The 271,454-nt window shown below is 39.8% G+C and overlaps 1 protein-coding gene across 12 annotated transcripts; it reads right to left on the reverse strand.

Moving 5' to 3' along the window:
• Nucleotides 1-16,615: 16,615 nt before the first annotated feature.
• Nucleotides 16,616-212,898, reverse strand: LOC109252181 (protocadherin alpha-C2). Of its 12 annotated transcripts, XM_019424423.2 has the most exons (5): nt 142,844-145,447; nt 51,804-51,862; nt 48,937-49,025; nt 18,465-18,566; nt 16,616-18,025 (listed from the first exon to the last, which is right to left on the reverse strand). In XM_019424423.2, the coding sequence occupies exons 1-5, from the start codon at nt 145,427-145,429 to the stop codon at nt 17,955-17,957; spliced, it is 2,907 nt and encodes a 968-aa protein (XP_019279968.2). In that variant the 5' UTR covers nt 145,430-145,447; the 3' UTR covers nt 16,616-17,954. The 12 variants fall into 12 exon arrangements, with proteins under 12 accessions (XP_019279968.2, XP_053763386.1, XP_019279976.2 ...); XM_053907411.1 differs by lacking the exon at nt 142,844-145,447 and adding an exon at nt 210,258-212,898 and having other exon boundaries at nt 16,616-18,566; XM_019424431.2 differs by lacking the exon at nt 142,844-145,447 and adding an exon at nt 203,221-205,749 and having other exon boundaries at nt 16,616-18,566.
• Nucleotides 212,899-271,454: the final 58,556 nt, after the last annotated feature.

The raw sequence follows: 271,454 nt of genomic DNA on the forward strand, positions 1-271,454 counted from the left end.
TAGGAGGACTAATGGACTAGGAAAACACAGTATGATCACGAGGCAGCATTAAGGGCCATTTGAAATTTGTAATTACAAATAGAAAGTGAGAACAGCAAGAAATATTGTGATATTTTCTCCACTGTTTTTTTTTTAGATTTTATTTTATTTATTTATTTAATGTTTATTTTACAGAGAGAGTGTGTGTGCATGCGAGCAGAGTAGAGGCAGAGAGAGAGGGAGACAGAGGATCCAAAGCTGGCTGAGTGCTGACAGCAAAGAGCCCAACCTGGGGCTCGAATTCACAAACCATGAGATCATGACCTGAGCCAAAGTTGGATGCTTAACCAACTGAGCCACCCAGGTGATCCTAAAGATTTTATTTTTAAGTAATCTCTGCACCCAATATGGGGCTCAAACTCACAATTCCAAGATCAAGAGTCAAATGCTCCACTGACTGAGCCAGCCAGGCAGCCCTCTCCTATCACTTTAACCAATGTGTATACAGGGCTGGTATTGGCAAAGTTTGGATTTATGAATAGTAGGATTTTTAGAAGCATGTATATATATTAAAGTGTGAGAAGGTCAGGGAGTTAAGGGTGTATGAAATGGAATGATTGTAATGACTGGCCGTGGGATTTTAGCTGGATAAGGTGAAGTAAGGACATGGAGGTGGTAGTACTAATGGATTTTATGTATTGGAATGGTGAAGTGATTTTTGAAGTTAGGCTCTTAGAGGGTGTAAGCTGGAAAAACTGGACAGGGTAGCCAGACAGTTGGATGCTCAAAATGGCTAAGAGAGAAATTGCAGGCATGATAACATGAAATCTATATCTGACTTGGGATGGGAGTAAGTGGCTGAGTTGGGTAGAGTACTGGCTAACTACAGGAGAGAAGGTCAAGGAACGGAGAGGCTGCTGAAGATACACCTATCTGGATATTGATGTTACCAAGAATTATGGCTGGAATAACACTGGACAGCATGGTGAAGAATCAGCAGTTAAAATGTTCAAGGAATGAGGATGAGTGACATGGGGTCAGCGGATGGCCGGCATGAGGCGAGGTAGTAGGTGGAAGAATTCCATGACATGAAATTCCAAGCTGAATGTTGTTAAGCAAAAGGGAGGTGGAGTGATGTGAAAGTGGCACCAAGGAGCAGGAAGAGAATTTCTTCTTTCTAGGCCCAGTAGTATTAGGGGTAAAGAGAAAGCATAGCTACCTTTTGAGAAAAATAAAGATAAGTCACGACTTCAGGGAGAGCCAGTTTTTAGTCAGAAGGTGAATTTTCAGAAAAAAAGGCTGAGGATATAGGGAAGTTTGCTGACTGACCAGAGGGCACAGTGAAAGGAAAGAAAAGAAATCCACAAAACAACATGTAAGTTACTCTCTGGGGGAAAAAGAGTTGATGGGGGAGTTGGAACATTTGGAAACTGACATCAACTGTGAAGTTAATCTGATGGTAGCAATAGGAGATACTGTTGGTAAGGCCATGACACAGGGGTGAGTTATGGTGCGGGGCGGGGGCTGGGGTTATCTGGTCAGAACATTCAGACTTCTTGGGCTCTCACTTCACTAAAACTGGCATCTTCCCTTCAGCCCAAGGCTACACAGAGACCCCCTCTGGCCCCTGCCAATGCAGGTTTGGAGGCCAGAGACATGGGGCAGTTGCCATCTAACGTGAGAGTTTCCTTCCACTGCCTTAGATATTACCCACAGCAGGAGGAATCACAAGGTGCTGGCTTTCCACGCATTTTGAAGACAAACCCACTCCTGAAGCCCATGCTTCTCTAAAGATGAGAACATTGGGGCAACAGTTGTGCCAATGCTGCCAGCACTTCTCATCTGGGGCAATGGCCTGTGACAACCAGAAGGCAACAAGAATGTCTTAAAAGTAGCACGGAGCAGAAGAATACTCATGTTTTTGCTATGGCTGGGAAGGGTATTCTGAAATATGGAAGTTCAGTTAGAACCTCCCAGAGGAATTTTTTTTTTTTTTTTTTTTTTTTTTTTTTTTTTAGTTTAAAAGTTGGCTACTTTCTATCACCAAAATCTGAAACACAATGGCCTAATCAGTAACTGTGGACATCTTGAAACATCCTAATATTTAAAAGGAAATTAAAAGTAAGTCTTGCTTGCTATCAATGCTAAAAATCACAAATAGACACACACATTCTGAGTCACTGTAATAATTCTCTAGTCTCAGTTCACAGAATCTCTGCAGATTCAATCTGGCATCAAATAACAGCCCATTCTTCTCTGCCACCATGGCCACTGGGAGCTGATGAGGACAAAGATACAGTACCTTAGCTACAGAGAAGAAGAAAGAAGTGCTTTCAGGTGACATTTGGTTTGGGGAAAAGGCTAGAAATGTAAAAGTCTGTTTTTCTGAGCAACCCTGAGCAATACTGGAAAATTTCACCATGTTATCTTCTCTTACACCAATTCAAGTAGGAGTTAGGGTACCTTAGTTTACCTCTGCTTCTGTCCCTGATACTTGCAAGTCACCAAGTGACTCTCTTACAGCTTCTCCATGTATGCAAGTGAAAAATGAAACTGCCCAAAAGTGTCAAAGGGGATCTCGGAGCCACCGCTGACTTGAGACCAGGGTGTTTCTACCTCCAAGTTGGAAAGAACGTTCACATCTTCATTTCCAGGCCTTAGCTAATAAGTGAGACACAAAAAGTGCTCCTCTCCGAAGAGACCTCACTTATGCCAGAGAGAACAGCCAGAGGCAGATGCCAAATTTAAGGTGGGAGCCTATAAGTAACAGCTTCAAAGTGAATCAGGTTCTTAGAAGGACACAGTGCACCAAGAGGGATGGACAACTTTTTCTAAGTTGCATGCTAATGTGGCAATGAGGATTTAGCTCACCTGATACCATTTCACCTAAAGTCAATTCTCCTGATGCCAATTGACCTAATTAATTTGGCTAAAATTAGCATTTTCTAGAGCAGTGGTTCTTAATCTTGGATATGAAGTAGGTAATTCTGGCCTGGGGAATTTTTTAAAAAGTAATGTCCAGTCTATAACCCCAGAAATTCTGATTCCTTTTGGTTGAACCCAGGCATTATCACATACACAAGTAACAGATAAAACAAATAATAATATTTTAGTACAAATATGTCCCAAATATTATACGGGACATATTGCATGATACATGCTTATTCTAAGAAATTATTCATTATTTATGTAAAATTTAAATTTAATTGGCTATTCTATATTTTTACTTGCTAAATCTGGCAACTTACCTGTAACTCTAGTTTTAGCCAGGATTGGCTCTATTTATGTAGATCAGATTGGACTGGGTTTATTGAATGTTTTCTGATTATATTTGCATCTTTTTAAAAGCATATTTTCCCCATTTCTAGGCAGTTCAAGGATTCATTTTTTACCTGTTTCTAAAGAACTATTAAATATCTATTATTTTCATATTCTATTGTATTTCATATAATATATTTATAATATATTAGGCTTCATTTGATTCATCCAATTTAACCCTTTTGAGAGTATCTACTTCCTTTTTAATATTCCCTATTGTTTTGTATTCCTTTGTGCATTTACTAGAATTTCCACTGGGGGAAAGTGGAGAGATAAATAAAACAGAATTGGCAAGATGATGGTAATTGTTCAAAGCTGGATGATGAGCACACAAGGGTTCACTGTACAATTCATTCTAATTTCTGTAATTGAAACTTTTTAAAAAAGATTTTGTTTTATTTTCTTATGTAATCTCTACCCCTAATGTGGGGCTCGAACTCATGACCCCAAGATCAAAAGTCACATGTTCCACTGACTGAGCCAGCCAGGTGCCCATATGTAATTGAAGCTTTTGAAACAGTTTTTAAATAAATTTTTAAAAACCACAGTTAATAGATGAAATAGACACTTCAGACAGGGTTTCAGACAGGGTTCAGTATTCCAAATAGCAAAGTAATACTAATTCATGATATATCAATAACCCAAAAAAACAAAAGAGAGAAAGAAAGAAAGAAGTCTCTCTCTTTCACACTTGTCTGCAGCAAAGTTCTTCTTATAGACAACCCACCGATGTCAAATCCTTGTGTCTCTTTCCAGGAGGATCTTCTATACATATGCCAGTATATATACACATATATTTTACAAAATGCTAATTTAATCTATCTATTGGTCTTAGTTTTTATTTTTAAAAATTTTAAATTTATTTTGAGACAGAGTTATAGGATTAATTAAATGAGAAATTAAAACTTAGAATTTTTAACAAATGTTTATTTATTCTGAGGGAGAGAACAGGGGAGGGGCAGAGAGAGAGAGAGAGAGAGAGGAGAGAGAGAGAGAGAGAGAGAGAGAGAGAAAGAGAGAGAGAGAGAATCCTAAGCAGGCTCTACACTGCCAGCACAGAGCCCAAAGCGGGGCCTGAAAACCCACAAACCGTGAGATCATGACTGGAGCCTAAATCAAGAGTCAAATGCTTAACCAACTAAGCCACCCAGGCATGCCATTGCTCTTAGTTTTAAAAATCTTTCCATATAAAGCTATCTTATTATTTACCACCTGCTATTTCATTGTATGAATCATACTGGCATTTACTTAAGCAATGTCCTATTTTGGGATTCAGTGAGTTGGTTTTTTTTTAAATTCCTGGTTATTATACAATGTTGCGATGCATATTCTTTTACAGCCATCACTTCACACATGCTCAACTATTAGTGTATTTCTTTAAAATAAATTCTTTTGGGGCGCCTGGGTGGCTCAGTCGGTTAAGCGTCCGACTTCGGCTCAGGTCACGATCTCGCGGTCCCCGGGTTCGAGCCCCGCATCGGGCTCTGGGCTGATGGCTCGGAGCCTGGAGCCTGCTTCCGATTCTGTGTTTCCCTCTCTCTCTGCCCCTCCCCCGTTCATGCTGTGTCTCTCTCTGTCTCAAAAATAAATAAACGTTAAAAAAAATAAATAAATAAAAAATAAATTCTTTTTAAAATTTTTAAAAATTTATTTTGAGAGAGAGAGCGCATACACACACACACACACACACACACACACACACACACACACGAGAGCAGGGGAGGGGAAGAGAGCGAGAGAGACAGAATTCCAAGCAGGATCCACTGACAGTGCAAGATCTCACGAACCATGAGATCGTGACCTGAGTGGAAACCAAGAATTGAACACTTAACCAACTAAGCCACCCAGGTGTCCCTAAAACAAATTTCTAAACTGGAATTGTTAAGTCAGTATTTTTAAAAATTATAGCAAAAATTGTCACATTACTCTTACCAATTTATATCCCATTAGCAATACGTCTGAGCTCAAATTACTCTCAAAAGCAAAGACTGAGACAATAGTTTCTGCACAGGTAATTAGTTTGGGAGATGATCCAAAGGACCAGGAAAAGTGAGAGAGAGAAAAGCCAATCCAGGATGCGTTATTGAGATAGCCACTGTGAGCAACTGAGGTTTCAGCCAGCCAGAACATTAAACAAGGGTGTAGGATGCCTCTTGTACTTGTTCACCCAAGGATCAACTGAGATAAACGTTTGTTTCTCATCACTCATTGGTTGAAGGTTGACCCAGAAGTGTTAAGTCCCATACTTCTGGGTAAACCTGTATCTTTAAGGACCAGAGTCCCTTAATAAGACATCAGAAAAGCCTTAGGAAAGAAAGCAAAAGACTTAAATGCATGCTTGAGGCAGGACCCTGTCCTCAGAAATGAGTCTAAGGTCACAGAAGATTTTGTTTATGGCAGCAACAGGCAGCATCAGGGGTTTAGAGCACATGAGGGAAGGTACAAGTAAGTATGTGAAAGACCACAAATGAGAACACCTGGTGAATTGCACCCTTGCTAGCACACTGTGGCATTAAACTTTGTAACCATTTCCAATCAATGGATAAAAAAAGTTTATCTCAAAGGAGTTGTGTTTTGAATTTGTTTGAGCCATATGTTTGAAACACCTGCATGTATTTTCATTTCTGTGAAATGTCCCTTGTACATTTTTCTATTTGTTTTGAGGGCTTTTCTCAATTTGCAGGAGTTACTTCTATGAATAGAAATTAGCCCTTATTTGTGACATTAATATTTTGCCTTTTGATTTTGTTCATGGCAGTCTTGCAATACAATTTTTATTTTTTTTTTATTTAAAAAAAATTTTTTTTAACGTTTATTTATTTTTGAGACAGAGAGAGACAGAGCATGAACGGGGGAGGGTCAGAGAGAGGGAGACACAGAATCGGAAACAGGCTCCAGGCTCTGAGCCGTCAGCACAGAGCCCAACGCGGGGCTCGAACTCACGGACCGCGAGATCATGACCTGAGCCGAAGTCGGCTGCTCAACCGACTGAGCCACCCAGGCGCCCTGCAATACAATTTTTAAAAATTTGTTTATAAAAAATATTTCATCTTTTATCACTGTAGTATTGTCATGCTTATAAAATCTTTCCCCACTTTGAGATTATTTTTAAAAATTCATCCGTTTAGTGGATCAGTCAGTTGAGCATCCGACTTCAGCTCAGGTCATGATCTCTAGTGGTTCATGATTTCGAGCCCCAGATCAGGCCCACTGTTGTCAGCCTGTCAGCACAGAGCCCAATTTGGATCTTCTGTCTCCCTCTCTCTCTGCCCCTCCCCCACTTGCACCCTCTCCCTCTCTCTCTCAAAAAAAAAAAAAAAAAAAAAAAAAAGATAAATAAGACATTAAAAAAATTTTTTTAAGAAAAAAATTCATCCATTTATGACAGAGATTATATTCTCTTTAGACAAAGAACCCTGTGTTTTAGTTGGTCACACACATCCTTGCAACTGGTTTTGACCATATGATTTTTTTTTTTTTTTTGCCAGTGATATTTAAACGGACATGTTAGGTGGGACTTGTGGGAAACCTTTAAAAGACTTCCCTTCCTTCCCGTTCCTGAAATGGCTGGGGATCTAATAGCCATATTTAAATATGGGAGACCTTGACAATGAGTAAGTCTCATGCTGGGATCACTGAGTAGAAGATATGATCCTAGGTCCCTAATGTCATAGTAAGGCTACCCTATCAGCTGGGACTCTCTATCTCCAGACTTCTTTTTATGAGAGAGATAGAACTTCCATCATTTTTTTTCTGAAAATATATTGCAGTTTTTTAAAAAATATAACCTAAACTAATCCAAACTGCTATATCATTACTTTTAATAGTATTATTATCTTTCTCTCCCATTTCCCCTCTCTGTTGTATTATTAATGCACATTTCCAAGTCTTTCATAAATCTAAGACCCACACCTAAAGTCTCCATGTCTGCCACTTGGGGAGTTAGACTTCTATCAATGTGTGCAGAGAACCAGGACAATGACATGTGGGCTCCTTTCGAGGAGAATGGAAGACAAAATCTTACATGTTCTGGTGTGGTCTTAGGGTCGCTCTGAAGACTGAAGGGTAGAAGTCTAGAAGAAAGGCAGTTGGCCCACTGTGCTCCACTGTTTCTAAGCTCCTGATTCAGCAAACCTCTCGGGACACAGACCTAATGCATCCTCCTACTGAAACGTCAAGTCTGCATTTATTATGGTAATTATCTATTGCACAAATATATGGACTGAATATTGATTCTGAGATCACACACTGTAATCTATCTAACATACCTACTGGGCCAAATAACACCATCAATTTTTCACACTGTTTTAAAGCCAAATTTGCTGCCTGGATACTTAAAGGCATCTTGTACCCTGGTAAATATTTGACACCTGCTCTTGTGCTGATCTCAGCCTATCAATATCCACGCTTGTGGCTCGATAGGCCCATGTGGTTCTTTTGATTGCAAGACGCTCCCAGAAATACCCATAAGGAAACTCTGAGGGAAAAAGAGAAAGCTTTATAACTTACAGATCATGGAAGTTATGTGGCAGAGCTGGGGCCAACGGCAGGGTCGCGGTATACAGAGGGCAGGGGAGCATGGGCGCATGCGTAGGCCTGAGCACACGTGGGTCTGGGGTTCTGCTTTTATTGGTGGCAAGGTTCTCCTGGCCTCACTCGTAATTTAAAACATAAGAGTGAGAATTTAAAGCATAGAGAGAGGGATTCCTGGGCGGTTAGTTGGTTAAGCATGGGACTTCAGTTCAGGTCATTATCTCACAGCTCGTTGAGTTCAAATCCCGTGTAGGGCTCTGTGCAGACAGCTCAGGGACTGGAGCCTGTTTCAGATTCCGTGTCCTCCCTCTCTCTTTGCCCCTCCCCCAATCATGCTCTGTTTCCCTCTGTCTCTCAAAAGTAAACGTTAAAATAAAAAATAAAATGTGGGGAGAGAAAAAACAAGCTACCAGAAAGGCCAGGTATGGAAGTTAACAAAGACGGGGAGTGGGGGGCAGCTCTTTTTCCAGTCTCTCAGCTGGCACTGCCACTTGAAATAGCCATCTTCGAGGTGGCTGCCTGTTAAAGTGAATGCCTCAATAATCAAAACTTAAGTCAGGCAATTGCATTACAAAAAAAAAAAGCCAATTATCACTTAGCTAACACTACAATCCCGTCAGATCAATTAAATCATAATCTTCTGATAGGAAAAGTGTACAACTGTTTGGTAATCAAAGACATACAAATTAAAGTATAGTGGTTTGCTTATCTTATTTTCGAAGATGAAAATGACTAATAATATCCATTACACAAGGTGTAGAAATTCTTATAAACTGACTGTAGGAGTATACTGCATTTCCAGAGGCCAATTTTGTAATGTGTATAAAAGGTTTAATGTGCATATTGTCTTACTTAGTAATTCTACTTTTGGAACCTATCTTGCAGGAATACTGGACTAATGTGCCAAACGTGGTAAAAGAGTGTTCATTGTAGTGCTGTTTACAGTGGTAAAAATATACAAAACCTTTAATATCAATGAACAGGGACGGGTTAAGTAAATTATATAACCATGTCAGGAAATATGTGTAAATGATTTCAAAGATTTATCGGGGTGCCTGGGTGGCTCAGTCGGTTGGGCGTCCGACTTCGGCTCAGGTCATGATCTTGAGGTCCGTGAGTTCAAGCCCCGCATCGGGCTCTGTGCTGACTGCTCAGAGCCTGGAGCCTGTTTCAGATTCTGTGTCTCCCTCTCTCTCTGACCTTCCCCCATTCATGCTCTGTCTCTCTCTGTCTCAAAAAAAAAATGAATAAAAACGTTAAAAGAATTTAAAAAAAGATTTATATTTATATGGGAAAAAGCAAGTGACAGAAAATACTAGTATGATCCTTTAAAATATATGTATGTATTTACAGAAAAATGCATCTTTTCTTTCCTGATGCTCCCTTATATGCAAAGGGGACTCAGAGTCACACTCTTAGCTTTTCTACGCCCCTTGTTCACTCTGCCTCAGGGGATTGGAGTCACTTATGTGCTTGGCAATGTGGGAGAGAATAAACTATTAATTCTTGACTTGACTCTGCCCCTTTGCCTCTTGGAAATGAACTACCCACTGTGAATACTGGTTCTCTTCTGCTCCTCAGTGCTATCCTTCCTGCCTGATGCTGGGATAGAAGCCCTGACTAGTATGGGGTTCAGTTAGTCCCTAAATTTGGCACTCAAACTAATTTGCCTCCTCTAACTCATCTGTATCATTAACAAAAGTAGCACTCTGGCTTTCGTAGGCCATTCATTTGTTTATCAATTTATTCATTACTCTGGGCAAGGAAGAAGGATGCTATTTATTGGGTCCTTCAAGCACCCAGTTATGTATGCAATGAAAAAGGCATGGAAGAGTAACTTCCAAACTCTCCGTGGTACCTCTCTGTAGACACTTCACTTGCAGGGCACCTAGGTGGCTCAGCTGGTTAAGTGTCTGACTCTTGATTTCAGCTCAGGACATGATTTCTCAGTTTGGAAGACTGAGCCCTTCATCAGGCTCCACGCTGACAGCTCACAGCCTGCTTGTGATTTTCTCTCTCTCTTCCTTTCTCTCTCTGCCCCTGCCCCACTTGTGCACTCTCTGTCTCAAAGTAAATAAATAAACCCAAAAAACAAAACAAAACAAAACTTCCCTGGCTACTCTCCAAGGTCTGGGCTTCTGTATATTTTATTTTTAAGATACATATTTTTATTTTTAAGATAATGTTAATTTTTTTTTTTAATTTTTTTTTCAACGTTTTTTTTTTTATTTATTTATTTTTTTTTATTTATTTTTGGGACAGAGAGAGACAGAGCATGAACGGGGGAGGGGCAGAGAGAGAGGGAGACACAGAATCGGAAACAGGCTCCAGGCTCCGAGCCATCAGCCCAGAGCCTGACGCGGGGCTCGAACTCACGGACCGCGAGATCGTGACCTGGCTGAAGTCAGACGCTTAACCGACTGCGCCACCCAGGCGCCCCGATAATGTTAATTTTTAAGATATATTTATTTTTAAGATATATATATGTGTGTATATACACATATATATATGTAAAATTTTGTGTTATTTTTACTTTCTCTTTAAGAGAAATTAATATTGCTAGTTACATTTTGAATAAAAAGAGAAATAGCAATGACATATGACTATATAAAATAAATATGGCCTCCTTAAATTATACTACTTATGTCTATTAAGGATATCATGAAACAGGTACTATTATTCACTCCTGGTGGTCTCTGGTTTTGCAGTTCCTGGTCATAGAAGAACGACTTTTCTTTTGTCATTTACTGACTGTGACCTTGAATGAGACATTTCCTTTGCTCGGTCTTCTTATTTGTTAAACAAGTTTCCTGTAGGCCCTAACTTTCTGAGATTCTATACACTGATGTTTAGTTTACACTTGAGGAATATCAGCGGTCAGCAAGCTTTTAAATTTGTCTCTAAATGTCTGAATCTCCAAACGTCCCACTGGCCCATAGCTGATGAGACCACAGTTGGCCACCTGGCTGAAAGCAAGCCAATCAGTTTTTCTCTCCAAGAAGAATTTGTAATGGGTATTTAGAAAGAGAAGGCAGGTTTTTGTGGACCACTAGAACCAAGGATATATACATTTAGAAGCTATGGGAAAAGGAGAGAAAAGCTGGTCTGCAGAGATAGGGAAGAATGAAGCAGATGGAGAAAGATAATTAGAGAAGATGACATTTTATTTTATTTCACTTCATTTTATTTTGAGAGAGAGAGCATGTGCATGGGAGAGTGGCAGAGGCAGAGAGAGAGAGAGAGAGAGAGAGAGAGAGAGAGAGAGAGGATCTTAAGCAGTCTCCATGCTAATCTCAGAGCCGGACACTGGGCTCCATCCCACACCCTGGGATCATGACCTGAGATGAAATCAGGAGGCAGAAACTCAACCAACTGAGCCACCAGGTATCCCAAAAAAGATGACATTAAAAAAAAAAAACACAAAAACAGTTCTGGCTTTCTAACCTCTGGTCCCTTCTAGAGGCCCAGCTGCATTCCCATTCTTAGTTTCAGTGAGACAACCTGTGCCCTTATAAACTGTCCTTTCTAGCCTAATCTAGATGGGGTTCGTTTCTTGCAGTCAAAAATCTGTTCTACAGTGCACATCTCTGCCAGCAGACTGGACCTGTCCCATGGCCCCTCTGCCCTATCATTCCAAATTTATGCAAAGAAAGTTACTGAATGCTCCTACGTTTCTGATGTAAGCTCAGCCTGCAGAAAACCACCTCTCCGTCCTACAGGCATTTCCAGGCTAGACCTAGCACTGTCTGTTCGAGCTCCTGCTCCCAAACATTGCACTACCTACCTACGTTCCAGAACCAGTCCACGAGACCTCCAACTGGGCTCTAAGCTAACTGTGCCATTTTGAAAGGTGTGAAAGGAAGACTGAAGCTTCCAGACTCCCTGGCTCCCAGAAAATTGGCCGTATGCCTGAGGAAGACAAAGAGCAAAGTGATCTGGAAAGCTCCCGCAGTTGAGAAGAAATGTGTATTTCATCTGGATAATGAATGCTGTTAGCCTTAGAGAATGGAATAAACCTAAGGACTCGGGAGTGTAATTCTTTCTTGAAAGGCCAATATATATCAATAATTTAGGGAGGAAGACCTTTCAAAGCTGTGATCCAGATGATTTTGTAACTGAGAGATTAACACATGAATGGCTACCCTGATTCCGTGGCTGTCTCAGAGTCATTATTGATAAACAATTTATTTTTCTTAAAATGAAATCTGTTCCGCAGATGTCTACTTCTCAGCTAGGATATAACAACCTTGAAGAAAATCACACTGCTTTCTGTGCAATATTCAACCAGATGATATTAACATAGCATGGGCCTAAGCAAGTATTTGAACTGTCTTCCAGGATCCCTCTTTCATACGTGCACCTCAATCTGTGACTGGATGAAGAAAAGTCTTTGGGTGAAATGGAGCTCCCAAGAAATGATTTGGGGCAAGTAAATGAAAGCACATTTTCCTTACTTCTGTCTCTCTTGTGAATGTCTTTTCTGTTTTCATCATTCATCTATATAAACAGAGCCATAGTTTAGTGTTGAGTACTGAAACTGAGCATGTGTTCAGACAGAGGTCTGGGTTATTCTACTCTAGAGGGAGTCACATAAAGTTCATAAAGTCCTTCCAAATTTCCCCTTTGGGATACACTATAAAGCCCAGGTACTGAAATTATCATTGCACATGAGTGCCATTTTTTGTTTCTAGTCACAAAAATTTGGGTTAGCTTAAATGTCCATTAATAAAGGAAAAGGTGAATGTATTATGACCTTATCATCTGGCCATTATATGAAATTTGTACAGGAATTAAAAGAAGTGATTTAGAGTTAACTGGTGAAATCTCCATGTTACTGTAAGTTTAAAAAAAAGCTTCAGAGTAACGAGCATGGCTTATCTTTTTTTTAATTTGAAAAGGAAAACAATTACACTTATGCATATGATATGCATATATCACATAAGTTTAACTTTCTTTTAAGATTTTTTAAATTTGTAAGTAATCTCTATACCCAATTACAACCCCAAGATCAAGAGTCACATGCTCTGCTGACAGAGCCAGGCAGGTGCCCCCCATAAGTTTAATTTTCTACATTTTACCTAACTGGTTATGGCAATAGGGTTGCTACATACCACTCTTAGGCACAACTTCTAAGGGAGAAGAGCACCATGCTCATTGACTAAAGTCTCCTTCCTAATTATGAGTGTGTGCGTGCGTGTGTGTGTGTGGTGTGTGTTTGTGGGCATGCACACACATGCACGTGAGAAAAATGTGGAAAAACACACCTGAACGTGTTGACACTGGATACTTGTGTGAGAGAGAATTGTTAAGATTCTAATTTATAAAGAACAGGATTACTTTTATAATAAAAATCAAATGTCACATAAAATTAAATCAAGTTAGACTAGTGAAAGCTGACCTTAAAAATGGGAGCTGTTTAATTAAGTCTCCTGCCTGTTTATGCCTCAGTTGAGCTCTGCTCTAAGACCAGCTGCTGGCTCAGTGGTTGAATTGTTCATGTTCTTTGAGGATTGATGATTCCCCAGTCACAGGATAATTGCATAACCTAACAAATTGCTGGGCTTTGTGTTTTTCACTACCTAATCTCCCTTATTTCTTTATGCAGACTAGACTCCATGCTATGGAAGTAAATCGAGCAGTCTCTTTCTCACAGGAACCTAAACCTAGAGATAAACTCAGATTTTTTTTGAGGCAAAAAAACTTTTAAGATTTCATGTTTCGGCAGGCATTTCCCCATGGATCAACCCCATGGAGAAAATGGGAACCAACAAGCACTTTACCTAAGGGTTCTGACAATAGGGTTGCTACTGATCACTCTTAGGTCCAACTTCCCAGGAAGAAGAGCACATTGCTCCTTTGCTAAAGCCCCCTGCTTTATTAGAACAGAAAGGTCTCTGTGTGTGTATGTGTGTCTGCATAAAAATCAGAGAGGTATCTCAGGTTGCAAGTGTATGTCCTGCTAGTCAACAGTCAAGTGAATTCTGGGGTAAATTATGTGATCAGCTTTTTCTCCAAGAAGAGGAAACACATACAAAAGTGATGAAAGAGGGTCAAGGAGAGGCCAACTTGCCATTTATTTAGGAAAGCTCTTGGGGCTTTCAAATCCTAAGGAAGCTTATCTGTAGTTTTTTATGTGTTTGTTTTAGCATGCCTCTTGTTTTCGTGGCTCGAAAATCTGGATTTAATATTAGAATTGATTTAGTGTTTGGTCAACTACATTTGTGCTTTGAGTTCTGAATTTATAAAACATAAAATATACTAATATGACATCTTGCAACTTACTTAGAATCTGACTTTAGCCTAAAAGCCAACAGCAAAGGCTCTGAACACTCACCGGGGAACCTTATCCTTTAAAATTTGATGAATTGTAATTCTTCGAAAGCATGAATCCTGCATTCTCTCTAAAAGACCCACATCAAGAAGTCTTAAGAGAGAGAAACTTGGTTTGTTCCTGAGTTGCCCATTCGCCAAAAGAAGTTGTGGAGGTAACTCTTCTCTTTCTTAAGTTGTTGTACTTAAGCTCATGTGGAATTTATTCATTTGAACATGCAAAGTGACTTCTAAACCCTTTGATCTCTGGCTTTCAGATCATTGACGTGGAACAGCTGTAAACAGAATGGTTGCTTGACCACTTAGAAACCTCATTATTCAGGATAGAAATAAGTAAAGAGTTAGGAAACTCACTTCACCTCTTTTCCTTCAGAGGTGAGCAAAAATATGAAGGAGTAAAAATATTTTTATTGCAAAGTTTATGTTTTATAATCTGTCACTCACATTTTAATCAATAGGAAAATTGTCCTGAGTGTAACAGCTAAATTTCTGAAAAAGGGTGAGGAGATGGAAGAAAAGGATTATTAATAATAACAACTATCTAGCAGTGAGCCAGAAACTGTGCTAAAACCTTTTTGAGGTTATCTTGCTGTATCTTCCCCACAAATCTATAAGGTCTGTACTAGAATTATTCCCATTTGACAGATGATGAAACAGAGGCTGAAAAACTGAGAGACATAGTGGTTTGCCCAAGGTTCCCCAGCTAACAAGTTATAGAGCTGTACTGGCTTGCTTGCTTTTTCTTTCTTTCTTTTTCTTTCTTCTTTCTTTCTTTCCTCTACTTTTTTCTTTCTCTTTTCTTTCTTTTTCCCAACTTTTTATTTATATTCCAGTTAAGATCTAGTGTAATGTCAATTTCTCTTTCTTTCTGTAAGTAGAGTCACCATACAAGGCAAACTGGGATTTAAGCCCAGCTTAAATCTTGTATCCCAATTATTAATGGTGTTCCCTTTCGATCTCAAAAATAGATTCAACAACAAATTATACGCTCATTCTGTTTCAATATTTTTCAATCTTGGTACTATTGACATTTGGGGCTGGAAAACTCTTCGCTGCGGGGTGCTGTCTTGTGCCTTATAGGGTGCTTAGCAGCATCTGTGGCCTCTGCCCATTAGATGCCAGAAGAACTTCCACCCAAGTAGCAAAACCAAAAATGTCTCCAGATGTTGCCAAACGTCCCCTGAGAAGCAAAATTGCTCCCAGCTGAGAATAACTGCTCACCAAATTTAACTACAAAAGGAAGATCTATTTGTTACGGAATATAGACTGTGAACTGAACCTACTTCATACAGTGGCTACCATATGCCCTGCATGCATAAAATTTTATTTCCTGGGGGCATTATTTGCCCAACTGGAGAGAAGAGCAAAGGCTAAACACGTAATGAATAAGATGACTGGAAGGCTCTAGGGATAAAAAATTGGTTTGTTGCAATTCTTACTAGAGAAGACAGAAACAGTGTATTGGGAAGTGACCCCGAAGCCTCCTGACTGCCCTTTCTAGTAATACTGTAGAGTCTGAGTCTTGATTCCATCGAGCGTTTTGCCTTAGTGATAAACACAGCCAGGGAGATAGCCAGAGAGCAATACTCTAAGAGTCATAGTGCAAACTTCTTCAAAAATAACAGCTAATGATAATCAGCGTTCTATTTTCTCCTACTCTTATACTGAGAAATGACCACCATTTCTTTCATACCACCATTTTCCATTTATTAGCAATAACAGAATAAATACCAATAGCACCAATTAAAAATGAATCCACATGGCGTGTTTTATCCTTACAGCTGTAATAACTAGTAACTAACATGGACTGGAAAGCACTTCGCAAATGTAAAAAGTGCTGTACAGATACATCATAATTATCATCATTAATAAATTAGCCCGATTCTCCTAGTATTCAAAAGGCACGTAAGGTCAGATACATGGGTTTCAGTGGGGCAAAATGATCACAACCTACAATGTAGCAATGGTTCACATGTGTTGGCAACAAGTTTTACCCCATGCAATCCTGCAGAGCTGAAGTTACACACCCTTCAAAATATGGGAGAATGAAGCTAAAAGCAGACAGAACAGGCTTTTTTTTTTTTTTTAGATTTAATGTTTTTGTTTTAATAACAGACTCCTACCTTTTATGATAACGTTTAAAAGATAATGTAATTAAACTTCTAAATTGTACATTTTAACAAAATTAAAATTTCTTATTTAAGGTGACAGTAAATTTTATTCTTCGCTATGAGCTGATATTCCAGATGTCATTATAATTTCAAAGCATTCTGTGACTTCAGAGAGGTCAGATTGGTAAATTTTGTGCTTGCATACCCTCAGGGAATAACCACGGTATTCATTCCAGAATTGTTACTAGAAAAAAACAGCTCTATCTATTCCCTTGCCAGTGGGAGTCTTGGCAAGAGACAGCTCTTGGCTGACCATAAATAAAATTCCTTGAATCACCAGTGTCTTGATTTAAGAAAGAAATTTTACTGTGTCTTTCATACACAAAAGCTGATTAACAATGGTTAAAAAAACACTACTCCACTTTTTCACAGGTGTACAAAAGGAAATATAATGGAATTACATTCAACAATAAAGCTTAAAGTTCACTCTAGGTATAGTTGCATTAACATTCACATACACAAGCACAGAGTAAGTATATTTCAGGAGTCTTATAATAGCATACAGCATACATATGGGAGATTGATTTCAGGTAACATCATAGGTGTCAGCAAGATTAGCAATTCAGAGTGTTCTAAAAAAGGAAAACTAAACCAAAGAGAAGGTGTGGGCTGGCACACCAAGACAAATCACAGAATTCGAGGATTGGAAAGTCGGCTCACTGTGTGTATGAGAAAACAATTATTTTTCTTCAATTTCGGGGTCTTGATATAGTTGGCTAGAGAAGGTACTGTGTATTCAAAGTGCACGTAATTGTTTCTTAGAAAAGAGACAGAGAAAGATCCTTTTATTTAGTAATTAATACATGCAAGAGGCAGCCCCAGAGTGACCTGAAAGAGTAAAGCTGTGATTGGCAGGTGGCCGGTATAATACAGATGTTTCAGGCAATTCTCTTAAAGCACTTCTGTAGCAGCAATGATCATTTAAATGGCTGTAGACTGGATTCTCTTTTGAGGAGTTGAGGGGGGACTCGTCATATTTCTCTTTAAAGATTTATAGTCATAGATTTTCTCTTTTTTAAATAAATCTATCAAACAACAAACAGCATAAAGTGAGGTGTTGGGGTTTTCTTTCGCTTCTGCTTTTGCATATGTGTTGGAAAAGGATCTAGCCTTTTCATAAACATTGTGTGCAAAAGAATTTTTGATAAAGTGAGCACAAGGACGCACAGCAAACACATCAGATCTGCTTCTGGTGCCCTGGTTGGCCCCGTTCAACACTGAACTGTTGGCTTGTAGGTGTAATGCAGGTTTTAGGCATAATGACACCACAGCCAACAGACTTGAGGATGCCCAAAGCCTTGTCGGCAGGGGTGGTTTTGTCTGCGAGAGGGTGGCCAGTGCCTCTTGAGTTGTAAGATTTAGAAAGTCTGGTCCCTTTTAGTTCACGTTCCCCCTGGATTGGCAACTCCCACTGTTTCTTTGCCTTTGGTTCCCGGCCCTCCTTGCACCAACTAGTCTCATCTGGCCCATCCCAGCCAATGTCTGGCACTCACACGCCCACGGTAACCACACAAACCCAGTGGCCACAGACACCCAAGCTGCTCAATCTCAAAACCTTTGAGCCTGCCCTGCAAGTGTCATCAAGACAGGATCCCCGGAGCACAGGGCAGAGAGTCCAACCTCTCACTGGCGGGGCTGGGAAGCTTCTCCTTTGCGGCGGAGGAGAAAGGAAACTTGGGTCTGCTTTTTAGGTTCTGAAAACAAGCCAGAGTGGAGAGAAAGAGTTAACACCAGACTTAGTAAAGCTTTTAAGACAAAACCTCTTAAATGTGATCTACACAGACACAGGGAACTTTCTGCAGATTTCTGAGGTCTATAAGAGAGGGCTCATGGAGACGGGAGAAGGGAGTGGGGAGTTGCTACATGGGAGAGATTTGCCATTATTACAAAAACTGGCTAAGTGGCTTGTTTCCATGAGATGACCTCACTGGTCACTGTTGTCAGTCGTGCTGTTCCCTTTCTCTTTTTTTTCCTGGGTCTTGTTACCCTTCTTCTTTTTCTTCTTTTTCTTGGTCTCCTCCTTTTTGCCGAAGGTTATGAAGTCACTTTTGTCAATTTGGCTGTTAGCAGGCTCCTGCCGGATGGAGATGATTGCAGGAGATCCTGGGATAATGAATTTGTCTGGCAACTCACCGGGACCAGATTGTTTGGGGTTGCCTGGTCCGTATTTAAAGGTCCAGCTGTTGCTGTTGACACCAGCACCCACTGGAGGGGACACTTCTCCTGCCTCTGGTTCTGAAAGACAAAACATCCCAAGTCAGTAAGAGTCAGCACACGCCTTCCAGGTCATGCTAGTGGGTAGAATACAGGGGAAGCTGCACAGACAACCCTGGCTCCCCCGCCCCCCAAGAAATCAGGGCTTATTTCTTTGAGCCTGAGGGCAAGGTCAGTGTTCGGAAACAATCAGGAAGGCAGATTTTCTCACCACGGGTCTGGAGGTCTAATTTTCTAGGGACATATTTTTGGTTCTTTGTGCAGAATTTCCTAAAGAATGTGGTCGTGATTATTTTGCCTGGGAATGGGATGGAAAATGTACTGGGTTAAAGCAGAACAGGCAACAAAAGAACTAGGAATAAATTTAATCAAGGAGGTGACAGACCTGTACTCTAAACTCTAACATGTTTATGGAAAAAACTGAAGAAATGACACAAATAAATGGGAAGATATTCTGTGCTCAGGGGTTGGAAGAATTAATATTACTATAGAGTCAATGCAATCCTTACCAAATTTCCAATGGTATTTTTCACAGAAATAGAAAATCTTAAAATTTGTACAGAACCACAAAAGACCCTAAATAGCCAAAGCAATCTTTAAAAAAATTTCTTGTAATGTTTATTCATTTTTGAGGGAGAGAGAGAGAGAGAGCGAGAGCATGAGTGGGGGAAGGGCAGAGAGAGAGAGAGAGGGAGACACAGAATCCGAAGCAGGCTCCAGGCTCTGAGCTGTAAGCACAGAGCCTGACGTGGGGCATGAACCCACTAATGGTGAGATCATGACCTGAGCCGAAGTCGGACACTCAAATGACTGAGCCACCCAGGCGCCCCAACAGCCAAAGCAATCTTGAGAAGGAAGAACAAAGCTGGAGACATCATGCTTTCTGATTTCAAGCTATATTACAAAGCTATAGTCATCAAACAGTATAGTATTGGCATAAAAACAGACACTTAGATCATTGAAACAGAATAGAGGACCCTGCCGTAAACCCATGCATATATGTCAATTAATTTACCACAGAGGAGGCAAGAATATACAGTGGGGAGGGGACATTCTCTTTAGTAAATGGTTTTGGGAAAACTGGACGTCTATGTGCAAAAGAATGAAACCGGACCCCTGTCTTACACCATGCACAGAAATAAACTCCAACATGGATTAAAGACTTGAACATAAGACCTGAAAGCATAAAAGTCCTCAAAGAAATCATAGGCAGTAAGCTCCTTGAGGTGAGTCTTTGTGAATCTGACACCAAAAGCAAAAGCGATAAAAGCAAAATAAACAAACTACACTACGTCAAACTAAAAAGCTGCTGCCCAACAAACTAAACCATCAACAAGATGAAAAGGTAACCTACTGCATGGGAGAAAATACTTGTAAATCACATATCTGATAAGTGGTTAATATCCAAAATATATAAAGAATTCATTCAACTCAACAGCAAAAGAATATACCCTCTGATTTTAAAAACAGGCAGAAGATTTGAATAGGCTTTTTAAAAAAGAAGACATACAAATGGCCAAAAGGTACATGAAAAGTTGCCCAGTTATCACTAATCATCAGGGAGAGGCAAATCAAGACCACAGTGAGATACCATTTCCCACTTGTCAGAATGGCTATCGTCAAAAAGACAAGAAATAACAAGTGCTGGTGAGGACGTGGAGAACAGGCAACCTGTGAGCACTGTCGGTGGGAATGTAAACTGGTGCAGCCACTATGGAAAACAGTGTGGAGATTCCTCAAAAAATTAAAAATAGAAATACCATACAATCTAGTAATTCTGGGTATTGTACTTCTGGGTATTGATCCAAAGAAAATGAAAACACTAACTTGAAAAGATATGTGCACTCCTGTGTTCACTGTGGCGTTATTTACAATAGCCAAGATATGGAAACAACCTAGGTGTCCGTAGATGGAAGAATGGATAAAGAAAATGTGGCATGTATTGTAAAAATGAGTAAAGAAAACCTCATTTAATGGAGTCAGGATGGGCACCTGGCTGGCTTAATCCATGAGCATGTGACTCTCTCCATCTCTAGGTGGTGAGTTCAAGCTCTATGTTGCAAGTAGAGCTTACTTTAAAAAAAAAAAATAATGGAGTCAGGAAGCCTGGAAGGGGGATCTCTCACACACATACCACTCCTGGAAGCCCGCACTACCAACAAGAAGAAGGAAGGTAACTCTTATCTTGACAAAGATACTTTTCACACAGGACTTTTATCACCTGCTTGTAAGACAAAAAAAGGACAATCTTTTCCTGCCCCAGCAACAACACAATAACCACCACCTGAAGCCAAAGAGAAACCACCACAGATGTCAGACTCTTGTTCTTTTCCAAAGAATTTTGATCAAAACAACCCTCCCCAATTTCCTCCTAAAACCTAGTAAGAGGTGACCTTTCCTTAGTCTCTTAGGACTTGCCTGTGGTTTACCACCATTTGTCCAAATTGCATTCCTCTGCTATTCCCTAATAAACTCATTTTGTTGGCAAAATAACTGGCGATTTTATTTATGTTTGACAATATATATAATGGAGTATTATTCAGCCATAAGAAGAATGAAATCTTGCCGTTTGCAACAACATGGATGAAATTTCAGGGCATTATTCTAAGCAACATAAGTCAGAAAGAGAAAGACAAATAATGTATGATCTCACTTATGTGTGGAATTTAAAAAACAACAGTAACAACAAAACCAAAAACAAAAAGCCAAGCTCATAGAGACAGAGAACAAATTAGTGGTAGCCAGCGGCAGGAAGGGGACAGGTATGTGTGAAATGGGTGAAGGTGGTCAGAAGGTACAAACTTCCAGTTATAAATAAGTCACTGGGATGTTAACATACAGCATGGTGATGATTGTTTCTGGGTTTGTTTGTTTGTTTGTTTTTTAAAAAGCATCTCTTTTCTTCCTTTCTCCCTTTCTTCCTTCCTTCCTTTCTTTTTTTAAAATTCTGTGCCGACAGTGTAGAGCCTGATGCAGGGCTCAAACTCATAAACCATGAGATGATGACCTGAGCCAAAGTTGGACGCTTAACTGACTGAGCCACCCAGGCACCCCAATTATTTTCTTTTTTTAAACTTATTTATTTATTTATTTTGAGAGAGAGCATGTGCAAACAGGGGAGGCACAGAGAGAGTGGGAGAGAAAAATCCCAAGCAGGCTCCCCACTGAGAGTGCAGAGCCCAATGCAGGGCTTGAACTCACAACCCTGAAACTATGACCTGCGCTGAGATCAAGAGTCAGACTCTTAATCACCTGGGTGATGATACTGCTTACTTGAAAGCTGCCAAGAGAGATCTGTAAGTTCTCATCACACATACATACACACAAACAAAATTCTTTTGTAACTATAGTGACAGATGTCAATTAGACTTAATGTGGTGATCATTTTATAATGTATACAACTATCAAATCATTATATTGTATACCTGAAACTAATATAATGTTATATGTCTATACCTCAGTAAAAAGAAAAAAAAAATATTATTAAAGAGAATCTTTTTCATAAAAAGAAACAAAGAACCAAAAGTCCTGAGGTTGTAAGAGCTATTGTAAACAGGGCATTCCCTGGAACAATTAGTGCTGTTAATTAACTTTTTGTAGTCTTTCTACAATGAAAGAAGCCCTGGGCATTTGTTATTGTAATCACAAACTGAAATACTTGAATCTCATTTTGGGTAGACACTACTGTTTTCTCAAACCAGTTCTAAGGACCTCTGGGGTCTCCTGAGTTCTCTGTTAGAATTTTTTAAATGGAGGTCTCAATAATGATGGTAACATAAAAGGCAGCTGTAGACATAAGTAGATTCTGTGGTACCTGGACAACACCCCCGTCCCCCGACTCCCCCAAACTAAGAACCGCCAAAGGATTTCAGAACCTTTGTCTGCAATTATACTCAAAATACTTTAATTGTCTTCAGGTAATGGGTGAAAAACCTAAACCACAGGTACATGATGGAAGAAGGTGGTGGGGGGAGGCAGGGAGATAGGGGGAGGAAGAAGGAGGAGGTTGGGTGGGGGGGGAAGGAAGCAGCAGCAGCTGCAGCATAAGCAGCAGCAAATTAGTGTGTGATTACAGAAAACTTTGGCTACAAATGTATTTTGACACCTACTTTGTCCAAAACAAAAGATGAATTAGTAGAAAAAACTATTTGATCCTAACTGTATCACAATAACCTTGAGGGGTGATGGGATGAAGCAGAGAAGAGATGGAAAGATGTGTGGGTATAGAGGGATGCTACCTAGTATAGAAGAATGGAATCCTGTTGTAAATATAGTCCTGTTTGGGTAAAGCACTGGGAGCCAAACTTACTTTCCAAACCCAGCCCCCTCCCTCAGTGTGCTCAGAGTCTAGTTGAGACAGACACTCAAGCAATTATAAGGCAACTGGATAAATGTAATCACCAAGGTACACAAGAAGTGTTATGGGATTCCAGAGGAAAAAATTACTAATTATACTTGAGAAAGTCAAAGGAGATTCCAGAGGAGAGATGAAATTTGCCCTGGGTAGGGGGAAATTATGATGTATCCACAGGGGTTTTCAATGCAAGACCTCCCCAAGAATCTAGCTGGAAGACACATGATAAAGGATATGGATGACTTCTAGAAGAGTAGAGGTCAGATCTAGAGAGGAAGAGTAATAGTCTTTCTGTGTAAAGTAATCCCAGCGGCCACGACACTGAAACCATTTGACATCACAGTAGCATGCATGTATCTGACACTGCTCCTGGGCTGGAATCCTGAAAAATTCTGCAAGATAAACCATTTACATTTAATTACAGTTTCAGATTCTCTACATCTGCCATTTCCATCTCCCGACCTGTCCCTTACCTATCTTCTCTCATTTGGCATTCTTAGACACTACTTCTCTAACACTGCTCATGTCAAGCTCACTAATCACATTATTGCCAAAGCCAGTGGTCACATTTTAGTCTGCAATGTAGTGAACCTCTCAGGGGCATCTGTCCGCCGCTTTGGGAGACACTTGTTTTTATGAGTTCCTTATCAAACCATTCTCCTCTTTTGGCACTGTACCTTCTTCTTTCTCTTCACTCCTTTCGAGGTCTCAGCCATGTCCATCAGTACATGTACTGTCCAAATATGCTGATGAGATATAGATTTATATTTAGAGACTATATCCCTCTGTGCTCCAATCTCATGTCTCCAAATGCCCATCCTATATCTATTCTTGAAAGTCTCATGGGACATGTCAAGCAGAAAGAACTCTAGATTCCTCTCATCTATTCCTTTCTAAATCTCTCCAGTCTCAATAAATGGCATTCCATTCACCTTAATGCTCAAGCCAGAAACTTCCATTTTTTTTTTCCCTATTCTCCATTCTCCACTTAACGTATATCAAGATCTGTCATTCCTGCCTCCTAAATATACCTTGACTTTGTCCTTTTCTCTCCATATGAACTGTCACTACCTTTTTTTCAGGGCACCATTACCTTGAATGTGAATTATAGCAACAGGCTCTTCCTTGTCCAGCCTGCTTTGACTTTTGCTTCTCTCTAGCCCTCCACCCAGGAGCCAGAGTCATCTTTACTCCTTAAGTTTTTCTCCCTTTTTTAAAAACTGAAATATAGCATACATACAGTAAAATTCTTTAAAAATAGAAAGCAGATTACATCACTCCTCTGCTTAAAATTACTCAGAGGCTTTCTACTGCCTTAACAAAATAATAAAAATCAAACTCCCTAACATGGTATATAAGGCCCTTCAATAATCTGATATTTTTTATTCTCCAGTCTCATCTCCAAGACTCCCTCTCACCACTATCCTCTGGCCACACAGGCCTTCTTTTGGGTCCTCAGACTCCTCTTGGGATTGTTTTTGCCTCAAGGCCTGTACGCACACAGTTTCCTTTTGCCTAGAATGATCTCCCCTCCATTCTTAGCAGGACTCCTCATTCTTCAAGTCTGTGCTCAAATGTAACCCCCTCACTGAGGTGTTCTATGACCCTCCCGGCCAAGCAGCAATGTCCTTCACCTCCATCTGTCACTGTAACATCCAGAGAGGCAGAAAAGGTATCTGCTTCATTCACCACTACCTAAGCAGAGTCTAGCACAATTCCTGGCCCATAACAGGGGTTTAAATAAATACTTGCTGGGTGGGTGAATTCAAGGACTGGTAGGAGAAGCAGCAGGCCCTCCAACAGATCCAACAGCCCTCCACTGACTGCACTCACTGCTGCTTGTCCCTAAAGACAGTGAAGTGATGTGTGTAAAGTGCTAAGCCTGATCGCCAGCACAACGTAAGAGCCCAATAAATTGAACCACATATGGGCAACTATATATGGCACAGCTCTTGGGGCTAGGAAGGCAGGTTAAGAATATATTGCAAATTTAGCTCAAGTACCAGCAGGCAGTAGGGAAAAGAAGCAAGGAACTTTCATCTCTCCCCCAAATCTCTTTCCCTACAACATGCTTCCCCTGGCAGAGTGAACTTTACAGCTCTGTGGACACGGGGGCCACGGGTGCTTTTTCTCTGAGACTAAGACTAATTTCTTTAGCCATCGGAGATAAATCTGCAACTGAACTCAGCCAGAATCTGCCTGTTTACCTTTAACATACAGACCTTGTCCTTGAGAGATGGAGACAAAAGCAAGGCAGGTGTTTAAAAGCCGGGATTTGTCATCTAGGAAAACTGGGTTTCAATACCACTCTGGGGTCTCTCACATAGCCCAGGATGGAAATTTTTCCCAACCACAGCCAGGACTCTGCATGAGGCCTCAGGACTGTCATCTGGAGATGCAGAGCTCAGAGATGTCTTTATCTTGCAGAATTAAAGGACATTAAAGGCTAGGTCTGTTGGACAAGGGAGCCCCTCACAGCAGGACTGCTAAGAGTTAATGAGTTTCTTTTACATGTCACTGAGCTTCTTGGCCTTTGCGGGGAGTCTTGGTTGGTCTGACTCAGCCTTAACTCCAAGAAGCGATCAGAGATCCATTCCAGTGCATCTTCCTCATATCCAGCTTCTGCAGAGCAGAAGGAAATCTGGTTTCTAGAGTCCCTTACAGACGATTGTGACTAACCTGTTCTGGTTCATGTGTAAGCAAACATCTTTGAGGGCTCATTCAGGTGAAATAAGAGCTTCAGAATCTGACGAACAACACTTACTGACCTCCTAATCTTGAGTCCCTCTTGACCAAGAGCACTAAAGCCCCTTGGCCATATTCACCTATAAAATGCTGTGACTTTGGGGGCAGGATCAAGGAAATACTCCCCTTTAAAGAAGATGAGAAAGGAAGAGATACCAGGGCCAGTACCAGCAAATAGTCAATCCAGGGAATGTTTCCTCTTTTCCTTTTCCCCCTCCTGTGACTTCCCACAAGTCCCTCCCCTATGGTCCTAGGGAACCTAGCTCACTGGCAAGGCCAAGACTGACATGAAGTCAAGACTCCATGGGGGGGAGGGGCACCTGGGTGGCTCAGTCAATTTTACGACTCCTGATTTTGGCTCAGGTCATGATCTCACAGTTGGTGAGTTCAAGCACAGCATGGGGCTCTGCACTGACAGTGTGAAGCCTGCTTGGGATTCTCTCTGCCCATCCCCCAACCCCCAGCATCTCTCGCTCTCAAAATAAATAAAAAATAAATAAACTTTAAGACTCTATCAGAGCCTAGAAAGGGGATTTCAGGCATATACCAAGCAGGTGGGGGTCTGGATCCTTAGGCAGAGTCCTTCCCTGACATTCAGATTACAAGCCAATGGGATTTAAAAGCTTTAATAGAGGGGCACCTGGGTGGTTCAGTCGGTTAAACGTCTGACTTCAGCTCAGGTCATGATCTCACAGTTTGTGAGTTCAAGCCCCACATTGGGCTCTGTGCTGACAGCTCGGGGCCTGGAGCCTGCTTTGGATTCTGTGTCTCCCTCTCTCTCTGCCCCTCCACCACTAACGCTCTGTCTCTCTCTCAAAAATAAATAAACATTAAAAAAATAAATAAATAAAAGCTTTAATAGAATATAATCATAATTACAGTAAATGGTTTTGCCTCCTCCCCTTTTTTTGGTATTGGCTGATTTCTCCACCACAGGTAGGAATACATTTAAAAGTCAGAACAGGGGCGCCTGGGTGGCTCAGTCGGTTAAGTGGCCGACTTTGGCTCAGGTCATGATCTCACGGTCTGTGAGTTCGAGCCCCGTGTCGGGCTCTGTGCTGACAGCTCAGAGCCTGGAGCCTGTTTCAGATTCTGTGATCCTACCCCGTTCATGCTCTGTCTCTCTCTGTCTCAAAAAAAATAAATAAACGTTTAAAAAAAAATTAAAAAAAAAAGTCAGAACAACATACATATTTTTTAAAATGCATAAAGATCTCCAACTTAAAAAGCTGCCCTCTGGGGTAACTGGGTGGCTCATTTGGTTAAGCATCTGACTTCAGATTAAGTCACGATGATCACCTTCCTGTCTACACCACAGGATCTAATGGTTTGTGAGTTCAAGCCCCGAATTGGGCTTTGGGTTCTGTACTGATAGCGCAGAACCTGCTTGGGATTCTCTCTCTTTGCCCCTCCCCCACTCACACTTTTTCTCTCTCTCTCAAAATAAATAAATAAACTTAAAAAAAAAACAAAACAAAACTGCTGGCAGCTTTTTCTGCCCACAGGTCCTGTCCCCATACTTTAATAAAATCACGTTTTTGCACCAAAAACAAAAACAAAAAACAACAACAGCAACAACAAAACCCCTGCCCTCTGAAGGTAGCTAGCCACTTCATTTAATCCTATAAAGCCACCTTGGACACTTCTCTTAGGCACTGCCCAGGGTCTTTTTTGGCAACATCCAACTTTACTGTTTTATAAAGGAACTGTGGCCAGAGTTTGGCCTCGGGGACTGGGAATGAGTGGGTTTGCCAAAGCACATAGTGGGGAAGGTCCTGAACAGAGTGCAGCAAATGCCAGCCTTGTGAACTCACCCCCAACCCTATTCTGAACAGCTCTGGGCAGTCAGCTGAGGCCAGAAGAGATTTTTCTGATTTACATTAATTTTCCCCAACAGAATAACACCAAGTCATTTTGACCAAGGATAGTACTTTGAGGAAAGCTCTTGGAGGGTCACAGGCTGGAGTATGCTGGGGGGGGGGGGGGGTAGGGGGGGTCGCATTCTCTTTTCCTCTGTTCACCTTGCTTTTTGCTCTTCTGAACTTGAGAGCTTGCCCTGACCTCTATCATTCATAATACAAAGTCCTGGGCAATTTGCATAAGTACTTCTGAAACAGTTTTCTTATCCATAAAATGGAGATGATCACCTTGCTGTCTACACCACAGGATTCTGGATGTATTTAACATTTTCTGTACTCTTCCTATGTGCGTGGCACAGGGTAAGCAGACCTGTGTGCAATATAATTTCTGCTCCTCACAAGAACCAGACGAAGTAAATATTGCCAATATCCATGTCTGTTTTATAGGTATGTCTGTTTTATAAAAGAAGAGACTAAGGATCAATGATCTCCCAGTTACTTAGTGGAAGAGCCTAGGACCGGATGGAACCTAGGCAGTCTTAACTCCACCACATGCTGAGCTGTACCTGAAGGCCCTTTGAAAACCCTGAAGCATTATACAAATGTAGCGATTACTTTGGTAGATTTGTTTTGCCACCATTTGAGAGACAGAGATGCAGGCAGGAACCCCTAAGCTAGAATCAGCTGAAAGAAGAACAGAGGCTGGGGGCGGGGCACGGATGCAGCAGTGACAAGCTCAGGAAAATCACAGCCCATTCTGCAGGTTTCAGCCCTCCCCTTACCACCCCATTCATCCCTTTGTTTCCATCTTTGGGATTTAGTCCTAAGGTTAATAAAGAGCCTCCAGAAAACCCATCATTTTGATTAAAGCCCGGGCTATCTTTCCAGACAGCACTCTGGAGCCTGCCTACCGCCCACTCCGCTAGGTCAGTGCAGCCAGCAAAAGCTATTAAATGATTACAGCCATTTCCGGCCCAGCCAGACAGCTCCCCTGGATTGCTCATTCTCTGGCTGGGGCTGCCGCTGCTACTTCTGGCTGCCCAGGGAAAAGTCACAGCACAGAAGGTTCTGCAGATTCTGGGTTTGCAGGTGAACATGCAGGCGTTCTGCGCAGGGACATCCCACTTCTCCCCCTTCCTTGACTCCTCTCCCCACCGGAGCCTGCCACTATAGCCTCAAGCAGCTCCGATTTTGTTTGCACCGTCTTAAGCAACCATTTCATCTGTCTCTCGTGTGTGTGTGTGTGTGTGTGTGTGTGTGTGTGTGTGTGTGTGTGTGTGTGTTTTAGCAGAACCTAGCAGATTGTAGAATCATACACGCTCAGTCTGACCAAAAGGCAAAAACCATCCGCCATCAAACCTGCTGAAAGACCTGGCTGTAAAGCATCCCTAGCTCTACCCCACCCCCATCCTACCATCTGTGGGGCTGTGGGCTGCCCGAACAAGCTCCGCCTCCTCTCCCTCACTCAGCCTTTATGAATTGGGCAATGTTAATCGGAGTAATTACAGCCCACAAAACACAGGAGAACCGCAGTCTGCAACCCAAATCCTGTTCAGGATCAGAGAGAGGGGGAGAAAGCTCCAACTACCTGGGCTAGCATTTCCACCATTTCTCCACTACTTCCTAGGCCTTCAAAAGTCAGTGGAAAGAATTTTCCGAGGAAACAAGACAATGTAAAAATACACTGCGTGTTCTCTGTTAGGACCTGAGGCTCTATAATCAGAATAGTAGGTTTAAATATGGCTACAGCGTATATATTATGTGATGTCTAGCAAATCATTTAGTATCTCAGTTTTCATGTGTAAAGGAGATAATAGCACTTCACAGGGTTTTTGCAGGATTAAATGTAATTATCCTTATGGAATATAAAACAGTGCATGACACAAAGTAAAAACTCATTACATTTTACTTGTTAGTAAGATCAGAGGAGCAGAAGATTCAGTCACTTAGGGAATACTGATAAATTGCTTATTAAAGGTCAAGCATTTTATGAAGCATTTTGCATTTGCATTTATATGTATATACACACACACACACATATATTCCCTATAATAAGTAATAATTATAAAAAATAATTGTTATAAAAAAGGATTTCCGGGGTGCCTGGGTGGCTCAGTGGAGCGTCTAACTCTTGATCTCAGCTCAGGTCTTGATCTCAGGGTTGTGGGTTCAAGCCCCACATTGGGCCCTGTGCTGGACAGGGAGCCTACTTTGAAAAAAAAAAAAGAGTTTTCCATTCTATAGGTAAGGAACTGAAGGCTTAATTACAGCAAGGTCTTTTGCCCTGAATCACACAGGGATTTGGTAATAAAACTGAAAAATTCTTTTGGCTCGGACTCTCCAGCTCAATAATTGATTTGTTATTATTATTTTATTTCTGTGAAGCCTTGGGGATGAGGGAGGAGACAGAGTTGAGCTCACTCACAGGCCTAGCAGTCTGACCCCTAGAGTGGCAGGGAGGGGATGATGTGAGCATGAAGCCAGACGGGCTGGTCTGAATCCACTCCCCAGAGAGTGCCACTCCTGGGTGAACCGCCTGCTTGGGGGGTTGAGGGGGGCAGTGGCTGCGTGATCTGGAAGGAGATTTTGTGGCTATTTGTTGCCTCAGGCCACAGCTGGGCTAATTTTCAGTAATTTTGGAGCGGAAGAGATAAATACAGTGGCATATTTTTAAAGCCACAGCTCTTGCTTTGTGCCCAAAATAACTCTACCATTTCTAGGTTAAGAGTATAAAGACATCATGTGCTGTGAACACAGATTCAGAAACTGGAATGGCTGGTTTCAAATCTTCCAAGCTCCCCGCAGTAAGCCAAAAAAAAAAAAAAAAAAAAAATCAATAATATGTCTTTCCATGACCCCCTAACCTAGCAGGGCTCAAGCTGCATGGTTTTCTGTACCTTATTCCTGGTTGCTGGAATCCAGGGAGGGCAATTTCCCCTTAGAGCCTTCTTACAATGCACCCAGCCTCAGCCAAGCTGTTATAACCTAGGGCTAGCAGAATGCTGAAAATGAAGGTTTGGGGGACACAAACATTTGAGCTGCAATCTCAGCTTTATCACCTATTTGTTGTGTAACCTAGAGCAAGTTGCTTGGCCTCTCAGCCTGCATTCTTTCATATGTAAAACAGATAACAATATCCATCTAATGGAACTGTGAGCATTAAAAGGACATAGTGCTCGTAAATCACATAGGACAATGCCTGGCACGCAGAAACCGAAATAGAGGATTGGTATTATTACAATGTAGTGTTCCTCTGAGGAACCTGACTCCCTGCCCACCCTACCCCCCAACAATTTATTCCTGGATGCAGTACTTCCAGGAACTCTCCTTTCCAGGGGCCCTCCTCCCATCTGGCTCTGCCACTCCCAGGGATCATTAAAGAAGTCTAGCTGTGAAGTTTTCCACCCTAGGACTGGTTGCTAGGTAGGGAGCCATTCTCTAGAGCCCTCTGAAGCAGGCAGGAAGGATGCACCTTAGTCACGGTGGGACCCCACTATGGATGAAGTTGGAAAAGACTTGAGGGAGTGCCTGGGTAGGTCAGTTGGTTAAGCGTCCGACTGCAGCTCAGGTCATGATCTCATGGCAGAGGAGTTTGGGCCCCATGTCGGGCTCGGTGCTGACAGCTCAGAATCTGGAGCCTGATTCAGATTCTGTCTCCTTCTCTCTCTCTGCCCCTCCCCCACTCATGCTCTGTCTCTCTCTCTCCCTCAAAAATAAATAAACATTAAAATTTTTTTTATTATTATGTTTATTTTAAGAGAGAGACAGAGTGGGAGAGGGGCAGAGAGAGAGGGAGACAGAATCTGAAGCAGGCTCCAGGCTCTGAGCTATCAGCGCAGAGCCCAACATGGAGCTCAAACCCACGAGCATCAGATCATGACCTGAGCCAAAGTCAGATGCTCAACCGACTGAGCCACCCAGGTGCCCCTAAAAAACTTTTTTTTAAAAAGACAGGTTCAAATCGCAGCTCTGGCATTCTGCATTCTACTATTTTCTACTACACTACTTGGGTGAAGCAGACTTGTGGTTTTTTCACAGGTAACATGGATATAGTAGCCACCTCCGAGAGGCAACTAAATTTATTTATTATGTACAATAAACTAGACATTGTGCTAGGAATTAGGGACAGAGATATGAATAATATTAGGGCAGGTACCCTGCCCTCCAAGAGTTAAGGTGAAGAAAAAGACAAATAAATGAATAAATACAATACTGTTTTAAGTGAAAGGGGATTTCAACTACCTCCACTGTGACCTCAGTCTGTACTTTCTAACTGATTGAGTTCTTCTTTCCAGCATATCTTTCCCAGCAGGCAAAGCCTTCCAGGACAGGAAGTGAAACTGCCCCTCAAGCATTAACTACTACTCCCCTGACTCCAGCAAGATTCTGCATGATTGGCCCCAAGACAGTGATCGACCCAACCTTTACTGCCCAGCACTTGTACCCACCCACCTTTGCCCCACATTTTCCCTATATAAACCTGGAAGTCTTGTCAGCACTCTGGAGCAAGTCTTTGAGACACTGGTCCACTGTCTTCCTGGTGTCAACCTCACTGAACTAAATTCCTGTCTTGTTTCACCACCACTCCTCTCCCTGCTTTTGGATTCTGTCAGTGGCGACTGGCTGAACCTGGTCTGTCTGGGATGCCCCAGAGCCACGTGCTCTTGCACCTCTGTGACCCAGTTACATAAGGAATAAACAAGATAGAGAAACTATGGCATAAAGATGGCATTAAACTCTCTAGAGACAGTGTGTGCAGAGGTTAAGAGCACTAGCTCAGAAGTCAATGAGCCCTGTTTCAGATCTTGTTCCCCCCAATTAACTAGACAGATATGTGACCTTTCCTAATCCTAGGTGCCTCAGTTTCCTAAGCATTAAAATGGGGATAATAACAGGGGCGTCTGGGTAGCTCAGTCAATTAAGCGTCCCACTTTGGCTCAGGTCATGATCTCACAGTTCGTGGGTTCAGTCCAGTTCTGTGCTGACAGCTCAGAGCCTGGAGCCTGCTTCAGATTCTGTGCCTCCCTCTCTATCTGCCCCTACCCTGCTCACACTCTGTCTCTTGCTCAAAAATAAAAATAAACATTTAAAAAAGACTCTTCTCTGGGGGTGGTTATACACAGTAAGAGATAGATAATACATGTAAAGTGCTTAGAACAGTACCTGGCTTAAGTAAACAAAACATGGTTTAAGTGCTCAATACAGGTAAGCTATTACTATTATCATTCACAAATAAATTCTCTCATTATCTCTGCTCAAGGAATTCTCAAGCCTGAGGGCTAAGTCCCTTGGTGGGATGGCTAACTTAAGTGATACATAGTACTGGCTAGGGGTGGGGTCAGAGGGAAGTGTGTAACAAATGCAGTCCAACCCTAGATAAGAGCATGATGATTTGATATGTTCATACCCTATAACCCAGTAATCCCACTTCTGGAAACATAAGATACATAAGATTTATGTATAAGAATATCCATTGCGTGGTTTAAAAAACATAGATACCAACAGGAAGCTGGATAAATAAATAATAATATGGGCATACGGCACAATATGTCCTTATTAAAGAAAAATGAGGTGAGTCTATATGTACTGATTTGGAAAGATGTTTATTTAAAAAAAAAAAAGCTGTATACTAATACATATAACATCTCGTTTTGCTTTTTGAAAACCTACTTCTTTTTTATTAAGCCAAAAACATTCAGGGGTGCCTGGCTGACTCAATTGGTAGAGCATGCGACTCTTGATCTCAGAGTTGTGAGTTTGAGCCCCACGTTGGGTGTAGAGATTACTTAAAAATAAAACCTTAAAAAATTCATGTATCAATTATGTGATTAAAAGTTATTTTGGGGGTACCTGGGTGGCTCAGTCAATTGAGCATCCGACTTTTGATTTTGGCTCAGGTGGTGATCCTGGGGTGATGGGAATGAGCCCTGATTCAGGCTTGGCACTGAGCATGGAGCCTGCTTAAGATTCTCTCTCTATGTCCCTTCCCCACTCATGTGTGTATGCTCTCTCCCTCTCTCTCTCAAATAAAAAAAAAATTATTTTGAAAAATATTTGGAAGTCTAGAGTAAACTATGGACTTTGGGCAATAGTGCATGTCAATGTAGGTTCGTCGATTGTAACAAATGGATCACTCTGGTGCTGGATCTCAATAGTGGGTAAGGCTGTGCGGGTGTGGGGACAGGGCTACATAGGAAATCCTCTGTACCTTCTGCTCAGTTTTACCGTGAACCTAAAGCTGCTATAAAAAATAAAGTCTATTAACCTCAAAAAATATTTGGAAGATATACACAAAACTGTTAACAGTGGTTGCCTCACTGAAGGGGAGTGGGATTCAGGGACACTTGAATATTTTCATGCAAATGATGTTGTATTGTTTCATATCCATATCAACAATATAATTACATGTTATTTTATAATACAGTACTTTGAACTTTATATTTATAAAAAATCTGGGGGATACACACTAAACTATTGGTAGTGGTTACTTCGTGGGAGCATGACTGGAGATAGAGGTAAGGTACTAATCATTTTATTTTGCTTTTGTACAGATTTAATTTGTCATAATCTTTGGCATTTTATAGTTAAATCAGAGAGAGAGAGAGAGAGAGAGATTAAAAAGATGACTAGCCCAGCCACTACTTAATCAGCTGTAAATTCAAAAACTAGCTGAGACAAAACATCACTGTCCCAGATGGTCTGGACCCAGGACCAGCTACATGATTTGCAGGGCCCATAAAAAATTATTAAGTACTTTGAGATGGCAACAGCATAATATTAAACCAAGAGGCCCTTCTAAGTGCAAGGCCCCATGAAGCAGCCTTGTCTGGACCCAAGAGCCCAGTGCTGGGTCCCCGCTTCAGCACCACAGCTTGACAGGGACTCTTTCTAGAGTTTCCACGCTGCCTGTCCACCTGTGAGAGATAATCATTTCACCCAACAGTAAAACTGCTTCCGGGTTGGTTGGGTTTTCAAACTTTTCGTCGCTACCCTTCCCCCTCACTTTGTCGCAATCTGTGCTTCTTAAAATTTGGCAGCAATCCCAGGCTCTGTGTTGCTGTGTCACTTCTCAGCCTTGAGCAACCATTTCTAGACAAGCAGTGATCTCCCTGCACTGAGGGTATAAAATGGAGGTGCCGTCAGAACACTGCAGTAGGAGGGCAAGAGAATGAGTGTCATCGGGGGAAAACCCACTCCACCACGACTATCCCCCCACTTTGAACTTCTATGCCATTTCATTTAATTTAGCAAAACCATTTCTTTTTAATGTTTATTTATTTATTTTGAAAGAGAGAGTGAGAAAGCATGCACAGGGGAGGGGCAGAGAGAGAGAGAGAGAGAGAGAGAGAGAGAGAGAGAGAGAGAATCCTAACAAGGCTCCACGTTCAGCATGGAGCCCAACACGGGGCTCAATCCCATGACCATGAGGTCATAACATGAGCCCTGAGCTGAAATCAAGAGTCGGATGCTCAACGAACTGAGCCCCCCAGGTGTCCCTTAACAGAACCAATTTGAATCCTATTTACTGTGTGCCGGGCATTGTGCTAAGTGCCAGGAATATTAAATTGAGTAAATGATTATATTTTTGAATGCTTACCATGAGTTAAGCACTACACTAAGCATTCTGCATGTACTCTCATTTCATCCTTATAGCAGCCAACAGTCTTTCCTCTTTTGCACACTAATAAATCTGAGACACAATGACTGAGTGGTACAATAAGGGACCCAAGGCACTGTGCAATGCTATGCTGCCTCCCTTAAGAAGCAAACCAAGGCAAAATTTAAACAAACATGGCCTTCACTCTCCACATTTTCTCAGATAAGATTAGATCAAGTCCACCAGAATTAGCTAAGAACATTTCCAAGGCCAGTGCTAAGATATTACATCCTCATGGACTGGAAGAACAAATATTGTTAAAATGTCCATAATACCCAAAGTAATCTACAGATTTAATGCAATCCCTATCAAAATACCAGTAGTATTCTTCACAGAACTAGAACAAGTAATCCTAAATTTGTATGGAACCACAAAAGACCCCAAATAGTCAAAGCAATCTTGAAAAAAAAAAGAAAAAGAACAAAACTGGAGGTACCACCATCCCAGATTATAAGATATACTACACAAAGATGCAGTAATCAAAACAGTATGGTACTGACACAAAAAGAGACACACAGATCAATGGAACAAAACAGAGAGCCCAGAAATAAACCCACGATTATACGGTTAATTAATCTTTGACAAAAGAGGCAAGAATATGCATTGGGGAAAAAGACCAGCTCCTTTCCAATGATGTTGGAAAAGCCTGAAAGGAACATGCAAAAGAATGAAACTGGACCACTTTCTTACACCGCATATAAAAATAAACTCAAAATGGATTAAGAACCTAAATGGAGACCTGAAACCATAAAAATTCTAGAAGAGAGCACAGGTAGTAATTTTTCAGACATCAGCCATAGCAACATTTTTCTAGATCTGTCTCCTGAGACAAGGGGAACAAAAGCAAAAATAAACTATTGGGACTACATCAAAATAAAAAACTTCTGCACAGCAAAGGAAACAACTAACAAAACTAAAAGGCAACCTACTGTATGGAAGAAGATATTTGCAAATGACATCTGATAGAGGGTTAGTATCCAAATATATAAAGAATTTATACAACTCAACACCCCCCCAAAACAAATAATCCAATTAAAAAATGGGCAGAAGACATGAACAGACATTTCTCCAAAGAAGACATCCAGATGGCCAACAGACACATGAAAAGATGCTCACCATCACCCATCATCAGGGAAATGCAAATCAAACCATAATGAGATATCATTTCATATCTGTCAGAACGGCTAAAATCAAAAACAACAAGAAATAACAAGTGTGGACAAGGATATGAGAAAAAGGAACCCTTGTGCACTGTTGGTAGGAATGCCAACTGGTGCAGCCACCATGGAAAACAGTATGGAGGTTCCTCAAAAAATTAAAAATAGAATTACAATTTGATCCAATAATTCTACCACTGGGTATTTACCCAAATAATACAAAATACTAATTCAAAAAGACATATGTGTCCCTACGTTTACTGCAGTGTGATTTATAGTAGCCAAATTATGGAAGCAGCCCAAGTATCCAGTGATAGATGAATGGATAAAGAAAATGTAAAAAAATAAGATAAAAGAATATGTGGTATATATCTACAATGGAATATTACCCAGTCATAAAAAAGAATGACATCTTGCCACTTGCAACAACATGGATGGATCTAGAAGGCATAATGCTACATGAAATAAGACAGTCATGGGGTGCCTGGGTGGCTTAGTCGGTTAAGTGTCTGACTTCAGCTCAGGTCATGATCTCGCAGCCCGTAAGTTCGAGCCCTGCATCGGGCTCTGTGCTGACAGCTCAGAGCCTGGAGCCTGCTTCAGACTCTGGGTCTCCCTCTCTCTCTGATCCTCCCCCGTTCATGCTCTGTCTCTGTCTCAAAAATAAATACACATTAAAAAAAAGAAATAAGACAGTCAGAGAAAGAGTAATAACATGCTTCCACTCGTATGTGGAATTTAAGAAGCAAAACAAACGAAGAAAGAAAAAGAAACAAACCAAAAAACGGACTCTTAAAAATAGAGAACAAACTGATGGTTACCAGAGGGGAGGTAGGTAGGGGGATGGGATAAATAGGTGATGGGGATTAAGAGTACACTTATCATGATGCTGAATAATATATAGATTGCTGAATTATATATACACCTGAAACTAATATAACACTGTATGTTAACTATATGCAATTTTTAAAGTTTCCAATTCTTGGTTTAAGTAGAAAAAACCAGTAAAGTTGATAGATCATGAGCTTGTCTTGATATAGGATTATTTTTGAAGATTCAGCAGAGGTAAGGGGGTTCAACAGAGCCTCCTTTCTTTCTTTAAAAATTTTTTTTATTTATTCGTTTTTGAAAGACAGAGAAAGAGAAAGAGACAGTGAGAGTGGGGGAGGGGCAGAGAGAGGGAGAGAGAGGGAATTCTAAGCAAGCTCCGCACCATCATTGCAGAGCCCAAAACGGGGCTCAAACTCAGGAACGGTGAGATCATGACCTGAGCCAAAATCAACAGTCAGACACTTAGCTGACTGAGCCACCCAGGCACCCCTAGAGCCTCCTTTCTTAAAAACCAACCAACCAACAAACCAACCTGGTGGCTCACCACTGCCAACAAATGAAACTTCAAGTTCTTTAGCAGGATTTTGAAGGCTCTACAAAATCTAACTCCTGTCTTTCAGATCTCATTTCCCAACAGTTTTCTATCCCTTCCATCCATCAAGTGTACTTATTCTATTCACCAAGATTATGGACTTCTGATTTTTGGTGTTTTTTACATTGTCCAGAATTCTCTCCCAACATCCTACATACCAGCCTTCAATACCCAGTATTAAATGTCACAATCTCTGAGATGGTCCCCAATTCGATGTTCTGGGCTCCCACAACATTCAGTATTCATGGTTACTGAGTGAGGGTCTGCACCCTCTCAGGAAAGGGGGGCCAGCTCACCACATTTACATGGAGTTTGTATTGATTACAACATAGATAGACGACTCTGGATCCCACTCTGGACTGACATGCTCTGGTGGTTTGTCCCAGCTTCCTTCCCCCTCATTGGCCCTACCTGTGCATGATGCTATTATGGTCCTTATCACAGGACACTGTCATATTTCCATCTTATTTCCTTACATTTCTATCTTCCCCCACTAAATTCTGAGGACAGGACTGTGTTAATATTATTCTGGCATCACCTGGACTAGAGACTGACTTTAAGTAGGTGCTTAATGTTTGTTTAATGACTATATAAAAGGTTCCAAACAAATTCTATATTAAAGCCTACCCTTGGATAAAATACTCCAATACTTCACGTGTGTGTGTGTGTGTGTGTGTGTGTGAGAGAGAGAGAGAGAGAGAGAGAAAGAGAGAGAGAGAGAGAGAGAGAGAGAGAGAAGAGAGAGAGAGAGAGAGAGAGAGAGATTTAATGAATAAGGATTTTAATCTTTTTCTTTTTTTTAGAAGATTTTTTTAATAGTTTACTTTTTTAATTTATTTATTTTTGATAGAGAGAGAGAGTAAGCAGGGGAGGGGAAAAGAGGGAAACAAAATCCCAAGCAAGTCCCATGCTGTCAGCACAGAATCCAACGTGGGGCTCAAACTCATGAACTGTGAGATCATGACCTGAACGGAAACCAAGGGTCAGACGCTTAACCTACTGAGTCACCCAGATGCCCCGAATGAATAAGGATTTTAAATGAGAATGCTGGTGGTGGTGGTTGATGGTGGAATTCTAGGAACCTGCCTGTGAGGTGGGTTTTGTGAGGATCTTCCTAGTGCTCTTCAAATTACCCCCATTTAAAGGGTTAGAACGCAGGGTTGCAACCCTGAGTGAAAAGACAAAAGAAGCTAATTTATATCTCTAAATCCCTAGATTTAGAGACAGCTCATTCTTCCCAAAGAAATTTCCCCAAAGCAAATATTTAGAATCAATTTATACTTGGTTTAATAGGGGGAAACTGATGTGGCACTTCTGGTTGACTAAACACAACCCCGCTGACTACAGACTGCAGGGACGACAGTTGGATTAACATCTTGGTGACACAAGGAGCCTACAGGGGATGTTGGCCTCCAAGAAGGTTCTGCCATGGGTCAAATGCCTATTCACTGTCAGAGTCATGGGAGGTGATCTGGTCTCTAGTGAGAGCTGCTGAGGGTGCTGAGAGGCTCTAGACTTTGGAGGTGCCTAGCCTGTTAGGATCTCAAGGAGGTAGCTAGTATGAGAATAGGTCTGTTACGCAAAATGCTCCTAAAAAAACCCAAATCCTGCATTCTATGTATCCATAGACTTGGCCTGCAACCACTGTGACCCCTGCCCCTGCCGTAGGTAGGACGTCACATTCGGGAAAAGCAAGTGAATGCTGTCTGAAGTATCTCCTCCCCCACACTGCCCACAACCCCCAACACACACATACACACCAATCAGGCTCTACTTTCTTCTTCAAGGCAGTCCCGGATATATGTTTTAATCTGCTTTCACCTAGACACAGATTCTAGATGCATACACAGAGCAGGCAATATGCATTGTCCCTAACTCCTGACATCACCCTGGGGACAGTGACTTTTCCACTGGCTATCATGTCATTTAATTGACTCTTTCCAGATTGTGGGTGATCCAAGGAGTTCTGTCTTCTCCTGACTGCTTTCTAATTCTTGGGAAAATACTCTTAAGCCTGGGACAGAACAATATATCTTAGTCTTTAATATAACAATGTACCATCTACCTTCTGTCTCCACATTTCCACCTCTGCCCACAGAAAAGAGACACCCAGCAACCAATACTTCCATCCTCGGGGAATGGGTTAGGAAGGGGGCTCTCACCTTTGGCTCCATTTCCATACTTACTCTTCCCAGGAAAGAAAAGTTGCTTGTCTAATTGGGGAGATTATCATAAGTCATTTTTCAAAGGGATCATTGTTTTTGATTAGGTTAAATTAGCACTAACAGACACTGTTTTTTCATGATATACCTCTCCTCTAACTCTTTTTCACTCTGCTCTAGCTCTGTTTGGTAATCAAACCAGGACAGTTCCCCCTCCTCACAAAGGCAGAGGTCTGCCATTCTTGATTTTCTTCCCTTGTATGTAGGAGGTGGAGGTCCTGTCATATTCTCCAGACCATCTTTACCAATTACAAGTCTGATTCTGAACTTTGGTCCCTCAGTTGGCTCCCTGCATCTATTCTTAATTACTTAAGACTTGGAGGGAAAGGAAGGTGATTAATTAGTCTCCACCAAAGTTCTGACAGTTAATAATAGCCTTCAAAGGCGTTTAAAGTCTAGTCAACACTGACTACAACCTCTTCATGGTCCTAAGATGCACCTTATTTTACCTTTGCCTCTACTGAAGTTTACAACACACAGATGCACACAGCCAGCTCTGCAGATAATGGTCCCCCAAAGATGCTTATATCCTAATTCCTGAAACCAGTGAATATGTTATATGTTACATGACAAGAGGGACTTTGCAAATGTGATTAAACTGAGGATGCTAAGATAGCAAGATTATCCTGGATTATCCAGGTAGGCCCAATGTAATCACAAGAGTCCTTATAAGGCAAAGAGAGGGGGAGGAAAGTCAAGAGTCAGACAGAGATTTGCAGATGCTATTTTGTTGGCTTTGAAGATGAAGGTGCCAGGAGCCCAGAAATGCAGGCAGCCTCTAAAAGCTGGTAAAGGCAAGGGAAGAGATCCTCTCATAGAGCCTCCAGAAGTAGTGAAGCCCTGCTGACATCTTGATTGTAGTGCAGTGAAACCCATTTTGGACTTCTGACTTCCAGAACCATGAGATAATAAAACTGTATTGGCTTAAACCACCTAGTATGTGGTAATTTGGTACAGCAGCCTTGGGAAATGAATACAGATTTTGGTACCTAAAAGTGGGGTTCTGCTGTTACAAATAACTAAGAATCTTGAAGTGGCTTTGGGATTGGGCAATGGTCAGAGATTGGAAGAATTCTGAGAAGCCTAGCTTCCCTTGAACAGACTGCTAGCAGAAAAGTAGATACTAAGACTCTGCTAGAGAGGACTCCGAAAGAAGTGAGAAGCATGTTAGAGAAAACATATCATCATCTTAGGGAATACCTAAATTGTCATGAACAGAATGTTAGTACAAATAGGGACATTAAAAGTGTTGTTAGTGACAGTTCTAATGCGAATGAGGCACATACTATTGGAAACTGAAGGAAAGTGGATACTTGTTATATAGTAACAGGAATCAGCCTTGATTTTAACCTAGTAAAACTTGTGACCTCCATAACTGTATGATAATAAATTTGCATCGCTTTAAGCCATGAAGTTTGTGGTAACTTGTTATAATAGTAATCAGAAACTAATACAGACCCTACAGTCAGCCTAGAACTCAGACAATGAATATTCCTCTCCAAGTTACCAAACTATTCCCTTCAGCTGGCATATGGGACAAAGAATCAGTAGTGTGTTAATTAAGTGCACAGCATTCAGCAGCAGACAGACACAGGTTCAAATATTGCTTTGCCACTGTATTCATTAATGAGTCAACAAATATTAAGCCCCACTATGTGCGAGACACCTTGCTTGACTGGGATAATAGGGAGCAAAAAAACACTAGATGTATGAATGTATGGAACTCACTTAATTCCTATGAGTCTCAAGTTCATTATCTAAAACATGGGAATAACAGTTTCTCTCTTGCTTAAGTATGCAATGCATGTAAAGTACTTACCACAGTTTCACTAAATAATAACTACTATTAAGCCTTCCTTTCTCTTGTTCTAAAAGGCTATTTGTACAACAACAGGGAGCAACAGAACAGGATTTAAAGACTTTGAAACTTCAACAACAAAGACCCTCTCATCAACACACATACTTCCTTGCTAATAGGTTTCTGTATTCCATGGCTCATCATCAAACAGAACCAATCTCACAGGCTCAAAAGTGTCCACCTCAGGGCTGTTTACATACATGGTAATACTCTTTTCCCCCCAAAACTCTCTGACATGAAGCTTGGTGTGCATCTAATGTAAATCATTTATACAGACTGAGGCTTCTAGCCTTGCTACAGACCTTTGAGTCACCCTAGATGATTATGAGAACAGAGATGTGACACATGCATTTTTGGGTAAGATAGTATCTGTAGTTCAGAGTCAAAAAACATAAAAGAGAAGACTTGGGAAATGTCACCTTGCTACTCAGCTTGGCCCATGATACTGCCCAGAGCAACAACTCTGGACACTGGATTGGTCCAATGTTGGAAGGAAGCACAAACTGCCAGACTTTCTGGGACCATTAACAACAAACTTGTTTGTTCAGACTTTCTTCATTTTTAAAGTTTGTTTGTTGTTTATTACATTCACTGGCAGCTGTAATCTAGAGGCCCAGTACACTGTTTGGGACTCAGCAGTCAAGAGCCACACTCTAGTAACAATAAGCTTTTTATCATCTTTGTTTTCTTATAGATAAAAATTTGGTTCCTAAAAGTTACTTTTTGTACCCCAACTTTCTAAAGTTACACCTGTGAGAATTACTTCTACAAAGCTCTCAATATCCTATTTCCATACTGGTACAAACATCCTTTTGTTTTTTAATTTTTTTTAATGTTTATTTATTTTTTAATGAGAGAGAGACAGAGAATGAGTGGGGGAAGAGCAGAGAGAGGGAGACACAGAAGCAGGTTCCAGGCTCTAAGCTGTCAGTACAGAGCCCAACGCAGGGCTTGAACTCTCAAACTGTGAGATTGTGACCTGAGTCAAAGTCAGACACTCAACCAACTGAGCCACCCAGGTGCCCCACAAACATCTTTTTTTAAAAAGATTTATTAAGTTTTTATTTTAATTCCAGTATAGCTCACATACAGTGTTATGTGAGTTTCAAGGGTACTCCTTTTTTTCTTTATTTCTTTTGTTACTGCCATGCTCAGGACTGCCTTTTCCCATTCTTCACCTAGCCCACATCTCTGGCAGTAGACCATTCCAGGCAGGACTACTGCTGAGGAAACTCTTGGTCTCTTTGAGATGAGAGTAGAATGACATTGATCTCTGCTTCCTCTCTTTTTTTCGACTCTGGATAATAAACTCTAAGTGCAGAGGCAGAAGAGGCTCTTCTCCAGTCCATATGCTCAAGTCCAGGTCTCTTGGCAATGAACTCTCTAGTGACCCTTTCCTAGAGGCCCCAAGGCTGTAGCCAGTGCTTGACCTGAATATGTTTCTCCAGATTAGGCAATGACCTTCTCAATTCAAAGTTGACTGCCTCTGTGAAAATGAACTTTTCAAGTCCTTTCGGAATCTGGGCTGAGTTTCTCTGAAAACACTTGTCATTAAAGACCCTTCCTATTGCTGGGGACAGGCTCTCGTTTCTAGTTTACTAGAATCAGTGAGGCTTAAGGCAACGCTTGCTGGAACTGCAAAGCTTAAAGTAATTACAAGCCATTACCTCTCCTCTGCCCTCACTTCTGATTATAAGTAGGTCCTTCTTGTCCAAACACCTCTGAGGGAGGAGCTCCAAGCAATTCCAAACAATCCAAGACATCTTTCCCCCAGAATGAAGCGTAGACTCTCACCCTCCACTTCTACTTTGCCACAGAGCTCTCAGGCTACAGGTAGCTTATGACTTCCTCCTCCCCCTCCTTCCTTGGTCCTTTGAGACACTAGGGTCTTCCCAGTATAAACCTGAATTTCCCTTCTGATAAGGCACTTAAAAATGTAGCTACAAAGTATGGTGTGTAGACAAAACTAGAAGAGAAGGTAATTTGGAAACTCTCTTGTCCCATGCAAAACTCTTAAACAAAGAAGGATAAAAGTGTATTATTTTCCTAAGACGTTATTCAAAAGTTGTTGCTCATGATGAAGTTTTCAGGGGCCAGACTGTATGCTCTAGTGACATGTTAAGTGGATCAATGATAACCTAAGGAACTGTAATGAGTATCCATTTCCTGACCCTGCATTAGCTGCTTCTCTGCATCTGTGGGATTTGAAGAAAACTATAGCCTAAGGGAACAGTTCGTGCTGCTCTTCTCTCCTCGCTCTACCCTATAAAATGTATGCCCAGGAGCATACAGTGGAGTGCACACAGGATTGTATTTTCAGGAAGCACATGAACTCTGTTTCAAGGAAGAAATGTATTTATTATGTATCATGGTCCCGACTCTGACTGTATTCTGCCCGGGGTAACCAATCCTGGGGAAAAGGGTGTAGAAAAAGGGGGAGAGGTGGAGGAAACACAGAGTGGAAGGAAAGAACTATCTCAGAATCTATTTACTAAACAGAAATGTTTAATTTCAGAAAAACCAGGAAGTCTTCCATCTAGTTTTTCATTTATATGACCATTAAAAATAGAAGGGACAGAGTGTTCTTCTAAGAAGGAGATGAAGGGGAATGAATGAAGCCAGTACAGACAAGTTTCATGGCTTCTCCTAGGTAGAGGATTCTAATTCGCCTTCCCACACTATCTTGCTCCCTCCCTCCAGGCCGGGTCAGAACACACCACACAAGCTACACAGAGAACTCCAGCAGATGTGGTGACTCCAAACCCCCAGAAAGTAACAGTGCATCTCACAAGGACTCACTCACGTTCCTCAGCTAGAGACCTCTAAGCCAGGCTGGCCCTCTGGCCCTGAGACGCAGGTGAGAATGGACAATGCCGAGGAAGGAGCTGCCCCACACACAGAGACCGCCGACCTCATTTTTTTCCCTAATAAGGATCTGTACACACCTCCCAGGACTGTCATCACCATGACAACAGCAGAAGTTGAGGGTGAGCAGGTTAGTGGAACAGCATGCTTTCTAAATTCTCAAACGAGGCCTGAGGCTGTCCTCACTCATGAAGTGGAAAAATTCATGTTGGCAGTGCTCCTAAATGGATTCCAAAAAACTTAAAGATCATGCCTTCTTTCTGGGGAAGAATCAGAGATGGAGTCTGCATAAAGCCCCTTCACGCAAAGTTGATTTTGTCAGAGAGGTAGGAATCCTAAAACAAAAGCATGAATTCCCCCTCACTCCCCCAAAAACTAGGGCACATAAACTATGTCCATCTACCACAGAGTGAAGAGATACGGCAAACCAGGGCAAAAACAATCCCCCAAAGACACAAAAAAACAGGCACTTTGAGAAAAATCTCTATAATAGAGCCTTCCCACAGAGACTACTCAGAACAACTCAGACCTAAATTCTGAATGTGAAAGATAGACTCCTACCTTGAAAAAGCACTAAAATAGCTCCCATTTACTATAAACATTGTTCTCTAGGCTGTGTAATATGCGTGTATTATCTCATTTAATTCTTGTAACAACCTTATTAGGTGGACACTACTATTATCTCCATTTTACAGAGAAAGAAACTAGGAACCAGAAAAGTTAAATAGCGGACTCAGAACTGCTGAGTAACAGAGCTAGGATTCAAAGGAGGGTTACTCTGACCGAGAGCTTGAGCTCTTAGTGATGATCTCTCTGATATAGGGAAAGGCTTCCTGCTTCCTGTAAGAATCATAGGTAGATGCCTTCCTCGCATGATTTCTGAGCCTCCAAAGATATAAGACAACCTCAGGAACATGCACTCTTGATTCTAGACCAGTTCTTAAACTTTGGGGTATATCGGGAGCACATGGAGGGCTTGTTAAACACAGATTTCTGGGCTCCACTCTGAGAATTTCTGATTCGGTAGCAATTGTTAGTGTGTCTGCTCCAAGTATCGTACTTGGAGAACCACTGTCTGGTCCCTCAACACTGAGGTCCTCTAGGCCTCACTGCCTTAGTCACCTCATCTGCCTAAGTAATCTTTCACTGCTTAGTCCCAGATCCCCTGGGGTCTTCCTTGACAAACTATAGTGTTATGTTTGGCAGTGCTGTGTATTTTGGAATTCTCTGAGCTCTTCTGAAAATAGTATGTCCCTCTCCAGGAACAATTTACTCCTGCCTTAGGTAATGAAATGTAGAAAGAGGGGCCCCGGAAGGACCAGTAGGAGAGAGCAAAGCAGTCTGGTGCCCTGAAGCCAGACCAGCTGTCTCAAAGGCGCAGTCTTTTTACAACCTCTTGGGATTCCCTCTAGGAACTGATCACACAAGGGCACTCATTAAAACCTCTTGAGAACATTCACACTGAGAAAGTGAGAGTTGTAATTGTGAATGACTGGCCCTTTAATGCCCCTCCCCCCAAATACATTCCTCCCTCTGAAGAAGCTGTAACTGGATGCCAGGCTCTCCCTCCTCAGCCCATTTCTTTCTCTGCTCAGTCTCACGGGAAGCTGCTAAAGAAGAAGCCCTTAGGCCAGGTCTGCTCACACAGAGGTGAGGCTGGAGAAAGGGGCCAGTCGTCAGGATTAACCAATTTAATGCCTGACCTGTTTATCCTGCAGGGAACATCACCTGGTGATGTCCCCATTGATCCTTTCAGATCCTTATGCTAGGTTTTTGTGGACTGTGAAGATAAATGAACAGTTTAGTGACAAAGCAAAAGAATTCATCAATGGAGGAAAAACAACTTTCAGGAAGATGTGTGAATGAGGATTAGTGCACAGCAGGTCTCTCTCTCTCTCTCTCTCTCTCTCTCTCTGCCCAGCTGCAGCTATTCTCTACTAACAGTGCAGGCGTATTTTGAGTCCTAAAACTGTCAAGTGTCAAGAGGTCAGAATGGCAGGCAGAGGGGCCTCCCTTTAACTTAGTATCACTGTGAGGAGGTATGTTGACATGCAAGGGTAGGTCACCCATGGAGCACTGGGAAGATGGAAGGTCTGTACAGCTCAGTCCATGAGGACCGGGACTCGAATCAGGAGCCAGGCACAGTCCTGGACAGAAGGGATGAGACAGGAGGGGTTGGGAAACTCGGGAAGGAGAGTAATGGGACTCCTTCCCTATCTTCTGTGTGAAGAAGATGGGTTCCTAACATTCTTTTAAATCTGAAGGAGAGACCTGAAATAATCAGCAGACAGCTCCTAATGCATATTTGCCTAGGAATACACACCCACCAGCATCATCAACAAAAGGAGAATGTATTCAACCTTAGTTCCTGGCTCACTAGACCGACCTGCAAACCCTCTGTGGGAACAAGAAAAGCCCTGAAGACAGGTGAGCAGGGCAAGGTTGTGGCTGCTTTCATAGCATCATTCTTACCATTCCAGATGCTTCCTATCCTGCTATACTTGGCAGCCCAAAGCCACTTCTTCACTTCACCACTGGCATTGGGGCTGCAGATTTGTCAATGAACTATTTTATGTTCTTCTCCTTGCCATCTGGCAATATTAACTCTAATGAATTGCTTTAGCTTGTGCATTTGTTTTTTTGTTTTTTTTTTGACAAATGTGACTTTTAGTTGAATCATGCAACATTCACAAATAGCAAATGCTGGCTGATTAGAATCAATGAAAGCTCTTAGAATTGCCAGCAAAAATGGGCCCTTTGCTGCACATGTTATTCAGATAGCCTAATCATTTGAAAAGCACCTGATTATTTCTGGAAAGAATGTTTCACACACACACTTATGTCATCTGTAATGTATCTATGTATGTATTTGAATTTGGATGGATTCTTGCAAGCCAGCCACGGTATGAATATAAGTGCTAGATACACTTGGATTTGGAGCTAGACACAGGGTTTGAATCCTACCTCTGCCACTTACAAAACTGCCTGAACCTGGGTATGTTTCTTACCTCTTGGTGTCTCAAGTTTCTCACATGTAATATAGATCTAATAAATCCCTTGCAAGACTGTCATGGGGAATAAATGATATCACATATATAATGCGCTCGGCCCAGTGTCTGAGTTGATAATGGCTCAATAATTAGTAACTATTATCATCATTATGATGTTCTATTAATAGAGGATTATGATGGACACCATTTACAGTCTCTGTAATCCTTCCTTTCTGAAAACTGCCACAGGGATGGACCTCCAAAGCCATATTTTTATTATATGACATCGCTTTAGTGATTGGGCAAGAATAAGGAAACTAAGGAAATATGAGTTTAAGCAATTTGTCTATGCTCATCAGCCACTTGGCTCTTGATCCAACCTGGAAGATTCTCTTTCCTGAAAGTTTAGGTTAGGAATTAGTCCCCATTGGTCCTCTGAACTAAGACACTGTGAGATGTTCATGTCTGGAAATGTCCATGTCAAGGCAGTAAAAGTCAGTCTGCAGAGTGATACAGATCATCATATAGATGTGCAGAATGAAGCAGATCTGACTTTAACCTGAAGTCAAAGAGAGTAGTGTCTTGGTTTTCATAACTTTCCACTTCCATGAGAAACTCCATTCCATCTATCTATGTATCTGTTTATGTGTCTATGTATCTCTCTTTTGCTTACCACTTTGAATGGGTTTCCATTGTCTTCAATTGAAAGATCTTTGCTAACAGTGTCATTTCTGTGCATAAGACCACCAGATCTTCTCTGTGTAGCTCAGATAGCCTAAGTATTTGAAAGATGCTGGCTTGGGGCACCTGGGTGGCTCAGTCAGTTAAGCATCCGACTCTTGGTTTTGGCTCAGGTCTTATCTCATGGTTTCACGAGTTCAAGCCCCATGTCAGGCTCTATGCTGACAACACAGAGCCTGCTTGGGATTCTCACTGTCCCTCTCTCTCTGGCCCTCCCCCACTCGCACTGTCTCGCTCTCCCTCTCAAAATAAATAAATGAACTTAAAAAAATAAAGATGCCTGGCTATTTTACAAAAGAGCTATACACACACACACAGAGATACCCTTATATGTTTTCAGTTCTTGAAGGACATTAAGTAGAAAACTAAAATAATCATGTATGTATGTAAGGATGTCATACATATAAGGAAAAGAAGAAAGACTAAAAAGAGAAGCATTAATATTCTGGTCTTAAAAAAAACAGATCATCTGATTGCTTGCTAGAACCCACACAAGAAGAGAGAGACTTTGGGTCTTTACCTGGTGTTGCACTGGATACCGTTGGCCACTGCTGATCAGGCCCTCCTGGCCCAGCCCGTAGAATGCCAGCCTCCTCTAGGTGCACAGAGCTGAGTAAACACACAGACCCAAATCATGGTTAGACCATAAATGCCTCTCCAGATCTCCTGCCACCCTCAGAAAGTGCATACATCTCTGGAGGCAGGGCTATCGCCAACACATTCTACTCATACTTGAACTGCAGCAATTCCTGCTGAGCGGGTACTCTGCATAAATTGCAAAAACAGTTGCCTATGTGCTGCTTGCTATACTATTCAGGCAATAAACATGTTTTATCTTTAAGACAATTTTGGTCATCATCAATGCCACATGGCATTCATTAAATGTAACAGGAAGCCCATCAGAGGGCCAATGCCATTTTAACATGTAAATGCTGAAGCAGAGGAGGAGAGCTTACTACCAGAAGCCCCAGGCCTCTCTTGCTGATTGTCTTGTTTCTGGGTTCTCTATAGCAAAGACGAAAACACAAAAAATTATTTGGTGGTAACTGTAGCATCGTTCCCTTTTAGCTACCCAATTCTTTCTTGACCTTATTTTCTGTTTTACTCTTTCTGTATCTTTTACTTGCAGACAACCCATCCTAGTACATTTCCTGGGACTTGAGGAAGCCTATCATCACCACTCACAGATCCCAATTCAGAAGAGATCAATTCAGCATGAACTACTGCAGGTAGTGAGACATAAAGTGGGATACGCTTAGAGGCAAGTAGAGATAGAATATAAGCTATTCAAGGATGCAGCACTCATAAATATTAATCGATGTATGTCTAATGCCAGCACATAGAAGACCCTCATGTATTTGTTAGATGGATGAAGGAAGGAACAAACAGAGACTCTAAAAGCAAACATCATCCAAGAACATCCTCACCAGAATTAGAGGACTATTTTAAAACAGACATCGGTTCATCTTGCAAATTAAGTTACTGAGACAAAATTTATACTACTGTCCGAGGGGTTACATGAGGCAGCAGAGAAGACAATCTTGAACTATCGTGGGGGAAGCCCATCTATAAACTGAGTATCTTCTCACTCTGTGACTTTGAATAACGTATCTAATCGAAATTAACTCATTACGCTCTGCCCTACTGTTATTCTTCCCTCCATCTATATCCTAGAATACTCTCTTTTTTCCAAATAGTAATATACTTCGTGTGTTCTTGGATTCTACCAGCAACTTATATGGGTTCAATCAGACTCATTCTGAAGATGTAACTACCTGGGAACCAGCTCAGCTTAAAGCAGAATTTCCAGATACCGTTACATGATGTCTGAGGCTGGAACTGCCAGGAAGCCAAGCATATGTGTAAAAAAGAAGTATTCTTTAAGTTTACAACTCTAATACCTGCTCAGTACACTGTGGGGAATAAATTACATTTAGCTTCCATTCTGATTACATTTCTTATCCTACTTATATCTCATAATATCTTAATCGAAACCTGAATAGGAGGATACTTGGCTTTCTTTTTCCCACTTGAAAATAGAATAAGGAAGTGATAATGTTTTAGTATTTTATTTTAAGTGAATTTTTTAAGGGACATCTCATGGCTTTGGTACTTTTCAAGTAAAGTACGGATTCAACTGGGAGCGAATAAGCTGGTATTATAAACCATGCTTTCTCCTCTTACATGGTTTTGCAATGATAGCTCAGGTGCAGGCCAAAGCATAAACTGGTCACTAACAAACAGAAAGAAGCCCTCTGATACCTCATATCCTGGCATCTGCATAAGTGTTTCTGGGCTAAAATTGTGACCCTGGTTCCAAAGTGACATCTCACTATGCCAGCTATGATCTGCAGCCCTTCACTGATTGCTTCTTGTTCAGACACAGCACCCATTATAATGATTTCTGCTCAACTTGTAATGCTTGAGAATGTGTTAATTTATTTTACTTTAATGCATTTCTAAAGGGGCTTAAAACTAATTTTTCATTAACTTAACACATATTTTGTGAGCTCTCTCTTTAGAAAATCGATCCAGGTTTGGTAAAGATCTACTTAAGTGTTGCTCACATTTTAAGGAGCTTAAGTTTAGAGTTTATTCCTTCTTTAAAACTAAATCCTTTTGGTGGGTGTTGATTGTTATGGTTTCTTGGTTTCCAAAGACACTCAAACATAAAGAATCTTTTATTTGGCCCCATGGCATTAAATCAGCTCTGGGAATAATGGTAGTTAATCAATTACTGTCACAGAGACAAAGTAGAGAAAGCAAAATTATATTAATCTGAGTCTTAGAGTAATGCTATTACTCTAGATTAATTTAAAATAAGCTAGATTGGGTCTCCAGATATTCAATAAAGGCCTTTCACATGGCTCATCCTCTGAAGAGCCCATGCCATTGAGGGAAACAAAAGAGTAACAAGATGGAAAAGATAAGGAGATTCTAATATGCGTAAACATGAACAAGAATAAGAGCTGATTACTGTGGTTGATAGGATATAAGAGGTGATGTGTGATAGCAAACCAAGGCAGACAACATGTACATATATTCTAGTACAAAAGCATCAGTGTTCATTATAATTTCTAAGGGAGGGACAGAAAGCATAGGTGGAGAAGGGATGAAAGAAGTTGTCATTAATTCCTTATAGAAATTTTGATGAGAGAAAGTATACAGCAGTCTGTCTCTGTAATTTTGCAAGGGACTCTTATTGCCAGCATTTGAGAAGCATTTGGCAGTATGTTTAATGTTTCAAGGAATAGACATGGAGACAAAGTTCCCCTGTAAAAGTATCTAAAGCTTCTAAACAGCAGTTTCCAGCCCCTACACACACAATTTGACTGAGACATAAAAGTTAAAGTACTTCTCATTGAAAAAAAGGAAGGAAACACATACCTGTGCATTCCTGCTCTTAGGGAAGCAGAGTAACGCCAGTCTGGGTTGGGCTGTCGTGGCTGCAAAATCACAAAGGGAGGTTGTGTTAATAAGGCAAAACAGAGATCTCCCAGTGATTGATTAGTTGTTTCTTAAATATTTCCATGTATGTGAAAAAAAACATTGAAGGAGCCATTTTATGTGCAACTCTATGAGGATATCTGTATATACAGCGCTTCGTGAGAAAATTAGCTCATCAGGGTCCTTGCAAAGACTAAATATCATGAAAAACTAGACTTAATGATGCTGTGAGGACCAGCTGTGGCTTCGCCTTGCTCAAAACAGGTCTACGTTCCTAAAGCAGCAACAGGGGGAGGGCAGTCTATTTTGAGACAGGGAAAGCTTCCATTGTTTTTGCCCTCAAATGCCTCATTAAGGGAACATCTCCAATTTGGTGTTCAAGCTAAAACAGGGTGCACAACTACACAAGTTCTGCTGGTCTGGCCGGACTGCAGAGGACTGCAATCTGCTGCTGGCTTTGCAGACTGCAGCATGTTTGACCCAGGATGGATGTGCCCAGTCATAACGACAGTGACTGATAACTGCCTCTTCTGCTGACTGAAGAGGAATACTACAGAGAGGAAAATAAACCACTACGGGAGCTGGATCTTGTTTTGCTACATAATCCTCTTCATAAAACTGCACTCGCTCCCTGCTTTTCTGAGTGCTTTGCCTCCTCACTCAATTACTGTTCACCAAGCTCTGATTGTTTAACAGGGAGTAGCTGAAACCCAGGAAGAACCTGACTCACGCTGCACCACCTATGTATTAGAAAGATCTGTTGCCTTCTGTCTACAAACTGTCAATTCAAAGGGGAGTGGACAAAGAAGGAACATATAGGCCCCAGAAGACTGTCTGAGGAGTTATGGGCTGAAGAGAAGCCACTCAGGAATCACAGGAGACAAAATGGGGACAACTGTCACTATCTTGTATTTATTAGCAAAAAGTTTATTATAAAAAAGACCTGTGTTAGGTCTTCCTTTAAATGTATTTTCATGGCCCTGTCACTGAATACTGAGGTCTATGTGAGCAGAAAGATGAAGAGGTGGAGGCTGTATTCTGTATTTTCCTCTGGATTATAATTATCATATTTCATAGACACAAAGCCACAGTAATACCAGTAAACTACTTCAAAATGTCAATAATTCTTGTCCATATCATTTTTATAGTTTATTCAAAGGATGCAGAGTATTTCATAAAGACACTTTATCACAACACCTAGGAAAGAAGTGATCAGCATCTCAACTTTCAGACAGACTATGGGGTGGTTAGATGGTATTCAGAGAGTTAGCCAAAGTCAAGGCCCAGGAAAAGCTACAAGTCTAGAATACTTTTCCTCAAATGTCCCCACACACTAACTGCCCTCGCTCCTTTCAACTTTGCTGGCAAGATGTGAATATGCAAGCTGCTTTATCCTTGAAGCAGTTCTCAGAATACTACAGATACTCCATGTAAAGTAGCATGAAACTCTCTACAGAAGAAATGAAAGGGTTTCCCATTTTCTACTAGTTGTGTTGGAGGGAACCAAAAGAAACCATTTGCAAATCATTTTGTAAACCTGGAAATATGACTGAACTATTTGTATTAATCAAATCACCATCATCTCTTCCCTTACCATCAGCAGAACTAGTATCAACTGTGAGAACCTTTCTTCAGTAAAGACTTGGACACCTGTTAAGTAAATGTTGCCAATTTTTTTTTTTTTTTTATGATTGGATAACATTCATGGTGAAAACTGCTGCCACTTGATCTTTGGATTGAGAGCACCAACCTCATTTTGCTGAGAGGCACAATTCTAGTGGGAGTGACCACGGAACTCAGTTCACTGAGTCACTTCCTCAACGACAATTTGTCATGCTGCTATTTTCTATGATAGTCCATCAACAACAAGGTGCCTCTCAGATTCATTTGCCAGAATCATAGATATGAGATCACTTAGGGTAGTAAGATCAGGCAGGGAAAAGGTAAGGAAGAATACAGAATGTTTTAAGGATCCACACAATATTAGGCAATGAGATAAGCACTTTAAACATATTATTGCATTTATCTTAACACTTTTTTTGACCATAAATTCTATAAAAGGGGTATATCTGTTTTGTCCATAAAACATATGAATATGCTCAGATATTCATAATATATAGCTATGTCCTCCGAGCTGAGCAGTGTTCAGGTATTTGGTAGGTTTTTAAAATGTTTCTGAACAAATTTATGATCATGCAAGGATAATATTAATGTATTTAAATGTATAGAAATAAGAAATCTGAGCTTTAGAGAGATTAAATTACTTGCCTGATTTGGTGGATTTGTTGATCGTTACATTTAGGTCTCCCTAAACCAAAGTTCGTGTTTTAAATTAATTTACACAGAATGACATGTATATAGTTGACCCTTGAACCACATAGGTTTGAACTGCACAGGCCCACTTATATGTGGATTTTTTTTCAATAAATACCATACAGTACTGTAAATGTATGTTCTCTTCCTTATGATTTTCTTTTTTTAAATGTTTATTTATTTATTTTGAGAGAGAAACAGAGAGTCTGAGTGGGGAGGGGGGCAGAGAGAAAGGGAGACACAGAATCTGAAGCAGGCTCCAGGCTCTGAGCTGTCAGCACAGAGCCTGACGTGGGGTTTGAACTCATGAATCAGGAGATTATGACCTGAACTGAAGTCAGACACTTAACTGACTGAGCCATCCAGGCGCTCTATTTATGATTTTCTTGATAACATTTTCTTTCCTCTAAGGCTATTCTTATTTTATTGTAAGAATAAAGTATATAGGGTGGTTCAGTCAGTTAAGTATGGGAGTCTTGGTTTTGGCTCAGGTCATGATCTCCCAGTTTGTGAGTTTGAGCCCCACGTCAGGGCCCTGCTTGGGATTTCTCTCTCCCTCTCTCTTGCTCCTCCCCAGCTTGCTGTCTCTTTCTCTCTCTCTCTCTCTTGCAAAAAATAAAACAAAATATAATAAAAGATTTTTTTTAAAGAATACAGTATATAACACATATAACATACAAAATATGTGATAACCAACTGTTTACATTCTCAGTAAGTCTTCTGGGCAACAGCTGGCTATTAGTAGTTAAGTTTTAAGGGAGCCAAAATTATAATCAGATTTTCAAGTCTGCATGGGTCTGGCACCCCTAATCCTCGTGTTGTTCAAGGGCCAACTGTACTTTAATTTTTTCTTTTACTTCTGAGTTTCACAGATATTGATTAACTTTTAAATGATACATAATTTAAAGTGATAAATGCACATGGATTTCACCCAAACTTGGTTAAAGTTGGAAAAACTCAAGTTTAAAGGTTGACTTCTGATATCTCTGACATACTGGAAACATATAGTAAGGATCTGAACTAACTGTGATTGTTTAGTTCCCTAACACTTGGATGATACATTCCAGAACTATGCTTATTTTCTATTGGTGAAAAGCCCCAGTGTGTCTGTCGTTTCTTTTTTTTTTTTTTTTAATTTTTTAATGTTTATTTTTGAGACAGAGAGAGACAGAGCATGAACGAGGGAGGGTCAGAGAGAGAGGGAGACACAGAATCAGAAGCAGGCTCCAGGCTCTGAGCATCAGCCCAGAGCCCGACGCGGGGCTCGAACTCACAGACCACGAGATCATGACCTGAGCTGAAGTCAGACGCTTAACCGACTGAGCCACCCAGGCGCCCCATGTCTGTCGTTTCAAAGCTTAGTCCTTCAGGACACTAATGCCCACAAAATTCCAGATGTGGAAAAAATGAATTAGGTAGTCCATATGGGTGATATAGCATCAATGAAGAACAGGAACCCACTTAAGATTCTATCAAAATTGTAGCAAAGATTTAATTTATCCTGTAATGGTATTATTACCATGTTATTGTAATATTTATACCATAGAATATTTGAGCTACAGAAGGATGAATCACCTTTTCAAGGATGAAAGGAGAATCACCTTTTCAAGAAAAATTTAAAACAAACTAGGTTTAAAATACCTTGTCCCCTTCAAAAAAAAAAAAAAAAATCATTAGACCACTCCGGAAATGACACTCTGTCATGGAAATCCATGTTGAAGCTATCAGTAAATGGCCCTCTGAGACATGAAACTATAAGTAGCATCTCCTTTTCCTTTCTATTAGGACTCTATTAAGGATGTATCCATTGCAGATTTTTTTCAGTGACACTGTGTCAACACTGATATAAACTATGATAGGCAGAATTCTAAAATGCCCTCCTAAGAGCCTCACACTGTGGTGTACATGCCCTGCATAATTTCCAAGAATAAATATGATGGCTCTCACTCTGATTAGGTTATGTCGTATGACACACTTGGCTTTAAGACAAGGAAACCATGGGGTACCTGGGTGGCTCAGTCAATTAGCGTCTGACTTTGGCTCAGGTTATGATCTTGAGGTTTGTGAGTTCAAGCCCCATGTAGGGATCTGTGCTGACAGCTCAGAGCCTGGAGCCTGCTTTGGATTCTGTGTGTCCCTCTCTCTCTGCCCCTTCTCCACTCACACTGTCTCTCTCTAACAAAAATAAATAAACATTAAAAAAAAAAAAAAAAAAAAGACAAGAAAACGATCTGGGTGGGACTGACCTAATCATGTGAGCTCCTTAAATCTGGGTCTAGAGATCAGAGACATAAATTAGAAAGATTTGAAGACATAAATTGGAGACAGATTCCATGTGAGAGAAGATTCTCCCCTGTTAGCTCTAAAGATGGAGGGGATGATGGGGCAAGGGCCTGAGCACAACCCCTAGGAGCTGAAAGTGACCTCCAGCTAACAGCATGTAAGTAGTCCAGAAAGAGCTAACTTCTGGGGGCGCCTGGGTGGCTCAGTCGGTTAAGCATCCAACTTTTGGTTTCGGTTTCAGCTCAGGTCACGATCTCACGGTTGGAGAGTCTGAGCCCCATGTGGGGCTCTGCACTGATGGTGCAGACCCTGTTAGGAATTTCTCTCTCCTTTCTCTGCCCCCTCCCCAGCTTGCTCTCTCTCTCTCTTTCAAAAAATAAATAAACATTAAAATTTTTTTTTTTTAAAAAAGAACTAAATTCTGCCAACAGCCTGTATAAACTTGAAAGCATATTCTTTTCCAAAACCCACAGAAGAGAACGCAGCCCAGCTGCCATATGGATTTCAGCCTTGTGAAAACCAGAGCAGAGAACCCACTCACATCCTGCAGGACTCTGAGACAATAACTGAGAGTTATTTTTAACCAGTAATTTGTGGTAATTTCTTACAAAGCAATAGCAAATGAATATATAAACTATTGGTCATTAACGCAAAAAGAAGTATAACATTTAAAATAATCACTGTTATATATTAGTCTTCTAGTAAATCAAGTTGAAAAGATGGTAAGTATGTGAATTCTAAGGGAACTACTTTCTTCTGAAGTCATTTGCAACCCCTAATCCATGAAGCAGGAAAGTAAAATAAACACAATATTAAAATATACCGAATGGGTTTCAGTACAACAGAAAATGCTAGGTTTGCTTAATTCTGGACACACAGCCTGCCAGCACAGCAGTTACCCTCTCTCTCACAGTTTCACTTCCCTGGAGCCCAGAGTTCTGACCCTGCAAGGCCAGAAAGGAACTGATGTTGTTTATGTGCCAAGGAACTAAAGTTTCTTCACTTTTGCAATGTCAGACATTTCTTTGCAGGTCAAGTTCAAATTCCTGAAAGAAAAAAATTTTAATTTTTAGGTGAGCAGATTTAAAATGCTGCTAAGGAATCCTCTTGCCCTTTGATTTTTTGAAATCATGATTATAGATTATAATGCTAAAAAATATTATCATATGGATAAACTAAATTTACATTCATACTTAATATGCACAGAAAAATTGAGCTAGGTAAATTCCTAACAAAAGTCACATTCAAAGACACCTGTAAATCTCCATTAAATCCATCTAAACCACTGGGCTTGGTGATGGCAAGTTTTCCTCAAATATTTGAAAACTGACATCATCCTAACCTCTCATTGAGAGCAAAAATTGGTGGAAAACCAAGGCAAGTATCCAGAACCGACTCTGCTATTCTGTCAAGCAGACAGCATGCCAATAGACGATTTATAATATGCCAGGCTGTGTCCCTGCAGAGTGTTTGGAGGTAGACCAGATGCCCATGTGACAGCTCACTCCTGGGTCAGAGGAAAGGGTAGGCCAATGACATTCAAGCTACAATAAACAGATTTCTTCATCAGTCAGAATATGTGCAAGATAAAGAGACCGAGAAGAGCTCAGCCATAATTCCATCTGGCTCAGCAGATCTGCAGGAAAAGGGAGGAAGGAGGTAATCTGAAGCAATTATTATATTATCAGATGAAAGAAAATAAACTTTTTCTCAGAAGAACAGTTCTATAACCGTTATGGAAATGGCAAGACAAAACAGCCCACCCACTCAAAAGTGACCACAAGAGGATGCAACACTGGAATGGAAGTTCACAAATAGAATTTCTCTACCTTTTCTGACCACCATACTCTTTTTATAAATATAACACCATTTCACTTTGCACTAAGTGTAAATTCTGAAACAGGACACAGTCACCAGATAGAAAAGTCAGTCCTAGGGGAGATAAATTAGGAGCCACTAAAAGAAGAGTTAACTTTTTCAGATCACTGCATCTGGAATGAAGGTAAATGTGCAAACACAGTGGCAGAAATACTCAAGATTTGATGACTCCAAATTGTTTGAAAATAAATGAAAGCAAACTTATCTTACTTCTGCTAGTCTTTTGTGATTTCCACACCTTGAGCCACCTGGTCCCATGGAAGCACAGCTGGACAAGTCTGTCCAGCGCACTCAGAGTGATTCATTAGCAGTCACAGGACCACAGACGCACAAAATCTACCTTAAGATCTGGTTTCCTTTTCTTGGAGATTCTGAAAGGGGTGCCAACCACATTCAATATCGGGTTTTCAGAAATCTCCAAAGAGAAAGTCTGCCCCATTGCCAAACAGTTACTTCAAAAACTTCACTGCACAAGTGACTCATCATATAAACTCACTGGAGGGTGAAATCTGTCAAAAGATTAGAGTCTGCTATTAAATGTTGTTTAATAAGCAACAAAAGAGAAATCAGAAAAAGAACAGAGATAAAAGATCTTAACAGGCTATGCCAAAGTAAAACAGATAAACATAAAAATAAATCAGCTTGGTAGTAACATCTTTATTCATTGATCCTCCCATTTGTGACCTACTTTTACTCAAGGAATTGCTCTTTCTCTAAAAGCAGTTAATCTCTAAAAGTAAGTTAACTTACACCACTAGGTGAACCAATGCTGGCTGAAATGCCCAAGTTATCACATATGAAAAGAAGTATACACACGTTAGGATTTCTGTCTACTTGTACTATTTCAAACAACACAGTCTTTGGAATCAGACTGACCGGACTTAAAATAGACAAGCAGAATGATTGTGTCTTACTTAACCTCTCTGAGCTTATTGCCTCATATGTTAGATGCTGGTAAATGTTTCTCTCATATATGACTTACAGGGAATGAAACCACCCATATGCTGCAAAGCAGAACATTTTTATATAGCATAGTGGTCAATGAGTGCAAATTCCCTTACTCATCCTTTATAATCTTCATCTAATTTAACATAGGCACACGGCATGAAGTGCACCTCAGGACTCTTATGCCATCTGCAGTAACTGGGTAGGGAAAAGAGAAAGCCTAACATGGGAATTTAACAGGTTGATCTAGCGGTCATGACTTTCAGAGTTGACTGATTTTGTTCCCATTTTGCCATGCTGACCTGACTCTCTCTCTCCTCTTAACTGTAATAATGTCAGGAGCTATAGATCTTAGGGCTCTCTACTGGATTCCTGAAAGTGGCTGGCAGAAATTTGCTTTTATTCAAATCACGCATTCTCCTGGAAAAATCCCACAAGAGCAAGCACTTTTCTGACATAATTTTCTCCCTCAATTACAGATTTGTGTACCAAAACACGCATTAACACACAGGTCAGTGTAAGACAGAAATAGTTCATGTGTCAAACTGCCCCAAGCTCTGAGCCAGGAGAACGATGGTAGAGTGTCCTTTGGGAGCTTCCAGCTCCCAGTTGGTGGCAAGCTTGTCTGGCCTGCTCTCCCAGCCTCTTCACCACCTGCAGCTCACCCAGGCCCAAAAGGACTTCACAAGAATTTGTTAAGCAAAGGTCTACAGCATCCTTACTTAAAGCTAGGCCTTTTTACATGCTTCCAAAAGCTATGATCTAAAGAATTCTAGAAACGCCTTGATTGTGTCCCCTTGTATTTCTTAATCTGCCTTCTTCTGCCTCCTGTGGCTGCTATGTATCAACTAAAATTTATCAGGCTTTTCTGATACATCTCAAGGTACATGGGAAATTCTCTCAATCCATCTTTTTTTTTTTTTCTGTATTTAAGCATTACTCTCCTCAAGATTAGCATGAATTAGGATGTGAAACTAGGGACATTAATAAAAAGACAGCAAAATGTCAATGAAAATACATCACAAAAATATAGGAGGGACAATTATTAATGCCTTTTATAGTACCTCTAAAAGTCCTCGCTACAAAGTAGTTGTTTGGGAAGATAACAGGTCATCACTATTGATGAAACAAAAATTTGGCTTCTGAAATACAATTTTTTTTTTTAAGTAGGTTCCACGGCCAGCGTGGAGTCCAATGCAGGGCTAAGAGTTGGACATTTAACTGACTGTGCTACCAGGGGCCCCTGAAATACAACTTTAAAGTATCACAAAGCAAACCACTGTTTTCAAGCTTGCATACGGCGACACACTACACAAACACATCCGCACATTCATGCACTGTCCAATAATTTATACGCAGTCTTCATAATAATGAGCAAGCTGGCCTTATGCTTACTTAAAACCAGTGTATTTACTAACACCTGTCCTTCATGCACAGCAAGCTATCCACTTTACAAGGCTTTTCTAGCTATCGCAAACTAAATTTTAGATTCAGAAAATGAACATGTGCTTTGGAACACGTTGGAGTATTGTTGGAAGTATTGTCATTTAACTTAAAGACATAAAGGGCTTGAGAGGCTACTTCACATATCATTAAAACTTTACAAATTGCCAACAGGAAATCAGAAGATTACAGACTACATTTAATCTAATGCAGGGAAATCACCTTATGATGAACACCCGCTATGCCAGAAAGGTAACTAATGGAAAAGTCCTTTTCTCCTTCTCTTTCTCCCCAGTTCCAGCTTGTCCTGGTATTCACCACATCCCCACATCCCTAATCCACTTGTTCTAGTATCTCCTTGGCCCAACCAGACAAATTGGTCCTTGGTCTCTTTGCCCTACCATTGTTCATCTCCTCTGACAGCACCTACAGAAGAATTACCGCATCAAACTGCCAAAGAAGCAAACTTTGGCTTCAGGGTGAGATCCACAGTCTAGGGCTTTGTCACCTCTGACATGAATTTCCAGAAGGTCCTACCACATTAGTTCAGTGTAATTACTGGAAATATTAACTGGATAATTTTCAAGATATAAACAAGGACAGCATGCAGAGGTAACCACCACAACCCCTAGGGTCCCAGAGCTTTTTAAAAACCAACACTCCTGTAGCATTTCAAAAGAGAACTTTCCCTATAGATGATACAGCAGAGGCCATTTGTCCCTGAATCTCAAAATATTACCCACTATGGCATCATCTTATTCTCAAGCCTGTTCCATACTTCTGCAGAGCTGTGTTTTAGCATCAAACATTTAAGACTAATTCTTATTTCTCTAACAATGTTATGGTTAAGGCGTCCTATATCCAAAAAGAAAACAAAGTAAAGCAATTCTCTGATACTATTTTTCTAGAGGAGAAACAGAGCAGATTATAATCAAGTCACAGGTACTATGTATCCTCAGTTTACCAGATAACTCCTGTCAATGTTAGTAACTCAGTAGAGCGCACGATACTGGTCGACGGAGGGTGTGTGTGAAAATGCACAACCGTGGAAGAACCCCTTGACTGCTATCTCACCTCATTTTGAGGAATGGCATCATTTTTGAGAATGATCAGGTTCCCGGCACTCTGCCCACTTTGGCCTGTGAGGTGCCTGCTGTCACTTGCTGCCGCCTGGGCTCCCCCAGGCCCCAGTCCTGTCTGTGCCCCTGTGTTATAAAACATGAAAGTGTCACTCCCTGAGCCTGCTGTCAGGCAGGCCTTGTAGCAGTAGGTCTTGGTGAGGGAGCCGTTCCCTCGCACTTCAATGAAGTGAGGCTGCACTTTGAGGCCGTGCGGTAACCTGGCATCAATATTGTTATTGGCCTGTTTGTTTAGTTCAGCAGGGCACCGCTCCCTCACTCCACAGAAGCCCCCACAGCACGCGGTTCCATATGCAGTATAGTGGTAGCACTTGATGATGCTCAAAACAATGATTGTCAAAAGAAATATAAAAGACACTGTGCTTAATGCTATTATTAGATAAAGTGTAATTTCAGAGTATGTCCGAGGACCCTTCACGTGTCTCTGAGTATCAGGGAGGATTTTGGAAACCCTATCCACCACAGCTACTGTAATGGCCACAGAGGCTGACAGTGATGGCTCTCCATTGTCTCGGACCACCACGGTCAGGTTGAAAGTGGTTCCACTCTCATCTCCCATCTTCCTGGTAGTCCTAATTTCTCCTGTGTGTAGCTCTACTTTAAAGAGGTCCAGGTCAGAAGTCTGAGCCAGGTGGTAAAAGAGCCAAGCATTTTGCCCAGAGTCTGAGTCCATGGCTATGACTTTGGTGACCAGATAGCCAGCAGGGGCAGTTCGAGGCACCATCTCAATGGCTGCTGACGAATTAGTTGAGGTAGGGTATAGGATGTGAGGGGCATGGTCATTCATGTCCACCACATACACATTGGCGGTCACAGTGCTGCTCAGCGGTGGACTCCCCTTGTCCTGGGCCTCCACAGTCACAAAGAACTCCCGAAACTTCTCATAGTCAAAGGAGTTGACAGCATAAAGGCTGCCACTGGCACTGTTAACGGAGACATAGGAGGTGACGGGCAGCCCTTGAACCTCCTTCTCCAGGAGGGAGTAGGTCACCTCTGCATTCTCCTTTTCATCTGGGTCTGTGGCTTGCACAGTGCAGAGCAACACCCCCGGCAAATTGTTCTCCTGGATGTAGATGTTGTAGGAGTCCTTTAGGAAGCTTGGTGGGTTGTCATTGATGTCAGAGATCTCAACCTGCAGTGTCCGCTGGGATGTGAGCTGCGGCACTCCCCCATCAGTGGCTGTCACTGTGATGTTGTAGGCAGCTACCCGCTCCCTGTCCAGCGGACCATTCACCACCAGTGTGTAGGAGTTTCCAAAGCCATTCAGCCGGAAAGGCAGTGAGGCCTCCAGGCCCAGGCTCACTTTCCGGTTGGGGCCTGAGTCTTGGTCATTGACACTGAGAAGGGCCACAACAGTATTCGATGCAGCATCCTCAGGCACTGGGCTGTACAGGTCCGTGAGTACCACCTCTGGTGCATTATCATTCACATCCACGATGTCCACCAGCACCTTGCAGTGACCCACCATGGGCACTGGACCCTGATCAGTAGCCTGCACATAGATCTGGTAGGAAGAGGCCTCCTCATAATCCAGTGCTCCACTTACCCGCACTTCCCCAGTGCTGGCATCGATGCTGAAGAGCTGCCTCTCCCGGTCCGACGTGTAGCTGCTCAATGAGTACCTGAGCTCGCCATTGGAGCCCTCATCCGGGTCCGAGGCATTCAGCTTCACCACCAATGTGCCCGGAGGAGCGTCCTCCCGAAGCTGGACACGGTAAGTGTTCTGGTCGAAGGTGGGAGAATTGTCGTTAGTGTCCAGGACACGCACAGAGATCTGTGCTGTGCCCGAGCGGGCTGGGCTGCCTCCGTCCACAGCTGTGAGAACCAGGTGGTGCAAGACTGCCTGCTCGCGGTCCAGGCCCTTCCGCAGCACCAGCTCCAGCACCTTACTGTTCTCCTGCAGGGGTTTAAGGTCCAGCTCGAAGTGCTCGCTGGGGCTGAGCTCGTAAGTCTGCACCGAGTTGGCGCCCACGTCGGGGTCCTGCGCGCTCTCAATGTGAAAGCGCGCTCCAGGAGCCACCGATTCGCTTACCTGAAGCTGGTAATCCGGCCGCGGGAAGCGCGGTGAATTGTCGTTGATGTCCAGTACCTCCACCTCTACGGCACTCACCGCCACGGGGCTGTGCGCCAGCACTTCCAAGCTGAGCAGGCAGCGAGGCCGCTGCTCACACAGCGCCTCCCGGTCAATGCGCTCGTTGACGAAGAGCGCTCCACTCGTCAGGTCCAGCTCCAGGTAGCGCGGACTGGGCGCACCCAGATGGTTGATGCGCAGGCAGCCCGGCCCCAAACGCCGCAGCTCCAGCCCCAGCGCGTTAGCCACGTTGCCCACAAGCGCGCCGGGTGCCTGTTCCTCCGGCACCGAGTATCGTAGCTGGGAGGCCGCTGGGCCCGGCAGTAGCAGTAGCAGCAGGAGAGGCAGCAGCAACAGCCAGGACATGGGCGGCCGGAGTCGTAGATGCTCTGTCGCCCCAGGTCTGGTGCCCGCCAGCTCCATAGCCACCGGCCGCGGCGGAGGTAGCCGGGCAGGGCCGGAGGCAGCAGCTTTCCCAGCCGCGCTCCACGCCCGGGCCCCGCCTCCGCCTCCGCTCGTGCTGCCCTGCGCCCGCTCCCCCACCGCTCACGCGCTAGCAAACGCCGGGGGCCGCTCCTCTCGTAGGCCCTCCGGAGGGCTCCTGGCCCCGCCGCCCCCGCTGACTCCCCATATCCCAGCTCCTCCGCTCGCCTGGGAGTCGCTCCGCCTGGCTTCGCTGCAAGCCTGCCTGCTTGCCTGCCGCCGCCGCCGCCGCCGCCGCTCCAGGGGGGAGGGAAAAGGAAGCAGAACGGGAGGGGGAGGAGTGCTCAGTAAGTCCGGCTCCGATTCCGCACCGAGGTGGCAGACGGCAACCGGGAGTGATCGGTCGCCCCAGCCACTCTAGCCCCGCTCCTTCACCCTGGACACGCGGGATCCCGGCAGACCGCGGGAACACGGCCACTCCCTTTCTCCCTGCCCCCATTCCCCGGTTCAGCCAGTCTCCACGGTACCTCGGCTGTTTAACGGGTCTTGTAAGGATATTATTCTAGGACAGACAGTTGTGTCTCTAGGACCTGGGCTATCCGACTTCCCAGGAAAAGATTTCCAACCGCAATTCAGGAAAATAAACTCAGGACCTTAGCTAAGTATGGGCACCTGGGCGGCGGCCCCACAGTCAAAAGAAACGAACGCAAGGGAGGGGCTCTGGGGTTGCTGATGATGGAGATTATTTACCTGCCCCCCAAATTTTCCCTAGAATACTCCTAAATAGAACAGAAAGTGTTCAACTCCTGGGGCAAAGGGAGGGGGAGGACAAATGCTGTCCTCTTCTGCGGAGCAAGCCAAAAACATCCTGGGATCTCAATACTCAGTTCTGCTAGGAGCCAAGTAGCGCTTGCTTTTCAAGTGTGTATCTTGGCAAATAACCAATATTTGAAGTTTTAAAATTCTCTTTTAAAAATTGGCTCCACGAAGCTGCAGGCTAAGCTCTTATTTGACCTCTTTTGATCATAGTGGGGAAATATGGTAAAATTTTAAAGAAATTCTTCTCTCAAGCTTTTCCTTATTTTACTCCAAATCTTTTTTCATTTATCATCCAAGAAATTTTCTTTGTTCCTTCATGAGTGGTTTAAAATATTTCTTTAATAGATGACAATGTCTTCAAGAGCCTGCAAAACCATTACATCAAGAGCGTTACTCTTCATCTCCCCAGCCCGGCTGGAATTCGGATGCCATTAATGCTTTGCAGTGAAAAATCTGCTGTTATTAGGCAAAATGTGGGAGTCTGGCATTTGTCTTAACAACAGCCAGCAGTTTCGATGGCTGCAGCTCACCTTCCATAAATATGAGTCTCCTTTACACCTCTGGGGCTCCTTTCCCCTAAGACTCAATCTTGTATTGCTACAGAGATAACAAAAAGACAACCAATTTTCTCTCCAGTGAACAAAAAGGCAAATGGATCAGAGGAAGCATCTCCATGCTGTGTCACTGCCTCTGCTTCTCTGTTCCAGATATCCACTCTTCCCAGGCCCTCTCATCTCTTCCACAGAAATTTAAAATCCATTGTTGGGGTGCCTCGTTGGCTCAGTCGGGTAAGCATCCGAGCATTGGGCTCAGTGCTGAGCAAGGAGCCTACTTAGGATTCTCTCTCCCAGCCCTCTCTCCCCCTCCTCCATGGGTGCGCATGTGCGCGCACTCTCTCTCTCAAAATAAACATTTTAAAAAAGAATCTCAAAAAAAAAAAAAATCCATTGTCCCACATGCAAAAAACACTCACTAAAAAGTCCTTTCCCTTTCTCATCTCCTAGCACCTTGTCACTCCTAGATTTTCCTCTGTGGGTCATTTTCTAGCCCTGAGCTGGAACAATGCCAGAATGAGACCTGACAGTTGGTATTCTTCCTGCCTTGAGGGCATAGGTGAAGGGCCCAAGGCAACAATCCTGCCAGATTTCAAAGGCCTGGACTAGCACATCCCTCCCTTCCACCCACTAAGTGAACTTGCTGACAACACTCCATAACCTAACCAATTTTATTCCAGAGATGCTCCCAGACTCCTCCTATCACTGCTGCTTCTTATTTGTCCTCTTTGTTCCCTCAAGGGTGCAGAGTGGGAAGTAATTTCCATCACATTCTATTCCTGTCTCCTTTCTTAGGTCTCTCACTTCTCCCTCTCTGTCTGCTTCCTCCCCAAATGTCCCTACAATAATTCTATCTCTGTTTGCTGTGGTAATTTGATCTCAGAAAGCCTTAAACTCTCAAGTGCATGAGTTGTAGGCCTGGCCTATGTCTTCACCCATTACTTATTTCTGAAAATAAATGGCTTCTAAGTGGAGTCAAGTTATAAGTTGTCAGGAGGAGTGACCTTTTCTTCTCTCATCTCCTCCCAGGCCCTGACAGTCAATGCCACCTTTGCCCACAGCTCAGAAACCTGGCCACTGGGTATTGACCATGCATGGATCTGTGCCCCTAAAAAGATCAAAGGCACTTAAGGAAGAGATTAAAATGACAAAGTCTTGGTGAAGTTTTTAATGGAAGCCCCCAAGTGTCACATCTCTAGAGAAAAAAAAAACACAAAAAAAACGGGGCTTGCCTTTTAGCAATTTTGTCACCTTTCAGCAAGGACACCTGCCAGGTTGTCCATTTTGATGTGTCAGGATCATAAGCTTCAACTAGTATTTACTCCCTCAGTGATTGGGAAGGCAAACAGAAAACCAACACAAATCAGACACCTTTTCAAAGACATTGTACCAAAGAGATTGTACTATATATTTTTTAAAGTTTATTTATTTTGAGAGACAGTGTGCATGTGAATGGGGGAGGGGCAGAGAGAAGAGAAGAGAGAGAGAATCCCAAGCAGGTTCTACGCTGTCAGCATGGAGCCAGACACTGGGCTCTATCTCATGAACTGTGAGATCATAACCTGAGCCTAAATCAAGAGCCTGCTGGTCAACCAACTAAGCCACCCAGGCACCCCATTGACTGTACTATGATATTACAATAATTTTGTTCCACACACTATTGTACTTAGCCTCTTGCCAACCTTTTAAAAATTGGCTTTCCAACCTTTTAAAAATTGCCAACCTTCCTACTTGGTGGAATGAGATTGCTTACATTGCTGGCAAGTGTCCTGTCTAGAAATATGAATATTAATGCCTTGACCACTCCTTCTCTCACTATACACTCCTCTCCTTGGAACTTTAAGAACCCCTATTAAAAAGCAGAATAACACAATGTTTAGGAACACAGAGTTTGGAGTCATTCACACCCTTGCCAATGACTGTGTGGCCATGGACATGCACTGAAACCCAAGCTTCAGTTCACTCATTTTAATCAGGGAAGACACAATATTAAGTAAAACTCACAGGTAGTTATGATTATATGGGATGATATATATAAAGCAATTTGCATAGTGACTGACAAGTATAACTATTATTACTAAAATGCAACAATTTATTATCAAATAATACCTTAGTTGACAGTCTATATATAGCCTTTTAGGTATCAAACACAGGTGAGTATCTGAAACTATGCCAGATAGGAAGACAGTGATGAAGCTGAGTGAGCTCCAAAGTTAAGCTTTCCAATTACTTCTAGAGATTATCCTGTATTTTGAAAACAAAAACCACTCCCATTTTATATCACCAAGGAAAAGGGACTTCTGTCATGAGAATTCCTCCACGGGATTTACTTCCTCACAAGAGAGAGATTCACCTTTTTAGGATACGTGAAAATACTTTAGCAACAGGGTACGAAAGAGTTCCTAAGCATGCTGTAATCTTCAGCACCCAGTATAGTGCTTGGCACAGAGGCACTTAATTAATGTTTTTTGAACAGAACTAAATTTACAACTTGTGCAATTCTCTCAGATAGAAATAGCTTCTTCTTTTTTCTCCCCCTAAGTCTTATATACGTTCCAAAAATCCATCTTAAAACTCACCTAATCCATAAAACATTGTCTATTCTAATCACAATGGCCTTTCCCCCCCTTTCACAGTCTACCACATATTTCTGAATGCTGACATGTGTCATTCTTTAATTCATCCAAAAGCTTTAGTAGCATTTCTTTACCTGAATTAGAAGCAACCTGCAAGTAGAAGCCATGCCTTCTATTTCTGTGTATTCTTCACAGTGTGGGAGACCTTATAAACTCACAATAAATGATGATTGTGTAATTTTCTTCAGATCCTTTTTTAGCAAATTCAAGAGTTGCTACAATTCAGGCTTGTCCTCTTTGTTGTATATGAACAGGCCATTTCTAATGGAGAGAGGGCTCAAGAGTCTGAAATGACCTTACTATAGATTTCTTCCTTTAATATTTGAAATACAAGTATTTCAAACCTGGAGAACTGAATCCCTCTAATAAAGTTGCTGGACTTTAAAAAAGGCTCTGCCCAAAAGTATTATGTTATTGCTTTTTCTACTTTGTATTGTAATTATAACTTATAAAGTACAGGTATTTGCTGCTTATATAACCAACAAGAAAAGTGACATGATGAGAGAAGTGCCATAGTAGACATGGTTTTGTGTATCCCCTTGGTAGATAATAACTTTTAAATAGTATTCCTCAATTGTATCCCTTAATTGCATTTGTAAAATACATCCATCGTGAGGTCATTGGGCACAAGAGCAAAACCAATCACAACACAACTGAATTAGGCCTATTAAGAAAAATATTGGCACTCAGTGAACTCTCCTAATTCACATAAATTTTCCCTTTATTATTGCATCATTACAAATAATTTTACTTTGAAATGATTAGAACCAAACCATCTGGAGTCTTCTGGCCATAGGTCAAGGGGACATAATCCATTAGTTTGATCAGGCTTTGGGCTGGCCATGATAAGAGTATCTGCCAGGGTGTCTGGGTGGCTCAGTCTCTTCAGCGTCTGACTTCGGCTCAGGTCATGATCTCACAGTTCATGGGTTCGAGCCCTGGGTCGGGCTCTGCTGACAGCTCAGAGCCTGGAGCCTGCTTTGGATCCTGTGTCTCCCTCTCTCTCTGCTCTTCCGCCACTCACACTCTGTCTCTCTCTCAAAAACAAATAAACATTTAAAAAAAATTAAAAAAATAATATCTGCCAAATCAGGAAGGATCTAATTTTTTAAAATAATTTCTTAAGTTTATTTATTTATTTATTTATTTTGAGAGAGAGAGAGAGGGAGGAGTTGGTTAGGAGCAAAGAGAGAGGAGAGAAAATCCCAAGTAGGCTCCACACTATCAGTGCAGAGCCAAATGCAGGGCTCAATCTCACAAACCATGAGATCATGACCTGAGCCAAAATCGAGAGTTGGATGCTTAGCCCACTGAGCCACACAGGTGCCCCAGGAAGGATCTAATTTTCATTTTTAAGATGTATATTTGTGTTGTTTCACAAACTGAGCATATATATATATATATATATATATATATATATATAATTTAGAAACAGAGACCATGAACATCCCAATGTTTAGTGCAGTCCAAAGAAGTTAAACAATTTCACATTGTTATAAAGGAACAGGACTTCTGATATTTATGCATCTCCAGAAGTAAAATACTTTTCAATGTGTTTACAGCCTACTTTACAGGTATAGCAACCAGTAGATGGGGAGATAAAAAGATTTTTCATATAACATTACAGGTATTTTTTTTTTTCACATTCCCTTCCCTCCAGAGAGAATGCATTAACTTTTAGGGAAAGATCTCTATATTTTTAGTTTTGAGAAACAAATATAATACACTGTTGATTCTTAACTGAGGCATCTGAAAATTGCTTAGAATAAGCAAAGATACTCAAACTATCTTTGGATGAGTAACATTAAGGAGAGAGTAGGCCAAAGGATTTGGGCAGACAGTGTAATACTGACAGATAAAATCAAACTGTTCCAATTATTTTGGAGAAAGCCTAACAAAAATCATAGAATGTTAAAGGTTGAAAGATATTTACAAACTATCTCACCCAAATTCTTTATTTTTCATTGAAGGAAATGTGTAAGCAGAACTTAAACTTCAAGATCAGTGCCAGCAGTAAGTCAAATGTCTTTAACTAGATAAATGATCTTCCAGGGCAATGGAAGCACTTACAGATGTAACCAGGGAACCAAATTTCCTATTTTTAAAAAAGTGCCATTGAGCTTGGTATAAATTCCTTCAAACTCTAATATCAATAAAGCGATTGTTTATGAGCATTTAGAAATGAAGGCATTCATACCAGAGACTACACTGGCTTAACTAAAAACTGATAACATCAAACCAACCACATGGACTTAAAAAAAATATTTCTCATTGGCATTTTAGATATTCAGTTGCTAGAATCTTTGATAATGGAAATGCTATAGGCACATTCTATCTGAAGTTCAAGGAGACAACTAAACAAAATCTCCCACTATATCCTTGCAGACGAAATTAAGAAAGGCTGCATAATAGAATTAAGTAATTTCATAACTGTTTGAATAACAGTACCAAAGAATGTTAATTAATGTTAGTGTTATTAATGCTTCTGAAGGTTAATTCTGAGTCATACAGCAATCCCCCACTGGTCTTATCCCATTCCATATTTTATCAATGACTCAAGACAAGGAAGCATCAAGTGTCCAGGCCAATCCAGCAAGAAATTGAGCTCTCTGGAATGAGAACAACTGCTTAGGTTAAGCCATGTTTCTAATTCACTAAAATTAATACCAATATCCTATTTGAGATTCAATACACGCCAGAAATTCCTAAGTTTGTATTTAAGCTAATTTCTGCTAGCATTAAAATCTGTTCCAAGTTTCCATTCATCACTTGGGGCCTCTTATTTTAATAGAAAACCTAATCTGGCCCTGTTTCTTCTCTGTAATTCTTGGGATTTTAGCCATAGAATAAAATAAGATGGGAATCTGGCACTAAAGAACATCTTTGTTCCCAAGTGGGTTTTAGCCAAAGCATTCATTGATTTGGATATTTTTTTTTCTTTCTCAAAAATAAAAAAAATTTACATATTGTTGAGGTTCCTTGGATTTAACTGTTTTCTAAGATATGACTTAAGCTCAGTCTAAATAAAGGCCATAGTTTGCTTGCTCTTTGGACAAAACAAAACTATACCTCTCAGATACTTCTCAAAAGTATCTGTTCATATATTCAGAGTATGAAGTGATTGTTGACTTTTTGGGTCCCTCTTTCCTCCTGATGCCTTAGCACTTGAGAGTTACTATTTCTATACATATTATAGAATTTCTATACATATTATAGAATTTCTATACACATTATTCCTATACATATTATCTCATTTAATCCTCACAAGAGCACAATGAGTATTGATGAAGATAATGGCTCAGAATCTCCAGGAAACTTTTTTCCATGCCTCTGTTTCTTGAGATTCTACTATGACATCTGACCACTACACATGCATTCCTGATTAAGAATTGTATTATCTGGTCTCAAGAGCTATTAATTTCAAAGTATTTCATATGGGATCCTATTCAATTATTTCCATAACTACAAATTTCTTTTTCTTTTAGAGACTTCTATTGGATCATCTGAATTTTTTTTAATGGCTGGCCTTATTAGCAAAATTGTGATAAAAATAAATTTGTATTTCATATCCCAATCTCTTCTTTCAGTATCATCATCCCACCTACAATTTTCTTACAAATGGGGTTTTACAAATGACTTGGACTTTTCTGAATTAAATGCCATTCATGTATTCCTTGTGGTAGATTTTGTTACATAATTCCTTCAGCAGTTATGTGTACACAACACGTTATAAGGTGGATAAAATATAAATCCTCTAAATTAGCTAAGTTAGGATGTACTGTATTTCTGTGAATATTAAAAGATCCTTTAAAGCATTTTGATGAGAATTAAGGTTATCTAAAAAAAACTTTATCAAAGCTCCTTTTATTAAAGTTATTTAGAAAAGACTTCTAGATTCTTGAATTTTGTGGTAACCTCAGAATTTTTTTACTTTTAGGTAGTAGGATCTAGGATTAAATTCCACTAGCAATTACAGACCCACCGCCCACTTCAAGGTTTTTAATCACATTATATGCTGAGATCATGCACCTAGGCAGGGCCGCCTTCTAGCACTCCTGCTTGAAGTAAAACCAGACTCTGTGATTCAAGATCTAGCTCTACCGTTTACTAATTATGTGTCCTTGGAAAAGTTGTTTAATTTCCCTAAAACTCAGCTTAGTAATATATGGAAAACATAGTACTTACTACAAATGTTGATTGAGATGAAGCATGTAAAAAATCAGTATATAAATTCCTAGTGATTATTAGCAAAAAAAAAAAGAAGGGGGCAGCATAGGGATAGAAGTCTCATGAAATTATCCAAATAACCTGAGGAGAAAGGAAGGATGAGTCAAAAAAGAATTGGAAAATCCAAGCTTCTGCATTCTCTCTCTTTTTTAATATCACAAGCAAAAAGTATATACTCTACCTAACTGACAGAATTAGGTAGAGAGAAGGAAAATGTAGTACTGCTTCTATTCATACAGCACCTCCGAACTAATAGTCTCAAAAATCTTAAAATCATTTAACTTGATGCATCTACAACCTGAAGTTGGTTGATGCCAACTTCAGCTTTTCAGCACTGAATAGGAAAAAATATACACAAAACTTCCCAATCAATCAACACTTTACCTGTGACTTTTCTTTATTTAACTCTATTGGACAATTCTCTAACAAATCCTTGTTGAACCAAGGCGATAGAGTGGTAACTTCAACAAAGATATAGAACTGAGGCATAGAATGGTTCAATAATTTACTAGAAATACAGAGTTGATTTCAAGCAGATCTCAGTAAAAATCTCACTTTCTCTCTTTCCAATTCAGTGTTACATCTATTATAACAGAGTTGTCACCCTAGGATTTTCAATATCCTTTACAATTAAAATTTCATCATAGCTTCCCATGATTAGTTATCTATGGTATTCTTAAGCTGGACTAGTATTCTTTTGATCCAATTATCATAAGCTCATTTAAAATCTCAGCTGTATATGAAACATTCATTGGTTCATAAATCAATATATACATAGGATATATTGCACAGCTATTCCTCCTAGGATATGTGGATTTAGTGCTCCTTAAGCTAGCAGAAGTTGAGAAATAAAGGAGATTTTCAAATTACAAAAAGTCATTCTTTCCAAGGGTCAATAATGATATGTTAAGAAAGTAGCAACCATCCTAATAAAGTCAGGCTGTGATTTCCTGGGTACAAGGATGAATACTGCATCTCTGGATGAAAAAGCCAGTTATAATTCTGAGAACTTGGCAATTGTAGGTTTCAGACAAGCCCAGAAAATTATCATTAATCATTTCCTAATCTTACTTCCCCATGGGCCAATATATTTTGAAAAAAAATTATGAAGGGATTCAATGGTAGTAAACAGGAAATGCCAACTTGGAAATGCAGGAAATAATAAATCACATTTTTCTCCATATAAGTATTCCAAAACTCTTGTATGTTGGTCTAATTAAGCAAGATTTAAATTCAAATTCATCAAGCATTCATAATCTAGTATGTGCCAATCTCATTAAAGAAATATTTCAATATACATCAAGATTATTGAGTCAACGTTAAAAGTGTTTGGAGTAAACCCTGTAGGCAAGCAGAAACTTTGTAATTCTCCAACAAACCCTCATTCATCATTTATCTTAAAGGCAGAAAAATTTGAATGTCTAGATATAGACATTTCTTTTCTTCCCTGATTTACATAAGTTTAGCAGCTCTCAAGTTTTAGCATCCATGAGAATTTCTTTGTAAGGTGGTACCAATACAACCAGGAAAATTTTACTTGTTAAAATGTATGTGATTTTCAAGCTTACTATTACTTAAAGATAATATTCACCATACATATTTATTTTGGAACCTAACCCTTGAGAAATATGTGCATTGTATTTCCATTTATTTTTAGCTTATGTCTATTCTTTTTAAAATTTTTAAATCTCAGAATTTGTAAAGAAAAAAATGCTTTCAGTTAGGGTGTAAGAATTGTTTGTTTTGTTTTGTTTTTTAGACAGAGTTGGGAGAGAGCATGTGCAAGCAAGCTGGGGAGAGGAGCAGAGGGGGGCAGAGAGAGAGAGACAGAGAGAGAGAGAGAGAGAGAGAGAGAGAGAGAGAACCCTAAGCAGGCTCCATGCTCAGTGCAGAGCTTGACACGAAGCTTTATCTCATGACCCTGGGATCATGACCTGACCCAAAATCAAGCGTCAGATGCCCAACCCACTGGGCCACTCAGGTGCCCCAAATTAGGGTGTAAGAATTTTAATTGCAGAAGTCAGAACAAAACAAACTCACTGTATTCTTTTTTAAGTTTATTTATTTATTTTGAGAGAGACAGACTGAGACTGAGAGACGGGCAGAAAGAGAGAGAGAAGGAGAATCCATGCTGTTAGTGTAGAGCCAAATGCAGGGCTCAAACTCATGAACTGTGAGATCATGACCTAAGCCTAATTCAAGAGTCGGATGCTTAACCAACTGAGCCACCCAGGTGTCCCTTCATTTTTTTATGACTTTAAAAAATTATTTTAGAGAGAGAGTGTGTGTGCATAAGAGGGGAAGAGGGTCACAGGGGGAGAGAGAGAATCTTAAGCAGGCTCCACGCTCAGTGTGGAGCCCAACACAGGGCTCGATCCCAGAACCCTGGGATTATGACCTAAGCTAAAATCAAAAATCAGATGCTCAATGGACTGAGTCACCCAGGCACCCCACTTATTTTTATTAAAAGAAAACATGTCCACTTTCAGATGCTGGGGAACTTTTCATTCATTCAACATTTATTGAACATTAACTTTGTGACAAGGACTGAAGTAGATATTTAACCTGTGTAGCACTCTCCTGGTACCTCTCACGTATAGTTTTAATTTATATATTAAATTAGAGCTAGGTGTGTACATATCTTCCCAGTTCAACATGCTTAAGGGACAGAGTTTACTCATTCATGCTACAAATATTGATTGAATGACTATTATGTGTTAGACATTCTTCTGGATGCTGGAGGAACCATTGCAAAAGAAATAGACATGATACTGATCATGGAGTAGTGCAATAAGGGAAGAGGATGATAAACAAATAGGCAAAAAGTGAAAAAGACATAAAAGAAACAATCAAGAAATTATGATAAAGGATACCTGAAGGAAATATACTAAGATATGGATATCAGGAAAGGCCTTTCTGAGGAGGTAACATTTAAAAATTGTGACCACAGGGGCGCCTGGGTGGCTTAGTCCGTTAAGCGTCCAACTTTGGCTCAGGTCATGATCTCACAGTTTGTGAGTTCGAGCCCCGCGTCTGGCTCTGTGCTGACAGCTCAGAGCCTGGAGCCTGCTTCAGATTCTGTGTCTCCCTCTCTCTCTGCCCCTCCCCCACGCACACTCTGTCTCTGTCTCTCACTCTCAAAAATAAATAAACACTAAAAAAATTAAAAAAAAAATTGTGACCAGAAGGATGAGAAGAGGCCAGCCATGCAAAGACTAGAAGGGACAGCATTTCCTGCTGGGGGAACAGCAAGTGTGAAAACACTAGAGTAGAAAAAGTGAGTCACACCTGAAGATTATGGTTGAAGCATAGGAAGCAATGGAAGAGTGGTATAAGATGGATGGGAAACCACCAGGGTAGGATCTTATAGTCTTGTATGTTACCATAAAGGGTTTGGATTTTATTTCATTTATTCCAAGGTAGTACACTATTTTAGGTTTCAATCAGGTGCATAAGATGACCCACTGCATATATTTAAAAATATTACCATAATTGCTATATGGAGAACGATCTATAGTGAGCAGGGGTCGGGGTAAGGGTGCAGGAAAACCAGTTAGAAGGCTATTACATGCATCCAGGGGAGGTAAGATGGTGATGTAGACCAAGATAATGGCTGTCAGTTGAAGATGGACACCTGTAAACTGAGTTTCAGAGGTAGAATTTGTAGGACTGATTAATTAAAGAGAAACGACAAGCTACCCTCTAGAGAGGGAGCTGTCAAGAACTGACTCCCCAGCTTCTGGCATGAAGAACTGAGTGGACAGCGGAATCAGATTCTAAAAAGGCTTTGGGAAGAGATGGTCTGAGCAGGTCTACAAATCAAGGGTTCAATTTTAGACATGGGTGAATTGCCTGTGAGGAAGCCAAGCAGAGATGTTAGGCAATCAGATACAAGAGTTCAGAACTCAGCAGAAGGGTCTGGGCTGAAAAATTTTAAATTACTAATGAATAAATATTTTCTGAATGAATGTAGACACTGGGTAAAGTGGCAGAGTTATCCTTTACCCTTTAATAGTTGCTTTCTGGGGTGCCTGGGTGGCTCAGTCAGTTAACCGTCCAACTTTGGCTCAGGTCATGATCTCCCAGCTCATGAGTTTGAGCCCCGCATGGGACTCTGAGCTGACAGCTCAGTGCCTGGAGCCTGCTTCAGATTCTGTCTCTCCCTCTCTCTCCATCCTTCCCCTGTTTGCACTCTCTCTCTCTCTCGAAAATAAACATTTAAAAAATTTAATAGTTGCTTCCTGTACTGGCCTTACTCTTCTACTACAGCGATACTCCTCATTTCTATATATATGACCCTTCCTGAAATACTTACAAAATTGCACAGAACACCTACCCAAGGCAAAGGGTACTTGGTGTTCTACATATTCTTAGAAGTAACTAATGAAGGAAAAATCATATAGGTACCATTAACCAGTAAAAGTATAGCTTATACTGCTGTAAAAAAAAAAAAAGTTGCTATTACACACATATGTGTGTTTTGAATAAGTGAATACAATATATCCATATATTTTAGGTTTTTTACAAGACATAAATTTTGGTGATACTTCCTAGATGACTTATTTTTATTTTTTTTATTGGTCTTCTATTTGTTTAATTTAGGTTCAATAATATGTGTCCTTGTACAAAATTTAATTCATCCAGAATTGTAAAAAGCAAAAAAAAAAGGGGAAAGTCCTTTCAAATCCCTTTCTCCAATAGATTACACTTCTAACAGATAATTGTATGTCACTCCAGGATTTTACTTATACACATGTAAATATGCACATATATATTTTACCCAAATGTAACTGTATTCTATGCACTATCATGAAACTTCACTTTTTTATTTTTACTTAACATATATGATGGATATCCTTCCATGTCAGTGCCTATAATTCTGTTTCATTCTTAGTAACAGCTACATAATATGAATGGTATGGATATTTCATAATTTATTTTTACTCCATGATTGAATATTTAGGTGCACTTCTGAAAGTATGTGCATGTAAATGCCTCTGTGTTTATTCTGAGATGTGCTTAGTTGAAAGGATGCACATTTAATTTTTAGTTAGACAGGCCACACTGCCTCCCCAAATTTTTGTGCCAATTTATACTCTCAGTCAATGTAAACAAGCCAATTCATTTACTTCTGATTTGTCTCCAAAAATCTTAGTTCATAATGTAGTAAAGAAACACAGAATCATGTTCACAGCAATATTTCATTTTCCTTAATAGAAAGGTCTCATATTATAATGTATTTCATATGACTCGCATAAGTACCTAAATGCTCACTGAAAAAGTCAACTTACTTCTTTAAATTTATTTTACTTAAATGGACTGGTTTCATCACAGTATTTTATATCATCTTTACCCTATATCCAACAGGGTTAAATCTTGTTCCTTTAAGAACAGATATTTCTTGATATCTCACTCTTTAGCCAAAGATTAAGAAATTAATATATTTAATTCTTAGATAAATGTGAGATTTAGCTGAATCTAGTATAGCTATGTAAGCTCACAACAGGTCTTTCAGAGACAAATTCATAAAGCAATTCTTCGAGAGCTCTTGAGAATAAGCAAAAGTAGGCAGATTTGAGGGGAAGTAGAACGGAGTCAAAATTTGGAGAAAGGGATTAGCATGGATGGAGTGAGTTTCCTGTTTTTGTTGCTTTGGCATGAAGACAGGTCATGGTTATGGCATAGCACGAGGAAGCTAAAGCTCCAATAGATAGCCCTCAGCTTCTCATGCATGAGGAACAAGAGGAAGAAGCCAGTAGCGACTAGCAAGCAGGGTGGTGGAGGGGAAGGATATTTGAGTAAAGAAGTCCAAAAAAAGGAATCTTTAAATTCTGTACTTGAATTCTTCCCACATCTCTACAGATCCCTGAACCACATATATAGAAAGCTAAGGCTAAAGCTAAACAAATTAAACTAAAATTTGAATGATTGCCTATCATAAGCAAGAGAGAAATTATATTTTTAGTCCAACAAAGTTTATCCTCTACTAAAACTAAAACATTAACACCCTTCAGAGGAATATAACAGAATGCAGTCTCTACAAGAAAATATTTATAGTACCCAGGACACAATTCAAAATTTCTTAGCATATAAGGAAGAAGGAGGGGCACCTGGGTGGCTCAGTCAGTTAGTTGAGCATCTGACTTTGGCTCAAGTCATGATCTCAGGGTTCATGAGTTTAAACTCCATGTTGGGCTTCTGCTCTGAACACAGAGCCTGTTTTAGATGGATCCTCTGTACTCCTCTCTCTGCCCCTCCCCTACTTGCTCTTTCTCTCTCTCTAAATAAATAAACATGAAAAAAAATAAGGAATTCTCAAAATTACGCATTCTCAAGGGTAAAGATCATTTAGAGGCCAAACCTGAGATGATGCACATAATGGAGCTAGTAGACCAGGACTTTAAAGTAGCTACTATATGTAATAAGGTAAAGGAAAACATGCTGGCAATGAATGGGAAGAAAGTACATCTTAGCAGAGAAATAGAAAATATAAAAAAGAGCCAAGTGGAAAATTTACTACTAAAAATTCACTGGGTGAGCCTAATAGAAGAATGGAAATAACAAAGGTAAAACTCAGTGAACCTGAAAATAGAGCAATAGAAATGATCAAATATGAATTAAGAGAGAGAAAAAGAATTGAAATAAAATAAACAAAGTCTCAGACACCTTTGGGACAATATAGGAATAGGAAGAATGAATATTATTAAAAGAACAAACTTTAACCCAGATGATGAAACCAGACAATATCAAAAAGTCTCATATGTAGGTAGTTGGAGTCCAGAGAGGAGAGAGAGAGAAGAGAACCAAAAAATATTTGAGGAGATAAGAACGAAATTTTTTCCAAATTTGATGAAAAACATAAATTTACAGATTCAGTAAGCTCAGCCAATCTCAAACAGGATAAATATGAAAAGTACGTTAAAAGTTCAGAGTCAAACTTCTAAACCAAAGATAAGTAAAAAACCTTGAAAAATCAGTGCCCCTCACTCCCCAAAAGGAGAAACAACAACCATATTACAAAAAGGGAACAATGACTTGAATAGCTATAGACTTCTCATCAGAAATCATGGAGGTTAGGCGCTCCAGGCTGGTTCCATCAGTTAAGCCTCCAATTCTAGTTCTCTACCTGGGTCATGATCTCAAGGTTTGTGGGACCGAGCCCTACCTTGGGCTCTGCGCTATAAGCACAGAGCCTCTCTCCCCTTTCTCTCTGCCCCTCCTCTGCTCATGTGCACTTCCTCTCTTTCTCTCAAAATAAAGAAATAAGTGTAAAAAAAAAAAAAAAAAAAAAGAGGGGCTCCTGGGTGGCTCAGTCAGTCAGGTGTTTGACTTCAGCTCAGGGCATGATCTCACAGCTGGTGGGTTTGAGCCCTGCATCAGGGCTCTGTGCTGACAGCTCAGAGCCTGGAGCCTGCTTCGGATTCTGTCTCCCTCTCCCTTTGCCCCTCCCCCACTCACCCTCTGTCTCTCTGTCTCTCTCTCTCTCTCAAAAATAAACATTAAAAAAAAATCATGGAGGCTGGCTGGAAGAAAATAGAATAAAATCTTTGAAATGCTATAAGAACAAAACCAGCTCAGAATTCTATATCATTCAAAAATACATGATAAATAAGTACATTTTCAGATACAGGGAAAGGAAGAGAAATCGCTTCAAGAGATATGCATTACAAGAAGTGCTAACTGAAGTTTTTTGGGTCCAAGTGAAAAGATCCTATGGGGCCACTCAGTTCTTTAGGAAAAAATTAATAGCACTGAATATGGTAAATGTCCATATAAACAGAAATGACTTTTTCCCCCTTAGTTTCTTTAAAATATATAATGAATGTTTAATGAAAAATTATAACTTTGTCTTATGGAGTTAATATTGTATGATATTTAATACAAACAAAACCTATAACATAAGCAATAGCATAGGAAGATCTGAATGGTCTATCACGGTTGCAAAGTTTCTATATCTTATGAAATGATATACTAGTAACTGTGACTACACTGGGGAAAGTTAAGAGGTATGCTATAATTCTCACAGCAACCACTAAAAAATGAAAGTAGATACAGATCTAAAAATGAAAGGATATTCTAAAGAATATTCAAGGATTCAAAAGGCAACAGATAAGGGGGAACAGAGCAATAAATAAGAGGGGACAAATAAAAGACAAATGATATGTTAGAGAACACAAATTCAAACATATCAATAATTACACTAATGTTATTGGACTAACCCCTTCAATTAAAAGACAGAGATGAGCAAAATGGATAAAGGAACAAGATCCAAAAATAGTCTTTCTACAAGGGCATACTTTAGCTATTTAATTTTTTTAAAATGTTTTAAGTTTTTATTTAAATTCTAATTAGTTAACATCCAGTATAATATTAGTTTCAGGAGTAGAATTTAGTGATTCATCACCTATATAGAACACCCAGTGCTCATCACAAGTGCCTCCTTAATACCCATCACCCATTTAGCCCATCTCCCCACCCTCAAGCAACCCTCAGTTTGTTCTTTATAGTTAAGAGTCTGTTTGCCTCTCTCTCCCTTTTTTCCCTGTGTTCATCTATGTTTTGTTTCTTAAATTCCACATATGAGTGAAATCATATGGTATTTGTCTTTCTCTGACTTATTTTGCTTAGCATAATACACGCTAACTTCATCCACATTGCTGCAAATGGCAAGATTTCATTCTTTTCTATGGTTGAGTAATATTCCATTGTGTATATATACCACATCTTTTTCATCCATTCATCAGTTAATGGACATTTGGGCTCTTTCCATAATTTGGCTCTTGTTTATGATGCTGCTATAAACATTGGGGTGCATGTGCCCCTTTGATTCAGTAGTTTTGTATTCTTTGGGTGAATACCTAGTGCAACTGCTGGGTCATAGGGTAGTTCTATTATTACTTATTTATTTGTTTTTAATGTTTATTTATTTTTGAGAGAGCAAGTGTGCACGCAAGCGGAAGAGGGGCAGAGAGAGAGAGGGAGACCGAGGATTCAAAGCAGGCTCCGCACTGACAGCAGAGAGCCCAAAGTGGGGCTCGAACCCACGAACTGTGAGATCATGACCTGAGCTGAAGTCAGATGCTTAACCAACTGAGCAACTCAGGCACACCCTCCCTTTTTTATGTTTATTGGTTATTTTTATTTTTAACCTTTTGAGGAACCTTCATACTGTTTTCCAGAGTGGCTGTACAGTTTCCGTGCCCACCAACAGTGTAAGAGGGTTCCCCTTTCTCTGCATTGTCACCAACATCTGTTGTTTCCTGTGTTGTTTAGTTTAGCCATTCTAACAGGTGTGAGGTGGTATCTCATTATAGTTTTGATTTGTTCCCTGTTGATGAGTGATGTTGAGCATATTTTCATGTATCTGTTAGCTAGTTAAGATTTTATTATTTTTAAGTAATCTCTACACCCAACATGAGGCTAGAATTTACAACATGGAGATCAGGAGTCACACACCCCACCGACTGAGCCAACCAGGCACTCTGACAAAGGCACACTTTAAATTTAAAGAAACAGAAAGTAAATGGGCAAAAAGGGATATTCCATGCAAACACTAAATATGAGACTGGAAAGGCCACTTTAGTATCAGATAAAATATGCTTCAAAGAAGAAAAAAAGAATATTATCAGCAAGAGAGAGATATTTCATAATGGTAAAGGGATCAATAAATCAAGAAGTTTTTAATGATTATCAATGTGTATATATACATATGCCTTATAAAGAGCCTCAAAAATGCATGAAGCAAAAATGGGTCACAATTAAAGGGAGAAAAATAATAATAAATATTTTAACACTGCTCCCTGAGCCACTGATAGAACTAGGGGGAAAAAAAACATTAAAGACAATCTGAATAATGATTTTTTATGTTTATAAATCATTACACTTGAAAACGGTAGAATATACATTTTTTTTTCTTTTTTTAATGTTTATTCATTTTTGAGAGAGTGTGAGTGGAGGAGGAGCAGAGAGAGAGGAAGACAGAGGCTCCATGCTGTCAGTGCACAGCCCAATTTGGGGCTTGAACCCAAGAACTGTGAGATCATGACCTGGGCTGAAGTCGGACACTCAACTGACTGAGCCAGCCAGATGCCCATACGTACATTTTTTTCAAGTGCACTTGGTACATCCACCAACACAGACTGAATGCTGGGCCACAAAATAAGCCTCAATCAATTTTAAAAGACTGAAATCATGCAGAGTAACTTCTCTGACCACAACAGAATTAAATAGAAATCAAAACCACTAGGACATCTAGAAAAATGAAAATATTTATAAGTTTGAACACATTCCTGAGTAATCAAGGGTGAAAAAATAAATCATAAAAGAAATTAGGACACATTTTCATATGAATAAAATAAAACTACAACATATCAAAATTATTTGTTTAATGCAGATAAACAGTTCTTACAGGGAAATTTATACCTTTAATTTTTTATATTAGGGAAAAAAATCTAAAATCAGTTATATACACAGAGAAAAGTAAATACAAAGTCCTAGAAGAAAGCAAATAACAAAGATAAAAGCATAAATCAAGAAAAAAAGAAAAACAATAGAGAATATATCAACAAAGCCAAAAACTAGCTCTTTGAAAAGATGAACAAAATTAATAAGTTCTTAGCTAGACTAATCAAGAAAAGAAGAAACAAAACACAAATCACCAATATCAGGAATGAAAGAATTGCTATCACTACAGATTAAACACACATTGAAAGATGAGAGAATATTAACTTTGTGCCAACAAATGTGAAAAATTAAATAAAATGGGTATTTCATTTCAAATGATTTTTATTCTCTGAAAAATACAACTTAACAAGATTAACAAAAGATGAAACACAAAAAGGTAGTGTTTCCTTTTTAAAAATATTTTTAAGTTTATTTATTTTGAGAGAGAGAATTTCATGCACATGAATGACAGAGGGGCAGAGAGAGACAGGGAGAGAGGGAATCACAAGCAGGCTCTTCACTGTCAGCACAGAATCCGACACAGGCCTGGAACTCACGAACCGAGCAGTGAGATTGTGATCTGAGCAGAAATAGAGTCCCACGCTTAACCAACTGAGCCACACAGGAGTCCCAAGTGTTTCCATTTTTAACTGAAAAATCTATTAAAGAAACAGAATTCATTCTCAAACTTCCCAAAAAGAAAACTCCAACTACAAGAGGCTTCATTCAAAGAAGAAATTATTACAGTATTACACACCTTTCAGAAAACAGAAGGAATGAACACCTCCTAAGTCATCTTACTGGGTCAGATAATACCAAAACTTGACAAAGACAAGAAAGAAAGAAAGAAAGAAAGAAAGAAAGAAAGAAAGAAAGAAAGAAAGAAAGAAAGAAAGAAAGAAAGAGAAAGAAAGAAAGGGAGGGAAGGATGGAAAAGAAAAAAAGATGAGAAAATTACATACAAATATCTTGCATGAACACAGATGTAAAAATATTACATTAGATGTAAAACATTAACAAGTTGAATCCAGCAACATATAAAAAGATAATAATCATATCTAAGTGGTATTTACTCAAGAAATAGAATGTTGTTCCAACATTCAAAAATCATTCAATGTAGGGGTGTCTCGGTGGCTCGGTTGGTTAATCGTCCAACTTCGGCTCATGGTCTCACAGCTGGTGGGTTCAAGCCCGCATCAGGCTCTGTGCTGACAGCTCAGAGCCTGGAGCCTGCTTTGGATTCTGTGTCTCCCTCTCTCTTGGCCCCTTCCCCGTTTGTGATCTCTCTTTCTCTCTGTCTCAAAAATAAATAAACATTAAAAAAAAAAACCAGGGGCACCTGGCTGTCTCAGTCTGTTAAGTGTCCAACTTTGGCTCAGGTCATGATCTCACAGCTTGTGGGTTCGAGCCCTGCATAGGGTTCTGTGCTGACAGCTCAGAGCCTGGAGCCTCCAGTTTCTGTGTCTCCCTCTCTCTCTGCCCCTCTCCTGCTTGTGCTCTGTCTCTCCAAAATAAGTAAACTTAAAAAAAAATTTTAAATAAATACATAATCAATCAAGGTAATTCACCAACTAGTAGGATAAAGAGAAAACCTTATATTCAACAGATAAAAAAAAAAGAATTTGACAAAATTCAACAACTACTCATGATAAAATTCTGAGCAAACCAGGAATAGAAAGGAACTTCCTCAATTAGATAAAGCATTTATGAAAAATCTTTGGCTACCATAATACTTGCATGAAATATTGAACACTTGCCCCCTACAATTGGAAATAAAGCAAGGATGCCTGCTCTCAACATTTCTATTCAATATTGTGCTATAAGTCTTTGCCATTGTGATAAAGCAAGAAAAAATATTAAATGTAAGTTTGGAAGAAAGAGATTGACTCTTTTTTCAGATCATATGACTGTTTACATGGAAAATCCCAAGAAATCTTCCAAACTTTAAAACTACAATAAAAAGATAATCTATTATTGGTGAAAGGATAGATATACAGATCAAAGGAATGAAATGGAGTTCCAGATGAGGTGCATTGATTTTATCTTACTTTTTTACAAAGGAGCCAAGATAATTCAATGAAAAAAGTAGGTCTTTTCAACAAATGGTATATTGGATATTCGAATAGAGAAAAATAAACCTAGATACTTACCTTATACCATTCACAAAAAAACTAACTTGAGTGGATCACAGAACTAAATTTAAAAGCTAAAACTATAAAACTTTAAGAAGAAAACGTGAGAGAAAATTCTATAACCTGGGTAAGCAAAGCTTCTCAAACATAATACAAAAGACATAAAACAAAAAAATAATTTACCCTCATCAAAATTTAAAACTTTGTTCTTCAAAAGGCACTGTTAAAAGGAATGGGTGAGCCACAGAACAGAAGAAAATGTCTGCTATAGATACATCTGATATAGGACTTGTACATAGATTTTTACAACACGATGATAATGAGACATCCAAACCAATTAAAAAGTGCAAACAATTTGAACACACTCCATAAGTGATAACATACAAATAGAAGCACATTAAAAAAACACTCAACGTGATTAGTCTTCAGGGAAATGCAAATTGAACCCACAATGAGATAATGGTTCACCCCCATTAGAATGGATAATATTAAAGACTGACAATATTAAATGTTTGTGAGGCTATGAAACAACTGAAACTCCCATACACTGCTAGTGAACATGTAAAATGGTGCAAATACTTTGCTAAACAGTTTGTCAGTTCCTTAAAACATACATCCACTACAGAACCCAATCAATGTACTCACAAGTAGTACGGAAATAAAAGAGAAACAACATATATTCATACAAGGACTTGCACACAAACATACACAGAACTCTTATTCACAGTAGCCAAAAATTGGAAACAGCTCAAAGATCCATCAACAGGTAAGTGGATAATAATGTGATATACCCATACAATGGAAAATACTACTCAACAATGGAAAGGAATGAACTACTGAATATACACAACAACATAAATCAATCTCAAACTCATTATGCTGAGTGAAAGAAGGCTGATACAAAAAGCCCACATTGAACAATTCCATACAATTCCAAATAGAATTAATCTATAGTGAGAGAAAGGAGATCAGTTGTTCTTTGGGGCCTGGGACAGAGGGAGGGGAATGAATGCAAAGGGACAAAAGGAATCTTTTGAGGGTGATGGAAATATTCTGGATCTTCCTGGTGATTTCAAGACTGTATACAATCATCAAAATTCACTGAATCATATACTCTAAATGGATGCAGTCTATATTAGTTAACTATACTTTAATAAAATTGATAAAAATAAAGCCAGATACATTATGTTTATCACTATAAAATTTTAAGGTGTTTAGATCAATGTGGATAATGGTCTTTTGTTTTTTATCCTGATTAAATTATCTTGAGGTACTTGATAAAAACCTTAAACGACAATGGGGGAAATGGAAATTATTCCATTTCCTTAACTGCATATAGTTGCTTATCTAAATTTAGATTACTTAATACCTTGGGGGATTCTGGGGATTTACAGTTTCTGTGTAAAATTTTCGTATTATTTTAGATGTAAAACAAACTCTACTGACATTATAAACAGAAAACAAAATCTTCCAATACAAAAATTGATTTAAGTTTCTTGTCTTGGTTTTCTAAAACCCCCCAAGTTTCATGATCTCACGATTCAGTTCATGAGATTGAGCCCCGTGTCCGGTTCTGTGCTGCCAGCACAGAGCCTGCTTGGGATTCTCTCTCTCTCTCTCTCTCTCTCTCTCTCTCTCTGCCCCCTCCCTCTCTCTCTCTTTCTCTCTCAAAATATAAACAAATATTAAATAAATAAATAAACAAATAATGAAAAAATACCCCCCCCCCAGTAAACTTTTGAATAGGAGACTATTCAGTCATTATATAGACAAAAAGGAGAAAAAAGTTCAAAGTAAATTTGATCAAACACTCTAGGGAACACTTACAGTAGGACATTTCAAGAGAACAATAGATAAAATATTGATTAATTTATAAATGCATTATAGAATGAAAATGGATAGCATACTTCAGAGAAGAGGCAAAACTGAATCAGGCAGATGGCAGTTGAAATATATCTAAACTATAGATTAAATTTTCATTATTTATCCCTTTGCTCACCTAAATAGAATACAGAATATCATAACTACAAATATGAACATAAACTACTTCCAACTCATCATTTATTACACACACAGTAAATCTTCTTGATTGGTGGTAAAAATGAGTACGAATAAACTATTTGTGAACCCAAGAGTCATAGATTTTGAAGCACACAATGTAAGAGGCAAAGGATAATGCTTATGCTCTCAAAATTAAAAGGTCCTTTGGGGGTACATGTGTGGCTCAGCAGGTTAAGCATCTGACTCTTGATCTCAGCTCAGGTCTTGAACTCGGAGTCATGAGTTCAAGCCCTGCATTGTAGAAATAAATAAATAAATAAAAATAAAAGTTCCTTTCCACAGAGCCACAAGGAGCATGGTGACAATTCAAACCTATTTAATTTTTAGTTGAATAAAAGTTGAGAGGCATCAGAGATCACTAACTGTGATTCACAATGCACCGAAATGCAGACAGCATGGCTAAGATCTTCCCAATACTTTAATCTTTGGTGGTAGAGAATAGGTGTTTGGGAGATGCATTTCATCTTAAACACCTTAATTACTAACTATCTTACTCAGGCTGCCGTTAACCTTAGGAAGGTATCCTTTAGGGCTTCGATGGAGATGTAGAATATGTCCTTCTTTTTAAGAGAAGAAGCCAAATGTAAAATCTTTTTCTCTATTATATGACATTTTCCAAATCAAAAGAGTAGGAATGAAAATACTAGGTCTGTTATTAACCTGCTGGGTGTCTATGTTATTTGTAGGTACTAAGTTGGGGACTTGAGACAATAAGGCTCAGTTGACAACTTGCAATTCGTTATTGGATCGGATGGACTATTTTAAATACTTTCCAAAATAGACCCAACTATGGCTAGAAATAGGAACCCAAGAGAATTATGTCTCAGATAATAATTCATGACCTACAACAATTACAGGAAATCCAGCAGAGAAGTTAAGACAATATTCTTGGGTGCCTGGGTTGCTCAGTCGGTTAAGCGCCAGACTCTAGATTTCTACTCAGGACATGATCTCACAGCTGGTGGGATCAAGCCTGGAGTAAGGCTCAGTGCTGACATCTTGGAACCTGCTTGGGATTCTCTCTCTCCCCCTCTCTCTCTGCCCCACCTCTTCTCTTTGTGCACACACACACACACACACACACACTCTCTCTTTCCTCTCTCTCTCCTCTCTCTCTCTCAAAATAAATAAATAAACATTTTTTAAAGTTTATTTCTTTTCAGGGAAAGAGAGCTCGAGCACAGGAGCTGGGGAGGGGCAGAGAGAGAGGGGAGAGAATCTCAAGCAGGCTCTGCAATGTCAGTGCAGAGCCCAACTCAGGGCTCAAACTCAGGAGATCATGGCCTGAGCCAAAATCAAGAGTGGAGTGCTTAACCAACTAAGCCACCCAGGAGCCCCTAAAAAGACAACATTTTTTTTTTTTAATTTTTTTTTTCAACGTTTTTTTTTTTTATTTATTTTTGGGACAGAGAGAGACAGAGCATGAACGGGGGAGGGGCAGAGAGAGAGGGAGACACAGAATCGGAAACAGGCTCCAGGCTCTGAGCCATCAGCCCAGAGCCTGACGCGGGGCTCGAACTCATAGACCGCGAGATCGTGACCTGGCTGAAGTCGGACGCTTAACCGACTGCGCCACCCAGGCGCCCCTACAACATTTTTAATCACAATCATCAATGGAAAGAATAAGACAATATTAGAAGCTGAGAGCACAAACGGATGTTTCTGGAGTGGAAACTATACAGAGTTTAGGAACTATACAGTGGAGTAGATGATTAAAAGAAATAGAGATAGTTCTAACATCTCACTTCACAACTATGAGGAAATAGGAAAATTAAGAGGAAATAAGCTACAGAGCTTCAACATACTTGTAAAAACCAAAAGGATTTTTAGGAGAAAACCCCAACATTTTCCCCTGGTAAACACTCAAGTTGCTCAGGTGTTCTAAGGCAAGATAACCTAATAATTATTATTAAAACGTGTAGGATGCAATTTATTATTATTTTAACTTCCTGACCCTCTTCTCATTATATAATGTCCCTATTTATATCTATTAGGTTTCTTGTCTTAAGGTCTACTATAAGTGATATTTGTATAGCAAATACTGTATACAGTTTCTTTTTGATAAGTATTTGGGTAGTATATTCTTTCCATCCTTTTACTTTCAACCTTTTTAAAAAATTTTTAAATGTTTATTATTTATTTTTGAGAGAGAGACAGAGAGAGACAGAGTGCAAGCAGGGGAGGTGCAGAGAGAGAGGGTGACACAGAATCTGAAGCAGGCTCCAGGCTCTGAGCTGTCAGCACAGGGCCCAACGTGGGGCTCGAACCCATAAACTGTGAGATCATGACCTAAGCCAAAGTCAGACACTTACCCAACTGAGCCACCCAGGCGCCCCTCAACCTTTCTTTATCCTTTTAATAAAGGTATGTCTCCGATAAATGACATATGGTTGTTTAATTTCTAACCAGTCTGACCATCTTCATTAATTGGAATGTTTAGCCTGTTTACATTTAATGTAACTACTGATATGCTTCAATTTACATCTGTCATTTTACCACTTTTTTTTTTAATGCCATCTGTTCTTATTTGTCTTTTTCCCCCTTTCTGGCCTTTTCATAGATTAATTAAGTATATTTTTATCCTATTATGACCCCATTAATAACTTACTGGTCTCATATTCTTTTAATATTTTAAATGGATTAACCTAGAAGATATAAATGCATCCTTGACTTCTGGAATGATATAATGGCCTTAGATTCTTTTAATTCTATTAAATTTCAATTCTATTAAATCCACTAATTCTATTTACCTTTCTCTAGATACAAGAACACATTATTGTTCTCATATACTTGAATTCGTTTTATATTTTAAATCCTACTATGCATTAGTTTTGTTATATTCAGTAAATATTTACCTCCATTGCTTCCTTCTTTGTTCCCTCCCTCCCTTCATTCCCTTCCTTCCTATATTTCTCATGCTTCTACTTAGAAATATTTTATGTATACCTAAAGAAATTACTATTTACCTCAGTGAAGATCTGCTTGGGATATATTTCCTCAGTTTGGGTTCATTTGAAAATATTTTCATTTACTTTCCTTTTTGAAGAATATTTTTTGCTGAGCATAAAATTCTAAGTTTGCAGATGTTTTCTTTAAGCCCTTTAAAGATGTCATTTCATTGTCTTCTGGCTTCCAATTTTTTTTTTTTTTTGAGAGTTCAGTTGTCAGTCTTGCTATTGCTCATTTAAAGGTAATAAGTCTTAAAAATATAAAATAAAATAAAGGTAATAAGTCTTAGCGTACCTGGGTGGCTCATTCAGTTAAGTGTCCAACTTCAGCTCAGGTCATGATCTCTCAGATCATAGGTTTGAGCCCAGCATTGGGCTCTGTGCTGACATCTCAGAGCCAGGAGTTGGCTTTGGATTCTGTGTCTCCCTCTCTCTCTGCCCCTCCCCTGCTCACATTCTCTCTCTCTCTCTCTCAAAAATAAATAGACATTAAAAAAATAAAAAATAAAGGTAATAAGTCTTTTATTTTCTGGCTGTCAAAAAAAGATTATTAAAAATACTAATAAAATCAATACAGCTATGGCATACTTTATTTCAAAAAAAAGAAAGCAAAAATACAAAATGAGAAATGTAAAAAAAAAAAAACCATTATGGTTCCTACTACATTGAAATAATGAGAAATATAATGAATAACTTTAAGCCTATATATTACATTATAAATGCACAAATTTATTGAAAAAAACAATTTGCAAAACTATACAACTAGAAGTTTAAAATTTGTATAGTTTTAAACCTACTGCAGATACTGAATTTGTAATTAAAAACATTTTCATGAAAATAACTCTAATAAGGCTTAATTCTGAATTCTCCCAAATATTTATGGGAGAAAAAAATGATTTAAACAAACTTTCCAAAGAATTGAAAAAGAGGTAGGGGCGCCTGGGTGGCGCAGTCGGTTAAGCGTCCGACTTCAGCCAGGTCACGATCTCGCGGTCCGTGAGTTCGAGCCCCGCGTCGGGCTCTGGGCTGATGGCTCGGAGCCTGGAGCCTGTTTCCGATTCTGTGTCTCCCTCTCTCTCTGCCCCTCCCCCGTTCATGCTCTGTCTCTCTCTGTCCCAAAAATAAATAAAAAACGTTGAAAAAAAAAATTAAAAAGAAAAAGAGGTAAAACTTCTCCACTTACTATAAGAGGCCAGCATAGCCTTGATACCAAACCCTGACAAAAAGATTAGAAGAATGGAAAATTACAAACCAATTTCTATCATAAACACAGATTTTTAAACTTCTAAGCAAAATACTGGGAAACGAAATCCAGTGATATAAAGAAGGATAATATATCACAACCAACCAGGGTTTATTCCAAGAATGTAATATTGGTTTATCATTAATAAATCAACCAATATAATTCATGATTTGAATAAAATAAAAGGATATCATATCACTTAAACAGAAAAATATATGATAAATTTAATACCCATTCATAATTTTTTAAAAAATCCCTTAGTTAAATTAGAAAGGGAAGGAAGCTTCCTTAACCTGACAAAAGACCTCTGGAACAAAATGTATCTCATATTAAATATAAAAAACTTTCTCTCTGAGACAGGATTAAGACAAGACTATTATCACTTCAATTCAGCAATGCCACCAAACCATAAAACAAGGAAACAATATGATTAGAAAGTTAAAACATAAATAAATAAAACTAAGAGTATTGGAAATGGCAAACAGTGTCTATAGAAAATATAAAATAATATAAAAATGTGACATTTCAAAATAAAATTTAGCAAGGACCCTGGATATAAACATAATACAAAAATTAGTTTTATATCTATATACCTACAACAAAAACAATTATAAAATGAAATTTTTTAAATGCCATTTAAAACTGTATCAAAATATCAAATATTTAATGAAGTTGTACAAAAATATCTCTAAAAAAAAATCTCTATATACACACATAAACACGTATAAACAGTGAGAGAAAAAAATAAATAGAAAGATATATCATGTTAGTAGACCAGATGTTTATGTACATATTATCATTGTGTTAATAAATCCCTTATTTTTTACACAGTAAATAAAAATCCAAGTAAAAGTTTGTCAAAATGGGAATATGCCTTATAGTTTCTACAGATTCAATGTAACACCAATTAAAATATGAGCAGAGTTTTCTGGGGTAGAAATTAACACGATGATTCACAATTTACATAGAAATGCAAAGGGCCGAAAATAACTAAATTAATCAGGAGGCAAAAGAAAAAGCTAGAAAAACTTACACTATTGTATACCAGTGCGTATCAACACAGAATGGTATCGGCACAAGAATATAGGACTACACCACTAAAACAGAATGAAAGTCTAGAAATAGGTACAACTATACAGTCATTTGGTTTATGACAAAGGCGGCACTACAGAATAGCAAGAAAAGTATGGTCTTTTTATTAAGTGGTGCTGTGTATGTAGAAAATTCAGCTGGATTTTTACATGGAAAAAAATTAATCTCAGCTCCAACATTACACCATACACAAAAATACAACTTCAGACGGATTAAGATTCTAATGTGCATGTTAAAACAAGAAAGCTGCTGGAACTATGGCAACCACTAATCGAATATGGCTATTTAAACTGAAGCTCAAATTAAATTTAGTAACATTAAAAATTCAGTCCCACAGTTTCACTAGCCACATTTCAAGTGCTCAGTAGTCATATGTCCTATATATGCAGATATAGAAAATTTCCAACATACAGAGAGTCCCATTGGACAGCAATGTTCTAGAAGATAATATAGGAACATATCTTCATGACTTTGAAGTAGGCTACATTTTCATTAAAAGGGTAGAATGAGTACCAAGTAGAAAAGAAAATGCATTAGATTTCGTTAGATCTCATTAAAATTAGGAGTTCCTGTTAATCAAAAGACATCATTAAGAAACATAGAGTAGCTCTATATACTCCTATGGAGTGATCGCAAGTTTATATATCTATCTGTATCTATATATAGATGTATATCTATCTATATTTATAGATATTTATAGATAGATATACATCTATATACATGTTTATTTTTGAGAGAGAAAGAAGGAGTGGGGAAGGGGCAGAGACAGAGGGAGAGACAGAATCCCAAGCAGTTTCTGCTCTGCACTATCATCTCGGAGCATCATGCAGGCTCAAAACCACAAGATCATGACATGAACAGAAGTCAAACACTTAACCGACTGAGCCACCCAGGCGCCCCACAAGTATATGTTTTTCAGTGAAAAAACCAAAGTGGAGAAGAGTATGTTTTCGTATGTTATAATTTATCCTAAAAAGATATACACACATATACATTTGCTTATATTTTTATATATATATTTAAAAAATATATACGTTTATATGTATAAATACATATAAATGTGTCTATATATATAATATATATACACTTATATATGCATTTAAAAAGGAATAATAAAAGGATAAATCATAAAATTTGATTACCTATAAGAAGAAAGACTTGGGGCACCTGGGTGGCTCAGTCGGTTGAGCGTCCGACTTCAGCTCAGGTCATGATCTCATGGCTTGTGGGTTCGAGCCCCGCGTTGGGCTCTGTGCTGACATCTCTGGGCCTGGAACCTGCTTCGGATTCTGTCTCCTTCTCTCTCTGCCTCTCCCCCACTTGTGCTCTGTCTCTCTCTGTCTCTCAAAAATAAATAAACGTAAAAATGATTTTTTTTTTTTTTTAAAAAGAAGAAAGACTAGAGTGGAGCAACAGGCATAGTAAATACTAGACTCCTCTAAATATACTTTCTTTTATGAATTTGTTTTAGAACCATTGTAACATTTCACATAACTATAAAAGAAAATTAAATTTTAAAAAACAAGCCTGAGTTTTTAAAAGTTTTTTTTTTTTAATTCTAGTTAGTTAACATACAGTGTAATATTACTTTCAGGCCTAAATTTGAAAGTAACTCAAAACAAATGAACCTAACTCTGTATGTGTTTGGCAGCTTACCTACACAGAGATGAACTACTCCAAGATATTTTAAATGTTTATTTATTTTGAGAGAGAAAATGCATGCGAGGGAGGGGCAGAAAGAGAGAGAGAGAGAGAAAATCTCAGAGAGAGAGCGAATCTCATGCTGTCAGCACAGAGCCAGACTCGGAACTTGATCTCACAAATGGTGAGATCATGACCTGAGCTGAAATAAAGAGCTGGATGTTTAACCAAATGAGCCACTCAGGCACCTGCTAAGATACTTTTTTTTTTTTTAAGTTTATTTTTTATTTATTTTTGAGAGAGAGAGAGAGTAAGAGGGAGAGGGAACGCATGGGAGAGGGAGACAGAATCCCAAGCATGTTCTGCACTGTCAACACAGAGCACAATGTGGGGCTCAATCCTATGACCCTGGGATCATGACCTGAGCCAAAACCAAGAGTCCCACGCCCGACAAACTGAGCCACCCAAGTGCCCCCCATCCCAAAACTTTAAAACACAATAATTTATATGTGCCTAGTGGGATATACCCTCCAAGTGAAAATGATGACAAAAATATTAAACTGATACTGTAATCATATTGTTGGTTTAGTGCTGGTATTGTTTTCTAAGTCTGTTTTTTGAGTAGTGTGGGGTAACAAATGAGTAATTATGTTGATATAAATGAAAACTGGGATTTTTATTGTGGAAGAAAGGAGACACAAGTGTAAAATTGATGGAAGTAAGTAAAAGCCTTAGAGTGATGAATTTGAATTAGACAGATTAGTATAAACTTGTGATGCCTTGGGGCACCTGGGTGGCTCAGACGGTTAAGCGTCCAGCTTCGGCTCTGGTCATGATCTCCCAGTTTGTGGGTTTGTGAGTTCGAGCCCCGCGTCAGGCTCTGTGCTGACAGCTCGGAGCCTGGAGCCTGCTTCAGATTCTGTGTGTGTCTCTCTCTCTGACCCTCCCCCATTCATGCTCTGTCTCTCTCTGTCTCAAAAATAAATAAAATATTTTTTAAAAAATTAAAAAAAAAACTTGTTATGCCTTTTATATTTTAAAAAAAATGGACATCCCTTAGCTCAGTAACTAAAAGTACCTAAAACACTGACTCAACACTGTAGCAATAAGCACACCTGTTGTCAAGATTCTATCTCTAAATATCACCACACACAAAAAATACTGAAGGATCCTTGACAAATGCTTAATTCCAGGTCTGAGACAAGAAGTTTACAAGATGAACCTGGATATCTGTAATACCAAACAGCAGACATTCTCTTCAAAATGAATGAATAAGCCATCCAGTTTTCCCAACAGCATTTGTTGAAGAGACTTGTCTTTTTCCCATTGTATATTCCTGCCTCCTTTGTCACAGATTAATTTATCATATAAGCATGGGCTTATTTCTGAGCTCTCCATTCTGTTCCATTAATCTGTGTGTCTATTTTTGTGGCAGTACTACATACTGTTTTGATTGCTACAGCTTTGTAGTATATCTTGCAATCCGGGATTGGGACACTAGCAGCTTTGTTCTTCTTTCTTGATGAGTCTGGCTAAAGGTTTATCAATTTTGTCTATCTTTTCAAAGGACCAGCTCCTGGTTTCATTGATTTTTTTTTTCTACAATAAAGATTGAAACTGAACCACTTTCTTAACCATACACAAAAATAAACTCAAAATGAATTAAAGACCTAAATGTGAGACCTGAAAGCATAAAATTCCTATAAGAAAACATAGGCAGTAATCGCTTTGACATCAGCTCTACATTTTTTTAGATGTATCGCCTCAGGCAAGGAAAAAAAAGCAAAAAGAAACTACTGGGACTATACCAAAACAAAAAGCTTTTGCACAGCAAAGGAAACCATCAATAAAATGACAAGGCAACCTACTAAACGGGAGAAGACAGCTGCAAATGACATAGTCAATAAGGGGTTAATATCCAAAATACATAAACAACTCATACAACTCAACACCCCACAATAATAATTTGATTTAAAATGGGCAGAGGTGGAGTGCCTGGCTGGCTCAGTCAAGGGAGCATACAATTCTTGATCTTGGGGTTGTGAGTTCAAGTCCCACGTTGGGTGTAAAAATAAATAAACTTAAAATAAAAATAAAGTAAATAAATAAACCTACATAAGTAAATAAATAAACAAATAAATAAAAATGGGCAGAGGACCTTAATAGACATTTTCCCAAAGACATACAAATGACCAACAGACACATGAAAAAGATGTTCAACATCACTGATCATCAGGGAAATTACAAATCAAAATTACAATGAGATATCACCTTATACCTGTCAGAATAGATAGAATTACAAGACAAGAAATAACAAGTGTTAGTAAGGATGTGGAGAGAAAAGAATCCATGTACACTGCTACTGGGAATGAAAATAGGTGCAGCCACTATGGAAAACAGTATGGAAGGTTCTCAAAAAATTAAAAATATAAATATCATATGGGGCACCTAGGTGGCTCAGTCAGTTAAGCTTCGACTTCTGCTCGGGTCATAATCTTGCATCCGGCTCTGTGCTAACAGCTCAGAGCCTGGAGCTTGCTTTAGATTGTGTGTCTCCATCTCTCTCTGCCCCTCCCACTCATGTGCTCTCTCTCTCTCTCTCTCAAAAATAAATAAACATTAAAAATTTTATAAATAAATAAATAAATAAATAAATAAATAAATAAATAAATATTGTACGATCCAGTAATTCTACTGCTGGGAACTTACCCCAAGAAAATGAAAGCACTGCGGCACTTGGGCTCATCAGTTAAGCATCTGGCTCTTGATTTAGGCTAAGGTGATAGTCGTGATATTAAGCCCTGTGTTGGGCTCCATGCTGATAGTGTGGAGCCTTCTTGATATTGTCTCTCTCCCTCTCTCTTTGCCCTTCCCCTGCTTGCATGCACGTGCTCTCTCTCAAAATAAATAAACTTAAAAAAAAAAAAGAAAATGAAAACACTAATTCAAAAAGATATATGCAACCCTATGTTTATTGCAGCATTATTTACAATTCTTTACAATAGCCAGGATGGATATGGAAGCAACCCAAATAACCATATATAGATAAACAGATAAAGATGTCATATATACTCAGCCATAAAAAAGAATGACATCTTGCCATTTGCAACAGCATGGATGGACCTGGAGGTATAATGCTAAGTGAAATAAGTAAGAGAAAGACAAATAACATATGATTTCACTCATATGTGGAATTTAAGAAACAAAAGAGATGAACAAAGGGAAAAAGAGACAAACAAAAAACCAGACTCTTAAAGAAAACAAACTGGTGGTTTCCAGAGGGGAAGTGGATGGAGAGATGGGTGAAATAGATAATGAGGATTAAGAGGTGTATATTTCCAGTAAGAAAATAAATAAGTCATGGAGATGAAAAGTATAGCATAGGGAATATAGTCATTAAGATGGTAGCAACATTGGTGACAGATGGGGACTACACTTACCATGATGAGCACTGAGTAATATATAGAATTGTGGACTCATTATGTTATATACCTGAAATTAACATAATACTGTATGTTAATTGTACTTCTATAAAAAAATGTTTTTAAAGATCATAAGAGGACATTATAAACAACTTCATACCAAAATTTGAAAGCTTAGATGACATTAACATATTTTTGGAAAAGACAGTTCATAAAAAAAAAGCAAGAAGAGTAAAAATATAAATAATTCTATTACTAATGGAAAAATTTAATTTCATGACTTAAAACTTCCCCACAAAGAAAACTAAGGCACGGAGAATATCGCTAGTGAATTCTACTAAATATTTAAGAAAGAAATATCACCGATCTTAATAAACATGTTCAGAGAATATAAAAGAGGAGAGAGAAAAAATACTTTGAACCTGTTTAATTGGGCCAGCATAACCTTGACATCAAATCCTTATAAGAAAGGAAAATGACAAGCCTATCTTGAGTGGTAAGTATAGATGCAAAACCCCATTATGAAGATGTCTTAACTGGTTGTTTTTATTTTGTATGAACATCATTTTGAGACTAAACAAAACAGCTGTAATCTTTGCTTAAAGATTCTAAAGAATAAGCATAATGTGCATGAATTCAGAGAATACATTTCTGAGGGTGTGCCATTACACTTCTGCTATGAAAACAGTATATATGTAGATGGCAACCAGATGGTTCTAGAACAGCCAAGATTTGGGGATGTGACAGAAAAGTTTTTTTCTCTTTCTCTGAAGCACAGGAGAGAGAATATGTGATTGCATATTCATTCCCAGATTGAAAGACAAGTTCCAGATGAATATATAATGACCTTCTGTGTTTATAGCTTGAGAAGGAAATTGTTATCCTAATTCTCTTCTTTTTCATAAACGCAGAATAAAAGAGACATGTACCTTATTTATATCCTAAACCATTCTCATCTTGTCAGTTAAAATTGGGAAAAAAGTAAGTAACTACTTTTATGATTTAGTTGTTGTTTTTAAGAATAATCTTTACCAATAAACTCCATACTTCCCTTAATACTTCAGTCAGAACCCTAGGCTGTGATCCACATTCACTTGACATTCTTCCAAATGTTAATTATTTCTGATATTCCTATTATCCCCATTTGATAAATGTAAAAGTCTCTTTAAGACTTAATCCATCTTCACTCCAACCCAGCAAAATATATTTAGTCTCTGGAATATAATTGTTTCCCTCTAACTGTAAATATTTAAGGCAACACACATTAATAGATCTTAACATTATCAACCATGTTAAAATTTCCCCATTGATACATTTCCCAGGCATTGCTTTTTCCTACTGTTTCCTCAAGTTATTAAGCTCTTTTCCTTCCCTTTTACTAGTTTGAGGTTTCTCTATTATACAATAAATTCTATTGTACTGTCTACATAGTTTTTTTTAATCCAAATGTATTTCATATGCTCTGCAAGCTTCCTTAGTTACAGCACTCTAAAGATTTTCTAAGTCAATTATCAGTTTAAAAGTCAAAATAGATATGAGGAAATATCTAATCAACCTATGGGAAAGTCTGCTAATGGCATATATTTTAATAAATAAAAACACCTAGAATGTCAAAAACATTCTACCACTCTGTAAACAAATGACACTGCACAGGAGAAATATTGTATACCCTACATATATATCCTGGCAAAGGACAAACTGCTTCAGTTACAGAAGAACAATACACTAACATAACACTGATACGTTCACTATAATTTTCATGTGGAATATTTAATAAAGTCAGTTGTTCACTGTTGTAAATTTTTTGCTACATTAATATTTATTATCTAAAAATTTTGCCAATACAATGAATTTTAAATGATAGGCAGAAATGTACATCTCTGAGGTAACATGTTGGATACCAACCTAAAAAAAATTAAAGGGCCCATCACAAATCTTACAAAAAACTAACATGAGACACATGTTGTCTACTTGTTGCATAGTACATCAATTTTGTTTATATCTATAAAGTACTATTAATACGAGAAATAAAGATAAAAATGTTTTCCTGAATTTCCTAAACTGACAGATTTTAGTATTGTAAAATATGTTAATACACACTGTAAACTAAAACAAGACAGAAGGACTCAGTATTTAGAGAGTATAATGCTAAGCTAAATAAGTCAGTAAAGATAGATACGAAATAATTTCACGCACATGTGGAATTTAAGAAACAAAACAAATGAGCAAAGGAAAAACACAGAGACAGAGAGGGAGAGAGAAACCAAGAAACAGACTTTCAACTATAGAGCACAAACTGATGATTACCAGAGGGAGGTGCGTGGGGGGATGGTCAAATAGGTGATGGGGATTAAGGAGTGCACTTGTCATCATGAGTAATGGATGATGTATGGAATTGTTAAATCATTATATTGTACACTTGAAACTAATATAACACTGTGTTAACTACACTGGAATTAAAATAAAAACTTAAGTAAAAAAGAAGGGCTTAGTATTTGAAAAAAATATAAATATATATACATCGAGATTCCTTTTTTTTTTTTAACGTTTATTTATTTTTGAGACAGAGAGAGACAGAGCATGAATGGGGGAGGGGCAGAGAGAGAGGGAGACACAGAATCGGTAGCAGGCTCCAGGCTCTGAGCCATCAGCCCAGAGCCCGACGCGGGGCTCGAACTCATGGACCGCGAGATCGTGACCTGAGCTGAAGTCGGACACTTAACTGACTGAGCCACCCAGGCGCCCCAAGATTCCTTTTTTTAATAAAAAAAATTTTTTTAACATTTATTCATTTTTGAGAAACAGAGTGTGAACACGAGAGGGGCAGAGAGAGAGGGAGACACAGAATTCAAAGCAGGCTCCAGGCTCTGAGCTGTCAGCACAGAACCCGAAGCGGGGCTCCAACCCACAAACCATGAGATCATGACCTGAGCTGAAGTTAGACGCAACTGATTGAAACACCCAAGCGCCCCTAAACGAGATTCTTTATGACTCAGGCACACAGTTAAAATTATTATGAAATTGTACTCTTTTCAAAGGATTTTTGTTTTATAAAATCAAGCAGTAAATATTTTATTTCTAGAATTCTGTAGTTGGTATTACGGCATTCAGTGAACACTATGACAAGGATTCTGTTCTAAAGAATCAAGATTGGATCAATATGCAATTGGATAGGAAGAAGTCAATAATAAAATGCCTGGATGAATTACAAATACTCCAGCTTTCTAGAAGTTATTTTATTCATGTTCTTATACATCATACTTTCTTTATATATAAGGAAGTATCTAGTACACAAAAATTATTAGCAGGCAATGGACAACCTATAACTTGAAATATCAACATTGATGGAAAAAGATTGTGCAGGTACACAAATGGGATGGCACAGTATTCCTGCATGTATGAACAGTCTATCTTTGTTACTGTCACTCATATAAGTTTAAAAATTCAGTGGCAAGGGATATTTTCCTCTGTTACTAGCTATATTTCTCCTTTTAAATAATTTTCCAACTTCCAGATCCATTTCTTTCAAGTCTGCTCAAAATGTGTTTCTCAAGCAATACCTGACTGCCAAACTTTCAGATTCCCAAACTTCAGTATTCTCATCTCTATTTGTTATAGAAAGCAGTGAAATAAAATAAATGATGCATTTTCTTGATAGGAAGAGAGTTTATACATTGTTTTGATACCTGAAATATTAACATTACAATGCACCAATTTTCTGTCTTAAAATTAACTACATTTTAATTTGTATTTGCTGCAACTTTCACAGTATAAACATGTGTGTCCCTACTAATCACTTTGTCATCTATAGGAACTGTGATCATATTTAGTGTCAGACACAGTATTGAGGTTTTTCTAGGACCAGAAAATCCCACTGTTAATGTTGTTTCACTACTATATATGAGAAAGAAAATAATCATTGAAATAATATATTTGAAAGAGATCTTTAAACTGCTAAATATATATACACATAAAATGGAAAAGTAAGTTAAATCTTTGTTCTCGATGTTGAACTCTTCCATCTACATTAACACCCAATTCATCCATTCACAACTGTATTTATTCTTTCATTCAGCAAGCACTTACTAATCATATCTTATATACTGGATTCTATTATGCCATGTGAAACATAAAATATGCAAAATTATAATGCATATAAATCTATTTTATTTTCAGTTAACATCATCATTTGAAGGAGAATAACTAACTTATAACTTACTTTTCCCCTATTACCTAGAATCATAAAACAAGGAATCTTCCATTCCCTTCCCTAATTTCTGCATACCTCCTTCCCTTTTATCAATGATCTCTATGAAAAATCAGAAAGTAATACTGTAAAATTGCTGAAGACTGTCCTCACTCTATTTGATAAGTTTTTGAAATGCAAAGGGCCACTATGGATAAATTTAAGTATTTGAATAATTTAACTTTTATTAGATGCATTACTTTCAAATATAGCATTTACTTATTTTAAAGTATATTGGCTTCTAAAATAATAAGAAAATTAAATCCAAGTTGAATGGACTTTGAATGGCAAGTGCACCTTGAACACACAAATGTTTCTGACACAACAATTACTCCTCTTTCAAACAATAAGTAATAAATGGAATTGTTGAATCACTATATTGTACATCTGAAATGAATATGACACTGTATATTAATTACACTGGAATTCAAATTTTAAAAACAATTACTACTCTTTCTTCTTTGTGAAATATATCAAAACGTAAAATAGGGGCGCCTGGGTGGCTCAGTCGGTTAAGCGTCCGACTTCGGCTCAGGTCATGATCTCACGGTCAGTGAGTTCAAGCCCCGCGTTGGGCTCTGTGCTGACAGCTCAGAGCCTGTAGCCCGCTTCAGATTCTGTGTCTCCCTCTCTGACCCTCCCCCGTTCATGCTCTGTCTCTCTCTGTCTCAAAAGTAAATAAACATTAAAAAAAAAATTAAAAAAAAATAAATAAAATAAAATGTAAAATAAAAGGTTGTCAAGTCCTATACCCAATGGTTTTATTTTCTATCAGTACAAACAGGTATTCTGAGACATGCTTATAATTTCCATATACTTAGAAACACTGTGTGGAGCTATCATTAGCTATGTTTCAGAGTGCCATTCTCAAAAAAGACTACTATGCAAAAATGGCATTTATTTAAAAAGTATGACCTAGAAAATATGTTGCCATTTTATTAAATGGTGTATCATTCAGGATCTAATTCAAATGCCATCTCTACCACAATTCCTCTTCTGATTTCCTCCTCCTCCCTTCCCAGATGTTCTCTCACAGTCTCTCTCTCCCTTTGAACATCCATTGCAATTTATTTTTACATTTTTTAGGTTATCATTGTCAAATCATGTATTGTAATGGTTTGGGCAAATGCCTCATCTTCCATGATACTATGCTTATGTAATGTAAAGACTCTTGCATATTTTTCATTCCCATTTTTGGTATCAGAATGCCTTACCCATATCTGGGACACCTGGGTGGCTCAGTCCATTAAGGGTCTGACTCTTGATCTTGGCTCAAGTCACGATCTCATGGTTTGTGAGACTGAGCCTCACGTCAGGCTCTCTGCAGACAGTACCAAGCTTGCTTGGGATTCTCTCTCTCCCTCTGCCTCTCTCTCTCAAAATAAATAAATAAACTTTTTTAAAAAATGCCTTACACATCTGTTGCTCAAAATGTTTTTTTTTGAATGAAGGGGTTTATGCTTTAAATAATTCCTTGAATAAATTCATAAAAGGAATTAAAGACATCCCCAGTCATTTATTTCCTGTACCAGAAACTTTGGTGCCTTATTTCTAATTTTAGTCCTGTATACTAGATTACTTTTATTGTTCTTTAATAGGCTTAAATTTCTTACCCTTGTTTCTCAGAAATAAACTATAAACTCCTTGAGGCCAAGGACAGTCTTTTAATACTTTTATACTCCCAGAATTCTTAGCATGGGGGTGCTAAGCAGGAGTGTTCAATTCAATGGATTAAATGTTGCTAAAGGCTCATCTAAGAAGCATTTCAGAACATAGCTAACAGCCATCTCCTGGGCAAGGGAATCAAATCCCTCAAGATTTGCTTACCATGGCATTGACATTTACGTGATCCCCTTTCCTATTCCGAATGTGAATGCAGGATATTGGCAAATTCAGTCCTATCCCAGTAGCCAGATTTCTCAGGTCAGCAGCACTGTATTCCCCACGCAACAGCAAACTGTTATTATCAGAACCAAGTCCTAGAGAGGCCTGATAGAGATAGGTCTGAGAAAGTCTCTCAACTGTAGTGACATCTATCGTGGCTGATGTCATACAAGGATTTGAAGCCATCTTCCTCCCTTGCCTCAGCTCTTCTGAAGAGCGACAGCAGCTTTGAGAACAACAAGCTGGGCTCTGGTTCACCTTGATGCACACAAAGAAAAGTAAGCACCCCAGAAATAAAAAGGAAATAGAGGCCAGGGCAATTACTAAATACAGGTTCTGGGTGGAAAGGTGGCCTCCTCTTTCCCAGGTATCTTCAAAGTCTGGAAGGACCTGAGGGGCAAAGTTGCTCAACAGTATACCTAATGTGACAGAAGAGGAAAGTGAGGGGTCTCCATGGTCTCGAACCACTACCACCACCCTCTGTTTAACTGCATCAGTGGGAAGAATGAAGCGGGCAGTACGAAGTTCTCCCATATTGGCTGAAATTCTGAAGAGGCTAGAGTCAGAAGCCTGAAAAATATGGTAGGAAAGCCAAGCATTAGAGCCACTGTCTGCATCCTCTGCTACCACTTTTGTGACCAAGTGTCCAGTTCTGGCAGAGCGAGGCACAATTTCCACTGGAACAGAGCCATTTCTGGGCAAGGGAAACAGGATGACTGGAGCATTGTCGTTCCTATCTACCACAAATAAGTTCACAGTCACTGCTGCACTTCTGGGAGGAATGCCACCATCCCGGGCTTCCACTTGGAAGTGAAACCCCCTGAGTTCCTCAAAGTCAAAGGAAATTTTGGCAGTGATAGCCCCACTGGATGATTCTACTGCCACCAAGCTAGAGGCTGTCTGCCTTTCAGAGATAATATCCAACAGCTCATAGAAGACAAGGCCATTTTTCCCCAGGTCCGGATCCTGGGCAAAAACACGGCCTAAAGAGGCCCCAGGATCATTGTTTTCAGCCACAAAAAGTTCCTGTTGTGGTTGAGCAAAATTTGGTGAATTGTCGTTCACATCAGCAACAGACACAGTCACTGTCCTGCGGGTGCTCAGTGGGGGTGAGCCACCATCTGAGGCAGTAATCAGGACATGGTATTCGCTGACCTGCTCCCGGTCCAGCGGCCCATCAGTCAGCAAGCTGTAGTAGTTGTCAAAAGAAGCCTTCAGCTTAAAAGGGCCTCCACTGGACATGCTACAAAAGACCTTACCATTGGGACCGAGGTCCTCGTCCCTTAGACTGAAGAGAGCAATCACTGTGCCAGGGGCTGCATCCTCAGAAACTGAACTGGATAGAGTCAGGAGGTTCACCTCAGGGGCATGATCATTCACATCAGTCACTTCCACCAGCAGTTTGACAGTACTAGCTAGACCGAAGGTACCCTCATCCCTCGCCTCAATGTATGCTTCCAACAACGTTTCAGGTAGACCGAGTGAAGCAGCTACCCGCACTTCCCCATTTCTAGGGTGCACGTGAAAGTAGTGTCGCAGCTCCACCAGCGTGCTATTGCTTAAGGAGTACCGGATTTCCCCATTGGAGCCTTCATCTGGGTCCGAGGCCTGAACTCGTAATAACAAAGTCCCGTTCGGGGCAGTCTCTGGTACCTTGGCACGGTATACTGTGCGCTCAAATACAGGCGCATTGTCGTTTGTGTCCACCACTATGATGGTAACTTGTGCGTCTCCGGAGCGCGCGGGCTGCCCTCCATCCTTAGCGGTGAGCAGTAGCTGGTGGGTGGCACGCTGCTCCCGATCCAGCGCTTTCTCTAATACCAACTCCGGGTATTCACTGCCGTCGACTCGCGCCCCCATGATCAAGCGAAAGTGCTGGCTGGGGCTCAGGGTGTAGGTCAGGACACCGTTGCTTCCCTCGTCCGCATCTAGGGCATTAGGAAGAGTAAAGCGGGCTCCAGGCAACAGGAACTCGGGGATGTGCAGCTGCACGTCGCCGGCAGGGAAGACAGGAGAGTTGTCGTTGATGTCCACGACGTGAACTCGCATCTTGTGTAGCTCCAGCGGGTCCTCGAGCACCAGCTCATAGGTCAAGACGCAGGCAGCTTTAGTCCCGCACAGCCGTTCGCGGTCCGCCGGCTCTCGGACCACCAAGCTACCGCTGGCCAGATCCACCCCGAAGTAGGGCTCGCGGAGGCTGGAAAGTAAGCGAAAGTTCCGCAAGCGTAGAGCGGCTGCTGACAGCCCCAAGTCCGCGGAAACATTACCTACAGCTACGCTCCGCACGGTCTCCTCCAACACTGAGTATTCCAGCTGTCTGGCGGCAGAGCAGCAGGAGACCCACAGACATAGAACCGCCACCCTCCAGCCCACCATCCTCCTCCCTCTTGGCGTCCCCGCTCCACCAGCAGTGACCCAGAACCATGCTCCGGACTCCCGGAGAGCACGAACTGTGGTAAAGAGCAAGAGCCGGCCGCCCGCCGAAACGGACTCGAGGTGCACAGACCGCCGACGTTCTGCCTCTTGAATATACTGGAATTGCCCCGGGCTGACGGGCTGGAAGCTAAACTCTCGGGACTGGAGGCTTGGCAGCCGTCTGGGAAAGCGGAGCTGGTCGGTGCAGAGGAGCGCAGCGCCGCCTAGGGGTGCAGAGACGAGGTAAACTACTCAGGCTAGGGAGGGGCCATCTCCATTCCCTTCGAGCTGGGCTCTCTCCACAAAGTCCCGGCAGCCGGCGGGGGGCGGGGAACAGCGAGGAAGATGCCGTGAGAAATTAACACATCTTCCTTTGAACCCTGTTTCTAAGGACAACGCCCTAAGAAGGCCTCCGTCTTAACTTCCACAACCTCTGACTGAAGACTGCTCGTAATTGAGGCTGAGCTCGTTTGGGCTTCTCTCTCCACTGTTTCACAGGGGAGCGTCCAGTTCCGGGCGCTCGGACCCACGGAACCCCTCCAGTGCCGGCGAAGAGATCGGAACTCCCAGAGAAATCGCTGGGCGGAGGCGGCGAGAGGTGGAATCGCGACCCTGAATGACCACGCCTTCGAAGCTTAAGGAAACCGGAAGCCCCAAGCTAAGGACTGAAGCATTACATTCTAGATTCCTAGCTTCTCCACTGAGGGTTAAAGTCTCTGTGCACCTTCTTATATATGGGAAGCCAAGATTTCAACAGAGGCGACCAGTGAGGAACAAATTGGGTAATAGGGTCTTCCCCAAGCTTCCCTCCCACCCCCCATCCCCGGCTCTAGCTTTTCGGGACACCCAGGTGGGCGAGCCCAAGGCTTATGGTTCGTTCCGCTTTTTTGTGGGTCAGCAATTTCCCTTTCCTCAGGAGCCCCTACTTGCTTTACAAGCGGCCCTTGACGCTCTGGATGAGACAGGTTAGAAACCAGTCAGTACAAGCCCCTGAAACTCAGAAAAACTGACACTCCTCCCCAATGGGACGTGTGAAGTGGAAGTGGAAGAAAGTTACTGAGATACTCTCCAGAGTGTAACCAGAAAACTACTGTGTAAACTTATTCTCTGTAAATATTTAGAAAACAGCATTGAGGCAGGGTAGGAACTAACTGCCCATATGTTGTCCAACTTCGTTTTTAAGCCGGTATTCTGAAGGGAAATTGGGACATTGGTCTGTCCTTGTAAAAACACCTCCGAGCTAGAAGAAGTTATCTCCAAATTTGGCCTTGCGCCCAACAACCCGCAGCTTTCCCTGAGGGGGAGGCGAACTGAAAAAGAGTGACTTCAATGACTATTAAACACTAAATTCCTTAAATTTCTTTTAATGTAATTGCAACGTCGAAAGCCCCAGGAACCAAAATTTGAAAGACAAAAGCTAGATACTGATCGAGAATTGAAGCTTTCAGGGCACTGTATTTTCTGTTCAGAAAACTGCCTACAAGTGTTGATAATCACTGAAGCTGAAGGCTGGATACATGGGAGCTAATTACACAATTCTCTTTACTGTATGTTTGAATACACTGTTATAATAGTTTTTAAAATTGATGATTAAAATGGGGGTGGGGGAGGTAAGCTGTTCCAGCATTCTGGTTTTAAGACTGAAAGTGGGATTGGTAAATTCATTATGCCACTAAGAACCAATCACCTCCCCAGAACAATACAAACCCAGCCCTTATCTCTTCCAGGAAAGCAGAGTAAGCGCAACATAAGGCAATTTAAATAGTAAATGCCCTTGACTAATTTGTCTTTCTGAGATAAGGAACCAAGAAAATCATTGACACCAACAAGTCTTGGATAAAATTAAAGCAGGAAATATGTCAGCCCAGTGAAATGTTTAGGTAGAGACATAAATATAGCCATCACTGGGGATCTTCATTAAGATGTGAAATAACCCATAAAAATTAAATTTATTCACCAAATTTCAGAACCAAAACTAATTATCTACTTCAAATGCCAGAGATTAAAATTTGCATTTCCTCGCTTTCATTTAATGCTGCTAACTGCTTTGGGGTGAAAGATTATACTTTTCACTTTTCCAATAGCAGCTGATGAAATACATCTGGAGAGATATACTCAACTTTTGGAATGCCCCTGATTTTAAGACCTACAATCAAGTTCCCAGTTAGAATGGATTTAGGATTTCTGAGCTCTGTCTAGGAGGACAGTGTGTGGGGGTGTAGATTAGCAAGTGGGGAAAAGGAAAAACTCATACTGAAAATCAACATGGAAAATGCTGAGAAAAACTCTTCCCCCTTCACACCCCTCTCACACTTTTGGCTTCCCCTTTCCCCCATTTCTCTGTCCAAACTGCCACTAATGATTATTTTCAAAAGATTTAATTTCTGTAAAGAATAAATGAATAGCGCTCACCTAGTAGGATTTGTCCCAACATCAGCCTCCCTATCTTTAGGCATAACTGGGATTTGTGCGAAAGCATTATTTAGGAGATATTTGGGATATTCGAAAACCCCAAAGATGAGGAAGTCACAAGTTCTTACTTTTGTATAAGATGACTTGTTGAACATTAAATCATAAATTAACAAAATTTCTCCTTAGCAGAAACTTTCAAATATTTCATTTTGCCATTTTATGCCATTTTCCATAGTTTCCCCTAATTCAGGCATTTTCAAGTTTTAATTATGTGAAAGTATAACTTTAAGTGGACTCATTACAAAAACAGTCTTGATTTCTGCTTGGATTCTATTGCCAAAACAATTATTATAAAGCTCTCCCAACCAAACTTGGCCTTAAACTAAATAACTTCAAATTTTTATTTAATAAATAAATTTTGAAATAAATTCAAAAGATTTCTAGCCATAATGCATAAGATCCTATTAGAGATCTTGCAGCCAAATAGGAAAAAAGTAAATTTGACACACACCAAAGAGTATGTCAGCAAAAGTGATGAAGGATAGAAGCAGAAATGCTCACCTTTAGTCCCGAAGGCTGACCTACAGCCTGCATAGTTTTTAAAAATATTTTTATTTGTTTATGAGAGTGAGAACCAGAGTGTGAGCAGGGGAGGAGCAGGGTGAAGGGAAACACAGAATCCCAAGCAGGCTCCAGGCTTCACGAGCTGTCAGCACAGAGCCTGACACAGGGCTCGAACTCATGAACTGCAAGATCATGACCTGAGCGAAAGTGGGAAGCTTAACCAACTGAGCCACCCAGGTGCCATGCTTGCATAGGTTTAATAAGGATTAAATATGTGCTGGTTGCTACATCCTTAAAGGGTCTCATGACTGCCTGTATATCTCACCCATAGTTAATATCAAACTGAATGATAAACACCAGAGAAATCTTGTGAAAGCAGTTTTATGAATAGAAATTCAAAGAAATATTTATGATACTTCCTACATGTTCCCTCCACCTTGAGCACTAAGCATATAACTACAAGCTTCATACAGCAGAAAGTGCAGCTTTTTCTGCACATGGGTCCTGTCCTATGCTACTTAAATAAACTCACTATGTTGCACCATATAATAACATCTCAAGAATTTCTTGGCCATTGTTCTCGACAACCCCACAACAAAAGGATATGTATGATTTTAAACCAGATTTTCTTTTTTTTTTAAATTGTTTTAATGTTTATCTTTGAGAGAAAAAGACAAAGCACAAATGGGGGAGGGGGAGAAGGAGAGGGAGAGAGAAGAGAGAGAGAGAGAGAGAGAGAGAGAGAGAGAGAGAGAGAGAGAATGGAAGCAGGCTCCAGGCTCTGAGCTGTCAGCACAGAGCCCGATGCAGGGCTCGAACACTAACTGTGAGATCATGACCTGAGCCAAAGTTGGACACTTAACCAAGTAAGCTACCCAGGGTGCCCCTAAACCAGATTTTCTTAGTGCTTAAGATTATTCCTTGGGAACATGTTATGTGCTTAAGAAACTAAAAGACAGGACATCAGCAGCATCACATCAAGCACATTTTCATCCTGTAAAGCTTAATGAAGTGTCCAAATCAAGTCTAACAGAGTAGGACTTCTTTGAGAGTAAAGATCTGTATCACTCAAATTTTGTGTCTTAAGTATCTAGCTGGGTTCTGGGCACACAAATTAAGTGGCTAAAGCACTCTCAATATACAACAACCTATGTCATCCTTTTTTCTTTTTTTACTTACATCCTTACCAATAACACATTACTACAGAATTTCTTTCTCAATTTTCTATTGCCAAGGAACCAGTTTTTCACATAATACATCACATAATACCATATAAAGTATCTTGGACCTTTCTTTTGTGAATCCTCACTCTAACTCTATGTTGTGTTTACTTACTACTTTATGATTATGTAATAATTTTTCAAAAATTACCTTTTTCTAAAAATTGTTTTCTATTTCATCTTCAAAGTATAGCCCTCAGAACCTAAAGTCATACTCCAGGTTGGTCATATCTTATCCAAAAAGAGGATATCTGGCCCTTTTAATGCAGGCTGGCTCAGTCCAAGGACCCAGAGGGAGTCCCACAGGACCAGTGAAGAGGGTCGTTGGCTTCTCCCAGAATGGAAATCAATCTTCCTGGATGGAAACGCAAACCGAGAGGAAGGGAGAACAGAGTTTACTGAAGATAGACAGAGAGAGCAGAGTCAGAAAGAGAGTCTGGGAGACTCAGAAAGGAAAGGAGAGACAGAGTCTTGTCTTTGCTTGGGGCTTGGGGTTTTTGTTGAGGATGGTGGTCTGGTATATGTGCCCCCTCAGGCATCCAAGAATTGGTCAAAACGATGAGTTTTTAGACATCCTCCATAAGTCACTGAGGCCCTTGAGTCAGTGGTCTTGGAAAACATTCATGACAACCTCACCTAGTCATTCCTTAGATGTTAATCGGTTGTGCTGGAAGACTCCAAAGAAATCATGAACTCCTTGACCTTTACAAGGAGGACGTACATTAAGGCATGTGTAAGAATAGATCTAGAAAGGGAAACTGAAGGGACCCCATGAAAAAACTGCCTTTTTGGGGCGCCTGGGTGGCTCAGTCGGTGAAACGGCCAACTTCGGCTCAGGTCATGATCTCGCGGTCCGTGAGTTCGAGCCCCGCGTCGGGCTCTGTGCTGACAGCTCAGAGCCTGGAGCCTGTTTCGGATTCTGTGTCTCCCTCTCTCTGACCCTCCCCCGTTCATGCTTTGTCTCTCTCTGTCTCAAAAATAAAAACGTTAAAAAAAAATTTAAAAACTGCCTTTTTTGCTCCTTTTCCTGCTTCAGTTCTTGCTAGGACCTAGGCCCCTACCTTCCTTCTGAGTTTCTCAGACTCTCTGTCTGAATCTGCTCTCTCTCTGTATCTTCAATAAACTCTGCTCTCACTTCCTTTTGGTTCATGTTTGATTTCCATCCTGGGAAAAGCCAAGGACCCCCTTTGCTGGTCCTGTGGGACCCCCTCTGGCTCCTTGAACCCAGCCAGCCTGCATCACTTTTTTTTTTTTTTTTTGAGAGAGAGGGAGAGAGAGAGAGAATGCAAATGGTAAAGGGAGAGAGAGAGAGAATTGGAGCATCAGGCTCTTTCTCACAACCCCAAGATCATGACCCAAGTGCAGCCAAAACACAGAGTCAGAAACTTAACCGACTGAGTCACCCAGGTGCCCCTGCATCACTTTCATTCAAAATACTATAAATCAAGGAAAAGAGTCTAAAATTGCATCTAGCTCTTTAACACCCATATCACATACTTTTTTAATCATGGATTGAAAACTAAAATTCACACCTATTTTTTTGGAGATACTCTTAAGCCACAGATCAGAAAGTCCTAGACTTTTATACTTTTTCTTTTTACTCAAATATGATGAATGTCATTGTGTTAAGAGCTAACCTATCTAGTTCAATCACATAATATATTTTACCTACATTCCAATTTCATATTGCTATGTATTTGGTAAGTAGTAACACCACATCTTCCTCTGAGCTGCGGATGAAAGTTTTCATCAAGTGTAGCTGAAAAGGAAGGCCTGAAACCTTTACCAGCAACCCCACCAGACATCAGTTTATTAGACAGTACCTAACCTGAAGTAAAAATTAAACCAAGAAGGGCACCTCAGTGGCCCAGTTGGTTAAATGTTTGACTCTTTATTTCTGTTCAGGTCATGATCTCATGGTGGTGAGATCAAGCCCCACACTGGGCTCTGCACTGACAGCTCAGAGCCTACTTGGGATTTTCCCTCTGTCCTTCCCCTGTGTTCTCTCCCCTTCTCAAAATAAATAAACTTTAAAAAAAATCTAACAAGACACTATCAACATTATCCAAAAAAAGACAACATACAAATCTCACATTATGGTTTCAAAACATGCTAAACAAATATCACTAGATCATCATTATGATAGATTCTTAAAAGAAATTTGATAAGGGCGCCTGGGTGGCGCAGTCGGTTAAGCGTCCGACTTCAGCCAGGTCACGATCTCACGGTCCGTGAGTTCGAGCCCCGCGTCGGGCTCTGGGCTGATGGCTCGGAGCCTGGAGCCTGTTTCCGATTCTGTGTCTCCCTCTCTCTCTGTCCCTCCCCCGTTCATGCTCTGTCTCTCTCTGTCCCAAAAATAAAAAAAATAAACGTTGAAAAAAAAATTAAAAAAAAAAAAAAAAAAGAAAAAAAGAAATTTGATAAAATTTGACAGCTGTTACAAATGACCATCTTCATTTTAAACAGTAAAACACCAGAATTATTTCCATGAAAAATCATGAGCATAACAAGACATTTCATGTCATAGTATTATTCAATACTGACTTGGATACTCTAAACAACACAACATAAGAAAGTGTGACTCTGTGTGTGTGTGTGTGTGTGTGTGTGTTAGAAAGAGGATAACATGTATGGTTACAAGATAAGTTTATAGCTGATATAATTTTCTACTCATAAAATCCAAGAAAATTAAAGAAAAAAATAATTAGAACTAAAAAGAGTTCAGTGACATTATTAGCTTTCATCTTTGATGAGATTCTATAAAACATTTGGACTTCAAGCATAATATATATGAAAAGAAGTTACTAAGTGCCATGAAAACTGGACCAAGATGTGAGAGAGTGCTAAGAGTGAATTCTGGCCACTGGAGCTTTGGAAAGTGTGGTAATCAATTTCAGTTTTGAGCATCAGTACCCCAAGGCCAGTGGGTTTCTCCTAGAGGCTATAGCAGGGCAATATGACTGTGTGCACTCTTGTACCGCAGTGGAAAAACCTTTACCCCTTTCCACAGAAGACTAACAGTGGGACTGGTCAGATGCCATATGATTCACACACTCTAAGCAGAAACAAAAGTGCTTCACTGAGCCTAAAATAGGGAATGATATTTCCACACAAGATGATAAGCCTAGGACAGGCTGTGTGAACTCCTTATCTCTTGGTAAGGAAGTGTTCCAAGTCCAAGGCCCATTCTTATGTGAATAAGTGAAGGTTGAAAGACTACAAATTAGACTGCCCTTCCCAACACTAAGCATAAAATAAGCTTCAATAAAGTTAAAAGTATTGATACCATACAAAGTGTGTTCTCTGACCACAATGGAAAGAAATTAGAAATCAATAACAAAATGAAATTTGAGAAATTCACAAATATGTGGAAATTAAATCACATATGCTAAAGTATCCAATGGGTCAAAGAAGAACAAGGAAAATTAGAAAACACTCTGAGACAAATGAAAATGAAGATACAATATATGAGAAACTTATGGGATGCAACTAAAGCAGTGCTCAGAGGAAAATGTATAGCTGTAATGTTGACACAGAAAATGAAGAAATGCCTCATATCAATAACCTAACCTCCTACTTTGAGTTTCTGGAAAAATAAGAGCAAACCAAACCCAAAGCAAACAAAAGAAAGAGAATAAATAGGATTATGGCAGAAATAAATGAAATAAATAATGGAAAAATAGTAGAGAAAGACAATGAAGCTGAAGCCACAAGCTGGTTCTTTGAAAAGATCAACATAATTGACAAACCTTTACCTAGACTGACCAAGAGAAAAGACAAGAAAATGAAAATTATTAAAACCAGAAATGAAAGAGGAGACATTACTATTGACCTTAAAGAAATAAAAAAAAAAGAGTTCAGGGGGAATTAAGATGGAAGAGCAGTAGGGGGACCAGGATTGTCCTCATCCCTCAAACACAGCTGTTTTGAGGTTGAGATCACTTGGAACACCCAGGAAATTGATCTGCAGAGCAGCAGAAGGATCTCCACAGTTGGAAGGAGATAGTTTGGCAGGATCGAGTTTTTTGATTCTCTGGTTTACTTTTCTCCCCTTTCATTTTTCTCTTTTTACGGCATAAGGCTTTCACCCTCCCTTATTTTTCTAGGGTTACTTCAACAAATCAAAGCACACCTACCTAAAGGTCCAAACACTCCACCACTACAATCAAGGAAGAGCTCTGCAGAGGACTGACCAGTGGAACAGAGCAGCTAAAATGCAACAACAGAGTGCACGCAACATACAGCAGAAACACTCCCTGGAGTGCCAGGCCCTGGAGAGGGTATGACCCCCTTTTTAATATAGTAGTACTCTCAGGTACAAAACACATAACAAGCTTTTAAAACACACAAAAGACAAAAACCTAGTCAAAATGACAAGATGGAGGAATTCCCCTCAAAAGAAAGGTCAAAAAGAAATCACAGCCAGTGGGGTGCCTGGGTGGCTCAGTCAGTTAAGCGTCTAACTTTGGCTCAGGTCACGAGCTCACGGTCTGTGAGTTCGAGCCCCATGTTGGGCTCTGTGCTGACAGCTCAGAGCCTGGAGCCTGCTTCAGATTCTGTGTCTCCCTCTCTCTCTGACCCTCCCCCATTCATGCTCTGCCTCTCCCTGTCTCAAAAATAAATAAACATTTAAGAAAAAAATTTTTAATATAAACAAAATTAAAAAAAGAAATCACAGCCTGAGAATTGCTCAAAACAGATATAAATAATATATCTGAACAAGAATTTAGAAAAACAGTCATAAGACTAATACCTGGGCTGAAAAAAGTATAGAAGACACCAGAGAAACTCTTGCTGCAGAGATCAAAGACCTAAGAACTAGTCAGGATGAATTTCAAAATGCTACAACTGAGATGCAAAATAAACTAGATACAGTGACAGCAAGGATGGAAGAAGCAGACAGCAGAATAGCTGAAATAGAAGATAAAATTATGGAAAATAATGAAGCTGAAACAAAGATGGAAAAGAAATTACTAGGTCATGAGGGGACAATTAGAGAACTAAGTGATTCCATGAAATGAAACCATATCCATATCATAGGAGTGTCAGAAGAAGAAGAGCAAGAGAAAAGGGCAGAAGGTTTATTTTAACAAGTTATAGATGAGAACTTCCCTAATCTGAGGAAGGAAACTGACATCCAAGTCCAAGAGGCAGAGAAAACTCCATTCAAAATCAACAAAAACCAGTTAATCACTGTAACATATCATGGTGAAACTGGCAAAATACAAAGATAAAGAGAGAATTCTGAAAGAAGCTAGGGTAAAATGTCCTTAAGCTACAAGGGTAGACACATAAGGTTAGTAGCAGACCTAGCCACTGAAACTTGGCAGGCCAGAAGGGAGTGGCAGGAAATAGTCAATGTTCTGAATATGAAAAATATGCAGCCAAGAATCCTTTATCAAGCAAGTCTATCATTTGGAATAGAAGGAGAGATAAAGACTTTCCAGGACAAACAAAAACTAAAGGAGTTCATGATCACTAAACCAGCCCTGCAAGAGGTCCTAAGGGGGACTCTGTGAGTGGAAAGCATCAAAGACTACAAAGTACCAGAGGACATCACCACAAACATGGAATCTACAGATAACACAATGGCACTAAATCCATATCTTTCAATAATCAATCTGAATGTAAATGGGCTAAATGCCCCAATCAAAAGATATAGGGTATCAGAACGGATATAAAAAAAAAAAAAGACCATCTATATGCTGCCTACAAGAGACTCATTTTAGATCTGAGGACACCAGCAGATTGAAAGTTAGGGGATGGAGAACCATCTATTATGCTAATGGACATCAAAAGAAAGCTGGAGTAGCCATACTTATATCAGACAAACTGGATTTTAAAACAACGACTGTAAAAAGAGATGAAGAAGGGCATTATATCATAATTAAGGGGTCTATTTATTAAGAAAAGCTAGGAGGAAGATGTCAGAGTAGGAGGATGCTGGGCTTACCTCATCCTGCTGATCGCTTAGATTCCACCCACATCTGCCTAAATAATCCAGAAAACCACCAGAAGACTAGCAGAATGGACTAGAGGCAAGCACAGACAAGAGGCCCACTGAAGAGGGTAGGAAGGGCAGAGAGGTGATGCGTGCTACAAGGACCAGGGAGAGGGAGCCGCGGCGGTAGATGGGCAGCCCGCCCAGCAAGGCAGAGCCCCCGAAGTCTGGTTTGCAAAAGCTGAGAGCCAAACTCTGTGAGTTCTGACAGCCAGTGGGACTTAACATCTGGAATGTTAAAAGTCAACGGCTCTGCTCTTGGAGAGCGGGGAGGGTGAGAGGACACCGGGAGGAGAGTTGTTGAACCCCGGAAGACAGAGCTCAGCTCAGTGGGGGGAACAAAGGTGCTGGCAGGTGCCATTTCCTTCTCCCATCCCACAGCCGAAATTCCAAAGGGAACCAGTTCCCATCACTGAACTTGCTTGCACCACACAAATGCCTAACACTGTGCTTCTTTGGATCCATCCCTCCGAGGGGTTGGCCTCCCTCCGGGTGCTGCAGGGCCCCTCCCCCAGGGGACCACTGCCAGCAAAACTAGCTAAGCCTGCTCCTCCCGCCCCTGTGCACCTTGCAGATCCACCCCGGCTAATACGCCAGATCCCATCAAAGCAGCACCACAAACCTGGCAGTGTGCAAGTAGCCCAGACAGGGGTCACACCACTCCACAGTGAGTCCTGCCCCTGGGAGAGGGGAAGATAAGGTACACACCAGTCTGACTGTGACCCCAGTGGTGGGCTGGGGGCAGACATCAGGTCTGACTGCGGCCCAGCCCACCAACACAAGTTACTCCGGACAGCACGGGGGAAGTGCCCTGCAGTTCTGCACCACCCCAGAAACTATCCAAAACGACCAAACGGAAGAATTCTCAAAAGAAACTCCAGGAAATAGCTACCGCTAACGAATTGATCAAAAATGATTTAAGCAATATAACAGAGCAAGAATTTAGAATAATAGTCATAAAATTAATTGCTGGGCTTGAGAAAAGTATAGAGGACACCAGAGAATCTATTGCTACAGAGATCAAGGGACTAAGAAATAGTCACGAGGAGCTAAAAAATGCTATAAATGTGGTGCAAAATAAAATGGAGGCGGCCATAGCACAGATTGAAGAAGCAGAGGAGAGAATAGGTGAATTAGAAGATAAAATTATGGAAAAAGAGGAAGCTGAGAAAAAGAGAGATAAAAAAATCCAGGAGTATAAGGGGAGAATTAGAGAACTAAGTGATGCAATCAAATGGAACAATATCCGTATAATAGGAATTCCAGAAGAAGAAGAGAGAGAAAGGGGCTGAAGGTATACTTGAACAAATCATAGCTGAGAAGTTTCCTGATCTGGGGAAGGAAAAAGGCATTGAAATCCAAGAGGCACAGAGAATTCCCTTCAGATGTAACTTAAATCAATCTTCTGCATGACATATCATAGTGAAACTGGCAAAATACAAGAATAAAGAGAAAATTCTGAAAGCAGTGAAGGATAAACAGGCTCTAACTTACAAAGGTAGACCTATAAGAGTAGTGGCAGACCTATCTACTGAAACTTGGCAGGCCAGAAAGGAATGACAGGAAATCTTCAATGTGATGAACAGAAAAAATATGCAGCTGACAATCCTTTATCCAGCAAGTCTGTCAACCAGAATAGAAGGAGAGATAAAGGTTTTCCCAAATAAACAAAAACTGAAGGAATTCATCACCACTAAACCAGCCCTACAAGAGATCCTAAGGGGGATTCTGTGAGTGAAATGTTGCAAGGACCACAAAGTACCAGAGACATCACTACAAGCATGAAACCTACAGACATCACAATGACTCTAAACCCATATCTTTCTATAATAACACTGAATGTAAATGGACTAAATGCTCCAACCAAAAGACAGAGGGTATCAAAATGGATAAAAAAACAAGACCCATCTATTTTCTGTCTATAAGAGACTCATTTTAGACCTGAGGACACCTTCAGATTGAAAGTGAGGGGATGGAGAACTATCTATCATGCTACTGGAAGTCAAAAGAAAGCTGGAGTAGCCATGCTTATATCAGACAAACTAGACTTTAAAGGCTGTAACAAGAGATGAAGAGGGGCATTATATAATAATTACAGGGTCTATCCGTCAGGAAGAGCTAACAATTATAAATGTCCATCCGCCGAATACAGGAGCCCCCAAATATATAAACAATTAATCACAAACATAAGCAAGCTTATCGATAAGAATGTGGTGATTGCAGGGGACTTTAATACCGCACTTGCAGCAATGGACAGATCATCTAGACACAGGATCAATAAAGAAACAAGGGCCCTGAATGATACATTGGATCAGATGGACAGGACAGATATATTTAGAACTCTGCATCCAAAAGCAACAGAATATACTTTCTTCTCGAGTGCACATGGAACATTCTTCAAGATAGATCACATACTGGGTCACAAAACAGCCTTTCATAAGTATAAAAGAATTGAGATCATACCATGCACACTTTCAGATCACAATGCTATGAAACTTGAAATCAACCACAGGAAAAAGTCTGGAAAACCTCCAAAAGCATGGAGGTTAAAGAACACCCCACTAAAGAATGAATGGGTCAACCAGGCAATCAGAGAAGAAATTTAAAAATATATGGAAACAAATGAAAATGAAAATACAACAATCCAAATGCTTTGGGAAGCAGCGAAGGCAGTCCTGAGAGGAAAATGCATTGCAATCCAGGCCTATCTCAAGAAACAAGAAAAATCCCAAATACAAAATCTAACAGCACACCTAAAAGAAATAGAAGCAGAACAGCAAAGACACCCCAAACCCAGCAGAAGAGGAGAAATAATAAAGATCAGAGCAGAAGTAAACAACATAGAATCTAACAAAAACTGTAGAGCAGATCAATGAAACCAAGAGTTGTTTTTTTTTTTTAAATAAACAAACTTTATAAACCTCTAGCCAGGTTTCTCAAAAAGAAAAGGGAGATGACCCAAATAGATAAAATCATAAATGAAAATGGAATTATTACAACCAATCCTTCAGAAATACAAGCAATTATCAGGGAATACTATGAAAACTATATGCCAATAAACTGGACAACCTGGAAGAAATGGACAAATTGCTAAGCACCCACACACTTCCAAAACTCAAACAGGAAGAAATAGAAAACTTGAGCAGACCCATAGCCAGCAAAGAAATTGAATCAGTTATCAAAAATCTCCCAACAAATAAGAGTCCAGGACCAGATGGCTTCCCAGGGGAATTCTACTAGACATTTAAAGCAGAGATAATACCTATCCTTCTCAAGCTGTTCCAAAAAATAGAAGGGGAAGGAAAACTTCCAGACTCATTCTATGAAGCCAGCATTACTTTGATTCCTAAACCAGACGGAGACCCAGCAAAAAAAGAGAACTACAGGCCAACATCCCTGATGAATAGGGATGCAAAACTTCTCAATAAGATACTAGCAAATCAAATTCAACAGCATATAAAAAGAATTATTCAGCATGATGAAGTGGGATTCATTCCTGGGCTGCAGGGCTGGTTCAACATTCGCAACAATGTGATACATCACATTAATAAAAGAAAAGATAAGAACCATATCATCCTGTCAATCGATGCAGAAAAAGCATTTGACAAAATTCAGCATCCTTTCTTAATAAAAACCCTCGAGAAAGTAGGGATAGAAGGAACAAACTTAAACATCATAAAAGCTAATATCATCCTCAGTTAATATCATCCTCAATGGGGAAAAACTGAGAGCTTTCCCCCTGAGATCAGGAACACGACAGGGATGTCCACTCCCATCGCTGTTGTTTAACATAGTGTTGGAAGTGCTAGCATCAGCAATCAGACAACAAAAGGAAATCAAAGGCATCAAAATTGGCAAAGATGAAGTCAAGCTTTCACTTTTTGCAGGTGACATATTATACATAGAAAACCGGGTAGACTCCACCAAAAGTCTGCTAGAACTGATACATGACTTCAGCAAAGTTGCAGGACACAAAATCAATGTAGAGAAATCAATTGCATCCTTATGCACTAATAATGAAGCAACAGAAAGACAAATAAAGAAACTGATCCCATTCACAACTGCACCAAGAAGCATAAAATACCTAGGAATAAACCTAACCAAAGATGTAAAAGATCTGTATTCTGAAAACTATAGAAAGCTTATGAAGGAAATTGAAGAAGATATAAAAAAATGGAAAAACATTCCATGCTCATGGATTGGAAGAATAAATATTGTTAAAATGTCAATACTACCCAAAACTATCTACACATTCAATGCAATCCCAATCAAAATTGCGCCAGCATTCTTCTCGAAGCTAGAACAAGCAATCCTAAAATTTGTATGGAACCACAAAAGGCCCCAAATAACCAAAGTAATTTTGAAGAAGAAGACCAAAGAGGGAGGCATCACAATCCCAGACTTTAGCCTCTACTACAAGGCTGTAATCATCAAGACAACATGGTATTGGCACAAAAACAGACACATAGACCAATGGAATAGAATAGACACCCCAGAATTAGACCCACAAAAGTATGGCCAACTAATCTTTGACAAAGCAGGAAAGAATATCCAATGGAAAAAAGACAGTCTCTTTAACAATGGTGCTGGGAGAACTGGACAGCAACATGCAGAAGGATGAAACTAGACCACTTTCTTACACCATTCACAAAAATAAACTCAAAATTGATAAAGGACCTGAATGTGAGACAGGAAACCATCAAAACCCTAGAAGAGAAAGCAGGAAAAAAACCTCTCTGACCTCAGGTGCAGCAATTTCTTACTTGACACATCCCCAAAGGCGAGGGAATTAAAAGCAAAAATGAACTATTGGGACCTCATGAAGATAAAAAGCTTCTGCACAGCAAAGGAAACAATCAACAAAACTAAAAGGCAACCAACGGAATGGGAAAAGATATTTGCCAATGACATATCAGACAAAGGGCTAGTATCCAAAATCTATAAAGAACTCACCAAACTCCACACCCCAAAAACAAATAATCCAGTGAAGAAATGGGCAAAAAACATGAATAGACACTTCTCTAAAGAAGACATCCAGATGGCCAACAAGCACATGAAAAGATGCTCGACGTCGCTTCTCATCAGGGAAATACAAATCAAAACCACACTGAGATACCACCTCACACCAGTCAGAATGGCGAAAATGAACAAATCAGGAGACTATAGATGCTGGCAAGGATCTGGAGAAACGGGAACCCTCTTGCACTGTTGGTGGGAATGCAAATTGGTGCAGCCACTCTGGAAAACAGTGTGGAGGTTCCACAAAAAATTAAAAATAGATCTACCCTATGACCCAGCAATAGCACTGCTAGGAATTTACCCAAGGGATACAGGAGTGCTGATGCATAGGGGCACTTGTACCCGCAATGTTTATAGCAGCGCTTTCAACAATAGCCAAATTATGGAAAGAGCCTAAATGTCCATCAACTGATGAATGGATAAAGAAATTGTGGTTTATATACACAGTGGAATACTACATGGCAATGAGAAAGAATGAAATATGGCCTTTTGTAGCAATGTGGATGGAACTGGAGAGTGTTATCCTAAGTGAAATAAGTCATACAGAGAAAGATGGATACCATATGTTTTCACTCTTATGTGGTTCCTGGGAAACTTAACAGAAGACCATGGGGTAAGGCAAGGAAAAAAAAAAGAGGTTAGAGAGGGAAGGAGCCAAAACATAAGAGCCTCTTAAAAACTGAGAACAAACTGAGGGTTGATGGGGGGTGGGAGGGAGAGGAGGGTGGGTGATGGGCATTGAGGAGGAAACCTGTTGGGATGAGCACTGGATGTTGTATGGAAACCAATTTGACATTAAATTTCATATTTAAAAAAATAAATTAAAAAAAATAAATGTTGATGTTACCCAAAGCAATCTATGCATTCAATGCAATCCTTATCAAAATAACATCAGCATTCTTCGCAGAGCTAGAACAAACAATCCTAAAATTTGTATGGAACCACAAAAGAATAGCCAAATAGCCAAAGGAATGTTGAAAAAGAAAACCAAGGAAGGAAGCATCACAATTCTGGACCTTAACCTGTATTACAAAGCTGTCATCATCAAGACAGTATGGTATTGGGACAAAAACAAACACAGATCTGTTGAACAGAATAGAACCCAGAAATGGACCCACAAATATATGGCCAACTAATCTTCAATAAAGCAGGGAAGAATGTCCAATGGAAAAAAGACAGTCTCTTTAGCAAGTGGTGCTAGGAGAACTGTACAGTGATATGCAGAAGAATGAAAATGGACTGCTTTCTTACACCATACACAAAAATAAATTTAAAGGGATGAAAGACCTAAATGTGAGACAGGAAACCATCAATATCCTGCAGGAGAAGACAGGCAGCAACCACTTTGACGCTGACCACAGCACCTTCTTACTTGACATGTCTCTGGAGGCAAGGGAAATAAAAGCAAAAATGAACTATTGAGACCTCATCAAAATAGAAAGCTTCTGCACAGTGAAGGAAACAATCAACAAAACTAAAAGGCAACTGACAGAATGGGAGATGATATTTGCAAATGACATACCAGACAAAGGGTTAGTATCCAAAATCTACAAAGAACTTATCAAACTTAACACCCAAAAAACAAATAATTTAGTGAAGCAATGGGCAAAATACATGAATAGCAATGGGCAAAATACAAAATACATGAATGGGCAAAATACATGAACATAACAGACATGAAAAAAATGCTCAACATCACTCATCATCACTCATCATCAGGGAAATACAAATCAAAACCATGATGATGAGATACTACCTCACCTGTCAGAATGGCTAAAATTAACAACTCAGGCAACAAGAGATGTTGGCAAGGATGCGGAGAAAGGGGAATGCTTATGCACTGCTGGTGGGAGTGCAAACTGGTATAGCCACTCTAGAAAAATGAATGGAGGTTCCTCAAAAAATTAAAAATTGAACTACTCTATGGCCCAGCAATTACACTACTATGTATTTATCCAAAGGATACAAAAATGCTGATTTACAGGGAACATGCACCCCAATGTTTACAGCAGCACCATAGACAATAGCCAAAGTATGGAAAGAGTTCAAATGTCCATGGACTGATGAATGGATAAAGAAGATGTGGTATATATATATTCAATGGAATATTACTTGGCTACCAAAAGAATGAAATCAAGCCATTTGCAACAACTTGGATGGAACTAGAGTGTGTTATGCTAAGCGAAATAAGTCAGTCAGAGAAAGACAATTATCATATGATTTCACTCATATGTGGAATTTAAGATAGAAAACAAGGGCGCCTGGGTGGCTCAGTCACTTGAGCGTCTGACTTCGGTTCAGGACATGATCTCACGGTACATGAGTTCAAGCCCCACATCAGGCTTGCTGCTGTCAGCCTGTCAGTGCAGAGCCCACTTCAGATCCTCTGCCCCCCTCTCCACCTCTCCCCCACTTGTATTCTCCCCAAAATAAATAAATATAAAAAATAAATAAGACCCAAAAAAGATAAACATAAGGGAAGGGAAGCAAAAATAATATAAAAACAGAGAGGGAGGCAAACCATAAAAGACTCTTAAATATGGAGAACAAACTGAGGGTTGCTGGCAGGGTGTTGGGTGGGGTAAGAGCTAAGGGGGTGAGGGGCATTAAGGAGGACACTGGTTGGGATGAGCACTGGGTGTTATATGTAAATGAAGAATCACTAAGTTCTATTCCTGAAAAAATATTTTTTTCATTTAAAACAAAGAAATCAATGTGAAAATGGACATGGCGGTTAGAATGATACCTAAAAGCCAAGAAATACCAAAAATAGCTACCAGCCTCCAGAAACTGGAAGAGCAAGGAATAACACTTCTCTAGAAGGTTAGGAGGGACTATGACCCTGCAGATGTCTTGAGTTTGGATTTCTTAACTCTGGAACTTTGAGAGAATAAATTTCTGTTATTTTAAGCTAAAACATAAAAAATTAAAAAATAAAGGATTTAAAATTAAAAAAAAAAAAGAACTTGCCAAACTCAACATAAAACAAACAATCCAGTGAAGAAATGGGCACAAGATATGAACAGACACTTTTCCAAAGAAGACATCCAGATGAATAACAGACACATGAAAAGATTCTCAACATCACTTATCATCAGGGAAATTACAAATCAAAACCACAATGAGATATCACCTCACAGCTATCAGAATGGCTAAAATTAACAACACAAGAAACAAGAGGTGTTGTCGAGGATGCAGAGAAAGAGGAATCCTCTTGCACTGTTGGTGGGAATGCAAACTGGTGCAGCCACTTTGGAAAACAGTATAGAGGTTCCTCAAAAAAATTAAAAATAGAACTACCCTACAACCTAGCAATTGCATTGCAAGGAATTTATCCAAAGGATACAAAAATGCTGATTCAAAGGGGCACATACACCCCCAATGTTTATAGCAGTGCTATCAACAATAGCCAAACTATGGAAAGAACCCAAATGTCCATCAACTAATGAATGGATAAAGCAGATGTGGTACATATACGCAATGAAATACTACTCGGCAATGAAAAAGAATGAAATATTGCCATTTTCAACAACGTGAATGAAACTGGAGGGCATTATGCTGAGCAAAATAAGTCAGTCAGAGAAAGATACCATAGGATTTCACTCATACGTGGAATTTGAGAAACTCAACAGAAGAACATAGAGGAAGGGAAGAAAAAATAAGAAAAAAACAGAGAGAGACACAAACCATAAAAAACTCTTAAATACAGAGAACAAACTGAGGGTTTCTAGAAGGGTGTGGGTGGGTGGGAGGGTGCGTTTAATGGGTGATGGGCATTAAGAAGGGCACTTTTCAAGATGAGCACTGGGTGTCATACGTAACAGATGAATAATTGGGTTCTACTCCTGAAGCAAAGACTACACTGTATGTTAACTAACTTGAATATACATTTTAAAAATCCATCAATTAAAGTTTACACACTAACCATTCTAAAAATGAACCAACAAAAAATGAAATAAGAAAACAATTCCATTTATAATAGCATCAAAAACTCAAAATACTAAGGAATAAATGTAACAAAATAAATATAAAATGCATACTCTGAAAACTACAAAACATTGTTGAAAGGGACTAAAGAACTAAGTAAATGGGGGGAAAATCCCACGTTCATGGATCAGAAGACTTTTTATAGTTAAGATGGTGATGGCAATACTGCCCAAATTGATCTACAAATTGATCCCTATCAAAAGTAAGCTGGCTTCCTTGCAGAAATTAATAAACTGATCCTAAAAGTTACATGGAAATGCAAATCACACAGAACAGCCAACACAATCTTGAAAAAAAGAACAAAGTTGGAGCACTAATAGTTCCTGATTTTAAAACTTGCCACAAAATTACAATAATGAAAGCAATGTGGTACTGGGATAAGGATAGACATATAAATCAATGGAATAGAATCAAAATCCAGGAATGAACTCCCACATTTATTGATCAATTGATTTTCAACAATGGTTCCCAAACATTTCAACAGGAAAAGGATAGTTCTTTTCAATAAATGATGCCAGGATAACTGGATATCCACTTGCAAAAGAATAAAGTTGGATCACTACCTCACACCTGCTACAAAAATTAACTCAAAATGTATCAAAATGATACCAGCAAAATGTCAGAATAGGAATTCCCAGCCCTTATTCCCACACAAAAATAACCATTAACAATGATATATAAGCCAAAATTCATTTTTGAGGATTCCAGAATCCAGTTAAGAAGCTGGAGTACCCCAGGTGAACACAAGGCTGAAAGAGCTGCACTGAAATCAGTAGGAAGGATCATTTTAACTTTGCTCACATCAGCCCCTCACCCATACTGGTACACCTCAGCACCCGGAAAGAATACTGTCACTACTTCACCTTCAAGGGGAAAGAGAAGAGTATAACGTGTCTCAGGGCTGTCTAAAGGACTAGTTTCTGTATTGCCTCAATCAGAGAACTGATGGAACTGGCATTGTTTGGATGCCTGGGGGCTATAGAGAACAAAAATAGCAAGGGGTCAGCTTGCTCCTTCAGGAAGGAGGGAGAGAAGTGAGGGTGTGTCTAGCCTTTTGGGTTTTCGGAAAGCTATCTAAGGAATTGGTATCTGTCTACCTGACTAGGGGTGCTGACAGGAAACCAGCACACTTGGATGCCTACTGGCCACTGAGAACAGAAGAGCTTACTGCTGTAGAACCAGAAAACTGAAATGCTGCCGACAGACACTAGAGGGAGCAACAAAGATAATTTAAATAACCCAGTCAAAAGGAGCAACAACAACAAAAAATAGAGAAAGGTATGAAGAAAACCTTTGGGACATATGGAATTTATGGGACACCTTTAAAAAGAAACAATCATTGGAGTCACAGAAGGAGAAGAGGGAAAAGGGTAGAAAGCTTATTTAAAGAAATAATGACAGAGAACTTCTCAAATATGAGGAAAGATTTGGACATCCAAGTTCATGAAGCTAGTAGGTCACCCCAAAATTTCAATCTGAAACACTCTTCCCTAAGATGAATTATAATAAAACTGTATAAAACAAAGAAAGAATTTTAAAAACACAAGAGAAAAAAAATTTCTCTCATACAAGCAAACCCCCATTAGGCTATTAACAGATTTCTCAGCAGAAACACCGCAGGCCAGGAGAGAATGGTTGATATATTCAATGTGCTGAAATAAAAATAAGCCACCAACCAAGGATATGTTATGCAGTAAAATTATCCTTCGAAATGAGACAAGATAAAGACTTTCCCCAATTAAAAAAAAAAAAGGCTCAGGGAGTTCATCACCATTAGACCTGCCTTATGAGAAACGCTGAAAGGAGTTCTTCCAGCTGAAATGAAAGGGTGATGACTAGTAACATGAAAACATATGAAAATATACCACAGTCTGGTAAAGTAAGTATAGAGTCAGATTCAGAATACTCTAATATTGTAATACAGTGGTGCCATAACTACTTTAAGAGTCAAAGAACAGATATATTAAAACTAGTGATAGTTATAATTATTTGTTAATGGATACACCCTTTGAAAAGATGTAAATTGTGGGGCACCTGAATGACTCAGTCAGTTAAGCATCTGACTCTTAATTTAGGCTCAGGTCACGATCTCATGGTCTTGAGATCAAGCCCCACATTGAGCTCCACTCTAAGCATGGAGCCTGCTTGAGATTCTCCCCCCTGCTCTGTCCCCCACCCTGTGCTCACTCTCTCTAAAATAAATAAATAAATAAATAAATAAATAAATAAATAAATAAACAAACAAACAAACAAATGAAGAGAAGGAAAAATATATTCTGTGCAAATGGAAACCAAAAGAGAGAAGAGGAGTAGCTATACTTAGATAAAACCGACTTTAAGTAAAAAACCATAACAGGAGACAAAGGTCATTATATTGTGATAAAAGTCAACAAAAGAATATAACAATTGTTATATATCTACCCAACATCACAGCACATAAATATATAAATCAAATACCAACTTATCTGAAGGAAGTAATAGATGACATTACAGTAATAGCAGAGAACTTCAGTACACCCACTTTCATCAATGGAGAGATAATCCAGGCAGAAAATCAGTATGAAAACACTGAACTAGAACAAATGGACTTAATAGACATGTACAGAACATACCCACCAACTTCAACAGAATACAAAGTCCTCTCAAGAGCACATGGAACATTCTCCAGGATAGATCATGTATTAGGTCACAAAGTAAGTCTCAGCAAATTTTAAAAGACTAAAATCATACAGAGTATCTTTTCTGACCATAATCATATGAAACTAGAAGTCGATAACCAGAGGAAAATGGGAAAATTCACAAATACTTGGAAATTTAACAACACACTCCTTAAAAACAGTGGGTCAAAGATGAAACAAAAGGGAAATAGAAGATATTTTGAAAGAAGTGAAAATGGAAACACAACATAGTAAAACTTAGGGGATGCAGCAAAAGCAGTGCTAAGAGGCAAGTTTACAGCAAGAAATAACTACTTTAAGAAAAATGATCTCAAGGGGCGTCTGAGTGGCTCGGTTGGGCGTCCGACTGCAGCTCAGGTCATGATCTCACAGTTTGTGAGTTCGAACCCCGCATCGGGCTCTGCGCTGACAGCTTGGACCCTGAAGCCTGCTTCGGATTCTACGTCTCCCTCTCTCTCTCTCTGCCCCTCCCCTACTCATGCTCTGCGTCTCTCTCTCTCTTAAAAAAAAAAAATAAACATAAAAAAAAAAGAAAAATGATCTCACTATGGGAATGCAAGCTGGTGCAGCCACTCCGGAAAACAGTATAGAGGTTCCTCAAAAAACTAAAAATAGATCTACCCTACAACCCAGCAATTGCACTACTAGGCATTTATCCACGGGATACAGGTGTGCTGTTTCGAAGGGACACATGCACCCCCATGTTTATAGCAGCAGTATCAGCAATAGCCGAAGTATGGAAAGAGCCCAAATGTCCATCAATGTATGAATGGATAAAGAAAATGTGATACACACACACACACACACACACACACACACACACACACACAATGGAGTATTACTCGGCAATCAAAAAGAATGAAATCTTGCCATTTGCAACTATGTGGATAGAAGTGGAGAGTATTATGCTAAGTGAAATCAGTCAGTCAGAGAAAGACAAAAATCCTTTGACTTCACTCATATGAGAACTTTAAGAGACAAAACAGATGAACATAAGGGAAAAAAATAATATAAAAACAGGGAGGGGGACAAAACCGAAGAGACTCATAAATTTGGAGAACAAACTGAGGGTTATGGAGGGGTAGTGGGAGGCGGATGGGCTAAATGGGTAAGGGGCGCTAAGGAATCTACTCCTGAAATCATTGTTGCACTATATGCTAACTAATTTGGATGTAAATTTTAAAAAATAAATAAAAAAGAAAAAAAGAAAAATGATCTCACTGGTGTGGAACCCCAAACTATACAGAGAATGGATTGGTGTTTGCCATTTGCAGGGGGTGGGAGTGGGCAAAATGACTGAAGGTGAGAAAGAGGTACAAACTTCTGGTTATAAAATAAATAAGTTCTGGGGACATAATGTACAGTACAGTGACTATACTTAATAATACTAAATTGTATATTTGAAAGTTGCTAGGGATGTCTGGGTGGCTCAGTCAGTTAAGCCTACAACTCTTGATTTTATCTCAGGTCATGATCTGAGTTTGTGAGTTTGAGCCCCAAGTCAGGCTCTGCACTGACAGCATGAAGCTGGCTTGGAATTCTCTCTCCCATTCTCTCTTTCTCTCTCTCTCTCTCCTCCCCTGCTCTCACTCTCTCTCAAAATAAATAAATATTAAAAACAAAGTTGCTAAAAGAGTATATAGGAAAAGTTCTAATTACAAGAAAAAAAAGTTGCAACTATGTATGGTGATAGGTGTTAACTAGACTTATTGTGGTCATCATTTTCCAATATATACAAATGTCAAACCATTATATGTATATCTGAAACGAATATAATGTTATATGTCAATTATACTTCAATTTTTCAAATTAACTTAAATTAGAAATAAATGTTTATTAAATTAATTTAATTAATGGATGTTCCATATAAAAATTAAGATCTTCCTAAATAAACATGGAGACTGTAAAATCCATAAAAGAAAAATAGATGTATTTTAGTTCAGAAATGTAAAAAACACCTTTATATGGCAAAATATACATAACTACATCAATATAAGTTGTATAGGAGAAAAAATATTTGTGATATAGGTAGAAGATAAAAGTTAATATCTATATTTTAAAAAGAACTTTCTCAAACTGAAAACATTTTTTTTTCAAATAAAAATGGGAAAAGAATTTAATTGATAAATCAAAGAAAACCAAACATAAATGACAGTATGCTGAAGTTCACTGGTAGTATGTAGGAATTAAAGTAACAATGAGATATCACACTGGCAGAATGTAAGACTGCTTTTGCTTTTAGAGATAAAAGAGGTTGCTCATAACTTGGTGGAAATTAAAAGTACTACAAAATTCTTGAAAAGTACTCTAGCAAAACATTTGAAAATTAAAATTATTAATACCCTTTGATGTGTCAATTCCACATCTGAAAATGAATTTCACAGAAATGAAACCACCAATATTTTAGAAATATATAAATGAGGGGTGCTTGGGTGACTCAGTAGGTTAAGCGTCAGGCTCTTGATTTAGGCTCCAGTCATGATCTCAAGGTTGGTGAGATTGAGCCCAGGATCTGGATCCAGACAGCACAGAGCCTGCTTGGAATTCTCTCCCTCCCTCTCTCTCTGCCCCTCCCTGGCTCGTGCTCTCTCTCTCTCTCTCTCTCTCTCTCAAAATAAACAAATAAATGTAGGGGCGCCTGGGTGGCTCAGTCGGTTAAGCATCAACTTTGGCTCAGGTCATGATCTCATGGCTTATAAGTTCGAGCCCCGTGTTGGGCTCTGTGATGACAGCTCAGAGCCTGGAGCCTACTTCCGATTCTGTGTCTCCCTCTCTCTCTGTCCCACCCCTGCTTATGCTCTGTCTCTCAAACCTAAATAAATGTTTAAAAAAATTAAAAATAAAAATCAATAAATGTAAAAAATTTTTAATAAATAAATAAGAAACATGTAAGTAATAGTACACCATGGTTTAGGAGGGCTAATGAATACTTGAAACAAAATACTCATCAACAGGTGAATAACTGAATATATCAATGATTCACCCTGTATTATGGGGTACTACACGGCTATTAAAAATATCATGGGGCAACTGGGTGGCTCAGTTGTTTAACGCATCCAATTGTGAGTTCACGCAGCATGTTGTGCTCCACGTTAGGTGTGGAGCCTACTTTAAATTTATTTTTACATTTATTTATTTTTAATAGAGAGAGACAGAGCACAAGTGGGGGAGGGGCAGAGAGAGAAGGAGACACAGAATCCAAAGCAGGCTCCAGGCTCTGAGCAGGGCTCAAACTCACAAACCGTGAGATTATGACCTGAGCCAAAGTCAGACGCTTAACCGACTGAGCCACCTAGGCACCCCTGTGGAGCGTACTTTAAAAAATAAGAAAAACAAAAACGAAAAAGAAATTGGATACTTGTCTGACAACATACAAAAGTATTAGATATGTGGGGATTTCCAAAGGTATTGGTGATTGAGGAAATGTAAAATGCATTATCTATCCTAATAAACTAAAATAAACACTAACAAAAAGCCACCAGACGTATGCACGTGTGTAGCAATCCAATGACTGCAAATAAATATGTGAAAGGAAAATTACAAGCCTGTTTGTACTGGATACCTGACAGGAATGGTGATGTGACTAGAAGAAAATGAGGAGGGACCAAGCCAAAAAAACTTAAAAAAATTTTTTTTGTTGTTTATTTATTTTTGAGACAGAGACAGAATGCGAGTGGGTTAGGGACCGAGAGAGAGGGAGACATAGAATCCAAAGCAGGCTCCAGGCTCTGAGCTGTAAGCACAGAGCCCCCTGGGGGGGGGGGCTCAAACTCACAAACTTTGAGATCATGACCTGAGCCAAAGTTGCACACCCAACCAACTAAGCCACCCAGGCGCCCCTTTAAAAAAATTTTTTAATGTTCATTTATTTTTGAGAGACAGACAGACAGAATGCGATCAGGGGAGGGACAGAGAGAGGGGGAGTCACAGAATCCGAAGCAGGCTCCAGGGTCTAAGCTGTCAGCATAGAGCCCAACACGGGCCTCCAACCCACGAACTGTGAGATCGTGACCAAAGCCAAAGTCGGACACTTAACCCACTGAGCCACCCAGGAGCCCCCGGAAAAAAAATTTTTTTAAAGAAACAAAAATGCACCTTTAAAGGGCATTTATGTAAAAGGTTATGTCCTCTTTAAAATAAAACACGTAAAATGGCATATGTATAAATTTTATAAAAACATTTAAAGTTTTAAAATTCTGGTTAGCCTCTTTAAAACAAACCTCTTCTAAATGCTTAAGTATTCACAACGTGTGGTTTCTTATAAATGCTCACACAGAAAATAAATGATAATACGGGTGCCTGGATGGCTCAGTCAGGTAAGTGGGCTACTTCAGCTCAGGTCGTGAGTTTGAGCCCCGAATCAGGCTCTGGGATCTCAGCACCACTTCCGATCCTCTGTCTCCCTCTCTCTCCGCCCCTCCCTCTCTTTCTGCCTCTCCCTCGCTCACGCTCTCTCTCTCAAAAATAAATAAACATTAAAAAAGGAAACAAATAATTAGAAACCCTGTGTAATACAAAAAACCGCCACAAATGATTACCGTTATGGGCAGTTTATTATGACTTTTTACTAAAACTTACCTGAAAAATAATTCGACCCACTATGTCAATAATACTCATTAAATTCCATAACGACGAGCAAATTAAAGAATAATCTTACAATTGAGAATGAATCTTAAACGATAAAAGTGTGAATAAGGCTAAAATAGTAAGACAGTTTTAAATACGAACTCACCTCTTTCAAACGTTCCGAATCAGCTTCTCCTTCACCTGTTCCCTCTGTAGAACTCAGACACGGAGGAAGGCTGGGGCTGAAGGCCATGAGGTCGGTCTTGGGCGGACCCTCCCCAGAGCACACCCTCTGCCGCCTCTGCTGCGAGTACGACCAGCTCCCCACCGCGCTGGAACACACCAGCGTGGGCTTCCCCGGCCCGCACGCGCCCTCGCTGGGCGGCGCCGAGCACCGCAGCGCCACGTACAGCAGCAGCGTGAGCACCAGCAGGCTGGACACCGCGCAGATGGCGATGATCAGGTACACGTTGACATCCACCAGCGCCGTCTCCGCGCCGGCGGCGCCCGCCAACACCCGCGACGAGGCCTTGGGCGCCTGGCCGCTCTCCACCAGCGACAGCAGCACGGTGGCCGTGGCCGTCAGCGCCGGCTCGCCGTGGTCCCTCACCAGCACCAGCAGGCGCTGGCGCGGCGAGTCCGCCTCGTCCAGGCTGCGCGTCGTGCTGATCTCGCCCGTGTACAGCGCCACGCGGAACGGGCTGCGCGCGCCACCCGCCGCCGGCTGCAGCTCGTACGACAGCCACGCGTTGTAGCCCGAGTCGGCGTCCACCGCGCGCACCTTCGCCACCACGTGGCCCGCGCCCACCGACCGCCACACCAGCTCGCTCACGGCGCCGCCCGCGCCGCCCGCCCCAGGCAGCGGCAGCAGCGCGGGCGCGTTGTCGTTCTCGTCCAGCACGAACACCTGCAGCGTCACGTTGCTGCCCAGCGGAGGCACGCCCGCGTCGCGCGCGCTCACTTGGAACTGCAGCAGCTCCAGCTCCTCGTGGTCCAGCGGCTGCAGCGCGTACACCTTGCCGCTCTCCGCGTGCACCGACACGTAGCTCGACAGCGCACGCTCGCCCACCCGCCGCTCCACCAGCGAGTAGGACACCAGCGCGTTCTCCTGCGCGTCCGCGTCCCGCGCGGACACCGTGAAGATGTGGCAGCCGGGAGGGTTGTTCTCCTTCACGAACACCGTGTACTCGGCCTGCGCGAATGTCGGCGCGTTGTCGTTCACGTCGGCCACTTCCACGGACACGCTGGCCGTGGCCGACAGCGAAGGCGAGCCCCCGTCCCGTGCGGTCACCAATACAGCATAGTCCGCCACGCTCTCGCGGTCCAGGGCGCTGTCCAGCACCAGCGAATAGTAATTCTTGAAGGTGGACACCAGCTTGAAGGGGACATGGGGTGTTAGTGAGCAGGTCACCTGCCCGTTGGCGCCAGAGTCACGGTCGGACACGCTGATCAAGGCGATGACAGTGCCCACCTGAACATCCTCTCGTACCGGGAGTGACAGAGAAGTGATGGTAATATGTGGGATATTATCGTTTATATCTAGTACTTCCACCAAAATGGTACAATGACCTGCCATTGGAATATTCCCCTTGTCTATTGCCTCCACCGGTATTTCGTACAATTTCTTTTCTTCGAAATCTAGTTTACCCTTTGTTCTAATTTCTCCACTGTTAGGATTTATGATAAATGCATTCAGCACTGCAGGAGATACAGGCCTTCTAAATGAGTAGCTTATGTCTCCATTCGTACCATCATCAAGATCTGTGGCATTTAGCTTGATCACTAATGTACCATTAAATGCGTTCTCTAATACCGTCACTTTATAAATGAATTGGTCAAATTCTGGGGCATTGTCATTCACATCCAGAATTTCGATCAGCAACTGAACTGTGCCGGTCATCTCCGGTTTACCCCCATCATTGGCTGTCAATAATAAACTATGCTCCTGAATTTGCTCTCTGTCCAATGATTTTCTCAACACAAGTGACAACGAAGACGTTTGTTCACGATTGTTTTGTGTGTCCAAAGCGAAATAGTCGTTGGGATCGATTCGGTAGGTCAAGGCTGAGTTTACTCCAATATCTGCATCGGATGCGCCATCTAGTGGAAACCGAGTTTCTGGGGGTCTAGATTCTGCAATGATTATTCTTTTCTTACTTTCAGGGAACACAGGCGGGTTGTCGTTAATATCTTTAACCTCCACCTCCACATGGAAAACCTGCAGCGGCCTGTCCACGATCACCTCCAGGTGGATGCTGCACTCCGCGTTCCGCCCGCACAACGCCTCCCGGTCGATCCGAGAATTCACAAACAAAATTCCATTCTGCAGATTTACCTCCAGTAGGTCCCCGCGGCCTTTGGACACCACCCGGAATTGGCGTCGCACCAGCTCTGCCAGCTCCAGCCCCAGGTCCTGTGCGATTCGGCCCACAAAAGTGCCGTGTTTGGCCTCTTCCAGGACCGAGTAGTGGATCTGGCCGCTCCCAGCCTCCCAGGCTGTGAGCAGCAGAAGCGACTGGAGAAAACTCAGGGCTCCGGGGCCTCCTCGCCAGGAAAACAGCATGGTACACTCAAAAGGATTCAAAGATAGCTTAATGTATATGTAATACCTTACCGCAAACTGATTCTCACGGCCTTCTATTGGGGAAGGATTCACTAGAGGTTTTCCACTATCTGCCAAATCTTCTGCAGGACGGAAGAAGCGGAGGCACGTTCTTCAGGCAAACGTTCTCAGTGAAGAGCGACACCAAGCGCATGAATTTGTAACTGTAAACATGATTCAGTATTCCTATTTTCCGTTGATGTAGGGTTGGGTTTTTTTTTTTGCATTTCGTGAGGTTTTTCACTGCAAATACCCAACTGAAGATTAAATGTCTTTCTTTCCAGAGACAGTAAATCACTACATTCTTCTTTTTATTGGATGCTAGTTGAAAATTTGTCGATGAATTCCATTTTTCCACAAATAAATTTTTGCAGAAACTTTCATGCAGAATTTTGAAAGAGGAATTTTCGGCATTTACTTTTGGAAGTCAGTTTCCAGTTCTGCCTAGTTTTGGGGGTTTTGTTTGGGAATATCTTTTTCCTATAATATTTATTTATAACTGCTCACACAACAGCCATTGACTCAAAATGGAAACACAATCAATTATAAGAAGAAAACAAATGATTGTGAAAAATATTAATAAGTGATATACCAGATTTTAAATAAATATACTGTATTTGTAACTTCCCCCAAATATGACGGTGAAATATGGACACAATATTTGTATTTAAAGGAAGTGTCCTGTCAATGTGTGTATGAGTTTGTATGGGAGCACACTTGTGCATAAACACAACAATTTAGACTATTAAAATATAACAATGCTTTAAATTTCTCTTTGTATAAAACATGCCAAGAAGTAGCATCCTATCTATTTGATGGAATTTAGATTACTACAAATAAGCTAAACTTCCCTCTTCTCTTGCACACCATCACTGGAAAAAAACTTACTATCACTTAAATTGACTGATATTCCAAAAATCAACAGGTAGATGCTAACACATCTTTAGCAAGGAAGAAAGGAAGAAAATTTTACATTTACCTACTGCTACAACTATCTTTACCAAGCCAAAAAGTTCCAGGTGAAATAGGGCTATGAAAGATGCAGTACAGGGGCTCCTGAGTGGCTCAGTCGGTTAAAAATCAAACTTCAGATCACATCATGATCTCACGGTTCACCACTTCAAGCCCTATGTCTGGCTCTGTGCTGACAGCTTGGAGCCTGAAGCCTGCTTCCAATCCTGTCTCCCCCTCTCTCTGCTCTTCCCCCACTTGCGCTGTGACTCTTTCTCACTCTCTCTTAAAAATAAACATTTTAAAATAAAAAAAAAAAGGATGCAGTACAGCTCCAACAATTATCTTGCCTGTTCTATGCACAAATCTGCAGGAAACAATAGTTGAGTTCATTTTTGTATTTTTGCTCATCTGTGAAAATATGGGTAGTGTATTTGATATTCTCTTAAACTCATCCTCCTCTCATGTTCCATTACTTTTATTACCATAGCTTTACTCTTATAGTGGGAACAGTCCCTCGATTCTTTCTAGTTGTTCTTGTTTATCAAGCTCCATCCTGTTTCCCTTTCCTTTCTACCTAACCTTGATTATATGATCAACTATTTATAATACGTCAGACACCCCAAAAGCACCTAACTACTTACATTATTCCTCTAACATTTCCCTTAGCTTCCAATACACAGCCTAACTACTCGTTTTCTCTCTTATTGAGCTTCTCCATTTAGGGATGCCACTTCACCATCATCTCTGTATTCCCTACAAGCTTACTCTCACCTTTACCTTGATTGGGCTCTCAAATGAATTCATAACTCTTTCCTCCTACATACAGAGATTCTTCTAGATTTTCTTCTTTCTCTTCTCAAATTCCCAGCCTCATTCCCACCATTTCATTCTCAGATAATTTACCCAGAGAGATAAGTAATCAAACATAAATTTAATGGCTCTCTTCTTATATCAACATTTTTCTTTATATTCTCTATTTTTTCATTGCCTACTAAGGAAAAGTGGTCCCCACTTTTAAAGCCAATCTTATCCTCTTAAAACATTATCCTTCATACTTTTCATCTTTATCTACATTCTTAATCTGCCTCATCTTCAGTATCTCCTTCTTTACTTGCTTCTTTTCCTCACACTACAAAAATACTCAAGTGTCTTTAAATATGTATACACACACATGTACACATATTATACACACACACATTTAAACTTTCTACTTCTTGGGGGGGGGGAGTTTGTTCTGTTTATCTCCTCCTCTTCCCCTCAAACTTCTAACATTTACTTGATGTATTGTACTTTGAGTTTTATTTCAGCTGTCTGTTGTATTACCTTGTGATTTTTAGCTTACTATAGTGGGTTGAATGGCAACTCCCCTAAAAGATATGCCCACATCTTAATCCCTGGAACCTGCAAATATTACTTTCTATGGAAAATTATGTGATTAAGCTTAGGGTCCTGAGAGAAGGAGCTTAGCCTGGATTACCTAGGTAGGCCCTAAAGTGCAATCACATGTATCCTTATAAGGCAAACAAACATATGAAGAAGATGATATTCAGAAGAGGAGGCAATGTTTTTACAAAATACAGCAACCATTCTTGATTAAAAAAAAAACCTCAATAATGTAGGGATAGATGGAAAATACCTCAAATTTATAAAGGCCATATATGAAAGACCCACAGCTGATATCATCCTCAATGGGGAAAAACCAACAGCCTTTCCCCTATGGTCAGGAACAAGACAAGGATGTCCACTCTCAACATTACTATTTAACATAGTACTGGAAATCTTAGCTTTAGCAATCAGACAACAAAAAGAAATAAAAGGCATCCGAACTGGCAAGGAAGAAGTCAAATTTTCACTACTTGCAGACGACATGATACTCTTATGTAGAAAACCCGAACAACTCCACCAAAAAATTTCTAGAGCTAATATATGAACTCAGCAAAGTCGCAGGATATAAAAGCAACATCCAGAAATCTGTTTCATTTCTATACACCAATAACAAAGCAGCAGAAAAAGAAATCAAGGAATTGATCCCATTTGCAACTTCACCAAAAATAGTAAGATACCTAGGAAAAAACCTAACTAAAGAGATAAAAAATCTGTACTCTGAAAACTATAGAACACTTATGAAAGAAATTGAAGAAGACACAAAGAAATGGAAAAGCATTCCACGCTCGTGGATTGGAGAAGAAACATTGTTAAAATGTCTATACTACCCAAAGCAATCTACACACTTAATGCAATCCTTGTCAAAATACCACCAGCATTTTTCGAAGAGCTAGAACAAACAATCCTAAAATTTGTATGGAATCACAAAAGACCCCAATAGCCAAAGCAAACCTTAAAAAAAATCTAGAGGCATCACAATTCTGGATTTCAAGCTGTATTACAAAGATAAGGTACTGTCACAAAAACAGACACATACACCAATTGAATGGAATAGAAAACCCAGAAATGAACCCACGAATATATAGTCAACTAATCTTCAAAGTAGGAAAGAAAAAAAAAAAAAAAAAACAAAGTAGGAAAGAGTATCCAGTGGAAAAAAGACAGTCTCTTCAATAAACGGTGTTGGGAAAACTAGATGGCAACATGCAGAAGAATGAAACTGGACCGCTTTTTTACACCATACACAAAAATAATTCAAAATGGGTGAAAGACCTAAATATGAGATAGGAAACCATCAAAATACTAGAGGAGAACACAGGCAGAAACCTCTTTGACTTCAATCAGAGCAACTTCTTACCAGGCAAGTCGCTGAAGGCAAAGTAAACAAAAGCAAAGATGAACTATTGGGACCTCATCAAAATAAAAAGCTTCTGCACAGCAAAGGAAACAATCAACAAAACTAAAAGGCAACCTACAGAATAAGAGAAGATATTTGTAATGACATATTTGATAAAGAGTTAGTATCCAAAATCTGTAAAGAATTTATCAAACTCAACACCCAAAAAAATAAATAGCCCAGTTAAAAAATGGGTAGAAGACATAAATAGACACTTTTCCAAAGAAGGCATACAGATGGCTAACTAATACATGAAAAGATGCTCCACATCACTCATCACCAGGGAAATAAACATCAAAACCACAATGAGATACCACCTCACAGATGTCAGAATGGCTAAAATTAACAACACAAGAAACAACAGGTGTTGTTGAGGGTGCAGAGCAAAAGGAATCCTCTTGCACTGTTGGTGGGAATGCAAACTAGTGCAGCCACTCTGGAGAACAGTATAGAGGTTCCTCAAGAAACTAAAAATAGAACTACCCTACAATCCAGCAATTGCACTATTAGGTATTAACCCAAAGGATACAAAAATACAGATTTGAAGGGGTACACGCAACACAATGTTTATAGCAGCATTATCAACAATAGCCAAACTATGGAGAGAGCCCAAATGTCCAGACTGATGAGTGGACAAGAAGATATAGTATATATGTACAAATATGTAATTTAGCCATCAAAAAGAATGAAATCTTGCCATTTGCAATGATGTGGATAGAGCTAGAATATATTATGCTGAGCAAAATAAGTCAATCAGAGAAAGACAAATACCATATGATTTCTTTCACTCATACGTGGAATTTAAGAAACAAACCAGATGAACATATGGGAAGGAGGGGGAAGAGAAGAGAGGGAAACAAACTACAAGAGAATCTTAATGATAAAGAACAAACTGTGGGTTGATGGAGGGAGGAGGATGGGAGATGGGCTAGGCAGGATGATGGGTACTAAGGAGAACACTTGTGATGAGCACTGGGTGCTGTATATAAGTGATGAAACAATGAATTCTATTCCTGAAACCAATATTGCACTGTATGTTAACTACCTAAAATTTAAATTAAAATAAAATAAATACAGGGACGATAAAAAATAATGGTATTACTTAATGGAATTAAAAAACAATCATTATATATGCATGTTTATAATATATTATTTTTTATTTTTTACTTTTTGTTTTATTGGAAAGATTATATGCACAAAGTCCAATAAAAATAAAACTTTTTTGTCAAAAAATTATGTGATAGTGGCAATGAACAGGATATTTTACTTTAAATTTTTTTGAATGTTATACAATTATTCTAGCAATGGGTTCAAATTGAAAAACCATTTGAAGAAAAATAGAGACAGAATTATTGAACAAAAGTGACAAAAGTATTTATATAGAATACCTATAATTTGACCTATTAATTCACAGACAAAAGATCTGAAAATATAGGCTCCAACTGTTAATGTTTACCAGCATTTGAAGCTTACGCTTTTTATTCTACACAGTTCTTAACATTGTGTATTTCTTTACAAAGAAGTTTTACACCTCAAAAAAATCATTTTAAATGTTTTAAGGATCAAAAAGATAAACATAAGCAAAAAATTTAATCTTCAAATTTTGGAGAATCTTGTGCCCATATTAAAGGCTCAAAATTCAGGAAAAAAATAGTAGCTTTGAAAAGAGTAATGGACATCCCAATAATTACAGACTGGAATCTCTGACTAAAGTCTTAGGTGTAGCCTCAACCTCTCCTCTGAATTTCTGATGCTCGGTAATAACTCCAGAGGATAAACACATCACTAAGGAATATAAATTTAACAAAGAGTGTAACTAGAAATATGTTTCTATTGTGTCCAAAAGAAATTAAATTGCTATATAATAAGTATAATAAATAATACTTTTACCTTTTTGATATAGATCAGACTTATAAATACTACCCGATTTGACTTGTAATGATGAATCTACATTTATAAACAATGGATACACTCAGATTTTGAATATATAAAACTATAAATTATTATAATAATAAAAAAGAAGAAGAAAAGTAGGCAATGTGACCAGGGAGACAGAGTGGTGTGGCCAAAAGCCAAGGAATGCCGATAGCCATCAGGAGATATCAGAGATAACACATTTTCCTTTCAAGCTCCAGAGGGTACAGCCCTGCCAAAACTTTAATTTTGGACTTCTGGTTCCCAGAGTGGAGAGAGAGTAATTTTTTGTTGTCTTAAGCCAGCCAGTTTTTGGTAATTTGCTACAGCAACCCCAGGAACTAACATACCTATTCACCTAAATTCTTTACTTGGACACATTGATTTCATTTTGTTATGTATATCTTCTGATTTAATTCTTTCATAGGTTGTTCTCTAAGGGAATTACTCCCAAATCTACTTTTATAATCTCCCCTGAGTTCCAGATCAAAATGACATTTCCAATCATAATGGCATGCTCCAAGAACCACAAAAGTAATATTTTCTTAAATGTTTCTCTCCATTTGGTAGCTGGACAACCATACACAAACTGTTTCTCCTACTGTACCTTGCATCTCAGTTACTGGCAATCTCATCCTCCTAAGTGACCAAACTAAAAACATTAGTGTCGTCCTCTACTTTTGTCTTTCTTTTATGATTTGTAATGAATCGGTCATTATTAGGTTGCCTCTACTTTGCCAATAACTCTTGTACATTTTTCTTTCAATCCATTTTGACTGTCATGATTTGTCTCCATTACCTGATATCTAGAGTACAATAAAAAAATTCTTTACTAGTTTTCCTACCTTCAGAATCTCCCCTGCTCTATCCTTCAAGTACACATTCACTACAGCAAACTCTGCTCATTTATTCATACTTATCTCTCCAAAGGGAACACTTTCCAGTTGAAAAGTTATCTATCTTGGGGTGCCTGGGTGGCTCAGTCAGTTAAGCATCCAACTTCAGCTCAGGTCATGATCTCACGGCTTGTGGGTTTGAGCCCTGCATCCGGCTCTGTGTTGACAGCTCAGAGCCTGGAGCCTGCTTCGGATTCTGTGTGTGTGTCTCTCTCTCTGCCCCTCCCCCATTCATGCTCTGTCTCTCTCAAAAATAAATGAAAACTTAAAAAAAAATTTTTTAAAGAAAAGTTATCTTTCAAGGAACTCTATAATAAAGAGTATACCTATACTTCTACAATGGAGGAAACCACCTAGGTGGTGTACTTCAATACCATATATGATTAAAATTATTGATGGAATGATGCTATATTTCATGTTCTAACTAAAGATATGTGAGATAGTAGTAGGCAAAGGCAGGAAAGTTTAAGGCCTTCACTACCAGGCTGAATGACTTAAGTTTTTATTCTCTAGTCAGAGAAGCCTCTGGATATTTTTGCGGTAAAAAAAAATTACAAGATGTAAAATACACTTTATTTTTTATTTTTTTTTAATTTTTTTAACGTTTTATTTATTTTTGAGACAGAGAGAGACAGAGCATGAACGGTGGAGGGGCAGAGAGAGAGGGAGGCACAGAATCGGAAGCAGGTTCCAGGCTCTGAGCCATCAGCCCAGAGCCCGACGCGGGGCTCGAACTCACGGAGCGCGAGATCGTGACCTGAGCCGAAGTCGGACGTTTAACCGACTGAGCCACCCAGGCGCCCCTACACTTTAAAAGATTCAATTGAGGGGTGCCCCGGGACGGCTCTTGATTTCCACTCAGGTAATGACCCCAGGGTTTGTGAGATACAGCCCTGCTTCGGGTTCTGTGCTGACAGCGTGGAGCCTGCTTAAGATTCTGTCTCTCCTTCTCTCTGCCCCTTCCCTGCTTGGTCTCTCTCTCTCTCTCTCTCTCTCTCTCTCTGTCTCTCTCAAATAAATGAATTTAAAAAGAAAAGATAACACAAAGAAAAAAGAAAAGATTATTTATACGCTAACAAAAAGTTATTAAAGAAAACAAATATGCTTAAATAATATCAATGACTTACTTCACTGGAAGAATTTAAACAATCTTCTCCCGACTGTGGAAGGCTGGGGCTGAAGGCCATGAGGTCGGTCTTGGGCGGACCCTCCCCAGAGCACACCCTCTGCCGCCTCTGCTGCGAGTACGACCAGCTCCCCACCGCGCTGGAACACACCAGCGTGGGCTTCCCCGGCCCGCACGCGCCCTCGCTGGGCGGCGCCGAGCACCGCAGCGCCACGTACAGCAGCAGCGTGAGCACCAGCAGGCTGGACACCGCGCAGATGGCGATGATCAGGTACACGTTGACATCTACCAGCGCCGTCTCCGCGCCGGCGGCGCCCGCCAACACCCGCGACGAGGCCTTGGGCGCCTGGCCGCTCTCCACCAGCGACAGCAGCACGGTGGCCGTGGCCGTCAGCGCCGGCTCGCCGTGGTCCCTCACCAGCACCAGCAGGCGCTGGCGCGGCGAGTCCGCCTCGTCCAGGCTGCGCGTCGTGCTGATCTCGCCCGTGTACAGCGCCACGCGGAACGGGCTGCGCGCGCCACCCGCCGCCGGCTGCAGCTCATACGACAGCCACGCGTTGTAGCCCGAGTCGGCGTCCACCGCGCGCACCTTCGCCACCACGTGGCCCGCGCCCACCGACCGCCACACCAGCTCGCTCACGGCGCCGCCCGCGCCGCCCGCCCCAGGCAGCGGCAGCAGCGCGGGCGCGTTGTCGTTCTCGTCCAGCACGAACACCTGCAGCGTCACGTTGCTGCCCAGCGGAGGCACGCCCGCGTCGCGCGCGCTCACTTGGAACTGCAGCAGCTCCAGCTCCTCGTGGTCCAGCGGCTGCAGCGCGTACACCTTGCCGCTCTCCGCGTGCACCGACACGTAGCTCGACAGCGCACGCCCGCCCACCCGCCGCTCCACCAGCGAGTAGGACACCAGCGCGTTCTCCTGCGCGTCCGCGTCCCGCGCGGACACCGTGAAGATGTGGCAGCCGGGAGGGTTGTTCTCCTTCACGAACACCGTGTACTCGGCCTGCGCGAATGTCGGCGCGTTGTCGTTCACGTCGGCCACTTCCACGGACACGCTGGCCGTGGCCGACAGCGAAGGCGAGCCCCCGTCCCGTGCTGTCACTACTAGAGCATAGTCCGCCACGCTCTCGCGGTCCAGGGCGCTGTCCAGCACCAGCGAATAGTAATTCTTGAAGGTGGACACCAGCTTGAAGGGGACATGGGGTGTTAGTGAGCAGGTCACCTGCCCGTTGGCGCCAGAGTCACGGTCGGACACGCTGATCAAGGCGATGACAGTGCCCACCTGAACATCCTCTCTCACCGGGGGAGACAACGAAGTAATCATTACCTCAGGGGTATTGTCATTCAGGTCCAGAACTTCCACTAGGACTGTGCAGTGACCTGCCATGGAAGGAATCCCTTTATCAATGGCGTTAACCTGAATTTCATACTCATTATTCTCTTCAAAATCCAATATCCCATAAATTCTGATTTCACCTGTTTCTGCATTTATTGAAAACATGCATTTCTCACTCACTGGCAAAATCAGTCTGATTGCATAGGAAATTTCTCTATTGACCCCTTCGTCTAGATCAGAAGCATTTAATTGAATCACTCTCGTGCCGTTTGGGACATTTTCAAACAGCACTACTCTATAGCCAGGCTTATCAAACTCCGGAGCGTTGTCATTCACATCCAGGATGCTTATTTTAATCTGAACAGATCCTGTTAGCTCGGGTTTACCGCCATCCTGGGAGGTCAGCAATATATTAAGTTCTGGCGTCTCCTCTCTATCCAATGACTTCCGTAGAACTAGTTCAGGCAATATACTTTTATCGTTTTTCGTTATTAATTTAAGAGTAAAATACTCATTTGTACCTAACCTATAGGTCAGAAGAGAGTTTACGCCGATGTCCGCATCGGAAGCGCCCTCTAGAGGAAAATGAGAATCCAGAGGTGCAGATTCAGAGATAAGTACCTTTTGTTCTACTTCTCTGAACACCGGCGGGTTATCATTAATGTCTTTCACCTCCACCTCCACATGGAAAACCTGCAGCGGCCTGTCCACGATCACCTCCAGGTGGATGCTACACTCGGTACTCCTCCCACAGAGCTCCTCTCGGTCGATCCGAGAATTCACAAACAAAATGCCATTCTGCAGATTTACCTCCAGAAGGTCTCGGCGGCCTTTGGACGCCACACGGAAAAAGCGCGGTACGAGCTCCGCTAGTTCCAGCCCCAGGTCTTGCGCGATGCGGCCCACGAAAGTGCCGTGTTTGGCCTCCTCCTGGACCGAGTAGTGGACCTGGCCGCTCCCAGATTTCCCAGCTGCAAGGAGCAGAAGCGCCAGGAGCAATCGCCGGGCTCCTGGGCCTCCTCTCCAGGAAAACACCATTGTAGTTAACGAGATCTCTGAGATGGGACTGTTAGTTTTAAGGGATTGCTCGCCTGGGAACCTTTGTGAGCAGTCTTCCTTTCCGTAGGTATAGGTTTGATAAAATTTACCCAGCGTTCCGGTCAATATGGAGTCGATCCTATTCTGCCAGTGGTTGGAAGCTGAACGCGAGACAAAGTTTTCCTTTTCCACCTTCTGAGTGTACAGCGACATCATGTGACTGATTATGTAAGTACAAGAAAGATCCTGAGGTTCTTTTTGGTTTAGCCACTTCCCAGGGACACTAAGTTTTTTGACTTTTGGATATTTTCATGGATCGTTTGTAAATGACTATTTATTTAATGTATATGATAGAAGTAACAAAGCACAATCATTTCCATTATTCTTCAGATTATTAAATATTCTGCTTCAAAGTCTATCATAAAATAGCCATAAAAAGCTACTCTTTGCCTATCACGGAGAACAAAACAAAGAATAATATACATCACCCTCGACTTTACTTTGCTTACAATTCCCACTTGTAGTGCCTTTTATCCTTCACAAGCACTTAATTGTAGGACTTTAGGGAAAACTCAAGGATCCCTCATTTAGTAAAGAAAAAGAAACTAAGATATGTCTATTAACTGAATATTTCATTCATATAAATTATTTTATTCATACTTCTGGTAGATATGAGAATTCAACATAAATATGAAGCATGTCATTGTTCTGGCCCCTTGATACTCAAATGTGATGACTTTTCATACAACTGCTCTCATTCCCATAACATGTTAAAATGAGGCTTGGGTACAGATCCAGTGAAGTTTTATTCTAGCAGGAGGAAAGCATTTTCCTGTAAAATGTTGAATCAAAGCCTCCAAATTTCACAATTGTCTAAAGTAGAGGTGGAGCCCTAATATGAAAAGAACTGGTGAGATGTTTTGGAGCCCAGTCTCAGTAACTAAAATCAAAAGAATATCAACTTTACAATGAACTTCTGGTTTCCCTTTAAAAATTTTCCCATCAGGCCAGTTAGTAGTCACTCAAAATATGCTTCTCTTCAGAAAGTCAGAATGGTGACTACGATTGTAAGGGAGAAAGAAAGGACTTTTCATAATCTGATTAATTAAATCAAGAGCACCTTTAAGGGAAAACACAACACAGATAAGATCCTACAGCTAGTTGTGAGCAATTAAATACAGAGTGTATAAGCTCATTAAAATTCAAGTCAAAATCTTTAAAGTCAATGATCAGTCACCATTCCTTTTACATATAATAACAAAAGGAACTGAGATAAGAAATATTTATTGAACCAGGAAAAAAATAATCAATAATGGTTCTACAAGTATAAGATAACTTAAATCAACTATAAAACTGGCTCTTAATTAACCAAAAAAAATTTTTTTGATGCTATTGGACTATTTAAATTGTCTAATATCACTACCATGCTTCTTCATTTTCTATCTCTCATTTTCAAAAATAGTCAATGTACAATGATTGCTAAGAAACTTTACTGAAAAAGTAGTGTGTTATGTAGTCCTTACACACCATTAGACATAATTAAATTACTAAAAAGATAGGAACATATAAAATTAGCTTAATACTTAAACAACTAAACTAGAAAATGGTTGAAATTATAATTTTACACCACTGAATGTAATCTTGAAATTAAGAATAAGTATAAAAGACACAAAACTTGTAGAACATAGTCCATGTAATTTGGAATTATCTAAAAATGTGCATCAACTATTTTTGTACTATAAAAGTAATAATTTACAAAAACTTAACATATACTTAAATCATTCTAATATCTTTGTTTCTTAAATTTAAATGACCTTGAGTCATTCTAAGAACTTCATTTGGAGATGGATAATAATGTGTGCCCTACATTCACATTTATTATATTTACAAAGTTGCATAAATGATACAATGGCTTAATCTTTTAAGTCTGAGACATTTTATATTTTATTTTAATTACCTACTATAAAATAAAGAAATTTTAACCTATAATTTTAAAGGGAGAACAGCCACATATTAATTTCATTAAATTCTCAAAGAGATCAGTAATTGTGCCACCCTGCATATAGCTAAGGATCACTGAATTAGAGGAATGACCTAGAGGTAAACAACCTTTGATAGAATCATCAGATGTGATTATATCACATAGAAAGAAAATTTTACAAGCACTAGAGAAAGCATTTAAAGACAGGACATTTAAAATGTGAGAGGAGTCAAAATGGTAATTTTCATTTCACTTTAATAGACTTAACATTTTCCTTTCTATATGAATTCACAAAGCTTAGAAAAGACTGCCAACTAGCATATATTGCAGATATTATAGCCCTATGTGTATGTCTCCAGCAAGTTTGAAGACTTAGTTGAGTAATATGAATAACTTTATTTGCCTAGTAAACTTTGCAAGCATAAATATGGGAGTTCTGTTTGAGTGTGTTGTAGATAAATCTGTGCCCATTACAGGTTTAAAAAAAAATCAACAGGGGTGCCTGTGTGGCTCAGTGGGTTAAGCAGAAGACTTCAGCTCAGGTCATGATCTTGCATTCCTCGAGCCCTGTGTGGGGCTCTTGTGCTGACAGCTCAGAGCCTGGAGCCTGCTCCGGATTCTGTGTCTCCGTGTCTCTCTGCCTCTACCCCCTCACACTCTGTCTCTCAAAATAATAATAATAATAATAATAATAATAATAATAATAATAAATAAACATTAAAAACTTAAAAAATAAATCAACAGAACCTTTAATTACATTATTTCAATGAAAACAGCATACAAAAATGCAAGACTAATTTTTAACTGCAAATAATATGAGAACAGGTTTTAACTTATCAGTTGAGGCAAAACTAAAGATTATTTAATGGACAATAAATGTATGATCTATGTTTAATGCCACAGAAAAAGAAAGGTAAATCTTTTCAGACTTAATGTTCAATCTTTGACACAAGGCTGAACTGAGAAAACTCAAGCAACCTAATAATGTGAAAATATAAAAGTAAAAGGCTGTGTTAAAAGACAAAGAGGATGAGTAAATTGAAATGATCCACAGTGATTATCTACATTAGTGAGGATTAGAGATGAAATGAAGTGGTCTAGGTAGGTCATTGAAAATTAGAAATTGTTGGCACAAAAACAGACACTCAGATCAATGGAACAGAATAGAGAACCCAGAAATAGACCCACAAAAGTATGGCCAACTAATCTCTGACAAAGCAGGAAAGAATAGCGAATGGAACGAAGACAGTCTCTTCAGCAAGTGGTGCTGGGAAAACTGAAGAGTGACACAGAGAAAAATAAATCTGGACCACTTTCTTACACCATACACAAAAATAAACTCAAAATGGATGAAAGACTTAAATGTAAGACAGAAAGCCATCAAAATCTTCGAGGAAAAAGCAGGCAAAAACCTCTTTGACCTTGGCCACAGCAACTTCTTACTCAGCATGTCTCCAGAGGCAACGGAAACAAAAACAAAAATGAACCATTAGGACCTCATCAAAATAAAAAGCTTCTGCACAGTGAAGAAAACAATCAGCAAAACTAAAAGGCAATCGATAGAATGGGAGAAAATATTTGCAAACAACATATCAGATAAAGGGTTAGTAACCAAAATCTATAAAGAATTTATCATACTCAACATCCAAAAAACAAATAATCCAGTGAAGAAATGGGCAAAAGACATGAACAGACACTTCTCCAAAGAAGACATCCAGATGGCCAACTGACACATGAAAAAATGCTCAACATCACTCATCATCAGGGAAATACAAATCAAAACCACAATGAGATACCACCTCACACCTGTCAGAATGGTTAACACATTAACAACTCAGGCAACAACAGATGTTGGCAAAGATGCAGAAAAAGAGGATCTCTTTCGCACTGCTGGTGGGAATGCAAAATGGCACAGCCAATGTGGGAAACAGTATGGAGGTTCCTCAAAAAATTAAAAATAGAACTACCCCATGACCCAGCAATTGCACTACTAGGTATTTATCCAAGGGATACATGTATGCTGTTTCAAAGGGGCACATGCACCCCAATGTTGATAGCAGCACAATTGCCAATAGCCAAAATATGGAAAGAGCCCAAATGTCCATAGACAGATGAATAGATAAAGAAGATGTGGTATATATATATACAATGGAGTATTACTCGGCAGTCAAAAAGAATGAAATCTTGCCATTTACAACTACATGGATGTAACTAGAGGGTATTATGCTAAGCGAAATTAGAGAAAGACAAATATCATATGGCTTTACTCATATGAGAATTTTAAGATACAAAACATGAACGTAAGGGAAGGGAAGCAAAAGTAATATAAAAGCAGAGAGAGGAACAAAACATAAGAGACTCTTAAATATGGAGAACAAACAGAGGGTTACTGGAGGGGTTGTGGGAAGGGGGGTGGGCTGAATGGGTAAGGGGCATTAAGGAATCTATTCCTGAAATCACTGTTGCACTATAAGCTAACTAACTTGTATGTAAATTTAAAAAATTAATTAAAAAAAGAAAATTAGAAATTGTTGCTCATAAAGTGATGAGAGGAGAAACATCTTCTTTCACTATTTTATACCAAAACATTAGGAGAAATGGGACATTTATTGGCTAAAAACCTGATTCTTCTCATGATTAAAATTGGATTTTTATCCCATTTGACATTTCACTAAAGGAAATTGTTCTTTAAAAACTTCATACTCATTTAAAACATTAATACTCAAAACAGAGTATTCATTAAATTTTTCTATGAAATAAACTGGATTTTTCAAATTTAACATAGACTTCAAAAGAAGAGGAATCTATAGAACTCACCTGCCCAGGATGATTTGATCCTGCCTCTTGCCTTTGCCCTTCGACTTCTCTATCCAGGCCTGGAGGAAGGCTGGGGCTAAAAGCCATGAGGTCGGTCTTGGGCGGACCCTCCCCAGAGCACACCCTCTGCCGCCTCTGCTGCGAGTACGACCAGCTCCCCACCGCGCTGGAACACACCAGCGTGGGCTTCCCCGGCCCGCACGCGCCCTCGCTGGGCGGCGCCGAGCACCGCAGCGCCACGTACAGCAGCAGCGTGAGCACCAGCAGGCTGGACACCGCGCAGATGGCGATGATCAGGTACACGTTGACATCCACCAGCGCCGTCTCCGCGCCGGCGGCGCCCGCCAACACCCGCGACGAGGCCTTGGGCGCCTGGCCGCTCTCCACCAGCGACAGCAGCACGGTGGCCGTGGCCGTCAGCGCCGGCTCGCCGTGGTCCCTCACCAGCACCAGCAGGCGCTGGCGCGGCGAGTCCGCCTCGTCCAGGCTGCGCGTCGTGCTGATCTCGCCCGTGTACAGCGCCACGCGGAACGGGCTGCGCGCGCCACCCGCCGCCGGCTGCAGCTCGTACGACAGCCACGCGTTGTAGCCCGAGTCGGCGTCCACCGCGCGCACCTTCGCCACCACGTGGCCCGCGCCCACCGACCGCCACACCAGCTCGCTCACGGCGCCGCCCGCGCCGCCCGCCCCAGGCAGCGGCAGCAGCGCGGGCGCGTTGTCGTTCTCGTCCAGCACGAACACCTGCAGCGTCACGTTGCTGCCCAGCGGAGGCACGCCCGCGTCGCGCGCGCTCACTTGGAACTGCAGCAGCTCCAGCTCCTCGTGGTCCAGCGGCTGCAGCGCGTACACCTTGCCGCTCTCCGCGTGCACCGACACGTAGCTCGACAGCGCACGCTCGCCCACCCGCCGCTCCACCAGCGAGTAGGACACCAGCGCGTTCTCCTGCGCGTCCGCGTCCCGCGCGGACACCGTGAAGATGTGGCAGCCGGGAGGGTTGTTCTCCTTCACGAACACCGTGTACTCGGCCTGCGCGAATGCCGGCGCGTTGTCGTTCACGTCGGCCACTTCCACGGACACGCTGGCCGTGGCCGACAGCGAAGGCGAGCCCCCGTCCCGTGCTGTCACTACTAGAGCATAGTCCGCCACGCTCTCGCGGTCCAGGGCGCTGTCCAGCACTAGTGAATAATAGTTCTTGAACGTCGACACGATCTTGAAAGGTACGTTGGGCGTTAGAGAACAGATCACTTGTCCGTTGGCACCGGAGTCACGGTCGGATACACTGATCAGCGCAATGACCGTGCTGGGCTGAGTGTCCTCTCGTACAGGGAGAGACAGGGAAGTCAAGGTGACTTCAGGGGCATTATCATTGGCGTCTAAGATCTCTACCCAGACTGTACAGTGACTTGCCATTGGGGGATTCCCTTTATCTGTAGCCTGTACTTCAATTTCATAAAACTTGTTTTCTTCATAATCTAAAGTTCCATTGACCCTCACTTCTCCGCTATTTTCATCTAGTGTAAATAAGAGTTTTCCATTGGGTTTAACTGACATCAAGGAGTATGTTACCTCTCCATTCACTCCTTCATCTCTATCTGTGGCGTTTAGCTTTATCACAAAAGTTTCTTTAGCTGCGTTTTCCATCAATCTCACCTTGTATTCTGATTGCTCAAATTCTGGATCATTGTCGTTAACATCCAAGACGTGGATGAAAAGCTGAACGGTGCCAGTGAGCTCTGGTTTTCCCCCGTCTGCAGCTGTCAGTAGCAAATTAAGTTCTGGAGTTTTCTCTCGATCCAGATATTTCTTTAATGTAAGCGACAGTCTTTTAGTCTGCTTACTATGTGTTGGTAGTTGTAAAGAAAAATACTCATTTTGACTTAGTCTGTAGGTCAATAGAGCATTCTCTCCTATATCTGCATCAGAAGCTCCCTCTAGAGGAAAATGAGAGTCGGGTTGCTTAGATTCAGGAATCAGCAGCTTTTGTTCTCTGAGAAAGAACACCGGTGGATTGTCGTTAATATCCCTTATTTCCACTTCCACATGGAAAACCTGCAGCGGCCTGTCCACGATCACCTCCAGGTAGATGCTGCACACTGCGCTCTGTCCGCACAGCTCCTCCCGGTCGATCCGAGAATTCACAAACAAAATGCCATTCTGCAGATTTACCTCGAGAAGGTCCCCGCGGCCTTTGGACGCCACCCGGAAAAGGCGCGGCACCAGCTCCGCCAGCTCCAGCCCTAGGTCCTGGGCAATTCGGCCCACGAAAGTGCCGTGTTTGGCCTCTTCCTGAACCGAGTAGTGGACCTGGCCGCTCCCAGCTTCCCAGACTGTGAGCAGCAGAAGTGACAGCAGCAGACGCCGAGTGCGCAATCCCCTTCTTTGAGAGTCAAACATCGCATACGACATTGACTTCCAAATTAAGGTTCTCACACTTACAGTACCAGAGACTCCAGTTAAGGGTTAAAAATCTAGCTGAATTTTTGAGAAGTTTCAAAGAATCCTTTAACAGTAGCGTTAGGCATGATGGAGTCGTTTTTGTACGGGGCGTTCCTGGCCGGTCAGACCAACCCTTGAAAGAACTACTTCCACCAAGTAAAGAGCGACACCTTGCGCCTGAATAGTGAGTACTGTACACTACACCATACATTATAGATTTTACTTAAAGAGAAAAATATAATAAACTTCACACGTTTCATATTATTTTACTCCCAAAATAATATTTCCAAAGTGCTTATTTAGGGAACACTCGTATTATAAGTTATATTGAAACCGATGGTATGTGGAAAATGGCATTTTATTCTTAATATGAAATTGAAATTTTTGTTCTTATGTTTGATTTAGAGTTATAAAATTGTTATTTTACTTATCTACATAAATACACACAGAGTTTAATTCTCCAGGTAGCCTTATGAAAAGGTAGGGTTAAACATTTCCTAAAGATACTACTTCTCATATCAAAATGTTATCCAATTTGAATTGCTTTACTTCTAGTCTCTCTTGTTACTTTGGCTGCTAGGAAACTCAAAGACCAATTTGAGATTTTAATAACAACTCTTTAGTCTTTAAGTTCTGCATGTTGTGTTCTTATCTATGTGCACTTGCCTTCTATTCATATCTATTTAATTCCAATTATTTTTGTTATATACATTTGTTTTTGTTACAATCCTATATCCTTTGAAAAACAAAAATATTTTTTCAAATTTAATGTTTAAAACACAATTCATAATGGAAAAGTCTATGGATGTAGATTAAATTATATTTGACACACATGGTTTATCAGGTAAGTTGCATTAACAGTATTATGTGAGGTATCAAAAATTATGTGAGGAATCAAAATGTGAGGTATCAAAACCTTTATGTTAATGATATAGAAGGTGTCTTTCAATTATAAAATAAATTTTATTATAATTCAATGAAATAAATAAAAAACACCATGAAAATGTGTGTGCCATGTTGGTATTTCCAAGTCACCAACATTGGTTTATGTATATCTGTCAAGATATATACATGAAAATAGCTGACCTGCTCCTTGTTGAAACAATTCTGGGTTTGGGATCATAAGTTCATCCATAACAAGGGAAATAATTTCTAATTAACTCCTGTAAGTACCTAATACTGTGCTAAATATATATGGAGAAAATAACCAAACAATTCAACCAAATGACAAATGACTTTACTGTTTGTGTAAATTCAATTTCATAAAACACCAAGTAGAAAATGGGAATTGTTGATACAAGTTTTCATTGCATGAAGATGTAATTTGGTTATGTGTCTTCTGTCTTTTCATATAGACTTGGAATTAAAGGAGTCAAAAGAGAATATAATGGAAGTTTTAAAGTAGAAAGTTATTTAGAATAAAGATCATTATAGCTTGAGTATTTTGTTGTAGGATTTAATTTTTTTTTAATGTTTATTTTTGAGAGAGAGGATGACACAGAATCTGAACCAAGCTCCAGGCTCTGAGCTGTTAGCACACAGCCTGACATGAGGCGTGAACCCGCAAACTGTGAGATCATGACCTGAGCCAAAGTTGGATGCTTAACTGACTGAGCAACCCGGGCACCGCTTGTTGTATGATTTTGCTGATTCATCTCTGATTTAAAAATATTTAAAAAGAGGTTAGAGAAGGAAGGAGCCAAAACACAAGAGATTCTTAAAAACTGAAAACAAACTGAGGGTTTATGGGGGGTGGGAGATGGGTATTGAGGAGGGCACCTGTTGGTATGAGCACTGGGTGTTGTATGGAAACCAATTTAACAATAAATTTCATATTTAAATAAATAAATAAATAAATAAATAATACCTTTTGAAATGTTGCAACAGGCCCATATCTAAAAAATAATAATAAATAAATAATAAATAAAAATATTTAAATGGCATACAAAAATTACTAGTACATGTATATGTATGTTAGTATTTTTCTTTATCTTGAACACACACACACACATATATATACACTATGGCTGATATTATCATCCTGTTAGAACTCTTAGTAAATGCAAAATTCCTTCTTAAGAAACTAATAAAGCAGGTTTTGTATGGAAACCAATTTGACAATAAATTTCATATTTAAAAAATGACAAAAAATCAAAAATTAGTAAAGCAGACTCTTCACTTTTTATAACACTGAATTTTCTTATGCATGTGTGAAGCAATCAGTTATAAGGGCCTCTAATCAAAATATAACATTAGACTACATTAACAGTAGATTTAACATGCTATCCGAAACATGTTAGATTTATTTTGGAGAAAAAGGAAGCAAGAGATCTCCAATCATTTCATTACAGAAATTGGGGATTGCAACGTTACATGCAATATGGAGTCCTGAAAGGTAGATAAAGAGATAAACATCAGAAAGGTTACCCAAGCTAGATAATATTACATGTTTGAATTAAAACCAGATGTCATTTTACCAATTACTCTCCAGTAATATGGTAGTGGGTTTTTTTTTTTTTTTGAGTTTCTGAAAGGATGTAAGATGAACACCAAGTCACAAAAGAGTTTGATATAGGGCTGCCTGGGTATCTCAATCAGTTAAGCATCCAAGTCTTAATTTCAACTCAGGTCATGATCTCATGGTTGTAAAATCGTGTCCCATGTCAGGCTCTGCACTGACAGTGCGGAGCCTACTTGGGATTCTCTCTCTCCCTCTCTCTCTGCCCCCCCCCCCCACTCACTCTCTTTCTCTAAAAATAAACACTTTTTAAAAAGAGTTGATGTGTTGTATAAACCAATGACCCATCTTTTGCATTTTGGCTGTGATCGTTCAGGTATCACCATCTCAACTAGCTCATATAAAAGAGATCATACTATCTTTGAATTCATCTTTGAGGATGGGCTCAAGATCTGGCAATAAGCTAATGTCAAGAAGTTCATATCAATATTGTTCTTAACATTGATTCAGTAAAATTGATTGAAAGGAACTTTGTGCCTGACCTTTACTAAACCAATCTGATTAGTATTAAGTTTCAACTGTAGGTCCTGCTAGCCATATATTAGAGTGCATGATTTAATGTTCTTCTAGTCTTCATAATCCACTAATATAGCATAACAAGTCTGGTAACATTATTATTGAAAACATAAAACAGAGAAACTAATCTTGAAACATACTTAGAAACCCAGGAGGTTCTTAAAAATCAATGGATTAGAAGTAGTAGTCAACATTGTATTATCAAAATTATAGGATATACTCATTGATGTTCACTGTTTGCTATCATTGCTCATTAAAGTATACACAGTTATTTGATCACAGATCATTTGTTCAGTGAGCACAAATCTTACAGATAACAAGACTGAATTCTGAAAAACCTACACACATTCAAAGATTTTCAGGGCAATATACACCTTAAAGCTGTTACTGAAGTATGACATTTTGGAAACACTTATTGAATCCTTTGTGGACGTTCAGGATCCTGGAAATAATCATATTATCACTTATATTTGTCCAAAACATCCTTATTCATAGCATGAAAAGGTCAGGGTCATTTTCATATTTGTCATTTGGCTTTAGTGTTTTGCTAGAACATTGCAGATCAGAATCTTATGGATTTTCTCACATATTAAATAATTCTTATTTATATTACTTCCAAAAATATATATATAGTCTTTACAATGGCAATTCTTCATTATCTACTGATTGAATAATATAAATACCTATCCCAATGTGGCATGAAGACATGATAATGTGATCACAAACTCTTCTGAGAAAAAAATCACTTAACATTAAAAAACTCAATTCTGATCTCAATTATGACATTCTACAAAATTAAATATGACAATAATCATGAAGGCTTTTTCTTAAGCAAAACAGAAAGAAGGATTCACTTGTAAACAGTTTGTGCTTGACCTTCCGAGCCAAAACTATGCCTGATCAAAGAAAAGATTTACTGTAGTAAGCTCTATGGTGAATAAAAGAATGGCTCTGGAATCAAAAGATATGCATTTGAGTTTTAACTTTATCATGTGCTAGCAGAATGGCAGTAGACAAGCTACACAAATATCTTCCCATTGCTTAGTTCATCTTTAAAATTCAGGTAGTCACGTGTACTTTACAAGTTGTTATAAAGATGAAATAAAATTATATATTTTAAGTCTTTGCATATTGTCTAATAAACTGAAATAGTTCAAATAGTAGTGGTTTATTTATAGCTAGTGACTTTGTTCTTGTTCTATTTTGTAGCTTTGGAGGAAGAGAATTTCAGTGTGATATACTAGGCCCTGGTTTTTCCTTTTCTGAAGATTTCCTAATGTTCATCTTCATAGAAATCATCTTTTTTTCCTGGGTATAAAATGGTCACTAATGACGTCTCACCATTTCTATTAACTTCACCCTATTCATAACATCATTCTACTCCATATATAAATATATATAACTTATTTTTCACACAATATAGTTAAAAGATCTCTAACTTGTACACTGGAGCAAAAAAATAATAATAATAAACTTTTACATCAGAGATAGAGAGAGAGAGAGGGAGGGACAGAATCTGAAGCAGGCTCCACGATGCCAGAGCAGAGCCTGATGCAGGGCTCAAACTCAGGAAGTGACAGATCATGACCTGAGGTGAGATGGAGTCAGAGGCTTATCCAACGGAGCTACCCAGGCACCCCCTCTGTGATTCTTTAAGCAATTCACATAAATATACCTTTTGGACAAAAAAAAAGTTTGCATCAAATGTATCTACAGTATACAATGTTAAATTGTGAAATGTGATCAACATCATTGTCAAATAGAAGTGCCTTTGTGTATATTCCATGGTTGTTATGCATAAGCTGTTTAAACCAAAGTCATTTCAGTGACCAAGTGGCTTGGGGAACACATGAATCAGTATCACCTTTCCCCATTATGGGAACACTCTCTTAAACTCAAAACACAAAGGAGTGTGATTTTTTCTACCCTACCCTAAAAAATTTCCATACAGCCTCATAATGAGTCCCATGAATGTAAGAAGCATAAATATGATCAAATATAAAATAAATCTTCCAAATAAATGGAAATCAATGAATTAATATGGAGGACAGCAGCAATAGATTCAACAGGCAATTAGCAAAACTGAAATTATATTGAGAAGTAAAGAAAAGGGCACCTGGGTGGCTCAGTTGGTTGAGCAACTGACTTTGGTTCAAGTTATGGTCTTGCCATTTGGTGTTCAGTTCGTTAAGTTCAAGCCCCACATCAGGCTCACTGATGTCAACACAGAGCCCTCTTAGGATCCTCTGTCCCCTTCTGTTTGCCCCTGCCCTGCTTGTGCTCTCTCAAAAACAAACATAAAAAAAAGAATTACATTAAAAATGTAGTTTATCTGAAGCAGCTGAAGACTATGAAGAAAATAAGCTTGAAATTGTGAGAGACTTAAAGACAAAAAAGTAAAGTCCTCTTCAAAGGTAAGGCTGAAACTTCACCCAGTATCTCAAAGAAGCATGCCATTGATGATAAAGAAACGAAATTATTTATAAAAGGAAGCCACCTCAACAGCCCATGCCCATTATTAATAAGCGTATAGTTTATAGAAAAGTAAGGATTTGTAAGCTTTGCCCATATCCTCCATTTCCCATGAGTGATCCTTGCTTTCTTTACAGGAGGATTTAACCTTCATTTATAGAAAGTGTTAGCCATCTGTTTCATTATTGCAATTACTACCACTCTCATTATTTCCAGCAAATAAATAATGTTCCAGGTACATTCATGAAGACTTTAGTGAAAAGTAATGAAAACGGATGGACTTCCAATGTGCTTTAAAATAAACCACCCCAAGGGAAAAAACCAGAAACAAATAAATGAAGTAATAAATTTACAATAATATTGCTGAACATACTATGCAATTGATATCAAAAGGCATAAAATATGTTCCAGAATTACTGTACTTACATCATTCCCGAAAATATCCTGTTGTTCTCCACTATCTCCAGAACTTGAACCGGGAGGAACACAAGGGCTGAAGGCCATGAGGTCGGTCTTGGGCGGACCCTCCCCAGAGCACACCCTCTGCCGCCTCTGCTGCGAGTACGACCAGCTCCCCACCGCGCTGGAACACACCAGCGTGGGCTTCCCCGGCCCGCACGCGCCCTCGCTGGGCGGCGCCGAGCACCGCAGCGCCACGTACAGCAGCAGCGTGAGCACCAGCAGGCTGGACACCGCGCAGATGGCGATGATCAGGTACACGTTGACATCCACCAGCGCCGTCTCCGCGCCGGCGGCGCCCGCCAACACCCGCGACGAGGCCTTGGGCGCCTGGCCGCTCTCCACCAGCGACAGCAGCACGGTGGCCGTGGCCGTCAGCGCCGGCTCGCCGTGGTCCCTCACCAGCACCAGCAGGCGCTGGCGCGGCGAGTCCGCCTCGTCCAGGCTGCGCGTCGTGCTGATCTCGCCCGTGTACAGCGCCACGCGGAACGGGCTGCGCGCGCCACCCGCCGCCGGCTGCAGCTCGTACGACAGCCACGCGTTGTAGCCCGAGTCGGCGTCCACCGCGCGCACCTTCGCCACCACGTGGCCCGCGCCCACCGACCGCCACACCAGCTCGCTCACGGCGCCGCCCGCGCCGCCCGCCCCAGGCAGCGGCAGCAGCGCGGGCGCGTTGTCGTTCTCGTCCAGCACGAACACCTGCAGCGTCACGTTGCTGCCCAGCGGAGGCACGCCCGCGTCGCGCGCGCTCACTTGGAACTGCAGCAGCTCCAGCTCCTCGTGGTCCAGCGGCTGCAGCGCGTACACCTTGCCGCTCTCCGCGTGCACCGACACGTAGCTCGACAGCGCACGCTCGCCCACCCGCCGCTCCACCAGCGAGTAGGACACCAGCGCGTTCTCCTGCGCGTCCGCGTCCCGCGCGGACACCGTGAAGATGTGGCAGCCGGGAGGGTTGTTCTCCTTCACGAACACCGTGTACTCGGCCTGCGCGAATGTCGGCGCGTTGTCGTTCACGTCGGCCACTTCCACGGACACGCTGGCCGTGGCCGACAGCGAAGGCGAGCCCCCGTCCCGTGCTGTCACTACTAGAGCATAGTCCGCCACGCTCTCGCGGTCCAGGGCGCTGTCCAGCACCAGCGAATAGTAATTCTTGAAGGTGGACACCAGCTTGAAGGGGACATGGGGTGTTAGTGAGCAGGTAACTTGCCCGTTGCCACCAGCGTCACGGTCAGTTACACTGATTAGGGCGATGACGGTCCCCAGTGGAGCATCCTCTGGAACAGACAGCGATAGTGAAGTCACTAGCAACTCCGGAGCATTATCGTTAATATCCAAGACTTCTATCAAGACTGTGCAGTGACCAAACATCGGAGGATTTCCTTTGTCAACTGCTTCTATTTGAAGTTTCCATAATTTAGTTTCTTCAAAATCTATTTTTCCGTTTACTTTTATTTCTCCACTATCTGAATCTATGTGAAAAGAGGCTTCTGTATTAGAGGAGACATCAGTTGCAAATGAATAAAGAATGTGACTGTTGGAACCTTCATCCAAATCCGAGGCATTAAGTCTAATAACCAGGGTACCGTTTCTCGAATTCTCCAGTAATTTTACACGATGGACTGCTTTGTCAAATACTGGGGCGTTGTCATTTGCATCCAGCACTGTGATGTGTAACTCTGTGGTACCTGTCAGCTCAGGTTTGCCCCCATCGGTTGCTTTGAGCACCAAGAGAAGCTTTGAAGCGACTTCCCTGTCTAAAGATTTTTTTAGTACTAGTTCGAGCGGTTTTACTTGTTCCTCGTTGGTGGGTACTTCCAGAGAGAAATATTCGTTGGGGCTCAGTTTGTAAGTCAGCAGAGCGTTGGCCCCGATATCTGCATCATATGCGCCCTCTAGTGAAAAATGAGAGTCAAGAGCCCTAGTTTCGGAAATAAACAAATTTTTTTGTGTCGCTGGGAACATTGGCGGGTTGTCGTTAATGTCCTTCACCTCCACCTCCACATGGAAAACCTGCAGCGGCCTGTCCACGATCACCTCCAGGTGGATGCTGCACTCCGCGCTCCGCCCACACAGCTCCTCGCGGTCGATCCGAGAATTCACAAACAAAATACCATTCTGCAGGTTTACCTCCAGAAGATCCCCGCGACCTTTGGACGCCACTCGGAAAAAGCGCGGCACCAGCTCTTCCAGCTCCAGCCCCAGGTCCTGCGCGATGCGGCCCACAAAGGTGCCGTGTTTGGCTTCCTCCGGGACAGAGTAATGGACTTGGCCGCTCTCGGCCTCCGATGCTGCAAGGAGCATAACCGAGAGCAGCAAGCGCTTGACTTCCTGGCCACCTGATCCTGAAGCTAACATCCTGCTCTGTTTCAGGTTAGTAAATCAACGTTTCATGAGAGGAAATGTGTAGTCCTTTTAGATCTTTCTTTTGAGTCTGTTCCTGAGATCTCTACTGGATCTTAACAACATGGGTGTGTATAGTCTTTAAAACACCGGAACAGTGGAGATTCTTTCTGGTCCGTGAATAATGGTAATTTTCTTCTGTTAAAATAATCTTCTTCTTGGAGAACAACGACATCCTGTGGTTCAAAATGGAAGTGCCTTTGTGTTTATACTATTTCTTTCACCTATACTGCTTCTCTCAAAATTCCTTCATATATTGGTCCATGTTTTACTTTGTAGGCTTTTAATTCTTTATTTATACATTCCTTGTGTATGACCACTAGCTCTACAAAGGTAGTTTTTGTCTTACAAGTTAGAATCCTAAGAAGAGTTTTATCTTGGATATAGACATCTAAGAGGACGTACTACTACTGCACTAACTATACATTATCATGTATAATTATCATGTATATAAGCATGAAAAGTCCACATTTCTTGGTTATTAGTGTCGTGTTTTTTAGACTTTTAGAAATTGATTACTTTAGAATGGACTTTTATTAAGTTTACTCCGTTGCTAACACTAATTTCTATTGCTTAATCCTTGTACTATGTTAAATTATTCTAAACATTTAGTTCAGTTGTACACAGAATAATTCAAGATGCAAGTTCTCTAAGTTACCACCTCAATATAATGGTGTTTCAAATCAATGCTGATATGCAAGCTATTTATCAGTTTACCCAAAGATTTATTTTATTTGATGTTAATGAATTTACCAAGTACTGACCCTTAGAAATAAAAAGTATATTTATCTTTGCCTCATTTTAAAGCTTTTTTTTTTCAATTATAGTATCTGCTAAGGGTGAATGTTGTAGTTTCCATCCTGAAGAACAACTTAAATTTGCATTATATCCACTACTATTTGAAAAATAATTTCTTTCTACCCCCCAACCCACTGAATCAGGAATTCAAGCTATATTTGTCTGATTGTTTACACACATTTTATTCCAAAAATGGTTTAAGGAGACTAGAGTATATAAAGCATTCCAAATCTAATTCATTCACTCAATTTTATTTTCCTATTCTTATCTCAGATACAAAAACCAAATTGAAATTTGCATAGGAACTGTTATCTACTGCAATAAGCTTATCAGTCTTGTATGAAAAGAGAAAAATAGTTTAATCATTCTCAAGGCTGTTAAGAAACCAACTATATCCAGTATTTGAAATCCTTTTGATAAGATAGCAGCCACTTGGAAAATCCCAAACTTTCTTACTAAAAAAATATTGTAAATGGCTACACAAAGGAATCTTAGGTTTTATGTGAAAGTGAGCTGTAGTCTTCATTTTGGAACACTTTTTAAAACAGTGATTTGAGGGGCGCCTGGGTGGCTCAGTCGGTTGAGCGTCCAACTTCAGCTCAGGTCATGATCTCGTGGTTTGTGAGTTCAAGCCCCATGTCGGGCTCTGTGCTGACAGCTTAGAGCCTGGAGCCTGCTTCGGATTCTGTGTCTCCTCTCTCTGCCCATCCCCCACTTGTGCTCTGTCTCTCTCTGTCTCTCAAAAATAAATGAATGTAAAAAAGATAAAAAATGAAAAAATAAATAAAATAGCGATTTGATTATTATAGATCTATGCAAAAGATTTATAGTTATAACTACTTTTAATTATTTTTTAATTGTGGAAGCCATAAACTCAAGACCAACATACTTGCCTAAAGAAGAGCAAAAAATTTTAGCACATGGGGGGGGTGAGAGTGACTAAATTCAGAAAAAAAACATGACTAAGAAATAAATCCCCTTGCGTTTGCTAATTTAAATAATCCAGTCCCTTTGAGAATGATGCCATACTGAAGGTCCATTCCATTTTTGGTTTAAGGAATTGGTTAATTAAGTACACATAAAGTACACATTAAAGATCGTTTTCAAGTCCCCAAATTCCAAGGCTATCATATAGCTAAATAACTATGGTATACCAGTAAAGCTATGGGTTGGTTACTGATCTTGACACAGACTATAACAAATACTATGCCTTGAAGAGCTGTAGAGTACTCATGATTAGCCTGAGTTTAATGCCATCCAATAAAGAATATATTAAACATGATTATAAAATTAAGATGTTATAACTTTAAAAGAAATTGACATATTCCTTTTTTGACAAGTATGTTAAAAGCAATTCGTGACTTCGAAAATTTTTTGGTTTCATTCCAAAATTTCAATAATTCTAAATAGAATGAAAAGAAACCACCCATAAAGTTTTTTGAAATAGTTATCTTAAAACAGAGACAGAGGAAGACATTGTCAAACTAAAAACATAATGTGTCTTTACTATCTCCCAACTTATCCTAAAATCCCACCTTGTTTCCTCTCCTATTTGCACTACCTCTTGCAAAGACTTTAAAATTATTATGTGGCTGGGTAAAATGCTAATTAGTTATGTTAAATTTTTGGTGCATAGTTGTGTTTTAAACATGCCCCCCCAAAAGCAAAGTAAAATAAATAAGACTAAATTGGTAAACACACAATTCTGTGTTTCATTAATTGCTCAGATAAACAGATACCTTAGTATAAGACCTTTCTGCAAGGGGGATAAAATGACATTATAAAGGGCTGAAAGAGAAGGCAGATATAAAAGAAAGGAATTCTGTACACAAGTTTAAATACTTTGCATTAACTTATCATTTGTAATCTCTGAGAGTTAGAGACTGGCCATGGGAAGTATTAACACTGAAGGCAATGCCATGCTTAAACTCCTGCCACAATTGTCTTTTCTGGTGTTCCTAAACTTGAATAGAGAGTTCAAGGGTTTTTTGGTTTGTTTTTTTTTTTTTGGGGGGGGGGGAGGTGCGGGGAGAGACAGAGACAAAGAGAGAGAGAATCCCAAGTAGGCTCCTCACTGTCGCACTGTTGGTGAGGAGCCAATGTGGGCTCGAACTCATGAACTACAAGATCATGTCCTAAGCCAAAATCAATAGAGGGATACTTAACCAACTGAGTGACCCAGGTGCCCTGAGATTTCAAGATTTATGGGAAGCTTTTTGTGAGGCACATTCAGAGTAAAAATTCAGTCTGCATACAGAAAGGAAAAAGTATTGCTAAGAACCAGAGTCAAGATCGTAAACTAGTTGCACTGCTATTTTGGTAACACTGAACTTAAACAAAAATTAAATCATAGGGATCAGATAACATGTTTTAGAATGTAATAATGAATAGGATAGTGTTGGCATCCTGCGAGTTAATTATCTGGCATTTCTCAGTCCACCTCTTCCAACACAACCCTGTTTAAGATGACTAAAGTAGTTATAACCTAAATTGCACTTATATGATATGAAATCAGTAGGAAACATTCTAAGAGAACAATTCAATTCTCTCTTCAAATTTTTCATATTAATTTTGACTAAAGTAACTTTTTTGAGCTCCTTAAAGTGATTTTCAAATATTCTCCATTATTAAACATAATCATGACTCTTTCCTCAGAATGAAAAAGCTAATACTTGAATATCATAAGCAAGATTTCATGCTGATAGAGGAGTAGATGATAAAAAGCTACTGCGTAAAATTATGTCAATAACTATTACATAATAACTATTTTTATGTTTAATGTTTATTTTTGCGAGAGAGCCTGCGAGTGGGCGGGGGGTGGGGGGCAGAGAGAGAAGAGGACAGAGGATCCTAAGCAGACTTCCTGCTCATAGGAGGGAGCCCAATGTTGCGTTTGAACACATTAAGACCATGACCTGAGTCAAAGTAGGATGCTCAACCGAATGAGCCATCCAGGTGCCCCAATTATGACATTTATGAACAAACTTTAAGTCTACATATCTTACCATTAAAAACAAAATGTAAACACTGCCTACTGAGGATATAGTATGCATTATAAGTTATATTGTTTCACCATCAAGAGAATTTACCAGAGCAGTCTTTGTTAAGATAATAGGGTCATTTCAAAATTTAGATTTGAAAGTTAAATAAAATTAAAGTACTAATGAGTACAAATTAAATAAAGTACTAATCTCATAAATACTTGTAACATAAAAAAAAGACAGTGGTTTAAGGGAAAAAAACCTACAAACTACATCAAATACTTGTATTGGAAATATAAATATTTAAAAATAGGTTGAATAATTTAAAAAATTGAAGTATCAAGAAAAAATGCATAAGGTACAATAGACAAAATACAACATGAACTTTAAAATAAATATTATATTAGGTATTACTAAAATATTTGATTATAGAAATATGCTATGTTATAAAGGATGAAGATATCCGAGACATACATAAGACGGGGGAAAGCGGTTAATAAAATATTATTCATAAGGCAACATATGGAAATAAAAAGTAATAACTCACCTTCCTTGAGTAGTCCTCTCCACTAGACTGTTCTTCCCTTTGCACATCTGGTACTGGACACGGGGTAAGGCTGGGACTAAAAGCCATGAGGTCGGTCTTGGGCGGACCCTCCCCAGAGCACACCCTCTGCCGCCTCTGCTGCGAGTACGACCAGCTCCCCACCGCGCTGGAACACACCAGCGTGGGCTTCCCCGGCCCGCACGCGCCCTCGCTGGGCGGCGCCGAGCACCGCAGCGCCACGTACAGCAGCAGCGTGAGCACCAGCAGGCTGGACACCGCGCAGATGGCGATGATCAGGTACACGTTGACATCCACCAGCGCCGTCTCCGCGCCGGCGGCGCCCGCCAACACCCGCGACGAGGCCTTGGGCGCCTGGCCGCTCTCCACCAGCGACAGCAGCACGGTGGCCGTGGCCGTCAGCGCCGGCTCGCCGTGGTCCCTCACCAGCACCAGCAGGCGCTGGCGCGGCGAGTCCGCCTCGTCCAGGCTGCGCGTCGTGCTGATCTCGCCCGTGTACAGCGCCACGCGGAACGGGCTGCGCGCGCCACCCGCCGCCGGCTGCAGCTCGTACGACAGCCACGCGTTGTAGCCCGAGTCGGCGTCCACCGCGCGCACCTTCGCCACCACGTGGCCCGCGCCCACCGACCGCCACACCAGCTCGCTCACGGCGCCGCCCGCGCCGCCCGCCCCAGGCAGCGGCAGCAGCGCGGGCGCGTTGTCGTTCTCGTCCAGCACGAACACCTGCAGCGTCACGTTGCTGCCCAGCGGAGGCACGCCCGCGTCGCGCGCGCTCACTTGGAACTGCAACAGCTCCAGCTCCTCGTGGTCCAGCGGCTGCAGCGCGTACACCTTGCCGCTCTCCGCGTGCACCGACACGTAGCTCGACAGCGCACGCTCGCCCACCCGCCGCTCCACCAGCGAGTAGGACACCAGCGCGTTCTCCTGCGCGTCCGCGTCCCGCGCGGACACCGTGAAGATGTGGCAGCCGGGAGGGTTGTTCTCCTTCACGAACACCGTGTACTCGGCCTGCGCGAATGTCGGCGCGTTGTCGTTCACGTCGGCCACTTCCACGGACACGCTGGCCGTGGCCGACAGCGAAGGCGAGCCCCCGTCCCGTGCTGTCACTACTAGAGCATAGTCCGCCACGCTCTCGCGGTCCAGGGCGCTGTCCAGCACCAGCGAATAGTAATTCTTGAAGGTGGACACCAGCTTGAAGGGGACATGGGGTGACAGTGTGCAGGTCACCTGGCCATTAGCTCCAGAATCACGGTCGGACACGCTGATCAGGGCGATGACAGTGCCCACCTGAGCATCTTCTTGTACCGGAAGAGCCAAAGAAGTGATAGCCACCTCAGGTGAATTATCATTTTCATCCAGAATTTCCACTAAGACAGTGCAGTGACCAACCATAGGTGGGTTTCCTGTATCTGTCACATCTACATGAATTTCATAAGTGTTACTATCCTCAAAGTCAATAGCATCATTTATTCGTATTTCTCCCGTTTTTTCATTCATTAGAAATTTCCTTCTTACACTGGATGGAACCAAAGCACTAAATGAATATATCATTTCTTTGTTTATTCCTTCATCCGCATCAGACGCATTCAGCCATATTACTAACGTTTGGTTCGCTGAATTTTCATACATTTTAACTTCATAAACGGATCGGTCACACATAGGCGCATTATCATTGGCATCCAACACCAAGATCAGCAGAGTAACAGATCCAGTATATTCGGGTTTGCCTCCATCGGTTGCCGTTAATAATAACTGAAGCTGAGGATTTTCTTCACGATCCAGCATTTTTCCTAGAACAAGCACTGGAAATTTGCCTTTGTCTTTTTTGCTTATAATATCAAGAATGAAAAACTCATTTGGACTGAGTCTATAAGTAAGCACTGCATTCTCTCCAACATCAGCATCAGATGCGCCTTCTAGCGGAAATCGAGAGTCAAGCAGTCGAGATTCGGGTATTGAAAGCTTTTGTTCTGAGACGGAGAAGACTGGTGGGTTGTCGTTAATGTCCTTCACCTCCACTTCCACATGGAAAACCTGCAGCGGCCTGTCCACGATCACCTCCAGGTGGATGCTACACTCTGCGTTCCGCCCGCACAACTCCTCCCGGTCGATCCGAGCATTCACAAACAAAATACCATTCTGCAGATTTACCTCCAGAAGATTCCCGCGACCTTTGGACTCCACTCGGAAAAACCGCGGCACCAGCTCCGCTAGCTCCAGCCCCAGGTCCTGCGCGATGCGGCCCACGAAGGTGCCGTGTTTGGCCTCCTCCGGGACCGAGTAGTGGACCTGACCGCTCCCCGCCTTCCAGGCTGCGACGAGCAGAAGCAAGAGAAGCAGGCGCCAGTCTCTTGGCCCCCTGGGTCTGTAGACCAACATCATACCTTTCTGCCGATTTACAAATTGATGAATCAGCGGTCTAGAACAACTGCTGCCTGAATTTTCCTATTCGATTTCTTACATCCACTTTTATGGAAACGGCCGAGATCTGCGAATGTAGTTCCTTTCTAGTCCTCGAGAAACAGGATTATGCCTTTGTTCCAAAAAAAATTTTGTGGAAGACAGCGACATCCGGTGGCTGACTGTGTAAGTACAATTCCGTGAGTTTTAACAACTTGTCTTTCATTCACAGCGTTTGATTCTATTTGTACATATTTGTAGCTCTATGGATCTTCAAAACTTCACATGAGGTCTCTTTTGTACATAATAATAATCATTGTCGACCTTCAGTTCAGCGTTTTCTTAAATTCAGAATCTCGGGAAGTAATTTCTTCCCCCTGACTCTCATTAGCTACATTTGAAAATGCTCTTAATATTTTATAATACCAGTGTATTAGTTTTTTGCTGGATAACAAATTTATATGTCTTCAAGTTTGATACTTAATTCATTTCTCTTTCTCATTATTTTTGCGATTAAATAAACCTTACCAGACGCTAATCTCAAGTATCACTTCTCTGTGAGGTGTTTGAAACTCTTAAATTTCAGTCATCACTAGAAAGTTGAGAGGAGAACACCAGCTCAATATTGGAAATGACTCCATTCTGATTCCTATTCTTAAACTTACTGGTTGTGTGACTCTCTCTGTCTCTGTTTCCAGTTTCATAACATTCATACAATAATGTGGGGGTTGTGTGAATTATGATACATTAAATACCTAGGATATTACCTTAAGGAGACCTAGGATATTACCTTAAGGAAAGTGAGTGGCTCATAAATGGCAATATTTTCAGCCCTCGATTTAGCCACATTTATTTTCATAATGGTCGAGACCAAAATCAGCTTTTTGGTAAAAATTATTACCTATATAATATTATCACTCTGCAATACCTTTACGATTGCTACTACACAGGCTGAGTGGTGGGTGGTTCCCATCTTAGGAAAGCAGAAAAGTACTTTTTTTGAGAAATCAGTTATACAGGGAGAAGTTACATTTTTTATATGTATCTTACATGGGAAAAAAGAACTTTAATTATGATTCTAAAGATAAGCACTTTCATCTTTGTTATATTTAAGCTTTTTGAGTACCCCAAATATACAGTTTGGGAATTATCTAATAGTTTTATCAGTGTCAATAAAATATTCATCATCACCTGGAGTAAAATATTTTCTCTCTTGAAGTTTTTAGAATCAAGTATTTAGCAAATGAAATTCTCTATTAATATATCTGCACTACTGAAAAAAGAGAAAAAGTTCTTTTTTTCCCAAAAAGGAAAAACTTAATAATAGGACCTTTGGTCTTATCCAAAGGTTATTTTCTTTACTTTAATGATATTGTAAGTTATAACAGAGATCAATAATTTTGAATTCTTTCAGTTGCTATTAAGAGCTGAAAAACAGACTAACACTTATGAACAAAAAAAGTGACAGGAATGAGAGTCATTTAATTCATGGATTCATGTGTGCCACTAAATTGTTTTTATACTCTTCTACTTCTTCAGATTGACCCTAGGTGAAAATCCATTCAAATTCTGGTTTTAGTGGCTATTTTTCTTGTAAAGCACAAATTAAAGTGTAACAACTTATGTATCTATCTACGATACCAATCAATGTTTAGTTTGAGCTACTTTCTGGAATCTAAAAATAAGTTTATTAGTGAATAATCATCGCAACACAAGGTAATAATATAAACTATACTCCATTCCTGTTAATGTGCATTTTATAGCAAGTAATAGCATAAATGTGCCAGTTAAATCTGCAATAATGAATACAAAGCAGGGGTAGTTAAATTATATACTCTCAAATAATAGGAACTTGCTTCGCTAAGTGTCTCATAAGCCTATTAGATCTAAAACTTCAGCTGAATAAGAAACACCTGGAGTGCTTATTGAAAAGCAAGTTTGCCAGTCCTACTTATTTCAGAAATTGTGGAGTAGAGTCTGGGAACCAGAATGTTCAATAAGGACTCCAGATGTTGCTAATGCAGTTAGCATTATCAGGTCTAGGATAGGATAGGCTGGCCATAGACCCCAAGTTACCTGGGATATACTCTGTTTATGTCTGTAGTCTCATATACTTACTTATAGTGTCCCTTCACTCTCAAAAGTGTCTAAGATTAAGTCAGAACTTAGATAGTTAACCCTATATAAAAACTACAATTTAGGGGCTGACATAGGAAGTTTCATTATTGATTTAATCGTTGCTGCTTGAATTGAGGAGTGTTACCCACAGAAACACAGAGGGCTAGTTACTGGGCAAAAAACTAAAGTGTCTTCCATGCTCTCTCACTTCTCCATTTTGAACTTCTCAGCTGTTTCAAATCCTAACCTCCCTGGATCCCAGTGTGTGCATGCTTCCTGATGATCCAAAAGATAAATTCATTGCTAGATCTTCTGAAAATTTGCACATGATGATAGCCCATATTAAAAAGAAAATAAATATTAATATAAAGGATGAAATTACCAATTATATCAATACAGCTATCAATAATAAAGAATAAAATTTATAATTATAGAAAACATAGTAAATAATAAATAATACTAGCTCTAAGAGACTAAAGGAGCGGGGAGTTAGATTTCTAGCACTCCTTGATCCATATAATCCATATAACATATAATCAAATACCTGAGCCCAATTCAAGTGACATATGGAACCTGAAAAAAAGTGCAAGGACAGAGATATTTGAAGGTATAAGTCTAGATCTAAGGTGAGTTATCCTGATAGACGTAGACAAGATTGATTACAGGAGCTCAGAGAATACTCAAGTTTGGAAATAAACATGATGAAAAGAAAACAGATCACTTTGTAACATATAACAAACATGTCCTCTATAAGGGAAAAGAAAAAAATGCTGAAATGTATTATTTAAATTAATTTCACTTGCACTTTCATTGTTATATTGTGGCTCTATTCTCAAAGGTACTCTGATTTTGCTCTGAGTTTTTTTTTTTAAGTTCATTTATTTATTTTGAGAGAGAAGAGAAAGCATGCATGAGCAGGGGAAGGGCAGAGAGAGAGGGAGAGAGAATCCCAAGCAGGCTCCATGCTGTTAGTGCAGAGCCTGGGGAGGGGCTCAAACTCACAAACCATGAGATCATAACCTGAGCGAAAACCAAGAGCTGGACGCTTAACAACTGAGCCACCCAGGCTCCCCACTCTGCTGAGTTTTTAATTAAGGAGTACCTTGTAAAATATCTAACACAATAAAAACACCACAATATAAAAATAAGTCACATAACAAAAATGCTACATAAATATAAAGGAAGTTTCTAAAATATAAATTAGAAAATAAAAGCTTGGACTAAAGACCCAGTGTGAAGAACCACCACAATTCAGGAAATATAAGTTTAACATGTAATAAGTTTAAAGGTGTACAATCTCATCTCCAGATTTCTGTCTTTCAGAATATTGAGAGGGAAAGTAAATCATCCTCTCCACTGATGGAGTAACTTTTTAAGTTACAGACTATGAATTTCAAGAGAATTCAGAGTGTAGAACTTAGATATATCTCTAATGCTCAAACATATACTAACAAAATTTTTAGTAAAAAGGAGAAAGTCATTTGAAGAAAGAAAGTACATGTCAGGAAGTATTTTCTCTAATATCAGATAAAATATCAATGTCAAGCATAAAGAAACATATTTTACACAAGTTGGAAGGAGTGTTACATTTCTAACATTTGGTGTTTGATTCCTAAAGCAAAGTAACCGATTTCTAGGGCACACTGAAATTTACTCATTGACGTAAACACTGAGTAGTGCTGACCAACCATGTTTCCAGTCTCCATCCAGAGGAAAGTAAAAAACTACAAAGTTAACAAGGTAACAGCTACTACATATTTCTGCTTATGGGTTTCTTATAAACAACAGAATTATACTAAAATATCATGCATACTTTAGAAATGAATAAATGACAGAGTGATGCTGAAGTATACTTAATGTGTAGCAATTACATTGTTTTTCAACTGATACTTCTCAGGCAGAGAGGTAGCCTGGCTATAGAAATTCAATACAACCCCATAACAGATTTTAAATAAAACTGATTCAGCACCCAATAAATACCTACTCAATGTATGGTTTTTAATGATTCTCAATTAGAAATTGAAACTCAAAAGTCAGGTATAAAAGTACTCACTTCTGAAAAACAAGAAAATATTGACAGATCTCTATAATAACTGGGTAAAACTATTTAAGTACCGTCTGAGGTAACGAGAATATTTTTCAGGCTTCAAATATAAATCTATAAATAAATAAAATATTTGAACAACCGACCTTTCCAGAAGACTCCAAAGAAGCTTGTGGATCTTCCGTTGGATTCAGAGATCCAGGACACGGGGGAAGGCTGGGGCTGAAGGCCATGAGGTCGGTCTTGGGCGGACCCTCCCCAGAGCACACCCTCTGCCGCCTCTGCTGCGAGTACGACCAGCTCCCCACCGCGCTGGAACACACCAGCGTGGGCTTCCCAGGCCCGCACGCGCCCTCGCTGGGCGGCGCCGAGCACCGCAGCGCCACGTACAGCAGCAGCGTGAGCACCAGCAGGCTGGACACCGCGCAGATGGCGATGATCAGGTACACGTTGACATCCACCAGCGCCGTCTCCGCGCCGGCGGCGCCCGCCAACACCCGCGACGAGGCCTTGGGCGCCTGGCCGCTCTCCACCAGCGACAGCAGCACGGTGGCCGTGGCCGTCAGCGCCGGCTCGCCGTGGTCCCTCACCAGCACCAGCAGGCGCTGGCGCGGCGAGTCCGCCTCGTCCAGGCTGCGCGTCGTGCTGATCTCGCCCGTGTACAGCGCCACGCGGAACGGGCTGCGCGCGCCACCCGCCGCCGGCTGCAGCTCGTACGACAGCCACGCGTTGTAGCCCGAGTCGGCGTCCACCGCGCGCACCTTCGCCACCACGTGGCCCGCGCCCACCGACCGCCACACCAGCTCGCTCACGGCGCCGCCCGCGCCGCCCGCCCCAGGCAGCGGCAGCAGCGCGGGCGCGTTGTCGTTCTCGTCCAGCACGAACACCTGCAGCGTCACGTTGCTGCCCAGCGGAGGCACGCCCGCGTCGCGCGCGCTCACTTGGAACTGCAGCAGCTCCAGCTCCTCGTGGTCCAGCGGCTGCAGCGCGTACACCTTGCCGCTCTCCGCGTGCACCGACACGTAGCTCGACAGCGCACGCTCGCCCACCCGCCGCTCCACCAGCGAGTAGGACACCAGCGCGTTCTCCTGCGCGTCCGCGTCCCGCGCGGACACCGTGAAGATGTGGCAGCCGGGAGGGTTGTTCTCCTTCACGAACACCGTGTACTCGGCCTGCGCGAATGTCGGCGCGTTGTCGTTCACGTCGGCCACTTCCACGGACACGCTGGCCGTGGCCGACAGCGAAGGCGAGCCCCCGTCCCGTGCTGTCACTACTAGAGCATAGTCCGCCACGCTCTCGCGGTCCAGGGCGCTGTCCAGCACCAGCGAATAGTAATTCTTGAAGGTGGACACCAGCTTGAAGGGGACATGGGGCGACAGTGTGCAGGTCACCTGGCCATTAGCTCCAGAATCTCGGTCAGACACACTGATCAAGGTGATGACTGTGCCCCGCTGAGCATTCTCTGAGATAGGGAGAGACAGGGAAGTAACAGCCAACTCTGGAGCATTATCATTAGCGTCCAAAACTTGCACAAGAACTGTACAGTGACCAGCTAGTGGTAGATAGCCTTTATCGATCGCTTCTACTCGAATTTTGTAGGTTTTACATTCTTCAAAATCTATATGTCCTATTGCTATAATTTCTCCATTTATGGCATCCATGTAGAATTTAGATTTTATATCTGGGGAAACGTCACTAGAGAATGAGTAAATAATATCCCCATTCATGCCGTCATCCAAATCTGAGGCATTAAGTTTAATTACCAATGTTCCATTGGGAACATTTTCTGGTAATTTCACCGCATAGAGTGTTCTGTCGAAAACTGGTGCGTTGTCATTGGCATCCAGCACTTTGATGAGTAACTGAACAGTGCCAGTCAGCTCAGGTTTGCCTCTATCAGTGGCTGTGAGCAATAAATGAAGTTCCGGAGATTCTTCCCTGTCTAAAGATTTCCGTAATACAAGACCAAGAGGTTTTTCCTGTTCGCCATTGGTTGGTACGTCCAGAGAGAAAAACTCGTTGGGGCTCAGTTTGTAAGTCAACAGAGCGTTCTCCTCGATATCTGCATCGGAAGCGTCCTCTAGTGGAAACCTAGAGTCAAGCATCCTGGATTCGGCTATAAACAGATTCTTTTTTGTCTCCGGGAATACGGGCGGGTTGTCGTTAATGTCCTTCACCTCCACTTCTACATGGAAAACCTGCAGCGGCCTGTCCACGATCACCTCCAGGTGGATGCTGCATTCCGCGCTCCGCCCACACAGCTCCTCGCGGTCGATCCGAGAATTCACAAACAAAATACCATTCTGCAGGTTTACCTCCAGAAGGTCCCCGTGGCCTTTGGAAGCCACTCGGAAAAGGCGCGGCACCAGCTCCGCCAGCTCCAGCCCCAAGTCCTGCGCGATGCGGCCCACGAAGGTGCCGTGTTTGGCCTCCTCCAGGACTGAGTAGTGGACCTGGCCGCTCCCGCTTTCCCAGGCTGTGAGGATTATAAAAAACAGCAGTAGATGCTGGTGCCCCCGGTCGCCTCGATTTGAATACACCATTTCAAATTAATTGGGATTTTAAAATTATTCAAATCGGCGTAACTTATCTCAATATTTGGAGGAATCTTACCCCTTCGTTACTATCCTGATGTGCTCTCCATTGTTCAACATCCGCATAGAAAAACACAGTGGAGAATCTTTCTAATATGAAAACGGAGGACTTCGTTTTGTCTTGAATGAGAGAATTTCGCGGTAAAGAGCGACATCATGTGGTCAAATAGTAAGTACGAACTATAATTATCAATTTTATTAATAAATGTTAAATTTTATTTTAACCTGATTTTTTTCCTTCAGTTTTGTTAAAGCGTAGAACAACACTTCTCATGTTTGCTGAAAGCATTAAGAGACTTAACTTCTGAATATTTAGTGTGACCATAACTGTGGTCTCCTTATGCCTTGAAAATACGTTTTCCCAGTTTTAAAATAAAAATAAAATGAATCATGTCAGGAGCAGTAAATTTTAAAATATTTTGTTTATATAAAGTTCAGGCAACTTCATTTCTTAGATTTCTGTTAAGAAAATTCTTGGTATCTCTAGGGACCCAAGATCTCAAGTATTTACGAGTGGAAGAAAAACTTAGAAGAGGTATTTGTTTGTAGGAAGCAAGGAATATAAGCAACTAATTCATATACTTTTCTTGAGAAAACACAATAATAGAGGGTTAGTGGGGTCTTTGAAGAGAAATCATTTGTATTAAGTGAATTTTGCATGGAGAAAGTATCTTGAATTTCTCTTTTCATCAGAATTTATATACTCCATTCCAAAAGTTCATGGTTCTTATCTCTTTATTCTTTCCATTCTTTCTAAGTCCCAGATTTTATGAATGTCCACCTGTTTTTACAGTCTCCAATTTAATTGAGATTATTTCATAACATAAATTTATTTCATCACATAATGTTAGTATTCATCTGTCATACTTAGAGCAATCCTTCGATCAAGCTTGGGGTGTTTTATCATTTTCAGTTTTACTTAATAGAGCAAATTCTCATGAGTATTTTATTCCCATGTTCCCAATTGCAAGTAGAATAATTATTACACCTGTATTGCTTTCCAATTTTGATCTGCCTGAGATTTTTCCAATCTGCATGTTTTTAATTAGCACAAAAATGGACAATAAAACCACAGAGGCATACCATTTATGTAGTAACACTAAATAAGAGCAGGTACAAATTTTAAAACCACATTTCTCATAATTAATTGTCTTTAATAGCATTTAGTCATATAATTTATAGTGGCATAGGTTTATAAAAAATGTTTAAGACTGGTTGGTTGGAAATCGTAGTCTTAACTTAGATTTCCTTTTAAAATGGAGAATAGGGGAGCTAGTTATAAGTTAAAGAATATTTCAGGATGATATGTTGACTATAAACTCAAAAGGTATACTAATAACAATTCTATAAACAGCAACTATGAATATAATTTAGCTAAGCCTACTCATTCACATTTTTAAAGCGTCCTCATTTCTTTAAAGTTAAGTACTATAAATGGTTCTTGAAAGTCTGCTGTGGACATTACATATTAGTCCAACTAGGTGTGGGCTAGAGGGGTGAATTTATGTGACCATACAAATCACAGTCTAATTTAGAGTTAAAAAAATCAAACTACATTACAAAAAAGTTACAGTCATGGGTAACATAATCAGTTACTCAGATAATACAGCTTCCAAAGCTCAAATCATCCTTGTGACCCTCCTTTCTTTGACTTACACATACCTTTCTTTTAAATAAGCAAGAAATATAAATGTTCACTAAAATTCTGAAACTCACAACACTTGGAAGCAAGAATATGCAATGGAAAAAAATACAGTCTCTTCAACAAATGATGTTGGAAAAAGCAGACAGCTCATGCAAAAGAATGAAAATGGACCACTTTCTTACACCATATACAAAAATAAACTCAAAATGGATTAAGGACCTAAATGTGAGAGCTGAAATCATAAAAATCATAGAAATGAGCACTTGCAGTAATTTCTCTGACATTGGCCATAACAACATCTTTCTAGATGTGTCACCTGAGGCAAGGTAAATAAAAGCAAAAATAAACTATTGGGACCTCATTAAAATAAAAAGCTTTTGCACAGCAAAGGAAACAGGCAACAAAACTAAAAGACAACCAACTGAATGGGAGAAGATATTTCCAAATGACATATCTGATAAAGGGTTAGTATCCGAAATGTATAAAGAACTTATACAACTCAACACTCAAAAACCAAATAATCCAATTAAAAATGGGCAGAAAATATGAATAGACATTTCTCCAAAGAAAACATACAGATGGCCAAAAGACCCATGAAAAGATGTCCAACATTCACTTATCAGCAGGGAAACGCTAGTCAAAACCATAATGAGGTATCACCTCATACCTATCAGAATGGCTAAAATTAAAAAAAAAAAAAAAGGCAACAAGTATTGGTGACGATATGGAGAAAATGGAACCCTCATGCACTTTTGGTAGGGATGCAAACTGGTGTGGACACTATCGAACACAATATGGAAGTTCATAAAAAATTTAAAAATAGAATTATCATATGGTCCATTTATTACTCTACTGAGTATCTACCCAAAGAATATGAAAACACTAAGTTGAAGGGATATATGCACCCCTGTTTACTGCAGCATTATTTACAACAGCCAAATTATGGAAGCAGCCCATTTCCATTGATAGATGAGTGGCTAAAGAAGAGATGGTATATATATACAATGGAATATTATTTAGCCATAAAAAGAATGAAATCCTGCCATTTGCAAATATATGGATAGATCTAGAGAGTATAATGCTAAGTAAAATAAATCAGTCAGAGAAATACAAATACCATATGATTTCATTCATATGTGGAATTTAAGAAACAAAACAAATGAATAAAGGGGAAAAATGAGACAAACAAACAAACAAAAAAACAGACTCTTAACTAAGAGAAGATGGTTACCAGAGGGGAAGTGGGTGGGAAGAAGGGTGAAATAGGTAAAGGGGATTAAGAGTACACTTACCTTAAAGGAGGGTACTATATCATAATGAAGGAGACAATCCAAGAAGATCTAACAATTGTAAATATTTATGCACCCAACGTGAAAGCACCCAAATATGTAAAACAATTAATAACAAATATAAGGGAACTAATTGATAATAATGCAATAACAGTAGACTTTACCACCCCACTTATATCAATGGACAGATCATTTAAACAGAAAATAAACAAGGAAACAATGGCTTTAAATGACACATTGGACCAGATGGACTTAACAGTTATATTCAGAACATTCCATCCTAAAGCAGAATTCACATTCTTCTGGAGTGCACATGGAACATTCTCCAGAATAGATCACTTATTAGGTCACAAATCAGGCCTCAACAAATATAAAAAGACTGAAATCACACCATGCACCTTTTCTAACCAGAACACTATGAAACTAGAAGTCAACCACAAGAAAAATTTGGAAAGACCACAAATACAGGGAGGTTAAACATCATGATGATACACATTGAATGGGTCAACCAGGAAATCAAAGAAGAGATTTTTAAAAATACATAGAAACAAACGATGGTCCAAAACCTTGGCGATGCAGCAAAAGCTGTCCTAAGAAAAAAGGTATATAGCAATACAGGGTTACCTTAAGAAACAAGAAAAAATCTCAAATAAACAGCCTGAACTTACACCTAAAGGAGCTAGAGGAAGAACAATAAATGAAGCCTAAAGCCAACTGATGGAGGGAAATAGGAGAGATTAGAGCAGAAATAAATGATATACAAACTTAAAAAAAGAGAAAAACAATAGAACAGATCAATGAAACCAGAAGCTGGTTCTTTGAAAACATTAATAAAATTCATAAACTTCTAGGCAGACTTATCAGAAAGAAAAGAGAAAGGACCCAAATTTTTAAAAATCACAAAGAGAGAGGAGAAATAACAACCAACACCACATAAATACAAACAATTATAAGAGAATATTATGAAAAACTATATGACAATAAATTGGACAAGCTGAAAGAGATGGATAAACTTCTAGAAACATATAATTACCAAAACTGAAATAGGAAGAAACAGAAAACTTGAACAGACCTATTTGTGAAATGGCAAAGAAATGGAATCAGTAATCAAAAAACTCCCAAGAAACAAAAGTCCAGGGCCAGATGACTTCAAGGCAAATTCTACCAAACATTTAAAGAAGAGTTAATAGGGGTGAGTGGGTGGCTCAGTCAGTTAAGTGTCCAACTTCAGCTCAGGTCATGATCTCACAGTTCATGAGTTCAAGTTCCACACTGGGCTCTGTGCTGACAGCTTGGAGCCTGGAGCCTTCTTCAGATTCTGTCTCCCTCTCTCTCTGCCCCTCCCCTACTCACACTGTGTGTGTGTCTCTCTCTCTCTTTCAAAAATAAGTAAATATTAAAAAAAAAAGATGGGAATGCAAAAGTTTAAAAAAAAAGAAGAGTTAATACCTATTCTTCTCAAACTATTTGAAAAAACGGAAAGGGAAAGAAAACTTCCAAACTTATTCTATGAGGCTGAATCCAACAATACATTAAAAAAAAAATCATTCACCATGATCAAGTGGGATTTATTCCTAGGTTGCAAGGTGGTTCAATATTTACAAATCAATCAATGTAATATACCCCATTAATAAAGAATATTACTTTAATTTATTTATAAATCAATCAATGTAATACACCCCCAAAATAAATAAGAACCATATGATCCTTTCAGTAGATGCAGAAAAAGCATTTGACAAAGCACAAAATCCATTCATGATAAAAACTCTCAACAAAGTAGGTTTAGAGGGAACATACCTCAACATAATAAAGGCCATATGTTAAAAGCCCACAGCTAATATTCTCAGTGAGGAAAAACTGACAGATTTTCCTCTACAGTCATGAAAAAGATAAGGATGTTCACTCTCACTACTGTTATTTAACATAGTACTGGAAGTCCCAGCCACAGCAACCAGACAACAAAAAGAAATAAAAGGCATCCAAATCAGCAAGGAAGAAGTCAAACTTTGACTATTTGCAGATGACATGATACTCTATGTAGGAAACCTGAAAGACTCCACCAAAAAACTGTTAGAACTGATACACAAATTCAGTAAGGTCACAAGACACAAAATTAACGTGCAGAAATCTGTTGCATTTCTATACACCAATAATGAAATAGCAGAAAGAGAAATTAAGGAATCAATCTCATTCACACTTACACCAAAACCAATAAGATGCCTAGGAATAAACCTAACCAAAGGGGGAAAATACCTGTACTGTGAAAACTATAAAACACTTGTGAAAGAAATTGACGATGACACAAAGAAATGGAAAGACATTCCCTGCTCATGGATTCAAAGAACAAATATTGTTAAAATGTCAAAACTACCCAGTGCAATCTACACATACAATGCAATCCCTATCAAAATATCAGCAGCATTTTTCATAGAGCAGGAACAAATAATCCAAAAATTTACATTTTAGGTCACAAAAGACCCTGAAGAGCCAAAGCAACCTTGAAAAATAAAACCAAAGCTGGAGGCATCACATCTCTGGACTTCAAGTTATATTCCAAAGCTGTAGTGATCAAGACAGTATGGTACTGGTACAAAAATAGACACAGAGATCAACAGAACAGAATAGAAAACCCAGAAAAGAACCCACAACTAAATGGTCAATTAATCTTTGACAAAGAAGAAAATAATATCCAAGGGAAAAAAGACAGTCTCTTCAACAAATGGTGTTGGGAAAACCGGATGATAACATGCAAAAGAACAAATTGGACCACTTTCTTACACAAAATAATACACAAAAATAAATTCAAAGTAGATTAAAGACCTAAATGATAGACCTGAAACCATGAAAATCCTAGAGGAGAACACAAGTAGTAACCTTTTTGACATGACCAATAGCAACTTCTTTCTAGGTATGTCAACTGAGGCAAGGGAAACAAAAGCAAAAATAAACCATTGGAACTTCATCAAAATAAAAACTTCTGCTAAGCGAAGGAATCAGTCAACAAAGTAAAAGGCAACCTGCAGAATGGGGAAGATATTTGCAAATGACATATCTAATAAAGGGTTGATATCCAAATATAGGAAGTACTTATAAAACTCAACACCCCAAGATGAATAATCTGATTTAAAATGGGCAGAAGACATGAATAGACATTTTTCCAAAATAGACATCCATATGGACCAAAGACAAAAGAAAAGATGCTCAATATCACTCACAGTCAGGGAAATACAAATAAAACTATAATGAGATATCATGGCATACATAGCTACAATCAAAAACACAAGAAACCATGGGTGTTGACAAGGATGTGAAGAAAGGGGAACCCTCCTACACTGCTGGTGAGAATGCAAACTGGTGCAGCCACTCTGCAAAACAGTATGGAGATTCCTCCAAAAGTTCAAAATAGAACTACCCTATAATCCAGCAATTGCACTACTAGGTATTTACCAAAGAATACAAAAATAATAATTCAAAGGGATACATGCACACTGATGTTTACAGCAGCATTATCTACAATAGCCAAAGTATGGAAACAGCCCAAGTGTCCTTCAACTGATGAATGGATAAAGAAAATGTGGTACATAGATTCACGATGGAATATTACTCAGCCGTAAAAAGAATGAAATCTTGCCATTTGCAACAAGGTGGATGGAGCGAGAGTATTATGCTAAGAAAAATAAGTCAGAGAAAGACCAATACGATATGATTTCATTCATAAGTGCAATTTTTTTTTCAACATTTTTTATTTATTTTTGGGACAGAGAGAGACAGAGCATGAACGGGGGAGGGGCAGAGAGAGAGGGAGACACAGAATCGGAAACAGGCTCCAGGCTCCGAGCCATCAGCCCAGAGCCTGACGCGGGGCTCGAACTCACAGACCGCGAGATCGTGACCTGGCTGAAGTCGGACGCTTAACCGACTGCGCCACCCAGGCGCCCCCATAAGTGCAATTTAAGAAACAAAACAAAGAGAAAAGGGGAAAAAAGAAAGAAGCAAATCAAGAAACAGACCCTTAACTATACAGAGCAAACTGATGTTTACCATAGGGTTAAATAGATGATAGGGATTAAGGAGTGCACTTGTGATGAGCATCCGGTATTGTATGAAAATATTGAATCACTAAGTTGTACACCTGAAACTAATGTAACTCTGTATGTTAACTAACTGGAATTTAAATTAAAAATTATTTTTAAAGAAATAGCTCTCCTTGAAAAGCAACTCACCAAATAAAATTCAAATTAAGAGATTTTTCAAAATTTACTTTTTCAAGAGATTTGCAGTGCCTGAGGAATGCATATTTTATATGAATTTACTTGCTCAAAGTGCAAATTCCCTTGAATTTCTCTTTCTACACTATTTGGATCAAACACAAAGAAATGAAAATTCTACAGAATTAGAAAAAAATGTTTATCACAATTAAAAGAAACACCACAAATAGAAAGTCTGGTTCCAGTTTAAATTAAGACCAGTAACAAACCACATAGATTACAATAGTTAACCAAAAAATGAACAGATGTATTTTAAGTAAATGTATTCCAATTTTTAAAAATTGGAAAACATAAAAAATTCTTGGGAAACAATTTAACATTTCAAGTATATATTAAATGTTAATTATGAAAATTCAGACTTACCTTGGCACAATGATCATCATTTAAATCCTGATGTTGGCTCGTATCACCCACTAATGGACAGGGTGGATGGCCAGGGCTGAAAGCCATGAGGTCGGTCTTGGGCGGACCCTCCCCAGAGCACACCCTCTGCCGCCTCTGCTGCGAGTACGACCAGCTCCCCACCGCGCTGGAACACACCAGCGTGGGCTTCCCCGGCCCGCACGCGCCCTCGCTGGGCGGCGCCGAGCACCGCAGCGCCACGTACAGCAGCAGCGTGAGCACCAGCAGGCTGGACACCGCGCAGATGGCGATGATCAGGTACACGTTGACATCCACCAGCGCCGTCTCCGCGCCGGGGGCGCCCGCCAACACCCGCGACGAGGCCTTGGGCGCCTGGCCGCTCTCCACCAGCGACAGCAACACGGTGGCCGTGGCCGTCAGCGCCGGCTCGCCGTGGTCCCTCACCAGCACCAGCAGGCGCTGGCGCGGCGAGTCCGCCTCGTCCAGGCTGCGCGTCGTGCTGATCTCGCCCGTGTACAGCGCCACGCGGAACGGGCTGCGCGCGCCACCCGCCGCCGGCTGCAGCTCGTACGACAGCCACGCGTTGTAGCCCGAATCGGCGTCCACCGCGCGCACCTTCGCCACCACGTGGCCCGCGCCCACCGACCGCCACACCAGCTCGCTCACGGCGCCGCCCGCGCCGCCCGCCCCAGGCAGCGGCAGCAGCGCGGGCGCGTTGTCGTTCTCGTCCAGCACGAACACCTGCAGCGTCACGTTGCTGCCCAGCGGAGGCACGCCCGCGTCGCGCCCGCTCACTTGGAACTGCAGCAGCTCCAGCTCCTCGTGGTCCAGCGGCTGCAGCGCGTACACCTTGCCGCTCTCCGCGTGCACCGACACGTAGCTCGACAGCGCACGCTCGCCCACCCGCCGCTCCACCAGCGAGTAGGACACCAGCGCGTTCTCCTGCGCGTCCGCGTCCCGCGCGGACACCGTGAAGATGTGGCAGCCGGGAGGGTTGTTCTCCTTCACGAACACCGTGTACTCGGCCTGCGCGAATGTCGGCGCGTTGTCGTTCACGTCGGCCACTTCCACGGACACGCTGGCCGTGGCCGACAGCGAAGGCGAGCCCCCGTCCCGTGCGGTCACCAGCAGCTCATAGTTCGCCACGCTCTCGCGGTCCAGGGCGCTGTCCAGCACCAGCGAATAGTAATTCTTGAAAGTGGACACCAGCTTGAAGGGGACATGGGGTGTCAGAAAGCAGGTCACCTGGCCGTTGGCACCGGAGTCGAGATCTGACACGCTAATGAGGGCAATCACAGTACCTAATTGAGCGTCCTCTCGGACAGGTAAGGATAAAGAAGTCAATGCAATCTGAGGGACATTATCATTTTCATCCAAAACCTTCAATAAAACGGTGCAATGACCAGCCATGGGTGGGTGGCCTTTGTCCGTCGCGTCAATACGAATTTTGTATAAATTCACTTTTTCAAAATCTAAATTCCCTCTAATTACTATTTCTCCAGTATTTGGATCTATTTTAAACTGGTCGCTAACCATGGTTGGAACGAGACTATTAAAAGAGTATGAAATCTCCCCATTCACTCCTTCATCCCGATCAGAAGCATTAAGTCTGATTACTATTGTTCCGTTAGCCGAGTTTTCGAATATTCTTACTTCATATTCAGTCTGTTCGAAACCGGGAGCATTGTCATTCACGTCCAGCACAGTGACCAGCAGCTGAACAGTGCCTGTGAGTTCAGGTTTGCCTCCGTCGGTGGCTGTCAGAAATAAGTTATGTTCGGGAGCTTCCTCTCTGTCCAAGGATTTCTTTAATACGAGCCCAATTTGTGTATTGTCATCACTGTTTGTTTTCACATCTAGGGAGAAGTATTCGCTGGAACTGAGTCTATAGGTTAAAAGAGAATTTGAGCCAACATCCGCATCTGACGCGCCCTCTAGTGGAAACAGAGAATCTGGCAGCCTTGATTCGTAAATCAGCACTCTTTGTTCCTTTAAACGAAACACAGGCGGGTTGTCATTAATGTCCTTCACCACCACTTCCACATGGAAAACCTGCAGCGGCCTGTCCACGATCACCTCCAGGTGGATGCTGCACTCCGCGTTTCGCCCACACAGTTCCTCGCGGTCGATCCGAGAATTCACAAACAAAATACCATTCTGCAGATTTACCTCGAGAAGATCCCCGCGGCCTTTGGACTCGACTCGGAAAAGGCGCGGCACCAGCTCTGCCAGCTCCAGCCCCAGGTCCTGGGCGATGCGGCCTACGAAGGTGCCATGTTTAGCCTCCTCCGGGACCGAGTACTGAACCTGGCAGCTGCCCTCCTCCCAGGCTACGAGCAGCAGAAGCGAGAGCAGCAGACACCGAGATCCCAGTGGGCCTTCCAGGGTAATAACCATGTCAAATACTTGTTTTATTTCCATCAGAAGATCTTGCCTCGTCATTAAGATGAAATATTGTATGATCCGACTCTGTTAATCCAATTCTGCGCCTGCCATCACTCAGCGCTTGTGGAACCAAGCAGTAACAGGAGGAATGAATTTTGAATACTGTAACAACTAGATTAACTTCATGGTAGACAGCGACATCATGCGACTACAAAGGGTAAGAAATGAATTCACATAACTTCGCTACGCTATAGTCCTTTAAATTAAAAAAAAATCTTATTTTGCCTTAACTTAATAGTAAATCTCCTTATGTTTGTAATTTTCAGAGCCATTTTCATCTCGTCTGACTTCTTTTATGAATTTAGACTAGGGTAAGGGATCAGATAATTCATAAACAACTTTCTCCCAATAATTTAATTACTGTTATCAACCAGGTTAGAAAATTTGTGATCTTAAGTAAGCCTGGGAATTAGAAGTGCAAACTATCCTAATCTCTTTATGTAGAGAAGAAACTTGTGCATATTCTTCTGTTACAGGATATGTTATTATATTTTGCTATGGGTAAAGAATGTAATTTTAAATTAACAAATTTTATCCACATTTTAAAAATCTTATAGATTGCAGTCCATTATTTCTTTTTTCAGTAAATATCAAATACTCCTAAGACTGTTTCTTTTACTTAATAATGGAAGATGGGGGCGCCTGGGTGGCTCAATGGGTTAAGTGTCAGACTTCAGCTCAGGTCATGATCTTGCAGTTCGTGAGTTTGAGCCCCGCATTGGGCTCTGTACTGACAGCTCAGAGCCTGGAGCCTGCTTCTGATTCTGTCTCCCTCTCTCTCTGCTCCTCCCCTGCTCATGCGCTCTCTCTCTCTCTCTCAAAAATAAATAAACATTAAAAAAAATTTAATGATGGAAGATGAAAATTTTAGTGCATATTCTTTCCATTTCTAAATTTCCCTGCAGCTTTTATTAGGCCTCCCCTTCAAAAAATTTTCCTTAACATACTTGATTCTTGCAAATTCTAGTGGAATATCTACCCATAGTTCTTTGCTGCTCTGATCCTTCAGCTACTCCTAAATGAGTTCATCCTTTTCTCTCAATCTTAACTTTGTATATGCTTTCCTTTAAGTGTCCTCATCCATTTCCAATGTTTCAAATAAGACTTTTATTGAAGTTATTCCCAAACCCACACCTTCCTTCCCTCTTTCTATGGTTCTCATTGACATTTTTACCTATGCATGGTGATGACTCTCAGAAAATAATTTGATTACACTTTGAAGATTATGAAGAGACATCATTAACAACCCCCAAATTCAAACCCTTGAAATTCTCATTTTGATTTAATGCAGTGAACATTGTACATGTCACCTGTATGAATTTTTTATCAGTCCTCATCCCTTACTTGCCCTATTCAAAGTCTGTCAACAGTCCATCTGTCTTTTCTTTCACATACTACCATATTTATTTTCATGAGTACAGTTAAAGGTAGAAATTCCATGCATTAGAATAACTTCTACACGACCTGAGATGGGATCAAAACCAACATTCCCAGTTTTATTTTTGACTACTCTCCAATGTGAATTCTATTTTGCAGATGAAACCTTTGAGAGGTTGTCATTCACGTCCAGTGAATGTCTTCTTCGTCAGTGCAACCTTTGTTCAAAGTGTTTCTAAAATTACCTCTCTCTTTACCTATAAAAATGTTATCCTGATATCAAAGTCAAGCCCAACTGTAAATTTTACCATGAATTCATCTGTAATGTTATCAGCTGGAGATGATTAAACTCTTCCTCAAAATGAGAAAATGAGAGTCACAAAAGGATTTGTCAAATGGACACATACCACCACCCATGCTCCAAAATTCTCATATACTTGCAAAATCCTCACAGACTACTGTAATACCAAGATGAGAAGCTTCATCTTAAACTAATTAACCTAGATCTATCTAATATTCCCTATCGCTGAATTTCTATTGCTTTTAGTGTGGGTACACAAAGAGTTCATATGCTAATGAATAATAACATCCAAATGAAAATTTCCTTTGCTTGCAGGAAATTAGCCTTGAGAAAAGATATATTAGCTTTCAGTCTTATTATTGAAGGTTTTCTAGAGCAGTTAAGATTTTTCATAAATTTTGCTGTAAGTCAAGAGTCCCTCTGAATATCAACTTTAAAACTAGCTAATTAGGGGCGCCTGGGTAGATCAGTTGGTTAAGTGTCTGGCTTAGGCTCAGGTCATGATCTCAGAGTTCGTGGGTTCAGACCCCACATCAGGCTCTGTGCTGACAAACTCAGAGCCTTGACCTGCTTTGGATTCTGTGTCTCCCTCTCTCTCTGCTCCTCCCCTGCTCATGCTCTGTCTCTCTCTCAAAAATAAACATTAAAAAATTGAATTAGCTAATTAAAGTTAAGGGGTGCCTGGTTGGCTCAGTCAACTAAGTGTCCCACTCTTGATGTCAGTTCAGGTCGCCATCCCAGGGTCCTGGGATTGAGCCCCATGTCAGGCTCTGTGCTGAGCGTGGAGCCTGCTAAAGATTCTCACTCTCTCCCTCTCCCCCGCTTTTGTGCTCTCTCTCTAAAATAAAAGAATTAAAACTTTTTTAATTTAGAAATATTCAAGGAGGTATACCGAGTGACTTGATACAGAAGTTGGAAGGGAAACATTTTAAACCACTGTAAACCATATAAGTATATTTCATATTCAAAAATAAATGAAGCCTCTAAAGTTAAAAAATTAATCATAAATATCAAATTCATCATAAGTATGTGAAAGCCAACCATTTAGAGAAACCTGAAAAGAATCATTCAGTATACAAATATTACTTAAAAAGGAAGTTAAGGGGTGCCTGGCTCAGTCAGTTAAGCATCCAACTTCGGCTCAGGTCTCCATCTCACAGTCACCAGTTTGAGCCCCATGCCAGGCTCTGTTCAGACAGTTCAGAGCCTGGAGGCTGCTTGGGATTCTGTGTCTCCCTCTCTCTCTCTGCCTACCCCTCCACTCATGCTCTATCTCTCTCAAAAAATAAAATAAATATTAAAAAATAAATAATTTTAAAAGAAACACTTCACTGTAAAAAAAATTAACTGTCATAATAGGAGACTTTGAAAATAAATAACTCCACCAAATATGTCATACAAGTATCTTCCTACATTTCCTAAAGATTGAAAATTAAAATATTTATTAAAAATTTAATTTTGGAAACACTTTCTATTGTGCAACGAACACTAGTCCATTAACTCCAACTTTTAAAACCTAAAAAAGGGGAGGTATGTTACTGAAATAAATCTATTAGTGCAAAGCGATTATATGCAACAAAGTAAAATGAATTCTAACCATAACCAATTTTAAGTAAATGAATTAATACCAATTCAGAATTTACATCTAAATGATGAGACAATAATCAAATATAAAACCATAATTTAAAATAAAAAGATGGAAGGAAATATTAAATATTAAAGACTTAACGAAAATTTTTGTGAATAATATTTTTGAGACTCACGATGTCTGCAGAGCCGGGACCTTGAGGTAGGCTGGGGCTGAAGGCCATGAGGTCGGTCTTGGGCGGACCCTCCCCAGAGCACACCCTCTGCCGCCTCTGCTGCGAGTACGACCAGCTCCCCACCGCGCTGGAACACACCAGCGTGGGCTTCCCCGGCCCGCACGCGCCCTCGCTGGGCGGCGCCGAGCACCGCAGCGCCACGTACAGCAGCAGCGTGAGCACCAGCAGGCTGGACACCGCGCAGATGGCGATGATCAGGTACACGTTGACATCCACCAGCGCCGTCTCCGCGCCGGCGGCGCCCGCCAACACCCGCGACGAGGCCTTGGGCGCCTGGCCGCTCTCCACCAGCGACAGCAGCACGGTGGCCGTGGCCGTCAGCGCCGGCTCGCCGTGGTCCCTCACCAGCACCAGCAGGCGCTGGCGCGGCGAGTCCGCCTCGTCCAGGCTGCGCGTCGTGCTGATCTCGCCCGTGTACAGCGCCACGCGGAACGGGCTGCGCGCGCCACCCGCCGCCGGCTGCAGCTCGTACGACAGCCACGCGTTGTAGCCCGAGTCGGCGTCCACCGCGCGCACCTTCGCCACCACGTGGCCCGCGCCCACCGACCGCCACACCAGCTCGCTCACGGCGCCGCCCGCGCCGCCCGCCCCAGGCAGCGGCAGCAGCGCGGGCGCGTTGTCGTTCTCGTCCAGCACGAACACCTGCAGCGTCACGTTGCTGCCCAGCGGAGGCACGCCCGCGTCGCGCGCGCTCACTTGGAACTGCAGCAGCTCCAGCTCCTCGTGGTCCAGCGGCTGCAGCGCGTACACCTTGCCGCTCTCCGCGTGCACCGACACGTAGCTCGACAGCGCACGCTCGCCCACCCGCCGCTCCACCAGCGAGTAGGACACCAGCGCGTTCTCCTGCGCGTCCGCGTCCCGCGCGGACACCGTGAAGATGTGGCAGCCGGGAGGGTTGTTCTCCTTCACGAACACCGTGTACTCGGCCTGCGCGAATGTCGGCGCGTTGTCGTTCACGTCGGCCACTTCCACGGACACGCTGGCCGTGGCCGACAGCGAAGGCGAGCCCCCGTCCCGTGCGGTCACCAGCAGCTCATAGTTCGCCACGCTCTCGCGGTCCAGGGCGCTGTCCAGCACCAGCGAATAGTAATTCTTGAAAGTGGACACCAGCTTGAAGGGGACATGGGGTGTCAGAAAGCAGGTCACCTGGCCGTTGGGACCTGAATCGCGATCGGACAGACTGATCAGGGCAATGACGGTCCCCAGTGAAGCGTCTTCTTGAACAGGCAGAGATATGGAAGTTATGACCATCTCTGGGGTATTATCATTCTCGTCCAGAAGTTTTACTATAACTTTGCAGTGTCCAGTTAATGGGAATGAACTTCTATCTACAGCATCAATATTAATTTCATATAAATTACAGTCTTCATAATCCAGTTCTCCCTTAACTGTTATTTCCCCACTATTTGAATCGATTATAAATTTAGATCTGACGTTATCAAGAACAAGATTACTAAAAAGGTACACTATTTCCTTATTAATGCCGTCATCTGCATCTGAGGCATTCAGTTTAATAACTAATGTCCCATTCGGTGCATTTTCTAATAATCTTATATTATAAACTGATTTATCAAATTTTGGGGCATTATCATTCGCATCCAATACACTGATCAATAATTGAACTGTACCTGTTAGTTCAGGTTTTCCTCCATCAACTGCAGTCAGTAATAAAAGATGTTCTTGGGTTTCTTCTCTATCTAATGCTTTCTTCAATACTAGCTCTAAAATGTTTGTTTCTTCTTCGTTTGTTTTAACATCCAAGTCAAAATATTCATTAGGATTTAATTTGTATTTCAATTCTGCGTTTGCTCCGACATCCATATCAGATGCGCCCTCTAGCGGAAACCGGGAATCTACTATTCTTGACTCTAAAATAAATAATCTTTGTTCCCGACGCAAGAACCTGGGCGGGTTGTCGTTAATGTCCTTAACCTCCACTTCCACATGGAAAACCTGCAGTGGTCTGTCCACGATCACCTCCAGGTGGATGCTGCACTCCGCGTTCCGCCCACACAGCTCCTCCCGGTCGATCCGAGAATTCACAAACAAAATGCCATTCTGCAGATTTACTTCCAGAAGATCTCTATAACCTTTGGACGACACTCGGAAAAGGCGTGGCACTAGCTCCACTAGCTCGAGCCCCAGGTCCTGGGCGATGCGGCCCACGAAGGTGCCGTGTTTGACCTCCTCCGGGATTGAGTAGTGGACGTGGCCACTCCCTGACTCCAAGGCTGTAAGAAGCAGAAGCAAGAGCAGCAGGCGCCGGGAACCTGGACTCCTCTGAGAATATACCATCGCAAATTCGTTGCAATTTTCAAATGTCTATTGCACTACCACACGATAGCTTTTGGAAACATAATTTCCAATTTGCTATAATTTTTTATTTGCTCACCTTTTCAGCTTCAGCATCAGAGCAAAAAATGGAGTGGCCTTTTTCCTTTCTGCCTAAGGAAAATAAACTCACTGTATTCCTTTTTCGGGGGGGGAAAAAAAAAAAACACCACCACCAAACTTGCGGTTTCCAGCGCCATCATGTGGACAGAAGGGTGAGCTTTTACTTTGTTATGCTTTGTTTCCATTCGTTAAATATTTCCAAATTTCAATGACTCTTAGGAATTCTTTATTTTCCTTCTCTCTAATCAAAATGTATCTTTAATGTTACAATAAAGGGTATCAGTTTTCATTAAAATATTGCAAAATCCATTCTACTTTAATCATGCCACACCAATGTTTACTAGAGTAATTTGTATTGGTCTATTCTTTATAGAATTCCTAACTAACTTTAAAAGCTTTAGTTTTTCATTTATTTGCATATTTAAATATATCTTGTGAAATTTCTTGAGTGTTTTCTATTATTTTGATGGGATGTTTGTAACTACTTCTACATTACTCATGAAACATTTATATTCCTATTTGCAGTATTTAATATTGACTTGTTGTTATATTCAAAGTAACAAGCTATTTGAATAGCATTCTTGTCTGAGTTCCCTTTTGGAAGTTTGATATTCAAATTGCTAAAAATCCATTTCTTTAATTTCTCTATATATCACCTACTTTTAACTGCTGACTAAAAAAAATCATAATTTGGAGATTTGCATTTTCTAGAGGCCAAAATCATAGCATGACTTGGTCAACATCTTGACACCATTTTTTGAATTAGATGCATCTAGGCAGCATTTCTTCAGCTTGCATTCCTGATAAGTCACAGTTGATACAAATTGTGAAAGCACATATCTTTGCTTTTATGCAGCAAATCAAACTACTAATATTGTTTGTGGATACACTACTCCATAAAATGTGTGGGTTCCAGTAAAAATTAAAAGATAGAAATCACATTATTAACTGGACTAACTCTATGTTAATTTCATCTCTTTTTAATCATCCAGTTCATCTGCTGCATGATACCACTTGGACTTACTTATAAATATGGTCAGAAGGAAATGTCCCAAAAGAAAATGTCACCAATTTTTTCCACTGAAAAAGTATTTAAACTTCTGCTTGTATATATACTCCCTAGAATTCCATAAATATTAAAAAATACGCCTTACCTATGAAGACATAGGGTCCAGGGGATCAATAATTCTATTATTTGATCCTTGTATATATAAAGCATAAACCCCAAATTTGTTCCTTAGGTTTGGTTTAAGTGATATATGAGACTTGAAGTATTATTTTTGGGTCAAAGTATAAAACAAATGTGGAAAAGTGTAATACAAAAAATAGAAGATAAATAAGAATTTAGTAGAAAATACAAAGTCATTTGAAATACACTTGCTTCCCAGTGTTCAAAGTAGTAAAGATATAGGATAATGTTACTGGATACAGTTCTTATATAATATTTAACAGTACATTTACCATTCCTTTTAGTTTTTCAAAAGTTCTTATTCTCTCTACTAACATGGCTTTTCTCTCAGTTCTCAGATCACCCAAACACTAAAGAAATTTCGATTTTCAAGATTACTTATCTGTTCCTGATAATGATAATTTGAAAACAGTTTAATATACAAAAGTAAAAAACCAAAAAAAATGATAACAAGTATGTTGAAAATATCATGTTAAGGTTGATTTACCTTCTATTATAGAACCATGACTGATATGAAACTCCAAAAATATATTATAAATAGATTTACTTTTGAAAAAAGTAAATGTCAAGTATTTAACAGCCAAACTGACAGTGTGATGTTAACTATGTATGCATGGTAACTTATAGAGTATTTTCAGTATATATTTAAATATTTTGAAAGTATACACAAAGGAAAAAATGGCATCAACAGTATCATATGCTTCTTTTAGTTTGTGATTTTTTTCATATAGAAATTTCAGGGGAAAACAAGACTCTTGACACCCATCTTCACATCTGTTCAAAAATACTAAGTTTTTGGATTATCGCCTTGCATTTGTCTTTCAATACTCATCTCTTTTGGGTGGTTAAGTTCTCAATAGTTATAGACTCTCTGCTCTTAATTCCATAGACAACACCACAGGTAAAGAAAATTCTTTAGATCTTTTTCCAAACCATTATTTCAATCAAATATTATAGGTTACCTTATTAACTGATCCTTTCATTTGCTAGTTTCTCTAAAAATTTTAGTTATATTTAAACCTTGATACAGAAAGAAAACTCCTTCCCTGACAATGGATTTAGGTTAAGAAAACCAGATAGAGTTTTGAGGTATCTCTACTTAATATAATGGGAAGCATTCAGGAAGATGTTACACTAGAAAATTTAATTTTGCTTTGGAGTCTAGATGTCATTCATTACCTACAAAACTCCAGAATAGAGGCACCTGGGTGGCTCAGTCAGTTAAAGGTCCGACTTAGGCTCAGGTCATGATCTCAAGGCTGGTGAGTTCAAGCCCTGCATCAGGCTCTGTGCTGACAGCTCAGAGCCAGGGAGCCCACTTAGTATTCTGTGTCTTCCTCTCTCTCTGCCCCTCCCCCACTCATGCTCTGTCCCTCTCTCCTTCAAAAATAAACACTAAAAAAATCCTCCAGAATAAAATTTTATTAAGCTATATTTCTCTGCTATTTGTAAAAGTTTACAAAAGTCTACCACACTGCCCAAAAATAACGCATGAAGTTGAAGCAGTCTTTTACAGATTTATAAATAATTTATGCTGCTGCACCAAATTTGACAAAAAATTTAATTACTAAAAATTATTCTAGGGGCACCTGAGTGGTTCAGTCAGTTAAGAGTCTGACTTTGGCTCAGGTCATGATCTCATGGGTTCAAGACATCAAGTTCCATGTTGGCCTCTGCCTTGACAGTGTGGAGTTTTCTTGGGATTCTCTCTTTTCCTCCCTCTCAATCCCTCCCCCACACTCACTCTCACTCTTTCTCTCTCTCTCAAAATAAACATTAAAAAAAACAAAAACAAAAACAAACCACACCATACATCCACATGTGCCATTATTAAACAGAATAAAATTTAACTTAGAGCTGATATCTATCATGATTACCAATGTCAATAGCTAAAAATAAATCTAGTGAAATATGTAAAGGACCTCTACACAGAAAACTGTGAAATATTAAGAAACATACAGATTATTTAGATAAATAGACCATGCTCATGAATTGACTCATTTTTGTAAAGATATCAACGTGCTTCAGATTTCTAAATAGACTTAAGGCAATCTAAATAAAAACCTCACCAAATTGTTCTTATGAAATTTATATACAAATTTAGGTGGAAATGGAAGAGGTAACATGGCATTGATGTAAGAAAATGTTTTTAAGTCAAAAAAATTAGAACAGGGGCACCTGGGTGGCTCAGTTGGTTGAGCGACCGACTTCGGCTCAGGTCATGATCTCACGGTTTGTGAGTTCAAGCCCCGCGTCGGGCTCTGTGCTGCCAGCTCAGAGCCTGGAACCTGTTTCGGAGTCTGTGTCTCCCTCTCTCTGACCCTCCCCCGTTCATGCTCTGTCTCTCTCTGCCTCAGAAATAAACATAAAAAAAAAATTTTAAAAATAGAACAAAAAAGATCATACCCATATAATGGATATTTTATCAAAACGTGGAATTCATTTTTAAGAAATGGTGCTGTTTCAGTTGAATGTCATTGGGGAAAATTAATCTTGACCCCTATGTCACAAAAGACAAAAAAAATTCAAAAAAGGATGTATATCTTATGTGAACAATGAAACAAAACATACCAAAGAAATTATCTACATGACATAGAATAAAAATGAAAAGATTGATAAATTGAACTTAACTGAAATTTAAAATTTCTATTCACCAAAAGATAAAATAATGAAGAGGAGAAGAATGAAAAAGCAAGAAAGTTGTTATATCCAGAATATACGAAATTTTCAAAAAGCAAGGGAAAATGCAACACAATAGAAAAACAGGCAGAGACTCAAACAGCAATTGTATACATAAGATATAAAATGGCCAATAATAATACAAACAGGTGCTCAACCTCATTTATAAATCAGGAAACATAACATGGAAATACTAAACACACCCAGCAAAATAGCAACTACATAGACAATCTGACAATGCCCAATTAGGGAGATGATATAGAGCAATACACTGTTAGCACAGTGTAAATGGATAAAAAACATTTGGGAAATCTGTTTTGTATATTAAAGATGAATATATGCAAATATTTTATGTTCTAATTTCAATTCTGTGTACATGGGCACTGAAAATATTTTTTAAGTTTATTTATTTATTTTGAGAGAGAGCGAGCACAAGCAGGTGAGGGGCAGAGAGGACAGAATTCCAAGCAGGCTCCGTGAGGATGCGGGGCTCAAACCCATGAACCGTAAAATCATGACCTGAGCCAAGATCCAGAGTCAGTCGCTCAACTGAGTGAGCCACCCAGGCACCCCAAAATTTTGGAATATATTTATGATAGCATTATTTGAAGCAGACATAAAGGAGAAACAATTCAAAATGCTCAACAATGGGAAAATTACTCATAATATAGTCATAAACTACTGGAGAGAAAACAAATAAAATGAACTCCAACTACACACAGCAATATGGATGATTCCAGAGAATGATGAATGATAAATATGAAGAACACACAAACACAGGCACACACATAACACATTTTGTGCAATTATATTTAGATAAAGCACAGGATCAACGAAACCAAGAGTTGGTTTTTTGAAAAAAATAAACAAAATTGACAAACCTCTAGCCAGGCTTCTCAAAAAGAAAAGGGAGATGACCCAAATAGATAAAATCATGAATGAAAATGGAATTATTACAACCAATCCCTCAGAGATACAAACAATTATCAGGGAATACTATGAAAAATTATATGCCAACAAATTGGACAACCTGGAAGAAATGGACAAATTCCTAAACACCCACACTCTTCCAAAACTCAATCAGGAGGAAATAGAAAGCTTGAACAGACCCATAACCAGCGAAGAAATTGAATTGGTTATCAAAAATCTCCCAACAAATAAGAGTCCAGGACCAGATGGCTTCCCAGGGGAGTTCTACCAGACGTTTAAAGCAGAGATAATACCTATCCTTCTCAAGCTATTCCAAGAAATAGAAAGGGAAGGAAAACTTCCAGACTCATTCTATGAACCCAGTATTACTTTGATTCCTAAACCAGACAGAGACCCAGTAAAAAAAGAGAACTACAGGCCAATATCCCTGATGAATATGGATGCAAAAATTCTCAATAGATAAAGCACAGGAAACAGGTAAAAACTAGTAACAGTTATAGAGTTAAAACTGGCTACATCTGGGGAGAAATAAGGAAAAGTTATTTTGGAGGTTCATTTAAGTAGCTTTGTTTTTTGAGAGAGAAAGAGGATGCAAGTGAGTGAGGGGTAGAGAGAGAGAATCCCACGAGGAGGAGAGAGAGAGAGAGAGAGAGAGAGGAACCATGAGATCAGGACCTAAGCAGAAGTCAGATGGTGCCCCAAATTTAAGTAGCTTCTTAAGTAGAACAGGAGGCTGTGTCTCCCTCTCTCCCTGTTCCTCCCCCCTCACACTCTGTTTCTCTCTCTCAAAAATAAATAAAGCTTAAAAAGAAACATTAAAAAAAAAAATACCAACAGACCGACCCCGGACGGAGAGTAACCTTAAGCGCAGGGGGCCAGACAGAAGCAGCATCTGGTCAGAAGCCTGAGTCACAATCCCCGGGAAGGCCTGTGAGCCACACACATCACAAGCGTTGCCAGAGAACTAACAAGAGGCTTGGGTTTGTTCTCTGTGCCAGAGCACAGAAGAAATAAAAGTTTCGCTTTCAAATAATTGATTGAGTTATATTATTATATCTGGGCACTTTTCAATGTATTATAGGCAAATGAAAGGAAAAGGTTCTCTCAAGTGTTGATTACAACTGAAAATAAATAGTGAAGACGGTAAGCACAAAATTTATAACATTAATTATATAAATATGCATTGAATGATGAAGACAACATATATTGCCTTGGGGTCCTATAATTCTAAAAGATATTAGCTAAACTGGGTACAAAACAAGTGAAGAAGCATTTCAGAGAAATTTCACTGTAAACATTTTTTAATTAGGAAGAAATTGATAGAATAAAGGAAAGTAAAACTTTAAATAATTCAGGTTAACTAAAAGATATTTAAAACTAACCTTTGAAAGGGAATCTCCAGTTGCTGGCTGCAGATCCTCTCTGTCCCTAGAGTCAGGTACACTGGGACTAAAGGCCATGAGGTCGGTCTTGGGCGGACCCTCCCCAGAGCACACCCTCTGCCGCCTCTGCTGCGAGTACGACCAGCTCCCCACCGCGCTGGAACACACCAGCGTGGGCTTCCCCGGCCCGCACGCGCCCTCGCTGGGCGGCGCCGAGCACCGCAGCGCCACGTACAGCAGCAGCGTGAGCACCAGCAGGCTGGACACCGCGCAGATGGCGATGATCAGGTACACGTTGACATCCACCAGCGCCGTCTCCGCGCCGGCGGCGCCCGCCAACACCCGCGACGAGGCCTTGGGCGCCTGGCCGCTCTCCACCAGCGACAGCAGCACGGTGGCCGTGGCCGTCAGCGCCGGCTCGCCGTGGTCCCTCACCAGCACCAGCAGGCGCTGGCGCGGCGAGTCCGCCTCGTCCAGGCTGCGCGTCGTGCTGATCTCGCCCGTGTACAGCGCCACGCGGAACGGGCTGCGCGCGCCACCCGCCGCCGGCTGCAGCTCGTACGACAGCCACGCGTTGTAGCCCGAGTCGGCGTCCACCGCGCGCACCTTCGCCACCACGTGGCCCGCGCCCACCGACCGCCACACCAGCTCGCTCACGGCGCCGCCCGCGCCGCCCGCCCCAGGCAGCGGCAGCAGCGCGGGCGCGTTGTCGTTCTCGTCCAGCACGAACACCTGCAGCGTCACGATGCTGCCCAGCGGAGGCACGCCCGCGTCGCGCGCGCTCACTTGGAACTGCAGCAGCTCCAGCTCCTCGTGGTCCAGCGGCTGCAGCGCGTACACCTTGCCGCTCTCCGCGTGCACCGACACGTAGCTCGACAGCGCACGCTCGCCCACCCGCCGCTCCACCAGCGAGTAGGACACCAGCGCGTTCTCCTGCGCGTCCGCGTCCCGCGCGGACACCGTGAAGATGTGGCAGCCGGGAGGGTTGTTCTCCTTCACGAACACCGTGTACTCGGCCTGCGCGAATGTCGGCGCGTTGTCGTTCACGTCGGCCACTTCCACGGACACGCTGGCCGTGGCCGACAGCGAAGGCGAGCCCCCGTCCCGTGCGGTCACCAGCAGCTCATAGTTCGCCACGCTCTCGCGGTCCAGGGCGCTGTCCAGCACCAGCGAATAGTAATTCTTGAAGGTGGACACCAGCTTGAAGGGGATGTGAGGCATCAGAGAGCAGGTCACCTGCCCGTTGATTCCGGAGTCACGGTCGGACACGCTGATCAAGGCGATGACCGTGCCTAGTGGAGCGTCTTCTCTGATTGGGAGTGACAGGGACTTGAATTCCATTACTGGAACATTATCGTTGGTGTCCTCGACTTCCACCATAACTGTACAATGGCCAGAGAGTGGGGGCTGTCCTTTATCAATACCCTCTACAAGAATTTCATAGGATTTGCTTTCTTCAAAATCGATATATCCCTTTACCATAATTTCTCCAGTAATTGGATCTATGTGAAACTTGGATTCTACATTTGGTAAAATATCAGTTGAGAATGAATAAATAATGTCTGCATTAGAGCCTTCATCTAAATCTGAGGCGTTTAGTTTCATTACCAACGTTCCATTAGAAACATTTTCTTGTACTTTCACCTCATAGAGTGTTCTGTCAAAAGCTGGGGCGTTGTCGTTGGCGTCTAGCACTTTGATGAGTAACTGAACGGTTCCAGTCAGCTCAGGTTTGCCGCCATCAGTGGCTGTGAGCACTAAAATAATTTCTGGAGCTTCTTCCCTGTCTAAAGATTTCCTTAGTAGTAGTCCAAGACGTTTTACCCGCTCGTCATCGGACGGCTTTTCCAGCGAGAAATATTCATTGGGGCTCAGTGTGTAGGTCAGCATAGCGTTGGCCCGGATATCTGCATCCGATGCGCCCTCTAGTGGAAACCGAGTGTCAATAGGCCTGGATTCCGCCATAAATAGATTCTTTTGTGTTCCGGGGAACACAGGAGGATTGTCATTAATGTCCTTCACCTCCACCTCCACATGGAAAACCTGCAGCGGCCTGTCCACGATCACCTCCAGATGGATGCTGCACTCCAGGTTCCGCCCGCAAAGCTCCTCGCGGTCGATGCGAGAATTCACAAACAAAATTCCATTCTGCAGATTTACCTCCAGAAGGTCCCCCTGGCCTTTGGACGCCACCCGGAACAGGCGTGGCACCAGCTCCGCCAGCTCCAACCCCAAGTCCTGAGCGATGCGTCCCACGAAGGTGCCGTGTTTGGCCTCCTCCGGGACCGAGTAGTGGACCTGGCCACTCCCCGCCCTCCAGGCTGCGAGGAATAGAAGTGAGAGCAGCAGACGCTTGGATTCCTGGCCGCTTGCCCAGGAAAACTCCATCTCGAGCCCGCAGTGCTTTGTTTTCATTAAGGGATCTCGTTTCAAAATCAAGAAATATCTTCTAACCGTTCAGTCTATGCCGATGTATCCTCCATTTCTATCTGAATGGTGGATGCAGCTTCTTTATAACAGAAGGGATATTCTTTTTCTCTAGCAGATCAATTTTATGGTACAGAGCGACATCATGTGGCTCCAAACCGTAAGTAATAAATTCTGATACTGCTCAGTCTTACTCTTTTGCCATTCCGCGTACTTTAATGCTGTTGGAGAATAGCAACACATTTTGTGCTACTAAGTTACACGTTTTGTACCTCTGATTGAATGTGACCCTTAGTTTCACCACAGGGGCAACTTTTACTTCAGTGGAAATCCTTTTTTCATACAGGTTTTAACTATTTATAGAGACCCAACTGGAGTTAATACACATTTTGCAAACAGAATTGTTAAATGTTGATTAGGAAAATTCTTGACTGATTATATGTGTTCCTGAAAATGGGGGGAAATAGTTATTAATGATGACACACTTTTGATCTTTGTATTTGATATTTCTGGTGTTGAAGACTTCAGAGAACCCTCTGAACTAGGAAACCTCCAATGCCAAGAATAAGTCTTTGAAAGGGACTTTTTAAAATGTCTGAAAAAGGAAGCAGAAATTACCAGCACTTAACTGAAAGTCTTCATTAATTCACCTCAGGGCTGAAGGTGCAAAGAGCTTTAAGAAGGAACTACGATGTTGTAATATATAATTAGTGTGGGAAAGTATTCCAAATAATTTTATTAACAAATACACTCACCTCCAACAATCAAGATTGGTATTCTCAATTTGTCTCTTATGATTTATAAATAGTTGCCTGTTCTCCAGTGTCTAGTGTACATACATTTCTATTTTCTTGTACTGTGCTCATGTATTTTAGTCCTAGTGGACAATTTCCTGCTTCCAACAATATTTTTCACCAAATAAACATAATCATTCGTCCTCATAAGTACGATCCATCTTTTCCAAATGCCTCATACAGCAATTTCCCCCATTTTATACCATTAAAAATTTTCTTGACCAATGAAATGAAGACTTTCATGATTAAACCAATTTAGCAGGTACTTTTACTCTCTTTTATATACTATAGCATACAGATTGAATCACTTGGGCCATTTATTACATTAATTTATCCTTTTTAGGCATTTGGGTATGTATGTCTAATGACAGGAGTGTCATGTAATAAGTACAAAGATCCAAATAGCTGGAGCCTTCTTTTATAAAATACAAACTTTTAAAGAGAATATTATATCTTATTAGCTTAAGAGCTCGGAATACATACCAGGTATTTCCTGAATATTTACCTAATAGAATGATTTGGTTCTCTTCAATTGCCTAATAAAATGCATTAAGTTAAGGTGGTCACAAAGCTAGTTAGGCAAATATGATGTCTCAGCAGCAGCCTCTATTATTTTCCAGAGATACAAAAATATTTTCCTTATATGATGCCCTAATTAAGATATATTTCAATTTGCATAGTGAAAACCTGGATTTTAGCTTAGTTTCATTTGGCTTTTTGGCAGTCATGATCTTAGAGACATCTGAGTTTTAATAGCCAATGAAGAATTCTCAATAACTAGAGCACAATATATTTTCCTAACATAAGGAAACTTAACATAAAAGGACATAATTCTTTTCTTTTTTAATGATAATTATTTTCAAGCTTTCTTTGCGTATTATATTCACAAACCTCTTTCCCTCATGGTTGTCTAGGACAAAATATCAATCTACTGAAAATGGCTTTTGGCTTTAGGCTTCCATTCTATGAAGAGCCACACTCACACAAAACTATCCTTTTCTGAATTAAAACATCAATTAGCATTGTTGCTCTGTCTGAGGACCCAAACTGTAGTTTTGCAAAAAATGATCACACATGTGAAACACACTGGAAGACAATGGAAAAGATTCCCTGTCCATTTACTTTATTTTGAAAATAATTAAATGCATAGATGAGGAGTACAAAAGAATATAAAGGATATTTATGTGAGAAAGATTAGTATTAATCTGGTAGAGCAGCAATATATTTCTAAAGAGAAAAACTCAAAAGTCTTTAAAATGTCTTATTAACTGAGAATCTTGTTAGTCAAGAATTTGAAGAGGACAGCTCGATTTGAAGACTGACGTTCCACATCCTGGGAGACAAAAACTTTCCATGACCCTATAATTACAATAGGATGAAAATAAGGCCTAATGAAATAACATGTGAATTCAGGTTGGACATGCTGTGGTGAACATTTGATGGACAGAAGTCAACAAAGGATAGTGAGAGAAATTGAAAGGAAAATGGGAAAAAAAGATTATCTTTCTGTTGTATATGTTAGCTTCAGCCCACAATGTCACTGAGTATTAACTAGGTTTTGATAAGGATGCTCATACAGGAAGTAGTAAGTTGTAGTTATAACTCAGGTGGATATATTCTATATAATTATATACACTGGAACCCATTCACCTTCCACAAGCAAGATTAGTATTTTCATTTTGTCTTTCATGGTTTAGAAATAATTGCTTGTTTTCTAATCTCTAATATGGCTAAGGTTCAGTTTCCAGTGGCAAGGAAACTTGAATGGAAGTCCATCTATTTGGAGAAATGATCAAATGCTAAATAGAGAAATGACTACAAAATAATTTCATTTTGTTTAATTTGGTTGCAGTTATTTGGAGGGTTTACATACTATATAACACACCTTAATAGACAGGTTAGTATTCAGAGGAAGGTCACAAGTAATAACATTGACTTACTGGAGTTTTTGGACATTAGCATCCTTACTACTAAGTGTTTGCAAAATAGGTTAATGATTAATAAGTTTTGCTAGTAGAGTAGTTTTTAAATTAGATAGAAAGTAGCATTCTCAACAAAGTTTTCTGACAGAAAACAATTAAAAAAATTTTTTGTGTTTATTTTTTTTTATTTTTTTAACGTTTATTTATTTTTGAGACAGAGATAGAGCATGAACGGGGGAGGGTCAGAGAGAGAGGGAGACACAGAATCGGAAGCAGGCTCCAGGCTCTGAGCCATCAGCCCAGAGCCCGACGCGGGGCTCGAACTCACGGACCATGACCATGAGATCGTGACCTGAGCCGAAGTCGGACGCTCAACCGACTGAGCCACCCAGGCGCCCCAAGTGTTTATTTATTTTAGAGAGAGACAGAGCACACAAGCAGGGGAGGAGCAGCGAGAGACAAGGAGACACAGAATCCAAAATAGGCTCTAGGCTCTGAGCTGTCAGTACAAAGCCCGATGCAGGGCTTGAACCCACAAACCATGAGATCATGACCTGAGCCAAAGTCAGATGCCCAACCAACTGAGCCACCCAGGAGCCTCATCTGATGGAAAACAATTCTTAACAAAATTAATAATATACTTTCAAAACCAATGTTTTCTAAACGAAGATACACTGAAGGAAGTATAAAAGTTCACTTACTATTGATTTTTTCAATGCTTACTAATTAAAGTAGTGAGAAACTGAAGATGAACAAAGATACAATTCTAATTTTGTTTACATTTATTTATTTTTTAGAGACAGAGAGAGACAGAGCACAAGCGGGGGAGGGGCAGAGAGAGAAAGAAACACAGAATCCAAAGCAGGCTCCAGGCTCTGAGCTGTCAGCACAGACCCCATGTGGGTCTTGAACTCACAAACCGTGAGATAAGGACCTGAGCTGAAGTCGGACACTAACCGACTGAGCCACCCAGGTGCTCCTAAAGATACAATTCTAAACCAATAAAATTATTATTCTGGTGTGTGTGTGTGTGTGTGTGTGTGTGTGTGTGTGTGTGGTTTTCTTTACCCAACTGAGAAACTAGCCACAATACAATGTATTACCAAATGTGAGCACAAGGACTAAAATGAATCATGTTCAAGTAAAAACAAGGAACTAAGACTTCAGACAAATGAATAAATAAGTAAAAGAGGCTTCATACAGACAACAGGCTTAGTAAACTAATATTTGAAACTAAGGATATATTAACCAAAAGAAGTGGTGAGCATTTATGGTGAACTCATAAAATGAACCAGTGACATTTGGACTAACATCTAGTAGGAATTCCAAAAAAAAAAAAGTGGCAAAAGCTATTGAAGCATTGTGCAAGGATTAGTAAAACACAATTGGAGTCAAATATTCTAAACAATACAATTCACCCAAGAAAATATATTTGGTTTCTATCTTTAGCAATAAAATAATCCTACTACTGCACCTATTAACAACAACAACAACAACACTACAAGTTTGGTTCTCAGTACTTATTGCTAATTCAGTTCAAAACATTTGTCACAAGGAGTTCAAATATTTTAACCACAAAACCCTGGAAAACTCTAACACCAAAAACATAAGTTTCCAAAAGAACAGAAACATTGAAGAATAAAAAACGATTTTTGAAAGGATTTAAAAATCTGTACTCACTTTGGCAGAAAGATCAACATCCACATCCAGCTGTTCTTCTCTATTCCCCCCAATGGGACCGGGTGGAAGGCTGGGGCTGAAGGCCATGAGGTCGGTCTTGGGCGGACCCTCCCCAGAGCACACCCTCTGCCGCCTCTGCTGCGAGTACGACCAGCTCCCCACCGCGCTGGAACACACCAGCGTGGGCTTCCCAGGCCCGCACGCGCCCTCGCTGGGCGGCGCCGAGCACCGCAGCGCCACGTACAGCAGCAGCGTGAGCACCAGCAGGCTGGACACCGCGCAGATGGCGATGATCAGGTACACGTTGACATCCACCAGCGCCGTCTCCGCGCCGGCGGCGCCCGCCAACACCCGCGACGAGGCCTTGGGCGCCTGGCCGCTCTCCACCAGCGACAGCAGCACGGTGGCCGTGGCCGTCAGCGCCGGCTCGCCGTGGTCCCTCACCAGCACCAGCAGGCGCTGGCGCGGCGAGTCCGCCTCGTCCAGGCTGCGCGTCGTGCTGATCTCGCCCGTGTACAGCGCCACGCGGAACGGGCTGCGCGCGCCACCCGCCGCCGGCTGCAGCTCGTACGACAGCCACGCGTTGTAGCCCGAGTCGGCGTCCACCGCGCGCACCTTCGCCACCACGTGGCCCGCGCCCACCGACCGCCACACCAGCTCGCTCACGGCGCCGCCCGCGCCGCCCGCCCCAGGCAGCGGCAGCAGCGCGGGCGCGTTGTCGTTCTCGTCCAGCACGAACACCTGCAGCGTCACGTTGCTGCCCAGCGGAGGCACGCCCGCGTCGCGCGCGCTCACTTGGAACTGCAGCAGCTCCAGCTCCTCGTGGTCCAGCGGCTGCAGCGCGTACACCTTGCCGCTCTCCGCGTGCACCGACACGTAGCTCGACAGCGCACGCTCGCCCACCCGCCGCTCCACCAGCGAGTAGGACACCAGCGCGTTCTCCTGCGCGTCCGCGTCCCGCGCGGACACCGTGAAGATGTGGCAGCCGGGAGGGTTGTTCTCCTTCACGAACACCGTGTACTCGGCCTGCGCGAATGTCGGCGCGTTGTCGTTCACGTCGGCCACTTCCACGGACACGCTGGCCGTGGCCGACAGCGAAGGCGAGCCCCCGTCCCGTGCGGTCACCAGCAGCTCATAGTTCGCCACGCTCTCGCGGTCCAGGGCGCTGTCCAGCACCAGCGAATAGTAATTCTTGAAGGTGGACACCAGCTTGAAGGGGATGTGAGGCATCAGAGAGCAGGTCACCTGCCCGTTGACTCCGGAGTCGCGGTCGGACACGCTGATCAAGGCGATGACCGTGCCGAGGGGAGCGTCTTCTAATACAGGTAATGACAGTGATTTGATAACCAACTCAGGTACATTATCATTGGTGTCCAAAATTTCCACCAGAACCGTGCAGTGACCTGCCATTGGGGGATTTCCTTTATCTGTCGCTTCTACCTGGATTTCGTATAACTTAGTTTCCTCGAAATCTATGTTACCCTTTACAGTGATGTATCCATTAACTGGGTCTAAGTGGAATTTCGACAAAGCATCTGATGACATGTCTGTATTGAAAGAATATACAATGTCCTTATTTACTCCTTCATCCAAATCAGAGGCGTTAACAGTCACTGCTAGGGTACCGTTTGGAGCATTTTCGAATAAACTCACTTTGTAGACAGTTCTCTCAAACTCTGGGGCGTTGTCGTTTACATCTAGAATGGTGATCTTCAGTTGAGTAGTGCCAGTGAGCTCTGGTTTCCCACCATCAACTGCCGTTATTACTAGGTGATGTTCAGGAATGTCCTCTCGATTTAAAAGTTTTTTCAACACGAGTCCAAGAGTTTTAATATCCTCATCATTTCTTTTAATATCCAAGGTAAAATAATCATTAGAGTTAAGACTGTAGGTCAACAAAGAATTCGCTCCAATATCTGCATCTGATGCTCCCTCTAGTGGAATCCGAGAACCAGGCGGCCGGGATTCAGAAATAAACAATTTTTTTACTGCCATTGGAAAAACCGGCTGGTTGTCGTTAATGTCCTTCACCTCCACTTCCACATGGAAAACCTGCAGCGGCCTGTCCACGATCACCTCCAGATGGATGCTGCAATCCAGGTTCCGCCCGCAAAGCTCCTCGCGGTCGATGCGAGAATTCACAAACAAAATGCCATTCTGCAGATTTACCTCCAGAAGGTCCCCATGGCTTTTGGACGCCACCCGGAACAGGCGTGGCACCAGCTCCACCAGCTCCAGCCCCAAGTCCTGGGCGATCCGCCCCACGAAGGTGCCGTGTTTGGCCTCCTCCAGGACTGAGTAGTGAACCTGGCCGCTCCCAGCCTCCCAGACTGTGAGGAGCAGAAGCGAAAGCAGTAGTTGCCGGGCTCCTGAACCTTCTTCTCTCCATGAAAACATCACTGCAAGCCTTTTCCAAATATTGGGTCACTCTTGCATCGATCCAAACTTTAAAAAATAATTTGGGTTCCTCGGTTTTTCTTAAATGATCTTACCATGCCTGTATTTCACAGAGGATGGGGAAAAGCAGCAACTGAGTATGTAATGCATGATGTATTTCTTTTGTGGTGAAACACCTTGTGGTGGACAGCGACATCATGTGGCTAAACGTGTAAGTATTAAATAAATTTACTACTTGGGTCTGAACTTTCCCCAAATTTCTATTTTCATTGTAATATCCTCCGAGCACTTTTCAAATTCTTTATATTAAAAAAATATATATCCTTATAGCTTTTATACTAATTCATCACTTCCAAATATTCCAATCCATGACATAAAGTTAAAAAGAATAGAATAGTGATTAATGCTATAACAGTAGTGGACATCTATTGGAAATATTCCCCATGTGACAAGCATAGGGTTATAATAGGGTTATCCCATTATATTCTCACAACAACCTTCCAAGCTAGGTATCAATACAATTCACTTTTTACCAAAAAGGAAGTGAAAACAGATATCACTTAAGTAACTTAAAAGTGATATTAATTGGTGATGTTTGGGTGGGATCTCAATGTGAGTCTAAACTCGTAACTTTTATCACTTGGCCTTGAAGTCTACATTTTATAGCAAAACCAGGCCTTTGATATTCATGACCACCAAAACATCGAGGCATTGAAAGTATGTGTATATACATAACCATCTATCCATACATATTTACTTCTATATTATGATGGCAATTGTTAATTTACATTATTTATTTATTTATTTATGGAAAGCTTATAACGCACTCTTGTGTGCTTTATCCAATAATTATACCCTTGTTGTCTGTCTTAACTGTTATTTATAAAATATACCAGAAGTCAGTTTTTTACAGTGCAGTTCTTTTGTAAATTTGTTTTTTACAAATGAAAATACTGTGTGATTTAGATATTTGCTACATTCATGTCATACCAAGTAAGAGTGTATGTGTTTTTTTAAATTTCCACACCACTTATACATTTCAATTTACCTGTATATCCGAAAATGATTGCAATATGAGATCATTGTGTTTTTAATGATCTCTGCTCTAGATGAATTTCTGGATTCCAGTTTTTTAAAAAGTTGTGACTTGAAAGTTTTGGTGACTTAACTAATCAATAGAGAGAGAAAAGTAACTTTGGAACATAATTCACCATTCAACGTATGTAAGATGAGACAATATAATATTCTAAAAGTTTCTGAGAATTCAGCAAGAGGCATGAATTCTTTGGGTATTTGCAAGTTGAGCAGAGAAAATTCATGGGCAGAGGTTGACTTTAGAGAGGTAAAAGCATGTCAAAAGCTTTGCTTATAGTCAGAGCCTCTTGAAATAAAATCAAACACATGATTTAAGTATTAGGGGAAAAGTTTTCATACCAGCTTTTTTTCCCCATGTACTCAATGAATGCAAGCCAGGATTGCAACTTAACTCGTATTTTATCATTCACATTCAGAATAGAACAAATTATCAATTAATGTTTGGTTTTTTTCCAATATATGAAGTTTATTGTCAAATTGGTTTCCATACAACACCCAGTGCTCATCCCAAAAGGTGCCCTCCTCAATACCCATCACCCACCCTCTCCTCCATCCCACCCCCCATCAACCCTCAGTTTGTTCTGTTTTTAAGAGTCTCTTATGCTTTGGCTCTCTTCCACTCTAACCTCTTTTTTTTTTTTTTCCTTCCCCTCCCCCATGGGTTTCTGTTAAGTTTCTCAGGATCCACATAAGAGTGAAACCATATGGTATCTGTCTTTCTCTGTATGGCTTATCTCACTTAGCATCACACTCTCCAGTTCCATCCACGTTGCTACAAAGGGCCTTATTTCATTCTTTCTCATTGCCACGTAGTACTCCATTGTGTATATAAACCACAATTTCTTTATCCATTCATCAGTTGATGGACATTTAGGCTCTTTCCATAATTTGGCTATTGTTGAGAGTGCTCTATGAACATTGGGGTACAAGTGCCCCTATGCATCAGTACTCCTGTATCCCTTGGGTAAATTCCTAGCAGTGCTATTGCTGGGTCATAGGGTAGGTTCAATTAATATTTTAATGGATAAAAGATTATTTTAAACTATCTCGAGTAACTAAACAAGTAAGTTACATTAATGATATGTGTTAATATCAAACTTACATAATTTCTAATTGATTCTACTGTACTAGTTCACGAAGAACATTTCACATGTTCAAGAACTAGTTCATGAAACATTTAAGAATTATTTTGGAAAAGCATGGATCTAGGAAATAATTATAGGCATCTATATGTCAAGTGTTTTGAAGAATCTTGAAAGGCAGTAGTTTTAAAAAGATACAGAATTAAAATTTTAAAACATATTAATGGAATACCTCTGACAACTTATAATACTATATATTTCATGACATTTAAGAGTATACTAATTGCAAAGTAGAATGCCACAGGGAATTAATGACAGAGTATAATGATTATAGGCAATGAAGGTAATACTAAAGGAACTATGAGTCTAGAATATTGAGCTGATGTGTGGATAAAGTATCAGTGAATAATATCTACTCTCACTTAGACATCTCCTTAGGCAATTTAATTTAAAAATGTAAATAAGGAATAAAAAATCAGTAAGAAAAAAATTAAAATTAAAAAATAACCAATAAAAATTTGTACAGTGATAGACTGTGATTCCCTCTTAGTGATAAACTGAGTTCTGGGTATACCTGGATATAGTTTTCAAAGCTTACCATTTGTCTGTAGTACAAAGGTAGGGGCCAGACTTCTAGTAGGACAGATTCCACCTGACCAGTCATACTCTGCACACAAGTCCCAAGAAAGTAGTGAGTAGATATGAGACTCTAGGTAAGATGACTCCTCCCAAAAAAGGGAGTTCCTCCTTATTTGCTCAAACCATTTCTTTTTCTCCATAAAGCCTCAGATAAACATTTCTGATTCTCAGGAAATATACACTCCCTAAATTTTGAGGCGTATCAACTCTTAGCAACTAAGAAGTTTACTGTAGAAACAGACTATCCTTAAAAGATTTCCCCACCTAACTTTTCAATTCCTTTAAAAGCAGATCTCAGATGAAAATGAATATCTGGCCTGTTAAATGGATAAGACCCAGATCACTTAGTGGAAGTTATTTCTACAATTCACCAATATCCACATACATATGGGGAAAAAAACAGCATATGGCTAAAAAACAAATAGAAGACAGTTTTAGACAGTTATTTCACCCCAACACATCTTCTTTTGAAGTGTTTAAATTCTTTTCCAAGTGTAACATTTACTTTTCAAGTTTATGTTTTAACTACCCAACACAGGAATTTCCAATTAAAATGTAGTCATTCAATATCAGTCTTTACTTTTTGGGAAAACTCCAATTTCATTAGTTATAGGGATGCTGCCAGGAGAAAGTGAGTGAGCTCACAGTTGTGGAAAATGTTATCATGGGCACAGTTTGGTGCCAGAGGCGGGTGGTCAGTCTCTGCACAGTGGGAGACCTGTACACATTAGCCTGGTGATAGTGATACTGGGAAGGATGACTGAGCAACCCAGTAACATAACACCTGAGTTAGGGTACTCTCCACTTTTATGTAAAAAAAACTCCCACTACCTGGCCACCCACAATGTGATTTCGTAAATGTTAAGATATTTTTATAGTGTTAAGATATTTTAACAAAATTGAAAGGGGGTTCTTTCCTCAGTGAACTTTCTATTGTACCTTAAAACTCTAAGGATTTTGCAAGTGTGAAATCTTTATTCCAAATCACAAGCTATGTGACCCCTGAAAGAAATATGTATCATGAGCAATTATTCCCAAGTGATGTCATGTGTTGTAATGATCTTTGATAGGTATTTTTGAAAACTTTTTTTAATGTTTATTTACTTCTGAGAGAGACAGAGAGATCATGAGCAGGGGAAGGGCTGAGAGAGAGGGAGGCAGGTTCCAGGCTCCATTAGCATAGAGCCCAATGTGGGGCTCAAACCCACCAACCACAAGATCATGATCTGAGCCGAAGTCAGACCCTTAACTGACAGAGCCACCCAGGCACCCCTGATAGGTATTTTTGCAGGTCCTGGCAATAAAAGATCCATTCAGGCTGCTTTCAAGTACAAGGAAATGAAAACCTTATTTATTACCTATTGCATAAAGAGATAAAGACAAATGAATTCTTGATTGAAAGAATAATTTAGAAAACATCCAGATATACATATAGTCCTATTCCAATATATTCTGACAGAATGGATAGATGATGTAAATAGGAAATATGCATTATATATTCATACTCTTTAAATTTTTTCCAATTATTAACTTTTTTAATTTTGAGAAAAAATTACTTACATGTAATAAGTTTTCAAATTTAGCTTAAGTGTTTTTCAATCCTTCAAGGTCCTATTATTCATGAACAGATTTAATTATGAAAAAAACAAAATGTGAAAATAAGGAAATCATTTAAATTAAATTGTTCTCAGTGCAAGATGCATCTCTATTTCATACCATATAATGCACAGTAGGATAGTGATTAAAAAATAAGCAAATATGAATCAAAATAGAATCATTAACAAAGGAAATAGAACAATTCTAGAATCGATGGAAAAGACTCACCTTTCCTAAGTGTTCTGACTCTGAGGGTTGTTGTCTTTCATCTGCGGAGCCTGGAACTCGAGGTAGGCTGGGGCTGAAAGCCATGAGGTCGGTCTTGGGCGGACCCTCCCCAGAGCACACCCTCTGCCGCCTCTGCTGCGAGTACGACCAGCTCCCCACCGCGCTGGAACACACCAGCGTGGGCTTCCCAGGCCCGCACGCGCCCTCGCTGGGCGGCGCCGAGCACCGCAGCGCCACGTACAGCAGCAGCGTGAGCACCAGCAGGCTGGACACCGCGCAGATGGCGATGATCAGGTACACGTTGACATCCACCAGCGCCGTCTCCGCGCCGGCGGCGCCCGCCAACACCCGCGACGAGGCCTTGGGCGCCTGGCCGCTCTCCACCAGCGACAGCAGCACGGTGGCCGTGGCCGTCAGCGCCGGCTCGCCGTGGTCCCTCACCAGCACCAGCAGGCGCTGGCGCGGCGAGTCCGCCTCGTCCAGGCTGCGCGTCGTGCTGATCTCGCCCGTGTACAGCGCCACGCGGAACGGGCTGCGCGCGCCACCCGCCGCCGGCTGCAGCTCGTACGACAGCCACGCGTTGTAGCCCGAGTCGGCGTCCACCGCGCGCACCTTCGCCACCACGTGGCCCGCGCCCACCGACCGCCACACCAGCTCGCTCACGGCGCCGCCCGCGCCGCCCGCCCCAGGCAGCGGCAGCAGCGCGGGCGCGTTGTCGTTCTCGTCCAGCACGAACACCTGCAGCGTCACGTTGCTGCCCAGCGGAGGCACGCCCGCGTCGCGCGCGCTCACTTGGAACTGCAGCAGCTCCAGCTCCTCGTGGTCCAGCGGCTGCAGCGCGTACACCTTGCCGCTCTCCGCGTGCACCGACACGTAGCTCGACAGCGCACGCTCGCCCACCCGCCGCTCCACCAGCGAGTAGGACACCAGCGCGTTCTCCTGCGCGTCCGCGTCCCGCGCGGACACCGTGAAGATGTGGCAGCCGGGAGGGTTGTTCTCCTTCACGAACACCGTGTACTCGGCCTGCGCGAATGTCGGCGCGTTGTCGTTCACGTCGGCCACTTCCACGGACACGCTGGCCGTGGCCGACAGCGAAGGCGAGCCCCCGTCCCGTGCGGTCACCAGCAGCTCATAGTTCGCCACGCTCTCGCGGTCCAGGGCGCTGTCCAGCACCAGCGAATAGTAATTCTTGAAGGTGGACACCAGCTTGAAGGGGATGTGAGGCATCAGAGAGCAGGTCACCTGCCCGTTGACACCGGAGTCGCGGTCGGACACGGAAACAAAAGCAATGACGGTGCTGAGTGGAGTGTCCTCTCTGACTGGCAAAGACAGAGATGTGACTGCCAGTTGTGGAGCATTATCATTTACATCTAGCACTTTCACTAAAACCTTGCAGTGATTTGACATTGGAGGACTTCCTTTATCAACTGCTTTTACATGAATTTCATAAGATTTTGTTTCTTCATAATCCAGTCTACCAATTAGCCTAATTTCTCCTGAGCTGGAATCAATTTTGAAGTTTTTTTGAATGTTTAGGGGAACATCACTGCCGAAGGAAAAGACAATTTCGCCATTTACACCTTCATCGGCATCAGAGGCGTTTAATGTAGTCACTAATGTTCCATTTGCTGTAGTCTCTAATAAATGGATTCTATACACAGCCTGGGCAAACAATGGGGCATTATCATTAACGTCCAGCACTGTGATCAGCAGCTGAACTGTACCTTCCAGCTCTGGTTTGCCCCCATCAGTGGCCGTCAATAATAAACGAAGTTCTGGTGTTTCTTCTCTATCCAAAGATTTCCTCAATTCAAGTGAAAGTGACTTACTCAGTTCATCACTTGCCTGTACATCCAAAGAGAAATAATCACTGGGGCTGAGGGTGTAAGTTATTAGAGCATTGGTCCCAATGTCCGCATCAGCAGCACCCTCTATCGGGAAACGTGAATCCACCAGTCTAGACTCAGGAATAAATAACCTTTGTTCTCTCCCTCTGAAAACCGGTGGGTTATCGTTAATGTCCTTCACCTCCACCTCCACATGGAAAACCTGCAGCGGTCTGTCCACAATTACCTCCAGGTGGATGCTGCACTCCAGATTCAGCCCGCAAAGCTCCTCGCGGTCGATGCGAGAATTCACAAACAAAATGCCATTCTGCAGATTTACTTCCAGAAGGTCCCCACGGCCTTTGGACACCACCCGGAACAGGCGTGGCACCAGCTCTGCCAGCTCCAGCCCCAGGTCTTGCGCGATGCGTCCTACGAAGGTGCCGTGTTTGGCCTCCTCCGGGACCGAGTAGTGGACCTGACCATTCCCAGTCTTCCAGGCTGCGAGGAGCAAAACGAAGAGCAGCAGGCGCTGGGCTCCCTTGCCTCCTTGCCTAGGAAACAGCATCGCAAAACCACTACACCTTTGGTACCGCTCTCACTTCAAAATCATGCTTTCTTTACTTTATATCTTGAATAATATGTCTCCTGTTTTTGTCTTCTCTCAGGCTGTAACAAAATGGAGCTTCCTCCCTTAGTTTTTGGTGATCTATACCTTAACATTGACAAGACTTTGTGGTATACAGCGACATCATGTGGCTAATGCTGTAGATTGTAGATTCTTCATTGATTTCCAAAATAGGCTATATATTCATTTGCAATTTATTCAATGCAATCACTTTCAATTATGTCTTTTAAAGACTGTACACTCTCACTTAAGAGTATGTAATTCAATACTGTCCTTTAGCAGTGGTCACAAATATATTACAATTAGATTTTGGGAAAATAGAAATATGCACCAATAACCTTACATCTTTTCATTTAAAACAATTTATCAGCTCATGTTTTTATTATTAAATATTTGTAAATGAATACTGGAGCTTTAAAATAAAACACTTTGGCCACTAAAGTTCACCTTATTCTAGGATATTGTGCGTGTTAATTTTTAAAATAATATTACCAGGAACTTACTTATGATATTTTTAGAAATTTTTCTGAAATACATTTAAAATTCTTTCAGTGTTTATGAACAGCGACATCACTTTTTGATACTTGAAATCTTAGAATAATGAAATTTGGGACATTTTCCTTTGTTCTTGTTATATAACATCTAAGTGCTGAACTAATAACTTTCGCCTCTAAAAGTCATTATTCCAAATTAAGCTACTGTCCCTTGGATCTTTATTCCTATATCAAATTTTCAGCTGCACCTTTTTTTCTTATTAAGTCATTGTCATATGTCAATAAGAATAAAATTAACATTGAATCAATATCAAGTACACATATCTGAGAATATTATAATAATCTGTAGTCAAATTTTTAAATGTAAATCTAAAGTGAAGATTAGGTTTTCAGAAAAAAACTATTTGAGAAAAACCTATTAAACTTCTCTTTCAACTTTAGTGCAATTTATAATCAGAACCCCATAATTACATCAAAATTTGACTAATAAATGTGATCTGAATAAACTATCACAAGTTACTTTAAAAAGGATGGCCTTAACATTTTTACTTCAAGTACCATGGATATTTAAGGATATTAATATAAATAAGGATTCATATAAGTTCCTAATCAGAAAGCCTAAGTCACTGTTTACTTGATAATTAAAATGTAGATGAAACATGATGTTATTTAAAAAAAAAACAGATTATAATTTTAATAGCAATTCCAATGTAGTAATTGCCTCATTACAAAGGTACAGGAATATAAGATACATCAGTACCCTCTTATTCTTGAAATGAAGCAAATTCAGAACTTGATACTTTTTTAAATGCTAATAGATTTAGACAATACTGTCAATATTTTAATGTACAAGGTAGTTTAATGTGGTATAAATTTCCTTTTATGCATTTTATTACTATGAAGAATACATAGAATAATGCTAACTGCAATTTGCTGTCATTCAGATATTCCAAACATAAAACTGTTGAATTAAATATACTTTGTTTTCTACAGTTAAAAGCTTATTTTGACTTTTAAAACGTATCTCTATTTAACTGAAAACTATAAATTATCATGTTTTAATGTTGGGAATTACAGTGATCTTTAAATATAATCTCAACCATAAGCCATATGGTAATGTTTCATCCTCTTTATTTTGATGAAAATTGTTGGATTTGAAGATATTCTCAGTATAAGAAAAATGTCATTTACAATGATCAGATGACACTTAATTGAAACTTAAAAAATAGTTAACCATGGACTGCATTATCATGGTAGTTACTATGAAAATAAAAGGCTACATGATATTATATTCAAGGAAAAAATAAATGCGGACATAAATGACTAGAAATTTTGTTATCAGAGAGAGCTGTTAAAATAGCAGAGTGTTTTTGTATATTATTGAGTTTAAGCTGGTACAAATTCAGAGTACTATAATGTAAGATATTAAATGCAATGTCCACAGTAAGCACAGAGAAAATAGCTACATCATCCAAATAGACCTATAACTAGTAAAAAGATGAATCAGTAATTTTTAAAAATCTCCTGACAAAGAAAGGCCCTTGCCCAATGGCTTCATTGGTGAATTTTACCAAACACTCAAGAAATAATACTGATCGTTTTCAAGCTTTTCCAAATAGATAAAGAGGAAGGAACACTTTCTTACTCTATTAGGCCATCATTACCCTGATACCAAAGGCAGACAAAGACACTACAAGAAAGGAAAACTACAGATCAACTTCCCTCATGAACACTGATTCCTCCAAAAAAACAAAAATCCTCAAAAAAATATTAGAAAACTGAATTCAGCAGCATATTAAAAGGATTATACACCATGAGCATGTGGGATTTATTTGTGGAGTGTAAGGATGATTCAGTATACATAATCAATGTAATAAGCCACATTAAGAGAATGAAGGAAAAAAACGCATGATAATCTCAATAGATGCAGAAAAGGCATGTGACAAAATTCAACATTCTTTCATGATAAAAACACTCAGAATCCTAGGAATAGAAGGAAACCACCTTAACATAATAAAATGCCATACATGAAAAACCCACAGCAAACATACTCAGTGGTGAAAGGCTGAAAGCTGTTCCTCTAAGATTAGGAACAAAGCAAGGAGACCTGCTTTCACCTTTTCTATTCAACAAAGTATTGAAAGTTCTAGCCAGAGCAAATAACCACCCTCTCCCCAAAAATGAGGCATCCAAAATGGGAAAGAAGATGTATAATTATCTCTGTTCACAGATGCTATCTCATATATAGAACACCCTAAAGATTGCACAGAAAACTTGAAATTAATAAATGATTCAACAAAGTGGCAGATACAAAGTCAACACATGAAAATCAGCTGCAACACTATACACTAAAAGTGAACAATTGAACAGGAAATTAAGAAAACAATTTCATTCATAATATCATAAAATACTTAGGAATTAACCAAGGTGAAAGACTTGTATGATGAAAACAACAAAAGCACTTTTTTAAAAAAGATTATTTAGGGGCGCCTGGGTGGCGCAGTCGGTTGGGCGTCCCACTTCAGCCAGGTCACCATCTCGCGCTCCCTGAGTTCGAGCCCCGCGTCGGGCTCTGGGCTGATGGCTCAGAGCCTGGAGCCTGTTTCCGGTTCTGTGTCTCCCTCTCTCTCTGACCCTCCCCCGTTCATGCTCTGTCTCTCTCTGTCCCAAAAATAAATAAAAAACGTTGAAATAAAATAAAATAAAAAAGATTATTTATTTTGAGAGCACATGAACACACGCATGCTCAAATGGGAGAGGCAGAAAGAGAGAGGGTGAGAGAGAATCCCAAGCAGGCTCCATGCTGACTGCATGGGGCTCAAACCCACAAACTGTGAGATCATGACCTGAGCCAAAAATCAAAAGTTGGACACTTAACCAAATGAGCCACCCAGGTGCCCCAACAAAAACATTTCTGAAAGAAATTAAAGAATATATAAGCAAATGCAAAGAGATCTCATGTTCATTGATTGAAAGACTTATTAAGATGTCAATACAACTCAAAGTGATCTATAGGTTTAATGTAATCTCTATCAAAATCCCTATGATGTTTTTTGCTGAAATAGGAAATCTCATTTAAAAATTCATATGGAGGGGTGCCTGGGTGGCTCAGTTAAGCATCTGACTTCGGCTCAGGTCATGATCTCGCGGTCTGTGGGTTCGAGCCCTGCGTCGGGCTCTGTGCTGACAGCTCAGAGCCTGGAGCCTGTTTCAGATTCTGTGTCTTCCTCTTTCTCTGACCCTCCCCTGTTCATGCTCTCTCTCTGTCTCAAAAATAAATAAATGTTAAAAAATAAAAATAAAAAATAAAAAAAAATTTCATATGGAATCTCAAGGGACTTCAAACAGCCAAAACAATCCTGAACAAGAACAAAGCTGGAGGACTCATACATCCTGATTTTAAAACTTATTACAAAGCTCCTGTAATCAAAATGGTGTGGCCTAAAGACACTGGCCTAAAGACAAACATAGACCGATAGAATAGAGATTCCAGAAATAAATCCTCATATATAAATAAGGTCAAATTATTTTCAACAAAGGTGTCAAGTCTGTTCAATGGGAGAAAAAAGAGTCTTTTCAACAAATGTTGATGGGAAAACAGGATGCAAAAGAATGAAGTTATAACCTTACCCAACACTACATACAAAAATGAACTCAAAATGGATCCATGACCTAAATATAAGACTAAAATTATGAAATTCTTAGAAGAAAATATAGGGCAAAAACTGCATGACACTGGTTTTGGCAGTGATTTCTTGAATATGATATCAAAGGCATAAGCAACAAAACAAAAGATAGGCAAATTAGACTTTATAAAAATAAAAAATATTTTCAAGGACTTACAGTTTCTAGTTCTGAATGTAAGGAGCTTGGAAATCACCACTCCATTTTGACAAGTTAAAAGCTGAACAGACTGGAAAACCAACAACTCTTGTTGGATGTGTAAAAGTTGGGTGGATGAGAGAACACTGGGAAAATCAATGACCCAAAGATAAGAGAGTCACAGGGAGATATAGGGAGTCACAACTTACTGGTACAGAGACTCAAGAGGAGAAAACACTGTGGTAATCAGTGCTGGAGTAGGGAAATCTGAACTATAACTGATGAATCACTGGAGACTTAGTATGTAGAAGTCTGAGAATTGAAAACTCCAGGGGGAAGCAGTCATGGAATCGTGATATTTTGAGATTTACCTCCAGGAACATGGACAGACTCCCACAGAGTCTGAAAGAGAAAAATCCTCTCATGCTTCTGGCAGTGGGAGCGAAAAAGGAACCATTTTGAAATATCCAGAGCATTCTGCTCTTCTTAAAAAGAGTCTCCCTGAGGGGAAACTAATTAATGAGAGGCTAACCTATTGAGTTATTATCAGAGCTTAACTGTTCTGAGGGAAGGAAAATATCCAGCTCCAGAAGGCTCTAGCTTTCCATGAGGGAAAGGGAAAATACCCAATTCCAGTACACTGTAACTATCCTGTTTCACCTGGGGGTGGGGAGAAGTGAGAAAACTTGGGAAGTTCACAGTCCAGAAGCATATGCTCAATAAAAGATTGAAACCTGGGGCGCTTGGGTGACTCAATCGGTCAAGCGTCCGACTCTTGATTTTGGCTCAGGTCATGGTCTTGCAGTTGTGAGATCAAGCCCCACATATGGCTCCACACTGGTAGCATGGAGCCTGATTGGGAGTCTCTCTCCTCTCTCTGCCCATTCCCCCTCAAAGTAAATTAAAACAAAAAGTTAAAAAGATTGAAACCTCATCACAGAAATGTAGAATGTCTCCCCTCTCTGCACTCCTCACTACCATACTATTACAGGAACATGATAGCAGTCTCTTCTACCCAGCACATCTGTCCAGCTATCAAGAAAAAATTACAAGACATACCAAAAGTCAAAAACAAAAACAAAATACAACTCCACAATTCGAAGAGACAGAATGAATATCAGAACCATATATGACAAGGGCGTGTTTTAATTATCAAACCAAGAATTTACAACTATGATTAATATGCTCAAGGCTCTAATGAATAAAGTAGATGACAGCATTAAGGACAGGTGGGCAATGTAAAGAGGGAAATGGAAATAATAAGAAAGAACGAAAAAGAAATGCTAGAGATAAAAACACTGTAACAGAAATAATAATTTTATTATTATTGATTACATCTCAAATGTCTCTGATAGAATCATTAGTTGACTGGACATGGGTAAGGTACGAATCTCTCAGTTAGAAGATATATAAATAGAATCATCAAAGACCAAAAAGGTAAGAGAAAAAAACAATGAAAAAACAGAAAAGAATATCCAACGATTGTGAAACAACTACAAATGGTATAACATATACATAATTGGAATACCAGGAGAACAAAGAGATAGGAACAGAAGAAATATTTGAAATAATAATGACTGAGAATTTCCCTCAAATTAATGGCAGACACCAAATCACAGATCTATGCAGCTCAGATAATTTAGGACTATAAATGCTTTTAAAAAATCTACATAAAGGCATATCCATTTCAAACTACAGAAAGTCACATATTTTCTGAAATCTGTGTCCTGAAAGAAGCCAGAGGGAAATAACACCTTACCCCTTGAGGAAAAAAAGATAAGAATTACATCTGACTTCTCAGAAACCATGAAACTTCTTTAGCATGATAAACAGTATCCATAACAAACCTATAGCTAACATTATACTTAATTGTGAAGGATTGAATCCCAGTTTTTACCCTAAGACTGGGAACAAAGCAAAGACCTGAACTCACTACTCTTGTTTAGCCTACTGCTGGAAGATTTAGCCTGTGCAATAAAGAAAAAAAAAAAGAGGGGGGGGGGGGGAAATAAGAGGCACACAGATGAGAAAGAAAGTAATAAAATTGTCCTTATTTACAGATGACATAAATGTGTACATTAAAATCTCAAGGAATCAAAAATAAATAAATAAATGAAAACTCCCAGAGTAAGTGAACTTGGCAACATCACAAAAAAATAAGATAAACATACAAAATGAATTGTACCTACACATACTAACAGTGAAAATATACACACCAAAATTAAATTTAAAATATAATTTACATTCACATTCACTCAAAAAATATATTTAGGTATAAATGTAACAAAATATGTATACGACTTGTATTCAGTAAACTAAACACTACTGATTTTAAAAACTGAAGAATAAATAAATGGAGAGACAGACTGTGTTCATGAATTGGATGACTCAACATATCATAAGGAGATGTAAATTTTCCATGAATTAATATAAAGACAACATGATTCTTACCAAAATCCCAGCAAACATTTTCTGTAGCTATCAATTAGATTATATAGAATGGCAATGGAACTAGAATACCTAAGGCAACTTTCAAAAACAAGGAAAAAGGAGAAGGAATGAGTGTATCCTATTTTAAGACTTATTATGTAAAGAGAGAAACCAAGACTATGTTATTGACAGATGAATAGACCTGTAGGTCAACAGACCAAAATAAGGAATCCAAAAATAGATCCATGAAAATGTGCCCAACTAACTAAATTTTGACAACGATGAAAAACAATTAAATGCAGAAAAGAAAGCTTTTTAATAAACAGTGTTGGAGCAATTGGACTTTGTTAGGCAATAAGAAGAAGCAGAAGTAGCAGAGGAAAAAGGAGGAGGAGGAGGAGAAAGATGAGGAAAAGAAGAAGAGGAAGAAACCACCACTGTTGCCTTGATCTAAGTCTCACATCTTATACTAAAATAACTCAAAATGGATCAGGAGGGAAATAGGAGGTACAAGACTCCAGCTATGGAATGAACAACTTGCGGAGATGAAAGGTACAGCATAAGGAACACAGTAATTTGTATTGTAACAGCATTCTACAGTGACAGATGATACCTACACCTGTGCTGAGCATAGGATAACATATAATTGTCAAATCACTGTACTGTACACCTGACACTAATGTAAAACTGTGTGTCAACTGTACTTCAACATAAATAAAATAACAAAAATGTAGTGGATCAAAAACTACAAAAACAAACAAACAAAAAACCCTAAATGGATCGCAAACATAAAGGTAAAATATAAAACACTAAAACTTAAAAATACATATATAGAGAGAAGAAAATCTGTAGCATCTAAGGGAAGGCAAAGAATTCTTAGATCTGACACCAAAAGCACAGTCTTTAAGAGGAAAAATTGATAAATTGAACTTTATCAAAATTTAAAAACTTTTATTCTATGAAATGCCACATTTAGAGCAGGAAAAGAAAATCTACAAATTTTGGAGAAATTGTTGCAAGTACATATCTGACAAAGAACTTGTATCTACAATATATAATGGACACACAAAACTAAATACTAGAAAATCAAACAGCCTAATTAGAACCTGGGCAAAGATATTTTACCAAAGGTACACAGATGGCAAATAAATATGTGAAAATATTTCCAACACCAGTAGCTATTAGGAAAATGCAAATTAAAACTATCAAAATGTACTAGCAAACTGTATCCAACAATACATTAAAAGAATTATTCACCACGATCAAGTGGGATTTATTCCTGGGATGCAGGGCTGGTTCAATACCTGTAAATCAATCAGTGTGATACATCACATTAATAAAAGAATAGATAAGAACCACATGATCCTCTCAACAGATGCAGAAAAAGCATTTGAAGGGTGCCTGGGTGGCTCAGTTGGTTAAGCATGTGATTTTGGCTCAGGGCATGATCTTGCGACTTGTGAGTTCGAGCCCTGTGTCAGGCTCTGTCCTGACAGCTCAGAGCCTGGAGCCTGCTTCAGATTCTGTCTCCATGCCTCTGCCCCTCCCCGTTCTATCTATCTCCATCTCTCCCTCTCCCTCTCCCTCTCCCTCTCCCTCTCCCTCTCCCTCTCCCTCTCTCTCTCTCTCTCAAATCCAAGTAAATATTTAAAAATGTATTTTAAGAAAAAAAACATTTGACAAAACAAAGTATCCTTTCTTGGTAAAACCCTCAAGAAAAGAGGAATAGAAGGAATATACCTCAAGATCATAAAAACCATACACAAAAGACCCACAGCTAATATAATCCTCAATGGGGAAACACTGAGAGCTTTACCCCTAAGGTCAGGAACATGACAGGGATGTCCACTTTCACTACTGTTATTCAACACAGTGTTGGAAGTCCTAGCCTCAGCAATCAGACAACAAAAAGAAATAAAAGGCACCCAAATCGGCCAGGAGAAGTCAAACTTACACTCTTCACAGACAACATGATACTCTATGTGGAAAACCCAAAAGACCTCACCAAAAAACTGCTAAAGCTGATCCATGAATTCAGCAAAGTTGCAGGATATAAAATCAATGTACAGAAATTGGTTGCATTTCTATACACCAATAGTGAAGCAGAAGAAAGAGAAATCAAGGAATCGATCCCATTTACAAATGCACGAAAACCCATAAAATACCAAGCCATAAACCTAACCAAAGACATGAAAGACCTATACACCGAAAACTATAGAAAGCTTATGAAAGAAATTGAAGACACAAAGAAATGAAAAACATTCCATGCTCATGGCTTGGAAGAACAAATATTGTTAAAATGTTGATACTACCCAAATAAATCTACACATTCAATGCAATCCTTATCAAAATAACACCAGCATTCTTCACAGAGCTAGAACAAATTCTAAAATTTGTATGGAACCACAAAAGACCCCAAATAGCCAAAGTAATGTTGAAAAAAGAAAACCAGGGCACCTGGCTGGCTCAGTCGGTTAGGCGTCCAACTCTTGGTTTCAGCTCAGGTCATGATCTCTCAGTTTGGCGAGATTGAGCCTCACATCGGGCTCTGTGCTAATAGCATGGAATCTGCCTGGGATTCTCTCTCCCTCCCTCTCTCTCTTTCTGTCCCTACCCCACTCATGCTGTCTCTGTCTCTCTCAAAGATAAATAAACCATATATATACATCTATATCTATATCTATATCTATATCTATATCTATATCTATATCTATATCTATATCTACATAAAGAAAACCAAAGATGGAGTCATCACAATTTGAGACTTTAAGCTGTATTACAAAGTTGTAATTATCAAGACAGTATGGTACTGGCACAAAAACAGACATATACATAGATCAATGGACCAGGATAGAGAACCCAGAAATGGACCCAAAAATGTATGGCCAACTAATCTTTGGCAAAGCAGGAAATAATATCCAATGGAAAAAAGACAGTCTCTTCAGCAAATGCTGTTGGGAAAACTAGACAGCGACATGCAGAAGAACTGGGCCACTTTCTTATACCATGCACAAAAATAAACTCAAAAGGGATGAAACATAAGACAGGAAGCCATCAAAATCCTAAAGGAGAAAACAGGCAACAACCTCTTTGACCTTGGCTAAAGCAACTTCTTACTTGACATGTCTCCAGAGGTAAGGGAAACAAAAGCAAAAATGAACTATTGGGACCTCATCAAGATAAATAGCTTCTGCACAGTACAGGAAACAATCAGCAAAACTAAAAGGCAACTGTCAGAATGGGAGAAGATATTTGTAAATGACCTATCAGAAAAAAAGGTTAGTATCCAAAATCTATTTTAAAAAAACTTATCAAACTCAACACCCAAAAACCAAATAATCCAGTGAAGAAATGGGCAAAAGACATAAACAGATACTTTTCCAAGGAAGACATCCAGATGGCTAACAGACACATGAAAAAATATTCAACATCACCCATCATCAGGGAAATACAAATCAAAACCATGATGAGATACCACCTCACGTCTGTCAGAATGGCTAAAATTCACAACTCAGGCAACAACAGATGTTGGCAAGGATGCAGAGAAGAGGAACCCTTTTGCACTGCTGTTGGGAATGCAAACTGGTGCAGCCACTCTGGAAAATAGTATGGAGTTTCCTCAAAAAATTAAAAATAGAACTACCCTATGACCCAGCAATTGCACTACTAGGTATTTATCCTAAGGACACAAAAATGCTGATTCGAAGGGACACATGCATCCCAATGTTGATAGCAGCACAATCGACAAGAGCCAAAGTATGGAAAGAGCCCAAATGTCCATTGACTAATGAATGAATAAAGAAGATATGGTATATATATACAATGGAATATTACTCAGCAATCAAAAATAAGGAAATTTTGGGGCACCTGGGTGGCTCAGTCGGTTAAGCGTCCGACTTCAACTCAGGTCACGATCTCGCAGTCCGTGAGTTCGAGCCCCACGTCAGGCTCTGGGCTGACGGCTCAGAGCCTGGAGCCTGCTTCCAATTCTGTGTCTCCCTCTCTCTCTGCCCCTCCCCTGTTCATGCTCTGTCTCTCTCTGTCTCAAAAATAAATAAAAGTTAAAAATAAAATTAAAAAAAATAATGAAATTTTGCTATTTGAAACAACGTGGATGGAACTAAAGTGTATTATGCTAAGCGAAATAAGTCAATTGGAGAAAGACAAATTTCATATGATTTCACTCATATGTGGAGTTTAAGAAACAAAACAGATGAATGTAGAGGAAGGTAAGCAAAAATAAGATAAAAACAGAGAGTGAGACAAACCATTAGAGACTCTTAAATCCAGAGAACAAACTGAGGTTTGCTGGAGGGGTGTTGTGGGGGCTGGGCAAAATGTGTGATGGGCATTGAGGAGGGCACTTGTTGGGATGAGCACTTGGTGTTACATGTAAGTGATGAATCACTAAATTCTATTCCTGAAATCATTATTACATTATATGTTAACTAACTTGGATTTAAATTTTTAAAAAATATCAGAATGGCTGAAATGAAAATTGTGACCTCAATGTAAGCAAGAATGTAGAGAAAGTAGCTCACTCATACATACCTAGTGAGAATGAAAAATACCACAGCCAGTCTAGAGAACAGTTAGGCAGATTTCCTTTAAAGAAACATACAGGGTGTTTCTCTGGGTGGCTCAGTTGATTAAGCGTCCTACTTCAGCTAAGGTCATGATCTCATAGTTTGTGGGTTCAAGTTTCTATGCTGACAGGCTCTATGCTGACAGCTCAAAGCCTGGAGTCTGCCTCAGATTCTGCATCTCCCTCTCTGCCCCTCCCCCACTCATGCTCAGTCTCTCTCTCAGAAATAAACATTTTTAAAGATTTAAAAAAAGAAAACGTTTAAAAAATAATAAAGAAACATATACATATAATTGTACTCCTGGGCTTTTATTCTAGAGAAATGAAAACATGTTCACACAAAACCCTTTACAAAAATGTTGTTAGCAGAATTATTCACAGTATCCAGAAAAGTGAAAACAATGCAGATATACTTCAGTGTGAGAGTAATAAAACAAACTATGGTACATCCATATCATGGGATTGTATTCAGTAATAAACAGGAGCTAACCATTGATACATACAAAACATGGATGATTTTCCAGAGAACTATGCCAAGTGAAGGAAAAAAAAAACTAATCCTAAAAGGTTACATAACGCCTGATTCCATTTATGTATCATTCTTGAAATGATAATATTTTAGAAATAGATTACAGATTAGTGATTACAAGGGTTAACAAAGAAGTGGGTGTGAGTATAAAAGGGCAATCAAAGGGATACTTATGATGATGAAAATGTTCTGTATCTTGGCTATATCAATGTCAATGTCATGGATGTGTTATTGAACTATAGTTTTGCAAGACCTTACTATTGGGGGAAGAGGGTAAAGGGTAGAGTGGATTATTATTTCTTACAACTGTACATATGAATGTACAATTATTTCAAATGTGAACATTAATTTAAAAATCAGGAGTATTATCAGCAAAAACGTAGCCTAGAAAGCTCCAAGTTCTCATTCCACCACAGAAACATCATAAGTAAACAACAAGAAGCTGTCTGGGCCAACCTTATAGGAACTCTGGAAAACATTCAAATGTTTAGAGCAATCAAGCAAATACCCCATCAGTAAAAAGCCATCTTCAAAATGGTAGAATATCTTTGTGTTTTACTCATCTTTGCCTCACCTCTTCCCTGATGGATCATTAAACTTACTCATGAACAGATGGCAGCCCACTTTCTAGTTGCCTCCCTTGAACCAGATAGAGCACAGCAGGACTTATTTGCAAGTTATTGGGTTTGCTGTTCTAACCTGCCTAGGTGATGCTGAAAGGACTGAAGGCACTTTTCTCTTTCAGGTAAATCAGAGTGCAGGTTGGAAAAGTGGTAGGCACTGGTTCACAAAACTACAAAGTAAACTTGAAACCCCCAGACATCTGGGGCAAAAGATTATGCATGGAGTCATAACAAAAGACCATCTGAGACCTGAAAGAGAAGCTGGAGTAAAAAAATCTTTTTATTATTTATTTTGAGAGGGAGAGTGCACATGTGCAAGTGGGGGAGGGGAGAGAGAGGGAGAGAGAGAGATAATCCGAAGCAGGATCCATGCTGTTAGCACAGACCCCTACACAGGGCTCAAACCCACAAACCGTGAGATCATGACTTGAGCTGAAACCAAGAGTTGGCTACTTAACCAATGAGCCTCTCAAGCTCCCCCCACCCGACTTTTTTTTTGAAAAACATCAAAAAAATGTTCCTCATATGAGAGAATTTAGAAAGCCAGGTGCATACCCAGGAAAGATGCATGCTCAGAAATGTCCTGAGAAGACCATAAACTATCATCTTGGGTTGATCCCTAGGCACAGAACAAGCCAAGACCAGCTAAGTGATGAAGAAGCACCTCAACATAGAGCCAATCTGGTAATCCTGGGAGAGGTGGCTGTTCTCTTTTTTCCTCTTATGAATTTTTTTTGTTTCTTTCTTTGTTCATTTCAGCTCCCAGCATTCAAGGAATCTCTTTCAAAACATTAACAAAACATGAGCTATAAAAACAGAGACTTCAGTGATCACACTCGACAAGGAATAGTTTTTGAAAAACAGTTTGGGAAAGTCTCAAAGCAAAAAGTCTACTATAGCCCTTAGGAATTAAAAAACTATCAAAGTACAGGGAAAGGGGTATAACCTGATTTCTAGACTTAACACATAATAGCTAAATGCCCAATGTTCAAAAAAAAAATGGCAAGGCATACAAAAAAACAGTAAAACATTCAAAAGAACAAAATTAATTGGCAGAAATTGACTCAGAAAGCTCAGACATTACACTTAATGTACAAAGACTTTAAAATAACTGTCTTAAATATGCCAAAAGAGTTGAGGGAAAATGTGGACAAAGAAGTAAAAGAAATCAGGAAAATGATATATGAACAAAATGAGAATGCTAACACAAGGACAGAAATTACAAAAAGGAGCCAAACAAATTCTAGAGCTGAAAAATCCAATAACTAAAATGAAAAAAATTCACCACAGGGGCGGAACATCAGATTTGATTAGGCAGAAGAAAGAATTAGCAGATACCTGAAGACAGGACAATGTAATTTATCATATGAGGAACAGAAAGAAAAATTATTGAAAAAAGAAAAGTAGGGGGTGCCTTGGTGGCTCATTTGGTTAGTTGTCCAACTTCACCTCGGGTCATGATCTTATGGTCAGTGAGTTCTGGCCCTGCATTGGGCTCTGCATTGACAGTGCAGAGCCTGCTTCAGATCCTCTGTCACCTTCTGTCTTCCCTTCCTCCAGATTGCGCTTGCGCTCTCTCTCTCTCTCTCTCTCTCTTTCACTATCTCTCTCTCTCTCTCAAAAATTAATAGCCATTTAAAAAAAATTTTAGAAAAGTAAGTGGAGCCTAAGGGACATATGAGATACCATAAAGAATACAAATACTACATTACTGGAGACCCAGAAATTGAAGACAAATATAAATGGACAAGAAGATCACTTGAAAAAATGTCAGCAGGAGCCAGTGCAGGGCTAACATTTGCTACCTAACTTGCTAACACTGCTACCACCCCCATTCTCTGAGTATGTTGTAGATGTGGCCCCCCCAGTATGCTCCTGGCCACAGCTCACTCAGGGTAGTACTGCAGGCCTGACAGCGTGCAAGCAGCCCCGACAGAGGACAGCACCACTCCAGGGTAACTCCTGTACTAGAGAGAGAGAAAGATAACCACATATACCCGTACACCAGGCCAACTGTGGCCCCAGAAGTGGGATGGGGACAGAGAGACGGTCTGATTGAAGGGCCTGCCCACCAATGAAAATTTCTCAGGGGACAAAACAGGGAAAACACCTTGCAGTTTTGTGTTACTGCATCTCTGGCAATCACCTGGTTTGACTCAACTCAAGTCCAAGTGGCCCTAGACTGGCCCAGTAACACCACAGGGACAAAAACACTGCCCACAACAGGCAAAGAGAGCCACTGCAGACAAATGGACTGAAAGAAAAAATGGCTCAGCTGCAAAAGCAGGGCATACACAACACACATAGGAGACATGCCTGAAATGCCAGTTTCCAGTGAACAGGGAACACTACAATGCAAGGCACTACAGGATCTCTTATTCATAAGGCCATTACTTTCAAGCAAGAGATGTAGCTGACTGTCCTAACAGAGAAACTAACACAGGGAGTTAGACAAAATGAAAAGACAGAGGAACATGTCCCAAATGAAAGAAGAGGACAAGATCACAGCAAGAGACCTAAGTGAAACAGAGATAGGTAATACGCCTGATCAAGAATTTAAAATAATAATTATAAAAGTACTCACTGAACTTGAGAAAAGAATGGAAGACATCAGTGAGACCCTTAAAAAAGAGATAAAAAAGAACCAATCAGAGAAAAAGAACAAAATAAATGAGATTCAAAATACACTAGGAGAAATAAATAGTAGGCTAGAGGAAGCAGAAAAATCAATCAGCAACCTGAGGGACAAAGTAATGGAAAATAATAAAGCTGAGCAGACGAGAGGAAGAAAATTATGCAAAATGAGAACAGACTTAGGGAACTCAGTAACACGATCAAGCATAATAACATTTGCAGAAGAAAAAGAGAGAAAAACTTTTCAAATCTGGGGAAATAAATAGACATCCAGATTCAGGAGGCACAAAGATCTCCCCATAAAATCAACCTAATGAGGTCCACAACAAGACACACAGTAATTAAAATGGCAAAAAAAGTAGTGATAAAGGGAAGCAGCAAGGGAAAAGAAAGCAGTTACATTTAAGGGAAACCCTATTATGCAATTAAGCTCATTTCTTCAGCAGAAACTTTCCAGGTCAGAAGGCAGTGGCATGATATATTCAAGATGCTGAAAAGAAAATGTGTGCAGGCAAGGATACTCTATACACCAAGGCTATCTTTCAGAATAGAAGAAGGAATAAAGAGTTTCCCAAACAAACAAAATTTAAAGGAATTCAGGACCACTAAACCAACCCTATAAGAAATGTTAAAGGGGACTCTTAGAGTGGAAAGGAAAGATCATAAGTAAGAGTAAGGAAAAAAGGAAACAAAAAGCAGTAAAAACTAAGTATGTCTGTAAAACTCAGTCAAAAGACTCACAAATTAAAAGGTTATAAAGTATGACACCATATACCTAAAACTTGGTGGGGGAGAGGAGTAAAGAATGGGTTCAAACTTAAGCAAGCATCAACTTAATATGGACTGCTATATGCAGATGTAATCTACATCCCTAATGGTAACCACAAATTAAAAAAAAAAAACAGTAATAGACATACAAAAATAAAAGAATCCAAGTATATCACTAAACAAAGCCAACTAATCATGAGAGAAGAGAACAAGAGAAGAAAGTAACAGAGAAGAACTACAAAAATAACCATACAACAAGTAACAAAATGGCACTAGGTACATACCTATCAATAATTACTTGGAATGTATGGATAAATGCTCCAATCAAAAGACACATGGTGACAGAAAAAAAAAAAACAAAAACAGTGGTGCCTGGGTGGTTCAGTCAGTTAAGAGTCCAACTTCAGCTCAGGTCATGATCTCATAGGTTTGTGGGTTCAAGCCCTGTATCGGGCTCTCTGCTCTCAGCACAGAGCCTGCTTCAGATCTTCTGTCTCTCTCTCTCTCTCTGACCCCTCCCCCCCTTCTCAAAAATAAACAACCATTTTTTAAAAAAACAAGGGACACCAGGGTAGCTCAGTTGTTTAAGTATCTGACTCTTGATTTCAGCTTAGGTCATGATTTCACATCCATGAGTTCCAGCCCCATGTAGGGCTCTGCGTTGACAGTGCCGAACCTGCTTAGAATTCTCCCTCTCCCCCTCTGTCTCTGCTCCCCACCCCCATGATTTCTCTCTCTCTTTCTTTCTCTCTCTCAAAATAAATAAATAAACTTTAAGAAAGCAAGATCCATCTATATGCTGCCTCCCAGGGACTCGTTTCAGATCTAAAGACACATACAGATTGAAGGTAAAGGGAAAGACTAACAGGAAGATGGTGGTGGGGTAGAAGGACCCTAGGCTCTCCTCATCCCATGAATACATCTAGGTAACTATCAAGTCATCTTAAATGCCCTAGAAATTGACATGAAGACTTACAGAACAAACTCCACAACTAGAGAGAGAGAGAAATGGCCATGTTGAAGAGAGTAGGAAATGTGGAGGCATGGTTTAAGGGAGATACAGATTCTGGCTGCTGTAGAAGGGAGGGAGCCATGGTTGTGGAGAAGGGTAAGAGAGAGGGGAACACAGAAAAGAGAATGTTTCCCATAGCCAATGGCTTTGAAAATCTGAGGGGCTGCATTTCATGAGTTCTTACAACTAGTGGAGCTTAAAGCCTGGTGTTTTAAAGGTCAGTGGGTTTGGCTGCAGAGCCTGGAGGCTCTTGGAGAAAAGGCAGAAAAACAACCTGGGAGTATACATCATGAAAACAGTGATCTGAAGAGTGCCTGAGACACACATTGGGCAGATTATTTGCTCTTATGGAGCATATCCCTGAAAGACAGCATTCACAGGGACATGGCTCTGAGAACAAAGGAGATGGCTGGGGCCATTTCCCTCCCCTTCCCCTCAGAATAAACAGAGAGCCACCTGTGGGAAGGAGCACAGTTCAGAAACTGGCTGCCTGACTTGCCTACATTAAGACGTACCCCCTGTACTTTGGTGGAATTGCCCTTATCAGTCACACTTACCTCAGTCCAAGCATGGCAGGCCTCTCCTCCAGAAGATTAGCACAAACCCCTGCCCACACCATGCCTCCTGACCAGAGAGTTTTGCAGGGCCTCAGTTCTGGTGGAAGTAGTGACAGATCTCATTCACAAGCAGACCAGAGCACACCTAGTTAAAATTCATCACATTTAGTACAGAGACCAAACACTGCCCACAGCAGGCAAAGTGAGGCTCTGCAAACAACTGGCCTGAAGGATAGAGCAGCCAGAACAGAAAAGCAGAGTGCATGCTGTACACACTGTTGACACTCCCTAAAGCATCAGGCCTGGGCAATACATGATTTCTTCATAAGGCCATTACTTTCAGGAAGAGATGTAACTGGCTTTTCTAAACAAAGCAGCAGGGGCGCCCTGGGTGGCTCGGTTGATTAACTGGCTGACCCTTGATTTTGGTTTAGGTCATGGCCTCACGATTGATGAGTTTGAGCCCCACATCAGGCTCTGTACTGGAAGTGTGGCACCTGCTTGGGATTCTGTCCCCTTTCTCAATGCTTCTTCCCTGCTCATGCTCTGTCTCATAAAATAAATAAATAAATAAAACATTTAAACAGAGAAGCAGACAGAGACTTAGATGAAATGAGAAGACAGGGATTTATCCCAAATGAAAGAACAAGACAAGGCCACAGTCAGAGATCTAAGTGAGGAAGATAAAAGTAACATGCCCAATGGAGAATTTAAAGCAACAATCATAATGATACTCACTGGACTTGAGGGAAAATGGAAGACATTAGTGAGAACATTACCACAGAGATTTTCAAAAAGTTAAAAAAAAAAGAATCAGAGATGAAGAGTACAATAAATGAGATTAGAAACACACTTGATACAAAGAAAAGCAGGATGGAAGAAGTGGAGGAAAGAAATAATGATCTAGAAGACAAAGTAATGAAGCTGAACAAAGAGAGAAAGAACAATTATGCAAAATGAGAATGGACTTAGGGAACTCAGTGACTCCATCAAATGTAACAATACTTGCATTATAGGAGTACCAGAAGAAGAGAGAGAGAAGGGAAAAAATTTATTTGAAGAAATAATAGCTGAAAATTTCCCTAATCTGGAGAAGAAAACAAACATCCTGATGGAGAGACCAAAAGTGACAGTAGAAAGGTAGGAAACACAAAAGCAGTAAAAATAAATATTTCTATAAAAAATTAATCAAGGAATTCAATATTTATATGAATAGTATATGAATAGTATATTTATATATGAATATTATATGAATATATTTATGAATATATATGAACATTATATTTGAATACATGAATATTATATGAACATATATGAATATTATATATGAATATATACAAATATATTCAAATATATACGTATATATTCATATACACAAATATTATATTTACAATATATAGGAATATTATATTTATAATATAGGAATATTTATATTATATTTATAATATAGGAATATTTTTTAGCCATAAAAAAGGAAATCTTATCATTTGCAACAACATTAATGGAGCTAAAGAGTATAATGGTAAGTGAAATAAGTCAGAGAAAGACAAATACCATATGATTTCATTTGTATGTGGAATTTATGAAACAAAACAGGGGCACCTGGGTGGTTTGGTCAGTTAAGCGTCTGACTCTTGGTTTAGGTTCAGGTCATACATAATCTCACAGTTTCATGGGTTCAAGCCCCATGTGGGCTCTGTGATGGCAGTGTGGAGCCTGCTTGGGGTTCTCTCTATCTCTCCTTCTCTTTCTGCCCCTTTCCCTACTCATGCTGTCTATGCCTCTCTCAAAATAAATAAATAAACTTTAAAAAGAGAAACAAAGGGGAAAAAAACAGACAAACCATAAAACAGAATCTTGACTATAGACAACAACAGGTGGTTACCAGAGGGGAGGTGGGTGGGGAGATGGGTGAAATAGGTGAAGGGGATTAAGAGTACATTTATACTGATGAGCACTTAGTAATATGTCCAATTGTTGAATCACTGTATTATACACCTGAAATTAATATAACACTATAGGTTAACTATACTGAAATTAAAATTCAAAATAAATTTTAAAAGAAAAAATAATAGGCAAAAATATCTCAGATTTGATGGAAGACATGTATCTACAAATCCAAGAAACTCAACGAACTCCAAATGGAAACCAAAAGAAACACACACTAAGGTACAGTATAGTCAAACTGTTCAAAGACAAAGAAAGAATCTTGAATGGAGCAAAAAGAAGCTACTCAGCATGTGATGCTCAATAAAATTATCACCTGACTTCTTACCAGAAATCCTGGAAACCAGAAAATAGTGGGATAATATATTTACAATTTTGAAAGAAAACTCTGTCTCCCAAGAATTCTGTATCTGGCAAAACTGTCCTTCAAAATTGAGGGGGAATGGAAGACATTCCAAGATAAAACCAGGGGAGTTCATTACCACTAAACATGGACTACAAGAAATGCCAAATACAGTATTTCAGATTGAAATCAAAGGATGGTAGGCAGTAAACGTTGAATTTGAATGAAGATCCAGCTAATGGAAATAATGACCATATATAAAAGTCAATATTATTGTTATTTTGGTTAGTAAGTCCACCTTTTGTTTTCTACATAATTTAAAAGACAAATGCATAAAAATAATTTTAATATATCTTATTAAGCACACAATATATAAAAATGAAATGTGTATATCAAAATATAAAGCAGGGGAGATAGAGGCACACAGAAGAAGAGCTCTTGTAAGTAATTGAGGTTAACTTGATATCAATCAAAATGAGATTGTCACCACTTCAGAATATTATAGATAATCTCATACTCTCAGAGATAATACCTATAGAAAAACAAAAAAGGAAATGAGAAGGCAATTAACACATACGACTACAAGAATCAACTAAACACAAACGAAAGTGGTAATGGAGTAAATGAGAAACCAAAATTTAAAAAACTATATGATATATACAAAATAAATAGCAAAGTGGTAGAGATAAATGTTTCCTTGTCAGCATACCATTATTCTAAAAGTAAATGGGTTAAATTCTCCATTCAAATTCTCCATTCAGCAATTAGCAGAATTGATTTTTAAAAACATGATCCAAATCGTATGCTGCCTACAGAAGATATACTTTAGACTCAAAGATACAAATAGATTGAAAGAGTAGGGGAAAGATAAATCAAGCAAACAGTAACCAAGAAGAAATTACAGTGGCTATACTTACATCAGATAAAATAGACTTTAAAGCAAAAATGTTACTAAAACTAAAGAATTATGTTTTCTATTATAAAAATTATGTTATGAATTATAAGCATATATCCACCTAACAACAGAGGCCATGCATATATGAAGCAAAGGCTGACATAATTGAGGGGAGAAATAAACAATTCAGCAATGGACAAAGACTTCAATACTCCATTATCAATATGGTATAAAACAACTATGCAGAAGATCAACAGGGAAATAGAAGACTCGAAGAGCAGTCTATACAAACTCGATCTAACAGAATTCTACAAACAACTCCACCCAACAACATCAGAATAAGCTCTTTTCAAGTACACGTAGAACATTCTCTCGGTGAGACCATATGCTGGTCTATAAATTAAGCCTCAATCTATTTAAAAGGAATGAACTCATAAAAGGATGTTCCTCTTTCATGGAAATGTAAAATTAATAACAGAAAGAAATTTGGGAAATGCAAAAGATGTGTAAAAAGTAAACAATACACTACTAAATAATCAATGGGTAACAGAAGAAATCTCAAGAAAAATAAGAAAGTAGTCTGAAGTAAATAAAAATATAGCATAATATACCATAACTTAGGGAAGACAAATACTTATTAGTAATTATAACCATAAATTCTTTGACTCAAAAAGAGGCAAGATCTTAAATCAATAAATGAAAATTCCACCTTAAGACAATGAAAGAAAAAAAGAAGTGCAAACAGAAGCAATCAGAAGGAAAGAAATAATAAAAGATTAGAGTAGATATTGTTGAACAAGAGAATAAAAAAATAATAAATATCAATGAAACCAAATGCTAGCTCTTTGAAAAGATCAATAACATTGACAAACCTTTAGCTTGAATGACCAAGAAAAAGAAGAGAGACTAATCAAATTACTGAAATCAGAAATGAAATGTAGAAATAAAAAAAGGAAAAAGAATGATAGGTTATACTATGAACAATGGTAGGCCAACAAAATAGGTAATGGAGATGAAATGGGAAAATTCCTAGAAAGACACAACCTATCAAAAGTCAAGAATAAATATAAAAATCTGAATTAACTTACAACAAATGAAGATATTGGGGCACCTGAATGGCTCAGTCAGTTGAGCATCTGACTTCAGCTCAGACCATGATCTCGCGGTTCTTGAGTTCAAGCCCCACATTAGGTTCTGGGCTGACAGCCAGAGCCTGGAGCCTACTGCAGATTCAGTGTCTCCCTCTCTCTCTGCCCCTCCCCCACTCACACATGGTCTCTCTCTTTCAAAAATAAACATTAAAAAATTTTAAATGAAGATATTAGATTAGTAATAATAATTTAAAAACCACCCACAAGAAAAGCCCAGAACCAGATAGTCATCTAAAGAAGAATTAATAAAGCCTACAGGGAAGAGGACAAGGCTGAGTCACCTTTAGGGATCCAGGAAGGAAGTGTTTGGCCCTGGAAACCATGGCGCAATTTGGTTCAAGATTCTGCCCGGGATCTGCATCATGGCCATGTGCTTGGTCATCCCCCACATAGCCATTGTGCACATCCACAGGTTCACTAATGGGGGCAAAGAAAAAATGGTTGCCATTTTTCAAAGGGTTTGGAGGGTATCAATTAAGGAAGCCTTTTCCTGATTGATGAAAAATAACGTGGTTATATGCTCATCTACCCTTTCTAGGTTATGCAGTCTATCAATGTAGTACATAATAAAAACAACAAAAAAGTAAAAAAAAAAAAAAAAGAATACGAATTATTCACAAACCTGGTCTAAAACATAAAGGATGGAACACATCTTCACTCATTCTATGAGGCCATTGATACCAAAATAAAACAAAGACACCATGAGGAAAAAGCCCTACCAACAACTGTCTCTTATGACTACAGACACAAAAATACTCAACAAAATACTAGTACAGTAAATCCAGGAATGTTTAAAAAGGATCATGCATCATGACTAATGGTGATTTATCCGGGTAATGCAAAGTTGTTTTGTCATCTGAAAATCAATTAATGTAATGTTCTACATGAATAAAAGACAAAAGCTTTGGATGTCTGGGTGGCTCAGTCAGTTGAGCAACCAAGTCTTGATTTCAGCTGAAGTAAGGAGATGGAGCCCCACCTCAGACTCCACACTGAGTATGGAACCTGCTTGGGATTCTCCCTCTCCATCTGCCTCATTCCCCTGCTCATGCTCACTCTCTCTCTTTCAAAAGGAAAAAAAAACTTTATAATATTTTTTTTAATTATCATCTTGAAAGACACTTTTCTCTTTTCATTTTGGGATATGGAAGGTCCAAACAATAGCACAGAGATATAAACATAACTACATGCTGAGGTATTCCCCAAAAGGAAGTATCAATTTAAGATGCATTAAGGTGGTTTTTGAAGTTAAGAAAAAGGAGGAGGAGGAGTAAATTTAAGAAATCAATGAAAGCTAGGGGCACCTGGGTGGCTCAGTCGGGTAAGTGTCCAGCTTTTGCTCAGGTCATGATCTCACAGCTCGTGAGTTCAAGCCCTGCTTGCCTGGAGCTTGCTTTGGATTCTGTGTCTCCTTTTCTCTCTCTCTCTCTCTCTCTCTCTCTCTCTCTGCCTCTCCCCCACTTGCTCTGTCTCTCTCTCTCTCAAAAATAAATAAAAACATTTAAAAAGATCGATGAAAGTTAAACATGGTCCTGGAGGTGGAGAGGGGTAGGGGAAGAAGAGGAGATCAGTAAAGGAGTAGAACAGGTTTTTGTGGATCTACAAATGAGGCAGTTCTAAGTTTCTTGTACTTTTAATTTGTTTTAGCTAAGGAATTACTTAGTGAGGCAAATTTAAAGCTCAATTTCAAGGTGGAAGACTCCTCATACCAATTAAAGAAAGCATGGCATTGGATAGCTCTTATCACGTATCTTGCATTCAGAAATTTTCTCAATATGAATCCTCTGAAGTTGAATAATTTTATAGCCATGACTTAAGGCCTCTCCACAATATTTTATATTTATGTGGTTTTCACAGTATGAATTCTCCTTTGCAGGTTAGGGTGCCTTCCTTGACCATAGGCTTTCTTACATTCCCTACATTCATAATTCATCCCAGTATAAATTAACCAACACATATTAAGTTTTGGATTATAGCTAAAAGCTTTCCCACATTCCTTGAATTCAAAGAACCTTTTACCAATATTAATACTCTATTCTTAAGTAACCCGTTTTTGCATAATAATGGTTTTCCCACTTTTTTTTAACATTTATTTATTTTTGAGACAGACAGAGACAGAGCATGAACGGGGGAGGGGCAGAGAGAGAGGGAAACACAGAATCGGAAGCAGGCTCCAGGCTCTGAGCCTCAGCCCAGAGGCCGACGCGGGGCTCGAACTCATGGACCGCGAGATCGTGACCTGAGCTGAAGTCGGACGCTCAACCGACTGAGCCACCCAGGCGCCCCTGGTTTTCCCACTTTTATTACATTCATAGGGTTGTTGTTTTTTTCACCAATATTAATAATCTGATGTTGAGTTAGTTGTCTACACAGTAAAAACTTTATTAAATTTCTTACATTCATAAAGGTTTTCAGCAGTATGAATCCTCTATATTATAATAAAAACTAAGTAAAGTCTAAATATCTTTCCACATTTCTTACACTAACCAGTTATCCTACCAGTATGAATTCTCTGAATTGAGTAACTTCTCCATACACAATAAAAGCTGTCCCACATTTCTTACATTCATAAAGATTATAATCAGTATGAATTCTCTGACAGGAAGAAAAAACTGAATTAGGTCTAAAGACCTTCCCACATTCTTCATATTCCTGTGATTTCTCATCTGTTTACATTATCTGATGTTGAGTAACTTATCCACACACAGTAAAGTCTTTCCTCAGTCCTTACATTCATAAAATGTATCACCAGTATGAGTTCTCTGGATTGAAAAAAGAACTCAGTCAGGTCTAAAGATCTTCCCACATTCTTTATATTCCTATGATTTATCACCTATAAGAATTCTTTCATTGAATAAATTGTCCATATACAGTGACAGCTTTATTTTGTTTCTCCTATTCATAAAAAAAAAATCTCACCAGTATGAATTCTCTAACATTTAGTAAGGACTGAATTAAGTAGAAACATCATTCCACATATCTTACATTCATCAGGTTTCACATTAGTGTAAATTCTGGATGTTAAGTAACTTGTCCACTCACAGTAAAGGCTTTCCCACATGGCTATTATTCATAACCCTTATCAGCAGTTTGAATTTGCTGGTTTGCAAAAAGAACTCAGCTCTAACGACCTTCCTACATTCTTTATACTCACAGGATTTCTCACCAGTATGAACTTTCTGGTAATGACTAAATTATCCACAGAAATAACGACATTCTCACATTCTTTACATTTATAAATTTTCTACTATCTTTATTCTCTATATTGGTAAGGACTGAATTAAATTTAAACATCTTCTCATATTCCTTACTTTCAATGTATTTTCCACCAGTATGAGTTTTCTTATGTTGAGTAAATTGATATTCATTACTGAAGGTCATTCCACATTCTTTATGATTATACCATTTTGGAGAAAATTTTCTCAATTTTGAAAAGGTTAGATTTATGACATTACTTATTCAGGGTTTCTATTATGAATTCTGTTATAAAATTAACAGTCTCATTGTGTGTCAATTTGACTGGGCCATGGAGTGCTCACATATTTGGTTAAACATTATTCTAGGTATATCTGTGAGGGGGTTTCTGAATGAGATTAACATTTGAATATATTTACATATATTTATATATTTATAAATATTATATATTTAAATAATGATATATTTAATTATTTATATTAAATATATTAAATAATAAATATATATTTAGTTATTTTATATTTAAATTTTTTTTCAACGTTTTTTATTTATTTTTGGGACAGAGAGAGACAGAGCATGAACGGGGGAGGGGCAGAGAGAGAGGGAGACACAGAATCAGAAACAGGCTCCAGGCTCCGAGCCATCAGCCCAGAGCCTGACGCGGGGCTCGAACTCACGGACCACGAGATCGTGACCTGGCTGAAGTCGGACGCTTAACCGACTGCGCCATCCAGGCGCCCCATAGTTATTTTATATTTAAATAATAAATACATATATATTTAATCAAGAGAGAACAAGCGAGAGAGAGAATGTGGCAAGTGTTAACAATTAACAAACTTAAATGAAGGATAAATGAATGTTCATTGTCTGATTCTTGCAAGTTCCATAGATTTGAAAAAAATACTAAGAATCTCACTATTTTATTTTCCCAAGTGCTACCAACATGGTCAAAGTCATCATAATTTCTCATTGGAATTACTGATATAGTCTCTTATCATATCTTTCTGCTTTTACTCTTTCTTCTCAGCATTATATTTTTAACACAGCAGCCAGACTGACATTAGCTATATCACTCCCGTCCTGAAAAGAAAATCCTAGATCCCATTTCACTCAGAGTACAAAACAAAGCCTTACTATAACCAAGCTCAAATTGTCTGGTTCTCCCATTAACATCCTGTTCTCATTTACTACTGCACTAATGACCATTCACTTTTCTGCTCTAATGACACCAGTCTTCTTGCTGTTCCTTGAACACACCAAGAACATATCTTCCTTATGGCTTTCCTTCTAGATTTCCCCCTTTTCCCCTCTGCCTGTAATGTTTCCCACCAACCCTCCCCACCCCCGCAAAAAAAAAAAAAAAAGAACACTTGGCCAACTCTTTCAGCTACTTCAAATTTTTGCTTAAAATTAACTTTGTAATAAGATCTGCAATTATTTATCCTATTTAGCTATTTAGTATTGTGACATGTACTTCTATACCCTATACATTCTTGATCATCTTAATCTGTTCTACTTTGTTATGCCAAAACATAAATTATTATCACTTTATTAAACGTAACTCACCATTTTCTTATTTATTGTTTGCCTCTCCTTCTTGTCCCTCAAGAGTTTGGCTTTTTTGTCTATTTTGTTCAGTGATGTATACCTATTGCCTAGAGAGATGACTAGCATATAAAAGATGTTCTCTCTCTCTCTCAATATAGATAGATAGATAGATAGATATAGATAAAATATTATTATCATGAAATGTATATATTCGTTTTGGCCTGAGATTTGAAAGAAAGTTTGCCAGAAATGACTCAACAGTTTATTGCCTCAGCAACGAAGGTAACAGAATTGCCTTCAGTTCAAATATGGAAGACTGTGAGAAGAGCAGATTTGTGAGAGAAAAATCAACTGTGTAATCTATGAAGTTAGAGATGTATATCTGTCACTTCCAGTGGAAATGTTTACTATATAGTTGGATGTAGGAGTCTGTACTTTGAAATATGTAGAGTGGAGTTATAAACTTGAAAATTGTTGCCATGTAAACAACATTTAAAATTATGAGACTAAATGATATTGACAAAGGGATTAGTTCAGAAAAAGTAGAAAATAGGACCTAAGGAATGAGTCCTACAACACATAATAATGAAGGATATTATTCAATGAAGAAACTATGGCAAAGCTAGCAAACAACAGTTAAGGAGATTATAGTTGCAATGTCTAAAAAAAAAGCAACCATTATCTGGAAAACAAAGGAAAGCAACAACAAAAAGAGAGGATTGACAGTAGTGATACAGACAACTGACTAAAATGGAAAATCAAAAGAAAATATGTAATTACTGCCTATGTTTTCTTCTAGGAGTTTTATGATTTCAAGTCCCACATTTAGGTGTTCAATCCATTTTTTAAAGTTTATTTATTTATTTTGAGGGGGGAGGGGCAGAGAGAGAGAAAGAGAGAATCCCAAGCAGACTCTGCACTGTCAGACAGTCAAACTGTCAGAAAATTGGCTGTTGTCTATCTAGCAGTGCAGAGCCTGAGGTGGGGCTCAAACTCACAAACCATGAGATCATGACCTGAGCCAAAGTCAGATGGTTAACCAACTGAGCCACCCAGGCATCCCATACTCTAATCAATTTTAAGTTTATTTTTGTATATGGTATAAGAAAGCAGCCTAGTTTTATTCTTTTGCGTGTTACTGCCCAGACTGTTTATTGAAGAGACTGTCTTTTGTCCATTGCATATTCTTTCCTCCTTTGCTGTAGATTAACTATATAAATGTAGGTTTATTTCTGTGCTGTCTATTCTGTCCCACTGATCTGTGTCAAATTTTTGCACAATTATCATATTGCTTTGATTATTACAGCTTTATAGTATATCTTGAAACTGGAAATAAATCTCTGTTACTTTCTAAAAACCTGTCAACTGTTTTCTTGGTCCTACAGACAGACAACATCATGGAAAGAGAAACTGAAACCTCAGCTTTCAGAAGGAAGGACCAGAAATAGAGGCCCCAGAGAGTCATGGAGAACAAGGGGGATCAGAAGAGTGACTCCATAAATTTGTGTATAAACTCATGGGCTCACCTCAAAGCTGTTTAGATGTCGCTCTAAACAGCAAACCACAGGGTTTAAAAGCTGAACTATATAGTAGACCACTATCCAGGTCCAATACTGATCACAGGGTGGAACAGTTATCACACAGGCCTTAGCAACACAACACAAATTTATTATCTTACAGTTGTAGAGATAATAAGTCTGAAATAGGTTTCACTAGAGTAAAGTCAAGATGTTAGCAGGGTTGTTTTTATTCTGGAGGCTCTCAGGGAAAAATCAATTCCCTTGCCTTTTCCAGCTTCTACAGGCCACCCAGATCTTAGCCTCTGGTCCTGCATTGCTCTGATCTGCTTCCATAATAGGATCCCTGACTCTATCTCTGACCCTCCTGTTTCCTTACGAACCCTGTGATTACACTGGGCACACTCAGATAATCCAGAACAATGTCCTCATCTTAACATCACATCTGCAAAAACTTTTTGCCATGTAAGAAAACATAGTGATAGTTCCAGGTGTAGAATGTGAACATGTTTGGGAAGAGGCATTACTCTGCCTATCCCAGTTCTTGTGTTTTACAGGGATAAAAATGTAGTGGGCTAATATGTGAATATCCTCTATTTAAATATTCATATTTTGATAATGATGCAAGGTGATCTTCTGGTCACAAATTAAGGGTGACAGGAAAATTTATTTTAAAATATTGATGCTTGAAAATTTCAGTTAATTTTGACAATTATAATGCCAGCTAAAAAAAAGAAGCACTATTCCATAACATAATGTTGTTTATCTGTTGACTAGACATAGTCAAATATCTCTACTTTAATCTTTAGACTTTTGTTGCCATATGTATTTTAAAGTAATTCATTGCAATAGTCTTACCCAAAGGTTATTTCAAGAGTTTTATTCAATTACATGATATGGGATTGTCTAAAAACAAAATAATTTTGTCTTAGAATAGTGTGTACACACACACACACACACACACACACATACATACATATATGTATATATATGTATACACATGTATATATATATAGTGTATACATTTACACACACACACACACACACACACACACACACACACACATTTTTTCCTTTCTGTTTCAAGAGAATGAGATACTTTTTTTCTTTTTGTTGTCTATCAGCCAGGAAAGGCCATGGTTGATTCCAGGCCTAAGCCCCACAGATGATTACACTGTTTTCAAATGACTTAAAAATGGACTAAATAACTTTAAAATGGATTAAATTGTTTTGAGTCCACAGTAGAAGTCACAGAGAAAATCAGTTTAGTCATTCTTGTCTAATTCCTAAGTATAAATAGTAAAGTATGTCATATAGTACATTGAAGAACTTTTTAAAACTTTTTTCTTATCCTTAAGGTATCACTGTATTTTTAAGTTTTTATTTAAGTCTTATTTAGTTAACATACAGTGTAATATTAGTTTCAGGTGTACAATGTAGTAATTCAACATTTCCATATAACACTCACTGCTCACCACAAGTACACTCCTTAATCTCCATCACCCATTTAACAAATTCCCCCACCCACTTCTCCTCGATAACCATCAGTTTGTTCTCTATAGTTAAGAATCTATTTCTGGGGCGCCTGGGTGGCTCAATCGGCCACCCAGTCTCCGACTTCGTCTCAGGTCATGATCTTGCAGTTTGTGAGTTCAAGCCCCGCGTCAGGCTCTGTGCTGACAGCTCAGAGCCTGGAGCCTGCTTCAGATTCTATGTCTCCCTCTCTCTCTGCCCCTCCCCTGCTCATGCTCTGTCTCTTTCTGCCTCAAAAATAAATAAAACATTAAAAAAAATTTAATGAAAAAAGAATCTATTTCTTAGTTTGCCACTCTCTATTTTATCCCCCTTTGCTCATTTGTTTTGATTCTTAAATTCCACATGAGTGAAATCACATGGCATTTGTCTTTCTCTAACTTGATTATTTCACTTACTATAATATTATCTAGCTCTATCCATATCATTGCAAATGTCAAGATTTCATTCTTTTTTTATGGCTGAGTAATATTCCAATTGTGTATATATGCCACATCTTTATCCATTCATCAATCAGTGGGCACTTGGGCTGTTTCCACACTTTGGCTATTGTAGATAATGCTGCTATAAAGCTAAGTGTGCATGTATCCCTTTGAATTATTTTTGTATTCTCTGGGTAAATACTTAGTAGTGCAATTGGTGGATAACAGGATAGTCCTATTTTTAACTTTTTGAGGAACCTCTGTACTGCTTTCCAGAGAGGCTGCACCAGTTTTCATTCCCACCAACAGTGCAAGAGGGATCCCCTTTCTCCATATCCTCACCAACACCTGTTGTTTGTGTTGTTGAACCGAAGAGGTGAAAGACCTGTACTCTGAAAAGTATAAAACACTGATGAAAGAAATTGAAGATGACACCAAAAAATGGAAAGACATTCCTTGCTCATGGGTTGGAAGAAAAATACTGCTAAAATGTCTGTGTTACCCAAAGAAATCTACACATTTAATGCAATCCCTATCAAAATACCAACAGCATTTTTCACAGAGCTAGAACAAACGATCCTAAAATTTATATGGAACCATAAAAGACTCCAAATAGCCAAAGCAATGATGAAAAGAAAAGCAAAGCTGGAGGCATCACAACTCTGGACTTCAAGCTATATACAAGGCTATAGATCACAACAGCATGGTACTGGCACAAAAATAGACACATAGATAATTAGAGAAGACTAGAAAACCCAGATATGGATCCACACCTATACAGACAACTATTCTTCCACAAAGCAGGAAAGAATATCCAATGGAAAAAAGACAGTCTCTTCAACAAACGGTGTTGGGAAAACTGGACAGCAACATGCAAAAGTATGAAACCATACCGCTTTCTTACACCAAACACAAAACTATTTCAAAATGGATTAGAGACCTAAATGTGAGACTTGGAACCATCAAAATCTTAGAGGAAACCACCAGCAGTTATCTTCTTTGACATGGGCCATAGCAACTTCTTTCTAGATATGTCTCCTGAGGCAAGGGAAATAAAAGCAAAACTAAACTCTTGGGACTGCATCAAAATACAAAGCTTCTGCGGGCACCTGGGTGACTTAGTTGGTTGGACGTCTAACTTCAGCTCAGGTCATGATCCTGCAGTCCATGAGTTCAAGCCCCATGTCAGGCTCTGGGCTGACAGCTTGGAGCCTGGAACCTGCTTCTCTCTCTCTCTCTCTCTCTCTCTCTCTCTCTCTCTCTCTCTCTGTCTGTCTCTCTGACCCCCCCCCAAAATAAACATTAAAACATTGTTTTAATTAAAAATAAATAAATAAAAAGCGTCTGCACAGCGAAAGAAACAATCAACACAACTAGAAAACAACCTATGGAATGGGAGAAGATACTTGCAAATGACATATTTGATAAAGGGTTAGCGTGCAAAATACATAAAGAACTTATCAAACTCAACACCCATACCCAAAAGTGAACAATCCAATTTAAAAACGGGCAGAAGAAAAAAAAAAAATAAAATAAAATAAAAACGGGCAGAAGATATGGACAGACATTTCTCCAAAGAAGACATCCAGATGGCTAACAGACACATGAGAAGATAGTCAACATCACACATTGGCAGAGACATGGAGATCAAAACCACAATGAGATATCACCTCATGCCTGTTAGAATGGCTATAATCAAAAACACAAAAAACAGCAACTATTGGCAAGGATATGGAGAAAAAGGAACCCTCATGCACTGTTGGTGGGAATGCAAACTGGTGAAGCTATTAGGGAAAACAGTATGGAGGTTCCTCAAAAAAATTAAAACTAGAACTATCCTATGATCCAGTAATTACACTACTGCAAATTTACCTAAAGAAAATAAAAACACTAATTCAAAAATATATGTGTATCCCTATGTTTATAGCAGCATTATTTACAATAGTATGGAAGCAGCCCAAATGTCCACTGATAAAAAAATGGATAAAGGAGATGTAGTATGTATATACAATGGAATATTACTCAGCCATAAAAAGAATTAAATGAAAAAAAAAAGAAATGTTATTAGCAACAACATGGATGAATCTAGAGAGCATAACAATAAGTGAAATAAGTCAGTCAGAGAAAAACAAATACCATATAATTTCACTCATATTGGAATTTAAGAAACAAAATAAATGAACAAGGGAAAAGAGACCAAAAAAAAAAAAAAAAGACTCTTAACTATAGAGTAAACTGATGTTTACCAGAGGGGAGGTGGGGGACTGGTGAAATAGGTGAAGGGGATTAAAAGTACACTTATCACAATGAGCAGTGAGTAATATACAGAATTGTCAAATAATTAAATTGTATACCAGAAACTAATAAAACAATGTATGTCAACTATTCTGGATTTAAGTTTTTTAAAAGAATGACCAATGGGGAAAGGATAATCTATTCAATAAATAGTACCGGAAAAAGTGGACATCAAAATGTAAAAAAGTAAAATTTGACCCCTATCTTCTACTACTCACAAAATATTAACTCAAAGTTGATTAAGGATTGAAATGTCAGATATGAAATCATAAAACTCCTACAGGAAAACATGGAGGAAACTCCCTGACATTGGTTTTGGTAATGATTTTTTGGATATGAGAACAAAATCACAAGCAACAAGAGCAAAAATCAGTAAGAGGAGTTATAACAAAAGAAAATCTTTCTGCACAACAAAAGAAACAATCAAAAAGAAAAACAGAAAGGCAATCTACAGAATGGGAGAAAATATTTGTAAACCTTATATCTTTTTTATTAAAAAATTTTTTTAAACATTTATTCATTTTGGAGAGACAGAGCATGAATGGGAGAGGGGCAGAGAGAGAGGGAGACACAGAATCTGAAGTGGGCTCCAGGCCCTGAGCTGTCAGTACAGAGCCCAATGCAGCGTTCGAACTTACACACCTAACCAGGAGATCATGACCTGAGTCGAAGTGAGACGCTCAACCAACTGAGTCATCCAGGTGCCCCATAAACCTCATATCTTATAAGGAGTTAATATCCAAAATATATAAGTAACTCATACAACTCAATAATTCCAAAACTAACAAACCAGAAGAGACTCTTTTTTAAAGTTTGTTTATTTGTTATGAGAGATAGAGCAAGAGAGCAGGGGAGGGGCAGAAAGAGAGAGAGAGAGAATGCCAAGCAGGCTCCGTACTGAAGCATGGAGCCTGATGCGGGCTCAATTCCACAAACCATGAGATCATGACCTGAGTCAAAATCAAGAATTGGATGCCTAATCAACTGAGCCAACCAGGTATCCCAGAGACTCTTAACTATAGAGAACAAACTGAAGGTTGATGGAGAAAGGTGGGCAGGCAATGGGCTAAATGGATGATGGGTATTAAGAAAGGCACTTATGATGAGCACTGGGTGTTAGATGTAAGTGATAAATCACTAAATTCTACCCCTGAAACCAATTTTACCATATACGGTAACTAACTAGAATTTGAATAAAAACGTGAAATAAAAAAATAACAATAATAATTACAAAAACAGTTTAAAATGGGAAGATGACTTGAACAGGTATTTTCCCAAAGAAGACATGCAAATAGTGAATACATACATGAAAACGTGCTTGACATTGCTAATAATCAGGGAAATGCAAATCAAATCCACAACGAGGTATCATCTTATACCTGTTAGAATAGCTAGTATCCAAAAAACAAACAAAGACAACACATAAACACAAGAAACAACAAATGCCAGCACAGATGTGAAGAAATGGGAACTCAGGGTAAGAATGTAAATTAATTCAGCCAATATTTAAACAGTATGGAGTTTGCTCAAAAAAAATTAAAAAGAAACCTACAATATAATCCAGCAAGCATTCCTGGGTATATTTCTGAAGGAGATTACATCAGTATTTAACAAAGATATCTTTGGGATGCCTGCATGGCTCAGTCAATTAAGCGTCCAATTTCAGCACAGGTCACAATCTTGTAGTGCTTGAGTTCAAGCCCCACATCATGTTCTGTGCTGACAGCGTGGAGCCTGGAGCCTGCTTCTGTTTCTCTGTCTCTCCCTCTCTCTGCCTCTCCCTGTCCATGCTCTGTCTCTCTCTCACACACACACAAATGAATAAACATTTAAAAAGATATCTTGGGGCATCTGGGTGGGCTCAGTTGGTTAAGTGTCTGACTTTGGCTTAGGTCATGATCTCACAGCTTATAGTCCCTATATCAGGCTCTGTGCTGACAGTTCAGAGCCTGGAGCCTGCTTTGGATTCTGTGTCTCCCTCTCTCCCCTGCTCATTCTCTGTCTCTCTGCCTCTCAAAAATAAATAAACATCTTTTTTAAAAAATTTAAAATTTAAAAAAGATATCTTCACTCCCATGTTCACTTCAGTATTAGTGACAATAGCCAAGACATGGAAACAACCTAAGTGTCCATCTGTGTGTGTGTGTGTGTGTGTGTGTGTGTGTGTGTGCGTGTGTGTGTCACAAAAACAGGAAATTCCACTACATGCAAAAACATGGACAAAACTTGAGGGCATTAAAATAAGAGAAATAAGTCAGACAGGGAAAGACAAATACTGAAGAATCTCTCTTATATGTAGAATATAAAGACATCAAACTAATAGAAACAGAGTAGAAGAGTGGTTGCCAGGGCTGAGGGGTGAGGGAAAGGGGAAATATTGGTCAAAGGACATAAACTCAGTTACGAGGTAAGTAAGTTCCAGGAATCTAAAGTATAGCATGATGGCTATAGTCAAGAATACTATATTATATATTTGAAAGTTACCATCAGAGTACAGCTTTAACGTTCTCACCAAAACAATAATAACAACTATAAAATGGTAATTATGTAAGATGAAGGATGTGTTCACTAACCTTATTATAGTAAATATTTTGCAATATATACATATATCAACTCATCACATTATGCACCTTAAACTTACACAATGTTGTATATCAACTATATCTCAATAAGGCTAGAAAAAAAAAGTCAGGAAAAAGCAGAGAAACACAGGTGTATGTCACAGTCCAGGAGCACAAGATCACTAAGGACTGAGATGCAATCACAGGATTATAGAATACTTTCCTTCTCCCCACAACATACTACCACATCAGTAAGGCTTCTCTAGAACAGTAGATCACAACTGAAAGAACTGCATGACTCATACCTTATTTAAGGAGGAATATCAAGGGAAACCGAAAGACAACATAAGAGACAAAAACAAGCACATTAGAGGAAATTTTAACCTCTGACACCTACAGCTAGGTGTAAAAATAGCTTCTATGTAAATCAAACAGTAAAAACAACATAGCCACTATCCAGAATATTAAATTTTCACACAAAAGGCCTATTTAATTCATTTTCTTTTACCTAGTACAACATGTCCAGCTTCCAAAAATAAATTTACAAGGTACATTAAAAGAAATAAAGACACAGACTGAAGACCTAGAGCAAGCATCAGAATCAAATTCAAACATGACAGAGATATTGGAATTACAGTACTTCAAATTATTAAGGGCTCTAATGAAAAAATTGGAAGACCAACAAGAAGAGATGGTAATGTAAGCAGAGACATAGAAAATCTAAGAAAGAGGGGCGCCTGAATGGCTCAGCTGGTTAAGCGTCCAACTTCGGCTCAGGTCATGATCTCACGGTTCGTGAATTTGAGCCCCGTGTCCTGCTCTGGGCTGACGGCTCAGAATCTGGAGCTCGCTTCAGATTCTGTGTCTCCCTCTGTCTGCCCCTCTGCTGCTTGCACTCTGTCTCTCTCATTGTCTCAAAAATAAATAAACATTAAAAAAAATTTTAAAGAAAGAAAATCTAATAAAGAATCTAATTGAAACACTAGAGATGAAACCCAAGTCAATTGTATATGTTTTTTTTTCCCTTAAAGTAAAAACTCAAGCAACAAAGCAAAATTTTCTCCAATTCTCCCAGGAAAACTTGCTTCCCACAGAGTAGCTATTTCAATTGCTGTAACATGATCAACTGGAATTAGAATCTTCCATGAATTTGAAGATGTGATGGGGGATAAAAGCAGCACAGGCAAAGCCTATCTTTAACAGAAACCAAAAAAGAAGAACTCGAGATGCAAAAATCTCTTCCATTCCTCTTCTCCTGATAGACAAGTTTTTTTTCAAGCCATCTTTGTAAATGGGATTTAGATTTGTAATGACTTTTGTAAGTATATAACATGACTCAGTACTTTATCTTCTGCTAATTATTTCCTTTTTTTTTTAACGTTTATTTATTTTTGAGACAGAGAGAGAGCATGAACGGGGAGGATCAGAGAGAGAGAGAGACACAGAATCTGAAACAGGCTCCAGGCTCTGAGCTGTCAGCACAGAGCCCGATGCGGGGCTCGAACTCACGGACCACGAGATCATGATCTGAGCCGAAGTCGACCGCTTAACCGACTGAGCCACCCAGGCGCCCCTGCTAATTATTTCCAATGATAGATGTAACCCTCGATTTCATGAAGTCAATTATGACAATTCACCCTGACATTTGAAGAAAAATCAGGTACTTAAGGATATGAGCCAGAATGACAGCAGTCTGTTATCAGGCTTGGCACTTCCAAAGCTCAGTAGAATCCATGTAAACACTGTACATTTTATACTAGGATTGTGTTTTATCTCTTGTTTAGATTTGGAATGCAAACAACCATGACATTGTGTTTGGAGGTAAGAAAACTATTGGAAGTGTCTATTTTGAAAATATGAAGGTTAAAAGGTATATAAATATTCTAATTTACAAACAAGGAAATGCAGGGTGCCTGGGTGGCTCAATGGGTTGAGCGTCCAACTTTGGCTAAGGTCATGATTTCATGGTTCATGAGTTCAGGATCCAGATCAGGCTCAATCCTGTCAGCACAGAACCTGCTTTGGATACTCTGTCCCCCTCTCTCTGCCCCTCACTCGCTCGTGCCCTCTCTTTCTCTTTCTCTCAAAAATAAGCATTAAAAAAAAAGGAAATTTTAGAAATTAATAACACTGTAACAGAAATGATAAATGATCATCAATAAGCTGGAGACAGCTGAGGAAAGAATCAGTGAGCTTGAAGATATGTCAATAGAAACTTCACAAACTGAAAAGCAAAGAGGAAAAAAAAAGAAATGAATAGAATATCCAAGAATTGTGGGACAATTACCAAAAAAATGTAACATATACATAATGGGCAAAACAGGAGAAGAAAGAGAGAAAGGAACAGAAGAAATAGTTAAAATAATTGCTGTGAATTTGCCAAAATTAATGACAGACACCAAACCGCAGACCCAGGAAGCTCAAATAAAACCAAGCAGAATAAATAGCAAAAACAAATCTACACCCACACATATAATATTCAGACTCCAGAAAATTAACAAGAAAAAGAAAACCTTGAACGAAGCCAGAGGAATGAATCAACCTTATCTACAGAGGAACAAGGGTAAGAATTACATCACACTTATCTTCAGAAATTATGTGTACTAGTTAGAGTTCTCTAGAAAAACATAACCAATGGTGTGTGTGTGTGTGTGTGTGTGTGTGTGTGTGTGTGTGTGTGTGTGTTTAAGGAATTGTCTTACAGTATTACTGAGGCTGGCAAGCCCCAAATCTTCAGGATGAACCAGCAGGCTGAAAACCAGGGAAGGGATGACACTACAGTTAAAGTCTAATGCCATGTGCTTGCAGAATTCACTCTTACTAAGGGGAAATCAGCCTTCTGCTCTATCTAGGCCTCCAAATGATTGGATGAGGCCCAGCCATATAATGGAAGACAATATAGTTTCTTCAAAGTCCACTGAGTTAAATGTCAATCTCATCCAAAAACACCCTCTCAGAAATATCTAAAACAGTGTTTGACCACATATCTAGGCATTGTGACCCAGTCGAGTTGACATATAAAATTAACCATCACATCATGTGAACAAGAATAGAGTAAAATATTTAAAGTTTTGAAAGAAAAACATCCCATCAACCTAGAATTATGTATTCAGCAAAATTATCCTTCACAAGTGAAGGAGAAATAGACTTTCTCAGACAAACTAAACACTGAGTGAATTTGTCACCCTAGATCTACCTTTAAAGAAATGTTAAAAAGCTCTTCAAAGAGAAAAAATAATGTCAGAAACTCAGATCTATATAAAGAAATAGAGGCATTTGATAAGGAATATATTAAGGTAAAATAATTTGTAAATTTTCTCATTCTTTATTTTTTAATGTTTATTTATTTTTAAGAGAGAGAGAGAGGTAGCACGAGTTGGTGGGGGGAGCAGAGAGAGGAAGACAGAGGATCTGAAGCAGGCTCCACACTGTGAGCAGTGAGCCTGAGGTAGGGCTTGGACCCATGAACCACGAGATCATGACCTGAGCTGAAATCAAGTGTCGGTTGTCTAACCGACTGAGTCATCCAGGTGCCCCTAAATTTTCTTATTCTTAATTGATTGCTTTGTTTAAAACAATAACATCATGAATATATTGGTTATAGCTTATAGATAAGTGAAATTAATGATAACAATATTATTAGGGACAGGAGAAATGGGAAACACTCTGATATATTATACCTGTAGTTCCCATGAAGCAGTATATTTTTATTTGAAAATTAAGTAGAGCATCTTTTGTTGTGTCTGTTGTCAATCTGTATGTATTCTTCAGAGAAATGCCTGTTCATGTCTTCTGCCCATTTTTAAATCAGTTTGTTCATTTTTGGGGTGCTGAGTTTGATAAGTTCTTTATATATTTTGGATACTAACCCTTTATACATATGTCATTTGCAAGTATATTCTCCCATTCCGTCAGTTGCCTTTTAGTTTTGTTGATTGTTTCCTTTGCTGTGCAGAAGAAGCTGTTTATGGTGAAGTCCCAATAGTTTGATGAAGTCCCAATAGTTTATGATGAAGTTTATGATGTTTATGATGAAGTCCCAATAGTTATGATGAAGTCCCAATAGTTTATTTTTGCTTTTACTTCCCTTGCCTCAGGAGACAAATCTAGAAAGAAGTTGCTATGGCCCATGTCGAAGAGGATACTGCCTGTGTTCTCTAAGATTTTGATGGTTTCAGGTCTCACATTTCGGTCTTTAATCCATTTTGAATTTGTTTTAGTGTATGGTGTAAGAAAGTGGTACAGTTTCATTCTTTTGCATGTTGCTGTCCAGTTTTCCCAGCACCATTTGTCTTTTTCCCATTGGATATTCTTTCTTATTTTGTTGAAGAATAGTTGACCATATAGGTGTGGGTCCATATCTGGGTTTTCTAGTCTGTTCTGTTAATCTGTGTCTATTTTTGTGCTAGTACCATGCTGTCTTGATCACTATAGCTTTGGAATATGACTTGAAGTCTGAAATTGTGATTCCTCCAGGTTTGCTTTTCTTTTTCAACGTTGCTTTGGCTATTTGGAGTTTTTTGTGGTTCTATAAAAATTTAGAATTGTTTGTTCTATCTCTGTGAAAAATGCTGTTGGTATTTTTGATAGGGATTACATTAAATGTGTAGATTGCTTTGGGTAACAAAGACATTTTAACAATATTTGTTCTTCCAACCCATGAGCAGGGAATTTCTTTCCATTTGTTTGTGTCATCTTTAATTTCTTTCATCGGTGTTTTATACTTTTAGGAGTACAGCTCTTTCATCTCTTGGTTAGGTTTATTCCCAGGTATCTTATGTCTTTTGGTGCAATTGTAAATGAGGTTGATTCCTTGATTTCTCTTTCTGCTGCTTCATTATTGGAGTATAGAAATGCAACAGATTTCTCCACATGGATTTTTTGTACTTTGCTGAATTCATGTATCAGTTCTAGCACAGTAAAGGAAACAATCAACAAATCTAAAAGGCAGCCTACAAAATGGGAGAAGATATTTACAAATGACATAAAGGGTTAGTATCCAAAATCTATAAAGAACATACCAGGCACCTGGGTGGCTCAGTAGTTAAGCATCTCACTTCGGTTCTGGTCATGGTCTCACGGTTCGTGAGCTGAAATCCCACATCAGGTGAGCTCATGTCCCACTTTGGGTGAGCTCCTGCCCTGCATTGAGAGAGCACGAGTTCCACATGGGATAAGCATGGGCCCCACATCGGGTGAGCTCTGCTTCTCTCTCTCTCTCCCTCTCTGCCTCTCTTCCTCCTGAGATTCTCTCTCTTTCTCTCTCTCTCTCTCTCTCTCTGCCATTTGCTCACTTGCACCCTCTCTAAAATAAAATAAAATAAAATAAAATAAAAATAATTTACCAAACTCAACACCCCCCCAAAAAAACCAGTTAAGAAATGGGCAGAAGACATTAATAGACATTTTTTTTCCAAAGAAGACATCCAGATGGCCAACAGACACATGAAAAGATGCTCAATATCACTCATCATTGGGGAAATACAAAAGAAAAACATGATGAGATAGCACCTCACAACTGTGAGACTGGTTAAAATTAACAACACAGAAAACAACAGATGTTGACAAGGATGCAGAGAAAGGGGAAGCCTCTTACACTGTTAGTGGGAATGTAAACGGGCACAGCCAATCTGGAAAACAGTATGGAGTTCCCCAAAAAATTAAAAATAAGAGTGCCTTGGTGGCTCAGTTAGTGGAGCATCCAGCTCTTGATTTTGGTTCAGGTAGTGATCCCAGGTTCATGGGATCAAGCCCCACATCAGGCTCCATGCCGATTGTGGAGCCTGCTTGAGATTCTCTTTCTCTCTCTCCTCCTTAGCCCCTCTCCACCACTTGCATGCACCCTCTCTCTAAAAATTAAAAAAAAAGTTAAAAATATAGCTACTCTACAAGCCAGGAATTGCACTACTAGATATTTACCCAAAGGATACAAAAATACTTACTTGAGGGGCCCCTGGGTGTCTCAGTCGGTAGAGTACCTAATTTTTTATTTTGGTTCAGGTCATGATTCCCACTTAACAGAAAGAAACCCACTTAGCAGAAACCCAATTAACAGAAACAGACAGATAGGTTAAAATCAGATATATGGAGATATATGGAATCAACCCCTATGTCAGGCTATGTGGTGAGTGTGGAGGCTGCTTAAGATTCTCTCTCTCTCTCTCTCTCTCTCTCTCTCTCTCTGCACACCTCTTCTTCACTTGTGCTCTATATCTCTCTAATTAAAAAAAATACTGATCCAAGGGATACAAGTACCCTGATGTTCATAGCAGCATTAGCAACAAAAGCCCAAGTTTGGAAAGAACCCAAATATCCACTGATTGATGAACAGATAAAGAAGATGTGGTATGTGTATATTTGTGTGTGTGTACACACACACACACATTATACATATAAAATGGAATATACATTTTATATATATATATATATATATATATATATTATACATATATAATGGAATATTATTCAGCCATCAAAAATACTGAAATCTTGCCATTTGCAGCAATGTGGATGGAGCTAGAGTGTATTATACTAAGTGAAATAAGTCAAGCAGAGAAACACAAATACCATATGATTTCACACACATGTGGAATTTAAGAAACAAAAAGCCAAACATAAAGGAAGAGGGAAAAAAAAGAGTGGGAAGCAAGCCCTAAGAACTCTTAACTGAAGAAAACAAACTGAGGGTTGCTGGATGGAAGGTTGGGAGGAGGTGGGGAGGATAAATGGGTAATGGGTATTAAGGAGGGCACTTGTTATATTAAGCACTGGCTGTTGTATGTAAGTGATGAATCACTAAATTCTACTCCTGAAACTAATGCTCTATATGTTAACCAACTAGAATTTAATAAACATTTGGAAAAAGAAATCCAAAAAGAAAGTTAATGGTCTAAACATGCCAATTAAAAGAGAGACTATTAGGGGAACCTGGGTGGCTCAGTCAGTTGAGTGTCCTACTCTTGGTTTTTGCTCAGGTCACAATCTCATGGTTTGGGAGTTCGAACCCTGCATCAGGCTCTGCACTGACAGTGTGGGGCCTACTTAGGATTCTGTCTTTCTCCCTTTCTCTCTGCCCCTCCCCCACCTGTGTGTTCTTTCTCTCTCTCTTTCTCTCTCTCAATAACTGAATAAACTTAAAAAAAAAATACAGACTATCAGAGTGGATAAAAAACAAGACCAAACTATATTTTGTCTACAAGAAACCCACTTAGCAGAAACACACAGATAGGTTAAAAGCAGATATATGGAGATATATATATATATATATATATATATATATATATACCACACTACCAGTAATCTAAATAAAGCTAGAATAGCCATTTCAATTTAAGACAAAGCAGATTTCAGAGCAAGGAAAATGATGAGGGGTAAATATGGGAATTAAACAATGAAAAAGTGGTCAGTTCTGTAAGAAGACTAAACAATCCTAAATGTGTAATCCTGAATGCACCCAACAACAGAGCATCAAAACACATGAAGCAAAAGACTGATAGAAACGAAAGAGGAAATATACAAATCTACTATTATATTTGAAGACTTCAAAACCCCTCAACAAGTAATGGACAGATCCAGAAAAAAATAGTAAGAACACAGTTGAACTAAAAGCATCATCAATCAACTGAATCTAACTGACATTTATAGAATTATAGAATATGTTATTAAACAACCACAGAATACACAATTCTCAATATCATATAGAACATTCACCAAGACAGACCACACCCTGAGCCATAAAACACACCTCACCAAACTTAAGAGGATAGAAATCAGACAAAGTAAGCTCTCAAACCACAGTGGAATTGAAATAAAAATTACTAACAGAAAGCTGCAAATTCCCAAAGTATGTAGAGATTAAACAAAAGACAACTAAATAATATGAGTCAAATAAGGAGTCACAAAATAAATTTTAAAATACTTTAAACTAAATGAAAATGAAAATATTACATAGCAAAATGTGTGGGTTGCAGCAAAAGCAGTGCTTAGACAAAAACTTATAGCATTGAAAATATATATTAGAAAAGAAAAAAATCTCAAATCAATAATCTAAGCTCCCACTTTATAAAACTATAAAAATAAGAGCAAATTAAATCTAGATTAAGCAAAAGAAAAGATAAAACTAAAATTACAGTAAAAGCCAATGAAAGTATAAACCAGGTAAACCACAGATAAAATCAATGAAACCAAAACCTGATTCTTCAAAAATATAAAGTGATAAACCTCTAACCAATCTAAGCAAGCAAAAAAGAAAGAAGGCACAAATTACTAATATTGGAAATGAAAAAGTCACCATTAGTAGTAATCCCATGGACATTGAAATGATAATAAATATAAACAATTCTCTACCCACTAACTTGATAACTTAAATGAAATAGCCCAATTTCTTGGAAGGCACAATCTGACAAAACTCATCCAAGGAGAAACAGATAATCTGAATAAGTGTATATCTTTTAAGGAAATTGAATGAACAATTAATAAACTTCGAAAACAGAAATCACCAGGCCCAAATTGTTTCAAATTTTACCAAAAATATAAAGAGGAAATTATACAAATTTTGTACAATTTCTTCCAAAAAAAAAAAAAATAGAAACAGAAGGAACACTTCCTAAGGCATTTTATGAGACATTTATTACTCTAATACTAAAATCACAAAATAATATTAAAAGAAAATTACAGAAGACACAAAGAAATGGAAAACATTCCATGCTCATGAATTGGAAGAACAAATATTGTTAAAATATCAATACTACCCAAAGCGATCTACACATTCAATACAATCCCTGTCAAAATAACACCAACATTCCTCACAGAGCCAGAACTAACAATTCTAAAATTTGTATGGAACCACAAAAGACCCCGAATAGCCAAAGCAATATTGAAAAAGAAAACCAAAGCTGGAAAACATGCAGAAAAATGAACCTGGACCACTTTCTTACACCATACACAAAAATAAACTCAAAATGGATGAAAGACCTAAATGTAAGACAGGAAGCCATCAAAATCCTAGAGGAGAAAGCAGGCAAAAACCTCTGTGACCTCGGCCGCAGCAACTTCTTACTCAACACCTCTCCAGAGGCAAGGGAAACCAAAGTAAAAATGAACTATTGAGACCTCATCAAAATAAAAACCTTCTGCACAGCAAAGGAACAATCAGCAAAGTAAAAGGCAACTGACGGAATGGGAGAAGATATATGCAAACAACATACCAGATAAAGGGTTAGTATCCAAAATCTATAAATAACTTATCAAACTCAACAACCAAAAATAACAATAGTAATAATAATAATAATAATAATAATAATAATCCAGTGAAGAAATGGGCAAAAGACATGAATAGACACTTCTCCAAAGAAGACATCCGACACATGAAAAAATACTCAACATCACTCATCATCAGAGAAATACAAATCAAAACTACAATGAGATACCACCTCGCACCTGTCAGAATGGCTAACATTAACAACTCAGGCAACAACAGATGTTGGTGAGGATGTGGAGAAAGAGGATCTCTTTTGCAAGAGAACGCAAGGGAATGCAAACTGGTGCAACCTCTTTGAAAAACAGTATGGAGTTTACTCAAAAAATTAAAAATAGAACTACCCTACGACCCAGCAATTGCACTACTAGGTATTTATCCAAGGGATAAAGGGATGCTGTTTTGAAGGGATACATGCACCCCAATGTTTATAGCAGCACTATTGACAATAGCCAAAGTATGGAAAGAGCCCAAATTTCCATCAATGGATGAATGGATAAAGATGTGGCATAGATAGATATCTATATCTATATATCTATCTATCTATGCCACATCTATGCCATATATATATATATATATATATATATATATATATATGGCATATATATATGCCATACACACACACACACACACACACACACACACACACACACACACACACAATGGAGTATTACTCAGCAATCAAACAGAATGAAATCTTGCCATTTGCAACTACTTGGATGGAACTAGAGGGTATTATGCTAAGCAAAATTAGTCAGAGAAAGACATGTATCATATAACTTCACTCACATGAGAACTTAAGATACAAAACAGATGAACATAAGGGAAGGGAAGCAAAAATAATATAAAAACAGACAGGGGAACAAAACATAAGAGACTCTTAAATATGGAGAACAAACAGAGGGTTGCTGGAGGGGTTGTGGGAGGGGGTGATGGGCTAAATGGGTAACGGGCATTAAGGAATCTACTCCTGAAATCATTGTTTCACGATATGCTAACTAACTTGGATGTAAATTTAAAAAATAAATAAATGCTTTTTAAAAAAGAAAGAAAACCAAAGCTGGAGACATCACAATTCTAGACTTTAAATGGTATTACAAAGCAGTAATCATCAAGACAGTATGGCACTGGCACAAAAACAGATACTCAGATCAGTGAAACAGAATAGAGAACCCAGAAATAGAGCCAGAAACATATGGCCAACTGATCTTTGACAAAGCAGGAAAGAATATCCAATGGAAAAAACACAGTCTCTAGCAAATGGTACTGGGAGAACTGGACAACGATATGCAGAAGAATGAAACTGGACCATTTTCTTACACCATACACAAAAATAAATTAAAAATGGATGAAAGACCTAAATGTGAGATAGGAAACCATCAAAAACCTACATGAGAAAACAGGCAGCAACCTATTTGACCTAGGCTGCAGCAACTTCTTACTTGACTTGTCTCCAGAGGTAAGGGAAACAAAATAAAAAATGAACAATTGGGGCCTCATAAAGATAAAAAAAATTCTGAGTGACCAAGATGGCAAGACAGCATGGAAGGTTTTTTTTGTTTTTTGGGTTTTGTTTTGTTTTTGTTTTTTTTTTTGCATCTCTCTTCCCTGAAATACAGCCAGATCAACACTAAACCATCCTGCACACCTAGAAAACTGATTTGAGGATTAATATAATAATCTGCACAACCTGAACCAGAGAACTTAGCAGGCACATGGAACAGAGAGGTGAACTGGGGGAGAAAGGTGCAGAGGGCAGGGAGCTGTTTTCGCTTGTTGAGATTGGACAGAGATGGGAGGAGAGTACAGAAAACATCCCCCCCCCCACCTGAAAGCAGCTGGAGACAAAAGAAAGAGTACACAAGGGACTGAACAAAAAAGGAAGAAAGGAGAAAGGAGAGGGTTTAAATTCCATTAAGATTCTATAAACAAGGGGAGTGCAGAGTCTGAAACTCTGCAGCTCAATACCTGGGGGTGCTCTGGTGGGAAGTGTGAATCCCCAGGAGCAGAGAACAAGGTCCTTGGAGTCCTCAGGCAACACGAGGAGAGGCAGTTCCCCTGCTGGGAGGACATTTGGTAGAGGTTGTGAGGCCTCCCCACAGCCAAAGGTCCCAGTGGACCCCAGAGAACAACCACATTCGCTGGTGCTGGAACAAGGACATTAAGGGGGAAGCCTGGTGCCAGATGTGTGTTGTGATTTTCCATAATCCCTGAAACACTGCTGCTACATGATCGCGTTAACTTTTTCTGGGGCAGGCTGGGAACCAGCTGCAGTCTCTGGGCATCAGCAGCAGCATGGTCTACCAAATGTTCCTGGGGACAGGCCAGTACCTGGTCATTGCTCAGTGAGACCCTCCCCCAGGAGGTCTGAGCAGGTCAAAGCCACAGTCCCTCAGAAGTGAGGGGTTGGGAAACACAGCCACATGTGAGATAAAACTCAGGAGAAAGGTACTGCCTGGCAACCTGACAGCTTGGTCACACACGTGTAAAAGCAGAGAGTGGATGGAAGCTGGAGACAAAGAGGGGTGTGTGACTGCTGGTCGGGGAGAGCAAAGAGTTGTGATAGTAGAGACTGGGTAGTGGGGTGAGGCCATTTTCAACCCTTTCACACATGCACATGCACATGAACAGTCGCCACAACAATCCACCCCAGTAAGCTAAGCAGAGCCATCTAGTGGAGAACAGAGCCATTACACTAAGCCCCACCCAACTGGGTCAACATTGCTCTTTAGGAACAATACAAGTCTCTCTGCCTGCTTAGTATACAGACTATAAAGTGCTTCATAGTTTGACTTCTAGGGGAAACCAATGTAATTTCAATCATACTTCAGTCTGTATGCTGGTACATCTATTCAATTTTTTTCTTTTCTTATTCTTGAACACAGAAAGAGAAAAAAATTTATTTTATATCCCATTTCTATTAAAAATAATTTTTTAATTTTTTTCTACTATATTTTTTCTTTTTTGTAAATTTTTCAAATTCTATTTTTTTTACTTCCATCATTTCATTCTATTTCATTGTATCATTTTTTCAAATTTTCAAACATTTTCCTTTTCTTTTCCTTTTCTTATCTTTCCCTTTTTTCTGTAATCTACCAAGCTCCTTTCAACAACCAGACCAGAACACACCTAGGGTCTAGCATCATTTACTTGATTTTTTTGTGTTGTTTTTAATTTTTTTAATTTTAACTTTTTTACCTTATTAATTCATTTTCTTCCTTCAAAATGATGAAATGAAGGAATTCACCCCAAAAGAAAGAACAGGAAGAAATGACAGACAGGGACTTAATCAACACAAATACGAGCAAGATGTCTGAACCAGAATTTAGAATCTCGATAATAACAATACTAGCTGGGGTTGAAAACAGATTAGAATCCCTTTCTGCAGAGATAAATCTAGTCAGGATGAAATAAAACATGCTATAAATGAGATGCAATCTTTAATAGATGCTACAGAAGCAAGTATGGATGAGGCAGAGCAGCAAATCTGTGATATAGAGTACAAAGTTATGGAGAACAATAAAGCAGACAAAAAGAGGGACACTAAGGCAAAAGAGCATGATTTAAGAATTACAGAATTAAGTGACTCATTAAAAAGGAACATCAGAATCATAGGGGTCCCAGAAGATGAAGAGGGAGAAAAAGGGGTTGGAGGGTTATGTGAGCAAACCATAGTAGAAAACTTTCCTACCCTGGAAAATCAAAATCCAGGAAGCACAGACGACTCCCATTAGATTCAACAAAAATCAACCATCAACAAGGCATATCATAGTCAAATTCACAAAATACTCAGGTAAGGAAAGAATCCTGAAAGCAGCAAGGGAAAAAAATCCTTAACCTACAAGGGAAGACAGATCAGGTTGCAGCAGACCTACCCACAGAAACATGGCAGGCCAGAAAGGAGTGGCAGGATATATTCAATGTGCTGAAGAGGAAAAATATGCAGCCAAGAATTCTTTATCCAGCAAGGTTGTCATTCAAAATAGGAGAGATAAAAAGTTTCCCAGACAAACAAAAATTAAAGAAGTTGGTGACCACTAAACCAGCCCTGCAAGAAATTTTAAAGGGAACTCTAAAGGGAGGAAAGACGGGGGAAAAAAAAAAAAGACCAAAAGCAACAAAGACTAGAAAGAACCAGAGAACACAACCAGAAACTCCAACTCTACAGGCAACATAATGGCAATAAATTCATATCTTTCAGTACTCACTCTAAATGTCAATGGACTAAATGCTCTAGTCAAAAGATATAGAGTAACAGAATGGATAAGAAAACAATATCCATCTATATGCTGTTTTTAAGGGACCCACTTTAGATCCAAAGACATCTTCAGATTGAAAGTAAGGGATGGAGAATCATCTGTCATGCTAATGGTCACCAAAAGAAAGCTGGAGTAGCCATACTTATATTAGACAATATAGACTTTAAAATAAAGACTGTAACAAGAGATGAAGAAGAGCATTATATCATAGTTAAGGGGCTTATCCACCAAGAAGATCTAACAATTGTTAACATTTATGCTCAAAATATGACAGCATCCAAATATAAATCAATTAATCACAACCTTAAAGAAACTGATTGATAATAATACCATAATAGTAAGGGACTTCAACACCCAACTTACAGCAATGGACAGATCATCTAAACAGAAAATCAACAAGGAAATGATGGCTTTCAATGACACGCTGGACCCGATGGACTTAACAGATATATTCAGAACATTTCATCCTAAAGCAGCAGAATACACATTCTTCTCCAGTGCACATGGAACGTTCTTCAGAGTAGATCACATACTGGGACACAAATTAGCCCTCAACAAGTACAAAAAGATCAAGATCATACCATGCATCTTTTCAGACCACATGCTATGAAACTCGAAATCACAAGAAAAAATGTGGAAAGATAACAAATACTTGGAAACTAAAGACCATCCTACTAAATAATTAATGGGCTAACCAAGAAGTTAAAGAGGAAATTAAAAAGTACATAGAAGCCAATGAAAATAATAATACCACAGCCCAAAACCTCTGGGACACAGCAAAGGCAGTCATAAGAGGGAAGTAAATAGCAATCCAGGCCTTCCTAAAGAAGGAAGAAAGGTCACAGATACACAACCAAACCTTACACCTTAAAGTGTTGTAAAAGAAGAGCAAATAAAACCCCAAAACAGCAGAAGACAGGAAATAATAAAGATTAGAACAGAAATCAATGCTTTCAGAACCAAAAAAATAAAATAAAATAACAGATCAATGAAACCAGAAGTTGGTTCTTTGAAAGAATTAACAAAATTGATAAACCCCTAGGCAGTTCAATCAGAAAGAAAAAAGGAAAGTACCCAAATAAATAAAATCAAGAATGAAAGAGGAGAGATCACAACCAACACAGCAGAAATACAAACGATAATAAGAGAATATTACGAGCAAATATACGCCAATAAAATGAGCAATCTGGAAGAAATGGACAAATTCCTAGAAATATATAAACTACCAATACTAGAAACAGGAATAAATAGAAAATTCTAACAGACCAATAACCAGTAAAGAAATCGAATTAGTAATTAAAAATCTTCCAAAAAACAAGACTCCAGGGCCAGATGGCTTTCCAGGGGAATTGTAGCAAACATTTAAAGAAGAGTTAACACCTATTCTCTTGAAGCTGTTCCAAAAAAATAGAAATGGAAGGAAAACTTCCAAACTCCATGAAACCGGCATTACCTTGATTCCAAAACCAGACAAAGACTCCACTAAAAAGGAGAACTATAGACCAATTTCCCTGATGAACATCGATGCAAAGAGCCTCAGAAGATACTAACCAACAGGATTCAAGGACACATTAAAAAAAATTATTTACCATGACCAAGTGGGATTTATACCTGGGATGCATGGCTGGTTCAATATCCACAAAATAATCAATGTGATACATCACATCAATAAAAGAAAGGACAAGAACCACATGAACCAAGAAATGCAAAGAAACCATTTGACAAAACAGAGCATCTTTTCCTGATGAAAACCCTCATGAAAGTAGGGATAGAAGGATCATACCTCAAGATCATAAAAGCCATATATGAAAGACCCACTGCTAATATCATCCTCAATGGGGAAAAACTGAGAGCTTCCCCCTAAGGTCAGGAATACAACAGGGATGTCCACTCTCGTCAGTTATTCAACATAGTATTGGAAGTCCTAGCCTCAGCAATCAGATAACACAAAGAAATAAAAGGCATCCAAATTGGCCATGAGGAGATCAAACTTTCACTCTTCACAGATCACATGATACTATTTTGGGAAAACCCAAAAGATTCCACCAAATAACTGCTAGAACTGACTCATGAATTCAGCAAAGTCGCAGGACATAAAATCAATGCACAGAAATCGGTTGCATTCCTATACACCAATAATGAAGCAACAGAGGAATAAATCAAGGAATTGATCCCATTTACAATTGCACCAAAAACCGTAAAATACATAGGAATAAATCTAACCAAAGAGGTGAAAAATCTATACACTGAAAACTATAAAAATCTTATGAAAGAAATTGAAGAAGACACACACACACAAAATGGAAAATATTCCATGCTCCTGGATAGGAAGAACAAATATTGTTAAAATGTGAATACTACCAAAGCAATCTACATATTCAATGAAATACCTATCAAAATAACACCAGCATTCTTCACAGAGCTAGAACAAACAATCTGAAAATTTGTATGGAATCAGAAAAGACCCCAAATAGCCAAAGAAATCTTGAAAAAGAAAACCAAAGCTGGAGGCATCACAATACTGCACTTCAAGATGTATTACAAAGCTGTAATCATCAAGACAGTATGGTACTGGCACAGAAACAAACACTCAGATCGATGGAACAGAATACAGAACACAGAAATGGACCCACAAACATATGGCCAACTAATCTTTGACAAAGCAGGAAAGAATATCCAATGGAATAAAGACAGTCTCTTCAGCAAACGGTGCTGGGAAAACTGGACAGGGACAAGCAGAAGAATGAACCTGGACCATTCTCTTACATAAAATAATTCTCTTTCATAAATAATTCTCTTACATAAAAATAAACTCAAAATGGATGAAAGACCTATACACAAGACAGGAAGCCATCAAAATCCTAGAAGAGAAAGCAGGCAAAAACCCCTTTGATCTCAGCCGCAGCAACTTCTTGCTCAACACCCCTCTGGAGGCAAGGGAAACCAAAGCAAAAATGAACTACTGGGACCTCATGAAAATAAAAATCTTCTACATAGTGAAGGAAACAATCAGCAAAACTAAAAAGCAACCAACAAAATGGAAGAAGATATTTGCAAATGACGTATCAGATAAAGGGTTAGTATCCACAATCTATAAAGAACTTATCAAACCCCACACCCAAAAAACACAAATAATCCAGTGAAGAAATGGGCAAAAGACATGAATAGACACTTCTTCAAAGAAGACATCCAGATGGCCAATTGACACATGAAAAACTGCTCAACGTCACTCATCATCAGAGAAATACAAATCAAAACCACATTGATATCACCTCACACCTGTCAGAATGGCTAACATTAACAACTCAGGGAACAACAGATGTTGGCAAGGATGCAGAGAAAGAGGAACACTTTTGCACTGCTAGTGGGAACGCAAAGTGGTGCAGCCACTCTGGAAAACAGTATGGAGGCCCCTCAAAAAATTAAAAATAGAACTACACTATGACCCAGCAACTGCACTACTAGGTATTTATCCAAGGGCTACAGGGATGCTGTTTTAATGGGACACATGCACCCCAATGTTTATAGCAGCACTACTGACAATAGCCAAAATATGGAAAGAGTCCAAATGTCCATAGATGGATGAATGGACAAAGAAGATATGGTGTATATACTCCCCCCCCCACACACACACAAACACACACACGTACAATGGAGTATTACTCAGCAACCAAAAAGAATGAAATATTGCCATTTGCAACTATGTGGATGGAACTGGAGGGTATTATGCTAAGTGAAATTAGTCAGTCAGAGAAAGACAAGTATCATATGACTTCACTCATATCAGGACTTTAAGATACAAAACAGATGAACATAAGGGAAGGGAAGCAAAAATAAAAACAGGGAGGGGACAAAACATAAAAGACTCTTAAATATGGAGAACAAACAGAGGGTTGCTGGAGGAGTTTTGGGAGGGGGGATGGGCTAAATGGGTAAGGGGCTTAAGGAATCTACTCCTGAAATCATTATTGCACCATGTGCTAACTAACTTGGATGTAAATTATAAAAAAATAAATTATAGAAAGAAAAAACATAAAAAAAAAGAAAAACTTCTGCATGGCAAAGGAAATACTCAGAAAAACTAAAAGGCAACCGTCAGAATGGGAGAAGATATTTGCAAATGATATATCAGAAAAAAACGTTAGTATCCAAAATCTATTTTTAAAAAATTATCAAAATCAACACCCAAAAGCCAAATAATCCAGTGAAAAAATGGGCAAAAGACATCAATAGACACTTCTCCAAAGAAGACATCCAGATGGCTAACAGACACATGAAAAAATGTTCACCATCACTCATCATCAGGGAAATACAAATCAAAACCACAATGAGGTATCACCTCACACCTGTCCAAATGGCTAAAATTCACAACTCAAGCAACAACAGATGTTGGTGAGGATGCAGACAAAGAGGAACACTTCTGCATTGCTGGTGGGAATGCAAAGTGGTGCAGCCCTCTGGAAAACAATACGGAGGTTCCTCAAAAAATTAAAAATAGGGGGCGCCTGGGTGGCTCAGTCAGTTAAGCGTCCGGCTTCAGCTCAGGTCACGATCTCGCGGCCCCGCGTCGGTCTCTGGGCTGATGGCTCAGAGCCTGGAGCTTGCTTCCGATTCTGTGTCTCTCTCTCTCTCTGCCCCTCCCCCGTTCATGCTGTGTCTCTCTCTGTCTCAAAAATAAATAAACGTTAAAAAATATTTAAAAATAAAAATAAAAATAGAACTACCCTATGACCCAGCAATTGCACTACTAGGTATTCATCCAAGGGATACAGGTTGCTGTTTTGAAGGGGCACATTCACCCCAATGTTTATAGCAGCACTACTGACAATAGCCAAAGTATGGAAAGAGCCCAAATATGCATTGACCAATGAATGAATAAACAAGATGTGGTAGACATATACAATGGAATATTACTCTGTGATCAAAAAGAATGAAATTATGCCATTTGAAACAACATGGATGGAACTAAAGTGTATCATGCTAAGCAAAATAAGTCAGTCAGAGAAAGACAGATATCATATGTTTTCACTCATATGTGGAACTTGAGAAAGTTAATAGAAGACCATGGGGGAAGGGAAGGGGTAAAAATAGTTAAAAACAGAGAGGGAAGGAGGCAAACCATAAGAGACTCTTAAAAATAGAGAACAATCCAAGGGTTGATGGTGGGACGGGGGAGAGGGGGAAATGGGTGATGGGCATTGAGGTGGGCACTTGTTGGGATGAGCACTGGCTGTTGTAGGTAAGCGATGAATCACGGGAATCAACTCCCAAAACCAAGAGCACACTGTATACACTGTATGTTAGCCAACTTGACAATATTATATTTAAAATTTTTTAATAGAACTACTCTATGACCCAGCAATTGCACTACTATGTATTTATCCAAAGAACACAAAAATGCTGATTCAAAGGGGCATATGCACCCCAGTGTTTATAGCAGCACTATCAACAATAGCCAAAGTATGGAAAGAACCCAAATGTCCATCAAATGATGAATGAAAGATCAAAAAGAATGAAATCTTGTCATTTGTAACAACGTGGATGGAAATAGAGTGTATTATGCTAAGCGAAATAAATCAGAGAAAGACAAATATCATGATTTCACTCATATGTGGAATTTAAGAAACAAAACAAATGAACATAGAGGAAAGTAAGCAAAATTAAGATAAAAACAGAGAGGAAGACAAATCATTAGAGACTCTTAAATACAGAAAATAAACTGAGAGTTGCTGGTGGAGTGTTGGGTAGAGAGATGGACTAAATGGACTATGGGCATTAAGGAGGACCCTTGTTGGGATGAGGACTGGGTATTATATGTAAATGATGAATCACTAAATTCTATTTTTTTTTAACGTTTATTTATTTTTGAGACAGAGAGACAGAGCATGAACGGGGAAGGGTCAGAGAGAGGGAGACACAGAATCTGAAACAGGCTCCAGGCTCTGAGCTGTCAGCACAGAGCCCGACACGGGGCTTAAACTCACTGACCGCGAGATCATGACCTAAGCCGAAGTCGGCTGCTTAACCAACTGAGCCACCCAGGCGCCCCATTAAATTCTATTCTTGAAATCATTATTACACTATATGTTAACTAACTTGGATTTAATTTTTAAAAAACATTAACAATAAAACAAACTCAATTGACTAAAGATCTGAACACACATCTGTCTCACCAAAAAAGATATACAAACAGCCAACAACAAAAAAGAGCATATGAAAAGATTTTCAACATCACATAATATTCAGGAATTGAAAATTAAAACAATGAGATACCGAGGGGGGTAGTTACAGAGAAGGAAGGAGGCAAACCATAAGAGACTCTTAAAAACTGAGAATAAACTGACGGTTGATGGGGGATGGGAGGGAGAGGAAAGTTGGGAGGAGCACTGGATGTTGTATGCAAACCAATTTGACAATTCACTTCACATTTAAAAGAAAGAAAATTAATCATTAATAAAAGCAATGATGATATTAAAAAAAGAAACTAATTTGACAATAAATTTTATATTAAACAAACAAACAAACAAACAAACAATGAGACACCACTATACAACCATCAGGATGACCAAAATCCAAAATACTGTCAACACCCAATGCTGTCAAGGATGTGAAGCAACAGGAATTCTCATTCATTGTTGGTAGGAACAAGACCACTTCATAAAACACTTTGGCAGTTATTTAGAAAACTAAACATAGGCTTACTGTATGATCTAGCAGTTGTGCTTCTAGGTACTTACCTCAATGAGTTGGAAAAATTGTCCACAAAAATAACTGTATACAAATATTTATGGTGGCTTTATTCATAATTACCAAAAATTGAAAGCAATCCAGATGTCCTTCAATAAATGAATGGATAAACAAAACATGGTACATTGGTAGAATACCTTGAAAATGCGGGTTTGGTTCCAGCCCACCACAATAAAGTGAGTGAAATGAATTTTCTCATTTCCCAGTGCATATAAAAGTTACATTTATATTATATAAGAAATACCCTCCTTAATACCCATCACCCGTGTAGCCCATTCCCCACCCACCTCCCTCCATCAAACCTCAGTTTATCTATTGTTGAGTCTCTTGTGGTTTCTTTCCCTCTCTCCTCTTTTTCCCCCATCTCCATGTTTATCTGTTTTGTTTTTTGTTTTTGTTCTTGTTTTTGATTCCGCATATCAGTGAAATCCTATGGTATGTCTTTCTCCAACTTATTTCGCTCAGCCTAATACACTCTAGCTCCATCCATGTAGTTGCAAATGGCAAAATTTTATTCTTTTTGATGGCTGAGTACTATTCAAGTGTGTGTATGTGTGTGTGTGTGTGTGTGTGTGTGTGTGTGTGTGTGTGTGTGTGTGCGCGCTGCGCGCACGCGTGTATGCCATATCTTCTTCATCCATTCACCAGTTGATGGACATTTGGAGTCTCTCTATAGTTTGGCTATTGTTGATAAAGCTGCTATAAACATTGGGGTGCAGGTGCCCCTTCAAATCTGTATTTTTATATTCTTTAGGTAAATACCTAACAGTGCAACTGGATCATAGGGCAGTTCTATTTTTAGTTTTTTGAGGAACCTCCATACTGTTATCCAATGGCTGCACTAGTTTGCTTTGACACCAACAGCACAAGAGGGTTCCCCTTTCTTTGCATCCTCAATAACACCTGTTGTTTCTTGCGTTGTTAATTTCAGCCATTCTGACAGGTGTGAGGTGGTATCTAATTGTGGTTTTGATTTGTAGTTTCCTAATGGTGAGTGATGCTGAGCATCTTTTCATGTGTCTGTTAGCCGTCTGGATGTCTTCTTTAGAAAAGTGTCTATTCATGTCTTCTGGCCATTGCTTATTTGGGTGGGTGGGTGGGGGGGATGTTGAGTTTGATAAGTTATTTACAGATTTTGGATACTAACCCTTTATCTGATATGTCATTTATAAATATCTTCTCCAATTCCATAGGCTGCCTTGTTGTTTTGTTGATTGTATCTTTGTTGTGCGGGGCTTTTTGGCTTGATTAAGCACCAATAGTTCGTGTTTGCTTTTGATTTCCTTGCCTTTGGTGACATGTCTAGTAAGAAGTTGCTCCAGCTGAGGTCAAAGAGGTTGTTGCCTGTGTTCTCCTCTGGAATTTTGAAAGTTTCCTGTCTCACATTTACATCTCCCATTCATTTTTAATTTATTTTTGTTTATGGCGTAATAAAGTGACCCAGTTTCATTTTTCTGCATGTCACCATCCAGTTTTCCCAACAGTGTTTTTTGAAGAGACTCTTTTGTGGGTCCATTTCTGAATTTTCTATTATGGTCCATTGATCCATGTGTCTGCTTTTCTGCCAGGACCATTCTGTCTTGATGACTACAGCTTTGGAATATAGCTTGGAGTCCTGAACCATGATGCTCAAGTTGTTTGTTGTTGTTGTTATTTCAGGAATGCTTTGGCAATTTGGGGTCTTTTGTGTTTCCATACAAATTTTAGGGTTGTTTGTTCTAGCTCTGTGAAAAATACTGTTGGTATTTTGATACGGATTGCATTAAATGTATAGATTGCTTTGGCTAGTATAGACATTTTAACAATGTTTATTCTTCCAATCCATGAACATGGAATGCTTTTCCATTTCTTTGTGTCCTCTTCAATTTCCTTAATAAAGGTTCTATAATTTTCAGAGCCCAGATCTTTTACCTCTTTAGTTAGGTTTATTTCTAGGTATTTTGTTGTTTTTGGTGCAATTGTAAATAGGATCAATTCCTTGATTTCTTTTTATCCTGCTTTGTTATTGGTGTGTAAGAAATACAACAGATTTCTGTAACTGATTTTATATCCTGTGACTTTGGTAAATTCATGTATTTGTTCTAGCAATATTTTGGCAGTGTCTTTCAGGTTTTCTAAATAGAGTATCATGTCATCTGCAAGTAGTGAAAGTTTGACTTCCTCCTTGCTGATTTGGATGACTTTTATTCCTTTTTGTTGTCTGATTGCCGAGGCTAAGACTTCCAGTACTCTGTCAAATAGTAATGGTGAGCGTGGGCATCCTTGTCTTGTTCATGACTATAGATGAAAGGCTCTCAGTTTTTCCCCTTTGAGGATGATATTAGCTGTGGGTCTTTTGTATATGGCCTTATTGAACTTTAGGTATGTTCCATCTCCACTTTGTTGAGGGTTTTTATCATGCTGTATTTTGCAAATGCTTTCTCCATATCTATTGACAGAGAACCATATGATTCTTATCCTTTCTTTCATTAATGTGGTGTATCATGTTAATTGTTTTGCAAATATTAACCAGACCTGAAGCCCAGCAATAAACCCCACTTGACCATGGTGAATAATTCTTTTAATGTACTGTTGAATTTGATTTGCTAGTATTTTATTGAGAATTTTTGTATTCATGTTCATCAGGAATATTGACTTGTAATTCTTTTTAGGGAGGTCTTTGTCTGATTTTGGAATCAAGGTAATGCTGGCTTTGTAGAATGAGTTTAGAAGTTTTCCTTCTGTTTCTATTTTTTGGAACAGTTTGAGAAGAATGGATATTAACTCTTCTTTACATGTCTGGTAGAATTCCATTGGGAAACCATCTGGCCCAGGACTTGGGAGTTTTGATTACTGATTCCATTTCTTTGCTGGTTATGCATCTGTTCAATGTTTCTACTTCTTACTATTTGAATGTTAGTAGTTTGTGAATTTCTAGGAATTTGTCCATTTCTTCCAGATTGCCCAGTTTGTTGGCATACAATTTTTCATAGTATTCTCTTATAATTGTTTGTATTTCTGTGGCGTTGGTTGTGATCTCTCCTCTTTCATCCACGATTTTATCTATTTGGGTCCTTTGTCTTTTCTTTTTGATAAGTCTGGCTAGGGGGTTATCAATTTTGTTAATTCTTTCAAAGAACCAGCTCTTAGTTTTGTTGATCTGTTCTACTGGGTTTTTGTTTATGTGTTTCTGTATCATTTATTTCTGTTCTAATCTTTGTTATTTCCCTCTTCTGATGGCTTTTAGGCTTTATTTGTTCTTCCTTTTCTAGATCCTTTAGGTGTACGGTTAGGTTGTGTATTTGGGACCTTTCTGGCTTCCTGAGATAGGTCTGTATTGCAATTTTATACTTTCCTCTTAGGACTGCCTTTGCTGCAGCACAAAGGTTTTGGACTGGCATGCTTTCATTTTCATTTGTTTCCATGTATTTTTTTTTTTAATTTCTTTAATTTCCTGGTTAACTCATTCATTTTTTAGTAGGATGTTCTTTAACCTCCATGTATTTGGGGGCTTTCCAAATTTCTTCTTGTGGTTGACTTCAAGTTTCATAAGAGTTGTGATATGAAAATATGCATGGTATGATATTGATCTTTTTTTGTACTTATTGAGGACTGATTTGTGATCCAGTATGTGATCTATT

The sequence above is a fragment of the Panthera pardus genome, unplaced genomic scaffold (assembly GCF_024362965.1).
Source record: "Panthera pardus isolate Hobbes unplaced genomic scaffold, ASM2436296v1 HiC_scaffold_2, whole genome shotgun sequence".
In the NCBI taxonomy this organism is placed as follows: domain Eukaryota; kingdom Metazoa; phylum Chordata; class Mammalia; order Carnivora; family Felidae; genus Panthera; species Panthera pardus.

Coding starts and splice junctions, on each gene's coding strand:
- LOC109252181 (XM_019424421.2), bottom strand. CDS start 145,429: ATGATGTCGCTGTACACTCAGAAGGTGGAAAAGGAAAACTTTGTCTCG. Junction 51,863..142,843: donor GTTTAAATTCTTCCAGTGAA/GTAAGTCATTGA, acceptor GTGATTTTGCAG/CCACGACAGCCCAACCCAGA. Junction 49,026..51,803: donor CTAAGAGCAGGAATGCACAG/GTATGTGTTTCC, acceptor GTGTTTACTCAG/CTCTGTGCACCTAGAGGAGG.